The sequence below is a fragment of the Misgurnus anguillicaudatus genome, chromosome 9, assembly GCF_027580225.2.
Source record: "Misgurnus anguillicaudatus chromosome 9, ASM2758022v2, whole genome shotgun sequence".
In the NCBI taxonomy this organism is placed as follows: domain Eukaryota; kingdom Metazoa; phylum Chordata; class Actinopteri; order Cypriniformes; family Cobitidae; genus Misgurnus; species Misgurnus anguillicaudatus.
The window spans coordinates 31896503-32184860 of record NC_073345.2 but is presented as its reverse complement, the minus strand read 5'-3'; the positions used below and the strand labels follow the sequence as shown (position 1 = coordinate 32184860).

General features: G+C 37.9%; 4 protein-coding genes and 2 long non-coding RNA genes across 16 annotated transcripts in view; 3 read left to right on the top strand and 3 right to left on the bottom strand.

The window, feature by feature from the left end:
• Positions 1–8275, top strand: part of cenpt (centromere protein T) — a 9720-nt gene extending 1445 nt beyond the window's left edge. Inside the window, exons 4-14 of one of the 2 annotated variants that reach the window (XM_073871489.1) lie at positions 1190–1283; positions 1368–1510; positions 2660–2750; positions 3670–3818; positions 3894–4481; positions 5514–5737; positions 5864–6425; positions 7387–7486; positions 7559–7705; positions 7806–7910; positions 7989–8275. In XM_073871489.1, the coding sequence (XP_073727590.1) occupies positions 1190–1283; positions 1368–1510; positions 2660–2750; positions 3670–3818; positions 3894–4481; positions 5514–5737; positions 5864–6425; positions 7387–7486; positions 7559–7705; positions 7806–7910; positions 7989–8118 (2333 nt within the window). In that variant the 3' untranslated portion in view covers positions 8119–8275. Of the gene's footprint in view, positions 1–1189; positions 1284–1367; positions 1511–2659; positions 2751–3669; positions 3819–3893; positions 4482–5513; positions 6426–7386; positions 7487–7558; positions 7706–7805; positions 7911–7988 lie in introns of both variants that reach the window. The other variant, XM_073871488.1, reaches the window with a different exon arrangement.
• Positions 8276–23438: 15163 nt separating this feature from the next.
• On the bottom strand, positions 23439–29618 carry LOC141366010 (uncharacterized). Its single transcript, XM_073870997.1, has one exon. It carries the CDS (start codon positions 29616–29618, stop codon positions 23910–23912), a length of 5709 nt encoding a protein of 1902 aa, XP_073727098.1. The 3' UTR covers positions 23439–23909.
• Positions 29619–71954: 42336 nt separating this feature from the next.
• Positions 71955–196477, top strand: col5a1 (procollagen, type V, alpha 1). Its single transcript, XM_073871494.1, has 66 exons — positions 71955–72410; positions 107399–107560; positions 120003–120216; positions 121742–121904; positions 134742–134873; positions 140317–140430; positions 141760–142353; positions 142469–142909; positions 143025–143081; positions 147309–147350; positions 148222–148284; positions 148578–148652; positions 149611–149697; positions 152128–152184; positions 152283–152336; positions 152436–152489; positions 152597–152650; positions 152870–152923; positions 153075–153128; positions 153231–153275; positions 154045–154098; positions 154266–154310; positions 154479–154532; positions 154611–154655; positions 156386–156439; positions 156682–156726; positions 156810–156863; positions 158999–159043; positions 159410–159466; positions 159862–159966; positions 163344–163397; positions 163681–163735; positions 167519–167562; positions 167679–167732; positions 169503–169547; positions 169641–169698; positions 169787–169836; positions 169920–169973; positions 171721–171828; positions 171925–172014; positions 172278–172331; positions 173704–173817; positions 173905–174013; positions 174129–174175; positions 174318–174371; positions 174445–174552; positions 177057–177110; positions 177200–177307; positions 180343–180396; positions 180497–180604; positions 180680–180733; positions 180830–180883; positions 180966–181019; positions 181105–181158; positions 182047–182163; positions 182360–182404; positions 182494–182547; positions 182738–182845; positions 182940–182993; positions 183127–183162; positions 183253–183306; positions 185400–185661; positions 185877–185989; positions 186479–186547; positions 191668–191901; positions 194045–196477. The coding sequence occupies exons 1-66, from the start codon at positions 72302–72304 to the stop codon at positions 194189–194191; spliced, it is 6114 nt and encodes a 2037-aa protein (XP_073727595.1). The 5' UTR covers positions 71955–72301; the 3' UTR covers positions 194192–196477.
• On the bottom strand, positions 153903–182051 carry LOC129423595 (uncharacterized). 9 transcript variants are annotated; one of them, XR_012371229.1, is made up of 11 exons: positions 180296–182051; positions 180017–180236; positions 177064–177130; positions 174392–174483; positions 171906–172009; positions 171652–171805; positions 171171–171263; positions 169751–169880; positions 163540–163676; positions 154181–154296; positions 153903–154096 (listed from the first exon to the last, which is right to left on the bottom strand). It is a non-coding gene; the product is annotated as an uncharacterized lncRNA (long non-coding RNA). The 9 variants fall into 9 exon arrangements; XR_012371227.1 differs by having other exon boundaries at positions 180017–180256; positions 180321–182051; XR_012371230.1 differs by having other exon boundaries at positions 180321–182051.
• Positions 196478–221985: 25508 nt separating the features above from the next.
• On the bottom strand, positions 221986–235366 carry LOC129423596 (uncharacterized). The gene is made up of 3 exons (XR_012371233.1): positions 235185–235366; positions 232783–232925; positions 221986–222679 (listed from the first exon to the last, which is right to left on the bottom strand). It is a non-coding gene; the product is annotated as an uncharacterized lncRNA (long non-coding RNA).
• Positions 235367–235526: 160 nt separating this feature from the next.
• On the top strand, positions 235527–278637 carry olfm1b (olfactomedin 1b). 2 transcript variants are annotated; one of them, XM_055179933.2, is made up of 6 exons: positions 235527–235930; positions 256987–257136; positions 257802–257957; positions 262669–262888; positions 266779–266885; positions 276121–278637. In XM_055179933.2, the coding sequence occupies exons 1-6, from the start codon at positions 235865–235867 to the stop codon at positions 276793–276795; spliced, it is 1374 nt and encodes a 457-aa protein (XP_055035908.1). In that variant the 5' UTR covers positions 235527–235864; the 3' UTR covers positions 276796–278637. The 2 variants fall into 2 exon arrangements, with proteins under 2 accessions (XP_055035908.1, XP_055035907.1); XM_055179932.2 differs by lacking the exon at positions 235527–235930 and adding an exon at positions 254938–255680.
• Positions 278638–288358: the final 9721 nt, after the last annotated feature.

The following is a 288358-nucleotide window of genomic DNA, read 5'->3' as shown; positions in this document are numbered from 1 at the left end:
GACCGATCGGCGGCTGACTTGAAGCGGTGCATGCTGGTTAGAAATTTTTTCCGACTTAAGCTGGCGCTGAAGGCGTGAGACTGTGACATATGGTATTAAATAGGGCTGGGTATTGGCAAGGGCCTCACAATACGATACATATCAGGATACATGGGTCATGATACAATGTATCACGATACTATACAATAGGTTGCATGTTGTGACACATTGCAATACTTTTTTCTTTTTTTATCAAAAATGTAAAAAAGAGCTGATTTTTTTCAAAGTGCTTCCACAAGTCTGCTTTGAAAGCTGCAGGTGTTTTTTACATTTTCTGCCATTTTCTCACTCCCGCTAACTTTTGAGACATTGGCCGAATGGTCGTATATGACAGACAACTGGACAGCGTCAACTACAGCAGCAGCGGCACCGAGGTTGTTTGACGCACACAGAGGAATTTGATGGTTTGAAAAATACCGATAGTAGAGATTGAAATATCGATACACTATCGCGGAAAATTTATCACGAATCAGGATAGTTAGCTGTATCAATATTTTTGCACAGCCCTAGTATCAAAGTACTAATGACAATGATCATGGGCGTGTCATGTTTAATCCAACATTCAGTTCCACTAATAAACATTATAAATTCATGTTTTTACAACAGGTTAAACTCGATAATATACCTGAATATGTTATATTGTGACATGTAAAAAAATAAAAATGAAAATAAGAGCAAGACTAAACGCTGTTGGTATTTTAATAATCTACGCTTATGTGTCTCAGTTATTTTTAGCATACGGTATAAACAGCAACAAAAATATTGAATATTAAGGGTTTCTTGGTTGCATCTTTTTTTAAAAGATTAGTTTGTTTTGACACATTCACCATCTAATTTACTTCATTCGCAATTAAAAAGAAAGGAAACACGGCACTACGGCAAGCACCAGGTGTCTGCATTGACTGCTCCATCTTTAACTTTTCCATAAACTGCAAGCAGCAAACCTCGTCGATCGGGTATGAACTATAACACCACTGTAGTCTCAGCCTAAACTTCACCGTTGTTGTTATGTGCACGCTTCACTTTTCAATAAATTTAATTGATCTGATCTGCTTCATAGAAACTCAAGACAAATAAGATGCTGCACAATATGATTTTCTGTAAAGTTTCCTTGCAAAAGCTCTTTGGAAATAAAACAAGTGTTTTTCAGACCCTGAGGCGTCTTTGCTGACGTCGGGTCAGCCTGCGCCACAGGAGGCAGAACCAAATCCAGAGTCCAGTGTCTCCAGTGCTGGAGAGAGAACGTTTGTACCAGCTTCATTAGTCCTGTGATTGGTTTATTTACGTACCCTCTGCAGATATAATGACTCTTTTGTGTGTTTTCCTAGTGAAGGTCTGTCTGGAGCGGAGCTCTCTGATCTGACCCTACACACCGAACCCCTGACGCATGTGGTGAGAAAACTGAGTCGCAGAAAACCCCAGCCTGTCTTCAGTGTTTCTGCGTTTGAGAAAGAGCTGGACCAGATGCCAGGTTCTGATCCATTCTCACCTGTAGTTCTGTTGCTTTTGATTTTGTTTATTTATTTATTATTGATGTTGTTCTCGCGTCTATGGCTATATTCAGTTAATTTACAGAGTTGATCTATTTGGGATCTCCAATTTACCTAACCTGCATGTCTTTGGACTGTGGGAGGAAACTGGAGTAGCTAGAGTAAACTCGTGCTAACACGGGAAAAAACATGCACACAGAAAGACCTCCCGATCCAGCAATGCCTCAAACCAGGCACCTTCTTTATTGTGATGCTCTGTGCAGCCCATGTTTGATTTTTTTTTATTTGACGGTATCTTGCACCCATACAACATAAAAGCCAGTGCTTACAGAAGTTATATCTGTTTCTCTTGTACTGCACCCTGAAGGTTTCTGCAGACACAAGCAGCAATAAGAAATACATTATTTTGTAGTTAAAGGAATAGTCTACTCATTTTCAATATTAAAAAATGTTATTACCTTAACTAAGAATTGTTGATACATCCCTCTATCATCTGTGTGCGTGCATGTAAGCACTGGAGCGCGCTGCGACGCTTCGATAGCATTTAGCTTACTTTTGGGAGTACTTCGACTCGGTGCAGTAACACCCTTCCTCTCCCATTATGAGAGTGAGAAGGGGAGCGGACTTTTCAGGCGAGTCGAAGTACTCCCAAAAGTGCTATTACGCCATAAAATATAGTTCCTCTTTTAAATCCGCTTAGAAAAGCGCTACGTTTTATTTTGTACCACCAAACTTGCTCGTATAACTACTCGTCTTAAATAGGAAAAACGTTGATGTGTTTGGTCACTTCTAACTTTATCTCTAAATGGTACCATTGAATGAATGGGGCTAAGCTAAATGCTATCGAAGCGTCGCAGCGCGCTCCAGCGCTTACGTGCACGCACACAGATGATAGAGGGATGTATCAACAATTCTTAGTTAAGGTAATAACATATTATAATATTGAAAATGAGTAGACTATTCCTTTAAATATAAAGTGTGACTTCATCAGTGAAGCTTATGACGTGAACCTGAGACTGAATCCGTGTTCAGTCATTTTTGACATAAATCATTTTTCTAAACTCAAGTGAGTGCCATAAGAACACAGCCTGATGTCAAAATCATTTAATTATTGTCTAATAACTTTTCAGATAAATCTGTGGAGGAGGCTTCTGATAAATCTGTCTTTCGGGAGAAATCAGATGTGTCTCATGATTTGGATTCATCTGCTGGATCAAAGAGGTAAATGCTGCTCGGTTGTTATTGGTTATGATTGTAAAACTGATCAGACATGCTTTCGGTATTTAGGCAGTTGATAAACATCATGGACATGAACCTTAAGTCAAAGTCTTCATGAAATAGAATTCGCGATTGTCTTGACTTGAATTCACCCTTTGAGAACTAATTGGATCGTTTGAAGTTTGGTCATGTTGCTATTTGCTTATCGCTGCAATCTTTTTCCGTGCCCCACCCACCTGCCATATCATATGATCGGAAGTAAAGAGAGATTGTTTTGAGGAGGGGAGGCAATTTGTGTTTTTAGTTAAAGTGCAAGTTTGGTATTTTACACTTAAAGCCCTGTTTTTAGATTGTTAATGATGAATTAGAACGGTTTTGACTGAAATTTGGACATATGATGCTGGCCCGAGAATTTTCGGGTGTTTCTTGTATCACCTCCCACCTTAAATGCATTAAACTTTCGTTTACAAAGACGTGAAACTCACCGAGTGGTCAGGGGTGTTCACTGATATACTCACACAAAAATCGCTGCAAAAGATGCTTTCCAACAGGTGTTTTACCATTCGTTGTAAACTTGTGGACCTATTTTTCCAAGCGCCTCACACCCGTATATTCTTCCGCTGAGAGCTTGAATAATAGACACTCCAGCCCAGTTGGTGGCGATAATCCACTTTTGCCAATGCAAGAATACAAACAACGTTCCGCGGCGGTGGAGTAATACCGTACCTCACAGCACATCTAATACAAGTCAATGGAGTTGAACAAAAACTACGATAAAACCTGTTGGAAAGCATCTTTTGCAGTGATTTTTGTTTGATCTTTGATCTTTTGTGCTGCTAACGTGATGCTCTACTAAAGCGCTATACAGGAGCACAGATTTTAAACTAAAATGAAATGTGTTTTTTGTTTTATTTTCTAACAGTGGCCTTAACCTGACTCTAAAAACCCCATTTGTGGATAAACGCACTGAGAGGGCGGGGCTCCAGCGGAAAGTGTCCAATCGGAAGCTGCCTTCTGCCGATTCGTTTGATGAGGCCGTCCAGAGATGTCTGGAGCAGGCACCTGACCAAGGTTTGCACACAGACTCTGAGTTAACGAATTTTTCATCAAATTCTCCCCATATCTGACTCCTTATCGTTTCTTTAGATCATTCTCAGTTTCAGGATGGAAAAACTCTCGAAGATTCTTCATGGCAGAAGTTCACGCTTGGCCTAAATGACGTCACAGAACTTTACATCCAGCCTGCCGGATCTACTGTTCAGCTGAATAAAGATGACATGGCGGTACAAGATGAGGAACCAGAGAGAAATGCTGAGAGCAATGACCTAGAGACCGAAGAATACCAAGAAAACAGACTGAGTTATGTCGATGAAATTCATGATGTTCCAGAATCCATTATCCAAGAAAACAAAGACCATGAGGTGGAATCGGCATTACAGGATGAGGAAGAGATGCTGCCTTCATCCCAAGAAGAAGCAGGTGATGTGTCTTTGAGTCCTGAAGATGAGATCATGCTTGCTCCGACACAGGCGATGACGGAGTCTCCACCTAAATTTCAAGATGCAGAAACACACGAGCCAGAGACTGAGGAAGACATGGATACATCACCGATTTTGGAGCAAAAAACACGTAGAGCACACCGATCAGAGGGTGGAGGTGGGATCCTAAGAATTCCAGCAGGACAGAGAGTCACAAAGAGTTTCGGGGCTGGACTGAACCCCAGAGAAAAAGATTTGTCTTGTAAACATTAAAAATGCAGGGTTCCCACTGGTCCTTGAAATCCTTGAAAGTTTATGAATATGGAGGGGAAAATTCAAGGCCCTGGAAAGTTTGTAAAAATATATATAAATAGAGACAGGTCATTGAAAGTGCTTGAATCTGTTTTATGCAAGAAGTAAAAAAAAACACTGTGTAGTGTAGGATAATATCATAACATTTCTAGCCTTTTAAGCACACGTGCTAAACTGCTCTAAGTGCTTGTATCTTCTGTATGCGAATGTTGATTCATACCAAAATGCTTTTTGGCATAGTTGTGTTTGACACATGAAAACATCTCGGGTTACGTATGTAACTGTTGTCACCTGAGAAGGGAACGAGACGCTGTGTCTCTCTTGCCATACTTCCTCCATCCCTGTAACGCCGTCTTTGGCAATATTTCAAATAGCGATATCACCTTGTCTCAGTCATTAAGCCTGGTTGAGTTTGATATACACATTCAGACGCCCTTACCCCTGGAGGCGTCCCCAAAGTGTCACCGCAGTGACGCAGTGCGAGTTCCCTTGAAAGGGAACTGTATCAACTGTAACAATGCATCTTAAAAGGTAACACGATGTAACCTTGCTCTCACTTGAAATGTGTCCCCACATTTAGGCCCAATCCCATTTCTCTGTCTTACCCCTTTCCCTTACCCCTGCCCTTTGGTTTTGCACGTCCACGTGAGAGTAAGGCCCAATTGGGATAGCCCTTGCTCTCACGTGAACGTGCAAAACTAACGGGTAAGGGGAACGGGTAAGACAGAGAAATGGGATTGGACCTAAGTCCTAGAATTTGAGGGTATTGGATCTGGAAAGTCCTTGAAAGGTCTTTGAATTTGAAGTTAACTAAGGTGTGGGAACCCTGAAAATGTGAAGTAAAAGTAATCAATAGCTGTGTATTCTAAAATGGAAAATAACCTTATAATCACAACCAGTTGGAAGGTCATTAGAAAATATTGGTCATGTGTTGTGCAACTTTAATGATTTAAAGGACTTGAATATGTTTCAGATTATCTGGAGTTTGTTAACAGGACCGGAGAGAACTTACAGGATGTTTCTGATAAAGAGATGGAACCACAGGGCAGCCATCTGTCCCCTCCGCTTAACCTCACGACAGAGGTCATCACTGAGCAAAGGTCACAGCAACATGTTGCTAGCCTGGATGGAGAAGATTTGCCAGATGTTGAAGGGGCAGAAGCCATCACATCTGAGCAAGGATCACGGCATGAGACCAGCCTGACCGATAATGATTTGCCAGAAGCCACCACATCTGAGCAAGGATCACGGCATGAGACCAGCCTGACCGGAAAAGATTTGCCAGAAGCCACCACATCTGAGCAAGGATCACGGCATGAGACCAGCCTGACCGGAAAAGATTTGCCAGAGGCAGAAGCCAATACGTCTGAGCAAGCATCACGGCATGAAACTAGCCTGACCGGAAAAGATTTGCCAGAAGCTTCCACATCCGAGCAAGGATCACGGCACGAGACTAGCCTGACCGGAAAAGATTTGCCAGAAGCCAATACATCTGAGCAAGGATCACGGCATGAGACTAGCCTGACCGGAAAAGATTTGCCAGAAGCCACCACATCTGAGCAAGGATCACGGCATGAGACTAGCCTGACCGGAAAAGATTTGCCAGAAGCCACCACATCTGAGCAAGGATCACGGCATGAGACTAGCCTGACCGGAAAAGATTTGCCAGAAGCTACCACATCTGAGCAAGGATCACGGCATGAGACTAGCCTGACCGGAAGAGATCTGCCAGATATTGAAGGTGATGATCTCCAAGATGAGGAGAGCCAATCAGAGGATGAGGACATGATGGATTCTGAGCCAGCCAATCAGAGCCCTGAACCGCATTCACCTGCTCCGAGTGAACAGGAAGAGGAAGATGACGATGATGATGATGCCCGCAGTGCAGGTGTTTGTGCAGTCCACATGTGACTTTAACTACTTCAAATTATACTTGAGCAGTGTTGGGGAAACTTAGTTTTAAAAGTAATGCATTACAATATTAAGTTACTCCCCCAAAAAGTAACTAATTGCGTTACTTAGTTACTTTTCATTGAAAGTAATGCTTACGTTACTTTTAAGTTACATTTTCTTACTTGGCTGAGGCTTGATTTCTTTCAGGCGTTGCAAGTGTTTTTATGATTGCAAAAATGTCAAGCTCTGGCCTGCCATCTCGGTTTCTGACTCAAACTGTTCCCGCTCAGGCGCACATAGTGCGTAATTCAACGTTAATATGTTCAGTTTAATTCAGTACATTATTTAATTTTTAATTTGATTTAATTAAACTGAAAAAAAAAAACGTGCATTACTTTTTAAAAAGTAGGGATGCACCGATAGGATTTGTTTGGGCCGATACCGATGCCGATTTAAACAGACAACTTCTGGCCGATACCGATATTAAACACTTGTATACAATACTATACAGTTGGTCTATTAGCTAGTTTATTTCTGCATCAAATTACTTTTCCTGAACATGGATTGGATCTAAATAACATTCAACTGACCAACATAATAAGAGAGGCACAAATTAAGCTAAAACAAATATAATAAGACAGCATGACAACCTTCAAAGGTGGTTTTTGCTATTCAGCATTTATTTGATATACAACATTAACTCATTTTTTACATATAATGGATTTCTTTATGCAGTTAATTAATAAACAATCTGTATCGGCCTTTCTCGTGCTATTGCCGATATGCTGATGGTTTCAAATTCATCAAAAATCGGCCGATAAATATCGGCGACCGATACAGCGGTGCATCACTATAAAAAAGTTACTCAAATATTAATGTGTACATTTATAAAGTAATGCTTTACTTTACTCTTTACAGATCTACTTTTGCATTAAGTGTTTGTTTGTTCGTTTCAGAACTGTCCATGAAAACTCCCGCTTTTGTGAAACAGAAGAGAGTGATCACAAATGCTAGTGCTCATGCCACACCCACGGTCCTTAAAGAACTGAATTCTGGGTAATTATCAGGCATCATTCCACTTCTCCTTTCTCACTTTCTCATGTGTAATGCAAAACTCTTTATTTGCAGTCCGGCACCTCAGGTTACCAAACGTCAGCCCAGACAGAAACGCAAGACCGGCTCCGATGTTCTGCCCAAGAGTTATGTCATGAGCGTCTTCAAACACTTTGCCAAAACAAAGGTTGCCAGTGACGTCTACCCTGCCATTAATGAAATGTAATATACCACCTGTGTGACACTCAATTCAAGATTCACTTAGTAGTTCACTCAAAAAATTGTGAACTAACCCCTGAGATTATTTTTTTATTTGTTTTAGTCTCAAGAAATACTTTGATCGGCTCGCAGATGATCTGGAAGTCTATGCTACTCATGCCAAACGTAAAACAATTGAGATTGAAGATTTTGAGCTCCTTATGAGAAGGTAAGATGACTCTAATAAAGATTAATGAATCGTTCATCTGTCTTAGCCCCTGCTGTGATTGTGTTTTTTTTTTCTCAGGCAAGGCTTTGTGACCGACAGCATGCCTGTCAATATATTAATAGAGAAATATCTTCCACTGGAGTATCGCAAACTTCTCATTCCTGTGGCGACCAGTGGAAACAAAGTCGTCCCAAATCAAAAGAGGTGAACATGCAAATGTAAAGTTAACCCAATCAAGCTTTTCATATATATTCTTGTAAATATATTCCTATTTGACAATGTAAATGTCTTGTGTTCAAGATAACTATGATGTTTGTAATATATTGCTGCTGTTAAAAAAATAATTCTTGCTTCATTTTATTTTTGCCTTTTGCAATAAATTTGTATTTTTACACATTACGGCTGTCACTACACACGCTTATCATGGCCAAAAGATAAATTGTCTTATTGAAACTTTGTAAATAATACATTTTTTGTATGTTATTTCCAAGAGATTGTACTCCAGAAATGAGAGTAGGGAGGCAGAAGGAGCATGTGTGTAGTATTGACACGGTATTGATAAACATGGTTTTTATATTACGGTAATTGCCGATACCGGTAAATTGTGACACCCAATACATTTTTTTTTTTACTAAAGCCCAGTACAAATTCAAAGATAATCGGGCTGAATTTAGTCCGATTTCCCCCCTCATGCTGGGTACACACCAAAAGAGCACCGAACCTGATCGGAAGAACATTGGAGCCACCCCGATCGCGTATCATAAATCTATATATTTTTTTATATTTACGATCAGAAATCCTGATGTGTGTGGGGAACCCCAAGGACAAACGCGCGCACGCTCTTGAGATTATCACGTGAAATGAAACAATATCCAATCAACAGCGAGATGATGGAAGATGGAAGCAGTCATCATGGTGCAGCACAAAGTGAAGTTGATGTGGACAGCTGTCTTCACGACTCCACCCAAACTCTTTTCTTTTTTCCTTGAATTTTCTGTGAAAATCATTCCAAACATTATCATTGAAATGTCTTCCTGCATATCGTCCGCCATGCTTATTTTGATGTCTCGCGAGATTTGTTCACAGTTGAGACTCTGGTTAAAAATCTGTTCGTGTGTTAAATCTAGGATATTTTATTCTCATATTTGTGGTCTATCACATTTTGAAAATCTTATAATGTGTAAAAAAATCTTTTGGTGTGTACCCAGCCTTACGACAGTTTTGGGTAAAGTCCCGATCAGTTTCGTGGTTGAACCAATTTTTTTTAAGTGCATCTGAATCTGCTTGAAAACACGTCGGGGCCCCTCCGATCACAAAATGTAACGATCAGAAATCCTGTTGTGTGGGGGGAACCCCAAGGACAAACACACGCTGTAGATTGTCACGTGGAACGAAACGATATCCAATCAAAATGCGAGCTGATGAAAGACAAAACCATAACAACTACAGTCATGGCGCAGCAGGCACAGTCCAAAGTGAGAAGGACATCAGAGATGTAAAAAAACAGTCCATTATATCTATGTCATTTCTTTATGCCCGTTGTTCGTCATGTTTGTTTACTGTAAAGTAGGGCTGTCACAATGATTAAATAATCGTCTCATTGCGAATGTTTAACCTCTTCGTGATGATTTCAGATCACCGCAATGATTGCACATCTCTCTAAAAAACACAAGGGGGAGCTGCAGCGCCGGTATAAACGAGACAGTATCAGATTACTTTCAAAAATGTGTTATGTGTATTAATATTTACTGCTAGGTAAACCTTGCAAAAGATTTAATTTTAATAATCACCACAAATGTAAAAAAAATCCTAAACAAAGCAATAAAATAGACAATTGATCTTCATAACCGTCAAAGCCCTAAAACAGGCAATTCTTCTTCTTCCTTCTTCTTCCTTTATTTATATAGCACAAGTAAACACAAAAGACGTTGACCACTGTGCTTCACAAAGCATAAGGCAAAAAGATAGATAAAATACATAAAACATTCAGAATGTAGAATAGACATATATAAAATGAAATTTAAGAAAATTAATCGCCATAATCACAACAATTAACCGTCAGCCAAATTTCATAATCGTGACAGCCCTACTGTGAAGTCACGTTTGGCCGTGAGAGACATCGTGAGATCTACGTGAGATTTAATGTGTTCTTGCATTGTTTGTAAAGATAATCTAATGTTGCGTGGTAAGCTGTCATGACCACATACACTAAGGTGACCAGACGTCCCCGATTTCCGGGGACAGTCCCGTTTTTTGGTGTTCTGTCCCCGACTGAAGCTGTCCCTGGAAATGTCCCCGTTTTACAGCATGTCCAAAACAACCAGCAAATACACTAAAACCCGATTAACATAGCGTTTGTAGTACCAGACCGGAGCAATCATGTAATGATTATTTTCACCAGCAGAGGGGGCCGCGAGCTACTTATTACTTGCACACGCCACCGATTTAGCGATGAAAAATTTACAACGAGACACATGAAAAAGCATCATTATCATCAATCAAGTTATCATAAGATATGAAAACAGTTAAAGTTATGGGGGCTTAAGGTACTAACTACTCATGTTAAATTAAAATAATAAACAAATGAAGTGAACTGATCACAGTATGTTACGGAGCATTTGTTTTGTGTAGGCTAAATATGTTTACATTTTGCATGATTCCTTCAGTTCTTCACGTTTACAATGTTATGAAATCAGCTGAAGTAGTACCTTAGAAGTCATTTTTGATGAGGTATGTCTCTTGTGTAAAAAAACGGGAGAAAATAGATTTTAAGGCTACAGAAATTGTTCAATTAATTGAATTAGAAATATTGCAAAAAATGACTTTCTTATTAGTATTTTATTTTTCTCTTGTTTTCAGTACAAATACAAAAAAAATTCTTAAGTCAAGATGCATTTTCTTGATATAAGAATATAAGTCTAATTTTTAGACCAAAATATCAAATTTGTGCTTAAAACAAGCAAAAAAATCTACCACTACTTAATTCAAGAAAAATATTTTTTGCATGTTTTAAGCACAAATTCACTTAAATTTATTTATTTTGTCTTAAAGCTAGATTTTTCTTAGGGGATTTTGCTTATTAAGAAAATGCATCTTGTTTTAAGATTTTTTAGATATTTGTACTGAAAATAAGACAAAAAACTATTAAGTAAGAAGAAAGTCATTTTTTGCAGTACAATAAAAAAAGAAAACTTAAAAAAAATATTGTGTCCCCATTTTTTAATTCATAGATAACAACAAATTAGATTTTAATGATATTTTCACCATTTAACTAGGAAATGTCTCCGGTTTTCATTTAAAAAATCTGGTCACCTTACCTTACACACTATAGGAATAAACGTGTTAAATCGTGAATTATTTTTCATCATGTTTGTAATCTCTCACATTTTGAAAATCGGATATTTAAAAAATCTTTTGGTGTGGCCCTAGCTGAACACTAGACTAAAAAGTGTGTTACTGTGCTATGACCACTAGGTGGCAGTGCTGCTCTGTGCTGGGCCAGGATATCAATTATAGTTATGTTCTGTGCAATTATAGATATCAATTATATAATGTTGTTATGGCATTGCTAAGGTGTTCTGGTAGGTTACCAAGTCAAATAAGACTCCACCTCTAAGTCTGTGATGTACTAGCTTTGAGAAAGAGGGAAATGTGTCTTATTATCGACCAGACAAAAGCTTGCTTGTAAAAGTAATGCTTGCCTTTCAACAAGCTGAACGATTTGAGCAATGAATCACGTCTGTTGCACAAATGGCCCGAGACTAATTTCATACCAATGTTTAATACTTTAGAGTTCAGGGTTTGTTCAAATTCCTAATCCTGACTGTGAGCAAAACTAATAGTGACTCACTGAGCAATGTATTTATGCATTGATTTATAGAGTTTAATATTTGTTTTCGAAATGGGGGACATAAAGGTTGGGTTTTGTCTCCCCACAACTTTTTTCCACTTTGCTAATGAGCAAACCAGACATACACGTGCGTTTTTTTACAAGGCAACGTCTGTTTTTGAGATCAGTGGCCCCAGACGGACGCTTGATACCTCTTGCTTTTTGAAACGCTTTACCAGGTTGGATTTAAATATGAATCCTGGATCGAATTTACATTCGCACCGTTCTCATTGTTCGGTGAATACAGATGCTTCAGGTCCATCCAGAGTTGTTGGGTCCCTGTGGCCCTCTGGGGCCCTGACTTCCTCCTCTCCTGCTTGCTTGCATTGACCCATATGCATTCTTCAGCACGTGAGTCAGCAACGCACTGGGACCAGCAAACTTCATTTATCACATTGAGTTTCATTACAGCCGAGCACTTAAACCAAACATTGCTCAAAAACCAACCCCCTGACAAGCCAATCTGTTTTGCGTCTCCCTCACAAAACCACAACTTGGGTCACACGGCGTCCCAGCAGCCAGAAACCTTCACGTCATGTAGTGTGACTCACTCGATGAGAAACGATCAACAGTGTGCGAACGAACACGCGTGTGCAAAATTACTTTGCTTAATGTTTAAAATGAGATTTTAAGCAATGGACAACATGGTGTTAAGTGAGAGAGAGATTGTAAAAGTGAAAAGCAGAGAATAATAAAGTATGTGTGCATGTTTACTAAAAAAAAGAGCACAAGTTTTCTTTGTTTGATTTTGGATGTGTGTTGTTTTTGGCTCGGACAGCATGACGCAATAGCAGTAGTTTACAGTTACCAAAGGGGTTGCAGAAGTTACCCATAATTCATTTCTTCTACAGCCAGGGGTGTCTGATAATATAAAGTTTACTGAGATAAACATCTGGTGATTTTGCTTAAGTAGCCACAATTCGAAAGTGTTTAAATTTTTTCCTTACTTGCAGTATTGTGCAAATGTCCTTGAAATCCTTGATAGTTTGTGAATCTGCGGGGGAAATTCAAGGCCCTGGGAAGTTTTTGAAAATATGCATAGATGGGTGATTCTCACGAAACCATTGAAACACCACGGCACTAATGATTTTAGGTTTAAAATGTGTAATATAGTAACATTAAAAAGCATCAGAATTAACACAATACTGTGTTCTACCTTGCACAATGTGTGATTTCAACATAAGAATTTATAATTGTAAATTTTATCTCATTTTCTGCAGAAATTCTCATTACCGCAATGTGTCCGGCTGTGTTTGAACATGCGTTATGTTGTAATTTAATTAAATTAACACAAAAATTTTAAGAAAAGAAATAAATGGATGTTTTGCTAGACTACTTTAGATTACAGAAATAATATGTACTGAATATTCATGTATAATAATGAAGAAAAATTAGGAAAATGATGTGTCCATGCCTGATGTTCTCATCCTCCGCAACACTTTTTGAGAACAGTTTAAGCACACATACAGAATCTTAATAAAGTTTGATTTTGAGTGACCAAGCACATGGACCAGTTACTTCAAGATGGCTACCAGGTAAGATCATTTTTTTACAGTTAATTTGAAATATTGTCTTGTCAGAATGCTTACACGACATTTTGATTATCATTACCGCAACAGATGCTTATTAAATGTTAATTTAATTAATAGAAGCATAATACTGTAATTTTAAATACATGTGCAGAATCTCCAAATTATGTTCTTTCAGGTTTGTCATGTCATTTTGAAAATATGTCAGTGTTGATGTTTTCTGACTGTTGCGGTAATGAGATTTTTATTATTATGTTACAAAAAGTGTTAAATGATAAGTAAAAGTTTTTAAATTAATGTTCCCATTTACTCCAGACTTTGTTTTTCAATGTCTGGTGGGAAAAAAAGTAAATTTAAGCAATTTTTACATTTTCATGCTTGACATTTTTAAAACCAAGTTTTCGTGAGAATCACCCGCATACATAGATACAGGCCATTGAAAGTGCTTGAATCTATTTTATGCACGTTTTCTGGAAAAAAATCTATATTATTCCCTGTGTAGTGTTGGATAATATCATAAAAATTCTAGACTTTTTAAGCACACGTGCTAAACTGTTAGTTTTAAATGCTTATATCTTCTGTATGCGGATGTTGATGCATACCAAAATGCTTTTTTGCATAGTTGTGTTTGACACATGAAAACGTCTCGGGTTACGTATGTAACTGTTGTTCCCTACGAAGGGAACGAGGTGCTGGGTCTCCCTTGCCATACTTCCTGCGTCCCTGTAACGCCGTCATTAGCAATATTTCAGATAGCGATATACTTCCTGGCTCCTGCGTCACCCTGTCTTTGTCGTTAAGGCTCACCATTGGTTGAGTTTGATATACACTTCAAACGCACTTACCCCTGGAGGCGTCCCCAAAGTGTCACCGCGTGTTCCCTCGAAAGGGAACTGTAACAATGTATCTTTAAACGTAACACAATGTAACATTTAGTCCTTGAATTTGAGGGTATTGGACCTGAAAAGTCTTTGAATTTGAAGTTAACTAAGGTGTGGGAACCCTGAGCTTTGTTTTTAGCAAAGTTTTAATAGATTAAAAATAGTTTAAGGGAGCGTTTATCATCTGCAAGCATGTCATCCGGCTATCTGTCATAATTCTTGATGTCGGTTGAAGCGGTTTCAGTAGTTACAGGGTCTTGTTGTTGGCCACCATGCGGATGTTTTCATGTTACTGTTTGTGTGAATGTTTTCCACGGTTTAGGCTGTAGATGAAGTTTCCATCTTCTTGGTGCTTTTCGTCTTCGTTCTTGCCAGAACTTGAACCCAGCGGACCCGAACAGGTTTCATCACTGATGAAACTCAGTGAGAGAGAGAAATAGAGATTTTCCCTGCCAAACATTAGTGTATGTAGTCAGAACAAAACGTTCAACATCTGTGGATTAAACCAGAAGTAAATGTTAAAACCAGAAAGAGAGGTGAGGTCTTTAAAGGTCACAATGACTTTCTGGAAGACATTACGCAAAATATCCTGATGAGCGTTTCATTACAGGTCTTTTCTAAGTTAAGCGTTACTGTTATGATTGCTTATACTTAGATTTAAAGGGATCGCTCACTTAAAAATGTAAATTATGTTATTATTTACTCAAACCTGTATAAAGATCTTTATTCTGTTGAACATAAATGAAGCAAGCAGATCTGGGGCACTATTGACTTCCATAGTAAGAGAAAATAACACTATGGAAGTCAATGGTGCCCCAGACCTGTTTGTTTATTTATTAACATTTTTTAAAATATCCATATAAAGACATATACAGGCTTGAAACAACTTGAAGGTTAGTAAATGTTGACAGAAATAAAATTTTCCAGTGAAGTTGTTTCCATTTTTTCCCAACCCTATGGCAGTGACTTCTGCATGGGCAAGCTATTCACATATTGTTTAAACAATTTAAAAGTCTGGCTAGTTTTAATAACCACCTGCATTGTTAGCAAATGCCATTTTTAATAAGAATTTGATTGCACACAGACCGCTTTTCTGGCAAAATGTAACATGACATTTAAAACCCCCAAATCTGCTTTAAAAACCACAAAAACAATCATTTTTGGAGTAGGTGAGGGTGCAAATTACATTTACCAGAGCACAATGTGGTCTCTTTTTACCAAGTGGACTTGGTAGTGTTTCTCTCATGAAGAACCACGGTCCAGATCTCTCTCACAGGTGCCTTTCGGGAACATTCTGACATCAGGCACATGGAGTTCCAGAACGTTCTCCAGACTTTTCATCATCAGGTTTATCTTTAAGAAGTTTAAGTCATTACAAGGTATTGTGTGCGTGTGTGACCGCTGCAACTCATCTTGTCTTCCAGGAGTCAGACAAACCATCTCCAGAAGTTCCAACCGGTGACCACATCCTCTCCTATTCTCCCTCTTTCTCTCTCTTTCCCTCCTTCCTTTCAGAAAAATGGTTGATGGATGGAAAATTTAAGATTTTTTCCCCCTTTTCTCAATGTACTCTCTTCGTGTCCCCTCCTCCCCTCGAAAGATATACTGTTTCCTGTTTGAAGACTTGTCCTGAATGTACACGTGGACTTTTCCCATCTGTTTAATTTCCTCTCCATCTCTTTCTCTTTTTTTCACATCTTGTATTCCGTTTCTTGCCCCATTTCTTTCCTTCTTTGTTTATATCTTCATTTTATTTCTTTTTCATTTTTTCCCTCTGTTTTACTATTAATTAATTCCACCCATCACCTAAATACGTTTCTAGTTATTTTATGAACTGCATGTAATGTTTAGTATCAAAATAGTTTCCAACCATTCTGTAAACAAAATGCTGCATGCAAGTTTAATTAATTTGGTTATGCATGTCAATTGAACCAACTATTTTAAGTTTAAAATAGTACTTTAAAGTAGACTAGTAGTTGACATAACTTATAAATAATTTGAAATTATTTCAGTTAAAGTTGCCGTAGAATGTAAAACTGTATCTAGGCATAGATTAATAATAAGAGTTTTGTACATGGTAATGACATATTGTGAACCTCAAACGCAATTGTTTCCGTCACAATGTTATATGTTGGTTGCCGTTATATGTTAGTTGGCGTTATATGCTAGTTGGCGTTATATGTTAGTTGCCGTTATATGTTAGTTGGCGCTATATGTTAGTTGGCGTTATATGTTAGTTGGCGCTATATGTTAGTTGGCGCTATATGTTAGTTGGCGTTATATGTTAGTTGGCGCTATATGTTAGTTGGCGCTATATGCTAGTTGGTGCTATAGGCTAGTTAGTTAGCGTTATATGTTGGTTGGCATTATATGTTGGTTGGCGTTATATGCTAGTTGGCTCTATATGCTAGTTAGTTAGCATTATATGCTAGTTAGTTAGTGCTATATGCTAGTTAGTTAGCGCTATATGCTAGTTAGGTAACGCTATATGCTAGTTAGGTAATGTTATATGCTAGTTAGGTAGCGGTATATGCTAGTTAGGTAGCAATATATGCTAGTAAGGTAACGCTATATGCTAGTTAGGTAGCGGTATATGCTAGTAAGGTAGCGCTATATGCTAGTAAGGTAGCGCTATATGCTAGTTAGGTTGCGCTATTTGCTAGTTAGGTAGCGTTATATGCTAGTTAGGTAGCGTTATATGCTAGTTAGGTAGTGCTATATGCTAGTTAGGTAGCATTATATGTTAGTTACTTAACGCTACATGTTAGTTAGGTAGCGGTATATGCTAGTTAGTTATCACTATATGCTAGTTAGTTAGCGCTATATGCTAGTTAGTTAGCGCTATATGTTAGTTAGTTATCGCTAAATGCTAGTTAGGTAATGTTATATGCTTGCTAGTTGGCATTATATGCTAGTTAGTTAGCGCTACATGCTAGTTAGTTAGCGCTATATGTTAGTTGGCGCTATATGCTTGCTAGTTGGCGCTATATGTTAGTTAGCGCTATATGCCAGTTAGTTAGCGCTACATGCTAGGTAGTTAGCTCTATATGTTAATTAGTTAGCGCTATATGCTTGCTAGTTGGCGTTAAATGCTTGTTAGTTAGCGCTACATGCTAGTTAGTTAGCGCTATATGTTAGTTGGCGCTATATGCTTGCTAGTTGGGGCTATATGTTAGTTAGTTAGCGTTATATGCCAGTTAGTTAGCGCTATATGTTAGTTGGCGCTATATGCTTGCTAGTTGGCGCTATATGCTTGTTAGTTAGCGCTACATGCTAGTTAGTTAGCGTTATATGTTAGTTGGCGCTATATGCTTGCTAGTTGGCACTATATGTTAGGTACCTAACGATACATGCTAGTTAGTTAACACTACATGCTAGTAAGTTAGCGCTACATGCTAGTTAGTTAGCACTACATGTTAGTTAGTTAGTTAGTTAGTTAGTTAGTTAGTTAGTTAGTTAGTTAGTTAGTTAACGCTATACGCTAGTTAGTTAACGCTATACGCTAGTTAGTTAACGCTATACGCTAGTTAGTTAACGCTATACGCTAGTTAGTTAGTGCTATATGCTAGTTAGTTAGCGTTATATGATAGCGTTTAGGCTGAAGTTCTACTATAGACGTTACAGTTACATTTTGCATTTCCATACTGAAGAAACACAAACTTACCACTCAGAAACGTCCATTACCAATCTCCAAACAATTGATTATTCCTCGGATTCCATATTTTTGTCTGATACAGGCTCAAACATAATGTCTATTTGCACACACACAGAGCTACTGAACTGCTCTGTGAACCAGCCAATCAGAGCAGAGCTTAACATTTCTGGATAATTTTTGCACTAAAATAAGCCACATTCCTTCTGTGAAGATATCAGAAAACAATTTAACAGATTATTTCAATGCATTCTTTTAATTTGTTAAAGTAAAACAAAAACGTATGTTGATATAATTTTTGTTTGTTTTATTAGGACTGTCACAGGGTTATAATAATAGGTTTTATTAAACGCTGCACACCTAGTTGTTTTTAAGTATCCTTACATCCATCCATTTGGCCCAAGAAAATTTGTGAGTTTCCTGTCACTTGGAGACCATTTTTGGTGTCATTTTCCATACATTTTTGATCACCACCTGTATAATGTTTTTCTTCAATGTTAACCATTTAGTTATATATTTCTGTCCATGCAGAACTGGTTTTCTAGGTTTGGGTGTCTCTTTCTGTCCATTTGTGTGTACATGTGCCAAACATGTGTTTAACCAAAGAGTCCTAATTCCTGTTTGAAAGTTTCTTTGTTTACTTCAACGGTAATTTTTCAATGATTTACTTCACTTTGATTAGTTGATGGTTTGTTTAATTGGTCCATCATGGTGGGAAATGTTTCACTGATGTTTATCCTGGCACAGTGAATACAAACCAAACCACCCAACCTCACCAAATACACACCATGCACAACTGTTTAAATGATTATTATAAGCATTTTTAAGGCATGCCATGTATATCAGAAAAAAGATTTTGGTATTTTTGCCGAAATAGATAAACTTGGTGATGCTCTTCTATTATGATTATGTGCTCCCTAGATGAGGCTTTTATATTTCGGCTATTTTATGGCTTACCGGGTGAAAATGTAAAGTCAATAATATATGCAAACTTTTTGCATAAACAGTGCTTGGATGAGTTATGCCAAAGTTTCATATTTAGGGTTCGAGTTTGTTTAAACGCTTAGTACGAGTAACAATGAGGCCTGTATGTTCTTACGTCAATAGTGTATTGACCCAGGCTTGGTAAATTCTTCAAATAGCTGTCATAAATTTCCCGTGTATTGTATGCATGTATGATTGCAGATGTTATTAATCTATTGAGGCCCACAAAACCTTTGTTTGGAAATCTAGTTCTTGCTGGAATACAGTATGAATACAGTGAAACTAAACCAAGCCAAATTGGGTAAGACCTTAAAAGGTCACAGAGTTTTCTTTATACATTTTTGTTGCACAATTGAAATGCATGCCCCCCGCTCTCATACAACAACTTCTTCAGGCTACTTTTAAGTACAGTAAGACTGCCAGCTGAGAAATATTGAGTAATCGCCCAGAAAGGACGAGCGGTGTGATGGAGAGAGATACATGGCAATATACTGGAAATTGTTTCGTGATTATTAGTGTTGGCAGTTTGTTGTGACTCTGAACTTGAATGATGGGTCACTTTTTTACCGAGCTGTCAATCTTTCCTCCGTAATAAATACAGAGTAATGTCTTTGGGTGTAATGGTCCAGATGCCTTACTAAAAAATGACTCGGGTCTCCAAGTGTTCTCTTGAAATAACATTTGCTTTAAAAACAAGAGTCTTTTTTATAAAGATGTTAAGTGTGACAGCCTAACAGAGATGGAAAGAGCTGAGGAGTGATGCTTCATAAAAAACACATGGCTTTACATCATACTTAATGGCCATTATTACACCAATAGAAGTGATTTAACCGTACAGTACGCCAAACATGACTGGTTACCTAGACACTGCTTGTATTTTGTTTATTTATTATAAAATACTAAATGTATTTTTTTTACATTTTTGTTTTCATTGATTAACTTTTGCTGTGTAAATGCATTCAATTAGTCAATATGTGACCCTGGAACTCAAAACCAGTTGAACTACCAAGGTATATTTGTGACAGTAGCCAACAATACATTGTATGGGTCAAAATGATCACCAAAATTATCAGGATATTAAGTAAATATCATGTTCCATGAAGATATTTTACAAGTTCCCTACTGTAAATGTATCAAAAATGTATTTAGTATTAGTAATATGTGTTGCTAAGGACTTCTTTTGGACATTTGCTGCCATAACATGGCTGCAGCAGGCGCAATGATATTACGCAGAGCCATACAATAGTCCAATTGGTGACTTTAAATGGCAGGCACTATTTTCAGGCACTGCATAATATCATTGCACCTGTCATTGCGAAAATGAGCCTATTTTCAAAAAAAGTGGAGTGTCCCTTTAAATGTAATTTTCTCAATATTTAGATTTTTTGCACCCTCGGATTTCAGATTTTCAAGTAGTTGTATCTTGGCCAAATTTTGCCCTCTCCTAACAAGCCATACATGGAAATTGAATTGATTTTGCTTTGATGATGTATAAATCTCAATTTCAAAATTGAACCTTATGGCTGGTTTTGTGGTCCAGGGACACAGTAATTATTACCTTTACAAAATAAATGTGACAAAAGTATAGTTGATTGTGTAGTGGGCAGCGGACATGTGGTGCTGTCGCACTTTCGGCGACCCGAGTTCAATTCCCGGCTCTTGGTCATTTGCCGATCCCATACCCCTCACTCCTACCTGTACTTTCCTGTCCTTTTTATATATATATATATATATATATATATATATTCATTCAGTTTACTCCATTTTCTTATGGTAAGTGGTCGCAATCAATTTATACAAATTTTTTTTATAAAAAAATATATATTTATAGTTTGGTGACTCTCATACACTATAATTTTCAAGATACTTATCTATGAACACTTTTTTTACCATGGTAGTTTCCTTAGTACTGTATTTTGGGCAACTTGGTTTGTCATTGTCTGTTTTCATGGTAAAGCCATGGTACTTTAATTGTAATCGTGGTATGTTTTATTATACATTATTGATTTGTTTAATCATTTATAATTTTGTCAATTAAGTTTAGGGTGGCACAAATGGGACCCTTTTATACATCCTACACTGTCTACGAATGCTCAAAGTATGTACCCCAGATGTCACTGGGGCCGTATCAAAAAGTACAGCTTTGGACCTAAAGGGGCAGTTTCCTGGACTATGCCTTCATTATATTAAGACATTTAAGTCGTTTTTACAAACAAACCTTTCAAAAAAAAAAAAAAAAAACTACTGGTGTGCATCTTAAGACATGGTGCCACTATATGTTAAGATATGTCAGTGCAAGATGTTTTTAAATTATGGCATTTTAAACATGCATTTTAGTTTGGGACTAGGATAAGACTTGTCCATGAAACCACCCAAAAGAGTTTATATTATTACCTCAAAGGTACATAAAATGTCCACATACCTTGTGAAAAGTTACTGCCGATGCTGGGTACATATTTTAAATAATTTTAAAGTTAATTTAATATATTGACCTGTAATGAAATGTGGCGTACTCTGCACACTTTTCTCCAGAAGTGCACGCTTCATGCACATCATTTATTTACACACGTGTTGCTGAGTAACAGTCCAAACACTTCCCACCCCTATCAGCGGAGCCTATAAATGCTGCAGACCCATCACACACGAACACATCTGGACTGAGGAAAGGGAATGCCTTTGGGATGTCCAGGTGCAAGTGGTGGTTTGAAGTGAATGCGAAAGAAAGTGATATACTGTGTTTGTGTGAAACAGGGATAATGTTTGAATATATGAAAGAAATATGACACACTTTCATGGGTTAAAGAGAAAAAATGCACAAATGTTCAAAAGTTGTCTTCATAAATCTTATCTGTTTTAAATGCTTAATGTTCTGTAGAAAGCATAAAGAGTATATTGCCAAAAAGTTATTTGCTATATAAATAATGTGTAGTGAACAGGAATTGAGTGGAATGTCACGCAATTCTTTATTTATAGCATGTTTTAGGTGAGCACTATCTTTAAACGTAATGCGAGTGAGAGCGTGGGAGAGAACATGTCTTCACGCTCTTACATTATTTTCAAAAACCATCCATCACTTTGTCTACTCATTGTGCTTTCTCTCTTTACGCACAACAAGACAAATGTTCCCCTCCATCTCTTTACTCTTTGGCTGCTGTGTGTGTTTCTCAGCACCCTCACCTCTCTTGCATCTCAGTTTTGGATGGAGAGACGTGCAGGAAGCAGAGCCCATGATGACATCACCACCCCTGTGTTCCAGCTCGCACCTGGAAGCGCTCAAGTTTCAGAGCATGAAGGGGGAGAGTTTGAACGATCTTGGCATTTCTGCATCACCATTGCGGAGGGAGAAATCGACAGAGGAATGGTGGGCTTAGGAGGGTGGGCCATTGGACAGAACCAGGGTGTAAATTACGGTGGAGTTTGTTTTGACTTCCTTGGGGGGCCACAAAGGAAGTCAAAACAAAATGTTGTACATATCACACAGCTGGGAGAGCAATAGCCTACTCTTGATTTCTGATACTCTGTTTCTGATTGGAAGTGTTATCTTGTGATCAAATATTTATTTTTAATGATAAAGCTAAACCAATTTATTTTTATCACTTTAAATAAATATTTATTATCCATTCATTTTTCTTCAACAGCGTTTCCAAACAAATTTTGAAAGTTAGATTGCATGTTAACAGTGGAGGCTGGTAAGCAAAATATGTGTTCGGTGAGTCATGTTCATCGTGTGTCATGTCAAAAGATTTGCCTGCTGCATACGCGTCGAAAGGGTTCATGATGTCTAGCAAGATAATCACTGAGATTAGCTGAGTATCTAGCAAACGTAAGCTTCTTTTTTTAATCATAAACCATGAAGCGTTTGTAGCAGGCATGTATTTTGACATGACCCGCGATGCACGTACGTTCACATAATGCACAAACACATGTGGGTGATTCTCACGAAATCCGTGTCCAGCATCAAAAAGCCAATTTTTTTTACACATATAAGATTAAGGTCTGAACTTACAATATCCATTATTTTTAGAGGATTTAAAACATATTTTCTATTAAATTATTTAGATTTTTTTAGATTATCAAAAATTATCATTACCGCAACATATTACATATGCATTTACAAACTCATGTTTTGGTAATGAGAACTAAAAAGTTGTCTAGGTACTACGACAAACTAAATTTCAACTTTTATCTGGAGAGAAAAAATAAGAACTGCTTACCTGGTAGCCATCTTAAGTGTCACAGTCAATTATGTCCCTTCCAACTATTTTTTTTGAAAATGTTAGTTCCTTGAGGGCTTAAAAATGATTGAAAGTTGTTGTACACATTTATATTCCTTATTATTGTCTCTACATTTACCAATCATCACCAAATACCACATGTTTCTTTATTTATCTTTTTATTTTTTTAGATTTTTTAATTATACATTTTCCGTGTCAAAGAACCCAAATCCAGTCATGGACACGTTGCGGTAATGAAAATTTTCCGATTAAATGTGGAAAAAACAACAAAATTAGTTAGTATTATGTCATTTAAAATCATGTGCAAAATAGTACACAAAGAGATGTTTGTAACTGTATGTTTTGATACTCTTACTTTGTCTTCTGCCCTCGGTTGAGTGTGGCTACTCAGCCTATGCAGCGAGCTAAACATTAATAAGAGAAGGTGGTTCCAATAATGACCAGACACAGTTTTTTCCTTCTTTTGTGTCTTTACTGTAGACCTCTCTTTTTCTTGATTGTAAAAAGATTATGGCATATCAAAGCTTCCTGAAGATATAAGGTGTCTGAGATGAGAATAGCATGTCAAAGCCTCTGAACCTTTTCTCACACTGCATGTAACAAACTTTTTAACAACACATCATGAGGAGCACACTCAATATATAATAGAAGAAGAAACCCTTAAAAGAGGTACTGACCCCTAGCGGTAAGATAAAGAAATGCACCAGCAAACTAATACAATACTATAGAACACAGAGGGACAGAATACTCCCCGCCTGACATCTATAAAATGTCATCCATAACTAGCATGTGGAAACAGGTAAAATACAATGAAACAAAGTACCTGATTTTAAGTACTGTCCTTAGACACCAATAACACAACCTCACTTATAGGTCTTATGTAGCATCTGAGTTCACCCTTGCGGAAAATCTTCACTTCTATTTTCCTGACAAGTCCATCCTCGCTTGGGAAGATTTTGGTGATGCGTCCAAGTGGCCAGTTGTTCCTATGTTCAAGAGCCTCCTTTAGCAGAACAACATCTCCTGTTTGTAGATTCGGTTTTACTGTTTTCCATTTGCGGCGGTTCTGAAGTCCTGAGAGGTATTCCTTTTGCCATCTGCTCCAGAAAACATTTGCGAGGTATTGCACGCGCCTCCATTGGGCTCTGAAAAGATCCCTGCTTTCAAACTGACCTGGTGGGACTGGTGGGTTCCCAACTTTTTGTGTGAGTAGCATGGCAGGGGTAAGAATGGCTGGGTTTTCTGGATCTGTAGAAACCGCTGTGAGCGGACGAGCATTCACTATTGCAGTGACTTCAGCCATTAATGTCACTAATATCTCATGAGTAAGTTTTGCATTTTTCTGTTCTAGGAGCATTGCATCAAGGATTTTGCGTGTGACCCCAATCATGCGCTCCCAGGAGCCACCCATATGAGATGCATGTGGGGGGTTAAAATGCCATTTGCACTCAGAGTCTTTGAGAAAGCTGTGAAGTTTACTATTGTGACAGCCCTGTCTATCTATTTGCAGCTCTTTGCAGGCACTCACAAAATTTGTCCCACAATCGGATCTAAGAAGTTTGACTGCACCCCTGATGGCGAAGAATCGACGTAGGGCATTTATGAATGATGACGTGTCCATTGATTCTATAGTCTCAATGTGAATGGCACGTGTGCTCATACATGTAAATATGACTGCCCATCGCTTAGCATCCGATTGCCCACCTCGTGTTTTTCTGACTACGACAGGCCAGGGGCCGAACACATCAAGGCCTACATGTGTGAAAGGAGGCTCCGTGGACAGCCTGTCCTCTGGTAGCTCAGCCATGATCTGTTCCTGTTGTCTGCCCCTTAGTTTGCGGCATGTGACGCAGTTGAATATCACTCTGCTTATTGCTCTTTTACCTCCCACAATCCAAAAACCTGCAGTCCTAACTGCCCCTTCAGTAAAATGTCTGCCCTGGTGGCATACTTTCCCATGGAAGTGTTTTATAATGAGCTGGGCAAGGTGGTGCTTTCCAGGGATGAGTATGGGATTGGTTTCATCTGATGTCAACTGTGCACGTTTTAGTCTCCCACCCACTCTGAGGATTCCATTAGTGTCGATGATAGGGCTCAGTTTGCTAAGTGGGCTTGAGTTCTTAAGGGGCACACCTTTCTCAACTTGTCTTATGTCCTCTGCGTAAACTTCTCTTTGAACAATGCGAATGATAGTGTTCTTCGCTTGGTTGAGTTGTTTTTCAGTTAACTGTTCTTTACAGTTGTGCCAGCCATGACAGGAGCTCTCTGTGTTCGGCTTAAATGACTGGGCAATGTGTTGGAGTTTGGCTATAGCTTTAAGTAGGGCGTTCCAACTCGAAAACTTTTCAAATCTGACACTACTGAGTCTGTCCTTTGAGAGAGTGGTGGCACAAGTAGTGACCTCAGGTCGCAGTTCATTGTCAGTATCTGGGTCTACAAGATCAAACAACTCTGCTTGTGTGTGACTTTTTTCTGAATTGGACAGGAAAGCGGGTCCACTGATCCATGTGGAGTTTGAGAGCTGCTCAGCAGGTAGTGCTCGTGTGGCGTGATCGGCGGGATTTAAATGAGTGGGCACGTAATGCCACTGGTGAGGTTGTGTAAAGCGCCTAATACGTTCCACTCTGTTGTGCACATAAACATGAAAGCGTCTCTTTTTGTTAAAGATGTAACCGAGCACTACTTTGGAGTCAGAGTAGAAGTTCACCTGTTCGACTGCAATGTCTAGCTCCTCCAGTACTAACTCGGCCACCTCAACAGCCAGGACTGCTGCGCAAAGTTCAAGTCTGGGTATAGTGATGTCTGGTTTTGGGGAAAGCCGTGCTTTGCCGAGAAGGAAACCCACTTCACTGTGTCCATCTCTATCTGTGAGTTTGAGGTAAGCAACAGCACCCACTGCCTTAGTGGAGGCGTCACAAAAAACATGGATCTCCTTGTTTAGAGCTGCAGATAGTGGTATTGAGGTGTACATTCTGGGGATTCCAAGTTGTTGCAGATATTTGAGGGAGTCTTTCCAATGTTGCCACTGATGTAATTTGTCTTTAGGCAGTTCAGTGTCCCATTCACAAATGTCAGTGGAAATGTCTCTCAGTATGACCCTGCCTTCCACAATGACTGGGACCGCAAAGCCAAGCGGGTCGTAGACACTATTAATGACTGACAGCACCCCCCGTTTGGTAAAGGGCTTTTCATTGACTGTTACCTGAAACTTGAACAGGTCTGTGGACAGGTCCCAGCCCAAGCTGTGCTGCATGGGTGGGGTAGTCTGCCCCAGATCAAGGCCCTGCATGTCCGTTGCAAGGTCCTCACTTGGAAAAGCACCTGTGATTATAGGACAGTTAGATGAGATTTTGTGCAGCCGTATGTTACACTTAGCCAGCATCTTCTGAGCTCTAGAGAGAACGTCAATGGCCTCGTCTGTGGAAGAGAATGATTTTAGTCCGTCATCTACATAAAAGTGACGTTCAATGAATGCTCTTGTATCACTGCCGTATTCTTTTTCTCCCTCCATTGCTGACCGTTTCAGTCCATAGATCGCCACTGATGGGGAGGGACAGTTCCCAAATACGTGTACTCTCATCCTGAATTCCTGCACTTCTCCATCCAGATCATGATTTTTGAACCACAAGAAGCGAAGGTAGTTACGGTGGTCCTCCCTGACAAGAAAGTTGTGAAACATTTGCTCGACGTCTGCCATGACTGCGTATGGGTCAGACCTGAAACGCATCAGAACTCCCACAAGAGTGTTATTAAGATCTGGCCCTTTAAGTAGCACGTCATTGAGAGAAACATTGCCGCATTGAGCACTCGAATCAAAGACTACCCTAATTTTCTCTGGCTTTTGAGGGTGGTAAACTCCAAAACTAGGGAGATACCAGCATTCTTGGTCTGGAGTAAGAGCAGGAGCTGGTTCGGCGTGGCCTTTACTGAAGATTTTGTCTAAAAACTCAACATAATGCTCTCTCATTTTAGGTTTCCTTTTCAGCGTTTTGCGGAGCGACATTAAACGACTGAGGGCTTGGTGCCTGTTGTTGGGCAAACGCTGCCTGGGCGTGCGGAATGGGAGTGGAGCTACCCAATTATTCGCATCATCTTTTGCAAAGCCTTTGTGCATAATTTCCAAGAACAAAGCATCTTCTGCTGAAAGTGCCACTTTGTCGTCATCTGTAGTTTGCTGGAAAATGTTCCTGCCCAATTCAACTCGTGTCTTATCAAGTGTATGACGGCTTTCTGTGTATTTGCCCTTGATATAGAACTTGTTTTCACAGGGGCTGAGGTAAGTAGGGCGGCCGTTGTTAAGAATGTTTGTCTTAAAAGAGTTCACTGTGGGTTTATGGGCACCTGAGAGACAGACATCACCTACAACTACCCATCCCAGATCAAGGCGTTGAGCATAAGGCGCACTGTTTGGACCATTCACCTGACTGCGGACCTTATGAGCTCGGATAATGTCCCTGCCCAAGAGGAGAAGGATTTCTGCTGATGGATCCAGAGGAGGAATCTGCGAAGCGATTGCCTGTAGATGAGGGTGAGCCGACACAGCCTCAGCAGTGGGAATCTCGTCCCTGTTATCTGGAATCTGATCACATTCTGTTAGTATGGGCAGCAGCATGGACACTTTTCCATTTACATCCTCAATAACAAAGTCACTGGCTCTGCGCCCTCCAGTCTCCGATAAGCCAGCGCATGTTTTCATGGTGTATGGGAGTACGGTACTCTTTACATTAAACATGTCAAAGAAGGCGGACCTGGCTAAGGATGAATTGCTCTGGTCATCTAACATGGCATACATCCTCCTTTTCTCTTCAGGGGATGTGCGGGGATACACGTTGACTAAGCAAATCTTAGAGCAGGATTTACCTTTGAGGCCTTGGCCACACACTTCTGTGCAACTGGTTGTAGTTACAGGGCTTGAGGAGTCGAACTCCCCGCCGTGGCTCTGAGGCAGAGGGTTGGAGTCTTTAGGTGTCCACGGAGGGGGACCAGCATGCATTGCGGACACGTGCACGTCACTCTTACATTCTGAGCATTGAATAATGGCTTTACAGTCTTTAGCTCTGTGACTTGTGGAGGAACAACACTTATAACAAATAGCGTGTTCTTTCAGAATACCTTTTCTTTCATCCAGTGTTTTTGACCTAAATCCCCTGCATTTAGCGAGTGAATGGGGCTTGTGGTGAATGGGACATTGCTTGTCCGGATTAAGAATGGATGTTTGAGTTGTGCCGCTTGTTTGACTAATGTTTGTTTTGTTCACTGCAACCGGAACTCTGTACCTGGTTGGTTTTACCAGCGTCTTTTCAACTCTTGGAGCTACTATGTTTGAACTTTGTAACATAAAGCTAGGGTCTGTTTTCATTTCAGCATAGTCATTTACAAACTGAACAAAATAGGAGAAAGGTGGGTAAACTGCACCATTGTCTCTTTTGTATTTTGTCCCTTGTTTCACCCATGACTCCTGGAGCCCGTAAGGGAGCTTTTCAACTATCGGGTTTATGCCCCTTGGGGTGTCAAGAAAGCTAAGGCCTGGCAGATAACCTTCACTTTGGGCATACATTAACTCTAGCAGAAGGTCTGCAAGCTCCTGCAGCAGGTGAGCGTCTTTATTGGATATCTTTGGAAAAGTCTGTAAGCGTTGGAAGAGTGATGCTTCGACTACCTCTGGAGAGCCATAACTCTTGTCTAGACGCTGCCACAAACGTTGGAGGCCTGCTTGTGGGTTGTTCACATGGACTGCCCTGATCCTCAGAGCGTGTTGAAGGGACTCCCCGCTGAGCCACTTGGTTAGAAGGTCAAGCTCTTCACTGGGCTTGAGGTTGAGGCCTTCTATGGCGTTGCACAAGATGGACTTCCAGGACAAGTAGGACTCAGGACGATTGTCGAAAACCTTGAATCCCGCTGTCAGCAGATCACGGCGTGCTAGGTAGGCTGTTAGATCCGACAGTTCAGCCTGAGGAGTCACTGAAGGTCTAGGCTTGGGTGAAATATCCATTTTTATGTGTGTAGGAGGGGACCTCAGCTGCTCCCTGTCTGCAAAATCAGTGAGATCTTCACCTGGAGAGGAAGGGACTGGTGTATGGCTCTGTTGTAGATGGTGAGATTTGTTATAACTGACCAGTTGTCCTGTGTCAGGCTTTTCTTCTTCTTTCACATGCAAACTGGAGTTGGTGAAGTGATCATTCACATAGTCTTGAGCACGTCTAATGGAAGGAGGCGTCTTAGGGGAGATGCCTTGCTCAGTGAGGTCGATGGCGTGGTGCTCCTCATCAGCTGCCGCTTCCAGGACATGAGCTGCAGCAAGCGCTGCTTCAGCCTCACCCTCCTTCTTCAGAGCGTTTAGTGTTGCCTCGATGCGTGCCTTCTCGACCTCCATGTCGATCTGGCGTTTGGCGTACTGTGCTCTGGTGCGGGCAGCTTCTGCGTCTGCTCGTGCTCGTGCTGCAGCTTGGCTGGTGGACGAGCGGCGTGAAGAACGTGAGTAGCACTCCGACCGGGCCACCATCTGGGACATAGGTGGTGTAGTTTCAGACTGAGACATCTTGGAGGCTTGATAAGTAGCTAATCTTTTTACTCTTCTGCCCTCGGTTGAGTGTGGCTACTCAGCCTATGCAGCGAGCTAAACATTAATAAGAGAAGGTGGTTCCAATAATGACCAGACACAGTTTTTTCCTTCTTTTGTGTCTTTACTGTAGACCTCTCTTTTTCTTGATTGTAAAAAGATTATGGCATATCAAAGCTTCCTGAAGATATAAGGTGTCTGAGATGAGAATAGCATGTCAAAGCCTCTGAACCTTTTCTCACACTGCATGTAACAAACTTTTTAACAACACATCATGAGGAGCACACTCAATATATAATAGAAGAAGAAACCCTTAAAAGAGGTACTGACCCCTAGCGGTAAGATAAAGAAATGCACCAGCAAACTAATACAATACTATAGAACACAGAGGGACAGAATACTTTGCATTTACTTTTTATATCAAAATGTTTCATGACACCCCATAAGTCTAATTTCGCGAGAATCACCCATATTTTGACATAACGAGCCACACACAATGTTTTAATAAGTTTCCCATTGCCTCCTCTGAAAAAAATTCACGAGTAAATGTAAATGTAGTGTATTTTCCAAATTAACGATCTCAAATTGAAGTGGAATTTAAGTGACGTGGTAACCATAGCTACAGAGCAAGAGTGCTCAGTCAGAATCATACGAGAATTGACGTAACATAAGCTACGTTATTCTTTTAATTTTTAAATTTTATACAGATTTACATACAACTTGAACCTATGCCAAAATAAATAAAAACAAAACTTTTTTGTTCAATTTGTGTTTAAGATCTCTTTAAAGACAAATTTAAGTTTTTTAAAGTGCGCAGCGTCGTTTGATGTTTGACGTAATATTCACCAAACATTAAGTTAGGGCGGGGACATCATGAGTGACCCCTCCCACTTTAAGACAGCCAATAGCGGTTTAGTTTACTTCACAGCTATGAATCGGTGGAGAAGCTCAATAATTGATGTCCTAAAAATCATGTCAAAAACTGTAAGTTTTGAATGCTTGTCTTCTAAATGCGAATTTTGTCGATGTTTTGGAGCATACTAGTTTATCCTTATCATATCATATTAGTACCTAACTCCAAAAAACTTCCATTTTGATTTCATGGCTGACATTTAGCTGTGCTAGCTGACAGCTTCACCATTAAACCCAGTTTAATAGGCTGGTGTGTTTCACGGGTGGGAATTCTGACAGCTTCCTGGAGGAAATCCTGTTTCTTCCAGTCGCCTTCACAGACACGTGCAACAGCTCTCCTGCTACCATTTGTAAACCATTAACCATTAACTCACGACATCTCTGCTATTATAAATAAGATCTTTATAGATTACAGTGCTTGTGTTTTTGTTTATGTACTGATATTAATCATTTTTTGCTTGTATAATTTATATTTTGTCTGACAGGACAGCACTGCAGTGAAGGTTTCGCTGTAACTGTGAGTAATAGGGTTCGTATGGGGACCAGGAGAATGCGTGACTGCTTTGCTTCTATTGACCACTAGGGGGCAGATCACCCTTAAACTACAGAGTCACGTGACATAGCTCTGTAAATGAAATCATTACCACACAGGCAGTCTCTCTCTCTCTCTCTCTCTCTCTCTCTCTCTCCCCCCTCTCTCTCTCTTTTATCAACACGTTTTGTCTTTCATCTTCATCATTGTAGGTGTAAGCAGACTGTCGAGTGGAGAAGAAAGAGAAAAACTGTGTGACATATAGTGTGAACAGCTTTTTAGATAATAATAACACAAGCAGCCTCGTTTTCTTTCTGTCTTTATCTTTCCTCCGCCCTTTCCAAATCCTCACGTTCCTGGATAAACAGACTCATTCATGCTTCATTGTTTTTTCTTCAACACGCACACACATGAACGTGCACCCGTTTTTTGTAGTCTGGGGAGAGATGGTGAAATGATTTGCTTGACCCACAGGATGAGATGGAAAGAATTTACCACAGCTGGTCTACACGTTAAGAGGAAAAAAATCATAAAGTAAAAGATGGAGTGAAAGACTGAAATGGCTAATAGGGGGTTGCTTTTTTGTGTCATTTTTTCCACATTCCTGTTTTGTGACCAATCCAGATTGCACCCACTGGTTCTGTCTGACTTTCCATCTGTTTGCCGCTCCAGGGGTTCTCCGTCATGGCAGAGCCAGTCCACGTGCCCAACAAAGGCCCCCTGTCTCCAAAAAGCTTCGAGCAGGGATTCCCCTGTGTCTTCTTTCCTGTGTTTCACATTCAGCCTGCTGGCTGTGACTTCGCCTCTATTCAGGTGCTTGGCAGTGATCGCTAGAACATTCATAGCATTCAGAGGACAAATGCGAGTGTTAAAGCTTTCACTGCCAGATCTAGATCTTTCAAAGTGCTGTGTGTACTTTCTACAACACTCAAAAAGATGTTAATTCTGGAAATTGAATGTTTTATGATGTAAGTTATAAGAAAAGTCACAAAAGTTGTCACCGGGGCGGTACCTTTTCAAAAACTACCCTTTTATACCTAAATAGTGCACTTTGGTACCGCTTTTCCATTGCATAGTACCCCACGGTTTGATTTGGGTCAACTTACTTTTGGGAGTTTTTCCACTGGGTGCAGTACGTAGCACCCAATACTTTTTTTAGTACCACCTCGGTTGGGGTTCCAAGCGACCCGAGCTGATACCAAAATGTGACGCGAAAACACTGTAGATCACTGATTGGTCTGACAGAATAGTCACTACCAGCGTCATCGCTAATAATGTAAAAGATTAGCTTTACCTTCATGCTAGCTTGCACTGTCTCGAGTAAACCTGCTGTCATCTGTGTTCTGCTATAAGTTCCCAAACTCCTTTTTAGTGATGAAAACATCTACAGATTGAGAATCAGAAACACCATAACAGTTTTTTCCAGACTTGCAGTTTGTGGCGGCACATTTGCGACGCGCACGTTCGCATATATGCTTAAATGCAACTTAAATGAGGCTCGGCGGAGCCGTCGACTGACGCCACGGGTGTTTGTACAGAAACTGTCATGTGAGACAGAGGTAGTGATAAACGTGATGTGCAAAAACGGTGGTCAATTTTAATTTTGTGGTGGACTGAGAAATAAATCAATGTATGGGAATGTACAACAACGCTCTCAGTTGTATGATGTCACAGCAGTAGCAGCGCAAATATAACGACACGCCTATAATCCCTCCCATTCGGAAGTGATACTAAACTTGATGGAAAACCTAACCAAGTCAAAGTGAGGTAAACTGACCCGACCTCACCTGACCCAAACCAAACCGTGGGGTACTATGCGATGGAAAAGCGCCATAAAGGTACACATTTGGCACTTTTCCATTGCATAGTACCCCACAGGTTGGGTCGGGTCAGCTTACTTTTGGAACCTTTTCACTGGGTACAGTACGTAGTACCCGATACTTTTTCTAGTATCACCTATGTTGGGGTTCCAAGCAAGCTAAGCCAATACTAAAACGTGACGTGAAACACTGTAGATCACTGATTGTTCTGAGAGAATCGTCACTACCAGCGTCATGCTAAACGCAAGACCTTTGTGCTTGCTCCGTCTCGAGCAAACCTGTTGTCATCTGTGCTTTGCTGTAAGCTCCCAAACTTCCTTATAGCGGTGAAAAACATCCACGGGCTGAGAATCAGAAACACCATACCAGTTTTTCTTGCAGTTTGTGGCAGCACATACGCAGCGCGCACGTATGCACAGCATTTTTGCAACTTTTAGCGCAGCGCATCGGGTGTTTGTACACTAAAAATGGCTGGGTTATTTTTGACCCATAATGGGTAAATATTGTATAGAGTAGTATTACATCCTTTATATCTCCGAAGCGTCTTCAGTTTTATCAGATTTATAAAAGACAGATTAGCTTTACCAATTTTTTCCGAAAGCGTACACAAAAATTTGGAAGGAGTTACTAGCTGCGGGAGGAGCGAGTCACGAGTCAACACTTTATACAACACTGACTGGATAAATTATGATTCACTACATGTTCGTGTCGTTTATATAATATGCACTTACGTGCTTATTTCCAGCATAACCCAGAAGTCTTAGGGGCTGTCCACACGGAGACGCGTATCACTGTATACGTATAAATTTGTTATCGTATTGGCATTTCATCCATACGGATCCGGCATTTTGGGAGACTGAATCCGCTATTTTTTGAAACCGGGTCCTAAAGTGGATAAATCTGAAACCGACACCCTTGCGGTTTCGTGTGTACAGCCAATCCGTATATTTTGTGAAGCGAAAACGTCATCACATCACGTGTCGGAAGCGTCACACGTAACAACAACAACAATAACGGCGGACTACGTGATTGTGTTCGTGCTACAGAAGCTACTAAAGCCTACTAGCTTTATTACAGCAAAATCTATTGCTTCTATGCAGTTGTGGTGACCAACAAGCAATAATGGACAACATCATACGTTGGTTATGCGCATGCTCAAAGTCTTCTTCTCCGTGTATAGTGTATATCTGTGGCAGAATTACAGCGCCCCATACTGGTCCGGCATATATACTACACCGCTTTCAGTCGGTTTTTAGTGGTTTTGTGTTTACGGATTATTTTTTTAGAGCAAGGGAAAAAAATGATCGGATAAGGAATGCACCGGCTTCGTGTGGACATAGCCTTACTTACCGCATGCAACTCATGACCCGGTTGGGACTTTTCAATGAAATCCAGCGTTAAACACACACACAAAACTCCGCTGCTACCCCGTATAAACAAACTATATTCATTGTTTCCATAATGCTGGCTTTCTTCTCCCTTTACATCCAAAAACACACTTCTTCTTTCGTGCCATTGTTGAGTCTTGATATAAAACAAAGCTGTGGCGTGAAGTAATGCCTGTTACTTAGCGTCCTCGGTTCTCGCTCTCCCGCCGATTGACGTGTAGACATGGTTTACCGGGGAGGTGCCCATAATAAGAAGTGATACGTATGGCGTACCCCTGAAACGTCAGCTGGACCTGTAATCGAAAAAAACTTTCTGAAACGAACCCTGGCGAAGTGCATTCGGCACAGAAATACTCTATAACACGTCCAACTGCTTTTTGGACACTTTGCCTATGTTTAGCATGAGGAAACAAACTGTGTTAATAAGTCAGAATGCATGAAATACTGTTAACCCCCCCTTTTAAAATATGTGACCCTGGACCACAAAACCAGTCTTTTTTTGAAATTGAGATGTATACATGATCTGAAAGCTGAATGAACAAGCTTTCCATTGATGTATGGTTTGTTAGAATAATAAGAATATCTGGAATATGAAAAAGTAAAAATATTGAGAAAATTGCATTTAAATCAAGTCCTCAGCAACTAATATTACTACTAATAAATAAATGTTTCATATATTTATGCTAGGAAATATCTTCATGGAATAATATAATTGTATAATTTTGACCCATACAATGTATAGTTGGCTATTGTTACAACCCATGCAACTTATTACTGGTTTTGTAGTACATATGCTTTAAAAATTAAAGCTCCTATAAAGTGGCCTTCACAGTGCTGCCACAGAGGAACCATTTTGTTCCCCAACTCCAAAGAACTTATCATTCAAAGGTTCCTATAAAATGCCTATAAAAGTGTAAAATACCTTCAGTGTATTCAGCCACTCGGAAATACTGGCCTGTCTGTGTTTAATTTAGACATTTCCAGACTACGTTTTACTACAACAGCAATCATGTTCAGAACTTCCATCATTTTGTGAGTTTTATTCAGAACAGACGAGACCGTCTGAGTACAAAACACCTCCATCATAAATCCCTCCTGACTTTTGGATATGTTCCCTTCTTTCTCTTTGCATGTTAATCACCAGAACAGAGAAACGCTGGAGGTAGAGGAGGTTGGTAGGGGGAGGCTGGAAGTCTGTGTCCCAGGGCACAATCCCTCTGTCTGGAATGACTCAACAGGAAAACATCCCTACTCAGTGCTCCACATCACTGGCCCGGCCCCCCTCTCAACATTCATGGGTGATTTGGGAGAGGTCAGTGTGTTGTGTGTGTTTCTGTGTGTGTGTTTGTTAGCGTTTAGAGAAGAAGCTTTCTGGAAAAAGAATTACCACTGTCATCCATCACCATTAAACCAAACACACACAAACCATTCATCTGGGCGAGTGAAACACACACAGTAGACACACTAACCTAGTGAAACACACAGTAAAGACATATTGAATATCTCTAAGAATGAAATCGAATTGAAAGCAAATAGTTTTAGTTCAAATCCCGGTAGCGTCCAAATTTCTCATCGCATTATTCATGAACAAAATACTGCATCTATATGTGAGAGCCAGTGAACAATTTGTTTTTAATTTCTCTTATGGTTTTATCCTTTTTTTTTTTTTTTTGGAGAAACATTTGATGAAACACCCGATTCTCCTGAATAATAAAAGAGAAATCTCTTTTCTTTAAATAGCAAGATCTCTAAGCTTACTTAGTCAATATAGTATGGTCGAAGTATGCAATAACAGTGTTTGACAGTAAATCAGAACATATTTATACCTATGCCTCACAATCTCTCTGTCTCAATTTCTCTCTCTCCTTCTTCTGTTGTTTAAGACTCGCTTAATAATGGAAAAAAGTCAGAGAATATTTTCCAGCTCTCGAAAACCCCAAAGCACTCAGTGATTTTATGGAGTGAGTCAGGCTGTCTGCTGAGAAAGAGAGAGACCACAAATGAAGAAAAAATTGCGAGGAAAAAAGTAAAAGGGTCTTTATACAGTAGGAGAAACCGTGAAGTTATTGGTTTTATTTGCAATTGATTGTTTCTGACTCGTATCATTGAAGCTGATGAAGTTGTATGAACTGTAAAGGAAAAGACCCAGTAAGAAACAAAGAGAGAGACTGTGAAGGTACCATACTACGATGACCAAACATCTCAGTTTCTGATGGGAATTCAATATAAACCATGATACCTTATGATTACCATCATTTACATACCATGGTCTAAACGTAGTACTCCAAAATACCTCAAATAATACATCAATGTATGTGACCCTCAAAACTAAACTTTCGCAGAAAAACACGCCGCGTGAACCAATCAGGAGCTTGCTCTAATAGTGACGTGATTACAGGAAGCGAGCAGAGTTGTAGAAGCCCCTCCCATGACGCGAATTTCCGCGTGAATGTCTCGATGTCTAGATTTTCACAGGCGAATGAAGCGAGTACACTCCAAATGTTAAAGCGTCCAACTACGCGCGGTAGACGCGAATTTGACGCCTCAAAAGCCCTTTTCACACAGACATTCCGTAAAATACACGGGAAAGGCATCCGGGTTTTTTCCGGGATCCTTCGATTTTTTGTTCATTCACAATGCCATGATTACCCGGCATCTGATGGTCCCGGAAAGACACGTGACCTATTGAAAGTTCCGCCCTCTCTTCTACGCAGCGTCTGAAGTTTGCATATTATATATTATTTCTCTCTCCAAGAACCACTCGCGTGCATTTTTGTTTATGATCAGATTATAAAGGAGCGCGTGACGCGCTGTTCTAATGCTGGTGAATGATCTAAGTTCAGAGTGGATATTGACGAGCTCCCTGATCTCTGCTTTAATACAGTTTTCAGACATTTCTCATCGTGATTGTTTATTTGCATTTAAAACTTGCATTTTGAGGAGCTGAACGATATATCTTGTTGGGATGACTCGCGAGTATTTTCGTTTATTATAGCTCAAATGAGCACGTGACGCGATTATTCTTTTATGCTGCTGAATGATCTCTGTTTCAATGCAGTAAGTGACGAGCTAACTGACCTGATATCTGCTTCAGTCTAGTATGCTGACATTTCTCGTCGTGAATGTTGTAAATCCCCCATTTTAAAGAGTTGAACCAACTTCATGTTGCTATGACATGCGCGTCCTCACTACGGCACGTGCGTCATTGTTTATGCGTCTCATTTATCATTTCCTGATAACTGCATCAATATAGTTTGCAACATTTCTCGTGGTGAATGTTTATATGCATGTTATCTCTCGTTTTAAGGAGCTGAACCATAACTTGTGTTGTGATGATGCGCGCGTCCTCACTACGACACGCCCATTACGACATTCTTTCGGCTTCTTGTTCACACAGAGGGTTATCCGTGTATCTGACTAGGCACTCTTTCCGGCAACGGTCCCAGAAAATTAACGGGACGAGTTTGTGTTCACACAGACGCTTGTCTGGCAATTTTACGAGTGTTTTCTGGGACCAAAGGTCTGTGTGAATGGGGTTAAACGCATCTGGTGTGAACCCACAGTCAGAGTTATATTAAAGGGATAGTTCGGCCAAAAATGAAAATGACCCCATGATTTATTTACCCTTAAGCCTTCCTCGATGTATATGATTTTTTTTTTTTTAGAAAACACAATTGGAGGTATATTAGAAAATGTATTGGCTGTTCCAAGCTTCATAATGGCAGTAAATGGTTTGAAGCCCAAAAAAGTCCATCCATCCTTCACAGAAGTAATCCCCAAAGGCCTTCTGAGGGCAATCGATGCAATTTTATAAGATAAATATCAATATTTAAAACTTTACCAACTAAAATAACTAGCTTCCGTTAACGCCGTGCGTTTCCAGCGTACTATATGACGTAGAATAGACGTACGAGACGTACAGTAGTGGAGATCAGACAAGAGAGATGAGACGCTACGTCTTATGTCATACACTGAAAACGCATCCTAGTGGTTATTGTAGTTTGTAAAGTTTTTAATATTGGTATTTTTCTTACAAAATCAGTGTTGGGGTTAACGCATTACAAGTAACGTGGATTACGTAATAATATTACTTTTCTGAAGTAACGAGTAAAGTAACGCTTTACTTTTTAAGTGAACACATTAATATTTGAGTTACTTTTTTAAAAAAGTAATGCAAGTTACTTTTTTAGTTTAATTAATTCAATAAAAATAATAAATGTACTGAATTCAAATAACGTAGTCACATGCAGAATTTTTATTTCATAAAAACACCTGCAAGGCCTGAAAAAGATCAAGCCTCAGCCAAGAAAAAGTGACGCAAAAGTAACTAATAAGTAATGTAAACATTATTTCCACGAAAAGTAACTAAGTAACGCTATAAGTTACTTTCTTTGGGAGTAACTTAATATTGTCATGCATTACTTTTAAAAGTAACTTTTGAGACCAATAATCATAGCGACATGGAGCCAGCGTGCCGCCATTTTAGATCATACATAACTTACAGTGTTTGTTTAGATTTAAACATAATTTATCGCTCTAAAAATAAGATGAAATTGTAGGTTTAGGGGGCGTGTACAACAAAGCGTACACCAAAGCGCCTGTGGCAAGCGTATGTTCAACTTCGGGTGAAACACTCTACTCATCAATGTCACTTTTCACTCGGCCGTCCAATCACAGTGGAGGAAGGGCAGGACAAATATCGCAACAAGCAACTGGCGCATTGTTCAACAACTATCAAACCAAATCGCTTAGCTGAAAAATGCTGGCAAGCGCCCACAGTTGGCGTGTGCCTGGCATTTTCAGCCATGTTTAAACGCTTTGGTGTGCACGTCCCCTTAAACATGAACCCCCTGGTTGTGCCATTACAAGGCTAGGAAGAGACAGTATATGATTTTATATAACCCTCAATGAGTTCGGCTGAGGAAAGGAAATCAAATACACCATTAAGGAGAGTAAATTATGGACAAGTTTTCATTTTTGGGTGAACTATTATTTTACGACAGCTGCACGTCTATAAGTTCGTATGATGTATATAATTCTCGGCTTTTTAGGAGCCGTCTGTGGTGATGTTAGTCTGAAAACTTCTGCCTGGTGTCGGTTCTCACTGAAAACAAAGTTTACTCTAAATATAAATCCTCATAAATCTGGATTAATATCACACCTTTTGACATTAAAATGACACCCGTGTCCCAAGGTCCAAGCTTTTGAAATACAACTTTGCTTTTGATGTGCATTCACAAGTTGTAATCCAGATGGATCTTAAAAGACAACGTTCGAAACCAACCTGCTCCTCATTCTGACAGATTTATACCGTGTGTCACTGAGCACGAGAGCTGACGGTGGCCATTACGGATCCCATAACCACCGCAGCGCTTTAGCCACACTACGGCACGAACGGACATAAGCCAAAAGATTACAGGTTTGGACCACAAGCGCGCTGTGTTTTCTTTACTGGCGGCTGCAAAGTTTCAGTCTGCATAAAGAAGGTTGGTTTTATGGTAAAGAGCGGTGAGGTATGGACTGTGTCTGTGTGTGTGGAAAGTGGCAGTCAGACTGAACTTTTCCTTTGCTTAAGTCTGAGCTGATTCACTTTTTAGTATATTAAGTTAAAGGGATAGTTCACCCAAAAAAGAAAATTCCGTCATCATTTACTCCCCGTCAAGTTGTGCCAAACCAGTATAATTTTTTTGTTCTGCTGAACACAGATATTTTGAAAAATGTTAATAAACACAGAGATCAGGGGCACCATTCACTTCAATAGTATTATTTTTTCCTACTGTGGAAGTTAATGATCTTCAAAATATCTGCAGGACAAAGAAACTTATAAAAGTTTATTTTCATTTTTCTGTCTTTTTGCAAGTGGGATTTGTTGGTGCATCTCACTAAAACCACCACAAAATCAAAAGAAAAACGGTAACACTTTACAATAAGATTGTATTTGTTAGTTAATGTATTAGCTAACATGAACTTTAAATGAGCAATTCAAATCTAATCTGAGGCTACGTTTACACGGAAATTATCTGAAGAAAAAACGCAAAAGTGGCGTTGCATTATAACTTTTTATTCCGCATTTATACAAGCGCTTTGGGGGGAAATTGTGTGCATATGGTGACGCAAAAGTGTGTGATTTTCGATGTAGTATGCACTCCAGATGGCTAGATGGCAATGTGAAGCACTGACACACAGCAACACCAAGTCCACGCAACTGCGTACAACTTTCTTCTTTGTTCTCCCAGGTCTCGTTCAAAGCCGTCTGGTTTGCTTCCGACGAATTGGCGCGTCAACAATTTAATAGAGGTAATTAATGCACCTTCTCTGATCAGTAATACTAGCTGTGAATATTTCGTACAACTGCTGGTAAGACTCTTGTATATTTATCAGAGCTGCTATGGCAACTTGAAAGTCTGACGTATGGAAAAATAATTGTTGTTATTTTCCTGAACTGGCACATGCCTGGGACGTAAACGCATACGCGACGAGAGCCACCGTGAGCAGACTTTTGCGTTTTTACCCTTTAGATGGGAACGCGACAGTAGAGCATTTTTAAGATTTTCACTCTGGAGGGTGGTTTACTTTTTTGCAATCTTAACCCACAAAAACGGCGTCGCTGTGTAAACGAAACATCCGATAAAATATTTTTACGTTTTCACCTTCGAGCGTTCTCGTGTAAACGGGGCCTAAAGTTGTAACTGTTTACATTAGTTAATGCACAATGAACTAACATGAACATTTGTACTGGCATTAACTAACATTAAGGGGGCGTGCACACCAAGTTTTACGTCCGCGACCGGCGCATGTTTTCAATTGTTTCCAATGAAAGGGCTGCGTTTTTCAAGATGCGGTTCCTCTGCGTTTTTTCCGCGCTGAACGGCGAGAGTTGAAAGTGGGTGAAAAGCTCTGCTCGTCAATGTCAGTTCTCACACGGCCGTCCAATCACAGTGGAGGAGGGGCAGGACAAGTTTCATAAATACCAAAGCGCTCAGCTAAAGAAAGCTGGTGCTCAAAAAGTGTGCCCCCCCCTAAAGGCGGAGTGCATGGTTTTTGAAAAACGTTTTGGAAAAGGGAGTTGGGTCGAGTACCAAAACACACTTGTAGCCTATCAGCAGTAAGGGGCGTGTTTATGTCTACTGACCGACATTGTGTCCTGGGTTGCATATGTGTGAGGCGGGTCTATCAAATGAGGGTCCAGATTCTATTGGGGTAGCGTTGTGTTTGTTTAGGTGATTTCAAATGTCAACATTGGCTTTCATAGATCATGCACCCCGCCTTTAACAAAAATGTTGTAATTGCTCATATATTGCTCATTGTTAGTTCATGATAGCTAATGCATTTACTAACATCAACAAATACAACGTCATGGTAAAGTGTTACCAAAAAATTGGATTTTGCATGAAGAAATTTGTGCAAAATATAACGTGTTTTCTTTTTGAAATATGACCGAGGCATGTTCTTGACCTGCTTCACACGGCGTACTCTTCTAGTTATTGATTTATTAACGGAGGTTCTGATCATAAAAACTCTGAATCTGAGAGATTAACATGCAGGAAATGTAAACTGTATCACTGAGTTTTCTGTCACACTGTAATCCTGTTTCCTCTTCTCCTCTGATCCTCCTCTTATTTGTCTTTGCCGTCTGTCTAATTCTCCATTTCTCTGCGTTTCGAACGAGTTTCCGTTTGTCTGCAGAAAAAACTTTGGATTATTCAATAATTCCAAGAAAAAGTCTTTACATTCTCACCAGAAGAGAAGAGGCGGGGTCAAGCCCTCCCTCACCCGCTCCTCGATCCTTTGTGATCGTGTAATCTTTCTCTCTTTCTCTCCCTTTCATTAAAAATACACACAAATGCATTCAGTTAAACATGTAAATATTTCACCCTGACACAGATTCGGCACCACGTGATGCGTTTGTCATCACCCATCGTCCTGTCTCTCTCCGTTTTCTAACCATCATCTAGTTGTTTTCTCAGCTGTTCATTATTGATAAGTCTCCCTCGCGCTGCCATTGGCTGTCTTGGACGGCTCAGGTGTGCTCTCATTGGTTCATTATATCAGAATGCTCCAGGTGAAATAGTATAGCTCCAGTCATGCTTAAGATTCAAAGCCACATGCACACATGAATGAATAAAAACACACAAACCGAAGCAGCTGTAAAACAGAAATGATACTGTGACGAAAGCACATATGGAGAAAAGAAGTCGAATAAAGGGGATAAGGGAGTTGGATAGAAAGAATGCAGATGGTTGTGCGGGTTCTCCATGAATCCCCCACCCTCCTGCCGGACCGTGCAGCGAGCTCGGATGATGTCAGAGAAAAAGAGAGAGAGCACATATGTTTCTGCTGTTACAGCAACAGTATGGAGGGAAAGAAAAGGGGAAGGGAGGGGGGAGAAAAGAAGAACGGAGGGAGAGGAGAAAAAAGTTATCAGGGACAGGAGGGAATGACAGAACTGATGGGTGGATACTGTTCCTATTAGCCACACCCTTTTGCAGTAAGCCCCACCCCTTCACTTTTCATTGCTCTGAATCATCATTCTCTCTCTTTCTTTTCTTTTACGACTGTACAATAAAGCGACACTGTATTTACATCATTTTTATGCATTTGGCATTTATCCAAACCGGCTTCTATACATTTCATCAGTATTTGTGTTTCTCTTGAAATCAAATCCTTGACCTTTGTGTCGCTAAACGCAATACTACAGCATCTAAGCTGGATTTAGTTTCACTAGATGTCCACTCCCCTTCAGTCTTTGTGAATGTTTGAGAAACGTGGTCTTCTTGTCAGGATTGTCGGTCGTGGATCTGAAGAGATGCAGCTGGTTTTTATGCTGCAGATTTATGACTGTTCATGGTTTTTATGTTTTGGGTGTTTGCTATGATAATGATTTGAAGTTTGGTGACTCATGATTCACCGCACGGAAACATTGTATAACGCTTAACATGTTCATCTATGTTACAATAATTAAGAACACCAATGCTGCATTCTCACAATGATGAAACACACAATTCAGACGTTTGAGGACTCAATCGGGTTGTACGGCTGGATAACTTGTAACACCTGACAAACGTTATTGTGACTGAAACGTGGGCCTTATATGATATACGTATTTAAAATATATAGTCATCACTAACAGTGTCTGTTTAAGGTTTGTACACGTTGTGTGGCCGGCTGCATTTTGAAAATAAGTTGGATTGCAGATGAAGATGAATTGTTTTGGCAGTTCTGCAAACATAAAATATTGCACTTCAAAGCTTTCAGATTGAAGGGTTGAGAGCCCCAGGGGCTGAAATCAAAACTGCTAAATGCATGTTTGAAACTGCATGTTACTGTAAGATGAAGTTACATATACTGTAGGGTCTTTCATCGTTTACCTTTATGTTCTTTCAAATATGCTTTTTCTGTTATTTATTAGTGATGATTATTGTGACATCATGTTAGGACGTGACTGAAAATGAGCTACACATAATAATGTGCCTGGCCTGCATTTTGTTGCTGGTGTGTGAAGTTCAAATGACAATAATTTAAGAGGAAAATGTACTAAAATTAAATATATATATGTATATGTGGGTGATTCTCACGAAAACTTGGTTTTAAAAATGTCAAGCATGAAAATGTAAAAATTGCTTAAATTTACTTTTTTTCCCACCAGACATTGAAAAACAAAGTCTGAAGTAAATGGGAACATTAATTTAAAAACTTTTACTTATCATTTAACACTTTTTGTAACATAATTAAAAAAATTAGTCCTAAAAAATCTCATTACCGCAACAGTCAGAAAACATCAACACTGACATATTTTCAAAATGACATGACAAACCTGAAAGAACATAATTTGGAGATTCTGCACATGCATTTAAAATCAAAGTATTATGCTTCTATTAATTAAATTAACATTTAATAAGAATCTGTTGCGGTAATGATAATCAAAAGGTCCTATAAGCATTCTGACAAGACAATATTTCAAATTAACTGTAAAAAAATGATCTTACCTGGTAGCCATCTTGAAGTAACTGGTCCATGTGCTTGGTCACTCAAAATCAAACTTTATTAAAATTCTGTATGTGTGCTTAAACTGTTCTCAAAAAGTGTTGCGGAGGATGAGAACATCAGGCATGGACACATCATTTTCCTAATTTTTCTTCATTATTATTATACATGAATATTCAGTAAATATTTTTTCTGTCATCTAAAGTAGTCTAGCAAAACATCCATTTATTTTTTTTCTTAATATTTTTGTGTTAATTTGATTAAATTACAACATAACGCATGTTCAAACACAGCCGGACACATTGCGGTAATGAGAATTTCAGCAGAAAATGAGATAAAATTTACAATTATAAATTCTTATGTTGAAATCACACATTTTGCAAGGTAGAACACAGTATTGTGTTAATTCTGATGCTTTTTAATGTTACTATATTACACATTTTAAAGCTATAATCATTAGTGCCGTGGTGTTTCAATGGTTTCGTGAGAATCACCCACATATATATGTGAACCTTTTGGAATGTTTTTTTTTATAAATTTGTCATAAAATGTGATCTGATCTTCATATCAAGGGTTAATGTGTCTAAAAATAATTACCAAAAAATCTTTATTGAACACACTCATTCAACATTGAAAATGGCAGTGGAAAAAGTAAGTGATAAGTTAATAACTGGTTGACCCCCCTTGGCAGTAATAACCTCAACCAGGCGCTTCCAGTAGCTGTGAATCAGACCTGCACATGGTTGAGGAGGAATTTTAGCCCATTCTTCCTGGCAGAACTGCTTTAGACTGTCATATTCTTTTGACGTCTCATGTGTATGGCCCTTTTCAAGTCAATTCCTCCACCGTACTTTACAGTTGGGATGATGATATGCCCTTTCTACGCCAGATTTAGTTTTTTGCCAAATAGTTCATCTTAGATTTATCAGTCCACAAAACTTTTTGCCAATACCGCTGTGGAGTGTCAATGTGCTTTTTTGCTAGTCTCACATAGCTACTGAAGGTCTGGTGTTTTACGCTGCTTTTTCTGGACAAAGGCCGCCCACGAGCTGTTTGACCGACATGTCAAACAACCAATCACAGTTTGTTTTTCGTCTAGCATCATTTTATCTTAAAGAGACTCCAGGTGTGCTTTATCCTGACTCCAATAAGCTATTTTGAAGTCATTAACTCAAGGGTTCACATACTTTTTCTTGCTACTGTATATATGTGTGTATATACACTCACCTAAAGGATTATTAGGAACACCTGTTCAGTTTCTCATTAATGCAATTATCTAATCAACCAATCTCATGGCAGTTGCTTTTAGGGGTGTGGTCCTGGTCAATACAATCTCCTGAACTCCAAACTGAATGTCAGAATGGGAAAGAAAGTTGATCTAATTTTGAGCGGTCTGAGTATTTCACAATCTGTTCAGTTACTGGGATTTTCACGCACAACCATTTCTAGGATTTACAAAGAATGCTGTGAAAAGGGAAAAACATCCAGTATGCGGCAGTCCTGTGGGCGAAAATGCCTTGTTGATGCTAAAGGTCAGAGGAGAATGGGCCGACTGATTCAAGCTGATAGAAGAGCAACTTTGACTGAAATAACCACTCGTTACAACCGAGGTATGCAGCAAAGCATCTGTGAAGCCACAACATGCACAACCTTGAGGCGGATGGGCTACAACAGCAGAAGACCCCACCGGGTACCACTCATCTCCACTACAAATAGGTAAAAGAGGCTACAATTTGCACGAGCTCACGAAAATTGGACAGTTGAAGACTGGAAAAATGTTGCCTGGTCTGATGAGTCTCGATTTCTGTTGAGACATTCAGATGGTAGAGTCAGAATTTGGCGTAAACAGAATGAGAACATGGAACTATCATGCCTTGTTACCACTGTGCAGGCTGGTGGTGGTGGTGTAATGGTGTGGGGGATGTTTTCTTGGCACACTTTAGGCACCTTAGTGCCAATTGGGCATTGTTTAAATGCCACGGCCTACCTGAGCATTGCTTCTGACCATGTCCATCCTTTTATGACCACCATGTACTCATCCTCTGATGGCTACTTCCAGCAGGATAATGCACCATGTCACAAAGCTCGAATCATTTCAAATTGGTTTCTTGAACATGACAATGAGTTCACTGTACTAAAATGGCCCCCACAGTCACCAGATCTCAACCCAATAGAGCATCTTCGGGATGTGGTAGAATTGGAGCTTCGTGCCCTTGAAGTGCATCCAACAAATGTCCATCAACTGCAAGATGCTATCCTATCAATATGGGCCAACATTTCTAAAGAAACCTTGTTGAATTAATACCACGTAGAATTAAGGCAGTTATGAAAGTGAAAGGGGGTCAAACACAGTATTAGTATGGTGTTCCTAATAATCCTTTAGGCGAGTGTATAGTCCCAGTGACAGCTCTTGTACCTGTTTATCTGAGAGTGCAGTCTAAATGTCTGGGTATGTTAGAAATGCTTCTTATTCCTGCTGGAAAATCCATCTTAAACCAAATGGTTTTACATAGTCAGATAGTCAAACCAGTCAGTCTGACCTGGTAAACCACCTTGTTCAAGCTTGTTGGAGCTAGTGGAGTAGTAACAAAGCAGCTACCATGTTTCAAAGAGCAATGACCAGACTTGGCCAGGAATGACCTGAATTTTCCAAGCAGTGATTTGCTGATGTGTTTTTTTGGCCAGTACATTACACATTACAGATGTAGTCCTCCTCATGCAGCACTGTAACTGGCCTCAAAGGGCTCATGGCGGAGCTGCGCCATGGGGCTCTCCGAGTCTTTTTGTGGGTTTAACTACTGTAGGAGCATATCATTATTAACCAAATACACAAATTACTCAATTACCCCAAAATGTACAGTAAGAACCAGAGGAGGAAACATATAGGCACAGATTTTCCTACACCCACATGGTTTCCATCGATATGAGTAATCGAGTATTACTGTATAAACCTACTGTAAATCTACTGTGTCAATTTAGCCTCATAAAGCAAACCACACAGACATGCTTACTCAGCATGACAGAAGTCTTATGGTTCAATCAAGACTGTGCAGTGCATTGTAAACTAGATTAACAATACTAAAATGCTTTTCGTCGCTGCCCGATGAAACTCACGTATGTCCAAAACGGTTAATTTTCAGGAAGTGAAAAAAACATCGTATTTCAAAAGCAGTTGAATGTAGCGTTGTCATACTTGGTACGGCATCTTTACATGTAACCATATTCTTGCCAGTGTAATGATATAATCCACATTTGACCAAAATTGAGGTTAAATTGACATACGTGCATATTTTACAGTAACGGTAGTCGATACGCGTTCTTCCGATCATTAATTAGAATGTCCAAGTCGCGTTTCATATTGACAGATGAATACGCTCAGTTTATTAAATAGCCTACGTCTTAGTTTATTTAATACGCTTTCGTTTATTTAATATTAATTATACATTTATTAACTGTATCTTGCAAACTATGAAGGGACAATGAATCAATACACTGACATGGTAATGCTAGACAGATACTTTGTTTGCACAATTCTACCGTAATGTTGTCACTCCTAGACGTACATCTGGCGTCAAAGGGGAAACGTTTACCTCGATGAAGGAAAGTCAGTAGGTACGTTTACATGCAACCAAATAATCCATTTGTAATCATTTTGTTGGCTCGATTGTATTGAAAAGCCTTCATGTAAACATCTTAATCAATGCGATTGAGGACGATCGGATGCAAATTTGGATCGTATTGAAGGGGGTGGTGTACTCCGATCTGTGATCCGATCTGCAGGGGGAAAGTATGCATGTAAATGCGTGAATCGTCTCACCAGGCTGTGTTTATTCGGCTATCCAGTGCTGAGCTTCGATGAAACTTCACGAGACCGGCGAGATGCTTCCACAGGGCGGAGATACGCGGCGTGATTGAGAGCTTTGACACCAAATGGATATACGTGAAAATCAGATGACATGATTTCACAACTTTTCATTGGCCATTTAGATATGTGAAGCATACTGTATACGGAAATGAACCTGGACATTCCATCCGTTGAAAAATCTCAAAATCGGCAAAATGGACATATGTGGTTTTCATCGGACAGCGACGTTTTGCATCTGAGCTCCTCGCATTATAATTAAAGGGACACTCCACTTTTTTTGAAAATATGCTAATTTTCCAGCTCCCATAGAGTTAAACATTTGATTCTTATCGTTTTGGAATCCATTCAGCTGATCTCCAGGTCTGGCGCTAGCACTTTTAGCATAACTTAGCAAAATCCATTGAATCTGATTAGACCATTACCATCGCACTAAAAATACCCAAAGAGTTTCGATATTTTTCCTATTTAAAACTTGACTCTTCTGTAGTTAGTTACATCGTGTACTAAGACCGACGGAAAATTAAAAGTTGCGATTTTCTAGACAGAATTACTGGCATAATAATCAATGACTTATAACCCTTGGTTACTTTCAATAGCAGGGGACTATTTTCGGGCAGTGCGTAATATCACTACGCCTGCTGCAGCCATGTTACATTAGTAAAGTCATTGATTATTACGCCAGTAATTCTGCCTAGAAAATCACAACTTTTAATTTTCCATCAGTCTTAGTACACGATGTAACTACACAAGAGTCAAGTTTTAAATAGGAAAAAGACCGAAACTCTTTGGTTATTTTAGCGCAGAGCTAATGGTCTAATCAGATTCAATGGATAATGCTGAGCTATGCTAAAAGTGGTACCGACAGACCCAGAGATCAGCTGAATGGATTCCAAAACAGTAAAAATCAAATGTTTAACACTAGGAGAGATATAATTTTTTTTTTTTAAAGTGGAATGTCCCTTTAATGAGTCTTTTGCTAGTGTGGACAACTTAAAATATCCTCACAGGTCTAGCAAAGTATTTTTGGAAAACTAGAGAATGAGGTCGTCCTCCTACCTTTCCATTGTATGTGTGTGTGTGTTAGTGACGATTACAGACCATATGGTATTCTTTCTGTTCCCCCTCACCCATCTTTACAGAAGAACAAACCATTGCATCTCTCTCTCTCTCTCTCTCTCTCTCTCGTTCTCTCTCTCCCCCCTATGCAGTAAATTCCTCAGCTCTTCTGTCCAGCTCTGTCCAGCCTTTTTTCGTGGGAAGAATGTAATCAGAAGTGGGGCTTGTGTTGATTTTTGTGTTTTTTGTGTGATCATCTCCTTTGCCACGTTTTTCTGTCTTCATTCAGTGGAAAGGGAGAAATGTGTGCGTGTTTGTGTGTTCAGAGCATTGAACGTGGTCTCTTGAGGCTGCTGTGTTCAGAGTTTCCGAGGGTACGCAGCCAAAAGTTAACAAGACATTTACCATGCATCATACCATATGCTTCCTAACCAACCCACAGTTCATTACACTATCAAAGAGAGATAGAAAAGTGGCTAGAAGTCTTTCAAGTCAACAGACAAGCTTTACAAACAGAATTAATGCATTTATCATAGTAGTTCTGGACTTTACGCCTTGTAGACGTGGGAGAGTACAGTATGTGATTATGATGCTTATGAGTTTCATATGTCCCGTTGTTTCATAAGCCCACTCAACCCTCAGTGGACCATTTTTGAGCCCATTTGAATGAATCCATGCATATCTAGGTCCTGTAGATGATTTTTTTTGAGTGTTTCTGAAAAACACAGAGAGCATCTGAAGGGCACATGTGCTGCAATGTAAGCGTGTTTTCCAGAGCGACGTGCTTCGCTCGATTGCTCCCAATATTTATTTGTTTAATACTGATTGAAACATTTTGAAACAATTTATGGTTTAAAGGTGACCTGCATTTAGAAAAGAAAGTCATACGGGTTTGGATCAACATGACAGAAGTTTTATTTTTTGACCGTTTCTCGAACCCCAATTTAAATGCAAAGACTTGAACGTAAACCAAGTCCAATTTTTATAACCATAAATGTACAAATACACACATGTATAGACTTGTTCTGATGGGGGAATGAGGTTTGATTGGTGAATAGAGGATCATGGGTAATTTGTTGGAAATGATTGGCTCAGCTAAATGACATTGGGATTCTGTGAGTCAGATAATAATTAGTCTTTCCTCCAGACCGCATGTGCTCATCTAAGTACAATCCTGAGGACACGCTCTGGAAGATTTGAGACGAGTCAGTATATAATAAGTTTCCTGTAGGAATCTGTATTTGTTTATTCAATCTGAAAGTAGGTATAATTCCTTTCATGGAGGGTTTAGAGAAAAATATGAAGCATAAAAAAGCCAACTTCTGTTTGGTATTGAGATCAACGCATATTTAACCTTTTAGAATTTATTAATTCATCATTTCTGGGATTGTTTGAAAGCATCTGGTACCTTTAGAGGAACAGAAGGGCGCTATTAAATATCCGGTGCGGTTCGGGAATGCAACTGAATGAAATAACGCTGACTCAGTAAATATGTGGCTGTTTGGCGCTGGTACATCTTCTCTTAGGTACACCACATGGTTACAGAATAAAGATATGGGTCCCAAGCTGTCACTGGTGCAGTACCCTTTAAAACAATATGCATACATTTGGTACAAATATGTACCTCTGAGGTACTAATATGAACTCTTTTAGTTTCCTTTATTTTTGCTCATCGTTTCAAAAGAAAACGTGTCACCATTGAATCACATCTGGAGAAATCTCTCACGCTCCCCCCCACTGCACTACATGATGGGTGATAAATTTTGTAAAGACTTTCTTGCATGAGTTATTGGCAACAGAGACAATTTTAGTTTTATTGCTCAGTGTACTCAAGAAAGAAACTAAATCTTTCTGCTTCTGATAAAAAACCCTTAAAGTTGCTTCAGAGTTGCCCTTATGAAATTAGCCAAGTACTTTCATTATAGTCAAAGTGCAATAAACTTGTTTTTTTGGTAAATTGATTACATTTCTAAAACCACAATTTTACTACAAAATCATGTTACTATGGTTACTGTAGCAAAACCATTGGTAATTTGTGGAAACCATGGTTTAGCTGTAGTAAATGTGGTTTCTGGTTTTACTTGTAATAAAAGGGTGTCTTTACATTTTGATGCCAGCTTATGAAAGCAAACTTTTTTGAAAAATATGATAATGTATAATATGCGAAGATAAATCATACACTCTAAAAATAAGTTGGGTTGTTTTAACACATGGTTGGGTAAATATTAGTCTCACGTTGCCAAGGGGCAACCTTCCGATCTCTATCGTAAAGCCAACACAGAAGTGACTTAAATGGTAAAGTGGGCGGCAGTGGCTTAGTGGTTCATGTAGGTTGTCTAAAAACCAGAAGGTTGGTGGTTCAATCCCCGGCTACACCTGACCAATTGTCGAGGTGTCCTTGAGCAAAACTAATTCCAGCTGCTCCCGACGAGCTGGATGGCACTTTGCATGGCCGACACCGCCGTCGTTGTATGAATGTGAGTGAGGCAACTTGTAAAGCGCTTTGGATGGCCATAGGTCTGTAAAAAGCGCTATATAAAAGCAGTCTATTTAAACTGCAATTTATCGACTGGCCACTAGGGACAGTCAATCCCATAAATCCCCTATGTTAAAAATGGCCAAGGTCACAGCAGAAAAAAAAATGTTTACAGACTGGTATAAAAAGTGATTTTGGTCTATATAGCTAATTTTGCCCTTCATGACAACTGTGAGGGTGTGAATTACTTTGTAACTTATCCATTTAAATTATATTAAGCCCTAAAGTTTTGCATAATTAAGGGAGTGGCCACTTGATTGACAGGTGAACTGCCACTGCTGCCACTACCGGCGAGCTAGGCGGGCGTGGTTTCAACAGCCAGTCACTTCAGCTTAACCCAAGTCCCGCCTTTTTACCCATTTTCGGTTATACGCGAGTGATGCGCAGTGACGTGATGCCAAGATGGCAACAACAGGCTCCATCAACTATTGGCTTCATAAAAAACTCTTCACAAACCCATGGGTGATGTCACAGACACTACGTCCATATTCTATTAGGCAGACTAATACCTACCTTTCTACTGGTGGTCTAGAGACCATGGACGCTTTAAATGGCCAAGACCACCCATGAACCCATAGAGTGCCACACGGGTGTGCCTCATATCTCTTAAAAAGTTAAGCTGCTAGCTCTGTGATCATCCCCTGGTGGCTGGCTGCAGTACAAGTCATAAACCCCACCCTCTGTATTTGAACGCACAAGACTCGACTCTAAATAAAAAAATGAATTAAACTTCCAAATAAAATTTTCCGAAAGATGGTTTTTGTCCTTTAAAGGGATAGTTCGGCCAAAAATGATATTAAACCCATGATTTACTCACCCCCAAGCTGTCCGAGATGCATATGTCTTTCATACGTTTTTCAGACAAACACATTTTCAATTTTTTTAGAAAATGTCTTGGATCTTTCAGTTAATCAAATGTAAAGGTACAGGGTCCACGTCCCTCAAGTCCAAAAAATGTGCATCCATCCTTCACAAAAGAAATCCAAACGGCTCCAGGACGACAAACAAAGGCCCCCCGAGGGCAATCCGCGCTGTTTTGTTGTAAAAATATCCATATTTAAAACTTAATAAATAAAAATAACTAGCTTCCGATAGCGGGGCAATTTTTGTGATAAGTTTCATTTTAGCTAATAATCTGATGCTATAGAAACGGGGCGTGTGGTTATGATTGACATGTGTGATTGACAGCTTCTCTGAGCTTCGAGGGAAGATATAACTAGCTATTAATTTTCGATTTCCATGTTATTTCACACCGAAAAAATTATTGTATTTAACTTACCTTTTTTAAGCAAGCCAGTCAAATGTGACGTTCAAGTGGAGTGGTTGAATTGGGTGCGCGGGCGTTTGGACGGAAGTTTGATACCTCGGCTCAACCTCCGGGCTCCACGGACAATTCCTTCTGCGCATGCCCTGGCTCCAAACAGACGTTTTTGCGTAACATGGCAGCGCCCACGGTCGGACATTTTGCCTTTAATTCATTACAATGGAAGGAAGCAACGTTGCGTCGTTCATCTTTTTTTTTTACAGTCTATGGTGCCACAGGAATGATGTCTTTTTTGTAGACTAACCGAAAGCGAGTATTTTAGCACTTCCAGTATCACCGTCCCAAAGTCAATGTTTTTTTTTCAATGGGGTTTTGCTTCAACTCTTATAATAAGATTTTGGCTGAGCCAAAGATATTTTCACGTCTGTTTTCACACCAGCAACACAGTGCAAAACGGCACAATTCCCAACAAAGATTCATCCACAGATTATTTCCTTATCAAGAATGTTTCTAAAGGTGTTTGAATGAGCGGTCAGAACTTTGTGATGATGACATTAATGTTGAAAAACTGTCCGCATTTCATTTCTAGTAAACGCATTTAGACTTTTCATAAAAGTTGTGTCTTACTGTGAACTTGATTAACTTAACTTGACAAAACATGTAAGGGTCATAAACTTTTGTTAAACATCGAGCTGATTTTTTGGTGAAATTCAAAAGAATATGGGAAAAATTAATGGGCCTTTTATTGAGGGAACCAGTGTGCCACTTACTTCCAGGTTTACCTACAAAAATACGTCATTATTGCGACACTCTATATGACTGACATGTAAAGCAACCGATCACAGTTCGCTTTGTGCCGCGTCACAATAACATACCGCTGTGCAACCGGTTAATAATTCATTCACAAGCGTGAAAGTTTATAACAACAATGGTAAACACGTTAAAATATCTCCACAAATTGCTTCAAACAAAACTCTTGGACATCTTTTAAAAATCACTTTATGCTGTGACACTTTTGATTGTCGATGTAAATATGGCAGCTTTTTTCTTTAATCAGACGGCTTTGTGTTGTTTCTGGGTGGGCTGTTAAAGAACGCGACACGCACGTCTCCCGGAAATCCTGTGTAATTCAATCAATCAGAGGATGACTTTGAATCTGTTGAAGTGTTTCCAGTTAAGTGTTCTGTATTTATCAGAAATAAAAGTAAATATTGGACAGATCCAATAGGTGGGTTATAAATAAACCTATGCTGTTTTTTGTTACCCAACAATGGCTTAAAACACCCCAACTTTTTGGTTGAAACAACCCAGTATAGGTTTATTTTTAACCCAAGAATTGGTACTATCCAATATTTGCCCAACCATATAACCCAACATTTATAACTGCGTAGTAATACCACCTGTTATTCTGAATGCAAAACATCATGGTCCAACATCACATGGTTGAGTCATATGAAAGATGTGATGTTGTTGCTGTAGTTTGATTTAAAACTTTGATGTTTGGCATCGCATTTAAAAGCGTAGAAAACTGTCGCCTGTGATGTTAATTAAACACATCTTACTGTCTGGCACTCCACCCTTGTGTGTTTATAGCAGTGGATCTCGCTCTGCCGACAGCACTGACCTGAGAACAGTTGGGTTGGTTCTGTGCCGATGTATGTGGTTTCGCCGTGGCTTGATTAAACTGATTCCACGTCAGATCTCGCTCGTGTGTTGTGTTGATTACGCGTGCTTGCCGTAAGTGTGTTTTGCAGGCCAGATCTGTTGTGGAGGGTGAGGCGGGCGCCTTTAACACGGACATCGTGTTTTATAGTAATGAGAGAACATGCTCGAAGACTCCCAGGAAAAGCTTTACTTCAGGGTATATTTAAATTTGTTAGAATTACACAAACAACTCAAAAGAGGAAAACATGACATGGTTAATTATATGACTCCATGTTTACTTACATTTTTGTTATTTTTGCATGCGGATGACTTTGATTTGTTTACTTCAAGTACTTGTCAGAATAATAAAAATGAGTTGTGTTCGGTGTAAATATTTTTGTTTTGAATCTGTTTGTCGCGCCATTAATGCTAAAAACATGTCTTGAGTCTTCCTGTAGCTAAGCATCGCAAAAGGTTGAGGGTTCGTTCCCTTGAGAAACAAACATACTGATAAAATCTATTTAGTAAGTCACTTTAGATAAAAGTGCCTGTCAAATGCATAAAATCAAAGCGTATGATCTTGTGTCCACTGTAGAGACATCAACAATTTTAACATTAAACTCGGAATGAAATTAAAAACTTTAATTTTTTCAGGAATATTAGTAGTATTATTAGTTTTTTTTTCAAATGAATGTGCCCTCATAATCTTTAATCAAAACGCAAATGTCCTTAAATCCTCGAAACGATTTCTTTTCTGTCCCGAGAAATGGCGGGAGGGCGGGGCAAATACCAAACATGACCCAATTTCCAACGATCCAATCAATTCTCGTCTGACGAATTCTTAACTCCCGCCCTATTTTTTCTCTCATTTTAAAAGCCGTTTCACTCAAATATATATGTCGTTTCATTGTGACTTTAAACAAAATGAGAACTCAAGAAGTTGAGCATTTCGGTCTGAAACATTGCGTTAGTTATCATTGTGATGGTGACCGACTTTGAGACTGCTTTTTAAATACACATAAATCCTTGACAGTCCTTTCAGTCAGCCAGAGATGAGCCTTCAACATTAAATGTCTGAAACAAACAGTGTAGTGTTCTGAAGTGACTCAGCCGGAGAGCAGAAAATCTGGACTATGACCTGAAATAACAGCTCACAATGCTCCACATCTTCATGTCGAGAGCTAAATTTGGTAGCAGCGCATGTTGGATTTATTAGTGCTCTTTGAATTTGAATGCTTTTTTAAACTACATCGAATTACCGTGTAATAAAAGCCACTCCAGTTTTTACCTTGTGGGCCAAAAGTGAAAATTTATCGGCCTTCCTGAAGAAGCGTGAGATTTGAAAGTGACAAGTGGAGTGATTCATTTCTTATCTCTTCTTTGGTGATGCCTGTATAGTACAAAACAATCACATTATTTCGTTCAGATGCAATCCAGGACTAAATGAGACCAAACATCACCGGTGGCTTTCGGTTGCAAACTAATCCTGAAGGGCTGCTTTTTGAATGACTCTGACATGTGAAAAGTAAATTGATTTTGACGGAAAAACGAGGCAGACATTTATTTTCATTAAAAGATGCTGACCACCTTCAGAAAATGAAATAGACGAATAAACAAATAGACATGTTCCTACACATAGCTCATGTGTGAAGAATGAATAAAGTCTCACTAAACCCCCATATGATTCGGTTCAGAGTTTCCAGACCAATTACACTGAAAGCTGGGTTGTTTCAACTAATTGTTAGGTCAATTATGGACATTTCTAGGTTAACCCAACTGTTGGGTTTGTTTATACATGTCCCAGCTATTGAATAAAACAACCCAACATTTTGTACCTATGAGCTTTTAGTGCTGCCTCCATTTTAGCAGTAAAACCTGATGTTCACCTAATTGTAAGCTTTAGGGTGAATCTACAGCACACGGAGATTACGGAAAACTGAAAATGTATCCCGGATTTGTCCGGGATCATTGGAATTTTGGTTCGTTCACACTGCCAATGATTTCACGAGTTCACACTTACAAATAATTTGGAGTAGGGTTACTAATATGCGTCTTTGGTGTGCTGTCCGAGGAGAGGGCTCAGAGCTCGAACCCAGAACAATCCCCCCCGTTCTGGTTAGTAAGGTGACTAGGCAATCATGTGGAGAAGGGGAGGTGGAGGGATGCTGAAACTATCGAGGAATGAGTGTGAGTTGATTTCCACTATATTGACGGTTTCAGCAGTAACAACATAAACAAGTGGCGTCCGTGGTCTACACGTAATTTCCGATAAACTCCGCTAAGAATAAATACAACAAAGTACTTTAAAAGTAGTTTATTTATATAACAAGCAACATGTAGGTTATCTAGGAAACCAAAACATTTGTTATTTTCGACGAGGTATTTGTTTAAGAGTTCAGTTTAGCAAATAGTCAGACCATTAAAAAACTGAAACCGGAAGTAAAGGTCGGACCAGACGCGTATCGGATCACCGCACGTGCGTCCGATACAACCGTCTATAGGTTTCTGTTGATACCGATCTGGTGGACACTTGATTGCTGACTGTCGACAGCTGGTCATAGTTACAAGGTAATTAGGTTGATTATTTAAACGTGTTCCTCCCGAACTTTGTTAATAAAACATAATTTTCCGGAATCTGTGCATGCAGTGGCGACTAGTGATTGCTCATCCGAGGGATGAAAATTCTAAATATGTGTTGGGAGTATCATGTGTGTTGCTCGTGTTTTTAAAATATGTGTTTTTTGCATCATGTGAACCATGTGCATCACGTGTTTTGTCAAAATAAGTGCCTGCTGCACACATGTCAAAACTGTTTATGATAAAAGAGACGTTCACGTTCACAAAATACACGCAAGACACTCCCTTAACACTAAACTCTGATTACGCATGAGATTTTGCAGGTATCTGGCAAACACAAGCATCTCTTTTATCATAAACCCTTTAGACGCGTCTGCAGCAGGCACCTATCTTGACAAGACACATGATGCACATAGGTTCACTCGACAGGTCAAACACATATTTTGAAATTATGAACCACGCGCATGACGGGCTACATACTGTATGTTGTGACATTACAGTGACATGTGAGTTTCGCATCGAGAAAAAAAGGCACCGGCTGCCACTGTTCACATACATACTGTAAAGATATCAAAAAGACATATTTAAAAAAAAAAATTCCACAGTGTCTGAAGTTTCCTAATTATTCGTGATTTCTCTCTCGAGAAATCATATATGTGCATTTTTGACAAGATCATAAGGAGCGTGTGATGCGCTGTTCTGTCATGCTGGTGAATGATCTCAGCTTCAGCGCGGATGGTGACGAGTCCATTTTGCCACATTTCTTGTCGTGAATGTTGATCTGCGTTTAAATCCCTGTGTCAAAGTGCTAAACCATAACATCTTGTTGCGATGACGGGTGTCCTCACTATGGCACGCCCCTTACAGCATCGTTTCTTCCGCTTGTTTATACAGGATGCTTTTCATGAATGTTACTAGGTCGTCTTTACGGGAGCAATCCCAGAACATTTACGGGACGTGTTTGTGTTCACACAGAAGCCTCTCTGCCAATTTTACATAAATTTTTGGGGACCAGAATACTGTGTAAGTGGGGTTTATGTGAATCTTTGTGTGTGAGATTATAATTGGTTACAGTGCTTTAGCCACCCTGTAGATAGAAAGGATGCCTATTTGACTTGAACCGTACCACCAATATCTACATTTACATTGAGGAAATTAAGTATTTGAACACTCACACCAAAGTTCTCCCACTTAGAAATCATGTAGGTGTCTGAAATTGTCATCGTAGGTGCATGTCCACTGTGAGAGACATAAAATCACAATATATGATTTTTTTACTATTTATTTGTATGATACAGCTGCAAATAAGTATTTGAAAACCTGTCTATCAGCTAGAATTCTGACCCTCAAAGACCGGTTAGTCTGCCTTTAAAATGTCCACTTCCACTCCATTTATTATCCTAAATTAGATGCACCTGTTTGAGGTCGTTAGCTGCATGAAGACACCTGTCCACCACGTACAATCAGTAAGAATCCAACTACTAACATGGCCAAGACCAAAGAGCTGTCTAAAGACACTAGAGACAAAATTGTACACCTCCACAAGGCTGGAAAGGGCAACGGGGAAATTGCCAAGCAGCTTGGTGAAAAAAGGTCCACTGTTGGAGTAAACATTACAAAATGGAAGAAGCTAAACATGACTGTCAATCTCCCTCGGACTGGGGATCCATGCAAGATCTTACCTCATGGGGTCTCAATGATCTTAAGAAAGGTGAGAAATCAGCCCAGAACTACACGGGAGGAGCTGCTCAATGACCTGAAAAGAGCTGGGACCACCGTTTCCAAGGTTACTGTTGGTAATAAACTAAGACGTCATGGTTTGAACCAGCACATGTTCAGGCCCGTCTTAAGTTTGCCAATGACCATTTGGATGATCCAGAGGAGTCATGGGAGACCAAAATCATTTAGAATGATGAAGATGGGTCGAGGCTGGGTCTTCCAACATGACAATGACCCGAAGAACACAGCCAGGATAACCATGGAGTGGCTCTGTAAGAAGCATATCAAGGTTCTGACGTGGCCTAGCCAGTCTCCAGACCTAAACCCAATAGAGAATATTAGGAGGGACCTCAAACTCTGTTTCTCAGCGACAGGCCAGAAACCTGACTGATCTAGAGAAGATCTGTGTGGAGGAGTGGGCCAAAATCCCTCCTGCAGTGTGTGCAAACAAAAACTACAGGAAACGTTTGACCTCTGTAATTGCAAACAAAGGCTTGATTTTCTCAGGTGTATCATACAAATAAATAGTTAAAAAATCATACATTTTTTAGATTTTGTCTCTCACAGTGGACAGGCACCTAAGATGACAATTTCAGACCCCTCCTTGATTTCTAAATGGGAGAACTTGCAAAATAGCAGGGTGTTCAAATACTTATTTTTCTCACTGTATATGTTTGCATTCCAAAATATATTTGAATCATCATTGCATTTAATGTATTTTACTGTAACTGTAAGGCCAAAAATACAGTTGAACCGAAATAAGTAAGCGCAATGGACACCTGTTTCTAGATCAGTGCCTTAGGTTGTATGAAATACTTAATTCCACCGTTACAAACACACAGGGTGGGGTGCCAGACATGTTCACTGAATATCACAAATAACACTTTTCTTTGTTTTTATGCCAAACATTACAGTTTTATATCATATGTTCCATGAAATAAAGGTCCCAAGCTGTCACTGGTGCAATATATGTATATTTTTTAATATGTAGGCTATAAGTTAGATATATTTATATCACGGGTCTGTTGAATGCTTTATTCTAAATTGGTTGAGAATGATCCACGGGTGTTGATTATTTTTCTGTAAAACACACACCTGACCTGTCAAATGTCTTACAATAACACCAGAGCAATGCTGTGGTAACCATGCAGAATAATTGACTGTAATCCTTTAAATTATTTGAAAATAATGCACGCTTCACGTCGTGCGCCTTACCACCTTGGGTGTGCATTATTTTTGAATAATTCAACGGCCGTCATCAATTATTCTTTACATATGTATAGGCCTACATTTGGTACCAGTATGTACCTCTGGGTTACAAATATTAAATTTTAGATGCAAAGCTGTACTTCAACTATGGACCATTTTTGCCAATTTTTCTGACAGTGTAAAACACTTTCTAAGTTTTATTTGTTGTATTTAAAGGGGACATGTCACAAGATTTCGTAAAATGTCAAATAAATATTTGGTGTCGCCAGAGTACGTATGTGAAGTTCTAGCTCAAGATATCATATAGATCATTTATTATAACATGTTAAAATTTACATTTTGGGTGTATCCTTTTAAACACAAATGAGCTGATATTTGCACAAAATGGGAGTGTCGTGGTTGAATAGTGCAGATTAAGGGGCGGTATTATCTCCTTCTGACATCACAAGGGGAGCCAAATTTCAATGAGGTATTTTTTCACATGCTTACAGAGAATGGTTTACCAAAACTAAGTTACTTGATCTTTTTCACAATTTATAGGTTAATAGAAGCACTGGGGACCCAATTATAGCATTTAAACATGGAAAAAGTCAGATTTTTATTATATGTCCTCTTTAAAGGTTTGTACTTTTGTTCCTTTGTACTTTCGTATTTAATACATAAATCTATTTCTATAGCACTTTTCTTTACAAACAATACATTTTAGCAATACGGAGATAAAAGTATAAACAATATACAAAAAACAGTATAGAAATATGTGAACCTGGACCTCAGGTCATAAGTCGCACGGGTATATTTGTAGCAATAGCCAACAATACAATGTATGGGTCAAAATTATTATTTTTTTGTTATTAGGATATTAAGTAAAGATCATGTTCCATTAAAGATATTTTGTAAATTTCCCATAAATATATAAAACATTTATTCATCATTAGTAATTTGTTTTGCTACAGACTTCATTTGGACAACTATAAAGCGCTTTTCTCGATATTTAGATTTTTTTTTCCAAAAATTTTTTTTGCATCTTGGCCAAATTTTGTCCCCTCCTAACAAACCATACATCAATGGAAAGCTTATTTATTCAGCTTTCATGCTGTATAAATATGTATTAATTATGTATAAATCTCAATTTAATAAAATTGACCCTTATGACGTTTTTTTTAGGTTCAGAGTCACATGAAAATGATTATATTACAGCAAGGAAAATTAGAAAATGACATGTATGTTTCAGACCTTATTCGATTTTATATTTTCTTTATTCCTTTATTATTTCAGCCAAGAGATGAGGTCATTAACCATTGACATTTATCTGGAAACAAAAAGAATTTAGATGAAGCAATTCTGTACTTGGGGTAAATTCAGCTCAGATATTCAGAGCCAAACACGCTGGAGATTCCCTCGAAGGCCCGTGATTGATAGCATTCAGCAGAAATGAAAAGAGATGATGGAAGATCAGGCACGCACGCACACACACACGGTTTCCACATGTACAGAGAGATACAGAGATAAGGAGTTTTCTCTTCATACATTAAAATTTTGTAACTTCTGTAACTTTCCTAATTGTTCAGAAAAAATTAGTTAAACATTGGTTTAAACTGCATACAATTTATTTTCCAAAATGTGTCTACAAAAGAACATTGGGTCCAAATCTCAGCTTGGAAGCATGTTTCCAGGATTGGAAATGTATGAAAATCTGGATCAAATATCAATGGGTTAATTCTTTAATTAAAGGTTCAAAACCTTAAGTTAAGGTGATTTTTAAAATGAAATGTGGGGACATTTCCTATATAATTAAAATCTTATTTGTTATTTTCTTTAAAAACGGGGACAAAACCTTTTTGAATCTTTTTGTCTTTTTATTGTTCTGTGTTTGTGGAGGACATAACACCAACATTTGTGACTGTTCTTGAAAAAACTGGGACATCTGGTGACCTTACTGTAAGTGTGTCTGACATGTTTTCTTGTAAATTAGCATTTTGTTTTAGACTCTTCATGGAAAAGCACCTATTTGTTATCTGTATAGATTGACTGATGGACACCCGAGGGAAAAGTGCAGTCTGAACCTCTGATGTTCTGCTCTGTTAGCCAATATGTCCATCACTATTTTTCTCTCAGTTCTTTTGGCAACATTTTATCTTCTACATGTTCTCAATGCAACAGATGGGGATATCAAAGTATTATGTGCTTTGTGTGTGTTAGAGGTCTTGTCGGGTCCAAAGTACCCCACCCGATATGACCCTGATCACTTTTTACCCAAACCCGACATGCACAAATATTTTTTTTTAAAGAAAGTCCCGACCTGAGACAAACCCGCAAAAATTTGACCCAAATTTAAATTAAACCCGAACCAGTGCTGATTTTTTAACCCAAATGTAAACGGCACAAACACGCACCAGTCATACAGAAAGAAACCCCGGTGGCCTCGCAACGAATTTGGCCCACTGCTCCATTTATTTTCATTTGTTATCTGACAACAACACCAAGGTAACGGCTTAAATGTGCATTCAAAATTGATTGATAGGTCTGTCCCAACAAAAATTAACCGCCAGCCACACAATGCTGCAAGTGCTTTTGACAAAAAGAGGAGGGGTTGGAAATAGTGTTGGGCGATATGCCCTATTTTGAGATCGTCCTATCGTCAGCCTGTGAGATCGGCGATACACGATAGTATCGGGGGGCGTGGCAGTAGTTTACTCATTTTTTATTTGTTAATTTTTTTACTCATTTTAACAAGTCACTTGATGGGTGGACAAAAAAGAACAAGATCAACACGGTCATGACCGCAACCTTCTTACAACTGATGCCATTAATGCGAGCGCTTCATTAAAACCCTAAAAATGATTACTTAATAACTGTAAAACACACACACACACACACACACACACACACACACACACGTGCGCGCACATACATACAAACAATTCAATGCATGTGTTTAGTGCTGTTGCAGAAGACTACACGTGTCAAGCAGTGGTGCTCTCATGAGGTGCCTTTTTAAACACACTGGTCCAGCGGAACGCGATCATATTTTAAACACAATCATATTTTAAACACGGGGGACCTGTTGCTACAACTCATTGAAATGCATATCATAAACAGGATTATACCTGATCTGACTTCGGACAGCGCAAGCTCTCTCTGCACGTACGCGAGAGAGGCGCCAATATGCAGCGGGTCATATTTTAAACAAAAAGTAAAGTTTGCCTCAGCTCGCATGAAACGCATTAAACTGAACAAATACATAAGGATTACAGTTTAGTTTATGTTTAGACTTCGGATAGACGCCAGAGCGCGTGCACGTGAGACAGAGAGAAGCGCAGCTGCTAATGACGCGGGGCGCTGGATTTAGTGCTAGAAGGAGTCCAAGACGCGCGCATTAAGTGCAGGTACGTGCAAAAAGGAATTCTCTCTTTACAAGCTCTCCGCGTAAAGTGAAGCCCACAAACCCTCATGCGAGGAAAAGCATGCAATGTGGATGTTAATGTAAAACTATGATGATGATAATAATAATAATAACCATTCGCCAACTATCGTCATGACTATCGCCACGAAAGCCTGCCAATGGCGATACGTCTGAAGATCGTCGATACACGATACTATCGTCTATCGGCACAACCCTAGTTGGAAAAGGACCCAAACCCGCTCAGTCTTGAGGCGGACCTCAGGTTTTCAGATCTATGTCGCTTTTCCATTGCATAGGACCCTATGGGTCAGTTTGTGTCAGCTCACTTTGGCTTGGTTAGCTTTCCCATCAAGTTTAGTACCACTTAAGAGTGGGAGAGTTTCTAGGCGTGTCGTTATATTTGCCTATATTATACATCCCCATACATTAATTTACTTCTCAGTCCACCATTTATCAAAATTCATCAAAATTGACCACCACAAATAGATGGTTGCACATCACGATTATCACTACCTCTGTACCACATGACAGTTTTTGCTCAAACACCCGTGACGGTAAGTCGGCGCGCTACACTCAGCCTCATTTAAGTTGCAAAAATGCCATGCATGTGGACGTACGCATCGCGAATGTGCCGCCACATACCGCAAGCCTGGAAAACACTGATTCTTTTACTGATTCTACTGGATTTTTTACGTTGGGAACTTACAACAAAGCACAGAGGACAACAGGCTTGATCGACAACGCACGCACGAAGGTAAAGCTAATTTTGCATTAAAGCGATGATGCTGGTGTGTGTTTTTGAGAGAGAGAGAGAGAGAGAGAGAGAGAGAGAGAGAGAGAGAGAGAGAGAGAGAGAGAGAGAGAGAAAGAGAGAGAGAATTAAGAGAAGTAAGTTACCTGGTTGCCATAAAATTTAGTTAATTTAACTTAAATATATATATATATATATATATATATCTTAAATAATACAAATTAGTTTTTTAAGTTTTTGTTGTAAGTTTTATGCAACTCTAAGGTAACTAATATCTTTAAGTTGAATGAACTCAAAATTTTAAGGCAACCAGGTAACTTACTTTTTTGAGTTGAACCAACAATTTTTTACAGTGTTTAATATTCAGGATGCAACCTGTGGGTTTGCCTTTGCTACCCAAACTGTCCTTTGGAACCAATACTTTGACTGTCGATTTAAAGGTCACGTTCTTCCTGAACCCAATTTTTAAACTTTAGTTAGTGTGTTATGTTGCATAAATAATACATGCAAAATGATAAAGCTCAAAGTTTACTGCCAGGTGATATATTTTCTTTAACAGAATTCCCCTTTTAAAGCGTACAGCGAATGACTGGTTTGGACTACAGGCCTCTACTTCTCGGTTGAATGACGTCAATATAAGAGTTTTTTGACTAAACTCCGCCCACAGGAATACGTCAGTCGCAGCTAAGCTAAAACGGCACTGCTAAGCTAGCTGCTGTCGAATCACAACACACTAAACAAACTCCACAATCAGAACTCGTAACGTATTTCTGAAGGAGGGACTTCACAAGGAAGACATCAGCCCATTCTTAGGACAATGAAAACAGCGCTATAGAGATAAGTAAATTGTGTGAAAAATGCAGTGTTTTTTTATATGTGAAACATGAACAAACGTTATATTGCGCACTGTAAACACAATCAAAGCTTCAAAAACACAGAAAGAACAGAATCTTTAATTGTAGTTCACTAGCTGAATACTTTTCAAACATTTAGCTTGACAGCTCTATAGTAGCTTCTCCAAGATGCTTCAAATGATTCAAAGGGAAAACTTAATAGCTTGGTGGAAAATAATTTACTGCAGATTTACCATCTTTTGACACAGGCCCATATGTGTGCAACATGTCTTTCAGAGCGTGTTTAAATTCTTCCAATTGGAATTTATCTCTTGAATCCCAGAGGATATAAATTGGATAAAGTAGCTCTTTCACCCCAAAAAAAGCATTTTGTGTTCTTCTGGAAAAGACAGACATAGGCAAAAAGCCCAAGTTATTATCCTAGCAAACGATTGCTGCTAAAGTAACAAATGTTGCAGCTGGATTGACTCCAGTGATGAATGCTGTTTACATTTATGAGTTGTGTACAGTACTGGCGTTTAGCCATGTTTAATAACTGTCTTCTATTCATAATTGGAAATTGCTGTTGTCATGAGCACATGTTGCTGAGGTCTCTGTGATGGAGAGAGAAACATTATATACGGGAAAGGTTCTCAGTTCTTTAATCATCGACATAAACTCACTCTCAAATGACCGATTACTTGATAATGATCATTTTCATATATACATTATAAAACTTCTCTCTGAGAATCCCAATTTTCCTTGATTATTTTGTTTTCCTCTTCGAACATCTGTTGTTTAACCACAACCACAAAATAAGTTTAATACACTTTGTAATTATTTCCACCAATCAGAGTAGAGCATTTGCCCCAATCATGATCAATGTGAAGAATAACATTGGGATGGGGCTTAGTAGAATTTGGCCCGGTTTCACAGACGGGGCTTAAGCCGAGTCCTAGACTTAAATGCATGTTTGACATGCTTAACTGAAAACATCTTGCCCTGACATTTCTTAAAATGTATCAGTGCCATTGTTTTTTCGTCGGCACATTTATAAAAGCTACTAAAATGTCTTAATTAAAGGGCACCTATTTTCCTTTTTATGATTTAACATTTCTTTTGGTGTGTGTTAAAGCTCACGTAACACACGCTGTTTCTGCATTTCTGATGTTAATCTGGAGTACCTATAGAGTAGTATGAAATCCTTTATATCTCTGAAGAGTCTTTAGTTTAATCAGATTTATAAAAGAAAGATTAGCTTTACCGAATCTTTCCGATAACGTACGAAAAAATGAAGAAGGAGGAGTTACTCCCGCAGGAGGAGCGAGTACGAGTCATGCAACACTATACAACACTGTTTTAACTTATGATTCACTACATGTTCGTGTCATTTATATAATATGCACGCGCCTATTTCCAACATAAGACAGAAGTCTTACTTACCACGTGTAACTCGTCATGACCCGGTTCTGAAAATCCACTGCATCAAACACACACGCAAAACTCCGCTGCTAATCCGGATAATAAACTATATCCATTGTTTCCATAAGGCTGGATGTCTTCTCCTTACATCCAAAAACACACTTCTTCTTGTGCCATTGTTGACTTTTGAAATTAAACAAAGCTGAGTGGCGTGATAAGCTGTTAGCAAGCTCTAGCGTCTCCCGCTGACTGACGGCTGGGCGGGGTTTTCCGGGGGAAGTTTTCCGGCGGAAGCCCATATAAAGAAGTGATACGTATCAAAAACCCCTGAAACGTCAGTTAGAACTGTAATCGAAAAAAACTAGCCGAAACTTGTACGAACCCTGGCGAAGTGCATTCGGCACAGAAATACTCTGAAACACGCCCAACTGCGGTTTTGACACTTTGCCTACGTTTAGCATGAGGAAACAACTCTATAACTGTGTTAATAAGTCAGAATGCTTGAAATACCATTAAACCCCCCCTTTAATGATCTGCAAAGTTACAAATCCAAAAGTATACGATGATGCGAGTTATCAACTGAAATCACTTTTCTGGGACTACAGTGAATGCAAGGATTTATATCTTATGTGGCATTCACACCAGACGCGGAAGAGGTGGCAAGCGCAAGTGATTTACATGTTAAGTTAATGCAAAGACGCAATAGGCATCCTGCGGTGTGGTATGCACAAATGAGGCGGTGTGAATGGCGCGGAACGCATGGGAAATGCGCAAGTTGAAAAATCGAAACTTTTGCGGATATTCGCGCTGCGTTAACCAATCAGGAGCTTGCTCTAGTAGTGACGTGATTACAGGTAGTAGGTGGAGTCGCAGAAGCCCCTCCCATGACCCGATTTACCGCATGAATGTCTCGGATGACAAGAATTTTACGCGCGACTTTCACATGCGAATGAGGCGAGTAAACTCAAAATGTTCAAGCGTCCAACTATCTGCAAATAGCGCATAGTATCCTTACCTTACTAATATGTTACTAATATAAACTCAATTCGCTCTGACAAAGTTAATCAATCAACTTGGTCATCTGCATTCGCTGGATCAGATTCAGGCTCTATTGATAAAGTATTAAAGATATTAACTCCTAATGGGATCTGATATTTTAAATATGGTAAGAAGCGTCACATTTCCGTCACACCTCTGTCACACACTTGAGGTATTCAGCCAATCACAACTCACTGGATAGCTGGCGAATCGATGCACACCACGCTTTTGAGAAAGATAAGCTTTGTTGAAATCAAAGGCAGGGCATAGAGGATGAATTATGTATGTTATGTGGAAAATAATGTGTTTTTAAAACCATAAACCACACGAACACATTGTATGTCACCAAATACTACAATCAAATATTATTTTTACACAACAAAGAACTAGTAAAAAAACTGAAAAGTTTATCCTTTTTTGAACGATTTCACGTACACACCACAACGCTGTCAAAAAGATCCGCGTTTACACAGATCTGTAATATCTCAATAGTATTACACGTCCCATGCCAGTAGATGGTGATGTTACTTTGTAAAGAAAGAAAAACGACACGAGGTATGTTAATTACTACACGCATAATCAACCAAAGTCCGATTGTGCGATCGCGCGATATATTGCATAATCAGCCAAAGTCCGCATATTTATGCGGGGCTGCATTTTTTCCCAATACGACGCACTTTCACCGCATTAATTACATATTTCCGCGCACAAAATATGCGGGGCTTGCATGATTTCATAATCTCAGCATTTTCGTAGCAAAAAGTCACATATATATTAGCAGAAAGTTGAAAAATGTTGCATTTACTTCCCAAAAGCGCAGCCGTGTCCTCTATTGCCATGGGAACGTTATGAAGTGACGCGATTATGTGACGTGAACATCATTGCAGTTTTTGCAAGTTCCGCAATTTTTGCAAATTCTCGCAATTCCATCGCATAAATTGCATAAGTATCCAGCATATTCCATCGCATTTTTAAGAAAACGTGCCGCAAAATCGAGGATTTTTGCCCGCAACAATCACAAAAAAACTGCGTTTTTCTGGAAGGACTGATTAATATTGAGTTACTTTTTAAAAGAAAATAATGCAAGTTACTTTTCAGTTTAATTAACTAGATAAAAAAGAATGTACTAGATTAAACTGAACGTAGTCACGTAGAATAACGCGCTCTATGTGTGTGCGCCTGCAGCATTATGAGTGACTTTCGAGAGCGACTACCAATGAGAACGAAGCAGGGGAGTTCACGTCATCCATCTCTTGTCAGTTACTCATTTGTTTATGACAACCAGATATAGAAACGCCTCTTTTGCAAGAGACGAGCGACACACAGTGACAAAGTTGCTTATAATGTGAATGTACCTTAAGAAAAAGTAATGCATAAGTAACTATTAAGTACTATTAGTTACTTTTTGGGGGAGTAATTTAATATTGTAATGCATTACTTTTAAAAGTAACTTTCCCCAACACTGGACCTTTTCAAAAACGTCCACTTTGAAACTTCAAAAGTTTGCGTTTTCACGACCCCGAAATGCAATTGTTGTGTAAATGAATAGCTGCCAAACCGCATAAAAGCGTTACCAGTTTACCGCTTTACCCTAATGTAAACCATCTCTGTGAAACCAGGCCTTTAAAAAATTATTTTCAAAACATTTTCTTTGCATTGATTAAAATTGAGTGGTAACAAAAATTAACAAAGAAAACAGATTGTAATGAGTTATACAAAGATTTTTACTTTTTTAGGACTAGTGTGTTGATAAATATGTTTGTATGCAAATGTGCGGCTACCAGTTGATGGCCCTTTCTTAATCTTTTTATTGCAGGTGTTCAGGTGTCAGAAGGATGTTTAAACACGTAGAGTATTCTCAGGTATGTATTATAGTACAGCCCATCAAACAAACCCTTTTCAGCCATTACATTTTCTGTCTTTCCTAACTGAGGTCCTTACTGAGCTCCATGTTGCACTTTCTAAACAGGTTATTTACCCAAGCCAGTTTACTCTGATTTCATTGCTTGATGTGTCTTATGTTTAACCCTGTGTGTCTTTTTTAAGGGCTCATACAGGAGTGTTTGCCCCCCGCTGGTTCAGTGACACCCTGCACAAAAGAAGCTGCATTCTTCAAATTCCCTCTGAGGTAACCTGAGGTGGAGTGATACATCACCCCTAAAACATGTCTAACCTGGAGGAAGATCTTTTAGCAGTAAACCTGTGCTGAACTACAATTTGATGTCACCTTTATGATGTCATACACTTACAGGCAACATAAGAAAGTATTAGGTATTGTATACTGGTATTGTAACACTGTAAACTGGTTTTCTTTTCAAACATGGCCTACTGTAGATGTTTTACCTGCAGATGTCTTGATCATCATCTGTTGTGTTTGATTGATTTTGAATGGATGTGAACATTTCTTAATTTTGTTTTACGTATAACATGGACAGAATTGTCATTCCCTGTTTACATTCAGACTCGTGTCACAAGGTCATGACCTCAATGGCCTTCTTTGCTTCAGCTGTCGTGTGCGTCAGAAGTCCTGAATCCTTTCAGACTCAAAATAGTTTACAAACTTTAATTTTAGGTACAACTCAATATAACCCTCGGCTCCCGTGCAGAGCACTGTTTCTGTTTAACTCTTAATATGCCAGAAGTTTACATAGCAGTACACTGTAAAAAATGCAGCATTTTTGTCAAATCAACATATATTTTTATATACAAATTTTTTACTTGTTTTTATAAGTTATGTCAACTTTTTTAAGTCAAAACTTTAAATAGTAGGTTAAATTGACTTTGTAAGTCGTTTTAACCGGATGCTGCATTTTTTTACAGTGTACATTATGAAGATGTTATTAAAAATAATTTCAAATATAAACAATTATTTACATTATATATATGAAATATACATATTTTACTTATTTTTGGGATAATTATTTATGAAACAAAACAATTTTTCTTGTTCTGTAAAATGATGTGTCATCACTAAAAATCATTAAACGGGTCAAATGCACATTGTATGCTTTAATTCAAAGTGACTCACACTGCATTCAATGTATGCATTTTTCAATTTGTGTGTTCTTTATGAATCAAACCCAATATGGGTGATTCTCACGAAATCCAGACTTAAAAGGTGTCCAGCATCAGATTTTTTTTTAAAAGCCATTGAAGCCAAATTTTTTTGCACTAATAAGATTAAGGTCTGAACTTAATATAACCATTATTTTTAGAGGATTTAAAAAATATTTCCTATAAAATTATTTAAATTTTTTTAGATTATCATTAAAAAAATTATCATCACCGCAACATGATATTACATTAAATATATGCATTTACAAACTCATGTTTCCGTAATGAGAACTAAAAAGTTGTCTACTATCACAAACAAAATTTTAATTTTTTTCTGGAGAGAAAAAATAAGAACTCCTTACCTGGTAGCCATCTTGAGTGTCACAGTCAATTATGTCCCTTGCAACAAATGTTTTTTTGAAAATGTCCTTGAGGGCTTAAACAATGATTGAAAATTGTTGCGGAGGATGAGAAAATTTTTCTTGGACACATTTATATTCCTTATTATATTGTCTCTACATTTACCAATGATCACCAAAAACAAATGTTTCTTTACTGTAAATGTTTATAGTATAACATGCACTGAAGCTTTTTATTTTATAAATAAATATTTCCATGTCAAAGAACCAAAATTCAGTCATGGACACGTTGCGGTAATGAACATTTTCCCCTTAAATGTGAAAAAAATGGGTTTGTGTTGCAAACTCAAGGCTATACCAATATAAATTACTTTTGACATACACGTATCCAAAGCAACTTACGGTGCATTCAAGTAAATCAAATTTAATCAGTAGCGTGTGTTCCTGATTAAACCCACGATCTTTGTGTTGCAAGCGCAATGCTCTACGACTACTATCACTGTAAAATTAAAGCTTTCAAAATCTAAAAAACTTACTTCAGTTGGTAACACCTAAACCGTTGAAACATTTTCAACTTGAAGTAAGAAAATTGAAGTTAAAAAACTTCCCATTTTTAGGTGTTACTAACTGAAGTAATTTTTAAGTTGATCCAACTTATACTTTTTACATTGTACCTACTAAGCTACAAGAACACCTTTTGCTCTCTGATGTCCCTAAAAAAAACTTTGTCACCTATTCTTAGAAACTAAAGATGAGTCAAAGCCTCAAAATGAACAATACACAAAGTAGCAGACAAAAAAGAAAAGGCCTCACTGTACAAACGGGCCTCCCTCTTCTAGCACTAACCAATCAGGAGCCGCGCATTTTTGGATCCTCTCTCAGATGGGCTGCGCTCCTCCTGACTGACGGCCAGTGCGAATGAAGTTTGTTTCCACTTTGGCTCGGTGCAGTTTCAGTGACGGGGGCATCACCGCAGCTGGAGAGAGAGAGAGAGAGAGAGAGAGAGAGAGAGAGAGAGAGAGAGAGAGAGAGAGAAGCAGCGCACCGCAGGCAAGAATACACGGGAACGACGGGAAGAGAGGAGGCTGCCCCATCCATCCGTCCATCCATCCATCCTATGAAGTTTCCCGCAGGACTTTATTCAGTTATGGCTGCATGAGAGGCTCTGTACCTCCACGTTCCCCTCTCTTGCTCTCTTTTGGGACTTTTGGCTTACCGGTTGTGTCCTGATATAAAGCAGTTGTCATAAATATCATCCGAGCTCTGTCGATCCACGCGTGGTGTGGACGGGTGGTCATGGATACACCTATAAGATGGAAAGTAAAGAGGAGGTTTAAGGAGTTGCGACTGTCGGTACTCGTTGTGTTACTGACGTTTGTCACCTCCCGAGCGAGCGCAGCTCAGCGGCGATCAGATCTGCATGGATTGTTACTTTGTATCTTTGTGTTGACGCGGGCCGCGCGAAACCGGGACTGCGCGCGAGCGTCTTGCACGGTCTCTCCGGTGTCCCGGAGCTGGGGTGTACGGAACAGGGGAAGGGGGGCCTGGATTGCAAAAACAAAAAGTATTGAGACTTTTTTTGTGAATACATGAAATCGAGTTAGGATGAGCAGGGAATAGCGGAACCGGGAAGTTTTCCCGTGCACGCAGCTTTACGTTTGGGATCAGAGCGTCACGGATCGCTATCGATGTAAAGGCGGTGCATATAGTAGTAGCCTATACTCAACTATTGTTGTGCAAATTTGTCAATAAAGTCCAGGTTTGGTGCAGTGCACAGCCCAAAAAAATCCGTAAAAAAGTTTTGTGCAGCTCTGCAGGATTTCGTGAGGTTCCTAGTTGGCTGTATGGAGGTTAAACTCTTCCTGATGTTATGCTTGTTCTTCAGCGTATTGGTTTTTGTGCACCACTATACACATTTTTAGAAATAAAGGTTCTTAAAAGGTTCTTGATAGGCATAAAGGAACCATTTTTTGGTTCTTTAAAGAACCATTTCTTTAATATAATCTGAAGATCCTTTTGTTCACCACCTTTTGTGTAACAAAAGGTTTTTTCAGATGTTAAAGCCAATATAGGTTCTTCTGTAACATTGGGGTGCACCTTTGTAGTTACCTAAAAAACTAGACACAGTTTGTGGAACTTTACACGGTTCTCTTGTGACATCCCGTCTCTTTTGATCAGTGCCGATGTGTGAAGTGTCTGAACATCAGGCGTAACTGTTTTATACTTTTAGATGTTTTTAAACGCCTGAGATGCTCTTCCTTAAGACATCTGGCAGAAGGAAGCTTTCTCCAGCAGGCGTGCTGACTGCAGAACGTAATTGGAAAAATATGCAGGACACAGATGAGAAACACACGAGAGAGAGAGAGAGAGAGAGAGAGAGAGAGAGAGAGAACGCTGTGTTCAGTTTTCCATAGGCACGTACAAACGCAAGCATCCCACCAGCCCACCTCGCCTCAGTCCTGATAGTTTGGTGATTCACATGATAAGAATAAGAGATAAATAAATGTGAATGCCTCTCTCCGAAGGGTCTCGACTCCTTGTGTGCTTTAATGGAGAACATCAGTGGGTCGGGTGGAGTCGCCACACGTCCTCTCTAGATCAAAGATGCAAGGGGTGAAACTTGTAATTATCCTGTAAACCGAATGAACGTTGCAGTGTATAGTTTTTATACTATTTACTTGAACTCTTATGCATTCACTAGTTTATAAGCATTGCACACTTATCAACTGTATAACATCTGGTAAAGTGAATGTACATGTGAATGCCATACGCTATGTGCTTTAAGAAGTTTTTTTTCTACTCAGCAAATTGAAAAGTAAACATTTTAAGGTTAACATCTGGTTTTGGTGTTCCATCATTATAATGTTTTCTTGATAGTGTAAATGTGAATCTGTGATTTGTACAGTATCACAAAGACAAAACAGATGGGATACAATCGCTCATCTTCCTCGGCTCTCCAGCCTATCCCAGGGAGTACTCTCTCTCTCTCGCCCTCTTTCTCTCTCTCTCTCTCTCCTTAGGCTGGAGGGAGGGTGAGTGAGAGAAAGAGAAAAAGAGAGAGGGAGGGGAGGTGGGTTGGATATTCTGCTCGGTGTGCGATTAGCTTCATGTCTGGTCATGGCCATTTGGCTGCTCATTACAGTAATGAAATTATTTAAAGTAGTTATTTTAATAATAACACATTGTCAGTTCATTAACTTTTTAAGAACGTACTCATATATCGAAAATATTAAATATAGGCCTAATTTGGCAAATGCATACCTTGTTTTACTAATAAATAGTCTTTAATTTAAAATTTTGTTTAATGTCATAGTAGAAGCACATGCAAGTGCCACAATCATGTTCATTCTCCTGTTCTTTAAAGGGGACATTTCACAGGACTTTTTAGAGATGTAAAATAAATCTTTGGTGTCCCCAGAGTACATAAGTTTTACTTCAAAATACCATGTTGTAAATAATTTATTACATGTTAAATTTGCCACTTTGTAGGTGTGAGCAAAAATGTTTTTGGGTGTGTCCTTTAAAATGCAAATGAGCTGATGAAATGCAAACACTAATCACCATGATGGTCGTTTGTTGAAATTAAAACTCAATTGTGCTGTGAATTATTCTCTCTCTCTCTCTCTCTCTCTCTGCACTAAATGGCAGTGCTACGATTGGATAGTTGCCGAATTAGGGGCGGTATTATTATAATAAGATCCCCTTTTGACATCACAAGGGGAATCGAATTTCAATTAGCTATTTCTTCACATGCTTGGAGAGAATGGTTTACCAAAACGAAGTTACTGTTTTTGTTTACATTTTCTAGGTTTATAGAAGCACTAAGGAACCAATAATAGCACTTAACGTTAGATTTTCATGATATGTCCCCTTTAAAAAAATCAGCTACTTTATGTAATAACATTTTGATCTGAAGATTTTGAATTTCTCAAGAATAATTTAAAGGGACAGTTCACCCAAAATAATTTTCTCACCCTCACCCCAAATTTCTTTGTTCTGATAAAACTTTGAAACCTTGAAAGGAAGCTATTTGTAATGAAGCAGAAAACAAAAGCACCATTGAAAAATTACTACTGTGGAAGTAAATGGTGCTTAAAAACGGTTTGGTTACGAACATTGCTCAAAATATCTTTAGGTTCAGCAGAACAAAGAAATTAATACAGGTTTGTTACAACACAAACTTAAATTTTTGTGTGATCTATCCCTTTAAGAACTGACTCAAGCCCCATACCTCCAAATTTCTTGGTAAGAATTTACCAGCTGTTTATTTTGTCATCTGTCGAGTTTAAAGTGTCTCACAAATACGTGCTGCTGACACTTTTGGTTAAAATGAAAAGAGGCTGAACTGATTGCAGTGATGTATTTAATGATGTTAAATCTAAAACATCTGTTATTAAGCTCATTAGAGTAAGTTTAAGATGAACGAATGCTCATTAAAGTCACGTTGATTTAAAACGAGACTCTTTGGTTTCCTTCACAATACCTCAAAATAATGTGGGCTCTGTCTTCAGCTGCGATCTCTGTGTAGTGCATTTCATTTCGTTTCTGAATGCTCCCTCGGTCAAGGCATTATGAGAGTACATGTGTTGTGTGGTAATGCAGAAAAGATGGTGGATTTGATTTATTGCAAGTTTTCAAGGATAAACTTTGGAGAGCTTTGAATTTGATTAAGTCAGCAGCTCTCTCTGTTTCCATGTGATCTAATAATGATGTAATCTAAGAGGAGGGGCAAAGCCGAATGACATCCGCTGGTGAAGGGTGACGTGTAATCAGGAACTTTTTTGGTGCTGAGTAGTGCATTGTGGGAAGCGATGAGACGGATTACACAGAAGCAGCTTGCAAAATAAAAATGGCTGACAGGGTCGCAGCTACACTTCCTTTCCAGGGTTATTCTCCTTTATTACTCCCTTTTATGAGTTTTTACGAACGCGTTCTGTGGACCATCCACAGTCATTCAGGCCATTGGGTGTGCTTGACTCCTGGGAGTAAATAGATTCTTTTTAAACAAATGGCGTGTTGTAACGATAGTTTATTGCCCACATGTGTTTTCTCTGTTTTTGGTTACTCTTTGTTATTATCGTGGACATACCTAAACCCAAACGTTGAAGCCAAACTTTCACACCCTTGGAGCATTTCAAAAAATTTCTTTCTTGTAATGAGAACAAGATGTGTTTTCCTAATCGCTCTTCATCCAGAGCTTCAGAGTCGTTTTGAGGATAACACAGAAATCAAATTCATGTTGCCTTTGGCTCCGAAGGTCCATTAACTGGAGAAGTGGTGTTTTCTTCAGAGTATTAAAAGGTTCACATTTAGTTCCAACAGTTGGAGAATGACGGGTTTCCCTCACAATCAGACTGAATCCCAAATCTTTTTATAAACATATGATAAGTGCGTTTCAAATGTTAAGACATTGATAACCGTATGTCTCCCGGGTGCAGTACTATATTTAGTGGATTTTTAATTATTGTTATGATAAGGGTTGCAAAATTTTTAAGGCTGGAAACACATTGGAATTAACGGGAATATATGTTTGGGAATTAACGGAAATATATTGGAATTAATGGGAATAAATTGGGAATTTGAAAAAAAATGCACAGTTACGGTATAACAGGGAACTTAAATGTAGTTTAAAAAAATCTTGCAGCATAATTTAATGCAATTTCACATGCACACAGCACACTTCTTACCAAAGGGCCATTGAGGCCACACCCCCTGCATGTACTTGCATTTTTCCAAAACATGCCACGCAAAATTTGGACACATTACAATTTTTAATGTTTTTGCAACAAAAAGTATCTTAAAGTCTATCAACCATGCATTTACTTGATTAAAAATCCTTCAGAAATCATTCATATTAAAATTATTTCTGAAGGATTTTTGATCAAATAAATCCACGGCTTGGTGAGCGTAAGTATCAGGATTCTTTAAAGGTGACATAGAATGATTGAACGGGGTATTTATCCTTGTTCTGTGATGTGACATGTAGACAAAAAATGTTTTGTTTGGGTCTGTAATGCCTTAGAAACTTCCTAAAAACCTCTCTCAGATAGCTCTATTAGGGTGGGTGATTTTAAACAAGTGGTTTTGCACCTTTTTGGCTCCCCCTACTGGCTTAACTTGCAATCTCATTACTGATTGGCTGACTTTGCTGCCACTCAAAAAATTTAGCCAATTATTTTAAAGTGGAGGGGCAGTTAGATGCCTGTGATGTCATAAGCATCAGTTTTTCAGATTGGGCTGTTTTCTGGTTGACATTTCTAAAAGAGGAATTTCTATGAGACTGAGATGTTTAGCATGTCTAGCACTTTTTATATGTTTGTGAATGTGGGTAGACTGCCATTATTCAACATAGACAAGGTAAAAATGTTTTTTCATTCTCTGTCCCCTTTAAAATTTATATTACATGCATGGATGTCTGCTTATGACCGAACATAATGTTTATTTATGAGTGTATATGATATAATTTATTATGAATTTCTCCAAATTTCCAAATATTTTCCATAAATTCCCCAGATGAAGTTCCCATTGAAAATTTCCAGAAATTTAACGGAAACATGATGCCCCTTTGCAACCCTAACTATGATTAGTATGTAAAATTATGCACCGATTTATTGACTCATAATCGATATTGGCTGATAAAAGCTATCAGACACTGGCCAATTGAATGGATCAGAACTTTAAAATGTATTTTTTGTCGAATTGTTTTGAATTGGGTGACGATGATAACAAAATTGGATCAGCCGTCAATATGTATCGGTATCGGCACAGATTATTTGTATCCGTGCATCCCTAAATAGTATGCTAGAGATATTATTCAAGAGGTTTGCTGATACTGTATCTGATTTTTAGTATGCATCTGACCATGCTTTTGCAGAGAATATTGCCCATAACTTGCTAGGGCTTTGGTGGAGTCCCTTTGAAAGCATAATTTTATAACATTGTATTTCGCAATACTGCTGTACAGGCATACTTCACCCTAAAGATTATAAACTTTCCAGCAGTACGTACTTGTCAAAAATATGCGAGTTGGGATGCAGTCTCAGCGAGGGTAGCCTGGAAGCAAAGTGCGATTTGGTTTTACAGTAAATCACATAAAATGCTTTCAGAAGTCACAGAAATCTCAGTTTAGATGTTGGTTCGATAGTTACCGTGTCAGCAGATGTAAATTGATGGTTGTTACGTAACAGAGCGGCGCTCAGGCCTGGTTCTGCCCTCAATGTGTTGGAGGTCCAGATTTGGGACAGAGACGTTGTACATTGTGTACAGCATTAGACAGCACTGTTTCTTTTGGTTTGTGTGGTTTGGAGTTTATAGCATGTGTTTGCAGTGTTTTATGATTTAAAGTGCTTTGTTTCTCCCTTCAATCTAAACCCACATCTGGGAGGGAGATAGTTGGTAAAAACCTTAAAGTTTTATTCACACACAATTAAAATAAGACAATGTGTCTTATTTTGACCCAGACACGTTGACCCAACCTTTACTCAAATCACATGTCTGTTGTGTAAAACCAGACATGAAGTTAATTGTAGTTGCTATGTTATGCAGTCAGAGACAAGTGATTAATAAATGAATCGTTTGATGTCTGATTCTTTTTCAGTGATTCTTTTGAATCAGTTAGCAGAATGAATTAATTGCTCAATTGTTAGAACTTTATGTGAGAAAAAAACAATGCTTACACTCATGTTTAGCTTAGTGGTACATTATTGTGTTAGCAGTGCAAAAGGCCATGGGTTCGAATCCAGGAAACACACATACTTGTACACCTTGTAATGCACTGTAAGTCGCTTTGGATAAAAGCATCTACCAAATGCATAAATGTAAAAAATGCAAAGGTTTATAAAAATAAAATAATAATAGAAAGCATTATTTAACTAGTTGTGTTGTGAAGCTGAGAACCTCTTTTTACTGATAAACAGAAGTATTATTATTTTTCATCAGTAAGATAGCTGAAAATGTATTGAATCATTGAAATGAATCATCCAAATGATTCGACTCGCTAAAATGAATCAACTATGTATGTTCGTGTGTGTCTACTAAAGCAAGGGAAAGTGTAAAAATGAGCTGAGTTATGGTAGCTAAAGACAGCAGACCTACAGGAGATGAGGTCAGAGGGTCAGAGGTTAAAGGTGAAATGCTGTGGGTGGTGACCTTTAGATTATGACCACCCCAGAGGTTTATAGTGTTGCACCCCAGGATACAGCATCTGGAAAACATATCACACTAAGGAGAAATTGCGAATGAGTAAAAGAGTATAAAAGTGTGATACATGTTACACCATTTTGACATGAAAAGTGATTTCGTGAGTTTGTTGTTGTGTCGCCAATCTTTTTGAATGAGATCGTTAGGAGGTCTTCCTAATTCTGGTTGTCTTAGCAACAGTTATAAACAATTGAGTAAGGGGGTGTTCACACCAAAGCTTTTAAACGAGGCTGAAAAAGCCAGGCGGACGCCGACTGCCAGCTTATTTCAGCCGAGAGCTTTGGTTGCTATGATACTAATGCTTAGTTTATCAGTCGCTGAACAACCGCTTGGTTGTTGTGATGTTTATCCTGACCCTCCTTCACTGTTATTGGATGGCCATGTGAGAACTGACATTGACGAGCTGAGCTTTTTACCCAAAGTTAAATATTTTTCAACTCTCGGCACTCAGCGCGGAAAAAAACACCAGCTGCTGGCTTTTTTTGAAAAGCACCACACTTCCATGGAAACAATTGAAAACATACGCTGACCACCTGCGTAAACGCTTTATCCCGCCCCTCCTCCACTTTTATTGGATGGCCATGTGAGAACTCACATTGACGAGCTGCGCTTTTCACCCAAAGTCTCGGCGCAGAAAAAAAATGCCAACTGCTGGCTTTTTTTGAAAAGCGGCGCACTTCCATTGGAAACACCACCGGCGTAAATGCTTTAGTGTGCATGACTGCTAACCATCCTCTTAGTAAATGATGAAAGACAGATAAAACTCCACTGCTTCACTTTCAATGGTAGTCACTTTCGAAAATCGCTCAGCATTTGCATAAAGTTTAACTTTTTTCAACTTTGTTACAATAAAGGGCTCGTTATAATTGTGCGTAGGTCCTACGGCGTAATGTAGGTTCTGCGTCGGTTTTCATTTATACTTTTGCGTCGTCTTCCGCGTCAACGTGCAAACAGACGCGCAGACCGCTGGTAGGCAGTATCCACGCGTGTAACCACAGTAGCAGCGCGACCGTCAGTGAAGAAGAAGCTTGGCAAGTTAACCCACAAACAAAGAAGAAACAGCAACTTGTTGTGTATGATTTGAGAAGACCAGCAATAATGGAAGTAAATAAACAGCGACTTTTGTTGCAGTTTGAGTTAAATCACTCCTCAACTTGGCTCGTCTTTGTTTTCACCGTTGCAAACGTAAATACCTTTAACGCAGTTTTTTTACCTGACGGGAGGGGTTCTGGTGGACCAATCACAGTGCTTGCGATCCGTGTAGAACTGACGCGCTGTTAAAAAAATTGCAAGGTGCACGTCAGGCTATGCACAGGCTATGGCCTAGAACTTAGGCATGACTATAAATCGAGCTTAAGACGCACACTTCCGATCACTGTCACTTTTCTACCAAGCAATCAGAATTGCAATTTTTGCCTTGCAGATAAAAACAAAGGTAACAAAATCCCACATAGCATTACAGTTGCTGCATTTGCGCAAAACTTTAACGTTATTTTCTAAACGTCGACAAAAAACGATTGCGAAATGACGCTCATTAAACGTTGTAATGCGACTAAAACATCATTTTGTTGTCTAGTAATAAGTTGAACACAACTCTTCTGTCTTGTCCTGTAACCAAACATACCGTGCCATATTTAAAGAATGATCATGTGATTTTTACGTCAGGTGACCTCTAAATGCAAAAAACTGTTTCCGTTGCAGTTTTGCAATATATTCCTTTTTTCAAATTTGCCTGAAAAACCGAAATATGGGAGTTGCGAAATTGCCGTGTTTCTATTGGCCGCATTTTCTATTTGTTATTTCAGTTTGCGCAATTTGAAGGGTATTGGAAACCCACCTACTGACAGAGAGATCTTACTCAGCAAGCAATTTTAAAAGATGTTTAATAGCCGTCCAAAGATAGCCCAGGCGTCTAGACTAAAACAAAGCAAAGTTTGGGCTGTCAGTGAAAATTTAATAGACGACTAACCATGAATAAATTAAAATAAATAACAAAATAAGTGAAATCAAACTGGAGTATCATACATCCCACAAGTTATTTTGGCAAAAACTACAAACCAAGTTAATTTAAGTGGGTTATATATCGGGTCTAAATAATTAACCTAGATGCTGGTGAAATGACGGCTGTTGCTAGTTATATCTAAAGACTTGACTATCGTAGGATCTTTCAGGGTGGTTGCCAGGGTCTATCTGAATAAATTTTATCGAGTTAGTTGTTTATCTTTTGGATTACACCTGGTCCTGATACACCCCACCACCCGTGCAGCTCAAATGCACCACATTGTTTCAGTCATGCATGCGTTTAGATCTCCGGTTCCCAGAGTTTTAGAGTTGAAGTTTTGGGGTATAGCATTTCTGTCTGTTCTGCTCCGTATGAATGGACCCTTTCATGGCGCTGTTAAACGGACGCCATGTTTGGGCTTTGCTAAGGCTTTGTTGTGATTAATTGGGCGGGTCAGAATGTGTGTAAGTGTGTACTGTAAAGGTGTGTGTGTGCGTCTGGCCCGTCTCGGGTTCTGAGCGCTCCTGCAACGTCTCGAGATTCCCAAGGGCTGTCAAGAACCCCACACATGTCCGGACGCTGCCTCTAGAATTACATTCCCTACATACCTGTACTAGCGCGGCACACTTAGCGTCTGCGGTCGGCAGCAGATCCAGATGATCGCAAAGCATCGTGGGATGTTTGTGTTTTTGGAATGAAAAGCCACAAATGGAGCAACATTAACGGTTTTATTTATTTTATTGCATTTTGGAGGATGAGAGAGAGAGTAAGGGAGAGTTGTGTTGCTTTCACATCTGGAAGCTATAGCCGTCATTGTGATGTCTGCTGATTCTGGAGAAAAAGAGGGAGAAAAGAAGGGGGGAAAGGAAAAAATACGTTCCAGATGTTTTTCCTCCCCTCTCTGTGGAACAGCAGAGGGATAAAATACTGTTTCATTAAGAGAAGAAAAATACACGGTCCTTGCAGAAATGTGCGAGAGTTTCGGGTTTAGACGTTCAAAGGCGAATTTTACATTTATCGCCCAAAAAATGTATGCTGAACGGCTTGTGTTTCATGCATTTATGTGTTTGTTTGAGATTCAGAGCTGAATTTGTGGGAAAATGTATGAAAAGGATGTTTTGCATTACGCCATGATGTTGCCGATTGAAGCAGTTTGTGCTATTGTTGCTCATAGTGTGTGTTTTAAAATGGGATTATAAAGGATGTATTTCTGGTAAAAGCAGATGTCATTTCATATTTTGCATGTGTGTTTGGTGACCTCTATTGCATCCTCTTCCTATGTGCCTCATTCATGACCCTGAAACAAAGCTTTATGGGTCTACCAGGGGTTTATGGCACACACACACACACACACATTTTTATGGGATTTTATGGGAGCGAGGCTGATGTCTCTTCATCTTTTAGAAGAAGAAAAGTTTCTTTGTTACAGTACAAAGATGAAAAACATCTATATTCATATTCTCAGAAATATCACACGAGATGATGTGATGTTCACAGCAGATCAGACATCTGGACCTTCATCCAAATCCTGAGGTCATAACCAGGAACCAGAAGTCTGATTTTTCAGTTTTCCAGTACAGTAATCATAGTTTACCACAAATTTACATAGTTACTATAAAATAGCAAAGTAAATGCTATGGGATGTCCATCAAACTGCGTAGGAAATCTGTCATTTTAATAATGACTTAACTTTTTTCTAAAGCTTGCAAACTTTTATATACTTGGTATTTTGGCAGGACCATAAAGGTCAGCACATGAAAGCTTCCAGTGTCAAGACTATTCGAGTCTTCAGAAGGTTTTCATTATGCTGTGGATGAAGCCAGTAGTCCCGTTATGGATCATTTAAGCTGTAAGCCAAAGGTTACATGCTTGACTCTTTCATATACTGTAGGTGTGTGTGTACAGATCAGATGTTTATCCCTTATAGGTTTAAGCAAGCTGACATCAGCACCGTTTTGACCGTGCACACCTGGAAATGCTAATGAAGTCATGCGTTAAATTCGTACGGATGTGTGCAGGTTTTTACCTGGGTTACCCGACACGTGGAGTGAAGTCAGTAATGAGCGATTAATAATTGAATGTTCAAGGTATATTCAGGTGATGTTTAAGGAAACCTGCGGGTCCAGACACGAGGGAAGAACTTTTGGATTCTGGAGCGGTTTGTGGAAAGCTAACATTCCTTCCACTGGCCTCATACAGAGAATATAAAATAGTCTCTCTCTTTTTTTCTCTCTCTCTGTCTTTCGCTCTCTGCAGTAGCACATTATGAACTAGCCACAAAAGCCACAGAAACGTTCATCTCTCTCCAGCAGAAAGAATTAAAGTGAATCTACAGACACACTTCACTTATAGGGCAGAACAGAAAGGCTTTTGTATGTATATGTTGTGTCATACGTGCATGTAGTCATCAGCTATATCATATGGCTTCAATTAATGAAACACAGACAATATATTTGATTTATGAACGGTTTTACAGTTTATGATTTTGATGGATTGCAGTAATGGTTTCAGCAGAATATAAACGTACAATAGTACAAATGTGTTTTTACATGGTGTCATGGCTTTTTACACATGCACCACCAAGGTACTTTACTGTAGTCTTTAAAGTATCTTGAAAAACTGTGTTAATATGTAGCACCATGGTACATAAATATTTGATGCGTTTTCACTTTAACAATGATGAACATTTTTATTTTAGATAACAAAATATCTTCATGGAACATGATCTTTAATGATTTTGGCATATAAACAGGATAATATCATTTTGACCCATACAATGTATTGTTGGCTATTGCTACAAATACACCTGTGCGACTTATGACTGGTTTTGTAGTCCAGGGTAACTTTAGTCATTTCATTAGTATTAGACAAATTTGACTGTATTTTGGTGCAAAACCCTCTAAGTACATGCAAAAATGTATCCAGTTCTTCATTACGAACCTTTCTGAATAAATTATGCTAATATATTCAGTAAATATTAAAAAACTCTTGCACCTTAACGTGACATTGTTCGTCCAGTTCTTTTTTCGCGCACTTAGAGGACTTTGCCGAAAAATCTAAATTTCTGAATGGCCTGAGGCCAGGATTAAGCAGATTTGAAGTGAAAGTATTTAATGATGTATGATAAATGCATTCAGTCAATATAATTATCTTATTTTTGACGGAGTGGCTTTTGGATCTGAGCTCTTTTTTTACATTTATGCAATGCATTTGGCCAATGCTTTTTGGTGATTCTCACGAAATCCAGATTGAAAAGTTGTCCAGCATTAAAAGCATTTTTTTGCACATATAAGATTAAGGTCTGAACTTACTATAAGCATTTTTTTAGAGGATTTAAAAATATTTCCTATAGAATTATTTACATTTTTTTTAGGTTATCATTATCAAAAAACTATCATTACCGCAACATGATATTACATTAAATATATGCATTTACAAACTCATGTTTCGGTAATGAGCACTAAAAATTTGTCTAGGTACCATGACAAACAAAATTTTAACTTTTATCTGGAGAGAAAAAGTGTCACAGTCAATTATGTCCCTTCCAACATTTTTTTTTTAAATGTTAGTTCCTTGAGGGCTTAAACAATGATTGAAAATTGTTGCGGAGGATGAGAAAATTGGTCTTGGACACATTTATATTCCTTATTATTGTCTCTACATTTACCAATGATCACCACATGATAATTTACTGTAAATGTTGATAGTATAACATGCAATGAAGCTTTTTATTTTTTAGATTTTTTAATTATAAATATTTCCATGTCAAAGAACCCAAATCCAGTCATGGACACGTTGCGGTAATGAAAATGTTCCCCTTAAATGTGGAAAAACAACAAAATTGGTCTTTTTGATGTTATTTGAAATCATGTGCAAAATAGTACACGAAGAGATGTTTGTAACTGTATGCTTCTTATTTTGATAACATTTAGTTTTATTATCAAAATGTTTCATGACACCTCATTAGTCTTATTTCGCGAGAATCACCCTTTTATCCAACGTGCCTTTACACTGCATCCAATCTTTACATTTCTTTTATAAGTACTTGGTATCAAACCCAAGACCTCTTTGTTGCTAACACAATGCTGTTTACAGTAATGGAAGTCATTTAGTACAACAGTCTCTATTAAAGTACCGTGGTATTGCTGTTTGTTGTAAATCTAGTTGGGTTTTATTGTTCTCACATGTGTGTGTGTGTGTGTTTGTGAGAGATTGCATCTGTTTTGTAGTATTATTATCTGATATGAGAAACTGCTCTGTTCAAAGCCGTGCAATCGTGCCTGGATGTGTTGTTGAAATTGGATGTATTGGACATGAATGTCTGTGTATGTGTGTGATCGCACCAATGAGTCAACGTTTCCAGCGACTAACACACATGCTGTACACCAGCCAGCGATTCAGTCACTAAATCTGTGCTGTTTAACACGAAAAAACACTCCATGTTGCTTTTGCACGAACACACATTAAAGAGTAACATAATTTGTACTTCATTTTAAGTCTGCATGAACGGATATGTGTGCGACAGACAGACGAGAGGTTTTTGCTGAATCAGTCGACCGTCGATCGCTGCCCTCTGGAAACCACTGCAAACTGTTTTCTGACCAAACCACCAGGCCAGCACACCATGAGCACCAAACCATACCATTATACAGTACTTCAAACAAGCCACCAAAGAGAGAGAAAGAAAAAGATAAATATGGGTTTATAAGCCATGGTGGAGAAAAATAGTATACTATACTTGAACCACAAAAAAACAATGGCAACCTCAGGGAAACGTTAAGCACCTGGTGGGAATACCTGTGCTTTTTACCCGTTTGCCCTTTTAACCCTGCCCTCCTGCTCATTATGTTTCTGTCCAGGTGAAAGGTCAACAGCATATAGTGACATCATGCATGTTGTAATATGTACCTTCACCGCTGTCTTACCCACAGGGCACTCCTTCTGCATGATTGGCTGCTGCTGGGCTGTCAATCACTCAGCTCCAACCTATCATTAAAGTGTCAGCGCTGGTTTTAGTCCTGCCCCCAGACACGGGTTAGAGATGGAAATGACATACTGAATTGTTTTAGTGGTGCCTGCCAGGCCAAGCCTCACTATTACTTTTGCTCTGGCAAGGCATGGTAACATCCGCAGCCATGCAGAGCATCATATCAATCATAGCAATGGCTTGGCATCGTGATTAGGTGTCGTTCACGTTTTCGGGAGAAAGTGTAAAACATTGATGTTTGTTTGAAAGCCTTGTCTGTCTTTGTATTAAAGAGATGTGATTTATACTGTACAATGAAAGAGATTTACAACGCACACGGACAGTCACGAACCCGCTGGCTTTAAAGAGAAAAATGTCTTTGATGAAGGATGTATTTCAGAAAGAGCCTCTTATACATGGAAGTCTCTCTCTCTCTTTATCTCTCTTTCGCTCACCCCTCCTCTAAACTACTGAAATGTGTCCAAATTAAATGCCACAGTACTTTATCATGGTGTGCTTTAAATCTTTGATTTTTTACTGTTTACCTAGCATGTAATAGTAATTCTGGTGTGGTTTGGTAGAGCGACTTACAGTATAATAATGCTCAATGAAACATCCCAAGTTTTTATCTTTAACTCTCATATAGCTAAAACATTTAAAATATGTCTTTGGTTGAAATCCATGCATGCTCGCTGTAAACATGAGACATTTTTACTCAGTCCAGATGTGATCTGGTTAAAGTTTTTTTTATGATGCAATGCTGTCTAATAAAGATTGTGAAGGAATTTTGATTCTATGTGAGAATGTTGCAATGTGGGAAACTGAGTTGCTGCATGTTAGTTAGTTTTGTAAGGAATAATTGAAGACGGTCCATTGAAATTTTCGAAAATAATTAAGATGGTAATGCGGGTGAAAAAAATTAATTTATTTTAGTATATGTGTATTCATTGTTTTTAGTTTTATAATATGAGGAATGAAGGCAATCAGTGTTTATTTACTGTACCTACTGTACTGTATTTTTAAATATTTTTAGCGCTGGCAATTGATTAAAATATTTAATCTGCATTAAAGGCAGGGTGCATGATTTTTGAAAAATACTTTGAAAAAGGGAGTCGTGTTGAGTACCAAAACACACTTGTAGCCAATCAGCAGTAAGGGGCGTGTCTATTAACCGACATTGTTGCCTGGGTTGCCTATGTGTGGGCGGGTCTATCAAAAGAAGGTCCAGATTCTATTGGGGTAGGGGCGTGTTTGTTTAGGTGATTTCAAATGTCAACATTGGCTTTCAGAGATCATGCACCCCGCCTTTAATCGCATGATTGTCGTGAGTTAACTTGTGATTAATCGCAACTTAATCGCACATTTTTATCTGTTCTATATTTACCTTAATTTAACCCTTTTCAAGTTTTTTATACTTTGATCAGCATGGGCGTGGACAAATATGGTTTATGCAAATAAATGTTTATTAATAGTGTAACAGTCAGCAAAAATAATAAAAACATTCTAGTAAAGGCGGGGTGCATGATCTCTGAAAGCCAATGTTAATACTTGAAATCACGTAAACAAACACGCTCCTACCCTATTAGAATCTGGACCTTCTTTTGATGGACCCGCCCCACACATACGCAACCCAGGCAACGATTGGCTACAAGTGTGTTTTGGTACTCGTTTTTCAAAAATCATGCACCCCGCCTTTAAATATTTTTTAAAACAACAAACAGTATATGTTGAACTTTTTTCTTTTTTATTGTTTGCTTGACATTGAGACACAGACAGCTTTAAGATCTACTGTAATGAAAGGATCTAAAAAGATTATATTTGTATGAATTCATGTCAAAACAGATATTTTTAAAACCGTAATTCTGTCTATTTGTGCATATATCAAGGTCGTGCGCCTGGTGCATGTTTCAGATGTGTCAGTCAGTGCAAGGAAGATCGTTTTCGAGTCTTGTCGCTCTTAATAATAAACATCAATCATTACCCGAACTTTATCTCTCTTAACTATTTTAACATCAATCAAGTTCTGAATTGTATTAATAATTTCAGTATTTTTTTAAACTGAAACCAAAATTGTGGATGGACGCTCATCATTTGTATTAGTCCAATCATTTAGGACGATACACCATTCAGAAAACATACAAATAAAGATCATTTTAGACGCTTGATGACTACTTACTGTCTAACTGTGGGTTCACACCAGCCGCGTCTAGTTTGCCACTTGAACATTTTGAGTTTACTCGCTTCATTCGAGCGTGAAATTCTTGTCATTGAGACATTCACTCGGAAATTCACGTCATGGGAGGGGCTTCTGTGACTCAGCTCGCTTCCTGTAATCACGTCAATACTAGAGCATGCTCCTGATTGGTTAACGCAGCAGCAATTTTTCAACTCCCGCGTTTCCTGCGGCAACGCTTCATTCGTGCGAACTGCTATAGGGGCTGTCTACACGGAGACGCGTATCACTGTATACGTATAAATTTGTTATCGTATTGGCGTTTCATCCACACGGATCCGGCGTTTTGGGAGACTGAATCCGCAAATTTTTTAAACGGGGTCCTAAAGTGGATAAATCTGAAACCGACACCCTTGCGGTTTCGTCTGTACAGCCAATCCGTATATTTTGTGAAGCGAAAACGTCATCACATCACGTGTCGGAAGCGTCACACGTAACAGCAACAACAATAACGGCGGACTACGTGATTGTGTTCGTGCTACAGAAGCTACAAAGCCTACTAGCTTTATTACAGCAAAATCTATTGCTTCTATGCAATTGTGGTGACCAACAAGCGATAATGGACAACACCATACGTTGGTTATGCGCATGCTCAAAGTCTTCTTCTCCGTGTATAGTGTATATCCGTGGCAGAATTACAGCACCCCATACTGGTCCGGCATATATACTACACCGCTTTCAGTCGGTTTCAGTGGTTTCGTGTTTACGGATTATTTTTTTAGAGCAAGGAAAAAAATGATCGGATAGGGAATGCACCGGCTTTGTGTGGACATAGCCATAGAGGTCTGTGCTAATGTGCTCATATAATGTTAGATGTTTGACTTCAGTTCACCTACTGTAAATACAGAGGTGGGTAGTAACGAATTACATTTACTTCGTTACATTTACTTGAGTAATTTTTTTGGGTAACTAGTACTTTTAGAGTAAATTTAAGGATGGGTACTTTTTACTCTTACTCAAGTACATTTCTAATGAAAAAACTGTACTTTTACTTCGCTACATTCGGTGGCGTTACTACGCTACTTTCAAATGGTAATAATTAATGAATATATTTTATTTTTATTAAGTTTATATGGCTTGTTCGAAAGTCTCGCGAGACGTTAGAGAGGCAGCGTGCGTTGCGAGGGGTGGCTACGTTTCACCCTTTAGCGCGCGTAGATGAAAGGAGATGACTGAAGCGGAGGATGACCTATGCAAGCTATCGGAGGCAGATCACGGGTGGCCTCAAGTTTGGTCTATGTTTACACTACAAAAGGTCAAAAAGAATAGTTTCATAATGCAATGTATGCTTTGTGCACCAAAACGAACTGACATCTCAGCATACAGGAATTCAAGCTCCAACATGAAACAACACGGCGGTAGGTGTCACTTTCTGCAGTGCCTTATTATAATATTATTTCACGCACTGTTTTTGTCATATGCGCTCTTGTGCAAGCAATGAAAATTACTCTAACCTTACAAACAACACACGTTCACCTCTGCACATTTCCATATCATTTCCTCATAAAACTAAACAAATTGAACAGCATTAATAATACGGGAGAACCGGGGCAAAAGTAACGCAGGACGAAAGTAATAAAGCGATTTTCTAAGAGGACTGATACCATTTGCATCCCAAATTATGACAGCATCTTTGCAACCCTTGACAGAGCTGACAAATATCGCGTTATTTACTCACCATTTTCCGGGTGTAGATCCAGAAAGGTGTTTTCAACCATAAGTAAAATCCAAAAGCGGTCATTGTTTTCTTATAACGCGTTGTGTTTCTCGTTTCATCAATCTTCAGGTTATTTAGTGCTCTTAACACATCCTGAAGTTTGACTTCTCAAGAGTTTTTCAAAATAAAAGTAAATCGGGTTTAAATGTGAGGAGATCCTGTCGGGACGAAAGTAACACTTACTTTTGTACCATTTATATTATTCTAATTTTATTTAATTTAATTTTCATATTGTTCAAACTGTTGAATTTAAGTTTGTACTGTTGGTTGCTTTTGAAACATTTGATAAAACTGAAATTTAAAATGAAAATATAATTCCATTATTTTTTACAAAGATAAATTACAAAATATGTTTGCAGTTACATATTAAAGAGGTCATAGTCATGTATAGTTAATAAAAACAAGTGTAACACGAAAATCTACATTGTTTTGTTCTGTTAAAAAAAGTAACAATTTACCACTTATGTTCAAAGTGAAATTATACTAGTCATTTTACATTTGTTCAAAATTCCACCTGGTATTGATAGACCACACTTGTGAGTTACTGACCACAGCAAAAATATATCTCTGTCTGAAACATTATCTTTAAAAATTTAAAAAACTTAAAAAAAAAAAAAATCTGAAAAATTGTACTTTTCGCCTGTTCTCCCTTACACATAACCGGACACCTTACTTAAATGTAAAAAATACATACGAATAAAAACTGGATTGTATTTTATTTAATTCCTTCCTAAAGAATCTATATACTTATAAAAATAAAAGAATAAAGTATGTTTTTAAAGAGACATGTTTTATATATTATAATAAATGTAGAGTTGATTTGCAAAAACAGATAAGTTCCATTTGAAATTCTAAAATAAGCATTTTATCAAGCTCCTTATGTTCATTAATTGCACATTTATTCATATAAAAACATGATAACAAACAGACACACACATTCTTTTTTCTTACTGTAAGCTTGTTTAAAGGCAGATGCAGCCAAATTTTGTTGTGAACTTGAAAATAAATACACAGTTAACTGTCAGAAAACAGTCAGTGTGTGTTTAAGATTTTTTTTTAATGACACGTTATGTGATGTTGGAGGACTGAGATAGACTGCTTTACTTTAACCTAGGTTTATAAGTAGTATATAAGCAGAACAATGAGACTTTTAAGGAGAGGTTTGTGAAAGCCCTCCAAGTAGTCTGAAATTCAGGGATTTTACGCTTGTTTTCAATCAGATCGGAAGTAACGAGTAACTAACTACTTGAGTAGTTTTTTATCTAATACTTTTCTACTCTTACTCAAGTAAATAATTAGATTGTTACTTTTACTTTTACTTGAGTACATTTTTGTATAAGTACTTGTACTTTTACTTGAGTACAGATTTTGGGTACTCTACCCACCTCTGTGTAAATATGAAAATGTAGTCCTCATATCTCGTGACAATTTGTCTTATGTGTGTTTTGTCTTGAGCAAGTTTGATAATATTGATGTGCCAACATACTTGCGGATGCATTATGGCATATCGAGTTCAGTGATATAGTTTCATGAGTTTGTCATGTATCCTTAAGAGGTATGTTAGACAGCATCTCATTGTGTAGATAAACTTCGCTGTACAACTCTCAGATGGAAGATATCCAGAAAAACTGTGTGTGTGATTTTGTTAACAGGAGAGAGAAGTTTGGACGTGTTTCGAGTGGTGGAGTCAATTTTTCCACTTCACAGAATTAGAGACGCACAGATTTATCTGCTCTGTGTGTTTGGAAAAGAGGAATCCCTTTGGACAGGCAGGTTAGGATAAGGACACAGACTTTAGACATGTTGGAAGTGCAAAAATCTATAAAAATTAACTTATATCAAGTTTAAATTATTATGGCTTTGTCTGGTATATACTTGTGTGCATGCTTGTGTGTGAGTTTCTAATCGAGTCTGTTTCCTGTTGTTGTGTTATTAAAAAATAGACCATGAGTCCTGGCTGGGATCTGATGATAGGAAAAGAGAGAGAGCTTGTTTTGTCAGCTCTCTCTGTCTCTCTCTTTCTCTCTCTATCATTCACCTTCATGTGTATGTGTGTGTTTCCTAAAAGCACTGAGGGCCTGAAGACTTAGGGCCCTATTTTAACGATCTAAGCGCATTGTCTAAAGCGCACAGCGCAACGTCTAAATGGGCGTGTCCGAATCCACTTTTGCTAATTTAACGACGGGAAAAATGGTTTTCCCGAGCGCATGGTCGAAAAGGGTAGGTCCTATTGTAATGGGAGTATTTTGGGCGTAACGTGCAGTAAACCAATGAGAGTCACAGCTCTCATTCCCTTTAAAAGCAAGTTGCGCTGGCGCTATGTCTTATCCCTATTTAGATGACGGACTTTGTAAACTGAAAAACTAAGTGGAGGAAGAAGATTAATGTTAAATAATTGTGTTGTTTTTCCTTTATATTGAAATTGTTATTTTTTTTATTAAAACCTTTAAAACCCGTTTTCTTTTAGTCATGGAAGTAAAAAGCAGGCTTGTAATTGCTTTAAATGTATGGCTATCCAATATCATCAAAACATAATTTACAAGTATGTAAGAAAAGGTTTGTACTCTAAAAATACTTTATTTGTAACAAACAGGAGATAAAGACATTACAAACGGCTCTCCTCACGTTTCAGCACTTTGGACAGCGGTTTTTTTTAGCAAAGAGTTTTTTTAAGCATTACTTACAAATGTTTCTCATCTCGCCATATCCACAGGTACATCATATACAATAAATCCGTGAGGTAGCATTAAAAAAAACATTTAAAAACAGACGCATTTGTTTAAAGCAAAGCATTTATTTACTTATCAGGCTGCAGGTAAAGCAGCTCTTTGCGCCTTCTAACGTCTCATAATCAGTCCTCATTTATAAATATGTCCAAGAGACTCAATAATAATCTCTTAAATTCAATCCTTTAATCTTTCATATTTAAAAGCATTTTTGTGCTGCTGCGCATTTATGTACTTTGTGATAAGCAAACCCGCGTTGTCCTCCCGTTTATAGGCGCATATTAATGCGCTCTTTAAATAACATAAAACATATTGCGCCATTGACTTTAGACTTTAGACCAGGTTTTTGTTGGTCAATGGCGTAGTCTATTTTAGTTGCCTCAAAATAGCAACGCGCCAACAATGAGCCTGAACACACCTCGTTTTTCAGACCAGAACGCCCATGGGCGCAAAGGGGGCGCAAATGCATTTGCTATTTAAACAACGCGGCGCTAAACGTGAAAATTAGGGTGGAAACTAGCGAAAGACACTTGCGTCGCGCATTGCGCTGCATTGCGCCAAGTGTAAGATAGAGCCCTTAGTCAGCGTGTCAGGAAGATCCAACTTTTTCTGCATAAAAATAGAAAATATTTGCATTTTAAGCACTAGTGGATCCAATATTTTTATAGCACAACCTTGATGACCCCTTAGAGCTGAAACTTGGATGACCTCTGATGAAACTGAGCATTATTTTTATCAGTCGTGACACTGACCTGCTGTGATTGGTCCTAATGGAAACATGTGATCAGTTCCTTAAATATTCACCGAGAGGTCAATCATAAGTGAGAGATGGTTATTCTGACCCATAATAGTGTGACTACTGCATTTTTATCTCCTATCACAGATTAATATGTAAAGATGGTAAAATAACCCAGAAAATGCTTACATTTGACCCAAAAAATGGTTAAAAAACCCATTTTGGGTTTTGGGTTTGTTCATTTAGACACATAGTGAAGGTCTGGGAACCATGAGCATCAGGACCGCCCAAGAAGTCATATTGCTGGCATGTAAAGCAACCAAGTGATGCATGCTTAACCTGAAAATGTTAAAGGAAAACACCATAGTTTTTCAATATTTTACTATGTTCTTATCTCAACTTAGACGAATTAATACATACCTCTTTTTCAATGCGTGCACTTAATCTATGTCCAGTGCGTCATGAATGTGTTAGCCTTTAGCCTAGCCCCATTCATTCCTTAGGATCCAAACAGGGATGAATTTAGAAGCCACCAAACACTTCCATGTTTTCCCTATTTAAAGACATTAATAGTTACACGAGTAAGTATGGTGGCACAAAATAAAACGTGGTGATTTTTTTAAGGATAAAACTGAGAACTATATTACATGGCGGAAGACTTAGTTTGCAGCACTTCGACCTTGTGGTGTTTCCTTTAAAGCCACAAAATGTACGATTTTTGTAAAAAAATATCCCAAAACCCCTTGCACATTGTGTTATATTTCGTAGGGTTGTGTACTTACATTATACCAAAAGTTCCTATGGATTTTAAAATCCAGAGAAATTTCTATTTTCAATCATGTCTTGTCCCTTGTCTCCCTTGTAATTGTTGCCCATTTAGTGACTTAAAGGGATAGTTCACCCAAAAATAAAAATTCTGTCATCATTTACTCACTCTCATGTTGTTACAAACCTGCATACATTTCTTTGTTCTGATAAACACAGAGGAAGATATTTTGAGAAATGTTTGTAACCAAACCATTCGTGGACCCCATTCACTTCCATAGAAGGATAAAAGAATACTATGTAAGTAAATGGGGTCCAAGAACAGTTTGGTTACAAACATTTTTCAAAATATCTTCCTTTGTGTTCATCAGAACAAAGAAACTTATACAGGTTTGTAACAACATGAGAGTGAGTAAACGATGACAGAATTTTCATTTTTGGGTGAACTATCCATTTAATATCCACGCTATTCTCAATTTCCGGTTGTAGAAACTATGGCAAAACAAGTGGACAAATGCGATATTGGAGGTTTCGTAGTTGTTGTGCCTTTCATCCGATTTATTACAATGACGTAATCAAACATACAGGGAAAAAAATTATTAATTACCTAATCCATGAACGTAATTGAATGAATTTCATACGGCTCTCTGGATAATAAAAGCTCCCATTGTTTCACTCTCTTTCATTAGTTATATATGAAAAATAGTGACCTCTAGTGTTGAAATCCTACATATTGTGTCTTTAAAGGGCACCGATAATGGACTTTTTACAAGATGTAATATATGTCTCAGGTGTGCCATGAGGTTTCAGCTCAAAATACCCCTCAGATCATTTATTATAGCATGTCCAAAATGGCCTTTTTGGGTGGGAGCAAAAACACGCTGTTTTAATGTCTGTACCTTTAAATGCAAATGAGCTACAGCTCCTCACTTCCTTATAAACAGACAGTGAGCGCTTTCAGTTAAAATAGATCTGATTAATACAGTCTGAGACGATCTAGTGGACAACTCGCTGAGGGTGAAAACTATGGTAATGCAGGACTGTCAGTGGGCGGGGCTTTATCAATGTGACCTCACATTGATAAGAGAATCAAAACGGCATGTCTAATGAGACTGCTTTGGTTTAATCGGGATTCAAAGACAAGGAGCGGATGGATTTTTTTTATCAGAGGGTGGTTATGTTCACACACTGCCAACACACATTATATCCAAAGTGGATTTTGCATAATAGGTGCCCTTTAAAATAAGTCAAAGATCTAAACTTGTCTAATAGCACCGTTCCTGTAAAGGAATAGTCTACTCATTTTCAATATTAAAATATGTTATTAATTTAACTAAGAATTGTTGATACATCCTTCTGTCATCTGTGTGCGTGCACGTGGGCGCTGGAGCGTGCTGCGATGCTTCGATGGCATTTGGCTTGGCCCCATTCGTTCAATGGTGCCATTTGGAGATGGAGTTGGAGGTGACCAGGCACATCGGCGTTTTTCCTATTTGGGACGAGTAGTTATACGAGCAAGTTTGGTGGTACAAAATAAAACGTCGACTCGGCACAGTAACACCCTCCCTCTCCCATTATGAGAGTGAGAAGGGGAGCGGACTTTTCAGGCGAGTCGAAGTACTCCCAAAATTGCCACCACGCCATAAAATATAGCTCCTCTCCAAATCCGCCTAGAAAAGCACCACGCCCTATTCTGTACCACCAAACTTGCTCGTACAACCACTCGTCTTAAATAGGAAAAACGTTGATGTGTTTGGTCACTTTAACTTTATCTCTAAATGGTACCATTGAATGAATGGGGCCAAGCCAAACGCCATCGAAGCATCGCAGCGCGCTCCAGCGCTTACGTGCACGCACACAGATGATAGAGGGATGCATCAACAACCCTCAGCTAAGGCAATAACATATTTTAATATTGAAAATGAGTAGACTATTCCTTTAAGAAAAGTAAAACGATGGATTAGCATTCCAGTAAAGCTCTTTAATTCAGTGCGACTTGATTTATTGAGCTTTAAAGAAGCTTACACTTCTTGTTAGGACTTTAAACGAGGTGCTTGCATTTACAACATTTTGTCTTATACAGCCAATTTCATGTATTATAAATTCATTTGATCTAGGGTGTCATTTCAGAATGGTCTGAGATCATGAGTGGTGTTTTATGTATGAAAAGTTTCTTTGTGTGTGTGTTGTGCAGTTATTTGTGTAGTTTGTACTTTGTGTGCGGTATGGTTTTGGATGTGGTTTTTTTGATGGCAGTGTTGTGTTTATGTTTGGAAGTGTGTCTGTGCCTTGCATCTGTTTTTGCTCTCAGTATGTTATTAAAAGCTGGCACTGAAAACCCATTATGTTTAATGATGTGCATTATATTCATTTAAAACTTGATTTTGTAGGTGTTTTTTATTGTAAAAGTTTTGTGTCGTCTTGTTGCAATAATCTCAAAGTGTGTGTGGGTGTGTGGTTAGGATGTGAAGTTTCCCCTCTAATACCATCTGTGTCATTACTGTAAGTGTTATGTTTGTACACAAACACACACACACATACACACCTGAGCTGTGGTCTGCCGGGATGTTTGCTGTAGGAAATGCTGTGGTTAAGGTATATGTGAAAAAGCAATATTTCTCTTCCTCTGGGACGTCTCTTTAACAGAGTAAACACAGACACACAGAGTACAAACACTCCAGCTTGGTTAATGTAAGGTTAACCTCAGTTTACCTGAGCAGGTCTGTGCGAGTCAATACTCGTGTGTTGGGTGTGTGTGTTACATGGGATTTTATAGGATGTTGATAGATTCCACTCAACCAGAGCTGTAAAGTACCTTGTTAAAGATCAGCTGTGCTTAGGGGTGAAAGTATTTACACACACCTGGACACAGGTAAAATACGGAGAACGCACACCTGATGCAGCATAGCAGGTGTGAATAGTGACAAGAAAGTGAAAAAGTTTATGTCATGTTGAAGATGATCGACTAAACCAGTACACTGCAACGAGAGAGAGAGAGAGAGAGAGAGAGAGAGAGAGAGAGAGAGAGAGAGAGAGAGAGAGAGACAAAGGTGTGTTTGCTTGCATTTTTATTGGCCTTAAAGGTGCAATGTGGGACTTTTAGCAGCATCTAGTGGTGAGAATGTGAATTGCTACCAGCAACCCTCCCTTTCGGAATGAATAGTGAAGATACGGTAGCCACCAGAGGACAAACATGACATCATCCGTGACATCGTCTGACAACATAGTGACGAAACGCTTTGTAGAGCAGTTTGTCCGACTGTAGAAACATGGCTGCCCAAAATGGCGATTTCCATATAAGGGGACCCGCTGTGTATGTAGATAAAATGGCTCATTGTAAGGTAATAAAAACAATACAGTTCATTTTGTAAGGTCTTTATACACCACTAATAATATAGTTATGTATAATATAGTTATGTATTTCTGTCTAAAAGTTACACAATGCACCTTTAAATCTTTTTATATAATTAGAAGTTCCCTTATCAGTTTGCATAATTATTCATGATTATAGTGATGTTTTAGTTTGTTTTGGTCTAGTTTGGATTAGGGATGCACCGAATCCAGATTTTTTTAGGTTCGGCCGAATCCCGAATCCACCGTTTAAGATTCGGCCGAAACCGAATACCGAATCCTACTCGCATCCTTATTCCATTAACACAGTAAAACACATTAATGAAGTAAACAACGTCCACAGCAGTGTATTTTTCATTTGATTTAATTTTAACTGTACATTATGCCAGGATGACAAGTTGGAAAAACTATTTTGACAATTACCATAAGCCTATGCATAATGATAGCGATGCGTTGCGACACGCTCGTTTTTCCAATAAGCAAGCAGCTCTGCGCTGAAAACTATATTTAACTTTGAGTGAGAAGCTCCGCTCGTCAATGTCAGTCTTCACACGGCCGTCCAATTACAGTGGAGGAGGGGCGGGACATTACCACAGCAACCAACCGGCTCACAGCTGAAGCATCACAGCTACCAAGCGCTCGGCTGAAAAACAGCTGGCATTTGGCGTCCTCAAGGCGTTTTCAGCCGTATTTAAAAGTTTTGGTTTGTCCAGCCCCTAAGGCTCACCGAAAGAAAAAGCTCATCTCCACGTCAGCACCCGATGTGTGTAATCAACGGCCGAGTGACGTCGACCAGCGTAGCGCAAGCCAAGGGTTCGGTTCGGTGGAAAAAAAATCTAGGATTCGGCCGAACCCGAACCCCGTCAAAAAGCCCAATATTCATCCGAATCCGAATCCTGGATTCGGTGCATCCCTAGTTTGGATCAAGTTTGATGCCATAAGCATTTTGAAGTGGCTTGAAATGTGCAGCTTTGTTTGATGTGATGATGTAATTTCCACTGAAACAGGAAGTTGGAGCAGGGCATATTGGGTGGCCCCTCCCCCTTTCAAAATAGCCAATAGTTCTTAGTTTACATCACAGCGTGCATTCTGTTGAGAAGCTAAAGTGCAATATGATGTCATGTAAATCATTGATCTATATTGGTGGATGTGAGAGACTGAGTTTTGAATGCTTGAATGCTTATATCATTTTAATGCAAATTTGGCATTGTTTTAGTGCACAGTTGTTTATCTTTAGGCTAACATATTCATACTTAATCGGACACTCCACTTTTTTTGAAAATAGGCTCATTTTTTACCTCTCCTAGAGTTAAAAAATGATTTTTACATTTTTGGAATCCATTCGGCCGATCTCTGGGTCTGGCGGTATCACTTTTAGCATAGCTTAGCATAATCCATTGAATCTGATTAGACCATTAGCATCACACTCAAAATAACCAAAGAGTTTCGATATTTTTCCTATTTTAAACTTGACTCTTTTGTAGTTACAGTACATCTGTAGTTACTTCGCAGCGCCCAAAAATAGTCTTCTGCCATTGAAAGTTACCAAGGGCGCTGCGTAATATCATTGCGCCTGCTGCAGCCATGTTACGGCAGCAAAGTCCTTGATTATTACACTAAAATGAGAGTATAGTTCTTAGACATATCTGCCTAGAGAAACTTTAAATTTTCGGTCAGTCTTAGTACATGATGTAACTACAGTAGAGTCAAGTTTTAAATAGGAAAAATAGGAAACTCTTTGGTCATTTTTAGCGCAATGCTAATGGTCTAATCAAATTCAATGGATTATGCTAAGCTACGCTAAAAGTGTTACCGCCAGACTCGGAGATCGGCTGAATGGATTCCAAAACTATCTAAATCAAATGTTTAACTCTAGAGGAGCTAAAAAATTTGCCTATTTTAAAAAAAGTGGAGTGTCCCTTTAAAGCAAAATTTAGATTTAATGGAGACTTTAAGTTTAAAGAACTTTTTATAATGCAACATCAAGAAACTTATAAAGCTAAAATGTCATAAAAAGATGAATCATTAAGCATAATTAAAGATCATTTATTTTTTTTAAAGAGGGGGGTGTAGCTTGCCAAAAGTGCTGTCTAATATCTAATAAAGGTAAAACATATTTTGTGTTAAAGCTATAAGTGGGTTACAGGTTTAAATTGTGTTTGCAGGTCTCCTGTGAGTTTAGCGTTGGCACATGGTGGTGCTTGTTTGAAATGATCTGTAACATTGACTTAATTGTTGAGAAAATGTATATATACTTTAATGCGTCTTTGACCAATAGCAAATGCATACTATGGTAAATATTATCTCTGCCTGCCAGTGCTGATGTTTTAAGCTCGATAGCAAGCGTGTGTTGATATTGGAAACATCTGTGCCTGTTTACATGAGAGATCATTCTTTATATACACCCTATATCAAACCAACTGATCTTCTTCATGCTTAATAGCTGGCAATAATATCACAATTTAAACTATCAAAATAACAAATAGCATACAGTCAATCATCTAGTGCACACTTTTGTATCTTGCACAATTGTGTCCTAACGTTTGAAGTTTGTCCTTACTGACGAAAAGTACAAATTATGATTTAGACAAAATTGCAGTGGATGCTTGCCAGGATTATGTTTTTTTTCTAACAGAAACATATCATCAGATGGTTTAAACGTGTTATTTTAAGACCTTTAAATAAAACTGTTATGGGGAAGCCCTTGGATTTCACGTTTGGCATCATGTTTCGAGCTTGGCAAACCTCATTGCTACTTTGATAGGGATTGGTGGACAGGTTTGGCTAACCAGAGAACCTCAGTGTGGTTCAAAGTGTTACTGTAGATGAACTGACGGTGACGCCTCTGTCTCTCTTAGCAGGTCATACAGCGTTTAGATCTGATATTATAGATTCTTGTCAGAGAAAAGTGACGCTTTTTCTCATTATTTGTGTTCCCGAAGGATTGAACATTGAATGCAATGCTCTACAGATACACAAAGATATAAATACATTTTCTTTAAAATCAAATATTGATGATGATTTAATAACACGTTGATGTCTTGAAACAACACTGTAATCCGATCGTAATGCTACTGATGAGATCTTTAATGGCGATCTTAATAGTGCTGCCACTAACGACTAATTTTCTAACGACTAATCTTTCGACTAATTTTTCGAATAGTCGACTATTCTAAACGACTAATTAAAAAAAACTCAAGTGTTTGTTATTTCATTGTGTCCATTTTATTTTGAACCCACCGGTGTCATAAACAATATGAATAACTTAAATGTTACCAAATAAAAAATTACAATGTAAACAACATAAATAATAATAAAAACTTCCAGTGCAAAGTAGATGCTTAACAGAAATATGAAATGTTTCACTTCTACTCTTTGATCTTATATTGCATTTTAACACACCTGAATGCTATTTTACATATTATCTGTAACTTGTAGCCTATAAAATAGTGACTAAACATGACCCATCACCTCGTTTTTTATCCAACCAGCTGGTCCTTTAACTGCTGCTAAAATCCTGATTTAGATATGCAAAAATCACCATACATTTACATTGTAGCTTTACTGCTGTTGCTCTTCTCATAATTGTTGTTGTGTTTTGAGCCATTTCTTGATTTTAAATGCGAGTGATATAGCGCAGACAATTCGGTGCAAATTCAGAAATATAAGAGAATACACTGTTGCTGTTACATAGACTACAGAACACGGCATACAGCATCATAGGGAGGGAGAAAGCTCGCACACAGACTCACACTACTGCTAATCTTTCTTCAAGTCATGTTAACTCGAACAGTCGTCTTTGTCAGAGACATCTGTGAATGTTGACGTTTACGCAAAAAAGAAAGTACATCAAAAACACTGCCACCTTTTCACTGTCACGTAAGAGAGAGGCGCGCGCGGTCGAGGCGCTGCAAGCAACATGAGTGATAGAGAGAGAGAGAGAGAGAGAGAGAGAGAGAGAGAGAGACGCGCTGAACACTCGCAACAATGAATTGAGCCGTTTAAAATAGTAAAATAAAAATGTAAATGGGAATCATGAAAAATCTATTTGTTGCGTCCAGTGTTGATTCCGTGGCGGAATCACGAGCAAACACTGATAGCCTTTAACATCCAAAGACAGAGTCATTGTACTTCTCAAAAGAGTTAATAAAACAGTACTGACTAGCTCGCCGTTTCATTAATAATCATATAACAGTTACTTACGTTGTCCTATTCTCTGTGGGTGTATCGTCAATAACTCCCGAGAGTTTTCGTTTGAGATGCTCGTGCATTGTCGTTGTGCTCCCGTGATAAGCCAGCAACGTTTGGCACGGTGTAACAGAACACTCTTTTATCACAACTTGGCTTAAAATACTTTCATACTTCGGAAGCTTTCCGACTCATAATTCCATAGACTCACCGGCCACCGCCAATTTTTCAAAGTTAAAGCAGTGAAGGCAGGGGGAGAGGGAAGAAAGATGATAGCGTAGCAGATTAACCAGCAGGGCGCGCACAGCGCACAGACTGGTGTGGAGGTGAATTACATTGAGCCATTTGAGACATGAGACAGAATTACAGTGGGCCGTTTGAGACGGAAAAAAATAAATATGCGACTCCTCGACTAAAAAAATTGCCGTCGACAAATTTTCATCGTCGATTACGTCGACTACGTCGACTATTCGCGGCAGCACTAGATCTTAACATAGAGGCATATGTAGGCGGCTGCCCTCTACCAGTGGTCATATTAGGGGGGGCCCCAACCAACCTTTTTTTTTTACCTTTTACTAAAGTCTTGAAAGATTAGTAACAACATTGGCTTTGATGCATTGCTAGTTTTTGTGCAGCATCAGATTTAAATTTTTTCTCCCTCATTTACTGTTTGTGGCTGCTTTTGTTCAACTGACTTAGGGGACAGTCACACCAAAAGCGCTTTAAACGCTTGCAAACGCAAGGCGCGACGCACTGCCTTTTTAAAAAAAAGAGCAGTGCGACGCGGCTTTTCATATTGCTAAGCAACCACCGAGTCAGCTGTCTTGTCAATCAAATATTGAAGCGTGAGCGCTCTTTTGCTGTTAACTGTCATATTAGCAGAAATTTTAAAAAGGGGGCGCTTGCTCTGACCTTGTTTGAGGGTGAGAGGTGCACAAACACGCAGGAGAGAGTGAGCGAGTGGAGTCCAGTTCTTCAAAGCAGCTGTAAACTTCCCTCACCACAACGTAAGGCCCGCCTCTCCCCTCATTCGATTGGAGAATGCAAAGACGTGAATGACGTCGGGCGCTTCTCCTTCAAAAACGCGTGCGCGGCAGGCGGCAAAAAACCGCAAGGCGCTCGGCGCGCATAAACAGCGCGCAAACGTGCCCTGCCCATAGAATATCATTCAAAAAAGGCGCTTGCAACTGCCATAAACGCTTTTGGTATGACTGGCCCCTTATTCTCTATTGGTTTGTGTAGTGCTACACTTTGTGTGTTCTCTGCTTTCCATCTTCATTTTGGAGTAAAAAAAATGTTCTCTTTTATAGATCGGATAGGGGGCCCCATACATACCTTTGCCTTGGGCCCCCAATTTGCTAAATTCGCCACTGTGACTACTAGGGGTGTAACGGTATGTGTATTCGTATCGGACCATTTCGGTTTAGGGCTTTCGGCACGGTGCACACGTGCACCGAAAGGCCGAATGCAATCTTTTATGTGCGCCTGTGCGGAACATAATACGTGGGTTTCCACACGAACATATTAAGTGGAGGAAGTTTCCGTGTTCAGCGCAAGTCTTCCGTCAAACATATTACATAACTCGGCCCGCAGAAAGATTTTTATTTACTTAGTTGTATATTCGTTTGATTATTGAGGTAAACGTTTACGTGTCGTGTCTAAAAGCGCATGTTAAACGCGTGTGAACGCGCTGTTTTGTTCTTTCAAAAGTGCGTGAGAGGATGCACGTCTTTCGTTGCTACGCAGTAATGAGACGCGCTTTCTGTGACAGCGAGAATAAGGAACGCGTGATCAGATTTTTCATCTGCACCTCACGTCAATCATATCATTGTCACAATGCGATCAGCTGGTCGGGACAGAGAAGAGCTGTAACCTGGGCTTACTCAGCTGTTACTCAGCTGCGGAGGGGTTAGTCACAGCTTACATTGACGACACAAGCAAAGATTAGAAGAAACGTGCAAAAGATCAAATATGGCTATGTATGCAACTCACTAATCTCAAAATGAGTGTATAATAAGTATATCATCATGTTGCTTGCTATGCAGTTACACATAGAGCAGTAATATTATTTTTATACAGAGATGGTACATAGCCAATTCAATACTGTGAGTTAAACAATCCAAAATAAATCAAAACAGAACATTTTTGGTGGCAAAAATGTAGGCTTATAGTTCATAAATGTATTCAGGAATTGAATTTGTTAGTTTAGTGCAAGGTTTAAGTAGAAAAAGTTTAAGAGAAGGTTAAGAAAAGAGTTACCTACTGTTATAAAATAATGTAAAAATGAACTTTGCAGTAGTATTTTATTTATTATTTTTTCATTTTATATATATTTATATATTATATTTTAATAAAAAGTGTTTAAAAAGTGTAAACAAATTGTAAAAATGTTTATAGTAAACAACCTGCAGTTTTATGTTTGCATTTTCCCCTCACTGTACCGAAAATGAACCGAACCGTGACCTCAAAACTGGGGTACGCATCGAACCGTGATTTTTGCGTACCGTTACACCCCTAGTGACTACCCAGTCTCATGTAGATGCGTATAAATAGCACAAAGTGTGAAAATCGTGCAATACATACGCCAAATTCAAACTTGCCGTGCATATGATACTCCAGTCCTCCCCATTCATTTAAACGGCACATCATTTTTCGGTGTTTTATTGATTGGTTTCTCTTTTTTTTCTGTTTTTTAAACCATTTTCACTTGGGTTTAGGGTTAGATTTGAGATTTGCTTAAGGAAGTTATTTAATATACAGGTTTTTCCATGTTTTTGTCTATTTTTTAACCCATGGTCGCTTGGAGTTGGGGTTAGAATTGGGGTTTGGGTTAGGATGTCATTTTTTAAGATGCGCCGTTGGGGAGCATGGGGAGGACTGGTGTATGCACGCCAAATTGGAATTTATGTTGTATTGCACGATTTTTACCCTTCGTGCTATTTATGCGCATATACATGAGACTGGGTTCGTAATGGCGATAATTCATTTCCCAGAATGCATCGATATGTTTTTATGAATTGAATGTATTTAATCATGGTAACAGTGGATTGTGTGCTATATTACATGCTTATGATTCATATAGACATAGTTTACCCCAGAATGAATTTTTGTAATAAATTATTCGTCGTCATGTCGTTCCACATCCGTAAGACCTTCGTTCATCTTCAGAACACAAATTAAGATTTTTTTAATGAAAACAAAGGCCCAGAAAGGCAGTAATGACATTGTTAAAATAGTCCATGTGATTATAATGGTTCAATCTTCACTTCATGAAGGGACCAGAATACATTTTGTGCGCAAAACGTCAGTCCCCGACACATATTCATGAAAGCAGCACATGCATGTGTTTCAAACGTCACATATAGTATATGTGGCATCTATGCATACGTATGTCTATAGCTAACGCACAATGCATGTGCTGCTGTCGTGAATACGGTGTAGTTGCTTAATGAAATAAAGAACCGCTGTAGTCACATGGACTATTTTAACAAATAAGAACTGAAAAATGTTCAAATGTATATACAAAAAGTATGTTATATACAGTTTATTTTTTCTTGATCTAAAACTAAAAAATCTCTCACTTACGTTTTGCTTAAAGTTTTGGTCTTTCTTAAAAATTATTTGTCATATTGTTATTTAATGCTATGACATTTCTTGAGTGTTTCCTAAGTGTCCAAGTACTTTCTGAGGTCAAGGCCTACTTGAAATGAATCATGTGACATCAAAATGACACATCACTGTACGTTACCTAATGATCCGATTTCTCTACTATTATAAATGTTGGTATCAGATCCAACATTCTTTCTTGGTTGATCTTAGCGAGTGATAGTAAAATGGCCAGACAGACTTTATTATAAATATCTCATTGAAAAATGTAAACGTTTTTAAAGCATCCCGGTGCTGACGACTCGTAGACTAAATCAGATCTGATCAGACTGTAATGGATAAACAGTGTCTGTCTCATTCTTTCTGTCTGTCTGCGTCATTAAAAGCCCGGCTAAAAGGGACAGTTGAACCAAAAATGAAAACTCATGATTTACTGACTTTCATTTCATTCCAAATCCATGGATTTTTCTTCTGTGGAACACAAAATGGGAATGTTTTGGGATGTATTAACAATGTAAGTTGTAAAAACTTTTACCTTTAAAAAGATTCAAAACCAGAATTAAATTAAACGTGGACATTATAAATTTTTTTTTTTCATTTTATCAGTAACACGATAGATTACTTATAAGTAATACAATATTAATTTTATATTTATATGTTATTATTTTTAATCTCTTCTCAATAGGTTCCCGAATAAAAACTATTGTCCGTCTTTTGTCATTTATGCATAGCCGTCTATTGTTTAATTCATTTGCATTCATCTATTTATTCAATTATAGTGAATATTCGTATAATGAATGCTCTTGCACCGAAATGAGCTTTTCTTATGTTGGCACAGATTTAAGCTAGAAGTATAGTTTTTACCCAAACGTGAGGGTCTACGTACAGTGCACGTGATGCAAATTTCGTCATCAGAATAGTATGTGCGCATTATATGCGCATCGCAGGATTTATAGTACAAATATAGTATGTATTTTTTAGGAAAATATACTTATATTTATGTATATTTGTAGGAAAATATAGTATGTAGCCCAGGAGATGAATTGCATACTTCTGTGTGCGTTTGATCGTACGCATACGTTGGTGTACACTTAAAAAAGCCACATTTCGGGCTTAAAGATCAAACTGAATTTCATTACGACTGCCACTAGGGGGCGAACTTCGACAGTCGTGTCCGAATGTCGTTTGTGTTCCATGCAAGAAATAAAGTTTGTAATGATAAATAATGAGGGTGAGTGCATGATTAGTTACAGGGTTACAGTAAAGGGGATTTTAGGTGATACCAGAAAATACGGTCTTCTCTAAACATCTCCACCCAAACATCATTTATGTATTAAAAGCCTGTCACAAAGCAGACGCATGAACTGTGTGTGGTCTTCACTCAGTTTCTCCACTATAGAGAGGGTAATGGATAGGATGGATGAAGTTGTGTGTGTTTGTAAATTGTCATTGTAGGAATGGGCATTCGGTATTCATATGGTCCATTTAACTCGACTCTAAACACATTAAACGCTTGGCTGTGTTTATTTTTCTGTGGTGGGTCAGAATTATATTTGTTTTGTGTAGTGGTGACTTTGAGTTTGCTGATGACCCATTTGTGGTTGTCTGGGCACATTGACTATGCTACATATGAAAAAACTGGCATATTGCTTACTGCACAGTATACACTGTATACTGCGTACTTGAAACAGTATGATGTCACTGATATCACATGGAGGCGTGGCCTAAACACAGTCTGCTGCTCAGTGTGTAACAAAGTAACCCGGCTTATGAAGTTAGATTTGATCATTAATGGTTTAATAGGTTTTAGTTTATTGTCAAATATAGTTTTATTATATATGTGTGGTTCTTTAATAGCTTTTAAACTGATTTTGCACCTCTCTCTCTTTGTTTTACAGCTCAGCCTGCCGATCTCCTAAAGATTTTAGATTTTCACAGTTTGCCAGACGGCGTAACAAAAACGACAGGTTTCTGCACACACAGGAAGACGTCGAAAGGGCCCGATGTCGCCTACAGAGTCACAAAAGATGCACAGCTCAGCGCTCCGACTAAACAACTTTATCCCTGTAAGTACACAAACAGACACGTGTAGGTTTTTATTACAGATCTTGTATTTTATACCTCCTACCCATAACCTTTTTATTTTTCATTTAAACCTGAATTTCTGTCATTATTGCTCCTCAAGTGATTTCTATAATAACATACAGGGGCACAGGAGGATAAAATATAAGTATGTGTGTGTCTTGTTTAGTTTTTGCGGTGTGTGTTTGGTCTGCAAGCGTGTCTCAGTGTCTTCAGAGTTAGAGAAACTGTCCACATACAAACACAAACGGTCTCTGCTTACCATCTTTATGACAGCGTGTTTATTACTTTTCAACACTTTGTCCCTAAATACCCTTTATTGCTTCTTCATCTTCTCATCCACGGCAGACACACTGTATACAGTAAACCACTTAGACAGCTTTCTGTTAAAAAGACTCTGAAAATGCAATGTATGTGTGTAAATATGCAAAAAGTCTTTGACCACCACTAGCTTTGTTGTCGCCTCTTTTTATTAATATACAAACGGAAAGGACAAGAAATATGGACACAATACAATCAGAACAAAATTGCTTCTTTTGGCAAAAGTCAGTATTTATTTTTCTCTTGGGGTTAAAGACATCATGAACTCTTTTTTGGAGACTGAAGTCAATTTGATTTGAATTAGAAATGAGGTTTTCTTTGCGTTTAGGTTTAAGATATCCTGCAGGTTCTTGCTATTGGTCAAGTGTAAGAGATCACACCACATACTTTACACTTTAGCTTATACATTTATTTAGTTTTTTAATACTGCATACATATTTCCTGTATTTTCTGCTTGTATGCAAACAAAGAGAATGAAAAATAATTATATGCATGCATGCTCATTATACCATTGCATACACAATAAATCTAATGGTGGCATGGTATTGCATTATGATTTGTGTGTTTGTATGTAGTTGTGTGTGTGTGTGTGTCCGTCTGTGCACCTCATCATTGCATTACTAGACGTAATATCATCATGCCCTGAACTCGGCCTTTGGCAGGAATGCAGAAAATTTCAAGAATTTAGGGGAAGGAGGAAGAGAAGCTGTGAATGAGAGAGAGAGAGAGAGAGAGAGAGAGAGAGAGAGAAAGATGCCCGTCATGCAGAATAAATTGAAAGAGGATTTCATTCAAACTCTTGTGAGCTTCATACCTAGACAGGATTTGTGGGTATCATAAAACTGTCATAGATATAAAAGCGTTTTCAAACGTTATGCTTCCTTATTAGATACTTAAAAAAAATTAAATGCAGCATTGCATGCGCTCCTTATAGGCAATACAATCACAGAATGCATTGCAAAGAGCCAAACGTTTATGTGAAGATGGAGGAGAGAGTTGTGATGAACACAAAATAAGATATTTTGATAAACAGCTGTAAGCACACAGCTGATTGTAATCATTGACTTCCATAATAGGAAAACAAATATTATACTATTGTGATAAATGATGAAGAAGATATTTTGATCAATTTGTTGACAAAATATTATTTTTTGGGTGAACTATGCCTTTAAATAACCTTTTAAAACACATTTTCATACATTTAATTTAGTATTAATGTGTTTTATGTATTAGTTGTATAATGTTAACGTGAGAATCTCCAGGGACCCTAATCACTTACTTGAGGCTCTGTTATATTTAGGATGCTGTCTTAGAAGCATGCTGCCTATGTAGACAGCTCACTAGTTTTGAAGAGAGACAGTATCTCAGTATACAACATTTTATTGTTTAACCATCTCTCTTTTAAGTAACACACACATACTTCTATTCAACACTGCTTACTAACAAACATACTCGTAGAAGCTTACCTGGAGAGGGTCATTATTTATATTATTTATTTAAGCTACATTTAAACAAAAGTTTTTTTTATTGTATTTTAATTTAAAAAATGGAAAAAGAAAGGTCCCGCACACTATCCACTTGCAAAAATATAAATCATTTATTGCAACATTTCGATCTCTCGATCTTCTTCAGGCATTAATCATATAATATATATGATTAATGCCTGAAGAAGATCGAGAGATCGAAACGTTGCAATAAATGAAGTGGATAGTGTGCGGGACCTTTCTTTTTCCATTTTTTAATTTTGGACTTTCGAGTCCTGCTCTCCTACGCACCTATCGCACACAGGTGTGCGACGTTCATGTGATTGTATTTTAATTTACACATTTTTTTGTTTAAATGTAGCTTAAATAAATTGATTGCAACCACTTGCCTTAAAAAAATTGAGTAAATTGAATGAATCATTTTTTTCAGTGAGGTCCATTGTCTTCCTTTGTCAAGTGTCTCCATAGTAACAGAGAGGGGTCATAGGTTACTGAAATAGGAATATACATGGTAAAGTGCTAGACCTACAGGCCTGATGAAAAGGCCTAACCCATACATGGGTTAAAATAACACCTATTTGTACCTAAACTCTCAGAATAAAGGTACAAGAAGGTAACAAAAGCTTTCACTGGGGTGTTACCTTTTCAAAAAGTACACTTTTGTACCTAAAAGGTGCATACTGGTAAAAAGTACATATCTGTGCCAAAATGGTACATATTAGGACATTTTTACATCATTATTTCTTAGAATATCCCTAAACGAGTGTTTTTGAGATTCATATAATAACTGCACTGCAAAAAATGATTTTCAAGAAAAAAAAATTCTTAGTATTTTGTCTTGTTTTCAGTAAAAATACAAAAAAATTCTTAAATTAAGATGCTTTTTCTTGATGAGCAAAACAACCCAAGAAAATAAGTCTAGTTTTTAAACCAAAAATATCAAATGTAAGTAATTTTGTGGATAAAACAAGCAAAAAAATTCTTGAATTTTTCTTGGATTTTGTGTTTAAGAAAAATGTTCAAGATTTTTTTTGCTTACCCCATTCGGCAGATTTGTTTTATGCACAAAATCACTTAAATTTGATATTTGTGGTCTAAAAACTGGACTTATTTTCTAGACTTGTTTTGCTCATCTTAATTTAAGAATTTTTAGATATTTTTACTGAAAACAAGACAAAAATACTAAGAATTTTTTTTTTTGAAAATAATTTGACTTTCTAATAAAAAATGACTTTCTTACTTAGTATTTTTTCAGTACAAATATCTAAATATTCTTAAATCAAGATGCATTTTTTTGATGAGCAAAAAGAAAATAAGTGTAGTTTTTAGACAAAAAATATACAATTTAAGTGAATGTACACTTAAAATATACAATGGGGTGAGATTTTTTTTTAAATTAAGTGTTAAAGAAAAAAGAAAACTTATTTCAAGAGTTTTTTCTTACCCAGTTGGCATACATTTTTGCTTGTTTTAAGCACAAATTTACTTAAATTGTATATTTTGTATGTAAAAACTAAACTTATTATTTTTTTTATTTTGCTCATCAAGAAAATGCATCTTGATTTAAGAATTTTTAGATATTTCTACTTAAAACAAGACAAGAATTATTAGTAAGAAAGTAATTTTTGCAGTGTATTCACAGCGATGCCATAGAGGAACCATGTTTGGTTCTCTAAAGAACATTTAATGTCACTTTTTTTAGTCTATCGCACTTTTTCCACTCCAAAGGACCTTCTGTGGCACCGAAAGGTTTTGTGGATATTGAAGGCACCATACAGCCCAACGAAAACCACTTTAGGGAGCTTTATTTTTAAGAGTGTATGACATAAACAAAGATAATAAAGACAACATCTGCAGACATTTAAGGCTTTTAAAACGATGCCTGAGTAATTCATAGCACAAAGGAGCAGTATGGAGTAGAGATGAGACTATAGATATGACTTCATTTCTTAATTCTTCTGTTTCGTGTTACCCTGGTGATGGACAGATTTCGTCTCCAGAGGGATGGACAACGTCTCGTACCCTTTGACCCCTAGACTGACTTTGGCTCTGTCTTACACACACAGGAACCCAGGACAAAGCACATTGAACGTCTTGTTGGGATCTGTGTGTGTGAATGAGTGAGAATTAAACTAGTGTAAGCCCAGATGTGTCACAAAGTTAGTATTTCTGTGTTTGTGTTACAGTGAAGTGTAATTTTTTTGTGATTAATCACACACAGGAAAAAAATTGAAAACAGGCGTATGAGACACAGATGCATTAAATGCTCTGAAAGGAATGAATGATCAAATAAGAAATTTGATGAAGGGGGAAATAATGAGAAAAACAGAAACTCTTCCTTCTTTCTGCACTCCCACCCATTCATCACTTACAAAACAGCAAATAATATCCCTTATGAAGCAGTAAAACACTGCACTGTGGCAATATGTACCGTATAATTATTTTTGATGCTCAAAAATACTGCATAGTTTAGTATTTACTATAGTAAATATACTCAGGGTTCCCACACCTTAGTTAACTTCAAATACTTCAAAAATAACATCCAATACCCTCAAATTCAATGACTAAATGTGGGGATACATTTCAAGTGAGAGCAAGGTTACATCGTGTTACCTTTTAAGATACATTGTTCCCGCACTTCCGAGGGAACTCGCGCTGCGTCACTGCGGTGACACTTTGGGGACGCCTCCAGGGATAAGTGTGTCTGAATGCGTATATCAAATTCAACCAATGATGAGGCTTAATGACAAAGACAGGGTGACGCAGGAGCCAGGAAGTATATCGCTATCTGAAATATTGCCAAAGACGGCGTTACAGGGACGCAGAAAGTATGGTAAGGGAGACGCAGCGTCTCGTTCCCTTCTCAGGGAACAACAGTTACATACGTAACCCGAGACGTTTTCGTGTGTTTAACACAACTATGAAAAAAGCATTTTGGTATCAACATTCGCATACAGACGATATAAGCATTTAGAGCGAAAGGTCGTGTGTTTGAATCAAACCTCCAATTTAAATGAATTAATTTATCAGGAAACATAAAAAAAACCACAAAACTCAAAAATACCCCAGTTGGGTAAAATAGGGCAGATAGTAGTGCAGTAAGCTGGTTTGTGAGGTAGTGTTATGCTTCACATTTATGCATTTGGCAGACACTTTTATCCAAAGTGACTTACACTACAATCGATCCATATGTTTTTTATCAGTGTGTATGTTCCCTGGGGTTCGAACCCACGACCTTTGCACTGCTAATGCAAAGCACTACCTCTTGAGTTACAGAAAGACTTTATTAACACATTCCACCCACACTATGAGCTCATGTACTGTATGGATGCTTTCTCTGTTTGTCTGGAAAACTGACCAGCCCAGATTTTCCCAGAGGTCTCAGCGACAGGCATCTGTCTGGCACATGTGTCTGCGAGAGGAGACATGTCTGTTTTTCTACTTTTAGAAAGGGACTGTTTTATTTCATCTCGCTGTCTGTCTCTGATGCTTTTGCTGACGTCCACCTGTTTTTCTTTCTTTGAAGTTTTCTAGCTAAAAGTTCTTATTAATCCCAAAAAGGTTTAGGTATGATGTTATAGGAGAAGCGTTATAAAATTATTCTTTAAAACTTCTGGCAAATGACTTTGGGGAAGACAAACTCTGTCATGTACAGTGACAAATGCACAGTAGACCGACTTTGTCAAAGCTATTAAATCTCATTCACATTCCCATATAAACAGGTCGTCATACTTGATTTATTTGAGTTTATTTGATTTATATAGCACTTTTTTACAGTGCTGCATTGTTTCAAAGCAACTTTACATGAAAAGAAAAGAAACCCAAGAAAATTTGGTGGACATAAATGGGTGATTCTCACAAAAAATTGGTTTTAAAAATGTCAAGCATGAAAATGTAAAAATTGCTTAAATTTACTTTTTTCCCCACCAGACATTGAAAAACAAAGTCTGGAGTAAATGGGAACATTAATTTAAAAACTTTTACGAGTTCGCCTCACTGACAATAAAGTGGGACTGCTAATATGCGTGAGTGGCGTGCTGTCCCAGGGCGAAGGTTCCGAGCTCGGGAAATACCCCCCGAGTTCGGAACGTTCGTCCCTTGACCGGGGAAGGAGCCCCGGGCCTGGGGCGTGCCCTGACCCGGGTTATCCCCGGTGCTGAGCTAAATGTACGTAGTGAGGCGAAGGGGTGGAGGTGGGTTTGCAATAATGTCCCAGAGAATTGAGGGTAAGGACTCTATGATTATTTATAGAGCTGGTACTAAGTTGTTGTGTTGATTAGTGATTGATAACCAGCCGTGTTCATTGCTTAATCATCGAGAGCCAGCCGTGTTCATTGATTAGTGATTGAGAGCCAGCCATGTTCATTGATTAGTGATTAAGAGCCAGCCATGTTCATTGATTAATGATTGAAAGCCAGCCGAGTTCATTGACTGATCAGCTCCTCCCAAACCTTGTTTATATAAAACATCATTTTACGAGTTCGCCTCACTGACAATAAAGTGGGACTGCTAATATGCGTGAGTGGCGTGCTGTCCCGGGGCGAAGGTTCCGAGCTCGGGAAATACCCCCCGAGTTCGGAACGTTCGTCCCTTGACCAAGGAAGGAGCCCCGGGCCTGGGGCGTGCCCTGACCCGGGTTATCCCCAAAAAGAGCAGGTGGTGCAGGACAGCCGCCTGAACAACAATTCCCCAAAGAAGGCTGGCTTGAGAAGGGGAGGTGCTGGCCCTCATTGGGGAAAATGCTGAAGTAGAGGGTAGAATTGAAAAAGGCAGCTCTGGAGAGCGGGCACTGTTGAGAAGTGCTGTGAAGAGGTTGAGAAGGATATATGAGGTGGGGCAAAGGCCTGGACCCAAAGGCTGTAGTTTGAAGAATATAGGGGGCTCCGGGGGAGCAAAATCTGCTGCTGCCAATATGTAGGGAAGGGAGAAAATTGTACTCTGAAGAAGAGCGGGGAGTTTTTAAAGGTAATAGGTGAGGTAGTGCTGTAAGGAGCAAGGTAGGACTCCAAGGGAGCGAAGGAAGCAGTTTGTGCCCTGAGATGGGGCTGTGCTCTAGAGGAGCCAGACATGAGGTAGTTGGGGAAGAAGAAAACTCCAGAGGGAGCAGTACTGCTTAGGCAGCGATAGATGCATAGATTCTGCTGGGCAGAAAATGTGAAGGAAGCACTGGCCCCAGCGGGGGCGGTCGCGCTGCGATACGGGCTTCGAGGTTGAAATAATCTGCTGCGGCAGATCGAGGAAAAGGCACGGGCCCCTGCGGGGGCGGTCGCTGCTGCGATACTGGCCTGAGTTGGAAAGGGAAGGTTTTATTGGCAGAGCATGTGAAAGAAGCACGGGCCCCTGCGGGGGCGGTCGCAGCGGCGATACTGGCTTCAGAAGTCGACTGCTGCGGCAGATCGAGGAAAAGGCACGGGCCCCTGCGGGGGCGGTCGCTGCTGCGATACTGGCCTGAGTTGGAAAGGGAAGGTTTTATTGGCAGAGGAAGTGAAAGAAGCACGGGCCCCTGCGGGGGCGGTCGCAGCTGCGATACTGGCTTCAGAAGTCGACTGCTGCGGCAGATCGAGGAAAAGGCACGGGCCCCTGCGGGGGCAGTCGCTGCTGCGATACTGGCCTGAGTTGGAAAGGGAAGGTTTTATTGACAGAGGAAGTGAAAGAAGCACGGGCCCCTGCGGGGGCGGTCGCAGCTGCGATACTGGCTTCAGAAGTCGACTGCTGCGGCAGATCGAGGAAAAGGCACGGGCCCCTGTGGGGGCGGTCGCTGCTGCGATACTGGCTTAAAAAAGGCATCTGCTGTGGCAGAGAGTGAAATAAAAGCTTGGGCTTCTGCAAGAGCGGTCGCGCTGCGACAGTTGTTGTTATCTGAGAAGGAATCTGTTGTGGTAGGGGTGTGTAAGATTTTGATGAGGGTGTCAGCTTGAGTTGCCGGTACTAGCTTCTGCGGAGGCAGGGAAGTGGATCGAGGGTGATGATGGGTTTATGTGTGACGGTGTGATCTTATGTCCGTTTGCTGGGCCGTGAGTGTTTGGTGGGCTTCTTTGATGGAAGCACGATCTGCCCTGATGTAATTTTTTAAAGCTTCCGAAGACCAGCGGCCTAGGGTTTGTATCTGGGAGTCTGGGAGTCCTTTTTGAGCAGCTGTTGTGGCTGCTCCTTGGGTTGGGTTTTTTCAATACCTTTTAAAAGCATGGCGGTCTGGGGATTAGTGATAGCAGTTGAGGGTGAACCTAAAATTAGTTTGTGAAAAAATTGGATTCCGCTCATATACCCTTTAATTGTGCTGATTCGAAGGTGTTTGACTTTATGCAGGTATGATATGAATGATGTTATGGTAAGTAGAGAGAAGTTGGCTAAAGGGATCTGGTGTAAATGATGGAAAGTTCTGAAGCTTCTCCAAGCTGTCAGATAGGTTTGAAGAGTTCCCATTGAGACTGCTTGGAGTATAGTATCTAGAGAGGCGGTAAGAAGGTCTTTGAGTGGATGATTTAAGGGAATATTAGAGTTGAATAGGGAGGCACTAGTGTTGGGTGAAGATCCGCTTCTGATGCCGGCTGCCTCAATTTCTGCGAGGATCTGTTTCCTGATGGAATTGATGACAGGGGGAGGTTCCAAGGCCAATGCGTTGGGTGGGATGGGCATTGGTGCTGCGGTAGCCAGCGTAAAAGGCTGACGGGTCTGGGGAACAGAATCAACAGAAAAAGAAGCCGCTGGAGCCGCTTGCGGAGGCAGCCTCACGCTTTGGGTCGATCCGTGGGCGAAAATATCAGATTGAAAAGTCATAGAGGGTGCCGGGGCCTGACTCGTTAGCGGAGGCATCCTCACGCTCGTGTCGGCTCCTGCGGCAAAAAAAAAACGGGGCCTGACTCGTTAGCGGAGGCATCCTCACGCTCGTGTCGGCTCCTGCGGTGAAAACTGGGGCCTGACTCGTTAGCGGAGGCATCCTCACGCTCGAGTCGGCTCCTGCTGCAAAAGTGGGAGAAATGTGAGAAGGAAAAATAGACGTGGCCGGCGCTGCTGCTGAACGCAACCCCGTGTGATAGAGAGACGGAGGGGCAGCAGGCCATTGGCCGGGAGAAGGAAGCGGCAGTGGGATGAGCAAAGCCATTACCGAGCTCGTGTTGGCTCCTGCGGAAAAAATGGGAGAAATGTGAGAAGGAAAAATAGATGTGGCCGGCGCTGCTGCTGAACACAACCCCGTGTGATAGAGAGACGGAGGGGCAGCAGGCCATTGGCCGGGAGAAGGAAGCGGCAGTGGGATGAGTGAAGCCTTTGCCGAGCTCGTGTCGGCTCCTGCGGAAAAAGTGGGAGAAATGTGAGAAAGAAAAATAGATGTGGCCGGCGCTGCTGCTGAACGCAACCCCGTGTGATAGAGAGATGGAGGGGCAGCAGGCCATTGGCCGGGAGAAGGAAGAAGCAGTGGGAGGAGCGAAGCCGTTGCGTCGCTCGTGTCAGCTCCTGCGGAAAATATTGGAGAATTGTGAGAACTAAAAATAGATGCGGCCGGCGCTGCTGCTGAACGCAACCCCGTGTGATAGAGAGACGGAGGGGCAGCAGGCCATTGGCCGGGAGAAAGAAGCAGCAGTGGGAGGAGCGAAGCCGTTGCCGTGAGCGGAAGCGGAAGCATGTTCGCGCTGTCTGGCTGGCTTGCTAGCTGACTTGCTTGTGAGCTGGCTGCTGGAGACATCGGCGGGCGACCCAGGCTAGCTGATGGCTTCATGCGGTGTATTTGAGACCTCCGTGTTTTCCCTGGTGTCTTTCGGGTGTACGGTGTACTCCGTGCTTGCAGAGACGAGGAGTCAGAGCTTGCTGTCACGGCTGTTTGCGGGGGTTGAGTAGCCATCCGGCTATCGCGGAGTAGGCTGAACAGTTGCGCCTTTGTTTGTTTACGTAAGAATGGAATATCTGCATTTTCAAGAGCTAGTTCAAGGCCTAGGATGGACCATTTCTTGATGTCGGGGATTCCTGGAGAAGCAGAAGCGTATGAAGATGCCGGTGATGGTGGGTAGCGCCTCTGCGGGGTGCGAGGAGACGGTCCTTTTCTCCTCGGGATTCGTGTAGCAATGCGGGAAGATCGCCCGGCCTGTGGGGAGGCCTCGGGCTTGATTGAAACATCCCGACCGCTGTCGGAAGGCCCGAGATAATCCTGTGTGGTATGGTGCATTTCCTGTGCTGGGTTTGTTTGACTGGACATCTTGCAATAATGTCCCAGAGAATTGAGGGTAAGGACTCTATGATTATTTATAGAGCTGGTACTAAGTTGTTGTGTTGATTAGTGATTGATAACCAGCCGTGTTCATTGCTTAATCATCGAGAGCCAGCCGTGTTCATTGATTAGTGATTGAGAGCCAGCCAAGTTCATTGATTAGTGATTAAGAGCCAGCCATGTTCATTGATTAATGATTGAAAGCCAGCCGAGTTCATTGACTGATCAGCTCCTCCCAAACCTTGTTTATATAAAACATCATTTTACTTATCATTTAACACTTTTTGTAACATGATTTAAAAAATAAGTCCTAAAAAATCTCATTACCGCAACAGTCAGAAAACATCAACACTGACATATTTTCAAAATGACATGACAAACCTGAAAGAACATAATTTGGAGATTCTGCACATGCATTTAAAATCAAAGTATTATGCTTCTATTAATTAAATTAACATTTAATAAGCATCTGTTGCGGTAATGATAATCAAAATGTCGTGTAAGCATTCTGACAAGACAATATTTTAAATTAACTGTAAAAAAAGATCTTACCTGGTAGCCATCTTGAAGTAACTGGTCCATGTGCTTGGTCACTCAAAATCAAACTTTATTAAAATTATGTATGTGTGCTTAAACTGTTCTCAAAAAGTGTTGCGGAGGATGAGAACATCAGGCATGGACACATAATTTTCCTAATTTTTCTTCATTATTATTATACATGAATATTCAGTAAATATTTCTTCTGTCATCTAAAGTAGTCTAGCAAAACATCCATATATTTTTTTTCGTAATATTTTTGTGTTAATTTGATTAAATTACGACATAACGCATGTTCAAACACAGCCGGACACATTGCGGTAATGAGAATTTCAGCAGAAAATGAGATAAAATTTAAAATTATAAATTCTTATGTTGAAATCACACATTGTGCAAGGTAGAACACAGAATTGTGTTAATTCTGATGCTTTTTAATGTTACTATATTACACATTTTAAAGCTAAAATTATTAGTGCCGTGGTGTTTCAATGGTTTCGTGAGAATCACCCAAATAACCCCAAGTAAAAAAAAACCATTTAAAGTCCTCATTGTACAGAAAAGAGGGACTCTGAAATATTGTTGCATTTTTTTCTTTTGCGTTCCTCACATGAAAGAAATAGGAAGACATGACACAACTAAACAATGAGTCACATTCACCAAGCATGCGTATACACAAAAAACTCTGGATGTCTGGATGAACTGGTCCTTTAAAGGAAAACACCACCGTTTTTCAATATTTTACTATGTTCTTACCTCAACTTAGATTAATTTAATGCGTGCACTTTTAATCTTTGTATAGCGCTTTGTGAATGTGTTAGCATTTAGCCTAGCCCCATTCATTCCTATGGCTCCAAACAAAAGTTTTATTTTGTGCCACCATACTTAATCATGTAACAGTCTTTAAATAGGGAAAAGTGTTTGGTGGCTTATAAATTCATGCATGTTTGGAGCCATAGGAATGAATGGGGCTAGGCTAAATGCTAACACATTCATAAGGTGTTGTACAAAGATTAAAAGTGCACGCACTGTAAAAAACATTGATTCATCTAAGTTGAGGTAAGAACATAGTAAAATATTGAAAGGAAGATATTTGTAATCAAACAAGAAATAGGAGCACCATTTACTTCCATAGTATGATGAAGAATACTATGAAAGTCAGTGGTGCTCAGAAATTAGAGTATAGTTCATTGCCATATCTGCCTAGAAAAGCACAACTTTTAATTTTCCGACTGTCTTAGTACATGATGTAACTACAGAAGGGTAAATTTTTATTAAAATATTTTTTTAGCGCAATGCTAATGGTCAAATCAGATTCAATGGATTATGCTAAGCTATGCTAAAAGTGGTAGCGGCAGACCCGGAGATCAGCTGAATGGATTCCAAAACGGTAAAAAGCAAATGTTTCACTCTAGGGGAGCTTGAAAATGAGCATATTTTCAAAAAAAGTGTTGTGTCCCTTTAAGAGTTTAATTTCTCTACTATAGTAATTCTTTCTGTTTATTCTTTCCTCCAGCCTCCTTTAGATAAATTGGAGCAATAAAATGTCTCTTAAAAGGAACAGCTGTTCTCTTCATTACACTTTTCTTTACTCGCTCGCTCTTTCTTTCTCTTCTTCCACTACCTCAGTAGATCCAAGACTCTTATCAACACACACACACGCACGCACGCACGCACAGATAGTAACAGAGTTTCCCCAAGGTGTGCCAAGTCCCCATCAGAAGATCCAGAATTTTTCCATGGTGCTTCTTTCCATGTCACACACTTTATCTATGTTACCTGACAGTATCTCTCTGCCCCAGACGTGATGCAATATTGTCTCACACACTGTCTCTTTTCTCTTACTCTTTCAAAATAGTTATTATTCATCACTATTTCCCTCCTTAGCATCCGTGTTTCCCGAGGACTTCTCTATCCTGGCAACGGTGAAGCCGAAGAAAGGCAGTCAGTCCTTCCTGCTGTCGGTCTATAACGAACAGGGCATCCAGCAGCTCGGATTAGAGGTTGGCCGGTCTCCGGTCTTCCTGTACGAGGATCACCTGGGTAAACCTGGCCCAGAGGACTACCCGCTCTTCAGAGGGGTCAACCTGGCAGACGGAAAGTAAGTGAATGTGTATTCCTAACCAAACAAATGCTGGCTGTGAATTTTTATTAGAAAAGTGTTCTGGCTTTGATGTCTGGCCAACTTAATCTGTCATGCCGGTACAAAGAGAAACACCTGCACAGGTGTGCAGACAAAGGTGGCAGACATACTGTAGATGAATATGTTGTGGCAAATGTGCAGGTGAGACAGACAGGCAGACATAAATATAGATGGAAATATAAATAAATAATCTGGGAATACAGCACGTGCTAGCATGCCCACATTCGCTCTGATAATGGACACATGGCTATTTAGATTTTCAATAACCATTTTCATTACTATATTACTGTCATAGTCTTTGTTTGTTAGTCTGTTTCTCATTTTTTCCATTTAATTCATCATCATAGTCATTATCCTGTTTATTAGCTCCTCTTTTGTAACTTGTCGTCCTCACCTGTGTCTCGCTTAGTCATCATTAGTCTTTGTATTTATACTGATTATGATTATTTTTATAATTTTATTTCAAGATATTTATTGTCATATGTATCTAGGCACAATGAAATTATAACAGTAACATTAAATAAATTACAAGACAACAGAATATACACTAAGGACAAAGCAGCAGAAATAAAAAATATATACAATACACAAAAGTAAAAGGTTAGTTTACAATTTAAGAGATCCCAAGAGAAGCCTATTATTATTATTATTAGGCTATTATTATTATTATTATTATTATTATCATTGTTATTATTAGGCTATTATTATTATTATTATTGTTATTATTATTATTATTATTATTATTATTATTATTATTATTATTATTATTATTATTATTATTGTTATTATTATTATTATTATTATTATTATTATTATTATTATTATTATTAGGCTATTATTATTATTATTATTATTATTATTAGGCTATTATTATTATATTGTTATTATTAGGCTATTATTATTATTATTAGGCTGTTATTATTATTATTATTAGGCTGTTATTATTATTATAATTGTTATTATTAGGCTATTATTATTATTATTAGGCTGTTATTATTATTATTATTGTTATTATTAGGCTATTATTATTATTATTATTATTATTATTAGGCTTTATACCACGGGTCTGTTGAATGCTGCATTCTGATTGGCTGAGAAATGTTCTATGGGTGTTGATTATTTTTCTGTAAACCGCACACCTAACTTTTCAAATGTCTTAAAAATAGGCACCAGAGCAATGTTTGTGGTAACCGTGGTATAAGCGGAATAATTGACTCCGGTCCTTTGAATTGTTTGAAAATGATGCACACCTGCGGTGTAACGGCACTCCGCTTCGCGTCGTGCCGCATTACCACCTTGGTGTGCATTATTTTCTTATAATTCGGTGGCCCGTCGTCAATTATTCCTTACATAATTATTATTATGATTATTATGATTATTATTATTATTATTATTATTGTTATTATTAGCCTATTATTATTATTATTATTATTATTAGTCACTCCGATCAGTTCATAAATGGAGCTGTAAAATTTTCTTTCAGGTGGCACCGTGTGGCGATCAGCATTCACAAACAGAGCATCACTCTGATTTTGGACTGTAAGAAAAAGATCACACGGACGCTATCCAGAAGCCCTCATCCCATCATCGACACCAAAGGGATTGTGGTCTTTGGAACGCGTATCCTGGACGAGGAGGTGTTTGAGGTAAGAAAACCTTCTTCTAAATCTTCTTCTAAATCTTAGTGTCTCCTTAGACGGTCCTCAGACTTTAGCAAATGAAGATTTTATTTCTTAACAGTTGCTTTATTGTTTTTTTTTTTGTCTAAATATTCTTGAGTTGAAATTAAAATGATCTGAGACTTTACACGTATTATAAGAGTATATGGCTATAAAATAAATGTATGTACAGGTATCATAGCTTAAATGACTTAGTCTTTGACAAAATTATTGTAGTCTTTAAGAGCAGCAAGATATATTGATCTGCAATAATATAATAATAATAATATGCATATCGCAATATGCATATGGCAATCATTTACAATAAATTAATGATTTAATACTTCAAAAAGTTAGGTTGATGCATGTATATTTTATTATAATTTAATTTGAATTTACAAATAAAGCATTATTGCATTGCACATTGCATATCACATTTATCTTCGGTATTGTGTGGCCCTAGATAAAATGTAAGAAATCTTTGACTTTATTGCTGAGGTTGGTAATTCTGAGCTCATTGCTGAGATTTATAAATCTCAAGAGGGGAAACACACATCTCAAGACTGCACGAGACTCCAAGCAGTCTAGGAGAGATCATTGAAATATTTAAGTAATCTTTGGTGTCTGAGGATTGTGTTTCTTTGGTGGTGTTTGTACGTTTTTTGAGGGTCTTTATCACGGCTCTGTGGACGTGTGACTAACATCCTTGTGAATGTAAAAAAATGCTTAGTAACTTCATGTGACCTTCACGTGAAGATGTGAAAGTTTGTTCAGCGTGTTTGTTCAGCACTTAGTTGCGGTTATGTAGCACCAGCTTAAGATTGTAGGGTGACCTGTGCCACAAGGTTTTATAGACTGTGATGGGTTGACAGTAAAGGTTTAATGATATGCTTTTTTGGTCAGTACTTTGTTGAGTCAAGCGGCACTGAAATTTTCTTTAGTCTGATTTAAAAAGTCATGCTGTATATAAGGATTGAATGTCTTTAAGGACCAAAGGCTTGTGGTGTCTGAACGGTCCATGATGACACGTGAGACGTTCAGAAGGACTGTAGGTAATGTTTTTGTTTTCTCTTGCGGGTTCGACCGCAGACACACAGATCTCATGGAACGTTGACGTGTCTTCACGGTTTGGTCTACCTTTTTGTTTGAAGCTCAAGTGTTTGGAGAAAATGGAAAGAGTGGTGTGCTTTTTTCCACAGAGCGAGACTGCAGGTCACCACAGAACCTTAACCAAACCCCTGCTGCAAACTAACCAAAAACATATTTCACTTTAAGAGTCTGGCGATGTCATTCGGTTCTTATAAAGCTTAAAAATTTATAGACGTTGGATTTCAAAGATAAACAGAAAAATAGATATTTTATATAGTAAGAAACAAGTTAAGGGTTGACCTAAGTATTTAAAGCAACACTAAAGACTTATTGCTCTTTGCTCCCCCTACAGGTTAGAAGCGTAATTGCTCATTACCACTGTCATAAATACTGCAGCATAACTGGCTCTGATTGGATTGTAGGTCTGCCGTAAACAAGTTTTTGTAGTTTTCACTCGAACTACAGGACCACTACCCGACGGTTGGAAACTTCTTTAGTGCGGGTTTGGCCAATAGAGGGCTGCAAAGCGAATGTGAAAGTGCCATTCACCCTGTTTTGAGAGGATGAACCACTGAAACTTTTTTGGAAACGTTATTTTAAGGTAAAAAACCTCTTTGGTGTTGCTTTAACACCCAGGAGAGATGCAGAAAACTGTTTTCTGCACTGATTTATTTTATAACAAACACCTAGTGCTATATCATACAACCGGCGCAATGCGCAACGCAAGTGTCTTTTGCTAGTTTCAAACCGTCGCGCAATGATCATTTTAACGTTTAGCTCCACGCTGTTTAAATAGCAAATGCATTTCCTCCCAATTTTGTGCCCATGGGGGTTCTGGTCTGAAAACGAGGTGTGGTCAGGCGCATTGTTGGCGCGTTGCTATTTTGAGGTAACTAAAATAGACTACGCCATTGACCAACTAAAACCTGGTCTAAAGTCAATGGCGCAATATTGTTTTTGTTATTTAATGAGCGTTCTAGTAATATGCGCCTATAAACGGGGCGACCACACGCATTTGCTTATCACACACATGGATGCGCAGCAGCACACAAACGTTTTAAAATATGAAAAATTAAAGGATTAAAATGTAAAAGATTATTATTAAGTCTCTTAGACATAAATGAGGATCGATTATAAGACGTTAGAAGGCGTAAAGAGCTGCTTCACCTGTAGCCTAGTAAGTAATGTTTTGCTTTAAACAAATGCAAATATTGCATCTATTTTTAAATATTTAAAAAAATATATGTTAAAGGGCACCTGTTATAAAAAACACTTTTACAAGGTGTTTGGACGTAAATTTGAGTTGGCAGTGTGTGAACACAACAACCCTACAATAAAAAATCCACCCACTCCTTCTTTTTTAATCTCCATGCTGTTTTGATTCTCCTGTTAATGTGACATCACACTGATAAAGCCCCACCCACGGCCACTGTCTGACAGTTCTGCATTACCCTATATCTGGCCATATATCAATAATGAGATACAATTGTTTGAGATTGTGTTCACACAAGTTTAATTAGAAACGCTCACTGTCTGTTGGTAAGGGATTGAGGAGCAGTAGCTCATTTGCATATAAAATTTGCACACCCACCATGTTACAATACACTTTACAAACAATTTGGGTATACAGTAATAGGTGCCTTTTAACTATTTTAACTTAGTTAGCTATTTAACACATTGTTTGTGACTTCTGGATGTAACAAAGGATATAGAATAGCAGTCCCATAGCAACGCCTAGTCAACCACTTATATCAACTTCTTGTATAGCACTGCAAAAGGTCATGGGTTTCAACAAAGGGAATACATATACTGATTAAAATGGATGAAAAAAGTCACTTTGGATAAAAGCATCTTCCAAATGTGCAAATGTAAACGTAATAGCTTGCATTGCATCATGGGTTTGACTCCAGGGAGCGCACATAAAAATGTTTAGGTTGAATGCTCCGAATGTCGCTTTGGATAAAAGCATCTGCCGTAATATAAATGTTAACGTTACCACACACACAGTTAATTAATGAAGCATTTTGGTTTGATGTCTTTGAGATGGGGGGATAAGGGGATGTAGGTCGTCTCCGGAAAGTTCTGGTCAGGATGACGATGATGTCTGATGACATCATTCGGGGGGTTTCCATAGCGTCCAAACAGGTCAGCAGAAATGTGTGTGGGAGAATGTCTCCCTCGGATAGGAAAAAGTCCTCCAGACATGTGGATAAAATCAACCGTTAGACAATCGCAGGCTGTATTCCCTCGTTCACACGTCTGGCTCGCATTCTCTCCATCTTGCTCACCTGTCTGACATCATAGGACATAGCTGTTGACCAATCAGCATCCAGGACCAGAACTGCAGTGCTGGCACAGGTTGTGGCTTTGATTCTCAGGGATAAAAATGCATGCAAACATTTGTGTCTGCCAAATGCATGAATGTAATTCTAAATTAGGAAATGAAATGTGAAAGACATGGAGGGGTGGGAGTGAATGAACATGGTAGACAGGCATGTTGCTTTTGGAAGAGGTTTTTGGCACGGTGTGTGTCACTGCGGTTTCTGTGGTTTGGTTTTTTTGATGTGGAAAATGCCCAGACGTGGTCTCTGGATGTGTGTGCGCACACGTCACACGTGTGAATATGTGCTTGTGGCAAATGGTCTTGAGTTTGCTCAGATAATTTTTTTCCTGTGTCGAATGCTGTGTGTGGATCTTTTCTTTATTTCATGCACGCCACGACGAGACTTAATGTTATTATGTGGATAATATTTGTCTTGGGCTGATGAGGTCATAAGCAGATGTGATGATGTCATGTACCTAATGAAGTGCAAGACTTGGGTAGATGGATTTTGTGTGAATGTATACTGTACGGGATGGGTGTAAGAATATGTCTGACTTATCCACTTCATAATCAAGTTAAATAAGAGTCTATTTTAGACCAATAAATTTTTTTTTGCTTTATTATGACTTTTATTATTATGACTTTTATTATGAAAAATACACATATTGGTGTTGTTTTGTATTGTTGTATTTATTTATACTGATTTATTTTAATAAATTGTACTTTGGTACCGAGAATCTAAAGAGATGAAAAATACAAAACTTAAAAAATTTGCTGAATTTATGACATTAACACAATGCAAAAATATTATTGGTAATTAAATTAGCTTTCTATTGATTTATTCTGTGGTTTTTTTTACATGTAGGATCCAATTTAGGCCTGTTTTCATGAGACGTGTATATACAGTACATGTGGTATGCATGTGTGTTTGTGAGCATTCAATGTGTTTTAATGTAAAAAAAAATTGGCAGTGGTAAACAAGAGATCGAGACAAAATGTTGTCGAGCGCTAAAGGGAACTTGTTGTTCCCCGGGCGTCCTACCAGAAAAGTTTGGGATCATTTATACAGTTTTATTACAGTAATTGACTACAGCACCATCTACCGCCCTCCTCTGGCGATGAAGGGAACTGCAACCATACAATGCCAATTTTTGGAAATACTTCGACCATGTGTATGATGTTTTGGCTGCACATGTGGACATGGGCAGATGCTGAAACAGTTTGCTGGAGCTCAGGAGGGATTTGGAGAGATCCGGAGGAGGAGATGCACATATTTCAGAGATGCTGACAATGCGGTGTCTATTATTTTCTTTCTCTCCCTGTCAGGAATGTGATAAATGTCTCCAAAATCCCAGAATAGATTCATTATCTGTGTATACACCCCCATCCTTTTCGTTTTCGGTGTTTTGTTTTTTGGGTTGTCATAGCTGCATCACAGTTTTTGGTTTGTGCATCAAATAATAAATAGTTGTGTGTGCTTATGTCAACTTTTAGTTTAGTTATTCAGTTTAATGTAGTTTGTTTTGAGCCTCTACTACAGTAAAAGCTATAAAGTTTTGTAATGAAGTGATAAAACATCATCATGTTTTTTTTATTTTCTGTGATTGAGTCATCAGATGTTGTCATTTTTTCCTTTTTTTGTTTTGAAAATGAAGTTTTATTGGTTTTCCACGGCATAACATATCAGTACAAATGATAAATCCAGTGTATAAAAAAATAAAAAATAACAACAACAACAGGGTAAGTCACAGTTCAAGCATGGATATCAGTCATCCCAATATTGCCAAGCAAAAAAAAAATAGATTAAAGCCATTATAATGTCTATTCAACTTCTATTTTAAGTTTTGACTTGTGATAAGTTGACATAACTTAAAAAAAGAAGTTGAAATTATTGTGTTAGGTTAAAGTAACATAAAAATATATGTTGATTTGACAAAAATGCTGCATTTTTTTTACAGTGTAGTAGTTCTTCGAGGAAAATTTCAAAATAAATACAATTACAGAAATAATCATAATATTTTGAAAATAAAGTCAAAATAAAGACTTTATTCTCATTATATTAACTTTATTCTCAAAATACTACTACTATTGCTGTGTAATGTTATTTATTTTTATAAATAAATAATTTTGTATTATTATATTATATAATTATTACCGTAATTTTACTTATTAAGACTACTAGTAAAATCTTAATTATAAAACGTCGCGTTCTGGTTCTTCATTCTGATTGGTTGAACCGCATTCTAAACCGTGATAACATACCCCGGTAACCCCATGTTTCAGACCGCATTACATAAGTATCACTGCGCCACTGTTGCTACGTACTGATTTATGAAAATAAACAACACAGTCTTAATCATATTTTTTATTTTTCTACATTTGCACAATTATGGCGATATCCAGATAAATGTTAATAAATATTGTTGAGTCATCTGGTCAATAAAGAGAAAACATTCCCTGAGGAGTTTCTACCTCAAATTCATATTTCCGCTATTATCCACTGGGTGGCGATCTTACACAACTTAAAAACTGACGCATTCACTCAACACTAAAAACACTGTGTACGTTTTGATAATGGCTCTGAATCTGATCTCTTACAAAAGTTCTTCACAAAAATTTAATTATCTCCGCTTTTAGCTGAAAATTTGAGAGGTGATAAGAGAACAAATGAAGGTAGGATGAAACGTTTTGGTTGTTGTTTGTTTATATAAAGAAGATCATTTTTCTGGAAGGCATTAAACTAAAACTGGCCGGCAACTTTTAAAAAAAAGCGTAATGGGAAAGAGTTAAACATGCTTCCAAGCATATTTGGGTGATTCTCACGAAAACTTGGTTTTAAAAATGTCAAGCATGAAAATGTAAAAATTGCTTATATTTACTTTTTTTCCCACCAGACACTGAAAAACAAAGTCTGGAGTAAATGGGAACATTAATTTAAAAACTTTTACTTATCATTTAACACTTTTTGTAACATAATTTAAAAAATTAGTCCTAAAAAATCTCATTACCGCAACAGTCAGAAAACATCAACAGTGACATATTTTCAAAATGACATGACAAACCTGAAAGAACATAATTTAGAGATTCTGCACATGCATTTAAAATCAAAGTATTATGCTTCTATTAATTAAATTAACATTTAATAAGCATCTGTTGCGGTAATGATAATCAAAATGTCGTGTAAGCATTCTGACAAGACAATATTTCAAATTAACTGTAAAAAAATGATCTTACCTGGTAGCCATCTTGAAGAAACTGGTCCATGTGCTTGGTCACTCAAAATCAAACTTTATTAAAATTCTGTATGTGTGCTTAAACTGTTCTCAAAAAGTGTTGCGGAGGATGAGAACATCAGGCATGGACACATAATTTTCCTAATTTTTCTTCATTATTATTATAAATGAATATTCAGTAAATATTTTTGTCTGTCATCTAAAGTAGTCTAGCAAAACATCCATTTATTTTTTTTCTTAATATTTTTGTGTTAATTTGATTAAATTACAACATAACGCATGTTCAAACACAGCCGGACACGTTGCGGTAATGAGAATTTCAGCAGAAAATGAGATAAAATTTACAATTATAAATTCACACATTGTGCAAGGTAGAACACAGTATTGTGTTAATTCTGATTACACATTTTAAAGCTAAAATCATTAGTGCCGTGGTGTTTCAATGGTTTCGTGAGAATCACCCATTTGATCATCACTTCAACAGTTGTACGATATAAATGTTAATGTATAAATTAGATGAATGTTGATTTATGAAAATTAACTCCACAGTCTTTAATCATATTTTCATTGTGTCTTTGCTGCGTCTGTGTTTTTTGGGAACTGCACTCTGTTGCAGCCACACTTGATTCTGAGGAACTACTTTGTTTGGCGGTAGAATAATATTAGTACTAATATAATTACAACTTATTTGTGTTTTATTTTATGAAATCCTGCTATGCATATGAAGTAACCGTTTTATAAAAGCAATAAGCCCCGCGAAGCAGTGGTGTTACAGTGCATTTTATAACAGCTAGTGTTACAGTGCATTTTATAACACCCCTTAGCTGTTATAAAATGCACTAGTAACCCACTGCTTCTTGGGGCTTATTGCTTTATTAATGACTTTATTCTTGGGATGTTTTTATTAGATTTTTTTTGTATGATATGTTTTTAATCATAAATTGAATCCATGGTTTAAGTGTAGGATATTTAATATCTTTATGATGTGACTGCTACCACAGTAACAAGGGAGGACTTGTTATTTTTAATTTGAATTCAATATTTATTGAAGATTTCTTTAACTTCCTCTTGAAGAATATCCGTTGTTCACACAAGAAAAACAATATGATTCATAAAGGTTTATTTACTGTAGTGGTTCCAAATATTTTAGGTTCCAATTAGTGTGTGTGTGTGTGTGTGTGTGTGTGTGTGTGTGTGTGTGTGTGTGTGTGTGTGTGTGTGTGTGTGTGTGTGTGTGTGTGTGTGTGTGTGTGGATTAGGGAGAGTCTGGAGTTTAGATTTTGGATGTGAAACGGCTGTCAAGTCCAAACACATGTTTATACTGGCAAACAGCATTGGCCAAGCAGAGATGACTACAGTCATTGTTCCTACAGTAAAACCAGAGTACATTGTTAAAAGTGATGTGACAATCTCATCTTTCCACGACCAAAACAAAATACTGTGTGTGTAGAAAATTGAAATTGATGCTACTTGCTTAGTTTGACGAAAATCCTTTGTGCATACTCAGCAAAACTGTTATATTTTGTATAGATTTTAATGTTAAAACCATTTGTGTAGTACAAATAAGATAATTCCCAGTAGCAATTAAAATGTGTCTATGGAGATTAAGAATTACGCAGAATTGACTGTTATGTCATTTGTTCAGCTGTTTCAGCTGTTGTGTTTTTGTGGTCGGCGCTGGACCGTTTGCTCTGTGCTGTTGAATTCTCTTTGGGTCGAGCTCCACAACTTTGTCTAGTCTCACAGCCAAATCTCCATACAGCCTGGAGAGCCTTCTGCACTGCTCTCTCTCTCTCTCTTTCTCTCTGTCTCTGTCTGTCTTGTTTTCCCATAATGATTTAACCTCTATTAGATAATTTGTGTGCGTGTGCATGTGTGTGTGTTAGCCTCCTCATGTTTCTGTCTGAATGCACAATCGCTTTGCACACTTTTGCTTTGCCTTCTTGTATAAACATTATTCGATCGCTGTGGGAAAAATGAGTATTTGTATACAACAGAGGAAAGTCACTGTTAGACTGAGTCATGATCAGTTATTGGCTGATGGTCAGAGTAGGGACTGCAGAAGGGTCTAAACTACTGTTACCATAGGGTCAGGTTTGGTTTTCTTGTTTAATCGATAACACACTTCAAACCAATAGCTCAATGTTTCTGATTGAATCATAAATACAGTTTATCAGTTTAATTATTTAAGTATGAAGTGTAGTGTTGTACTACTCGAGACTGGTCATCATTTTTTTGACGGTCTTGGTCTTCTATTGGTCTCGACTGTCTTTGATCTTGGTCTCAGGCTTAGTGGTCTCGGGATATTATTTCAAGACCACAACTGCGGGAATTACATTAAATGCTGATGCATTGTGTAATTTATTGTGATTAGATGTAAAACTTCTGGCTTTAAAAGCAATCATTGACTTTTTTTTATTACTGTTGTGCAGTATGAATGGGGGCCTTGGCATCTCGGCTGTCTTTGGTCATGGGCTTGTCTTGGTCTTGGCCCCTCAAAGTCTCTGGGCCCTATTTTAACGATCTAAGCGCATTGTCTAAAGTGCACGGCGCACGGTCTAAACAGGCGTGTCTGATTTCACTTTTTCTAATTTAAAGGAATAGTCTACTCATTTTCAATATTAAAATATGTTTTTACCTTAACTAAGAATTGTTGATACATCCCTCTATCATCTGTTTGCGTGCACGTAAGCGCTGGAGCGCGCTGCGACGCTTCGATAGCATTTAGCTTAGCCCCATTCATTCAATGGTACCATTTAGAGATAAAGTTAGAAGTGACCAAACACATTAACGTTTTTCCTATTTAAGACGAGTAGTTATACGAGCAAGTTTGGTGATACAAAATAAAACGTAGCACTTTTCTAAGCGGATTTAAAAGAGGAACTATATTTTCTGGCGTAATAGCACTTTTGGGAGTACTTCGACTCGCCTGAAAAGTCCGCTCCCCTTCTCCCTCTCATAATGGGAGAGGGAGGGTGTTACTGCGCCGAGTCGAAGTACTCCCAAAAGTGCTATTGCGCCATAAAATATAGTTCCTCTTTTGAATCCGCTTGGAGAGGCGCTGCGTTTTGTTTTGTACCACCAAACTTGCTCGTGTGGCTGCTCGTCTTGAGTGGGAGGAGCGTTGATGTGTTTGGTCACTTCTAACTTTGTCTCTGGGTGGTGCCATTGAGTGGATGGGGCTAAGCGCGCTCCAGCGCTTGCGTGCACCGCGCGGATGGTGGAGGGATGTATCAGCGGCTCTTGGTTGGGGTAGTGACATATTTTATTGTTGAAAATGAGTAGACTATTCCTTTAACAACGGGAAAAATGGTTTGGTGCGCCGAGCGCACAGTCGAAAAGGGTTGTTCCTATTCTCGTAATGAGTAATTGGTGTGTTTTGGGCATAACGTGCAATAAACCAATGAGAGTCAGTTGCGCTGGCGCCATGCCAATTTCCTATTTAGATGGCAGAATTTTTTAAGATTGATATTAAAAAATTGCATTGTTTTCATTTGTATTGAAACTGTTAGTTTTTGTATTAAAACCTTCAAAGTCGTTGTTTTTCTCTTATGGAAGAAAAATTGGCAGGCTTTTAATTGCTGTAAATGAATGGATAGCCTACAGTACACGATCAGTGTAATCGCAAAAAAAATTTACAAATATGCAAAAAAAGTTTGTACTCTAAAAATACTTTAAACAGGAGATAAAGAATTTACAAACATGCAGAGAGCCGAAACGTTTCAGCGCTCGGACAGCGCTTTGAGTGTTTTGAAAAACATTAAAACATAAAAACATTACTTAAGAAAGGTTCTCATCTTATCATATCCACAGGTACAAAGTCATCATATACAATAAATTCGTGGGGTAGCATTTAAAAACACATTTAAACATATATCCAATATTGGCATTTGTTTAAAGCAAAACATTTAATTACTTACCAGGCTACAGGTGAAGCAGCTCTTTACGCCTTCTAAAGTCTCATAATCAATCCTCATTTATGTCCAAAAGACTCAATAATAATATTTTACATTTTAATCCTTTGATTTTTTTATATTATAAAACGTTTATGTGCTGCTGCGCATCCATGTGATAAGCAAACGCACGTTGTCGTCCCGATTATAGGCACATATTACTAACACGCTCATTAAATAACAAAAACAATATTGTGCCATTGACTTTAGACTTCAGAGCAGGTTTTTGTTGGTCAATAGCGTAGTCTATTTTAGTTGCCTCAAAATAGCAACGCGCCAACAATGGGCCTGAACAAACCTCGTTTTCAGACCAAAAACGCCCATCGGCGCAAAATTGGGCGCAAGTGCGATTTAAACATCATTGCACTAGACATGAAAATGATAATTGCGCCGAGTTAAAACTAGCAAAAGACACTTGCGTCGCGCATTACGCTGGGTGTATGATAGAGGCCTTGGTCTTGTCTTGGTCTCGAGACCATCTGGTCTTGTCTTGGTTTGGGTGGTCTCGACTACAAAACTGTTTAAGTGTGAAAGTAAGCTAAAAAGAATGCAATATGGCAATACATAATATATTTCTGTTGGTATTATTGTAGTCTACATCTAAGTCATCATCTCAGGTAAAATAATGGTTACTTTGTATATTTAAGCTAAAATTTCAGCAGCAGGCCTGTTAAATAATGTGTCAAGAGATGAAACATCATGACGAATGTTACAGTTCATTCATCACACTGAAAATAAAAATCAATTCAGTTCAACTGCATGCAGTGTGCTTTGTTGTATAATTCATAACTAGAACAATGCACTAGATGACCTACACAAATAGAAGAGTACACATATATAGTACAATATAAGCCAGAAACAGTGACTATCATGTGTGATACATAAGTGTACAGATGTCCAAATTTAATTGGACAGCAAACGGTGAGTCAAAAGTCTCTCCTCCCTGTCTCTGACCCAGTTTTAGTGTTTGTGTGTGTGTTTCCTGTCTTTGTTATTTCAGCATTTTTCCAATCTGTGTTTTCTTTTTTTAGTTTTTGAATGAAAGGGTTCATCTGTCATGCAGAAAAATAAATCTTGTGCGGTGTGTGCTGTGGATGAATTTGACATTGTCCTGCACATCTTTTGTGTGCATTTCTAGTGGTCAGATGTTAAAATCTGACTTTTTTCATGTTTTAGTGCTAGAATTTGGTCTCCGGTACTTCTATCAACCTAGAAAATGTGAAAAAGATCAAACAAGTAACTTAGTTTTGATAAACCATTCTGCAAGCATGTGAAAAAATAGTTAATTGAAATTTGGCTCCCCTTGTGATGTCAGAAGGGGATAATACCGCCCTTTAATCTGCACTATCCAATCATGCCACTGCCATTTAGTGCAGAGATCAGCTCATTTGTTTTTTAAAGGACACCCAAAAACTGCACATTTTTGCCACAAAGTGGCAATTTTAACATGTTATAATAAACTATCTGTATGGTATTTTGAGCTAAAACTTCACATATGTACTCTGGGGACACCAAAGATTTATTCGATATCTTAAAAAAGTCTTGTGAAATGTCCCCTTTAAAAGATACAAGCTGACTGTATCTTCAGGCAGATCATCATAAATTATTGCCAAACTTGTGGATCAGATCTGTAATGCCATAACATTAAAAGGTGGCATATTACAGGATTTTCCTGTTTTGTTATTTATATGTAAGATGTTGTTAATGGAAAGTTGTAATGTTTGTCTGTCTGGTTATCAAGTGCCTAAAAATCTTACCTATGTTGGGAATAGTATACAGTAACTACTCAAGTAGCATGCATACTTTGCATAGTAAGCTAATTTACTGCATGCATAAAATACCCGTCTGTGGTACTAAATCAGTGCAAATAAATGCAAAATCAATGTCTTTGGATGGTAACTGAACACTCACTGACTACAAATCATGTGAAGTCATGTGACAAATGCTGCAAAGTGATGACAACAGTGTATCAGACTAATTTTGAGATGTTTGCCACCAGCTCTTGATATAATGTACAGTTGTGCTAATGCCAACTCGAGTATTACACAGTGTTGTATATATTACAAAGTATTAAGTAAGTGGTAATATAGTGAAGAGGCTTCAGATATTTGTGGTTCGGAGCTAAAGACCAAACCCTGATATTAATTTTGTATGTATTTTTTGTGCGTATGTGTCATGTGTTTGATTATGAAATGATTCTTACTGTTTGATATCTTTGTTTTTTGAGGGTGACATCCAGCAGCTGATGATTGTAGCAGACCACCGGGCAGCATTTGACTACTGTGAGCACTACAGCCCTGACTGTGAGGTTCCCGCCCCAGAACAACACCAGAACCAAGACCCAAACACTGATGAATACGTAAGTACTTTATAATTTGTAATACTTAACCCCAGACTCCAGAATAAGAAACTTTCGAGGATGTACAGTAAGATTTTCCCAGAATTCTTTGTGTTCTGTGCGCCCCAGTCTGATAACAGACGGCAGAGATGAGTTGTATGTAAATTGTGCATGGACTTGTCTTGATCAGTAGGTACATTTACATGCAACCAAATAATCCTTTTGTAATCGTATTGATGGCTCAATCGTATTGAAAAGCCTTCACCTTAATCAATACGATTGAGGACGATTGGATGCAAATTTGGATCGTATTAAAGGGGGTTGTGTACTCCGATCTGTGATCCGATCCGCAGGAGAAAACTACCCATGTAAACGCGTGAATTGTAGTATTTTCTCAGTCGGATGCAAAAATACATTGTGCACATGCGCAGAACATTTGTGCGCAAGTTAACTTCTTATATTAAACTCTTATATCACATGATTCGTCACAGAAACACGCAATAGCAAGGCAATAGCATCACGCAAGGTAACGTTAATGGGGTCAGGCGCTGTACAGTCTGCAGCGTTTATGTGTACTTTTAAAACATTAGGCTACTTAAAGTAATAATAAAGTAATAAATGTTGTGCCTTTTGAAAATTGTGTTTCCTTTACCTATATCTGAAAACTCTTTAAGAACAACTTTCTTTAACTCAGCTTTGACTTTAATCCAGAGATAAAGCGTAAAAACTCAAGGAGAGATGCTGTCCGCAGCGTAGCGTTGACAAGTCCTCTGCCTTTTTTCAAATTTAGATTTGGGCTACTGTTTAAACTGTTTTAACCAGTTGTTTTTTTTCTGCGGGTTAAATATAAAAGGATTTTGTTGCTTAGTTATTGGTATTTGGACTGTGAATAGTCATTGGGATGCTTTTGGGATAGTTTTGAATATTCATTTGGGATGGTTGTCATACGCGAATCTGGCAACCCTGGCTGTGCGCTTGTGCAGACGTTTCGGTTCGGATTCTAAATAATGTACATGTAAATGAACATTTAAATGTAAATTGTATCGTCGTAACCTTCAATCGTATTCAATTCGTATTCAAGTGCATGTAAACATAGCCATTGTAGATATGACAGAGATCAAATCTAATGAATCGAAGAACATCATGTTCAGAGTTTAGATACACTGTCAAAAATAAAGGTACAAAAGCTATCACTGGGGCAGTACCCTTTAAAAAAGGTCAGGATTTATGTGTGCAGCTTGCTCATATATAAGGATTTTAAAGGGACACTCAAAATTGAATTTTATTGAAAATTATAAGTTGTGATTTTCTAGACAGATATGACTAGGAACAATACTCTCATTCTGGCATAATAATCAAGGACTTTGTTGCTGTAACATGACTGCAGCAGGCGTAGTAATATTACTGTATAATATCATGTTACGGCAGCAAGTCCTTGATTATTACCCCAGAAAAAAGTGGAGTGTCCCTTTAAGTACAAAATGAGTGTATGAAAATAGTACATTTACTAGTGTACTTTAAAAAAGTGTATTTAAGTGCCCTTTTAACCTCATTCACACAGTACTTTGGTCCCCGAAATAAATACCCATAAATTGGCAAACAAGATTTTGCGTGAACGCAAACACCTGTAAATGTTCTGGGAATGTTCCGGAAAGAGGACCTAGTGACATTGATGTTAAGATATCCAGAAAGCATTCTGTGTGAATTTTGTTTCACCCGGGGGACCTAGACAAGCGCTTTTTACTAACCCACAAGCACCCATCGACCAGCCACCCAGAATACCCTAGCAACCCCATATGAACAGCAGCCGCATGGCAGCGACCCAACACATCCTCACATGATGAGTTTACAATTCTTTCATTAATGGAAAATGGTTTTAGTGTTTAAATTCAGTCAGCTACAGCTTGTCTGCTGTGTGTTTATTAATGCATTAGTTTAATGCACTGAAATAAGGAGCGAATAAAAATGCACTAATGATACCTGTCCATACTTGTGTGTCTGTGTTTTCAACCGTGTTTATTCTTTATGGCTTTTTCCATCTCATAGGAAAAGACCCAGCTGCAGGCGGTCTGTTTAGAATTTAATTTTCCATCTGAACAAATGATCTCATCAGTCAGAGCGAGCGAGCGAGCAAGAGAGAGAGAGAGAGAGAGAGAGAGAGAGAGAGAGAGAGAGAGAGAGAGAGAGAGAGAGAGAGAGAGAGAGAGAGAGAGAGAGAGAGAGAGACAGAAATAGAGAAAAAGAGAGAGACTTTGTGTTGCATTTGTTCTTATTCTTTTTATATCTATAACTTACGTTTGCACTTTTAATTCTGCACTATATACTTTTTAGCTTTATTTGCGCTCTTTGTATACAGCCAAGCAAATGTTTTGGCAAAACAAATGTACAGTTTTTGCCAGTACAGCACACTTAAATTAAATTAAACTTAGAAAGAGAGAGAGAGAGAAAGAGAGAGAGACTTTGGCTTTTGTAAGTAAATCATGTCTCGGCCTGTATTTCATTTGGGTTCAGTGCACTAAAGCGTTCACACCTGTGTTATGTTATTAAATCTAACAACAACCACAGGTGCTAAATTCTTCCTTAAAACCTCATAAAATAATTTCTTTGATGTGTTTATATATTTCCCATTGAAACTGGAAGTTAGGGTGTGCCGTATATTTCTTTATAAAACGGTTAGTTCAAATCCTTGATTCTGATTGATCAATAGCTGTGCTTTATTCATGATAAAACACGGCTATGATCGCTTCACCCAATGGTTCTATTTAATATCACTGCGCCCTTAGCAACACCCTTAGCAACACATAAACATATAATGAGACACAATCTGAGAACAGTTTGTTGTTTTTATTTGAGCTTTCATGTTGTTGTTCGCAGTCAGGGACTATTTTTTCTAGCGGAAGGAATGCTTTTATTGATTTAACTTCATGAAAGTTGCACTAATATTTTTTTTACTTTAATATTGTGTGGTAACCGTTTTATAAAAGCAATAAGGTACTCGAGGCAAGTGCTGTATCGTGAATAAGTAACGGCTGAAGGGGTTGCAGGCACTCCGCTTCGCGTCGTGCCTAACAACGCCCTTCAGCCGTTACTTATTCACGATACAGCACAGCCTCTCGTACCTTATTGCTTACTTATTGACTTGCCAGTAGTAGTGCAAACCCTATGCAGTTAAAATCAAACATATGAATGGATTAGGTATTCAGTGCATTGACAGCATTAACATTTCTCTTTCAGGTCCAAAATTGTCATGATGGAGCAACTTGCTGAGCAAGTTAAATCTTCTAAAGATGTTATTTATTTACTGTGTCAATGCACATCTGGTTTAAGTCCAGCAGACGTTTGAACTCCATCACCCTATTGAGCGCTGAGGTTTATTACAGCCAACATAACCCAAGAATGTGTACAATAAGCCGGTACACATTTTACATGGGCATACCTTCTGAAAGTTAATGCTTTTACAGTCACTTAATGTACTAAAACTTTATAATTTGATGCCATGGAGTCTATAGCAGAATAATCAAGTGTTTACTGTCTCTCTCTGTCTTTCTGGCCATCTGGCTACACTCAAATGCCAATATCCTCTGAGATTAGACAGGAAGAAATGGATTTAAATAAAAGACTTTAGCATGTAAGCCAAACAATTAAACCATGTGTTGGATACTCAAATGTTTTTACCTACTCATTCAAACATTATTTATAAGGATATAATGTAACTGAAACATGTGTTACATTTTATCATTTTGAGCTTTGATGTCAGCACGTCGCCATGGAAACGAACCTCATGTTCACCTTCATCATGTGCGTCAGTAAATCAGAGTGATGGGTGTCAGTATGAAAGGACACCCTGAAACCTTTCCCATCTATAATAAATGACTAGAACCGTGTTTAAGGGTGAACGCGTGATGAGTTATCCGTCACTAATGTGTGGGATTTCGGGAGAGAGAAGCAGAACGGTAGATCTGAGCGAGAGGTCACAGAGCGGTTATAATTCCTCACGTTCTTCCCTGTAGATAAGAGGACATGGATTTCCTCTGGATTCAGCTGAAGGGAATCCCTTAAATCAGAACCGGTGCTTAAATATCATATTATCATGCACTAAGCAAGTATGAAATATCATTTCAGATGCTTATCTGAACAATTTAATACTTTTTTAATAACAGATTATCTATTTACTAAGTGCAAATAGCGTCACTTGTGGGCAAATAAAATATTTACACTAGCTCCGCCCACCAAAAATGGCGCAAACAATAGTGAGTAAGGCTCATAGCCTTGGCTTTTGACGCGATGCCCCGGGTTTGAATTTGCCGACTTCGCTCTTCTCCCTTTTTCTATATCATATCACATCGAAAAGGCATTTATTTTTAATAAAAGTGGAAATAAAGTGCCGATCAAGGGTTTAATTGGGTGGGGTTAGATGTCAGAAGGTTCCAATAATGCAGCATCTATTTAATAATTTTAATAAATATAATAATTTACACTCTGTTATTATTGCATCTTGTTAATGAGTTGCAAAGTATCTGCCAATATAAAGTATAGAAAGAATCTAATTATTACTTACACTTATTTTAGAGAGCTGCTAATTTTAGATGGTCTAAATAATATATTGCTTTTTTCACCTACTGTATAACTATATAACTAAGAAAATGCTGATATTGTCCCTTAGTGTAAATAGTGTCTACAGCAGATATGATAGCAGAGGATTTTTAAAGGGCACCTATGGTCCGATTGGTATATGTTAACGATATGCAAAAGGTACTGTACATACCGCAAAGTAAACGATGACGCGAGTTATCGTCTCCAATGTAAATCTCTTTCAAAAGAATCTTTCAAACATGGTAAGGAGCGTCACATTTCCTGCTGACGTCAGAGGTATTCAGGCCAATCACAACGTACAGATTGGCTGGCCAATCAAGGACACAGTGCTTTACAAATCCGTGCTTTTCAGGAAGATTGGGAAATCTGGAGCTACAAAAATGGACAGTATGTGGAAAGTAATGTGTTTTTTAACCATAAACCACGCAAACACATTGTATTATACCATATACACAAAATAACATCGTTTTTTTAGCAATGAAATAGGTGCTCTTTAAATCAAGAAAATGCATATTGTTGACTGTTCATAATCTAGGGATGTAATAATAATTCGCGATACACAGTACTAATACACCGGTCCTTATCAATCTGAAATCACTGTTAGTTTGAGTCGTTTAAAACATGCATTTGAAAAGCAACACTCGTCATACATAATCATCATACATATTCTTTATTATCATAAAAACCTGAAAATGTTAAAAGAACAGCAATATAAATATGCTTATACATTTCCTGGAGCTGCATGTGTAATTTTACTTCTTCTGCAGCGCATAATAAGTTTATGCACAAGAGCGCCCTCTGGCTTTTGGATGTAGTTTTTCTTGGACAATTCAATAAATTGGATAATTAATTTGTAATATTTTACTTTTAGAACACAGGCGATGAAAACTACTATTATGAATATCCATACTATGAGGACATGGAGAAGACGGACGAAACGGCGACAACCGATGAAGCGACTGGAACGACGACAGAAGACCTGACGGTAATGAGCTCTGTTCATCTATAGCGCCTCATCTGTCCAATATACAATCACATAGCAGAATTATCAGTGCTGGCTACAAAATATTAATTTGACATTATTATTATACATTTTTTTAATTAATTCCAATAATTTACCTTCAGGAAGGTATAAAGAAGTAAAAAACAGCAACCGAAAAAATTTTGTGGCTTTTGATGAATTAGAGATGCCCGAATGTGTGTATGAATCAATTTTTATGGATTAACTAGACATTTACATTTACTATATTGTGACTGAATTATTCCTAGCTGAATCTATATTGGATTGAAACAGAATCTAAATAAGATCAAATGTTACTCAATCTGTGAAAATCCAGCTAAAGTAATTGTTTTTTGATTTACCACTTTTTGTGTTTTTTACATAAAATCATCCTACATAATATAAAGACCATTCTTTGAAAATATAACCTTAAAGGCAGAGTCCACGATGTTTGAAAAACGCTTTGGAAAAGGAGACGGGCCGACTACCAAAACACACTTATAGCCAATCAGCAGTAAGGAGCGTGTCTACTAACCGACATCCTTGCCGGGTTGCGTATGTGTGGGGCGGGTCTATCAACAGAAGGTCCAGATTCTATTGGGGTAGGGGCGTGTTTGTTTAGGTGATTTCAAATATCAACATTGGCTTTCAAACACCGTGGACTCCGCCTTTAATATCTTTAATATTGACTGAGTAAGGTCATGTCAAATATAGAAATCAATGTGAAATCAATGATGAAATCCAATTTTGATGCTTGATGTTCATTAGATTTTGAGATTTTACCAGTGACTCCCCTTGAGGGGTGGGAATTCAAAATTTTTGTTCGGAGTGTCATGCGTGTGGCTCATAATGTCAAAATGTGTGTTCGGTCAGTCATGTGAACCTCTGTGGATCACTCGTCGTCATGTCAAAATACGTGCCTGCTGCACATGCATCAAAGGGTTTATGATAAAAAAATGCTCATGTTCACGAAATACTCGCAATACACTAACTTAACACTAAACTCTGATTACAGATGAGATTAAGTGAGTATCTGGCAAAAATGAGCGTCTCTTTTATCATAAACTCCTTTGAAGCGTCTGCAGCTGGCACATATTTTGACAGGACGAGGGCTAAATACATGTTTTGACAAGCTTTGCATCATGCACCCTCGAAAAAAATGAAGTCACCAGCCGCCACTCTTGATAGTTACAGTCAGGGTCACAAATCTGGAAATCAGTTGTAATTCCCAGCCTTAATGATATTCATTCTCACCTCTCCATTGTCAAATCCTGTACATATTTCTAAACTGTGTCATTTCTACGCAATCACCAGGTGTCTCTTCCGGATAACAGTCGTGTGATTACCTCAGTTATCTCTGGAAGTTCAGGAAGAATTGGAGGATCCAGCAGTTCGTCCAGTAGCTCTTCGTCCTCCTCATCCTCGTCATCATCTTCATCTTCGTCTTCCTCATCTTCTGACTCTTCCCCAAAAACCGGCGAGGACGCGTACGACTCCTACGACGGTTACGATGGGTACTACGACGAGTCGACCTCGCGGCCCGACGGCTCTCGGACCATCACGATCACCAGCACAGGTACAGCAGGAGAAGCGGACCTCGGACTGGGCGGAGAAGTGGATCTCAGACTGGGCAGCGAGGTGGATCTCGGACTGGACAGTGAGGTGGATCTCGGACTGGGAGGAGGAGTGAACAGGCGCATTATCACGTCTGGAGGAGGAGGAAGTGGAAGAGTTCACACAACCTACACTATCACACATAACGGAACCTCTAGTTCTGGATCCGGTGTGAGTACCGGCTCCGGCTCAAGTGTGAGTACAGGCTCTGGCTCCAGCGTGAGTACAGGTTCCAGGGTCGGTGGCGGCTCCAGCTCTAGTGTCAGTACTGGATCCAGTTCTTCATCTACCTCGGTTAGTTTAACAAATTTATCTTTGCAATTACTAGTTAATATCTGTATTTTACTATGATATATGTAGATTATTATGATTATTGAGTCAGCATGTGTACTTTTGTGTGTTTATGCAGGTTAGTGGTTATGATGACAACAATTACGGAGACTATGAAGAAGGTTACAATGAAGAATATGAATATTACACAGCGGGCGGTGGCGGCAGCAGCAGCACCTCTGTGTCCGTTGGAGGTGGGTCTGTTTCAGTTGGGGGCGGGTCTGTGTCCGTCGGGGGCGGATCTGTGTCGATCGGAGGCGGATCTGTTTCCTCAAGTGGCTCAGTGGGAGGGGGCGGGTCCACAAGTGCCGGTGCTAGCGTGGGGACGGGATCCATTGCCACAGGAGCTGGACAGGGAGGAATCAAAGGAGAGGCGGATTCCATTGATATTGACAAGTTCAAGGAGGAGTCCATTCTAGATTACACAGATGAAGACCTAGAGAAGTTTTATGACTATGACACCAAATACACTGATCCCAATAAAGCGCTTCCTGCGGAGACCGACGAGACCTATGACCAGGTAATCTCTTGTTGCCACCTCGGTAATCTGTGATCCGAGTTTATACAGACCTCATTGAGTCCATCTATATGCACACAGTCTAGATTCAATCAAGCAAATGTGTGTGTTTCAAAAGGTGGATGGAATCAGAGGAGAGAAAGGCCAGAAGGGAGAGCCTGCTATCATTGAACCAGTAAGTAACTTGTTTTATGACATTTATACTCATAACAGTTTCTTTCCAAGAGTAACTTAGACTCACTCCTAATCTGCATTCACATTCAAAAAGATCAGGTCACTTCAGTTTCAGACTCAGCAATGTGACTTGTTTTTTATTCACTCAGTATCACAGCTGAATTCTCCATGTGAAATTATATTCATATGATGGAACACACTGGACTTTTTATGTTTTCTTTGCATAATACGCTCTCCACTTTCATGAACTGCTCACGTGGCTCTTGATGTTAAACAGCTGCGAGATGTCAAACAGATGTCACTGTAAAGTGTGTGTTTGAGTAGATTTGTGTGTTTTCGAATTTCTGATTTCCTTAACAACATGAGAGCATGGCAGGCCGTCAAGGACATATGGGTTTATTTTGAATAAGCTAAGAATTGTTCAACATTACGGTAGGTTATAGAAAGGGACCAGAGCATCAGAGCTTGGTGTGAGAAAGAAAAGAAGAGAGTGAGATAAAGAAATGGGGGGGGTGTGTTGTTTGAATAAGCATGGACATATCAATAAAGAGGTCAGTATTATTTCAATGTTAGGCAAAAGCCAGATTAGTCCTGTTTCAGAATCCCAAGCATATAGATCACAGAAACTGGGTTTAATGAGTGAGAAGCATGTGTTTTGTACAGAAAAACTGTGCTTAAATTACATTTCTCACACATTTCTACATTTCATGACATAGAAAAGCACGTATAGAAAGCACACTTGTTTCAAACCAAGGCATGAGTGGCCATTGCCACTACATCACGCTCTGAGGATGCTTTTTGCTTCTAAAACTCAGCATATTAAACTCTTTCAACAGACAATTTCATACTTTTCCACTGCATTTCTAGATCCTGTGCTCTAGATATCTCATAAACCTGTGCTCATGTCTCTGATGAATTTGTGCTCTACGTCTCTCAGAAACCTGTGCTCATGTCTCTCATTAACCTGTGCTCTATAGCTTCCACAAACCAGTACACATGTATTTCCTTTAACCTGTGCTCTAGATCTCTCATAAACCTGTGCGAATGTCTCTCATTAACCTGTGCTCTATAGCTTCCACAAACCAGTACTCATGTATTTCCTTTAACCTGTGCTCTAGATCTCTCATAAACCTGTGCTCATGTCTTTGATGAACCTGTACTCTACATCTCTCATATCACTGTGCTCATGTCTCTCATGAATCTGTGCTCTACGTCTCTCATAAACCAGTGCTCATGTCTCTCATGCATTTGTGCTCTACATCTCTTAATAAACCTGTGCTCATGTATCTCATAAACCTGTGCTCATGTCTCTCATGAACCTGTGCTCATGTCTCTCATAAACCTGTGCTCTAGATCTCTCATGAACCTGTGCTCTAGATCTCTCATAAACCTGTGCTCATGTCTCTCATGAACCTGTGCTCATGTCTCTCATAAACCTGTGCTCTACATCTCTAATGAACCTTTGATCTTGTATCTCATAAACCTGTGCTCTAGATCTCTCATGAACCTGTGCTTTAGATCTCTAATGAACCTGTGCTCTACATCTCTCATAATCCTGTGCTCATGTCTCTCATGAACCTGTGATTATGTCTCTCATAAACCTGTGCTCTACATTTCTAATGAACCTTTGATCTGCGTCAGTCATAATCCTGTGTTCTAGATTTCTCATGAACCTGTGCTCTACATCTCTAATGAACCTTTGATCTACGTCTCTCATAATCCTGTGCTCATGTTTCTCATGAACCTGTGATCTAAGTCTATCATTATTCTTTGCTTATGTCTCACATAGACCTGTGCTCTATATCTCATATAAACCTGTGCTTATGTCTCTCATAAACCTGTGCTCTACATCTCTAATGAACCTTTGATCTTGTATCTCATGAACCTGTGCTCTTGTCTCTCATAAACCTGTGCTCTACATCTCTCATAAACCTGTGCTCATGTCTCTCATGAACCTGTGCTCATGTCTCTCATGAACCTGTGCTCATGTCTCTCATAAACCTGTGCTTTACATCTCTAATGAACCTTTGATCTTGTCTCTTATAAACCTGTGCTCTAGATCTCTCATGAACCTGTGCTTTAGATCTCTAATGAACATGTGCTCTACATCTCTTATAAATATGTGCTCATGTCTCTCATGAACCTGTGCTTATGTCTCTCATAAACCTGTGCTCTGCATTTCTAATGAACCTTTGATCTGCGTCTCTCATAATCCTGTGTTCTAAATCTCTCATGAACCTGTGCTCTACATCTCTAATGAACCTTTGATCTACATCTCTCATAATCCTGTGCTCATGTATCTCATGAACCTGTGCTCTTGTCTCTCATAAACCTGTGCTCTACATCTCTCATAAACCTGTGCTAATGTCTCTCATGAACCTGTGCTCATGTTGCTCATAAACCTATGCTTTACATCTCTAATGAACCTTTGATCTTGTCTCTCATAAACCTGTGCTCTAGATCTCTCATGAACCTGTGCTTTAGATCTCTAATGAACCTGTGCTCTACATCTCTCATAATCTGTGCTCATGTCTCTCATGAACCTGTGCTTATGTCTCTCATAAACCTGTGCTCTACATTTCTAATGAACCTTTGATCTGCGTCTCTCATAATCCTGTGTTCTAGATCTCTCATGAACCTGTGCTCTACATCTCTAATGAACCTTTGATCTACATCTCTCATAATCCTGTGCTCATGTTTCTCATGAACCTGTGACCTAAGTCTCTCATTATTCTCGGCTAATGTCTCTCATAGACCTGTGCTTTATATCTCATATAAACCTGTGCTCATGTCTCTCATGAACCTGTGCTCTACATCTCTGATGAACCTGTGATCTACGTCTCTCATAATCCTGTGCTCATGTTTCTTATAAACCTGTGCTTTAGGTCTCTCATAAACCTGTTCTCTAGATCTCTCATGAACCTGTGATCTTAAGTCTCTCATTATTCTGTTCTCATGTCTTTCATAGACCTGTGCTCTATATCTCATGAACCTGTGCTCTATAGCTTTCACAAACCAGTACTCATGTATCTCATGAACCTGTGCTCTAGATCTCTCATAAACCTGTGCTCTATCTTTCGTACACCTATGCTCATGTCTCTCATGAATCTGTGCTTTAGATCTCTTATGAATCTGTGCTCTACGTCTCTCCTAATACCTGTGCTCTAGGTCTCTCATGAACATGTGCCCTATATCGCTCATAAACCTGTGCTCATATCTTTCATGAATCTCTGCTCAATGTTTCTTATAAACCTGTGCTCTAGGTCTCTTATAAACCTGTGCTCTAGGTCTCTCATAAACCTGTGCTCTACATCTTACACAAACCTGTGCTCTGTAGTGTAGATCTCTGATAAGCCTGTTCTCTACTGTAGATCTCTAATGAGCCTGTTATCTACTGTAGATCTCCCCTTAACCTGTCATCTACTGTAGATCTCTCATAAACCCATCCTCTAGTCATAAACTTGTCCTCTTGATCTATCACAGGCCTGTGCTCTGTGGTCCAAATCTCTTTGTAAGTTCCAAGTCTCTTTGTGACTGCTCTCTTTTATTTATGACTTTCACTGTTGCTGTTATGATGCAACTCGTGCAGGCTGCATAACTTGATCAACATTTAAGCACAACTGATGACTTTTTAGATAAAATATCTCAGTACAGTAAGTCAAGCGTACTGCTTTGGTGAAACGGACTAGATGTGACAATTAAGTTTGTCAATAATGAAGTAAGTTGCAAATTTTTTTTGGCTCTACGTCTTTATCTTGATCTTTATGATCATTTCCATAAAAATTTATTATTTCCACGTATTGGAATCTGCTCAAGTTGTCAGTTGCAGTAATTCCAACAAGATGTGAATGCATTGTTATTCTCAAAGTTCAGAAATTTCATGCTGCTCTCTGGTATGTTCAGTCTGTACAGAAGATCATATCAAATGCTTCATAAACAGTCAGAAGTATGAGAAACAGATATCAGCGCTTTACCAGACTTTGTCATGGTATGCTGTTTGGTACATTCATTACAGAGAAGTCTCTCTCTCTCTCTCACACACACACACACACACACACACAAACACACACACACACCGTACATTTTAGTCTACAGATTCTAATGCTTCGTAAACTTAGAAAGAAATGGACAAAAGGGAATTAAATATGCTTGTTTATGCTAACAGATCATTACATTTTTGTACATGTTGTGTTGACACTGTTGTGTTACTGTGTTTGTGTTTCTGTAGGGGATGCTGTTTGAAGGACCTCCTGGTCCAGAGGGTCCCACGGTAAGTTTGCTCTTGTGTGTGTGTCCACATGTGTTATTTATGTGTTTGAAAACAACATCTGAAACTCTTTTTTTGCAAAGCTGCTCATAATTTTAAAGGAGCTAAACTAAATTCAAGCTGCTCCTGCTACGAATTTCCAGATGAGATATAAAAAGATGAATTTTAAAAATGTAAATAAAATCAAATTGGACCATCATCTGCCTTTCAGCCAATCAGGTAGGGCCATTAATGCTTGGCCTATTAATGATAAAATCCATGATGCCATGTAATATAAACCACACAGCAGTGCTAAACAGCAAAACCTAATTATAATACTGATGCATAAAGCAGGTTTTCTGTTTGATGGATTGGTTGATCTATAGGGCTGTTTTATTAAAGGGGACATATCATGAAAATCTGACTTTTTTCATGTTTAAGTGCTATAATTGGGACCCCAGTGCTTTTATCGACTTAGAAAATGTAAAAATATCAACCCAGTAACTTAGTTTTGATAAACCATTCTCTGCAAGCATGTGAAAAAATAGCTCATTGAAATTTGGCGCCCTCTGTGATGTCAGAAGGGGATAATACCACCCCTTAATCTGCACTATCCAACCACGCAACTGCCATTTAGTGCAGAGATCAGCTCATTTGCATTTTAAAGTACCCAAAACGGCATATTCTTGCTTACACCTACAAATTTGCAGTTTTGTGTAATAAATTATCTGTGGGGTATTTTGAGCTAAAATTCACACTCTGGAGACACCAAAGATTTATTTTACATCTTAAAAAGTCAAAATTGTGAAATGTCCCCTTTAAATGTTCAATTTCCATGCTTGCTATATGTGATTAATTTGTGTGCGTTTCTTACTGTGCCTTTGTGTCATTCTAGGGTCTCCCCGGTCCTCCAGGTACATCAGGACCTCCGGGTAGCCCCGGAGACACTGGTGAGAGGGTAGGTAACCATGACAACCATCACAAGCTAATACATGCATCTTATATGCTGCTAAATGTCCAAGTTGGTGCCACTATTACTGGGTGCGTTTCACGTATATGGGTCATGTTTTTAATGCTGTAATGCAAAAAGTAATATATTGTAGATTTAATATATATACAGATGTATATTTTTCAGATTATATCCAGATTTCTTGCATTAGATTTGGCCTTGTCATTTATTGTGAATGCATTCCTCTTTTTAACACACAATGCTGTGTAATACATTACCCAGAATCCTTTGCTCTTTTACAGGGTCTACCTGGTCGCTCTGGTCTGCCCGGTGCTGATGGTCTTCCAGGACCTCCAGGGACAGTTCTGATGTTGCCTGTATGTATATCTGTACATGTATAATGCACAAAAACTGTATGTTATTATTTTTAAATGATTAATAGATTATCTTTCACCTAATTCTCATTTTAGGCATGAGATGGGTATATTTAACTAATACTAATCTAGCATTTTGCCCCTTTGATTTGCTGTACTGATTCACAGATAATGAATGTGAACTGCACTGGTTTGATTTACGCTCCGAGTGCTTTAACAGTGATAATTATGTCAGAGAGTTATCAAAAACATAGTTGTCCCTTTGCTGCTATAATCTTCTCGATCAATCATGCGCTGGTAAATGTAGCGAGACGTTTCCCAAATTCCACATACTGCCGGCTGTTCCAAATGTCCTCTTTCCCAGCCGTTACTCCAATATTTTTACTGCAAGGATTTTGATACCGGAACGTTTATAAACACCACAGTGCCTTTCAGTTTAGCGGTCTGGAACGCTTCCACGACGAGCACAGATGTTCTCAAACATCATTTAAAAATGATGTTGTCTGTGGTGTATATATGTGTGTTTACCTTTGACATGTGATTGTAGTTATACCTCAAACATTTCCGTCCTCTACTCATGAAAATCAATAGCAGGTCACATTAATAATCATCTTTCATTCAAGCAAAGAGATTCACTTTAGATGCAGCAGTCTGACTCACGAAAGTGTAGTGATGCTGTTCAGCCACCAGATGGCACCTTTGAATAATTTAACTTGTGCATACTGTAGATGCAGATGAAGCAACACAGAAATGTCTTCTGTGTCTCAGTATTACAGTTTCTCAGAATTGCACGACTTTTATTTGATTTGTTTTTAAAAGTATGACGTATGTACTAATATTTTAATAATATATATATTTTTTGCATAATAGAAATAGTTCACTGTCAAGTTACCTTTTAGAGTTTCTTTGCACTCATGCATAGTTTTCTTGATGTATTTTGGATCTGTATTTCTCTCTGTAGTTCCGCATGAGTACAGGAGGAGACAGTAAAGGTCCTGCTGCTTCTGCACAAGAGGCTCAGATGCAAGCCATCATGCAACAGGCCAGGGTACGACACACACACACACACACACACACACACACACACACACACACACACACACACACACACACACACAAACACTTGTTTGTGAATCATGCATTTTTATTTATACAACGAGGCTGTTGAATGCTTTATTCTGATTGGTTCCATGGGTGTTGATTGTTTTTCTGATAACCGCACACCTAACCTTTTAAATGTCTTAAAAATAGACACCGGAAACAATGCTTGTGGTATCCGTGGTATAAGAGGAATAATTGACTCCGGTCCCTTGAATTATTTGAAAATAATGCACACCCGTGGTTTAAAAGCACACTGCTTTGACACGTTGCCACCTTGGGTGTGCATTATTTTCTTAAAATTCAATGGCCCGGTGTCAATTATTCCTTGCATATATTTTATTATTCAAATTGATTTAAAGAACTTCTAAAGAACTCTTTCCCCGCCATTGACAAATTTACTTTGTCAATTAGGAGAAAACATTTCCCTGCCAATGACGCTTTCCGGGCGAGTTTTTACAGTAATCTGTAATTCTGCTATCATCCATTAGATGGCACTCTTGCCCAATTTATAAAAAAAACTGAAGCAAAAACTAATTTAATTAATTTTAAACTCTGTTTATGTAAGGGATAATGTAGAGGCAGCCGGTAGTTATCGGGAAATAAGCCCTGACAGTGTGATCGGGACCTGACACGAAGTGGAGGGTATTGTATCGCACTGAAGGGGATTATTTACCCGATAGCTACGGGCTGCATCTACATTATCCCGCTTATTACACGGCTACTTTCCACATAAGAAAAATAAACTGGACATGAATATGAATTTAAAACATTTTATTGGCATATTTGCTTTAAATTAACATTTTTATCCTTCCGCGAAACTTTGCACAGATGCATAAAATGATCGTAATACCTTTTTAGGATCCTCTGCTTCATACTTGTCTGTCTCCATTTTTTTCTCTTTTAGCGAGTCTTTGAGAACTTTTAATGCCCATTCTGTATTTTTTTGTGTGTGGCTTCGTAGCTGTCATGCTCTATTTTGTCAAGTTCAGTCTCAGTAAGCTCTCTGTGTCTTGTTGTTGTTCTTTTTTCTATCCACTGTTTAAATGTTTTGTTTTTTCTGTACATGTTAAAATGAATGCCAAAATTTTCCATTTTTAATTGTGGTTGTCCAGTGTTTGTCACAAGATGGCGCCAAACAGTAATCTTTGTTGGCGCGGAGGGATTTAAAACATACAAGTAGTACCGGCTATGCGTTATTACTTTGGAGCGGTTATTATTTGAAAAGAACGAACCTGCAAATGTCTCAACTGACCAATCAGAATCAAGCATTCCAGAGAGCCGTGTAATAAGTTTTGATAATCATTCTGAATGTGATCTCTAACAATATTCCTTTACAAAAATGCATTTATTTAAGCTTTTTGCTCAAAATGTGGTATTTTTGAAGAAACTTTCCCATATTTAAGAGATTATAAAAAGAACAAATGAAGATAAGATGAAACGTTTTTTTCTCCCCCATTTTGTTTGTTTGTTTGAAAGCAGAGGGTCTCTTCTTTCATTTGATGTATTTGTATGTTTATATATTTGAAGAGTTTCGTTGCAAAACGAGATAACTCCGTTTTTAACATTTTTGTCAAAACATGTTTATTATTATGTTATTATGTTGTTATTTTGTTTTATGGTGCTAGTTAGCTGTATTTTTTAAGTTATGAAGGTTTAAATCAAAACAAACCAACTGCAGTTGAATTGATATTAATTGGAATGCACAACCAAAAAACGAGATTTCTGAAAAATTAAAAAACGGAGTTATCTCATTTTGCAACGAAACTCTTCATTTATAGAAGATAATTTTCCTGAAAGGCATTTTGCAAAACTTTCAAAAAGCACAAAAAATGCTGGTGGGCAACCTTTAAAAAAAGGCTGGCGGGGAATAAGTAACTGTGGGTTCACACAAGACGCGAGTTCAACAATTTGCGAGAGTAGATAACATACAAAGTCAATGCAAAGACACGATTAGACGCGTCCTCGAGTGGGGCAATGCGAATGACGCGATATGGGCGGCGCGGTGCTATTCGCCTCAAACGTGTCCTCGCCCAAGTTGAAAATATTCAACTCGAGCGAAAACCCGCAAGTAATCTAGAGCGAGTAACACGATGCCCCAACGTTTGGTGTGTACGTAGCATTAAAGCCTCACTGTATCGCATATCATCTGTTGCATCATTTAGCATGCTTTCCCTTTTTTCTTTAATATTGTGCAGCCCTACAAGGCATCATGCAGCAGTCCCACACACACGCAAGCATGCACGCACGCACGCACGCACGCACGCACGCACGCACGCACGCACACACACACACACACACACACACACACACACACACACACACACACACAATGTATATAAATAAAGCTAACATTGACATTAACATTGTTTTTATACAGCTGGCAATGAGAGGTCCAACCGGACCAATGGGATTGACAGGCCGTCCTGGTCCTCTGGTATGAATCTCAGTGTGTCTAAAGCTCTTTTCAATACTGTACCATAATGATAAACTGTAGGTTATCTTGATTGTTACATTTGTTTTTTTATTCCCCAGGGTCCTCCTGGTGTGCCTGGACTTAAAGGAGAGTCTGGAGAGGCAGGACCACAGGTTTGACCATCACAGATTACCCACAATCCTCAGACGCATAAAAAATGCTAAAAATGCAGAATAGAGCTCTTCTGATATCTCTGTGTGTATTTTTTTTAGGGTCCCCGTGGTCCATTGGGATCTATGGGCCCTGCTGGAAAGCCAGGTAGAAGGGTACGTTTACATTTACATTCGGTCCAAAACTACAAGGACATAACCTGAATATTAAAGCCACTACGATTGTTGCCTGTTTATAATTTTTCCTGCGTTTGCTTCTTTAGGGTCGACCCGGAGCAGATGGAGCAAGAGGAATGCCTGGGCAGACCGGACCGAAGGTAAAGTTGAATTGCCACACAATCAGGGTCAAAAATTGGGCACCAAAATGGCAAACGGTTAATGGTAGTTAATGCAGACATAACGTGACCCATAGCCGACTAACCTAAAAATGTATCTACAAAACTACTTATTTTGTATCCGTCATGCTGGCATGATATAAACTACATTTGTATTTTTGCATTTTGTAAATGTTTCCACCCGATCTCTTTGCTTTACAGGGTGACAGAGGATTCGACGGTCTTGCTGGTTTGCCTGGTGAAAAAGGCCACAGGGTAAACATTCAAGTTTTTAGCATTTTAAAATCATTTTAATATGAACGTTTTAAAATCATACACCTGAAGCACCTGTTAGTACTGTAAGACATTTCTATAATATTCCTACAGTATATGAATATTAATGAGCGTGTATTTGTGGTTGTTTTAGGGTGAGACGGGACCTCAGGGCCCCCCAGGACCTCCAGGAGAGGACGGAGAAAGAGTACGAAATGTTCTTTGTTTCTTTTAAATCCTTTACCATGTCATTTTTATCCATGTTTACATCTGTAAATGGATTGTAATGATGTCATTTCTGTTTTTCTAGGGTGATGATGGTGAGGTTGGACCCAGGGGTCTGCCTGGTGAGCCTGTAAGTAAATAATTTCCAAAGCATCCCACCTAGGGCTGCCTAATGATTAGTCGCGACTATTCGTTTGCAGAATAAAAGTTTTTGTTTACATAATTATTATGCACAGTACATCAACAAATATTATGTATATATAAATACAAACATGTATGTATCATTTTAAGGAAAAATATATTTATATATTTATATATGACATAAATTATATGTAAATATACAAATGTTTATACACATGCAAATATTTCTTATATATATACATGCATGTTTGTGCATTTATATATATATACATAATTATTAAACACATTACACACACATTTAATATATAATGCATTTTTCAAACAAGTCAGAGAGACCGTATGAGATGTAAGATGGGGTTGAGAGAAGCATAAACTATTATAGAGACAAAACCTTAGATGATCTGTCTATTATTCACTTATAAATATCTTGCAGTTTTACATATTGTCCAGCAGGCGGCTCTCCATATCTGCATTTGGATTAAATACATTGTGCAAAAATAGAAACACTTTTCCTGTTTAAAGATGCATTTTCACCTTTTTCACAGATTATGCAAAAATATTTGGATTGAACAGGTGCTAGATTCACACCTGTAGTTGAGTTAACCAGCGGGAAAAAAAGAAATAATTAATGCATTTTTTTACACTAATAAAACATAAATATTATTATGAACAAATTATTAATATAATAACATTATAAACTCTATTAAGGTTTGTAAATATAGGGAAGTCACATCTCTCTCTCTCTCTCTCTTATTCAGGGTCCTCGTGGTTTGCTGGGCCCCAAAGGTCCCCAGGGTCCCCCAGGATCTCCTGTGAGTGCAAAAATAATATGAATTAATTAATTTAATTCATTGTGAAGTCAGCCATCTGCTTTCATATCATCAAGTCAATCACCTGCTTAATGAATTGCCTTTTTGTTCATCAAAATCTCAATCAAATTAATTCCTGTTTATTTTGATTTATTGCTGTTTATCTCCAGGGTGTGACTGGAATGGATGGTCATCCAGGACCTAAAGGAAACATTGTAAGTCATGTGACACAAACACACACAAAGGTGTACACATTTTATCTTGTATTTCTTGAGATTTAAACTCACAACTTCTGTGATAGCGAAATGCTTTACCATCCGTGCTACAGGAACACACAGACAGTACTAACGCACGATGCTCATGTTATTATTTTTCTTTATCAGGGACCTCAAGGTGAGCCCGGCCCTCCTGGACAACAAGGCAACCCTGGAGCTCAGGTAAACATGCTGTCTGACCCACCTGTTACTTACTTTATTATCCAATCAGAAAGCTTTAACTTCATCCTTATTCTACAGGGACTTCCAGGCCCTCAGGGAGCAATCGGACCGCCAGGAGAGAAGGTGAGCCCAAAATAAATGTTTGTTTTGCCTTTAATGGATGCTCCGATCAGGATTTTTGCAGCCGATACCGATCACCGATTTGTAATCTTCGTGATCGGCCGATACCGATTCCGATACCGATTTTTTTTTAAAAGCTGATATGCAAGCTCTTTGATGACTAACTGTTACAATCTTTCTAAATAAAATAATACCACGGATGTTGCCTTTGTTATATTACTTGCAGTAATTAGGTATATTATTGTTTTAATAGAGACTCAAATAAATAAGCACAACAAATATTTATTCTGCAAAGAAATTTAATATGGCTTTAAAAAGGCTTATGTCTCCTAAAAGTACTGAAAATAAAACACTTCACAGACTTTACTGTATTAATTAAATATACACGCATTCGTATGCAGTATAAAAATTCTTTAGTCAAGAGCAGAGAGGGATTTTATTGAGAGATGAATTAGGTTACTGCAGCTTTAAGACGTGAGAGAGAGATCGCTCTGTTCACGTGCACTGATGACAGGCTGCTGTGTGTGGGCGGCGGCTGAACGCAGACAAGCAGCTGTGAGGAAAATAAAAGTTTAAACGCTCAAAACTTTAAGACGTATGCAAATAAGAAACTTTTGGCATGAGGATGCAATTGTCCGTGATAGATATGTGTTGTATACGCTGTTTGATGGGGATGTGAAGACGCCTCGCGCTGTTTACCGGAGCGCGTCCTCCGGTAAATACGCATATCTCTATAAAGGCAAAGAGAGACATACAAATCTGCACGCTGCACATGAGCAACAGGTTGTAAAGCATCATAAGCATTTTTACAACCTGTTGCTCATGTGCAGCGTGCAGATTTGTATGTCTCTCTTTGCCTTTACAGAGATATGCGTATGAGGACGCGCTCCGGTAAACAGCGCGAGGCGTCTTCACATCCCCATCAAACAGCGTATACAACACATATCTATCACGGACAATTGCATCCTCATGCCAAAAGTTTCTTATTTGCATGCGTCTTAAAGTTTTGAGCGTTTAAACTTTTATTTTCCTCACAGAAAAACAAAAATGTCTTTAATTGCAACCGCATTCAGGATCCTTTTGATGACAAAAGTAAACAGAAAGATCGGTTTATGAGATCGGCAGGTTTAGCGAGCACCGATCGAGTCATTTAATGCCATTATCGGCCGATACCGATCGGCGGCCGATCGATCGGAGCATCCCTACTTTAATGGTGTATGTGTAGAGCCCTTTTTACTGAGATATTCCGGAAAATACACTTTAAATGTGTCCAGGATTGATCTTGGGTTTAATTTTGTTTCATTTAAACTGACAGTGTTTTTTTAAGAATTTATGCATGCTTTTCCACACATCCCATAAACGTCCTGTAAAGACACGTGGCACATTTGTAATCATGAACTTAGTGCATGTGGATAGCAAGGAGATCCTCACTTTTGTTTACACAGGGCTCATTCCGGGACTGATCCCGGCGATGGTACTAGGCCCCCATTCTGGGATCATTCCCGGGATTAATTCCGGAAAATGTTGCGTTCAAACAGAAGGCGCTCTAGCAGTTTTCTAGGATCAACGCTCTGCGTACAGTTCATATAATTTCGTTGCGGGCCACATTAACCCATCGATTAATCTAAGTACTCAGTGTTATGTATGTGTGTCGCACTTGAAGTGTGCAGCGAACGTGTTTTATGCCGGTAATGGGTTGTGAGTGCCTCTTATGTTGGTTTTCTCTTCCTTAGGGTCCCACTGGAAAGCCGGGACTACCGGGAATGCCAGGAGCAGATGGACCTCCGGTGAGACATGAAAAGACACAGACAAACATACACCTCTGAGTATATTCCTGATGCATTAGAGAGATGTCATGCTTAATGTACTGTATGTGTAATCATAATGTCCCGACTGACACATTTCCAGCTTCACAGATGCACAAATTTGTTCATCTCACGGCCTGTTCTGTCAGCTGAAAGCTCATTGTAGATTTAATTATCATGGTATAACTGGTAATTTCTCAACTTTTTTTGTCGTGCAAACACAGGGTCACCCTGGTAAAGAAGGACCTTCTGGGGAGAAAGGACATCTGGTACATATACAAAATTATAGTTTGATAAATATTATCTTAGATAGTTAAACTCAGACTTTAAAGTTTATATTTGTATTTTACAGGGACCACCTGGTGCTCAGGGGCCTATTGGATATCCTGGGCCTAGAGGTGTAAAGGTAGGTGTTTTGAAATCTTGCATCTCATTGGTCACAGTACTATCTTTGATCGGTTATTAGTGGATTTTAGTGTAGTGCTTCAGTTTTGTGGTTGAGATGGTATTCAAATTTCCCACGATTGGCTTAAATGCATTGCCTCTAGCCCTGTTACCCATAATGCACAGAGGCAGTGGTGCTTGGCTGTCTACTCTCCTGAGGCCAAATTCATCGAGATTTTTCCTTTCAAAACCAAGCTGCCAACCTAGAAAGGATTTTCAGGCATAATATGGTATGCACAAGGCCCGTTCCTTAAGATAGACAGGATCATTTTGTAATATAATTATGCTGCCTTCCTTCTTATGGCCAATATCTAAAGCAGCATGTAGTGTACGTATCACAAAGCCCAGCAATCCCAAAATGCATTGGAATATGCAGTGATGATTACATAAAAAAATCCAAATTAAGATTAATTATTTACACCTGGTGGTTTGTGAGGGAATTGCAGGGGGTTTGTGAGTTGATAAAAGGGTCAATGACGTGACATTAATTATTTTATATGGTTCAATTAAATGTAAAAGGGTTAAAATTGTAAAATAAATTTGCAGATTACTTGCATACATTCTCTTTTTTGAGGACCAAGTCCAAAATTTCTGGTTTTATTTCATTTTGAAAGAATATTTGGGGGATAATCACAAAACTCTGTCTGTGTCATGTGGTGTAACTAGTATTTTTTAAATGAAAATATAAATATATTCATAAAAAAATATATAAAATATAATCATCTAGTTTAGTGTAATATAATTTTTTTAACATACATTTTTACATCATTTGTCAAAGATTATTTAGTAAACAGAGCTGTTTACAGCATATGTCAGGACAAATATTACAATAACACATTAAAATTTACATTTAGAAATAACTAATAAAATTATATTTTAAAATGATGCCATCAAGGTGGATAAAATATTTAATATTTCTTATTCTTTGGCGCAATTGATCGATACACCATTTGACATTTTCAGGTCCATTTAGTCTTAACTTTCATAAAAATGGTGCAAATGTATTTTTTATTGCATAAAATCATCATAAATACACTGTGCATTGAAATAAACCTGATGCGTGCTTTTAAAAATTTTTTTAAAAGTGTTTAAAAGTATTTTAAGTGTTAAAAAAAATTTTTTCTTGCCAAATCGTTTTTGTCACTGACCCAAAAACATTTTTAAAATGACAATTCAATTATAAAATGTAAATAAAAATACTTAACTAACAGAAAATATATATTTTATTTGTTTAATCTGCATGTTACACAACATGTAAAACTGAAAATGTTTATGTACCAATAATTGAGCATTATTACAAAATAAAAGTCCAATAACATGTAGTAATAATAATGATGTAAAATACTACTGATACAAACTTTAAAAAAGGATAAAAAATAAATGTTTTTTTTTGAAGTTAAAGATGCAAATGTGCTATTTAATTATTGACATTTTTATCTTAGGGGGTAATTCAAGTAAATAATTTAGGTCAAGGGGGTTCAGCTGACAAAAAAAGTTTGAAAACCCCTGATTTACAGTATATAAAACAAAAACAATTTTTTTGTTAAAAATAAACAAAATATATTTATAATAAAAATAATAATGATTTATAACTTAAACTTCTGGGCTGTATTTCGCAAGAAATATCTGTTTTGTTTAAGTAAAGATATGTAAAGAAAACTGCAATTTTACCTTTCAAACAGAGATGGTGATAAAGGGGCAAAAGTTACAAACTTTAGCTGTGATTTAGTACTAGTATTACTAGTAATAGTGTGAGTTGGGACACTTTTTGACAGTCAAGTATCACAATTGATCAATATTTGTGCATATTTTCACGGTTGGATCTTACAGTGATGCATTGGTGCCTTAGCAATACTGTATGTTACTCGACGTAATTTTCCTGTATTTTTTCATCTAAAGCTACTTAAGACAAACAAATATGAATAGAAATGTAGGAAATAAAAGTCTTGCATACAATGCACAGCATTTGTGTGGCACAAGAGTTGCAGTTGTTCAGATCATTCACTTCTATTTCAGTTTATATGTCAGCTTAGAAGTCGTCTATGTATGCGGCGGACAACGGGCGGCTTACTGTTTTATTTCTTTGTTGATCTGCAGGGTGCTGATGGAGTCCGTGGGCTGAAAGGAAACAAGGGTGAAAAGGTAATTTCAGCGCGTGTGCGTCTGTGTTTGTGTTTTTATGTCTCGAGGAGCGGCTGTATGGATATGAGTTGTTGTGTGTGCAGATGGCTAATGCACCGTTCCTGCGCCATTAATGTTTCATTTGTGCCTCTGAATATGAAACCCATAAAATACTCAAGTGATTGATGTTTAGACCTCTCGCTCGGGTTGGTAAAAAGTTTCAACCTGCCAGAAAAATAAAACCGGGCCCCTGCAAACAGCAGGAATAGCAGTTGCCATGGAGATCGGTCCCTCAGCATTTGTCAAAAAGGGGTAATGTGTGTGAGAATAAAAAAAAATGTGTGTCCCGGTGTCAAATATTAATCTCAACGTCTCTTTTTCTTTTAGGGAGAAGATGGTTTTCCTGGATTTAAAGGAGATATGGGCATCAAAGGAGATCGGGGAAGATTTTTACCATCAGTCTCCAGTTATATACAGCTTTTGTGTTTGGTTCTTTAGAGAAAGTTTTGTCTCCATACTCTTTTTGTTTGTGAAAACATAGCAGATGCAATATTTGCACAGTTTTAATTGATTGTCAGCAAGTTTTGTTAATATCGTTTCCTATCGAGTGTCAAGAATGAGTAAATGAATCTCGTTCTGGGTTATTAGGGACTAGTATGCAAATGCATCTGCTTTAAAAGCCATGCCAAACCCATCTACTGCAAAACACACTTCATCAAATAAAAACATAGCTATGTATATAGATTTTAAAAGATCCACTGCTCATTTTGACCCTTTAAATTATCGATAAAATCAATAAAAAATCTTGTAGATGTTCATCATGTTTGTGTGTTCAGGGAGAACTTGGAGCTGCTGGGCCCAGAGGTGAAGATGGACCAGAAGGACCCAAAGGAAGATCCGGTCTCCCCGGAGACCCTGGACCTCTCGGGTCGACCGGAGATAAGGTGAATATGATGCAGATGCTCGGTTTCAAACCTTATTACGCCAACTGGGATTGACTTAATGAATGTGAAATTAAAAAATGGACAAATGTTATAGATTTAAAGGGGACATATCATTAAAATTTGATTTTTCCACGTTTAAATGCTATAATTTGGTCCCCACTGCTTTTATCAACCTAGAAAAAGTGATAAAGATCAAGCCAGTAGCTTAGTTTTGGTAAACCATTCTCCATAAGCATGTGAAAAAATAGGTAATTGAAATTTTGCTTCCCTTGTGATGTCAGAAGGGGATTATACCGCCCCTTAATCTGCACTATCCAACCAGAGATCAGCTCATTTGCATTTTAAAAGACACACCCTAAAACGGCACATTTTTCTCACACCTACAACGTGACAATTTTAACATGATATAATAAATTATCTATAAGGGTATTGTGAGATAGAACTTTACATATGTACTCTGGGGACAACAAAAATTTATTTTACATCTTTAAAAAGTCCCCTTTAATACACTTTTTTTAATCGGAAGCCGCCATTTTGATTTAGATTAACATAAATGATGAACAAAACATAAGAGGAAAAAAGGTGAAAGTGGGAAGGAAAACATTCTTACATAAAAAACTACAGTATATGGCGTAGTATTTATAAATGGTAAACTGTAGGAATATTTTGCGACAACCATTAAACATCATCGACCCAGAATGCACTATGCACGAAACATGTATTACATGTTAGGAATTTTTAAGGGGACCTACATACAAGCAGTATTGGGGAACGTTACTTTTTTGAAAAGAAATGCATTACAATATTAAGTTACTCCCCAAAAATGTAACTAATTGCGTTACTTAGTTACTTTTCATGGAAAGTAATGCTTACGTTACTTTTGAATTACTTTTGCGTTGCTTTTTCTTTTTTGGCTGAGGCTTGAACTCTTTCAGGCCTTGCAGGTGTTTTTTATAATCGCAAAAATGTCAAGCTCTGGCCCGCCATCTCCGTTTCTGACTTAAACTGTTTTCCGCTCAGGCGCACATAGTGCGTAATTCAATGTTATGTTTAGTTTAATTCAGTACATTATTTTATTTTTAAATTAAATTAAACTGAAAGGTAACTCGCATTACTTAAAATAAAGTAAATCAAATATTAATGTGTACATTTATAAAGTAATGCGTTACTTGTTACTTCAGAAAAGTAATATTATTACGTAATGCACGTTACTTGTAATGCGTTACCCCAACACTGCATACAAGATGTAATATACGTCTCAGGTGTGCACTGAATGTGTCTGTGAAGTTTTAGCTCAAAAATCATAGTAAAAAATTTCCCTATTTGGGTGGGAGCAGAAACGCACTGTTTTAATGTCTGTACCTTTAAATGCAAATAAGCTACAGCTCCTTACTTCCTTACATACAGACAGTGAGCACTTTAATTTAAAATAGATCTGATTAATACAGTCTAAGACAATGGTATCTAGTGTTCAACTCGCTGAGGGTGGAAACTATGGTTATGCGGGACTGTAAGTGGGCGGGGCTTTACCAATATGACCTCACATTGATAAGAGTATCAAAACGGCTTGTCTAATAAGACCGATTTGGTTTAATGGGGATTAAAAACAAGCAGCGGGTGGATTTTCTTCATCTAGGGCGTCCAACAAACATTATGGGCCCTATTTTAACGATCTAAGCGCATTGTCTAAAGCGCACAGCAAAACGTCTAAATGGGCGTGTCCGAATCCACTTTTGCTAATTTAATGACGGGAAAAATGGTTTGTGCGCCGAGCGCATGGTCGAAAATGTGCAATAAACCAATGAGAGTCTCAGCTCTCATCCCCTTTAAAAGCCTGTTGCGCTGGCGCTATGTCTAATCCCTATTTAAATGACGGACTTTGTAACTTGAAAAACTAAGCGGAGGAAGAAGATCCCCAGTTTAAGATTAATGTTAAATAATTATGTTGTTTTTCACTTGTATTGAAATTGTTATTTTTTATTAAAACCTTTAAAAATCGTTTTCTTTTAGTCATGGAAGTAAAAAAGCAGGCTTGTAATTGCTTTAAATGTATGGCTATCCAATATCATCAAAACATAATTTACAAGTATGTAAGATAAGGTTTATACTCTAAAAATTCTTTATTTGTAACAAACAGGAGATAAAGAAATTACAAGCGGCTCTCCGCACGTTCGTTTCAGCACTTGGACAGCGTTTTTTTAAGCAAAGAGTTTTTTTTTAAGCATTACTTAAAAATGTTTCTCATCTCACCATATACGCAGGTAAAGAGTCATCATATACAATAAATCCGTGAGGTAGCATTAAAAAAAAACATTTAAAAACAGATGCATTTGTTTAAAGCAAGCATTTATTTACTTACCAGGCTGCAGGTGAAGCAGCTCTTTGCGCCTTCTAACGTCTCATAATCAGTCCTCATTTATGTCCAAGAGACTCAATAATAATCTTTTACATTCAATCCTTTAATCTTTCATATTTAAAAGCGTTTTTGTGCTGCTGCGCATTCATGTACTATGTGATAAGCAAACCCGCGTTGTCGTCCCGTTTAGGCGCATATTACTGCGCTCTTTAAATAACGAACAACATATTGTGCCATTGACTTTAGACTTTAGACCAGGTTTTTGTTGGTCAATGGCGTAGTCTATTTTAGTTGCCTCAAAATAGCGCCAACAATGCGCCTGAACACACCTCGTTTTCAGACCAGAACGCCCATGGGCACAAAAGTGGGCGCAAATGCATTTGATATTTAAACAACGTGGGGCTAAACGTGAAAATTATAATTGCGCAGGGAAACTAGCGAAAGACACTTGCGTCGCGCATTGCACTATGTCCATTATGTATGGATTTTGCATGATAGGTGCCATTTAAAGTAATACAAATATTTACTGTTTCTATCAATGGATTTTATTATGGACTTTCATTGCTTAGAGTCACACTTAAGATCAGTTATAATGCTTTTTCGAAGGTAGTTGTCTATCTAGGCTGTAGACTGCAGGGTGAAAGTTTGAACCGTGCTTTGTGTGTGTTTCTTTCATTAAAGTACTTACTCTCATTAGCCGGAGAGTTTCATTTATCTTAATTCTAGAGCGACAGCCGTGATGTTTAGATGTTTGTTTTGTTACGGCTGGTCGTGCAGCACGGCCGCTTTTCATTGTTCATTACACCTGAGTCTCTCTGTCTGTCCGCTTTCTTGTTCAAGAGAAAGGCAAGGTTAGAATACTAACAAGGTACCATAATATACCATGGCAATACAAGGAATTTTAGACACAATATCGTAAATTGGATTAAAACATCATGACAGGAAAACTGTCCATCCTTTATCGCCTGTTATCTCGACTAAACTGACCAGCTGCATTTCATTTCATGTGTTTTGATTTTAGGGTAAGCTCGGTGTGCCCGGTTTGCCAGGTTATCCAGGAAGACAAGGCCCCAAGGTAAATCTACTCTATATCTGCCTGTTATCGTAAGCGCCGTTTGAGTGTTTGCACGCATTGATATTAGTGTGTGCGCATGCATTAGTGTGGTATTGGAAGGCAGACATGTTTGAACTTCTTGATCAAAGCTAAGTGGATTTACCCATAATGCCATCTGGTGTCAGCTTTCCATTTAACCGTGACCCAGCATGCACTGCTTCAACAGCACTTTTCTTTTCTTTTCTCTCTCTCTTCTTGCTTTGATGGACTTGTGAATTAATCTCTCTCTTTTTTTCCTTTCTAGGGTTCTCAAGGATTCCAGGGTTTCCAAGGAGCCAGTGGAGAAAAAGGCACAAGGGTAAGTCAAAGAAAAAGATAACATTTTCTTTTTGTCCTGAGTATAATGCGCTGGTATACTTCACAATCATAATGGCACATTAATGGTTACTGTATTATGAAAAAACCAAGCCGTGCAATAAGCGCTTCTAAAAAATGTGAATGAATTATTCACCAGTAGATTTGGAAAGACATAAGAGTGAGGAAATGATGAGAGAACTTTTGGGTGTACTGTCCCTTTAAATGGAGCGGTGCATTATTTAGGATTAATTCGGAAGTTCAGGGCTGCTTTCTCAGTATGTGGAAGGCTCAGAAGTGTAGTTATGCCTGCTATCAAAGCCATTATGACTGAGTAAAGCTGGGAAAGTCTGAGAGTAAACTCTCTGCTTTCTGCCTGGATACTTTATGGGCTCAGTATATCAGCACATTTAAGCTGAGAGCAGCAACCGCCTGCCATTAGGAAGACAATGCGCTCCCATAAACACATTATAATACAGAAACCTCTTATTCTTTTAGACCATTACACACACACGCACACTAAAACACATACACATACATTAGGTTCATTCCATAACTCTATACATTAAGTATTTATGAAACGGATAGTGCTTACATAATCTACAGATAATTCAATTACTTACATTATTTTTAATGTGATTGAAGAATGTATTGCATACAGTTTTTTTTCAAATAGGCAAATAATGACCATGACATTTTTAATAACTGCAAAATTTGTTAAAAAGGTTATAAAGTAAATAATCTATGTTACTTGAAGGGGTGTTCATAAGACTGACACAACATCTTCATAATCATGACATGACGTGTCATGAACACGAAGGAGATTTTAACTGTCATTAAGTGTCATTCGTTCAATTATGTCATTTTTAATGCAAAGATGCCATTGTTTGAGATGTCTTTGTTATGACAACTTGACATAAACCAATACATCGTAACTTGTCATATATCTGTCATAAACATGACATAGCAGAATAATTATCAAACTTAAAGGTGCAGTGTGTAATTTTTAGATGGATCTTTTGACAGAAATGCAAAATAATATACAAAACTATATTATTAGGGGTGTATAAATACCTTTCGTAATGAACCGTTATGTGTTTATTACCATAGAATGAGACGTTTTTATACGCTGAGGGTCCCCTTACGTGGAAGTCGCCATTTTGTGACGCCATGTTTCTACAGAAGCCTTAACGGACAAACTTTTTTACCAAGTTATCTCCGGCGATGACATGTTTTTCTGGTGGCGGCTACTGTAGCTTCTCTATGCGTTTCAAAAGCAATGGACTGAGCCGTTGGTTGCAATTCGCAACCTCACCACTAGATGCTGCTAAAATTTACATACGGCACCTTTAAGAAACTGCCTAGCTTTATGGGTAAACATTACATTAAATATCATTAAGTGTTAATACTATGTCAAATAAATTTAAAAACTTAAGAAAATGCAACAGACACGTCAAAATATTATACTTAACTTTATGTATATCACATCTTTGTAAAGCGTCCTTGAAATTGTTGAAAGGCGCTATATAAAATAAACATATTATTATTATTATGTATGTGCACAATATATAAAAAACCCGACAACTAGCAGAACTTGTTCTTCCTCACACAGAGGGTTCTGAAATTTTCTGACATAGAAGAAAAACAAACAAAACATTTCATTAATTTAATGTGATTAACTGTTTTTCAGCAATATGGACCAAACATTGCATGGCTTAACCCATTATTGTACGGTTTTCATTTAATTTTAGGTGAATCGATCTCCAAATGCGATAAAATATAATTTTATTCATTTTAATTATTATTATTTTTTTATTGAATGATTAATTTTATTTCTTAAACACATGGAAGAAACTTAAAAAAAACATTATGCACAGAAGAATATTCATGACGCTGTAAAACTATATGACAGGGTATTAACACTTAATGACATTTTAATGACAAATTATATTTGTATCACTGTAGTTGAGGTCAAGAAAAATATTAATGACGCTGTTATAAAACTATTTGACAGAGTATTAACACTTAATGACATTTTAATGACAAATTATATTTGTACCACTCTAGTTGAGGTCAAGAAAAATATTAATGACGCTGTTATAAAACTATTTGACAGACTATTAACAATTAATTACATTTTAATGACAAATTATATTTGTATCACTGTAGTTGAGGTCAAGAAAAATATTTATGACACTGTTATAAAACTACATGACAGAGTATTAACACTTAATTACATTTTAATGACAAATTATATTTGTACCACTCTAGTTGAGGTCAAGAAAAATATTAATGACGCTGTTATAAAACTATTTGACAGACTATTAACAATTAATTACATTTTAATGACAAATTATATTTGTACCACTCTAGTTGAGGTCAAGAAAAATATTAATGACGCTGTTATAAAACTATTTGACAGACTATTAACAATTAATTACATTTTAATGACAAATTATATTTGTATCACTCTAGTTGAGGTCAAGAAAAATATTAATGACGCTGTTATAAAACTATTTGACAGACTATTAACAATTAATGACATTTTAATGACACGTTCAATTGGTATCACTGTTTAAAAGTGGTCAGATATGTTGTCTTGGTAATGTCAAGTTGTCATGACAAGTACATAACAAAGACATCCCAAACAATGTCATCTTTGCATTAAAAATGACATAATTGAATGACAGTTGTCATAAACGTGCATAAAATCTCCTTCATGTTCATTGCATGTGTCATGATTAGAAAGGTGTCATGTCAGTCTTATGAACACCCCTTCAAGTAAAGTGTTACCGCATTGGTGACTATACTTATTGTTGGTTACTTGTTAAATGATCATTTATAAGTCACTTTGGATAAAAGCGTCTCTTAAATAATTAAATCTTAATGTATTTTACAGCTGTCATTATTATCTCTGCTACATTTTAATGGCCTAAGTAAGGAATAATTGACGATGGGACATTTATTTATTTTAAAATAATGCACATCCCAGTTGGTAATCGAAGTGGAGTTACACCACGGGTGTGCATTATTTTCCAATAATTAAATGGACCAGAGTCAATTATTCTGCTTATACCACAGATACCACACCATAAGTCATTGTTCAGATGTTTAATTTAAAGACATTTGACAAGTTCTGTCCCTAAAATGCTGTTGTAATTATAAGTAGGACTTTAAAGCCTCAGTGTTTGCAGTAATGGGAACAAGTTGGCCTATCAATATTTCTGTATTATTTGTTTCTTTAGTATTTATGTATAATGTGTTCTAGTTTCATATTATCAGGAATGAAGCAAAAACAAAACAAAACTGAACAAGCTTGCAATCAGTGTTTATTTACTGTATTCATTTTCTTCTCTTTTGAGTTATTTTATTCATTCTTTTTTAATTTCTTTCATTCACTACCACACATATATTTATGCTTTATTTGTTGAAGTTAATCTTGGTGTAGGGATATGGAACTACTGTACTTTATAGATGTGCGTTGACTAAAAAATAATGCACACCCCTAAATGTTTTTTAAACAATGAGGATGAAGCATTTAACATCCCTGTGGTATATAAACAATGCAACATTTTTTATTTATTAGCTTTATATATATATATATATATATATATATATATATATATATATATATATATATATATATATATATATATATATATATATATATATATATATATATATATATATACATATATATATATATAATAACAGCTCTGTCAACAAAAAACAGTAAACAAAATACATTTTTCCCTTAAAATCATATATTTTTGTCTTACACACACGGGGGACACCAGGGAAGCCAGGTCCACGGGGACAGAGAGGACCAACGGTAAGAAGACAAAAAACAAGTCCTCTTCTTATAAACTGTTATTAGCGCCATACATCAGTACTATTTGACATGAATGACTTTCTCAGACAGCTCTCCTTTTATGTTTCTCTCTGTAGGGACCTCGAGGAGAAAGAGGACCCAGGGGACCCACAGGAAAAGCAGGACCAAAGGTGAGCCGGTACTTTAACTCCTGCATTTTGAAGTATTGCATAAGAAACGAGTGTTGGAAACGCCAAATTTTAAATAAAAATCCCTTAATTTGCAAACAGGTTTTTACGCTCGCTCGAAATGGTTTTTGACTTGTGCGAAAAAGAGTAAATGTGAATAATGGGAGATGGAATACAATTTGCCGAAGAAAATCTGACAGCAAAAATTAAACACTGCAAAAAATGATTTTCTAACTTAGTATTTTGGTCTTGTTTTCAGTTAAAATTTCTAAAATTTCTTAAAATAAGATGTATTGTCTTGATTAGCAAAATGACCTAGGAAAATAATTGTAGTTTTTAGACAAAAATATAAAATGTAAGCGAATTTGTACTTAAAACAAGCTAAAAAAATTGTTTATGAAAAAAGTAAACTATTTCAAGAACTGTTTTCTTATTCCATTGGCAGATATTTTTGTTGTCGTTTTAAGCACTGCAAAAAATTATTTTCAAGAAAAAAAATGTCTTAGTATTTTTGTCTTGTTTTCAGTTAAAATATCTAAAAATTCTTAAATTAAGATGCTTTTTCTTGATGACCCAAGAAAATAAGTTTAGATTTTAGACCAAAAATATCAAATTTAGGTGATTTTGTGCAAAAGAATCTGTCAATGGGGTAAGAACATTTTTCTTAAATTTAGTGTTTAAGAAAAATGTTCAACATGTATTTGCTTACCCCATTGGCAGATTGTTTTGCTTGCTTAATCCACAAATTCACTTAAATTTGATATTTTTGGTCTAAAAACTAGACTTATTTTTTTGGGTCGTTTTGCTTATTTTCTTGACCCGAGATCTCCTAACCATATTAGACACTAATCATGAATTTTTAGATATTTTTACTGAAAACAAGACAAAATTACTAATATTTTTTTTCTTGAAAGTCATTTTTTGCAGTGTGATTTCCTTAAAGTTTATATTTTTTGTCTAAAAACTAGACCTAGGTCATTTTGCTCATCAAGAAAATACATCATAATTTAAGAATTTTTAGATGTTTTTACTAAGTAAGATGTTAAAGTAAGATGTTAAAGTAAGATGTTAAAATACCAAGTAAGAAAGTCATTAGTTGCAGTGACCCCACGTGATTGATCGACCAGCTGTATCAGCTGACATTGTTTTTCATATATGGGGCTCGATGTCATCTTAATGCCCTGGCTGCTAGTGCCTGCATCAAAAAGGCGAAAATTTTGCAAATTTTAAAAAGATTCGCTTTACATTTGGATGGAAACCTCACTACTGTCATGTTCTTTACATTTTTATAGTTTAATAGCAGGTGTGTGCAGTTCAGAGTAAATAGTAATATATTTGATATTCTCTTAATAACTCTTAATAATTGAGCCCATCAGGTATTTTGACTGCTGAGTTACTTCATACAAACACAATTAATAGCACATAATAAAGTCATACATGTATGTACCTGTAATTAATTATCAATGATGCAGTAGTTTGGAAAAGACTATGAAATGCTCTTTTATAACCAAGACATCTCACGGATATGTTAAACCTCTATCATAATTTCTAATGCAAAAGCTCATCGGTTAATTTCAGTAGCAGCTAATGGTTCCCAAATCACATTATAAAGCAATGTTTCTCTCCACCTCTTAGCAAAAACAAATGTAAATTCACCAGGGCTTTTACAGATACATCCTTTATCAAACCATTTATTAACAAGCACATTTGCAGAGGCGTTTTATGCAACATTCTGCAATTTTTAAAACTTTTTCTCCACCTGTTTCTCCACAGGGCAACTCAGGAAGCGATGGCCCACCAGGACCACCCGGTGAACGGGTACGGTATAATGATGATTAAATCCTTCCTCTTATTGTTGTAAAGTATTGATTATTGAATATTATTAACAATCATTACTGTGTTCTCTTACAGGGCCTGATGGGACCACAAGGGCCTACCGGATTCCCCGGCCCCAAGGGCCCACCTGGACGTGACGTTTATCCCAAAGAAATCAATTACCAGAATCAATGTTTTAAACTCACATCTTTATCTTTTAATTTTTCCTGATTTCTAGGGACCAGCTGGAAAGGATGGGCTGCCCGGACACCCCGGCCAGAGAGGAGAAACTGTGAGTGATTTGATATCACACCTTACACACTTTTATTCACACATCTGTTAAAACAAAAACTCACACAAGCCGTCTTTTCTCAGGGTTTCCAAGGTAAAACTGGACCACCAGGACCCCCAGGTGTTGTCGGACCTCAGGTGAGTGAAGATCTCTTTTATTGAGAACTTTTTTGAATCTTTTGTTTCGGAGCGTGTTTCAAACTGGCCAAGTCACGTGATTTTAGCAAACGAGGATTCACTACATCATAACTGTTTCGAAATCTTTGGAAAATCTGATGATTTACAACTAGGGGGAGTTGATCACAAATGACCAGTGTCTAATATGATTAGGAAATCTGGGGTCAGTTTTATTATGCAAGTTCATAAAACATTCATCCTTCTGACTAATAACACTACTTTTTTATCTACTTTTTGTTTATAGACAGATTTCATGACAAAAATGTGCATCATTAAAAGGGGAGATAGTTTTAATGATTTGTTTGCTAAAAACACATAATACACTTTTAATTGTCTTAATTAAGTTAAATATTTTTTAAAAACATAAAAAAATCTTGCTATTATTTTGTAAATGTTTGGACAGAACTGCTTTTACATTATTTTGACCAGCAGGTGTCGCCAGCATGTGTGGTGTTTCGAAACGCTTCAAAAAACTGAATACATTTTCGAAGCAATTGGTTAAAACTTATAAGAAAACAAACACTTAAAAGTTTGTCAACATGATTAAAAAATATATTTTTTTACGTTTGGCTCATGTCCCATTTGTTTACATGGAGAAGGTGTTTTTTTTTAGGTGTCTAGTTTGCCGCTTGAACATTTTGAGTTTGCTCCTTTCATTCGCGCATGAAAGCCGCGCGTGAACTTCTAGTCATTGAGACTTTCACACGGAAATTAGTGTCATTGGAGGGGCTTCTGCGACTTCGCTCGCTTCCTGTAATCACATCACTACTAGAGCAAGCTCCTGATTGGTTAATGCGGCGTGTTTCTACGCCAAAGTTAAAAATTTTCAACTCACGCGTTTCCCGCGGCAATGCTCAATTCGCGCGAATGAGGTGGAATCGCGTCTACCGCACCACGCTAAACGCCTCATTCGTGCCGCGAGACCTCCAGACGCGCGTCAATGCATCTATACATTGACTTAAAATTGAAATCACCCGCGCTTGACGCCTCTACCGCAGCTGGTGAAAACGCGGCATTACACATTTAACATATTGCACATTGACAGCAATCTGACTGTACATATATTCATTAGACACTGGGCTGCATTTAAGATTCAAAGAATACATTATGAAGCATTTTGAAAAAATGAGAGTAAACACACACACTTGTTTCTCTCACCTCAGTACCACAGACAGAGGCCAAAGATACATCATCCATATTCATGAATCCGTCAGCAGTCATTGCTCGTTCATTAGATGATCTTAAGGTGTCCTGAGGTTGTCATTTGGGAATCATAATGGCTCTATTAGGCCACATATGGGTCATTTGTTGGACTGTCTGCATTTGTCTCCCGACATGCTTTTGTTTATGCGGTTAGATGTCGGTGCTTGGCGGGTAATGAAATATTCATAAGCAGTCATGAGATTCTACTTATTATGCAAATGCTGAGGTGGGCACAGGTTTAAACAGCCAACCACCCACTACACACATATGGACGGACGTTCATGCGCACATGCATATGGATAACACGATTTTAAGTGCTTTACTAGATTATTCAGTTTATATACAAATCTTATAATATAATAAAATAAATAGATGTTTGAAATTTGAATAAAATGTCTGGCAATGCAAATGCATGAATTTATAAAATATTACTTACATAATAATCGAATCAGTTGACACCATCTGCTATCTAATATTTCTAATCCATCTTTCTCTCTCTATTCAGGGACCAACAGGTGAAACAGGACCAATGGGAGAACGAGGTCACCCTGGACCCCCAGGACCACCCGGTGAACAGGGTCTGCCCGGACCTGCAGGCAAAGAGGGAGCGAAGGTGTGAACATTTCTTAACATCTTAAATCTCTTCATGCTTCCGTTTCCACTCCAATGAAATGCATTGAAGATAATCACCAATTTTGTATAATCACAGGGAGATCCAGGTCCAGCAGGTCCCACAGGTAAAGATGGACCTCCAGGGCTACGAGGATTCCCAGGCGAGAGAGGTTTACCAGGCCCTGTGGTGAGTACCACGAATTAAACTTAACACTTTATATAATGGAAACTCTTGGGCAAGTTAGCAACAGATGTGTACCAGGCAAGCAGCATCATCTCTAAATTCTCAGAAAGAAATCTAGTTTTGTGAGCTGTCACGGTTGTTGTTAACCTGGTGCTTTTCAGTTTGCCGTGAATAGAAACATCCCCGGTGTCCCGTCTAACCATTAGATGTGTCATGCAGGCACACATGAAAGAGTTCATTCAGCAGTTTTATGGTTTTCTTTGCAGGGATCAGCAGGTTTGAAAGGAAGTGAAGGCCCTCCTGGTCCACCTGGACCTTCTGTAAGTATACATCTCATCTGTCTTTGTTTATTCCCCGCTGCTTGTTTTTTTACCGGGTCTTACTTAATTCTCTTTCTCTCTTTTATCCTTTTGCTACAAACATTGGCATTTCAGTGAGTACTGTGACTTAAGTACGGACAGATGTATGCTATAGATGATTTACTGTTTATTTACATTACCGGTCAAAGGTTTGGAAACACTTCATATTTGTCCATTTGTCAATCCTAGAAACCTTTTTAATATAAAGGCTTCTGTATAGATGCAATCAAATAAGACATGTTAAACTATAACATTACTTGGTAAATAGATAGGATTTAATGGGATTCTTGGGAACTCAGTACTAGAGGTCTTCTCGTGTCCAAAGAAATGTACCCAAGACGAAATGACCTGAATCAGCTTTTACCTGTACCAAACGTGCATAAATAATTTTTTTAAAAGACCCAACCCGAGAAAATTAGGCAAGAGTCCGTCCCGAACCAGTGGCGAAAAAAGAAAGAAACCCCGTTGGCCTCGCATCCAATTTGGCGCGCTGCTCTATTTATTTAATTTGTTATCTGATGACGAAACCACGGTAATGCTAAAATGTGCATTAAAAATTGATTGACAGGCCTGTCTCAACAAATATTACCACACGATGTCGCAAGCACTCTTGACAAACATAGGAAGGGGTTGGAAAAGGACTTGATGAACAGACATGAGATAGTTCGGGTCCGTTTTGCAAAATCATATTCATTTTAAATTACCCGAGACACGATGCCGCTAATATTATACCCAACTCGTGTCCAAGGCACACGTTAAACTTTTAAACTCACTCAGGTCTCGGGTGGGACCTCGGGTTTTCGGATCTAAGTGGACCGGTGAAGACCTCTACTCAGTACTGTTTAAATGCATTCTGTATGAATCTCTTGAAGATGGTCAGATTTTTGATCACTACATAATTACAAAAATGTTTAAATTATTTCACAGCCGTGATGGTTTAACTTTTATATAAAAATAGTCATAAAGAATGAGTGAATATGTCCAACCTTTGGATGGCTAGTGTGTCTTTAAATGATATATTATTGATGATTCTCTCTCTTTCTATTTCTCTTGACACCATGATTTTAATATTCAATCGTACAGATCTCTTATATAACGTCAAATATGCACAGTTGCGTAAGGGATAAATCACGCACTCAGCGTTTATTTCTGCATTAAAATCTCAGCTCGTATCTGCATGCCGGGCTATCAGCGCCTGTACGTGTGAATTTGGTGAATAAATGAATAATAAATCAAAAGAGACAATCGAGTGATTACAAGCACACGCTAGTCGTTGTAGTTGTGCCATAATCAGTTAAGAAATATTAACAAGCTCATGTTCGCATTTTCTCAGGGTTCTCCTGGTGAACGTGGTCCTGCTGGCCCAGCCGGTCCCACCGGCCTCCCGGGCCGACCCGGACCTCAAGGACCCCCGGGCCCTGCTGGAGAGAAAGGTGGACCTGGTGAGTACCCAACCAAACACATCTTTATTCTTCATCACGTTTAAGCTGAGTTAATGCTTAAATCTAACCCATCTCTCTCATATTAGGGTGAGAAAGGACCTCAAGGCCCAGCCGGTAGAGATGGCATTCAGGGACCGGTGGGACTTCCAGGCCCTGCCGGACCAATTGGACCTCCGGGAGAGGATGGTGATAAGGGAGAGAAGGGGTAGATGGAAAGGGACTAACAAGATGTTAGGGTTGTTATCTAACAGATTTTCTATAAAGATTTGATGTATTTGCATAGATGTAAATGCTGTATTTATATGACAGGGAGAGATTGGAGAACCAGGACAGAAGGGAAGCAAAGGTGACAAGGGCGAGCAGGTGAGTCACTCCAAATTCATCCGTCATTTCAGATAAATCTCAGAGTTTTGGCGGTGCGTTTATGAATATAGATGTTGTCTTTGTTATGAAAATAAGTGATTAACTGGTATTGCTTGTTTCTCCCTCTTTCTGTCATATTCAGGGTCCTCCAGGGCCAACCGGTCCCCAGGGCCCCGTGGGTCAGCCTGGTCCTTCTGTAAGTATCCTCATACGTACCATTGTCTTCCTGTGATGAAAGCAGTGTTAGTGATGTCACTTCCTTTTTACAGGGTGCAGATGGAGAGCCAGGTCCCAGAGGTCAACAGGGTCTGTTTGGACAAAAGGGAGATGAGGGATCTCGAGGTTTCCCGGGACCACCCGGACCCGTCGGCCTTCAGGTGAGATGACAACCTTGCATAATTCATGAATGGAGTATGATGCATACAAGATTTATTACAAACATCAGCTATTCAAGTTTTACTTGTTTCCATATTGTTACCTTGGTGTTATTTTTCATTGACCGGTTGGAGGATGACTAGTCAACTAGCCTGTCTTAAAAAGTCCTGCTGATTTAGTATCAGCAACAGGGCAGATGTGTTGTCACCGGTCGTTCACATAAGAGTAATATTTACGTTTAAGATCTGGCCGTAGCACAATCGAATGGGACAGAATGCATCGGTTTTGAAAGCAAACTACTTTTAACTTGATATGTTTATGTTTAAAAACTTATCATAGTCTTCACATTCTTCATAGCGGTCAATGGAAGTTTTTATATTTATTGCAAAAGCACTTTGATGTCAGTAGCAGTGCAGCTTCGAAGCGGATTAATTTATAGACACTGGGAAAGGTTTCCTGAAAGTAACATAAACACGCTGTCAGTAAGCCAAAACCTTCACGGAGAAAATGAAATAAAAATGATATAAGTAAATGTAGAGAGAAATGACAACCTAAAACTAGACAACCTCTCTAAACATCTAGTCGGTCGGTGGTTAACAAATGCACCATCTTGGGTTATCCTTAAAGGACTACTCCACTTTCTAAAAAAAAATTGGGATCATTTACTCACCCTGCATGTCACCCAAGATGTTTATGTCTTTCTTTGTTCAGTCGAGAAGAAATTAAGTATTTTGAGGAAAACATTTTAGGATTTTTCTCCATATAGTGAACTTTACTCAATGGTTTACAGTTTCAATGCAGCTTCAAACGGCTCTAAACGATCCCAAATCGAGGCCTAAAGGTACATCCACACTACAAGCGACTTTTTCGCTATCTGACGCTCGTCTCTTTCCAAAGAGGCATTTCTAAATCTGTCATAAACAAATGAGTAATGTCCACTCCAGAAAGTGACGAGAGATGGATGACGTGAACTCCACTGCTGTGTTCTCATTGGTAGTCACTCCCGAAAGTCGCTCATAATTTCCATAAAGTTAAACATTTCTCAACTTTGACGCGCGACTGACTGGACACGGCCCATCCAGTAGCCAACGGTCACTCTAGCTCGTGTTGCCGGAAGACGCCAAGCTTTCATTGAAATCAATAAGATCGCGTCGCTCTGCTACTGCTAGTCGCTGCTAGTCCGAATGCAGCTTAAGGGTCCCATGTAGAGAAACAATCGTCATTTAAGCAAAAAAAATTATAATATGTCATTTTAGACCATAACTTCTCGTCGTGCACTAGCCGTGTGACGCACCAGCATGACCTTACGTATTACGTAATCACGTCAAAAAGTCACGTATGCGAAACTACTGCTTCAAGTGTAGAGAAAGAGGACCGTTCAGACGTTGTTGTATGTGTGATACTAATTCATGTCTTTGTGTCAGTTTATTGTTTAAAATGGTCCACAAGTGTGTGTTTCACATATGTAACGCGTGACATTTTGATGCTATTACACAACACGCAAGGTCATGCTGGCAAATTACTTTTTTTGCGAAAATGATGATCGTCTCTCTAGACAAGACGCTTATGCTTTGGTTGGGATCGTTTCGAGCCCTTTAAAGCTGCATTAAAACGGTAAACCTTTGAGGTCCACTAAATATGGAGAAAAATCCTGGAATGTGTTACTCAAAAAATGTATTTCTTATCGATTGAACAAAGAACAAAGAAAAACATCATGGATGACATGGGGGGGGGGGGGATTATTTGGATTTTTTTATTCAATTCAATTTTACTTATATAGCTCTTTTCACAATTGTTTAATTGTTTCAAAGCAGCTTTAAATGAAGAGATGCAGGAGAAAACACAGAAAAATCAATGGACAACAAAAGCAGCAGAATACAGTGGTTAAGATTAAATCGTAATAGCGAGTGTAGTAATATTGTATAATAACATATAGAAGAGGGTGCTAAGTTAAGCCAATGTCAGCTGACTCCCTAGGGGTTGAAAAAACCCCCTAGGAGAAAAAAAATGCTGGCTTTTTTAATCAGGAGGGGAAATAAATCCTAGGAGGAAAAAAACCCTTGAGAGCAATCCAGGAAGTAGAGTAATCTTTTAATATAACTATAACTAACTTTTAGGCAATGCGATTTAGCTAAAAAACACACCATTACTATATTTTACATATCCATGCACAAAGTGTCTGAGATTATTCACTGTTCGCTGTGCGGTAAAGCTGCATACTTTTACTATTTAGGGAAAGAGAGAGTGAAGTGGATTAGTGGATGATGTTACATTCCCTACACGTAATATAATAAAAACTACTCAGAGAGTTCAGACCAAGAGTTCAGATTTCCCAAAATTTGATTTTGGGATTATTTCAAACCACCTACTGTATAAATGTCGTTCAGATCAGGTTTGTGAAAATGAGACTTAATGTTTTTTCCCCTGTTCAATCTACCTGAAATTGATTTTTAGTAAGCTTCGTACTGTATATTGGTCTAAACTGGTTTTAATGGCTTGTGTGCAGGGCCTACCTGGACCACCTGGTGAGAAAGGAGAGACCGGTGATGTCGGTCAGATGGTATGATCAAACATATTTGTCTATAAAATCAAAAAGATAAAACACAATTTGTTATTACATTTAAACTGGATTTACTCTCTCCTCCTCAGGGTCCTCCTGGACCACCAGGACCCCGAGGACCCTCTGGACCCCCAGGAGCCGACGGACCCCAGGGACCTCCAGGTGGTATTGGAAACCCAGGAGCAGTGGGAGAGAAGGTACAGAAACATCTTTTTCGTTCCTTATCTCCCTTAGTCTGACATTTTTTGAAGTATTAAAACAATTTGGCTAAAACGGTTGTTTTATGGATACTGCGATATGCACATTTGCTGCCATATTTCAGAATGATTTGACAATCGCAGGGTGTTATGCTTAGTACTTTACTGTTCAGAAAAAAACCTGTGCTGTTTGTCGGCATCTCTGTGAATTTAATACAAAGACACAAAGCGTTTTCGGTCAACTGAGTGCCATCCGCTGTCAAGATTATTGAATATAATCGTTCAGCCATGGAACCAAAGGCCCATTTAAGTTCACGGAGGAGTTTGCTAAGAGAAATGACCCTGGAAAACAGAGAAGAGATGTCTACAGTAACAGATGATGGAATAAGAGCTTGAGACGGTGTTAACAGATGCTGTGAAAGAGAGAGAGATAGAGAGAAAGAGAGAGAGAGCTGCATACACACTGTGCACACTCATAAAACCACCTGAAGTGACAATAAGGTGTAAAGAGAGAGAGAGAGAGAGAGAGAGAGAGAGAGAGGTGATGTTTGTTGTCAGGTTAAACCGATGGGGTGTAATCACAGCCCTGTTTGAAGGTTCGCTGAGATTTTTGGGTGTTAAAGTTAGCGAAGTGACTGATTTGATACATCTACGGTCATGAATCACGGCATCGCGTATGAGGGAGCGTTTCACTACTTTCCTACTAGATATGCTGTACTGTATGATGTTCACCTTCTGTGACAGTGAATTAGGCAATCGAATCTAGGGCTGTTCATATTGACCGGTTAACCGTTAACCGTAGGTAAGAATTTATGGCTCATTTATATTATCAGTTAAAAGAAAAAAAAATTGTTAACGCACGGTGCATAGCAATGCATTTCTCCACTTTTCTATCCTTAATTTGTGAATGGCCTGTAAATGACGCGTATTATTTTATCAGTTAATGGTTATGTTTGGTTAACAAGCTGCGGTTATCGGTCTGGAAAATTATCTTAAATGAACTTCCCTTATAAGCTGTGGATGCGACCTCAGAAGGCAATCACTCAGGGCCCTATTTTAACGATCTAAGCACATGGTCTAATGCGCATGGCCTAAACAGGCGTGTCCGAACCCACTTTTGCTAATTAATGACAGGCAAAATAGTTTATGCGCAAAGCGCACGGCCTAAAGGGGTTGTTCCTATTCTCCTAATGAGTAATGAGTGTGTTTTGTTCTAACGCGCTCATTAAATATCAAAAACACTATTGCGCCATAGACTTTAGTCCAGGTTTTAGTTGGTCAATGGTGTAGTCTATTTTAGTTGTCTCAAAACAACAACCAACAATGCGCCTGAACACACCTCGTTTTCAGACCAGAACGCTCATGAGCGCAAAATTGGGCGCAAATGCATTTGCTATTTAAACAATGTGGTGTTTAACGTGAAAATGATAGACAGATGACAGAATTTTCCCACCGGTTAATCAGCGCTTGACAAACCCGGTGATACCGGTATCACCGTGTGGGAGGGGCTTATTAATGCGTATGCAGACCTGCACATTTTACTTTCACTTTTAAATTACGCACCTGCTGTATATGACCAACGTGTCATATTTTTTTAATAAATTAATATTTTTTATTAATTAATATAATGTAGATTAAACTAGGGATGCACCGATAGTATTTTTTGGGCCGATACTGATTTAAACAGACAACTTCTGCCGATACCGATGCCGGTACCGATATTAAACACTTGTATACAATACTACCTCCTCTTGATATTTCTGCAGAACACTCGTTGGAAATGGCGATTTTTTGGTCTTTATCTGAGATTTTGAGCCCAGACCGCAGACATTTTCCCGAAATACTCTAGACCGCATGAATCATGTGAATGAGTAATCTCGCGTGATTAACTACGTGATTTATTATTTTTTTCCCTCATCGCATGTCTGACAAACTATAATTTACACAACTTATTTTGTTTTAGGAAGTATTTAATTATTTTGATAATTATTGTTAAAAATACTCGATTATGCAACAGACAACTCATTGCCTTTATGCGGTTAATTAATAAACAATCGGTATCTGCCTTTCTCGTGTTGTTGCTGATATGCCGATGGTTTCAAATTCATCAAAAATCGGCCGATAAATATCGGGGGCCGATACATCGGTGCATCACTAGATTAAACTAACCGACAGTATATTAAATGAGTCAAACTTAGAAAAATACTGAGATTAACATTAATACAAAACATAACTTATAATACTAAAACAGTGACAAGAAACTTTTTTCTGCTAAATACACACTGTTATTTAATAAATGTTTTAAATATTTATTTTATAATATCCAGCTATTATATTCAGCTGTTACAGGCGTGCAACGAATCTTGAGATAGCCTTGGCAGTAAAGGATCCATTAGTTCTATCCTTAGCAGCCCAGAGAAATAAGGACGCATTCTGAAGCTTCATTTTAAGCATCCTTCGATTTGGGACGGTCTTACTAGCCTTAAGTCGCGCTGCTGTAACGCAATCGGTCTTTAAATACGTCCTTCGAAGGTCGCAGCCTTCAAATTGGGACAATCCAGTGAGCTCACATTAAAGAACGGACCCGGGACACAAGTACAGAACACCTATAACTTCATAGCAACCACCTGAAACATGAACATGTGCTAGTGTATTTGGCATGATCACGCACCATTCAGAAACACTCATACGTTGTAAGAAATTGCATACCTTGAATACACCATGAGTCATTTTGGATAAAAGCATAACTGATTTGAAGGCGTCAGGGTGCATTCGATGTTGTGATTGCTGACTGGTGATTGTCATGTGTCCACTAGATTGCAGTATGTTGAAATATTGATGTGGTGCCGTTTGTCATTCAGTACGAGATTTTCAGAAAGCGTGGCAGTTTTGCTGACGTGACAATGAATAATGATGCTGAACTGCTCTTCTGTCCAGTAGAGAAAAACTCTGTTAAAGAGAGAGATAGAGAGAGTATTTAATATTAACCTTAGTTTACAGCCACATCATTCACCATCTTTTTCTCTTTTCTGTAGGGTGATTCTGGAGAACCAGGAGAACCGGGTCAACAAGGAGATGTTGGCCCTCTGGTATGACACAAAACACATTTGACTTACAATAAGTTATTGAGTAATTTAAGTCTGCCGGACATAGAGAAAATGCTTATCTGCATGTGTCTGTGTACGTTAGGGTCCAAGAGGAGAAAGAGGAGAGAAGGGAGAATCTGGACCTGCTGGTTCCGCTGGTCCTCCTGGTCCAAAAGGACCACCCGGAGATGATGGTCCTAAAGGAAGTCCTGTACGTTTCACCACATCTATATAGACTCTGATGCTTAATAATGCATCTTATATAATGCATCTGTTTTTTTTTCAGGGTCCGAGTGGATTCCCTGGTGATCCTGGTCCTCCTGGAGAGCCTGGGCCACCTGTAAGTCTTGCTATGAATGTAGATAATGCTTGACTGGGCATTAAGTAAGAGTTTGCTGTGGGTAGTGACATCACTTACACTATCCTCCTCTCACAGGGTTTGGATGGGGCTGCTGGAGATAAGGGAGATGATGGAGAAGCTGGTCAGCCGGTGAGTATGCATCTATATCAGTCAGCATCTCAGCTTTTGGCTGCACATATATGACTGTGTCAAATGTGTTTGTTTGTTATAGGGTTCCCCTGGACCAACTGGTGAAACTGGGCCCACCGGTCCTCCAGGAAAGAGAGTTAGTGATTAAATCTATACAATATTTCGATAGACAGAACCATATAGATGTTAGTCTTAGTCTTGTTCTTATTTTCCCCGCTCAGGGACCTCCTGGACCTGCTGGACCTGAAGGAAGACAGGGAGAGAAGGGTGCCAAGGTAACAAACAAACTCACACATGGGTGATTCTCGCGAAATTAGACTTATGAGGTGTCATGAAACATTTTGATAATAAAAGTAAATGCTATCAAAATAATAAGCATACAGTTACAAACATCTCTTCATTTATTATTTTGCAGATGATTTCAAATGATCATACAAACCAATGTTGTAGTTTTTTCCACATTTAAGGGGAACATTTTCATTACCGCAACGTGTCCATGACTGGATTTGGGTTCTTTGACATGGAAATATTTATAATTAAAAAATTAAAAACTTCAGTGCATGTTATACTATAAACATTTACAGTAAAAAACATTTTTTTATTTGGTATTTGGTGATCATTAGTAAATGTAGAGACAATAATAAGGAATATAAATGTGTCCAAGACCAAATTTCTCATCCTCCGCAACAATTTTCAATCAATGTTTAAGCCCTTAAGAAACTAACATTTAAAAAAAATTGTTGGAAGGGACATAATTGACTGTGACACTCAAGATGGCTACCAGGTAAGCGGTTCTCATTTTTTCTTTCCAGATAAAAATTGAAATTTTGTTTGTCATAGTACCTAGACAACTTTTTAGTTCTCATTACCGAAACATGAATTTGTAAATGCATATATTTAATGTAATGTCATGTTGCGGTAATGATAATTTTTTAATGATAATCTAAAAAAATATAAATAATTTTATAGGAATTTTTTTTTTATTTTTTTTAAATCCTCTAAAAATAATGGTAATTGAGACCATAATCTTATATGTGCAAAAAAAAAAATCTGATGCTGGACACCTTATAAGTCTGGATTTCATGAGAATCACCCACATGCAGGTTCTGTTTATATTCGTGTATAACAACGTCATATGTTGCGTCTTTATCTTTGTGTTTCAGGGTGAATCTGGTCTGGAGGGTCCGGCTGGAAAGACGGGTCCGGTTGGACCTCAGGGAGCTCCTGGAAAGCCTGGTCCTGAGGGTCTGAGAGGAGTTCCCGGTCCAGTGGGAGAACAACCTGGTATTATCAAATATTAATGTCAGAATCTGTGCTAGATACATAAATAAATAAATAAATTTTAATCGGTTCTTAGAGCTGTTACGGTTTTTTATCACTTTTTTAATTCTCATTGCAGTAATCTGAAATAATGATTATGATCAGATTATTTAAACACTACTGTAATGTATGATGGTTCTGGTTTAGGGAGAACAAGGACTACCTGGTTCCCCTGGACCCGATGGACCTCCTGGGCCGATGGTACGGACATGACATTCCTCTCAGGATCTGTTTATTAAACTTATTAAAAATAAGCTGTGTCTGAAATATACTCCCTCTCTCTCTTTTAGGGTCCTCCTGGTTTACCTGGTTTGAAGGGAGATACTGGTGTTAAAGGTGAAAAGGTGAGAAAAGCGAATTCATCATCAGGTCATGTTGAATTATTTAAAAGTTCCTCTAAGGCGACTGTTCATCGATATGTTTTACTAAAGTGTTTGGCGCTGTTATAATTATTCATATGTTCAGTAGATTCGTCGATGTCTGGCAGTATTGATTATGAATGAATACGTTTATAACAGCTGTGTGGTTTTTCAGGGTCATCCTGGTCTGATTGGACTTATTGGACCTCCAGGAGAGCAGGGCGAGAAGGGTGACCGGGGTCTGCCTGGTCCACAGGGTGCTTCCGGACCTAAAGGAGACAATGTACGACACACACATATATATCAAGGATATATATTAGTTTGATATTTAAGTAAAGCAGGCTTTATAAACTCTATGTGTGTGCCCTCTTCTTAAGGGTATTTCTGGACCCTCTGGACCCCTTGGACCGATCGGACCTCCTGGACTTCCGGTACTGTGTCTGACACTTCTCTGAAAATTTTAAGGCCCTACATTCATAAAGAAAAGCTATTAAAATATTAATGTTTTTTTTATGTGACCATATTTAAAACTCATTTCTAATTTTTTTATTACATTTTATTTAGGGTCCTCCTGGTCCTAAAGGTGCTAAAGGATCAAGTGTAAGTTATTTTTGAATCTTACATCAGCTTTGATGTTTGTCTTTTTGTTGTGCCCCTTGTCAAAATCCAGTTCTTCTTCTGCCTCTGTAGGGTCAAACTGGTCCGAAGGGAGAATCTGGACATCCGGGACCTCCTGGACCTCCAGTATGTAACAGAACAAAACTGCACATCAAACACATAAATGATTTATTTTGCTTTGAGAAAACATTTAAATGAATTATTCTGCAAGAGTTCTTATATAACTACAGGCATAATCTTATGATGTGAACTGAATCTGCTGTTTATTTGCTTTATTTGGGTACCTTTGTGAGATTCAGTGGATATTGCTTTTTGGGAAAACCTGATTTTTAATATCCACAGATGTGTATATCTTTCTATTTTGGGTAAAAGAGCCGGAGGTCAAAGAGAGAAGTTTTTAAATTAGTAGTTTTTCCTAATTGTTTAAATGTGGAAAGAGCAAGAGCTTACAGTATTACAGTACAGCATTTTCTACTTTTTCTTTTGGTCATTTTACAACTTGTATTTATAAGGAAGAGAAAGATAAGGCAGGAAATTATTAGGTGAAGAGCAAGGGATGATCAGGCAATGTTGGGATCAATATTCAAACTCCTATCACCTGCATGACCCAGGTGAAAAAGTAGTACACTTCCTTAGTGTATTTAAAGTGCCATTATTCACGCACTAATTTTGAACTTAATATACTAAAAAGTTCTTCTTTAGATTATTTAAGTGTACTTATTTATGCTATTTTGGGAAACCATGAATATGAACTAAAATGCGCTTTTAACATATTATTTCTGTATTAAAAAATTTATTTGGGTCAGTGACAAAAACAGTTTGTGCAAGATGAGAAATTCAAAAGTTTTAAAAGCACGCATCAAAGAAAAAAGCATGCATCAGGTTTATTTCAATGCACATAGTGTATTTATGTTAATTTTATTTAAATTACATTTGCACCATTTTTATGAAAGTTAACAATGGACCTGAACATGTCAGATGGTGTAACCGCCAATTGCGCCAAAGAATGCGAAATATTAAATACTTTATCCACCTTGATGGCATGCAAGTGTAATAACAAATAAAAAATAAATAATAATCATTTTAATTTTTTTTTTAAAGTTATTTCTAAATGTAAATGTTAATGCGTTTTTTCAATTTGTCCTGACATATGCTGAAAACAGCTCTGTTTTCTAAATAATCTAAGACAAACTATGTAAAATGTATGTAAAAAAAAATCAAATTACACTAAACTAGATGATGTGTTTGATCATATTTATATTTTCAATTAAAAGGTACTAGTTACACCAATTGACACAGACCGGTTACACCACATTGACATTTTTTAAATTATCCCCCAAATATTTTTTTAAAAATGAAATAAAAGCATAAATTTTAAACATGGTCCTCAAAAAAGAAAATATATAAGTAATCTGCAAATTTATTTTGAAATTTTAACCCTTTTACATTTAATTGAACCATACGGACACAAAATAATTACATCACGTCATTGACCCATTTATAGTAGTTAACACTTGTATTAAACTTTCATACAAAGATGGGCTCAAGTTTACTACAAGTCGTACCTTAATACACTTTTTAAATACATTTTTAGCACATATTCATGGTGTCTCAAAATAGCACAGAGAAGTACACTTAGATGTTCTTAAGAAGTACTATCGAAGAATTTTTAGTACATAAAGTAAAAAATTAGAGCACTTTAAGTACACTATAGAAGTGTACTTCTTTTTCACCTGGGGAGCACAGTGCTAACAAACCCCTAGAAAGATGCCTCACATATCTATGGTCTAGTTTGTGGTCCTATAAGTGGTAAAGCATTGCATTGTAGCACAAAAGGTTATAGGTTCGAACCCCGGGATCACACAGAGTGATAAAAACTGTATATCTAAACTGTAAAACTACTTTTTAGATAAAATGCAAATGTGTAAATGTAAATACATTAAGGCCGCTCAAAACCCCTTTGGAAAATGCATAGCAACACTTTAGCAACCACTCGAAAATGTTCTGGCGAGTTTTATTTTATAGGGATAAGCGCCGTTTCAGTTTTTTTTGGTTTACTCTTTATATGTGAGACCCAGTCTGTGAAAACCCACTTCTCGTATATGATGTAATGACTGAGTAAGGTCATGTCAAAGATTGAAATTAAACTTCGATGCTCCAGATCTCATAGAAAGAGTCATGTAATGCCACATTAATATAAACTTAATTTTCTTCTGTAGGGTCCACCCGGTGATGTCATCCACCCTCTGCCTATTCTTTCCAGCCCAAAACGGGCAAAGAGGAACATCGATGCAAGCCAGATGATGGACGACGCTGCAGATGCCAACTACAAAGACTATGAGGATGGTATGGAGGAGATCTTTGGCTCTCTGAACTCTCTCAAACTGGAAATTGAACAGATGAAGCACCCGCTGGGCACGCAGACTAACCCCGCCCGTACCTGCAAAGACTTACAGCTGTGCCACCCAGATTTCCCAGATGGTGAGCGTGTCATTCCCTCTATCACGCACACACAATTTACGATTTCTAAGTGTTTTATTTGCACACCTCTTTTAAAGTTCCAGCTTTAAGCTTGCACTCTTAAATGTTTTGATGCTCTGGAATGAATTTGTGTGTTATTAAACTGATCACGTGTGTACATGCAGTCCTTATAAATGCATTTTCATCACGATTCACCCATTCTGTGTGTTTTGTAGGTGAATACTGGGTCGATCCAAACCAGGGCTGTTCCAGAGACTCGTTTAAAGTGTACTGTAATTTCACAGCTGGCGGGGAGAGCTGCATATTTCCTGATAAGAAGAGCGAAGGGGTAAGAAATATTCTCCTGACTGTTACTCAACAAAACACGCTGACGTCCCAGACACAGAGATCTAAGCTTTAAAGCGTTGCAGATCAAAAGGAAATTCTCCAGAGTAACGTGTTTTTGAAATCGCAGTGAAAAGCTCGAGCGTAATCATGTGATAAAAATATCCAATCTTGATTTAATTACGATTCTCATTTCATAGCTCTTCAGCTTCGCTGATGAAGAATCACTCAGTAGGGTGTGAAGGTGATTCTCACAAACAAACCACATTTATGTTCCTTCACAGGTTTATCTCAGCACGAGCTTTCAAATGGAAAGCACAAGGTCCCTGTGGACCTTCACACTGGATGCAGAATTCACTTTTTATTTATTTGTTGTTTTTAATATGTATGTTGTTTGATATCCGAACCAGCATACTGTATTTACCCCCCCTCACGTTTCTTTTCGGCATGGACTCTATTTAACTCTCTCTCTCTCTTCCGCTGTGGTGTGCAGGCCAGGCTCACCTCCTGGGTGAAGGAGAGTCCAGGGTCGTGGTTCAGTGAATTCAAACGTGGTAAACTGGTAAGAGTTACTCCTTTTCCTAGTCCTCCTGAAATAGTCTTCTGTTTTACAGAGCAAAATGGCTCGCTGGCCCAAAGACAGTCCGGGCACATGGTATAGTCGCTACAAGAGAGGGTCAATGGTAAGTAGGAGTGCATGAGAGAACGGGCCCGAGGTTCCACCGATCCTCTGTGGTTCTGAGGATCTGGGTTCTGTCTCTGGAGGCCTGCGCTTCTGCATGCTTGTCAGGTCTGTTTGCGCCAGGGCATGGTCATCATCAGAACGGCAGAAAACGTGTGTTTTTGCTCAGATTTACGGGTAATCTGAGGGCTGTAGGCAGGGCCATGAGTCAGTCTCTTGCCGTAGGAACGACAGCAAAAACATTTACAGATGTACAGTAAACCCCATCAAACAATCACACTAGCCAAACGTAACATCAATTTGTAGATTTTTGAGATTTTGCGGGGAGAGGTCTGACTTATGGAATCTGTCTCGTCTATAAACACATGATTTTGGACACACTCGTTAGCTTTGGTCTAAACCCTAGTGAGCCTTCTACATAATGTAGATTGCATTTTAGGTGGCATATTTTTGCTAGTCGGAGCAGCAGGCATCAAAATGAAGCCTTATGAAATTTTTAATTTAGGGCAAAATCTTTGCACAGCATTGATTGTTTTTTTCACGAACCCGGTGACCGGAGTCAAGCAAATATATTTTTTTAATTATTGAAAATAGTTCCACATAGTTCCAGTCAGGCAGCTGGCAACGAAGAAGCAGTATGCAGTGAGACAGCAGTAGACAGTGAAGCAGCGGTAGACAGCGAGGTAGCGGTAGACAGCGAGGTAGTGGTAGACAGCGAGGCAGGGGTAGACAGCGAGGAAGCGGTAGACAGCGAGGAAGCGGTAGACAGCGAGGAAGCGGTAGACAGCGAGGAAGCGGTAGACAGCGAGGTAGCGGTAGACAGCAAGGCAGTGGTAGACAACAAGGTAGTGGTAGACAGCAAGGCAGTGGTAGACAACAAGGAAGTGGTAGACAACAAGGTAGTGGTAGACAGCAAGGCAGTGGTAGACAACAAGGAAGTGGTAGACAGTGAGGCTGCAGTAGACAACGAGGTAGTGGTAGACAGCGAGGTAGTGGTAGACAGCGAGGTAGTGGTAGACAGCGAGGAAGTGGTAGACAACAAGGAAGTGGTAGACAGCGAGGTAGTGGTAGACAGCGAGGTAGTGGTAGACAGCAAGGCAGTAGTAGACAACAAGGTAGTGGTAGACAGCGAGGCAGGGGTAGACAGCGAGGAAGCGGTAGACAGCGAGGTAGCGGTAGACAGCGAGGTAGCGGTAGACAGCGAGGTAGTGGTAGACAGCGAGGTAGTGGTAGACAGCGAGGTAGTGGTAGAAAGCGAGGTAGTGGTAGACAGCGAGGCAGGGGTAGACAGCGAGGAAGCTGTAGACAGCAAGGTAGCGGTAGACAGCCAGGTAGCGGTAGACAGCAAGGCAGTGGTAGAAAACAAGGAAGTGGTAGACAGTGAGGCTGAAGTAGACAACGAGGTAGTGGTAGACAACGAGGTAGTGGTAGACAGCGAGGCAGTGGTAGACAGCGAGGCAGCGGTAGACAGCAAGGTAGTGTTAGACAGTGAGGCAGCGGGAGACAGTGAGGTAGTTTTAAACAGTGAGGCAGTGGTACACAGTGAGGTAGAGGTAGACAACGAGGCAGCGGTAGACAGTGAGGTAGTGTTAGACAACGAGGCAGTGGTAGACAGCGAGGTAGTTTTAGACAGTGAGGCAGCGGAAAACAGTGAGGTAGTGGTAGACAACGAGGCAGCGGTAGACAGCGAAGTAGTTTTAGACAGTGAGGTAGCGGTAGACAGTGAGGTAGTGGTAGACAGGGAGGCAGTGGTAGACAGCGAGGTAGAGGTAGACAACGAGGCAGCGGTAGACAGTGAGGTAGTGTTAGACAGTGAGGCAGCGGTAGACAGCGAGGTAGCGGTAGACAGCGAGGTAATGTTAGACAGTGAGGCAGCAGTAGACAGCGAGGTAGTGGTAGACAACGAGGCAGCGGTAGACAGTGAGGTAGTTTTAGACAGTGAGGCAGCAGTAGACAGCGAGGTAGAGGTAGACAACGAGGCAGCGGTAGACAGTGAGGTAGTTTTAGACAGTGAGGCAGCAGTAGACAGCGAGGTAGTGGTAGACAACGAGGCAGCGGTAGACAGTGAGGTAGTTTTAGACAGTGAGGCAGCGGTAAACAGTGAGGTAGTGGTAGACAGCGAGGCAGTGGTAGACAACGAGGCAGCGGTAGACAGTGAGGTAGTTTTAGACAGTGAGGCAGCGGTAAACAGTGAGGTAATGGTAGACAGCGAGGCAGTGGTAGACAGCGAGGTAGAGGTAGACAGTGAGGTAGTGGTAGACAGCGAGGTAGTGGTAGACAGCGAGGCAGCGGTAGACAGCGTGGTAGTGTTAGACAGTGAGGCAGCGGTAGACAGTGAGGTAGTGTTAGACAGTGAGGCAGCAGTAGACAGCGAGGTAGTGGTAGACAGCGAGGCAGTGGTAGACAGCGAGGTAGTGGTAGACCGCAAGGTAGTGGTAGACAACAAGGAAGTGGTAGACAGTGAGGCAGCAGTAGTCACCATGGCAGAAGTGAGGCAGTAGTAGACACTGATGCATGAGTGAGGCAGCAGTAGACAATAAGGCTGGAGTGAGGCAGCTGACAATGAGGCAGCAGTAGACAATAAGGCTGGAGTGAGACACCTGACGGTGAGGCAGCAGTAGACAATAAGGCTGGAGTGAGACACCTGACGGTGAGGCAGCAGTAGACAATAAGGCTGGAGTGAGACACATGACGGTGAGGCAGCAGTAGACAATAAGGCGGGAGTGAGACACCTGACGGTGAGGCAGCAGTAGACAATAAGGCGGGAGTGAGACACCTGACAGTAAGGCAGCAGTAGACAATAAGGCGGGAGCGAGACACCTGACGGTGAGGCTGCATTTTAGGCATTTTGAAAGTAGACTGCAAGGCAGCAGTGAGGCAGCTAACAGCAAGGCAGCAGTAGACACCTGACAGTGAGGCAGCAGTAGAGAGCTGACAGTGAGGCTGCATTAGAAATGAGGCAGCAGTAGACACTAAGGCAGGAGTGAGACACCTGACAGTAAGGCTGCATTTTAGGCATTTTGAAAGTAGACCACAAGGCAGCAGCGAGGCAGCTAACAGCAAGGCAGTTGTAGACAGCAAGGCAACAACTGACAGTGAGATAGCAGTAGACACTGAGCCAGGAGTGAGGCAGCTGACAGTGAGGCAGTAGTAGGCAGTAAAGCAGCGCGAGGCAGCAGTAGACACTCAGGCAGAAGTGAGACACCTGACAGTGAGGCAGCATTTTGAAAGTAAACAGCAAGGCAGCAGTGATGCAGCTGACAGCGAGGCTGTTGTAGACAGCAAGGCAGCAATAGACACTAAGGCAAGAATGAGGCAACTGACAGTGAGGCAGTAGTAGGCAGTAAAGCAGCAGCGAGGCAGCAGAACACACCGAACATGTTTATATCAGTCGCAGGCACCTTTTTTTAATGATTTTCTGGTTATGCGCTGAACGCCTTCTGTTTTTTGCCACCTGCCGCACAACGCATTTTTGAAGGAGTGCTCAGAGCACAAAAGCACCCGACTTCATTCACGTTTGTCCAATCGAATGAGGGGAGAGGCGTTGTGGTGACGGAAGTTTACAGTCACTCACTCTCTCCTCAAACCCTCGATCAAGGTCAGAGCAAGCATCCTCTTTTTAAAGTTTCTGCTAATATGACAGTTAACAGCAAAAGAGCACTCATGCATCAATATATGATTGACAGGACAGCAGCCTCAGTGGTTGCCTGGCAATATAAAAATCTTTTTTTAAAGTGACCAAAAAAAGGCAGTGTGGCATTTTGAAAGTGACAGCGAGGCAGCTGTAGACAGTGAGGCATCAGTAGACAGCTGATAACAAGGCAGCTGACTAAGGTTTAGAACGAAGCTGTTCTGTGTCTGTTTGCCCACTGAGCTTCTGGGTTCAGCCTCTCTTGACATGCAGCTGTAATCATGAGGTAATGTGTCCAGGGTGGGGATGGATGTGGGGAGTTTGCATGCACAAAGTATTTGTGTAACTTGTTTCACTGTGCTTGTGAGGACAACATTTCTGACTGTTTGAACACATAGGTCTTTTAAAACTGAATTCACTATTAGGTACTAAAAGTACTGTATTTCTACCTTGGTTCAGTCACGGTACTATAATATATGTCAGTGGTCCTCACAAGTATTTGTGTACAAGTTTACAAATGTGTGTAAAGCCACACATGCATGCAAGGTCAGTAAATATGAGAACATGTGCTCCTACTCGTAAGTATATACTGTAATGTGTTGTGGCATGTATGCTGCATGCGCTTCACTCTCTCAGTCAGTCACATATGTGTGTGTTTGTGGATCAGAGGAGATGGAGTTTTCTTCTCAACACGGGTTGGTATAATAAAAGAATGGAAACGAAACGTTTGCATATTTTTGGTAATGCAAATGTTGCGTCACACCACAAAGGGAATTTGCATATAAAACAGCAACTGATTTGAATGCATTAGTGAAATCTCTGAAACATTCAAATAAGATTATACTCCATGTCTGAATGTGTTTTTGTTTTTAAAACATGCAGAGCAGATCTGTTTCGAAGAGTTTTGTATTTTTATTTAAATGGTAAAACAAAAGTGTTTTATCCATTAGATTATCTTATCTGTGCATATATAAGTTATATGCAAACTCTCTAAAAACAGAGCCACTGCACAGGTGCATTATGGGTAATAGAGTGTGGCATGGCTATCAGAAACACAAAAGCATTCAGTAGCAAGAGATCATAGAGAAGATTAACAATCCAGTGAGCTATTTTGATTTCAACCCCCCCCCAAAAAAAGTTTCAGGGTCATTATTTTACTGTCCACATTCATCTTTGAACCTTTAAATGAGAATTTAAGGTAAAAGTTTTTAGCTTGAACATATGAATAAATCCAACCCCAAAACAGCATTCATTGACCTTGAAGTACAATAAGACCAAATGGGTGTGATGTGTAGTTTTCAACAGAATCTCTGGGTGCCGTTTATCTAGCTGTTATCTAGACCAGACTTCTTTCTGTTTGTGGATGTAGCTTTCTTACGTGGATGCAGAAGGAAACCCGATCAGTGTTGTCCAGATGACGTTCCTGCGTTTACTCAGTGCCACGGCACGGCAGAACATCACCTACAACTGTTACCAGTCTGTGGCTTGGCACGACCAGGATCAGGACTCTTACGACAAAGCCATCCGCTTCCTGGGCTCCAACGATGAGGAGATGTCATACGACAACAACCCGTACATCAGAGCCGCTGTCGACGGATGTGCGGTAAGCACATGGCCTGACGAGAAATAAATTCATTTAGAAAGTTTAAAAAGCATTTTCATATGAATGAGTAAAAGAAAATATCATGCTATTGATGCCATAATTTCATGCAAACTATCGCCATAAACATACTTTAACCTGTATGCCAATGCTAATGCATACAGTATGTGCTTTTGCATTAGGGTCAGTGACAAAAACGGGTTGGGAAGATGAGAAATTCTAAAATATTTTTAAAAAACTTGCAGCAGATATATTTCAATGCACATAAAGTATTTATATTGATTTTATTACATTTGCACAATTTTAATGAAAGTTAAGACTGAATGAACTTGAAAATGTCAAATGGTGTAACCGCCAATTGCGACAAAGAATGAGAAATATTTAATATTTGATCCACCTTAATGGCATAATCATCAAAAATAATAATAATAATAAAAAATGTAAAATATCACACAAAAATGCATTTTATTAGTTATTACTAAATGTAAATTTTAATGTGTTTTTGTAATATTTGTCCTGACATATGCTGAAAAAAGCTCTGTTTTTTAAATAATCTTTGACAAATGATGTAAAAATGTATGTTAAAAAATCACATTAAACTAAACTAGATGATTATATTTTATTCCACATTTTTTATAAATATATTAATAAAAAAAAAACTAGTTACACCAATTGACACAGACCGGTTATACCACACTGACAGGTTTACAATTATCTCCCAAATATTCCTTCAAAATAATTAATGTCATGTTAAGACTGAATGGACCTGAAAATTTCAAATGGTGTAACCGCCAATTGTGACAAAGAATGAGAAATAATAAATATATTATCCACCTTAATGGCATGTAAGCATAATCATCATAAAAAAAATCTCTTTAAAATATGACACAAAAATAAATTGTATTAGTTATTACTAAATGTACATTTTTATGCCTTTTTGTAATATTTGTCAGGACATATGCTTTAAAACAGCTCTGTTTTCTAAATTTTTTTTTTTTACAAATGATGTAAAAATGTATGTAAAAAAATCATATTAAACTAAACTAGATGATTATACTTTTTCCAAAAAATTTTATGAATATATTTATATTTTCATTTAAAAAGAAATAGTTACACCAATTGACACAGAGCGGTTACACCACATTGATATTTTTGCAATTAACCCCCAAATATTCTTTCAAAATGAAATAAAACCAGAAATTTTAGACTTGGTCCTCAAAAAAGAAAATGTATGCAAGTAATCTGCAAAATTATTTTGAAATTTTAACCCTTTTAAATTTAATTGAACCATACGGACACAAAATAATTAACGTCACGTTAAGACTGAATGGACCTGAAAAGTCAAATGGTGTAACTGCCAATTGTGACAAAGAATGAGAAATATTAAATATTTTATCCACCTTAATAGCATGTAAGCGGAATCATCAAAAAAATAAATAAAAATTAAAATATCACACGAAAATACATTTTATTAGTTGTTACTAAATGTACATTTTATGCCTTTTTGTAATATTTGTCAGGACATATGCTGAAAACAGCTTTGTTTTTTAAATAATCTTTGACAAATGATGTTAAAATGTATGTAAAAAAATCATATTAAACTAAACTAGATGATTATATTTTATTCCACATTTATTTATGAATGTATTTATATCTTCATTTAATAAAAAAATACTAGTTACACCAATTGACACAGACCGGTTACACCACATTGTTGCAATTATCCCCCAAATATTCTTTCAAAATGAAATAAAACCAGAAATTTTAGACTTGGTCCTCAAAAAAGAAAATTATATGCAAGTAATCTGGAAATTTATTTTGAAATTTTAACCCTTTTACATTTAATTGAACCATACGGACAAATGATGTGAAAATGTATGTAAAAAAATCATATTAAACTAAACTAGGTGATTATATTTTATTCCACATTTATTTATGAATATATTTATATTTCCTTTAATAAAAAATACTAGTTACAAACAATCTGCAAATTTATTTTGAAATTGTAACCCTTTTACATTTAATTGAACCATACGTCAATAATTAACGTCACGTCACTGACCCGGTAACAAAATTGTCAGTCCTACAGTGTTGCATTGATTCGTCAGATAACATAATAACATTTCCTTTTTCTTTTACTTTGTAGTTGAAAAAGGGCTACGAAAAGACTATTCTTGAGATCAACACGCCAAAGGTGGAGCAGGTACCGTTTGTTGACATTATGTTCAACGATTTCGGCGGAGCGACGCAGAAGTTTGGCTTCGAGGTCGGACCGGCCTGTTTCATCGGCTAAGACTGCTCACCGAGCACACGCGAAAACATATTCATTTCCTCTGAAACAAAACACAAGAAAGAAATAGGACAACATATTTGTAAAGTTTTGTGTTTCCAAAAAAAAAACAAATTTGAAGAAAGAATGGATGTCTAAACAATGGGTTATTAAAACCTCTGTGTACCCTCTTCATCACATGCAAGTTTTGAAACTGGATCATCGCTCATAAATCTCCAAGCCCCGCCCACTTTACACCTGTCTGAGTCTTCGCCCTGCCCCGCCCCCTGTGATGCCACTCCTACGGGCTATAATGGTTTATTTCCGACGCGGGGAGACCCCTTCTCCGTGTTTCACGTACGAGAAATAGTTTTGTCTGTTTGTTTACTGGGGTTATGTTTAATGTTGTCCTCCCTTACATTCACATCAAAGCTTTGGTTTTTTGTGCATACTTGTCTTCCATTCCCTGGAATGGTGATTATATATATAAATATATATAAATATTTTTTCTATGTTTGTAAGTACTTTCTGTATATTTTTTTTTCTGGTGAAGTGATTTTTTTGGCTCTGGCTTCAAAACGTGCATGTGAACCCATTGAGCGATAAGGACAGAGCTGCTTGGAAAGAGTAGAAAACAACTAACGTATCAGATATCTGAAACACCCCCAAATAAAGATAAGCATGAGAGGGTCTGAAGACGACAACAAAATAAAGGAAATTAATAACAAAATGTTTTATTGCAGATGTGAACGGCGTCTTTTGTGCTTTAAATGACAATAAACGTAAGATAGAAAGTGCACGCGGCCACAAAGTCAGCATTGATTTGCTCGCACGGGAGTCTGATCTCACACGTACAGGCCGTCACACTGAGGAAACACAATATCGGTAAACTAGGTGCTATTTCCTTTTGTCTGTGGTGCTACAAATATATACCTTTCCTGTTTTTTGTTTGTTTTGATTGAACTTGGCTCTGCGGCGACTCCCAAGCAATTTCACGTCTTATGTCTCTGCCTAGGTTGTTTGTGGGGAGGTGGAGTATTTTTATGCATGTCGTACAATCATATTCAGTCATAAATGAAAACATGTTTGCCTTTGAATGTCATTCCTCTGATTCAATTCCTATTACTTGTGGAGAAAAGTGATGTACTGATCCTCTGAAGCACTTACACTTTACATTACAATGTTCATATTACTGATTACCGACTCAAACATCTTGCGTTGTGCTGGATGTACAATGGACTTATAATGCCCAGCTGCTCGTTTCATTTTCCATGATTTATAACGGCGTGTAAAATGGGCTTTGTAATGTAAAGTGTTACCGTTGTTTAGTTACAACACATCTGAGAGCTTGAATTTTTTGTATCATTTCCTATATGGAAATCAGTGCAATGGAACAGCTTTCACCTCAAACGTTTAACATATTAAAACTTTAAACAGTTCGGATAGCTCTGGAAAATTGGTTTGGGACTCTGTGAATATCTTAATGGAGGATATCTCTTACTTATAACGCTTATGCAAAGCAATGAATAGTTTAATGATTTTTTCTGCCAATTTCAGCTTTTCCTCCGAAGATAGTTCTCAGTTTTTAATATCAAGAATCAAAATTATGTTGTAAATTACAAATTTTTGCTAGGTACTATTACGTTGCTTTGATGCACACATAATACTTCACAAAAATGTTGAATTGAATAGAGCCACCCTTTTATTCATGTAAAGTCCAATGCTATTCTGCATCTTTTGCCACTAAAAGCTTCCTTCGTGCCTTTCGCTTTTGACCACTAGACCTGCAAAATCTTGCTCTTTAATTTTTAAACATGACTTGAAATATTTCTTTAAAGACGATTGGAAATGCAGATGAACAATCCAGTTCGATAAACAATAAAAATGATCAACTAATTCTTCTGTACATTTAAAAACAAGCAGTGATGCTGCCAATAAAGTTTATTCTTATTTGTTTTTGTCTTTGTAATGTTTGTTTGTTTGTTTTGAGTCAAACCTGTGTACGAGCAAATAGATGAGATACTGGTGTCAATAAATTCAAGTTTTCTGTGTCCACCCATCTTTGTATGTCTTTTGAAGCATTAAAACTTTTCTGTATGCATGAAATTGTTAAGCTTTTTCTCTTAATGTTTCTTTCTTTCCCCAGTTTGGCCGTATTATGATCTAGACTTGAAGTGATCGATGAAAACGGGCCTGTCCTTCATTGTGAAATGGAGCGAGAGCGATGATTGTTGTAACGCTCTACTAAAGCCCATGTTCCTTTGTAGTATATTTATTGTATTATTTAAAAATAAATGTTAATTGATACCAGTAGTGTTCTTTATATCTGATAAATACATATTTGAAATCAGTTACATATCGTTTGATTATGCTATTGATCTTATGTTTGTAGTGATACAGCAGGGGTCATGTACTGTAAATGTGTGAAATTTAAGGATGATCACTCTTTCATGTTATGCACATCAGATGTAGAAAGGAAAAATGCACAAGATTGCACATGAATATGTAAAGATCACATACATTAAGATGGATTGGTGTGTTCACCCTCTTAGTATCAATAGGTCCAGGTATTGATGGAGTCCTCTGATGATACCTGTAAAAGATGGAAGAGTGAAACAGCAAATGAATGCCAGGTATGAAAGCACAAGAGCATGAACCGTAATTTGAAATAGGTACAAAACAATGTGACCCTGGACCACAAAACCAGTCTTAAGTCGCACGGATATATGTGTGGGTCAAAATTGTCAATTTTTCTTTTATGCCAAAAATCATTAGGATACTATGTAAAGATCATGAAAATATTTTGTACATTTCCTACCCTACTGTCTGTAAATATATCAAAACTATTTCGTGAATTGATGCAGTTGCCAAGTAAAACTTAAAAAGCGATTTTCAGATGATGCTCAAATAAAAAAATTAACGCTTATGGCTGGTTTTGTGGTCCAGGGTCACATATATAAAAAAATGGTGGTACCCATAAAAAGTTTGTTAAATTAACATAATTCAGTTAAGGAAAACTTTTACATGCATTTACATCTACAACAAGCATAGAATACATTTTGTTACACCATCTTGATACGTTTGGTCATAAAATAACTTGTTCAATACACAAAAAACTTCTGCACTATTAGTTCTGTTTAACAAGAGTTCTGTTTGTTAAAGATCATTCAATCAAACAATTTCTTGTTGAACTAACTTGATAAACGTCAGTAAGTACAATTACAATTTAGCATAAACACAAGTTAGTGTGAATCGGACAGTAGGTGCTTTTTAACTATGTTGTGTTGGGACGGACTACATAAATGATTTTGGTTGATATTACAAAATGGGCAGTGGATCTGTATTTCCCAGCATGCTTTGTATGCAAATGCATTTGGAGAGTAATTTTTTAAAATTAAATATTAAGTAAAGAGAAAGATTTTTAGTGTTTCATTTTTGTTTATTTTATATTTTTATTGTTTATTGTATATTTTTTGCACTGAAAAAAATTACTTGTGGACACCGGTTCATCCTGATTACATTTTCAAGGACTAGGCCTTAGTTTAGTTATGAAATATAAATAATTTTAACAAACATGTCTTGCTTAAAACATTACTTGTGTGCATTTTGAGGCAAAACAAAGGGCACTGATGTATTTTAAGATAATCAGTGCAAGTAGTTGTCAGTTTGGACAGCTCTTACATTTATTCTAGGACTAGTCTAATCCCTGTCTGGAAAACCGCCCCTAAGTGTTCATTAAGTCCCTCACATCCTGTAACCTAACCACAAGCCACACTCGTCTGCACCAAGGTAACCACAATGAACTACGGTTCAACATGATTGAATCAAGTTTTCTTGAAATGAATTAATTAATGTTAATTAAATTTTAAGAACATTTAATCATGTGGGACAGGTGTGCATAAGTTATTTTTTTCAGTGCAAAAAGTATACAATAAATGATAAAAATATAAAATTAACAAACATTAAACACATCTTTCTCTTTACTTGAAAGTGAATAAAATAATATTTAATTAAAAAATTACTCTCCAAATTCACTTGCATGCAAAGCATGCTGAGAAATACAGATCCACTGCCCATTTTGTAATATCAACAAAAATCATTCATGTAGTCCCAACACAAAATAGTTAAGTTAACCAAATTTTTGGCAAATATGATAAAATTAAGTTAAGACAAAATGTCCAACAATCATGCTGTATTACCCCTTATTTGTTGTTAGGGATGTTTTTATCCACTGTGGTTTTTTTTTAGTCTTAATTTGGCCACAAGTGTCTCTATGTTTCAGCAAATTGAATGATTTTTGGTGACCAATGTTATATTTACACATATTTTAAGATGCTTTTGAAACTCAACAATATACTTTGGGCAAATTTACTACCCTTTTGTGTTGTTAGTGGATGAAAACATCCACTAAATCAGTGGTTTTCAAACTGGGGGCCGGGGCCCCCAGGGGGCGCGAGATGGTGCCAGTGTGTAATTAAATCTAAAAAATAAGGCTACTAACCAAAAGCACTATTTTTTGTATAATTTAATGTTTTTTTTATTAAAATGTTGAGTTTTAGAAGAGTTTTTTGTCACAAATTTTCTTTGGGGGGCCGCAAAGGAATGCACCTTACACAAGGGGGGCCGTAGGCTGAAAAAGTTTGGGAACCACTGCACTAAATTAAATGGCTGTAAAAATGTATCAATGTAGATTAATACACACGGACCACACACGCATGCGCGCGCACACACACACACACACACACACACACACACACACACACACACACACACACACACACACACACACACACACACACACACACACACACAAACTGATAAGTAATCATGATCCCTATTTTAAATCTCTGATTTAAACTGGATTCAGAGTTTCAGGCAGAAGCTATAAAACTCACACTAAATCCCAATAAAATAAATGACATTTTATCGGTTTGAAATATGAGTTATACGCTTTGCAAATTGCCAATATAAATCGACCAGACATTTTCTCATAACCTTTTAGAAAAGCTGAAGTAATGAGTTACATCTGTAATCACAGAGTCTCACTGGAGTGTTTTTGTCTCGGGAGACTGGAGTCACTGGCCTAGATCCATTTCAAACAGAACAGACTGGAAGACCTGGACCGAAACTCATAATATTAACATATCAGCTGTGCGGGATCCTCCACAGATCAAACAGTAACATACTGTAACCAAAATATAATTTTATCTTTGATTAAAATCTTGGGTCAAAAATCCAGATGCTAGTTTGCTTAATTTTCTTCTACTTAAATATCAAATAGCTAAAAATCAAAATGAGCTAAACTGACCCCTCAAAATTAAATCATTAATAATAACAATAATGCATTTTATTTAAAAGGCGCCTTTCATGGCACTCTTACAAAATCCATAAGAAAGACATTAAACAATAAAACCAGTACAGCAACAAACATTAAATTACATCATTGGAACCAAAATACGTTTTTTTTCTATTTTAAAGAGGTCATAAGACCCTATTTCATGTTTTCCTTAGAGTGTTAAAAGATGTCCGAAATAAGTTTTATAAGCTGTCGAGCCCAAAAAACAAACGTTTAAAGACACAAAACTGGAAAACAGGCAACTTTTAATAGTACTACTATTAGTAGTATTACGCCCAATAAAGGGAAATGTAGTCAGCGATCCACTTTTTTCTCCTTAAAGGCTGGGTTTTACGGTTTGACAGCTTATAAAAACGTATTTCTGTTTTTTTTTTTTGGCTTGTTAGGTGTACACATTGTCACAGAGCAGCTTTTAGGCATTATTCTGTTTTTTGTTATAAGCTAGAAATGACGAGGAGACGGCCTCTCGCTAGGGATGGGACGATTACCGGTTTCAGGATTAACCATGATAAAATGTCCTGACGGTTAGTATTATCGTTTAAAATTTAATTATCATTACAACCGTGTTTGATTACCATGATTTTGAAAACTCGCGGTAAATCCTGTCCAGCCAGAATCAGCTTGAGGCAGACGCGCGCATGCAACATTGGTTTTTGCACGAGAAGGTGTGGCGGAAGGCAGTAACAGGTGCACTTGTGTTTTAATGCGTTGCTTATGTGTGCATTTGATGTTCTTATTTAAGGTACTGTTCATTAAAACAGGTTCATACATCTAAGGGCTCCATGTTAATGTTCATTAAATGCAGGGGTGTCCAAAACGACCAGTCGATAACACCATAACACCACCCTAATGTACATGCAAAGATAGAGGGTTTAACTTTCAATCATGCTCAGTATTGTTGTTTCCGCCACGTCGAGTACATTCTGTGTGTTTTGTTGCGAAAGGCAAACTACTTAGTTTGGCCTTCCAATAGAGTAAACATTAAGAAACTAGGGGTTAGGTTATATTTACAACGCTGTTTCAGAACAGTACAGCTCAAATGTTCAATTGTGTGCTGCACATTTTACGAAAGGACTACTTTCTAAACATGGAGTACACGGCTTGATGTACACAAAGACTTTGTCTAAAAGTGGAGCAACTACACTCAAATGGCAGTTTTGGCAGTGCAGAGTAGCGCTTGTTTGTCATTTCTACAAATCCCAAAGCAGACATGGTTTTATGTTTTAGTATACTTACTTTATATGCTGGTAAAGTTGATCGATCTGTGTTCTCTGGGTCAGATTCAGGCTTGTATTGATAAGGTAGTAAATACGATAGTATCATTATTGCTTTGGGAGCTCATCTTTTGAAACATGACAAGGAGCGTCACATTTCCATTTGCGTAATTGAGGTATTCGGCCAATCACAACGCACTGGATAGCTGGCCAATCGGTTCACACCGCGAGTTTTCAGAACGATGAGCTTTGTACAAAACGACCTGTTACAGAAGGGCAGACTTAGGGGTGCTCAGAAATGTACGGTATGTGGAAAATAATGCGTTTTTTAAACCATAAACCACGTGAACACACCAAATACACAAAGTAATTTGCTTTTTAGCCACAAAATATGGGCCCTTTATGCAGCTCAACTACAGAAAGATGCATCAAACCAGATAATATGTTGAAATACATTAGCATACTACTTAAGCAGTATGCATTTATTCATACATAGATTTTATTTTTGCACCTGAAATACTGGAATGATTATATAACCACATGCATAAGATCTCTGACTTAGCATATAACAAAGCATGAAAATGTGAAGGGGGAGTTGAGAAAGTCAATGAGATGTCTAAAGGTGCTATAATTTATGTACAGGATGAAAGAACAGTAAACATGGCCTTTAGGATTGTTTGAAATACACCACAGGAGGATACTGAGAAACTGAGTGTGTGTGTGTGTGTGTGTGTGTGTGTGTTTGCGTAGGTTGTTAGATCAGAGGTCTGAATGATATTGAACCATTGTGATTAAAGGTTCAAACCGACAGCCTGTGTGTGTATCCATGCAGGTGTGTGTGTGTGTGTGTGTGTGTGTGTGTGTGTGTGTGTGTGTGTGTGTGTGTGTGTGTGTGTGTGTGCGTGCGTGCGTGCGTGCGTGCGTGCGTGGCGTGTGAAAACAAACCCATCATCTGTGAGATAGACACTTAAAATGACAACCAACAAACCAAAGGTCAGGTGCGATCTGAAAATGTGATAATTGTTACAGTAAACACACACCTCGAACAGATTGCGACTGTGTTTGTGTCACACAAATAGGGTGTTTAATTTCATTATCTGCCCTTATTATAGACCATAAGGATGAACATATGGCTCTTAGCTTTGTTATTTTGTTACTGCAGGGTTGTGGTATTTTTTGGCAACAAGTAGTAAGAGTTAGCACATGCCCTGCTATAAGCACACGCACGCACGCACGCACACACACACACACACACACACACACACACACACACACACACACACACACACACACACACACACACACACACACACACACACGCACGCACACACACACAGTAATGTAGGGACGTCTCTATCTTCTAGCCCTAATCTTAATCCAACCAGGTGATTCTCGCAAAATTAGACTTATTATAAAACATTTTGGTAAAAAAAGTAAATGCAAAGTAAGAGTATCAAAATAAAAAGCATACAGTTACAAACATCTCTTCATGTATAAGCCAATTTTGTTGTTTTTTCCACATTTAAGGGGAAAATTTTCATTACCGCAACTTGTCCATGACTGGAATTGGGTTCTTTGACATGGAAATATTAATAATTAAAAAATCTAAAAAATTAAAAGTTTCAGTGCATGTTATACTATAAACATTTACAGTAAATTAACATGTGGTATTTGGTGATCATTAGTAAATGTAGAGACAATAATAAAGGAATATAAATGTGTCCAAGACCATTTTTCTCATCCTCCGCAACAATTTTCAATCATTGTTTAAGCCCTCAAGGAACTAACATTTAAAAAAAAAGTTGGAAGGGACATAATTGTATGTGATACTGAAGATGCCTACCAGGTAAGCAGTTCTTATTTTTTTTTCTCTGGATAAAAGTTGAAATTTTGTTTGTCATAGTACCTAGACAACTTTTTAGTTCTCATTACCGAAACATGAGTTTGTAAATGCATATATACTAGTCAACATTTGAAGTGGATCAAAAAAGTTAATAAATTATGTCCTAAGACAAGAACAGGTATTAAATATTGGTTTTAAGACAACTTTAATAAAAGGTTTTGATCCACTTCAAATGTTGACTAGTGTATTTAATGTAATATCATGTTGCGGTAATGATAACTTTTTTAATGATAATCTACAAAATATAAATAATTCTATAGGAAATATTTTTAAATCCTCTAAAAATAATGGTTATAGTAAGTTCAGACCTTAATCTAAAAAAATTGGCTTCAAGGGCTTTTTAAACATTTTAGCTGGACACCTTTTAAATCTGGATTTTGTGAGAATCACCCAACCACTAACCCTATTTACAGTACATTTATGTCTTTGGGAAAATTTCCCAGCCCTAAACAGATTTTGAAACCATTTAATAACTTTAGTCAGTATTTAAGTATCATGCACATAATTAAATCCATATTACTGTGACTAAAAAAGCATATAATTTATATTTGCTTGTATATGCTAAAATAACATTTTAGTAAAAAAAATGTATACCTTGTAATGCACTGTAAGCCGTTTTGGATAAAAGCGTCTGCCAAATGCATAAAATGTAAATGTAGTTAATGATAATGTGCAAATTGTCAATTCACAGAAATACTGAACACTCTTACAAATCTCTTTCCTACACTCCAGAATAGAGCCATAATTGGGCCAATCAGGAGGCTGATGATCTTAAAACCTATGATCTCAGAGTCTATGAAGGAAGAAAGCAATATGATGTGAAGTGCAGGATGTGGAGGATCTCACATCACTGTCAAGATAAACACGCTGCTTTAAAAGGATAGTAATGTGACACTCTGATGAGCCCTGAAGCACCATCATCATGGTGCTTATGTCATCTGAAGATAAAAGATGAATTACTGCAGAAATGCATTAACTAGGCATTAATGCCGGAGAATAAAATGCTGCGTTTGGCTGCACTTTGATCAATCCATTTTTTAATTATTCATTTATAGATGAGCTGCCATCACTTTCTGTTCTCCTGCCATATCAAACAACAACTGCTTCTCAAAGACTGAAAGATCTCTTGATAAAAACTGAGGGCTTCATGCGTCATCAGAAGATAAGAGAGAAGATGAGGTCGATCACAGCTCTATAACAAGTTAAAAAACTGCACACCAAGCTTAAAATAAGAGGATGGGCTGAGTCGAGTTTTTGTTTTCTAAAAATGCTGACAAGTAAGTGAAGGTTGCGAGGTAAGTTGGGTTTAAGAATGTGGAGATGCAGCACATGACCCAATGTAATGTAAGACAACACCACCTTGCCTCACAAAAAGAAGGTCTTTTGATTGAGTCTCAACTAACTGTTTCTTATGCAAAAGTGTTGATTGTAGGCCAAATTGCCAATAGGTGAGAATTGGATGTTGATGTGTTTGTCTGTGTTATGTGGACTGGCCACCGGTCCAAAATGTTCCTGAGCCTGAGATACCTGGGATAGACTCCAGTGCTCTGTACAACTGGTGTAGAAAATCTTTTTTTAAGCATCTCTCTTTTCCTCTCTCTCTCTCTCTCTCTCTCTCTCTGTTTGTCCAAGTCTCTGAGAAGAACAGTCAGTATTATAGGCCATTTAATCATAGCAAACAGCACACCTGATCTTCGGTATACACAAATAGTGATGTTGGCTGTTGGCATGAGAGAGAAGAGCATGAAGAGAGAGGAGAGAGATGAGAATGTGGAAGAAAATGAGAGAGTTTAGCATGAGGAGAAAGGAGAATGAGGAGAGATTGGAGGATAAGGAGAAATGAGAATGAGAAGTAAGAGGAGAGATTGAAGCATGAGGAGGATGAGGAGAAAGGAGAATGAGAAGAAAGAGGAGAGAGTGGAGCATGAGGAGAAAGGAGAAGCAATATGAGACAGTGGAGTATGAGGTGAAAGGTGAACGAGAAGAATGAAAAGAGATTGGAACATGAGGAGAAAGGAGAATGAGGCAAGAGGAGAGAGTGAGAATGAGGAGAAAGTAGAATAAGAAGCATGAGGAGAAAGTGGAGCATCGGGTGAAAGGAGAATGAGAAGCATGAGGAGAAAGGAGAATGGGAAGAATGAGGAGAGAGTGAGGATGAGGAGAAAGGAGAATGAGAAGCAAGAGGAGAGAGTTGAGCATCAGGGGAAAGGTGAATGAGAAGAATGAGGAGAAGGTGGAGCATGAGGAGAAAGGAGAAGCAATATGAGACAGTGGAGCATGAGGTGAAAGATGAACGAGAAGAATGAACAGAGAGTGGAGCGTAATGAGAAACAAGAATAAGAGGCAAGAGGAGAGAGTGAGGATGAGGAGAAAGTAGAATGAGAAGCATGAGGAGAAACTGGAGAATGAGGGGAAAGGAGAATGAGAAGCAAGAGGAGAAAATGGAGCATCGGGTGAAAGGAGAATGAGAAGCATGAGGAAAAAGGAGAATGGGAAGCATGAGGAAAGAGCAGAGCATTAGGAGAAAGGAGAATGAGAAGAATGAGGAGAAAATGGAGCATCGGGTGAAAGGAGAATGAGAAGCATGAGGAGAAAGGAGAATGGGAAGCATGAGGAAAGAGCAGAGCATTAGGAGAAAGGAGAATGAGAAGAATGAGGAGAAAGGAGAATGAGAAGCAAGAGGAGAAAATGGAGCATCGGGTGAAAGGAGAATGAGAAGCATGAGGAGAAAGGAGAATGGGAAGCATGAGGAAAGAGCAGAGCATTAGGAGAAAGGAGAATGAGAAGAATGAGGAGAAAGGAGAATGAGAAGCAAGAGGAGAGAGTGAGCATTAGGTGAAAGGAGAATGGAAAGCATGAGGAGAAAGGAGAATGGGAAGCATGAGGAGAGAGCAGAGCATTAGGAGAAAGGAGAATGAGAAGAATGAGGAGAAAGGAGAATGAGAAGAATGAGGAGAGAGTGGAGCATGAGGAGAATGGGAAGCATGAGAAGAAAGGAGAATGAGAAGCATGAGTTGAAAGGAGAATGGGAGGAATGTGGAGAGAGTGGCGCATGAGGAGAAAGGAAAATCAGAAGCAAAAGGAGACAGTGGAGCATGAGAAGAAAGGTGAATGAGAAGAATACGGAGTCAGTGGAGCATGAGGAGAATGGAAAATGGGAAGCAAGAAGGAGAGAGTGGAGCATGAGGAGAATGAAAAATGGGAAGCAAGAAGGAGAGAGTGGAGCATGAGGAGAAAGGAGAATGAGAAGCAGGAGGAGACAGTGAGGATTGGATTAGGAAAAAGGAAAATGAGAGGCATGAGGAGAGAGTGGAGCATGAGGAGAAAGGAGAATGAGAAGCATGACGAGAAAGGAGAATGAGGAGCATGAGGAGAAAGTAGAATGAGTGGGGAGTGGAACATGAGGAGAAAGGAGAATGGGAAGCATGAGAAGGAAGATGAAAAGGATTAGGAAAGAGATGCATGAAAAGAGAAATGGGCATCAGCAGAAATGAGCATGAAGAGAGCATGAAGATAGAGGAGCATGAGAAGAATGAACAGGTCTATCTATAATTAAACAAGTGTGTATAGAAAAGATATCTGAAGCACATCTATATTTACTCTACATTTCTTAGTGAATATTCACTCATTCCAAACTCCTACTGTTCTGTCCATCAATTTAGTTTATTAGTATCTCTCCATCCACCTCTCTCTCGCTCTCTCTCTTTCCATTTTTATCTCCTCCACAGAAATATTTTTATTCTCTGCATATACGTAACTGACACTGTCTCTCTCTCTTTTTGTGTGACTGTGGGTGGGTGGGTGGGCGAATTTCCAGTCACACTTTACATACTGACAGATTTAAACTTAAACCTCTAGACTAATGAGCACGCCTCTGTTCCTCACTCACACGTTTACTTACCTAAATGAGTATTCACCACAGCAAACCTTTTGTAAAAAATAAATAAATAATGTTTTACTTATATATAATTTTGTCCAATGAGGGCGTTCTAAGCATTTTTTTTCAGTTCTTGCACGCACACAAACACACACACACACACACACACACTCTCACACACACACACACACACACACTCACACACACACACACACACACACACACACACACACACACACACACACACACACACACACACACACACACATTTTTAGGAATTCCTGACAGTCACGAATTTCACAGCATCACATTCTCTCCCTCGATCACACTCTTTCACGGGCACACCTCCAAAAACAATGAGCTCAATCCTGACGCCTCTGTCTCACTGTCAGATAGATTTCTTACCTTCAGTAGTGTTGTTCTGTTAGTCATTTCTCAACTTTTCTTCATTTCTTCTATTACTGCTTCTCTTTCTATCACTCCCTCCCATTTCATCAGTCATTTGAGCCTGTGAAATGAACGAATGATGTTGAAAATAGTCTCAGCCAAAAACTCTTTCCTTTGTCACTTTGTCTTTATTTGATGCTTTTTAGTAAGTGATATATTGTAAACACATCAGAAGTGTCATGCTGATGGTAGAACTTGATTATTTTAAAGGTTTTGTGCTTTATAAGCTGAAAGGGTGTACTGCACAGTAAGTTGCAAAACGTGGACTCCCTAGCCTATAAAATACAAATTCTGACCCTAAATTAAAAACCCATCTAAAGCCTAAAAGTAAACACATAATAATTTTCTTCATATAAAAATTCTTGTTCCACCACTTTCCATCTAAACTATTTGTAGGTTAATTCTCCAGAAAAGTGTAAACGTTGTGGTACTAACAAAGTTTAAGTTTAAGCTTTCTTTCATACATAAAGCAAAATAAAAACAATGCTGAATCACTATCAGTTACTATGATTGATATTATTGTTGCAGTAATTGAAATGTTGTTTTTCTATTTATACTCGAACAATCAATAAAAAAACATTATTAGGGTATTTTATCTTGTCACAAAGCACATACCAGACATTATGCCACCTACATATATTAAATCTCTCTATGACGGTGTGTTCACACCAGACACGGAAGAGGCGGCGAAAACGCGCTACTCGCGCATAGTTGGACGCTTGAACATTTTGAGTTTATTAGCTTCATTGGCGTGTGAAATTCTAGTCATTCGATTGCATCACGGGAGGGGCTTATATAGCTCAAATTGAGATTGTTCGACCTTCTCACTCACTTTCTTCCAAACAAGATCCTTTTAATTCCTATAAAAGTACAAAGATGTCTCGTGTAGCGACATTGTCCTCCATTGTTGTTTTGTTTTTCTGCCTCCGCTCGCTTCCTGTAATCACGTCACTGCTAGAGCAAACTCCTGATTGGTTAACGCCAAAGTTCCGATTTTTCAACTTGCGCGAATCATGCGGCAACCCTCAATTTGCGCATTCCCCACCCCACCATTCACGCTTTCCACACCGCAGGATGTCTATTTGCATCTTTGCATTGACTAAACATGTAAATCACTCGCGCTTGCCACCTCTTCCGCGTCTGGTGTGAACGCACCATTAGCCATTCACATATTAAGTAAATTCAATATTCAAGTAAATTGTGCTAGTGCAAGTGTGTGCATATATAAGTGTAAATTTGTACATGTATGTATACAGTATATACTGTAAAGAAACTTATCATTAGTCAAGATAAAAAATTTGCTGAAATGACTTATAAATCCAAGTTGATTATAGTCCTACACATTTTTACACACTGTAAAAAAATGTTGATGGTCAAATTAAGTTAAACAATATCAATTTGTTTTTATAAGTTATGTCAGGTCAAAACTTAAAATAGTGGGTTGAATTGACTTGTAAAACCAAGTTGTTTTAACTTCACGCTGTGCATTGATACCAAACCACAGACGGATAAACAGTTTCTGCTGTATAAATATTCTGTAATGGAGTTTTATTTTAGCAATACTATGCTTTAACCATTTCTAAATAATTAATATCCAAAAACTTCTCAACTCTAATGGATACATATAAAATAATCTATAAATCGAAACTGTCTGCTGCCCACAATAAAGAAAAACTATTACAACACAAACTCTTAAAACATAACGGTTCTTAAAAAGGTTTGTCACAGATTAAGTTCCTCAAATAACCCTCTTTACAGGTCCTGTGAAGACCCATTTCTTGCTTACACTTTAATAGTCTAAAGAATGCTTTGACACTACAAAGAAAATTTCTATGGATGATAAAGGTTTTTTATTGGACCATACAAGGTGACAAAAAACCATTACCTTTATTTTTAAAAATGTAGGGTAAAAAACTGTGTCACAGAAGAACCAGAGTTATAAATGGTTTCTTCCTGTCTGCTGCGATTCCTCAGTGTCTCAGAGTGCAGGGTGACAGAGACACAACTCATTAAAAATACACACTCGTGTGTGTGTGTGTGTGTGTGCGTGCGCGCGCACGTGTGTGTGTGTGCAGCAGCTGGGTTTATATGGAGCTCATTAGAGCATTTGTGAATGTGAGCCCATGTTTGGCCTTAGAGATTTGAATAATTCTACACATTTTGGAAGGTATAACATATGTGACCCTGCCTGTGAAACCTTTGAAAAGTCATTTCTTTTCTTGTGATATGTAAAGAGCATTCTGTAAAAACATAACCTTGATATCTTTAATATTGACTAAGGCCATGTCAGAAATTGAAATCAAACTTAGATGCTGCTAATCTCATTATTAGATTATGAGACTTTATCCTGAATTTCACAGACAGAGACACATATGGTCACACAGCTGTGTGTGGGTTGGTATATGTGGTATGTGGCATGAATAGTGTATAATGACATGTTTATAATGCCTAACCTGAATGGCTTAAAAACATACTAAATGGTACTTTTTCATAAATTAAAAACTGCCAGCAGGTCTCAAAGCTGTCTGTCTCAATGTCAATCAAGCAATAAAAGAAAGAAACAAGTTGAAAATATATTTTCCTACAGTATTGTTTTTGACTTTGCACATGCTAAATCTATTCGTTTTACTAGTGATTTTAAAGGAAAACAGCGACTTTTTGGGACTTTCGTTTATTCAACGTATTCCCCAGAGTTAATAAGTCCATACATACCCTTTTCATCTCCATGTATCCTGTAACTGTGTCTGACGCACTCACCGCTAGCCTAGCTTAGCACAAAGACTGGAAGTAAATGGCTCCAGCTAGCATACTGTACAAATAACAAGGTGATATGAGACACAGCCATCTTTTAACCATATACACACTGGGAACTGGTGAAGCACTGCTACTTGGGCAGAGTGATTTGCTTGCAGCACCTGAGAAGCCTCGTGGTGAGGAGCAGAGAGTTTGTGCAAGTGTTGCGCTAATCACTCCGTCCAAGTAGCAGTGTTTCGCCAGTTCCCAGTATGTATACGGTTAAAGGATGGCTGTGTCTCATTAGGGCTATGTATCGCCAACAATTTCATGATACGTATCCCGATACAAGGCCACGATACGATGCGCATCACGATACAAGACTATTTTGAATTACATTTTTGTTCAGAATTTAGTAACATTGTTAATATTAGCATCTGTTTATTGTACATTGAATAAGCACTGTGGTAATGAATGTGTTTTTGCCATTCATTTATTAGCTTTTGGGGTAAGTCGTAATACTTAAAAATTAAGTAAGTACGTAACTTTTGTGTTTTAAAAGCAGTTTTACAAATATAGTGCCAAATATAGTGAAGATTTTGAGATTTTTCGACGGATTGAATGTCCAGGTTCATTTCCGTATACAGTATGCTTCACATATCTAAATGGCCAATAAAAAGTTAAGAAATCATGTCTTCTGATTTTCACGTATATCCATTCGGTGTCAAAGCTGTCAATCACGCCGCGTATCTCCCGCCCTGTGGAAGCATCTTGCCCGTCTCGTGAAGTTTCATCGAAGCTCAGCACTGGATAGCCGAATAAACATAGCCTGGTGAGACAATGACTTTCCTTCATCGAGGTAAACGTTTCCCCCCTGACACCAGACGTACGTCTAGGAGTGACAAAATTACGGTAGGACTGTGCAAACAAAGTATCTGTCTAGCATTACCATGTCAGTGTATTGATTCATTGTCCCTTCATAGTTTGCAAGAGACATTAAATAAATGTATAATTAATATTAAATAAACTAAGCGTATTTAATAAACTAAGACGTAGGCTGTTAAACTGTGTATTCATCTGTCAATATGAAACGCGACTTTACCATTCTAATTAATGATCGGAAGAACGCGTATCGACCACCGTTACTGTAAAATATGCACGTATGTCCATTTAAACTCAATTTGGTCAAATGTGGATTATTTCATTACACTGGCAAGAATACAGATACATGTAAAGATGCCGTACCAAGTATGACAGTCAGACTTAATACTATTTAATAGAAATCAGATTATTAATGTGACAACTATAGTTTGAAGTAGCTCTGTATCTCTTCTCTAGACGTACACTTTTCACATGCAGCTCATTGTCATGTTTCTTCTCAAATGCGTTAGTACTGTTTCATAAGAAAGTGGCTAATAAAGCCTTTTGCATTAGTATAGGCTAAGATATCTGGGCTTTCATACTGAACTCATTGATTTTAAATACGCACGCGCGTGAGAGAGAGTACGCGGCGCAAGTTGTGCAGACGGACACGGAAAGTGAGAGTATACCCCGCTACCTTTCACTCTACAGTATGTACTCCGCGAATCACATGCATCCTTTCCATATGGATCCTGGATCAACAGCGATTCGTCACGCTACTTTCAAAAGTGCAACCGAATCGATACGAAAGGTGCTGTATCGATGCGCACATCGTCAGGCGTTCATGACCTTGTTATTTGTACATGCTGTGACTATAAAAATCAAAACATATAAATAGGAAAATTTTGGCGTTATTTTGTCACTTATTGGGAGCAGTATGCTAGCTGGAGCCATTTACTTCCAGTCTTTGTGCTAAGCTAGGCTAGCGGTGGGTGCTTCAGACAGAGTTACGGGATGCACGGATAAAAAAGGGTATGTATGGACTTATCTAACTATAGGGGATACTGTAAATAAGCTAAAGTCCCAAAAGGTCAGATGTTCCTTTAGGTATGGATGCAATGATTTTGAACTATTTTTCTCAAAACTGAATTTGCTGACTCTGTCAACTTCAAACAAGTGTAACATACATCATTTCTGTATAAGAGAGTTTCAAAATATAAATAACTTATTTTTGAAAATTTGCTCATTCCGACTCATTTTGCCAGCACAGGTCACATATGCCAGACTGTGTGTGTGTCAGTCCAGCAGAAACCTAATAAAATTCACAACTGTATCTACCATATCTGTGTTACAGGTGCATTTTAAACACGGGGGTGTATATAAATATATAAACACTTTGGACATTAAAACTGTGGCATTTAAAACAAAAACAAAACTCCAAATCTGCCAGTATTCTGTTTGGGGAAAGCATCTCTTGCAAAACTTTAACTTTAGATTATTAAGCCTAAATATTATAGATACAGTACTTAAGCCAGTGCTGTTTTTAGACTAAACATGACATCTTTCTACACATCTTTCTTTTTTATGATTTTAAATCAAAGTTACAGTCTTATCTGTTTAGTCTTGCATTTTCTTAATTTTGGTGATGTCACTTATATTATTACTGTTTTTATTTTATTTTATTTTATCTTTTTTTATTTTATTTTATTTTATTTTATTATTTGCTCTGTACAGCACAGTGGTCAACTTTTGTTGTGTTTATTTGTGCTTTATAAATAAATGAAATGAAATATTTTAAAATAAACTCTCTGAGTGGTGTTTGTGTACGGGGCAGGTTTTTCTTTCTGATATTTCTGAAAATAAACCGAGAGGAGACCTAAAGCTGACCAAACTATGTTTTGAGTATCTCAGGGATGAAAAAGTATACACAGTTTAACCTGTCTAAAGTGGCTAAAAATGTTAAAGTATTAGTTTTTTTATTAATGTAACGACGTGTACAGTATGTCTTTATTCAGACAGCTGAGTATATTTGTGTTTCAGGTGTAATATGTTCTGCGCTGTATTGATTTGTTTGCTTGCAGACTGAATGAATGAACTTGTATTGATTTCAGCCATTGCTCAATCAGTGTGTCGGTGTGAGAGAGCGTGTGTGTCTCTAACAGTCCAAAACAAATCAATATAAAACAGGATGAATGTTTCATGGGAAAGAGATTAACTGCCTGCCACTATAATTGACACAAACACACACTTTCCCAGCGTCACAGAGAAGATAAACTATCACGGATATTTTGCAATCTGGAGCGTTCAATCATTCTTCTACATGGTCAATTTTACAGCAATAAATATATGAAACATTTGCACAAGATGCACAAGTTACCCAAGTTATGCATTTCTTTTGACAAATGGACTACAAGTCGTAAGTTGCATGGGTATATTTGTAGTAACAGCCAACAATACATTGTATGGGTCAAAATTAGCGATTTTTTATGCCAAAAATCATTAGGATATTAAGTGAAGATCAAATTCCATGAAGATATTTTGTAAATTTACTACCATAAATATAAAAAAATGATATATTATTATACAACAGTTCTTTCTGGTTCTCGAATCTGATTGGCTAAGAGCTATGCGATATTGTGCTGATAACGGCACTGTAACCGCTTCACCTTTCGTATCATTCCGCCACCTAGTGAATGGAGGTCCTAAGCAGGCTCATCTCTGAATGGAAAAACACAGACGCGCTGTTTTGAATCACTCTCCGTATGTCTCATTAGTTTACTAGCTCATAAATCAGTTTGTGAATCCCCAATCGGAAGTTATTATTCCGTCAAAGATCAGCGCTCTTGGATGTTACGTTAAAGTTAATGGGAGAAATGTCTTGTCACATCGTGTGGACGATTAACACTTGGAAAGAGGAATATAAACACTCGTTTTTTTCTGGAGCTATATTTCTTATCAGAACGCGAAAACACCGTGGAACTGCAGGTAAGCACCGCAGCTTTTAAATGTGGACATTGGTCATTTATTTAATCGTGACGTGACTATTAAAACATGTTATGAGATATCGCCACTGGTATATTTATAAGCAGCATGCAAAAACATCTCTCTGACACTTATAAAAAACCGTTTTATAGAGTACTGACAAGAACAAAGTTTAATAATAATAATCGAGTGCTCGTATCGCGTTAAGAATAAATGAGAAAGCATTAGTAACGTTATACAAGTATAGCTTTATTAACTTTTACCTCGCGCCAAAACAATAACAACACAAAAGACACTAAATATGAATTAAAAAACAAGTTAGTTTGATCATGACACCAAATACTGCTGATTTGATCTCATTTTGACGATCATAAACAAACAAGGCCAACATGAGAGCCAGGGAATCTCTGTCAGAGATGTAGCCCAGAGAGGGCGGTGGTCAGCGGGGCGAGTGAACACTGACGTTTGCTCATGCTTTGGTTCTCATTCGTACCGAATCTCACTAAGCAAACGTTCAAACAGGCGCTATCTTTACTAATCGACTGCAGATTTAAATATAATACATATACATTCTCGACTGAACTAATCTTAAAACTACACTTTGTGACCAAGAAACGGTAATATAAAGTAACGGCTTTTCCGTCCATTGAGTTGTTATGAGCTTCAAAGCAGCCGAAAGTTTTACCTGTCATTCTGGCCGCCCTCAAATCCGTGGCGGAAGTAGTAGTTCTCAAACAAAGAGGCTTTTAAAATAACTCCGTTGTTGTTTTCTAGTTTTCGTTTTTCAAACGTGTGCCGTCGAACTGTTGTATAAAAGCAATATCGCTCTCGGAGTCGTGTGATATAGCTCTATATCATCACGGCTGTGATTGCCTACGGCCTCGTGCCTCTGGCCTAATCACACCCGTGATGATATAGAGCTATATCACACTCCTACTCGAGCGATATTGCTTAATTAGTAATATGTATTGCTAAGGACTTTATTTGGGCAATTTTCTCAATATTTAGATTTTTTTGTACCCTCAGAATTCAGATTTTCAACTAGTTGTATCTTGACCAAATATTGCCTTAAGCATTAATAGAAAGCTTATTTTTTCAATTTTCAGATGATAATATAAATCTTAATAAAAAATTATCCTTATGACTGGTTTTGTGGTCCAGGGTCACAAATGTGATAAAAGCCATACCAATAGCTTATAAAATGTTTCCCCACTTCATGTTGAGATAATATTACCAGCTCAATAACCCTTTCAATTATGTGATCTTAAATTACAGAATAAGGTAATGACGGGTGATGAATGTAAGTCTAATGCATGAAACATTACAACATTGAATAATCCTATATTTTGAATTTATACCAGTAAAATAGTCCAATAAAGTCTCATATTATTACAGTATGTTGGGCTAACAATGCAATAAATAAAAGTATAGCATGCACAAACACACACTGGGTTAATGAATTATTGAATATGAAGTATTGCATTTGTATTTGTATCCTATTTACTCCAGGCCAGAAAAAAATTATTTAAAGGACAGAAACCAGCCTTCAGAAAATCTTTACAAAATCATTATAACCAATAACAGTTCACACATACAGAATGTGACAGCACATATTTCTGCCAGAGTCATTTTAAATCATCTCAGTTTGATTTTTTTTAATCAATTGTTGCTGTGAATCTTTCTACATTGTATTGCACATACAATTTTCAAAATTTAATTTCAAACATATTGTCATGGGAATCAAAGCGATATCTTTGGCGTGTGTGCGTATGGTGTGGGAATGGGTCGAGCGTTAACTCTCTTGTGAGTTTCTCACAGTGTGTTGCCCATGGCAACAGCTGAAGAAATCGTAGCAATGAGAAATGCAATATTTAGACACATTCATAAAACATTCACACAAACAAGCTTTGACAAGTAATTTGGTCATTTCATTTAACACCCTTTATTGAACCGTTATATAATAGTCAGTTCCGGTACTCGAATCTGATTGGATGAGAGGCTGTGGATGAGTTTTGGAGGTGTTGAATAAAAGTTCTAACACTAACCGGAGCCCTTCGATCGAATCAGAGCTGCGCCAATACGGCCATAATGCACTCCAGCTCATGTGATATTTACAACAAAATTAGAGCGCTCTAATCACCAAAGCATGCAATATCAATATATAATCCACAATAAAGGTCAGATGCTAAGAGTCTAGACTCTAGACATAAGTTAATATTTTACCCCAAACTTGAAAAAAAAGTTTAAATGAAAAAATTAAATTACATTTTGCATAAAAATAATTATCTACAGCAGTGGTCTGCAACATGGTGCCCGTGGCCTATTAATAGCCTCAATTTTAATATTTATCTTATACATATTTTTTATATAAGCTCAGCTTCTTTTATGTATGTTAAAATTTTAACTAATTACTGATTCTTGAAACTTTGGCAAAAACATGTCCCACTAAGAAAAGTGCTAATTCTGTTGGAAATTAATAACAAAAAGAGATAAAGAATTTACAAACGTTTCATAATCGATCCTCATTTATGTCCAAGAGACTCAATAAATAATCTTTTACATTTTAATCCCTTGATTTTTCATATTTTAAAATATATTTCATATTTTATGTGCTGCTGCGCATCCATGCGATAAGCAAACATGTGTTGTCATCTCTTTTATAGACGGACATTACTAACGCGCTCATTAAATAACAAAAACACTATTGCGCCATTGACTTTAGACCAGGTTTTTGTTGGTCAATGACATAGTCTATTTTAGTTGCTTCAAAATAGCAACGTGCCAACAATGTTCCCGAACACACCTCATTTTCAGACCAGAATGCCCATGGGCGCAAAATTGGGTGCAAATGCATTTGCTATTTAAACAACGTGGCGCTAAACGTGAAAATGATCATTGTGTTGAAACTTGAAACTAGCAAAAGACACACATTTCCTCTATTTTCTGGATGTATTCTATTAAAGAGACTGAGACACAATTGATCACTATAACATTGCAAAAACAACAAATCTAATTCCGGCATGGTGGCCTAAGACTTTTGCACAGTACTGTACTTTCAGTTTTTCTCTGTCGATTTCATAGTAAAACATGACATGTTTTGGCAGATTTCATGAGATACGTCCAGATAATGAGAGCGTTCGTGGTGTTACGTCACTTGCGGTGTAGACACAATGTCAAAATCTCACGCACACTCACACAGCAGTATAATTTTTCCTCGTACATGTATAGCTTGGCACTCCGTATCTGAGAATCCCAACAGGCGTCCTGTCATCTCACACAAACTATCTCCTGTCCTGACAGCTTCACCCTGTACAATCTGGCAACCCATCAATGTGGCTCTGTGAGGGTTTAATTAGGGGACGGGTGGCAACTAGTGGATCTGAAACCTCTTGAGCAGAAAGAGGTGTCTAAACACACACACAGTGTACATACACACATTCATATGAGGGTGATTCTCACGAAACCATTGAAACACCACGGCACTAATGATTTTAGCTTTAAAATGTGTAATATAGTAACATTAAAAAGCATCAGAATTAACACAATACTGTGTTCTACCTTGCACAATGTGTGATTTCAACATAAGAATTTATAAATGGAAATTTTATCTCATTTTCTGCTGAAATTCTCATTACCGCAATGTGTCCGGCTGTGTTTGAACATGCGTTATGTTGTAATTTAATCAAATTAACACAAAAATATTAGGAAAAAAAAATAAATGGATGTTTTGCTAGACTACTTTAGGTGACAGAAAAAATATCTACTGAATATACATGTATAATAATAATAAAGAAAAATTAGGAAAATGATGTGTCCATGCCTGATGTTCAGATCCTCCTCAACACTTTTTGAGAACAGTTTAAGCACACATACAGAATTTTAATAAAGTTTGATTTTGAGTGACCAAGCACATGGACCAGTTACTTCAAGATGGCTACCAGGTAAGATCCTTTTTTACAGTTAATTTGAAATATTGTCTTGTCAGAATGCTTACACGACATTTTGATTATCATTACCGCAACAGATGCTTATTAAATGTTAATTTAATTAATAGAAGCATAATACTTTGATTTTAAATGCATGTGCAGAATCTCCAAATTATGTTCTTTCAGGTTTTTCATGTCATTATGAAAATATGTCAGTGTTGATGTTTTCTGAATGTTGCGGTAATGAGATTTTTTAGGACTAATTTTTTAAATTATGTTACAAAAAGTGTTCAATGATAAGTTAAAGTTTTTAAATTAATGTTCCCATTCACTCCAGACTTTGTTTTTCAATGTCTGGTGGGAAAAAAAGTAAATTCAAGCAATTTTTACATTTTTCATGCTTGACATTTTTAAAACCAAGTTTTCGTGAGAATCACCCATGAATAGGTAAGCTATATAGATCAGTAAGCTGTTTAAGAATTGTTTTTGCAAATTTAGTTATAAATATCACTGTTTACATATTTAGTTATAAATATCACTGTTTACATATTACAGGGCCCAATTCACAAGACGTATTTTTAAGATGTCAAATAAACCTTTGGTGTCTCCAGAGTACATTATGTAAAGTTTTAGCTCAAAACATCATATAGATAAATTATTATAACATGTTAAAATGGTCGCTTTGTAGGTGTGCAAAATGTGCCGTTTTTTTTAGGTGTGTCTTTTAACATGCAAATAAGCTGATATCTGTACTTAATGGCAGTGGTGTGGTTGGATAGTGCAGATTAAGAGGTATTATCCCCTTCTGACATCACCAGGGGAGCCAAATTTCAATGACCTATTTTTTCACATGCTTGCAGAGAATGGTTTACCAAAGTTACTGGGTTGATCTGTTTCACATTTCCTAGGTTGATAGAAGCACTGGGGACCCAATTATAGCACTTAAACATGGAAAAACTCAGATTTTCATGGTATGTCCCCTTATATGTCTTCTATCATGCTGTCACTGTTTCACAGTGATAGTATGGGTAACTCTCTGTTGGATCATGTCTAAGAACACCTGCTGTAGTACCCTGGTAAATCACTTCAACACAGCCTATCGTGACTTCTTGCTTTTATATCCAAAGTACAAACACATGCTCTCCTCAACTCAAACTATTGTAATGCCTGAGGGTTCTTAAACCTGTTCTCTTATTTCATCAGCATCTCTCTCTTTCAGTCTCTCTATCACTGACCTACATACAATCTAGACATTAATACTGCATACTGTATAGCCACCTGACACACATGCACGCACGCACACACAAAGAATGTAAAGCTTGCACAGTATGATGTTAATGATTTCAGACTAATACATCAAAGCACACTTTTTTTTATCAATTTTACCTGGTAAATCATAGGGAAAGAAGACAAAGAAAGTAGAAAAAGTTGATAAGGTTTTGAATACAGTACAGATTGTTCTGACAAATCTGAGCGCAGTTTGAGATCTCTGTGGTATTACTGTGGTATACATTTGATAAGCATGAGACTTACAGTAAGGACCATAAGTCACCTTCAAATTTAATCTTAATGCCAAAGCCATCAAAACCAAGCAAATTACGACTAAACAGTCCTTCCAGAAAAAAAAGAGTTTTTTTTTGTGATCAAAAATCCTTGATCTTGCGGCACGTTTTCTTAAAAAATGCTATGGAATATGCGGGATATTTATGCAATTTTATACAATGAAACTGCGGGGACTTGCAAAAACTGCGGGGACTTGCAAAAACTGCGGGGACTTGCAAAAACTGCGGGGACTTGCAAAAACTATTTGCAGCTTTTGCAGTTTTTTAATGATGTTCACATCACGTCATAATGTTCCCATGGCTGCGCTTGTGAAGTAAATGCAACATTTTTCAAATTTCCGCTGCTAAGATAAATGTGATTTTTGCTACGGAAAAAAATCATTTAGACATTTCTACTGAAACAAGACAAAAATACTAAGTAAGAAAGTAATGTTTTGCAGTGCTGTCTTATGAAGTTACTGATATTTATTTGCTAACAGATTTGAAATGATCCCAGAATAATAAAATTCTGGGATAATGGCCATGGTTAAGAAACCTTTACTAAATCTGAATAACAGTTTAAAGACAGTATAAGAGTTTCATAATGAGAGATTCATCTTTGCCTTTGCCGTAATGTAATGCTAAATCCAGCAACAGAAAGAAAAGCAATCAGTGTTTTTGTTTAAGTTCTGAAGAAATCTTGAATCTGTGTATGCTGAATTATTGACAAATGAACGTGATTAAGTTTTCTTCATAGTGATGCACCGATGCATCGGCCGCCGATATTTATCGGCCGATTTTTGATGAATTTGAAACCATCGGCATATCGGCAATAGCACGAGAAAGGCCGATACCGATTGTTTATTAATTAACCGCATAAAGTCAATGAATTGCATGTTCAATTAAAATGATTTAATGTTTGGGTGTGCACTAGGGCTGTTCCGAATACCATTTTTTGAGCTTCAAAGCTCTAGTAGAAATCAAATCAAATATTCAAAGCTTCGGAAGGAGGGGCTGAACATATTTTTCTCTTTAATAAAGGCAGGAATCTGTGTGCGTATGTAGCGGCGTGCCTGTCACGCGTGCTGCGAGATCAGCATTAGTGAAACAAAACACGAGCAAAACTTTTAATAAGGTAACGTTAGCCTAACATTTTTCTAACAAACAAACACTCCCGTATAAGAAATTAGAAGCATAGTAATTACTGATAACGTAAAGGGTAACTTAGCCCATTTAAATAAAACAACGTAAATAAATGAACGAATGAATGAAGTTCAACAAACTGTAATAAAACGGTAGCATACTTTTAAAATCAAGTTTATTTACTAACACTTACACCATCCAATATGTTTTTCATCAGTAGAACAATAAAGAAGATATTTTGCAGAAACCCCAGTGCTCCGTCATGCAAGCCAACCGATCCGCCACTTTAAACATGTATATCTAATACAAAAGTAATCCCCCATAACTCCGTGTGACATATTGATGTCTTGTGAAGCAAATCAATCAGTTTTTGCAAAAAACTGAACGTTATTTACAACACTATTAGTGTGAATGCCAAAGCAGGAAGCCCGCTTTGAGGCGATCTCTTTCTGATCTCTTCTACTGGTGGCGTTTGATGGCTGTTGGCTATGGATGTTGGTCTCTCTGCGCCACCTATAGAGCTGGAGCGTGAAGCGCACTTCCTGCTTGGCAAAAGCTCTGCATTAACGCTGTAAAATATATATATATTCGAATCTCAAAACTGAAAATCTAATGTCAACCAACGGAACGAATATTCGAACATTCTGGTCCAGCCCTAGTGTGCACTATACTTAAGCACAGACAGAAAACCTTTGTTAAGCTGGCTCAAATGTCTTGGACAATAAAAGAAACAGACTGCACTTTAGTGGGGCAAGAAGTCCAACTTTTTTGAAGTAGCAATATTTATACTCTGTTTAAAGCAATAGCACTGGCATTATTTATGTTTATTAAAGAAATCCATTATATGAAAAAAAAAAATGAGTTAATGTTGTTAATAAAAGAAATGCTGAATAGCAAAAACCACCTTTGAAGGTTGTCCTGTTGTCGTATTATATTTGTTTTAGCTTAATTTGTGCCTCTTATTATGTTGGTCAGTTGAATGTTAATTAGATACAATCCATGTTCAGTAAAAATAATTTGATGCAGAAATAAACTAGCTAATAGACCAACTGTATAGTGTTGTATAGTGTTTAATATCGGTATCGGCATCGGTATCGGCCAGAAGTTGTCTGCTTAAATCGGTATCGGTATCGGCCCAAAAAAATCCTATCGGTGCATCCCTAAAGATATAAAAAGAAAGTGCTGTTGTCTAGGATCAACTGCAGGTAATTACCCTATTTAATACAAAACTGTGACTGCAAATGTGATTTCAGTCCAAGAAACTGACATGTTAGACAAAATGTTATGTGAAATACCAGCACTCTTGGAAGGTCAGTTGTCTAAAAATTATAGTGGTTGTGGCTGTAGAACAAGACATCATATTCTATTTCCGAAAATGGCCCTCAAACAGGGTATAGAATATCAGAAGTACTAATAGAAAGCCAAACATTTATCTCTGCTAATAATGTTAGAATTACAGATATTATTTCTGAAAGAATTCCAGAAAGAATTCCAGAATTCCAGAAAGAATTCCAGAATTCCAAAAAGAATTCCAGAATTCCAAAAAGAATTCCAAAATTCCAAAAAGAATTCCAGAATCTCAGAAAGAATTCCAGAATCCCAGAAAGAATTACAGAATCCCAGAAAGAATTCCAGAAAGAATTCCAAAATTCCAAAAAAACTTCAGAATTCAAGAATTTCAGAAAGAAATCCAGAATTCCAGAAAGAATTCCAAAATTCCACTAAGAATCCCAGAAAGAATTCCAAAAATCCAAAAATAATTCCAGAAAGAAAAAAGAGAAAAGAGAGAAAGTAAGAAAGAAGAGAGAGAGCATGTGGGGAAATACGTTTCAAAAGTGAATATAAAGAGGAAGCTCCGGAGGAATAAAGGGTAGGAGGAAAATTGGGCAAAATTGGTGTTGGAGGAGTAAGAGTGCAGTAATATGATGGAGAGAGAGCGAACGCTAAAAATAGAGAAAGACAAAGGAAGTGAGTGTCGTATGTAGGGCAGGATTGACGAATGAAAAGGAAGGAGACATAGCTGATTCCAAAAAGATAAATCCAGATCCCAAATCCCAGACGTCATTCCTTTAAAATTTAATGATTTTTCTGTTTTCTTCACCAGATATAATAACTACATTGTTCAGAAAGCAAGAAAAATATTTCGCAGGGATATTTTTTTGCCATGTCATGTCTCATGAGGGAGTAAAAGCAAGAGGTGAAAATACCGGCGGGCAAAAATAGATCTAGAACATTCCGGATCATTACATGGGTGCCAGCACACAGCCACTGTTAGTAGCTGTCCCATTTTTCCCCATAAATAACAGCCGTGAGTGATTGAGAGTCTTGTCAGGTGTGCTTTGGACGTTTCTCAGCACTGTCAGGGTTTTACATGATCCTGACAAGGTGATTGGCCTCATTAGGATCTCATTAGATGTGTGACGTTCCCGGGAGGCAGTCGCTGCATCTTCTAATCACCAAGGTCAAATACGGCATGCTTAGATCGTGTAGCACAGCTGATGATTGACAGCTCAGAAATGATTAGTTCACCTAAAAATAAAAATCCTGTCATTATTTACCCTTATGTTACTCTGTACAAGTTTATTTATTCAGTTGAACACAAAAGGAGATATTTTGATAAATGATGGTAAGCAGTTGACGGTACCCATTGACTTACATAGTATTCGTTTTTTCCTACTATGGAAGTCAATAGGTACACTCAACTTTGTGCCTACCGTCATTTATCAAAATATCTTATCTTGTGTTCAACAATATAATTTTTCAGCATTTATTTATATTATAGTCAGCATTAGTTATTTGTTCATTTTAGTCCTGTGTGCTTTTATTTATGTTAATTGATGCCTTAGAAATAAATGCAGTAGTTGGCTTTTCATTGTTAGTTAATCCAATAACCAATGTTAACAAATACCAGTGGCAGCCGGTGACTTCTTTTTTCGAGGGTGCTTGATGCGAAGTTCGTCACAACATGTATGTGGCCCGTCATGTGTGTGGTTCGTAATTTCAAAATATGTGTTCTGTGCGTCGAGAGATCCTGTGCGCATTACGTGTTTTGTCAAAATAAGTGCCTGCTGCAGACGCGTCTAAAGGGTTTATTATAAAAGAGACGCTCGCGTTTGCCAGATACTCACATAATCTCATGCGTAATTAGAGTTTACTGTTAATGGAGTGTCTTGCGTGTATTTTGTGAACGTGAGCATCTCTTTTATCATAAACGGTTTTGATGCATGTGCAGCAGGCATTTATTTTGACAAACCACGTGATGCACATGGTTCACATGGCGCAACAAACACATATTTGGAAAACACAAGCAACACACAAGAATCCGAACACTTATTTTGAATTTGCGCCCCTCGGATGAGCAGTCACCAGCCGCCACTGACAAATACAACCTTACTTTTTGTAGTGTTCCCAGATTATGAGTCTGGTCATTTAAGGGTTAATGTATAGGCTGCCTGTACATTATTCCACTTATTACACAACCATTTGCCTCATTAGTAAGGTAAGGAGCATTAAATATTGATTTGAAATATTTTATTAGCTAATTTTTAACAAATGCAGACCTTCCGCGACGCTATTTGGTTCAATCATTTGTAAATACAGTATAATGTCATATATGTTATTAAAAGACATATTGATATTTAAATTTTGTGTAATATTAAACTGTATCTGTCAAAAAATGTTTTGCAGCATCCGTGTTACCATTGAGCGGTTGTTATCTGAGAATAACAAACCTGCAAATGTTGCGACTGGCCAATCAGAATCAAGCATTCCAATGAAACGTGTAATAATAAAATATCTATCTATATAAATAATAGGGCTGGGACGATACCACTTTTTCATGTCTGATACCGATGCCACAATCTTGAGTATCTGTCGATACGATACAGATCCAATACAATCTCGCCCTTTTAATCAATTAAGCTGCATTAACATTTGTTAGCCATACAAAAAGCTTAAACAGAGCTACAAAACTCAAACATTTTACTGTGCAATAAATGACTATGCAAATTCAAGACTCGATGAAACATTGTGCAATACTGCTGCTTCATTTTTATTTAAATGTTTCAAACAGACTAGTAGCAACATTTTTAGTTAGTCAGCACAAAAATTCAAAATGAAATTTAAAGGAACAGTATGTAGGATTGTGGCCAAAACTGGTATTGCAATCACAAAACATGTGGCTAAAACTGGTACTGCAATCACACAACTGGTGGCCAATATACCAAACGACAACATAAACATCAGTTGAGGGCTGCAACTCCACTTTTTAAATGACAATATCCTGGCCGGACCGCTGTTGTGAGTGATATAAGTATTTGAAATGAAAATGATTTCTTAATGTTTAGTGACATTTCAGGGCTATTTAATGATTAATTGATATACATTTCTTACATACTGTTCCTTTAAGGTGTAACTTTGGACAAATTAAAGTGCAACTTTGTGCAAATTCATGTTGCTCAGCAAGTCGCGCTTTACCCCAAGTTGCCATGACATGGTTTGTGTGGATATTGGATCAGATTGTACTCCCCGACTTCCACAATATACGTCCATTTGCGCCAGTATCGATACTAAATATCGTATCGGCCCACCCCTAATAACTAATATTATAATAGTATTTATATCTGTACCAAGAATAGGCTTCGGATAACGTTACGGATTGCAGCTTTACATACAGCTTTTTGGGTTTGTTCACATAACTTGGAAGGCAGAAGAAAGCATGCAACAACCGATTAAAATGATAAATGCGCTTTGACAAGCTGTAAACTTCTGCGTTACTCTTTATAAGTTCACAGCAAACTAACTTCAGATGAAATATTACATGCAGCTCTGCATATATCAGTGGATTTGGGAGTATCAGAGCGAATGAGGGGTCAGTTTGTCTGCTGAATGACCTCAGTGAGAAATAAAGTTGAGAGTTATAGGACAATAACACTTTCGGAAAGCATATTCAGTTGTGTCTGCTGTTGTTCGAAGGAAAAACGTAAAGATGTACAAGGTTTGTTTAAATTTAGGATTAAGGAAGAAAAAATATAATTAGATCAGTTTGAATTTAAGTCAATGAAAAGTCGCCACCATCATTAACAAATAAATGAGCTGGCTGGTATGCAAGCAGCCTTCTGGATCTAATCAGGTCTGTTTTTATGTTTGTATATCGACCTCTCTATTGATGTGTTTATTTAGAGCGATAAAGTCTAAATGTGTGTGAAATTATATGCTGGTATTTGTTTATGTAGTGTGTGTAAGTGTGGTGAGCTCTGAGATTAGTTTTTAAAGGCAGGATTGATCATCTTTTCAAAGGTCAAGACTCAAAACAGACACTGGTGTAGTTGCTCTTTCGAGAGAACATGTTGTCCTGTTTTGTACTACTGTCCCTTGCTCTTTTCAGCACTTCCAAATTGTTTTGCCGTGATTTTAACGGGAGCGTGTTAACTTTAACTAGGTCACCCCTTCTCAGGATGTCTGTCAAACTGTAATTAGAGATATTTTGAAATCTGAGGAAGGAAATTAAGCTCCTGACAGACACTGCTGAACCTGTAAATGATCTAATTGAGGAAATGCTTCCCACTGGAACAAATATCGTTTGATGTCTAACAAGGGAAGTAACCACATATTCAGGTATCAAATTAGGGTTCATCCAATGAAAAACCCATTTCTGTCGATCACTAACACTAGGGGAATCCTTAAAGGAGGTGTTCAACAGTATTTTATTAACACAGTTTAAGAGTTGGTTTCCTCATGCTAAATAAATGCAAAGTGTCAAAAAAGCAGTTGGACGTGTTAGGGCTCAGTCACACCAAAAGCGTTTATGGCAGTTGCAGGCGCCTTTTTTGAATGATATTCTATGGGCAGGGCGCGTTTGCGCGCTGTTTATGCGCGCCGAGCGCCTTGCGGTTTTCTGCCGCCTGTCGCGCACGCGTTTTTGAAGGAGCGCTGAGAGCGGAGAAAGCGCCTGACGTCATTCGCGTCTTCCATTGTCCAATCGAATGAGGGGAGAGGCGGGCCTTACGTTGTGGTCAGTGAAGTTTACAGTTGCTTTGAAGAACCGGACTCCACTCGCTCACTCTCTCCTGCGTGTTTATGCATCTCTCACCCTCAAACAAGGTCAGAGCAAGCGCCCTCTTTTTAAAGTTTCTGCTAATATGACAGTTAACAGCAAAAGAGCGCTCACGCTTCAATATTTGATTGACAAGACAGCTGACTCGGTGGTTGCTTAGCAACATGAAAAGCCGCGCCGCACTGCTCTTTTTTTAAAAAAGGCAGTGCGTCGCGCCTTGCGTTTGCAAGCGTTTAAAGCGCTTTTGGTGTGACTGCGCCCTTACAAAGTAATTCTGTGCCAATGCACTTCACCAGGGTTTCGGAAATATATATTTTTTGATTAAAACCACGTCCACACGTCAATCGGGGGGAGAGCGAAAGCCGAGGACGCTAAGTTACAGACATCACATGACAGCTTTGTTTTATATCAAGACTCAACAATGGTACAAAAGAAGAAGTGTGTTTTTGGATGTAAGGAGAAGAAAGCCAGCATTATGGAAACATTAGATATAGTTTGTTTATCCGGGGTGGCAGGGAAGTTTTGCGTGTGTTTGTTTACTGCTGGATTTCATTGAAAAGTCCCAACCGGGTCATGAGTTTCATACTGTAAGTAAGACTTCTGTGTTTTGTTGGAAATAGGCCCGTAAGTGCATATTATATAAACGACACAAACATGTAGTGAATCATAAGTTATCCAGTCAGTGTTGTATAAAGTGTTGACTCGTGACTCGCTCCTCCCGCAGCTAGTAACTCCTCCTTCCGAATTTTTTTGTACGTTATCGGAAAGAATCAGTAAAGATGATCTGTCTTTTATAAATCGGATAAAACTTAAGACTCTTCGGAGATATGAAGGATGTAATACTACTAATTCTTGCACAAGGTTAAGCGTTTTTTCCCCGGTATTTTTTCATGCTGTCAAAAGTCAATCTCCTGCAAATTATTGGAAATGTATAATGTTTTTCCAGAGAGTTATTGATGAACGAGTGTTTTGGTGGCATGTAAGTAAATGTTTTCATCATATGTTTTTTTCGGTTTCTAAGTGGTGTGTGTAAGATACCAAATCCAATGCTTTGTCATATTAATCAGTGTCTTGTTGACTAAAACATAGCATTATTTTGAAATACGTCTGCAGCTCTTAGCAACTTTTTTGGTGGGCTTGAAAATATTTTGACCCAGCGGGGTTAATTGTAACGATGTGTTACAACTAACCCGTCAGCATTTACGATATGAAAACCGCTAGTGTTAGCGTAATTCTTGCCGTTGTTTTAAATAGGCTACACATGAATGATTGCTGGCTGCCAACAAAATGAATGTCTTATCAAAAATTGTGTCAAATTAATTTTTGTTCATATCTTTTATATTGATTGAATAAGGTCACATCAAAGATTAAAAACATAATGAAATGAATGGCTAAAATCAGACTTTGATTTTCTTTATCTCAGAATTTGATTTTGAAACTGTAGTATGACTGGGTCACATATTAAAAAAAATAGTTTAGTCATAATTGTGCTGCTTTTTCTTACATATTTAGACATTTGTATCCATTTATAATTGAATTATTGTTAGAAAAGGCTGGATGAATTAATACAGTGTGGATACCCGTCTATAATAGACAGATATATAAACAATATCCACTTCAAGTATATAGACAAATTAGTATTGAAATATTTGCCTCCAAACTTGTGTTACAATTAACCCCACCTATGGGGTAAGTTGTAACGTTTGCACCTCAGTAATTGTCCAAGAATGGTAAGTACTAGAAACAAACTTCAAATGTTAATTTGTAGTAGAGATGTAAAAATATACTTAATCAAACTCAGATTTGTTTTGAATAATTGAGCCAAAACCAAAAAGCGTTAGGTTGTGCCCCGCTCTCTCCTACACTCTCAGAAAAAAAATGTACAAAAGTTGTCACTGGGGTGATACCTTTTCAAAAAGTACACTTATGTACATAAAAGGTGAAAGGTACACACTGGTACATATCTGTGCGAAAATGTTAAATAGGTAAGGTACCACCCCAGTTACATTACATTACATTTACAGAAGTTTATTTAAACTGTAGCCTATGTATAAAATTTTTTTTAGTTTAAATTAATATCCAGAGGGATTCAGTTACAAAATATTGAATTTATATTTTAATTAAACCAACACCCCACTTATGATGTTCCCTTTAAAATCATGCCTATATATAGTATTCTATAGAGAATACATCATGCATACTACTTTCTATAATAAACAGCGGTTTGTATACCATATCTGAATATAACCCATGCCTGTGTCAGTCTGAGTCACTGACCACACAATACATTTGTAATGTCTTTCCATATCTTTTCTGGGTTTTGATCAGTGTTCCCATTAGCAAGAAAGCCACCCTGTTTTAATGTGATCTCTCTTTGAATGTCTGGTTAAACAGAAGAACATTAATCTTCAGACATCTTTTAGAAGGAGAGACACACTTAAGTATGTATGTCTGTGGGTGACCAATTAAGCATGGCATCGAACAGACCTTCATTACATAATGTCAGACGGTTACACTCTTATCAAACAATCAGAGAGAGAGAGAGAGAGAAAGAAAGAAAGAAAGAAAGAAAGAGAGACAGAGAGAAAAAACAGGAAATGGGGAATACATCATACCCTTAGGATGCCCTGCACACAAATAACACAAGCATGTACACACACAAACACATTGTATAGTAATGTAACACAAAGGATTCACTAACACACATGGACTTACAAACCGATGTAAGAGGAAAAACAGCAGAGCACATATTTGTGCTCAAGAGAAATGTAATTCAGCCTCCTTTATTCACTCCATTAAAGCAACCTATATGCAGTTTCTCAGCTTGATCAATGCTGCTTACACTGGGTACAAAAACACACACGCATAAAGATATTTTATGACAGCTAATGTACATAAAACTGCCTGCTGAGATGAAACCAATTAGATTTTGTTCCCACGAGAAACATTCCCACCCTGGAGATTGCCACACACACACAAGCCAAAATGTACAGTATAAATATAATAGCAGAGAGACAACAAGCCCTATTTCCTTTGTGTAGTTTTCTGCGCAAGATCAAATAAACTGCAACAGCGCAGAAAGATCAGAGATACGTACCCAGAGAACTCGTATTGATATTTCTGCAGGGAAAAATCGGTTTTACAGCCACAGACAAAGATCATTACAATTTTCCCATATCAAGGTGAGAAATCAAGGGGCCGAACAGGTACAAAAAAACGATAGCCATCATTACTGAGAAGTTCATTGCCATGGTTACCAACCTCACGAGGGTTATAAAGTTACAACGCCTATACATTTTAAATGATATCATTGAAAAATGTACTATACAAGAACATTTCGGTCAACAAGTTAACAAGACTGAAACCCGAACCTTTTCTGTGCCATGTTAAATCTATACTCCTCTAGCCATTGCAGATAAATTTCAGATGGTGTTGCGGCCTTTACAAGCAGGAATCAGATCAAATCGATTAAACCTTCATACATTTTTTGAGAGGTTTTGTGCTCGTCTAAAGGAGTGGTCACACTAGACTTTGAGCATGCAAATAGATTTTGGACATTACCGCGAATATGGGCGGGAAACAGTTTGTCAATGGCTTCCATTTGTGCTTTTTGGTGGAGAGAATGAGAAAGGTCATGCCATGACGTACCAGTTTTCTATTGGTTACATACACTCACCTAAAGGATTATTAGGAACACCATACTAATACTGTGTTTGACCCCCTTTCGCCTTCAGAACTGCCTTAATTATAAGTGGCATTGATTCAACAAGTTGCTGAAAGCATTCTTTAGAAATGTTGGGCCATATTGATAGGATAGCATCTTGCAGTTGATGAAGATTTGTGGGATGCACATCCAGGGCACGAAGCTCCCGTTCCACCACATCCCAAAGATGCTCTATTGGGTTGAGAGCTGGTGACTGTGGGGGCCATTTTAGTACAGTGAACTCACAGCTCAGGTAGGCTGTGGCATTTAAACGATGCCCAATTGGCTATAAGGGGCCTAAAGTGTGCCAAGAAAACATCCCCCACACCATTACACCACCACCACCAGCCTGCACAGTGGCATGACTCTACCATCTGAATGTCTCAACAGAAATCGAGACTCATCAGACCAGGCAACATTTTTCCAGTCTTCAACTGTCCAATTTTGGCGAGCTTGTGCAAATTGTAGCCTCTTTTTCCTATTTGTAGTGGAGATAAGTGGTACCCGGTGGGGTCTTCTGTAGAGCCCGACCGATTTATCGTTTTGCCGATTTTATCGGCCGATATGAGCATGTCGCAGATATATCTGTATCGGCATATAAGCCGCAGATATGAAGCCGATATGAACGTCCCTTTCAAAAAACATTAAATGCTTTTGAAAGATGTAAGTACTTGTTTGGCCAGCAGAGCGCGTTCTATTGGTTGCTAATGGCGACCAAGGTCACTCACTGGAGTGACACCAGCCAATCCCCCCACCCCTTTCACTTCAGTCAGTTCAGGTGGCGGCAGTCACGCGGTTTCTTTACAACATTATACACCTGGTATTAAGATGCACTTTGGTCGATTGGATTATGAGTGTGCGAGAGAGACACATTCCTGTTTACATTTGGTGTTTTTAATCCGTCGCTTTTGTCCACTTGCGAGTTGTTTAAAACGCAAGCGGAAGAAATGACGCGAGGCGGAGAAAGGACGCGCTTAAACTGACGCGCAGTCTGTGGTAGTACAGCTGCTTGTGTTGTTACTGAAAATGCAATTGATTAAATAAGCTCGCGCAACTTTGTTCTCCGTCTCTTTTATTTAGCGAGGATGTAGACGCTTTAGTTTTATAAAAGTTTAAAGTCCCGACAGAACACTGTGGGTTCGTGTTATAAAAACGTTGTGCAGTACATTAAACATAAGCCTACATCATTATATTGTCACAGTAAGTCAAGCATTGTCGTCTGAACGGTAAGTTTCTATTTAGTTTGTGAAGTATAACTTACTGTAAAGCTAATAAACAATGGCTTTATAAGTTTCTATTTTTTAAAATAAGCCCAATATAACATTATTCTCGTCAAAACTGACAATGATTTAAGTTATATGTATTTTGTTTTGTTTGTGTTTTAAAGTTATTTATAATAAGTCAAGTTTACTGTTTTGTGCACTTATATCAGAATCATTTTGGATAATATAGTTTATTGTTAACTTGTAAAACACACCTGCTTATACACCTGCCTATATTACATATCTTTATCACGTCATTTTAAGTGTTTGTTCACCACATTTGTGAGTGATGTGATCATTACAAAAGTATTTATATATAGTATATTCTGTTAATGTATAGTGTATTCTATGTACAGTACTGTAGTAGTATAATATACTGTAGTATATGTGTACTGTACTATAATATGCACATAAAGAATATCGGCCGATATATCGTTATCGGCCTTTTTTTTACTCCCTAATATCTGTATCGGCATCGGCCCCAAAAAATGCATATCGGTCGGGCTCTAGTCTTCTGCTGTTTTAGCCCATCAGCCTCAAGGTTGTGCGTGTTGTGGCTTCACAAATGCTTTGCTGCATACCTCGGTTGTAACGAGAGGTTATTTCAGTCAACGTTGCTCTTCTATCAGCTTGAATCAGTCGGCCCATTCTCCTCTGACCTCTAGCATCAACAAGGCATTTTCGCCCACAGGACTGTCGTATACCGGATGTTTTTCCCTTTTCACACCATTCTTTGTTAACCCTAGAAATGGTTGTGTGTAAAAATCCCAGTAACTGAGCAGATTGTAAAATACTCAGACCGGCCTGTCTGGCACCAACAACCATGCCACACTCAAAATTGCTTAAATCACCTTTCTTTCCCATTATAACATTCAGTTTGGAGTTCAGGAGATTGTCTTGACCAGGACCACACCCCTAAATGCATTGAAGCAACTGTCATGTGACTGGTTGATTAGATAATTGCATTATTGAACAGGTGTTCCTAATAATCCTTTAGGTTAGTGTATGTCCACATAATACAAATTCGCAGGTTAGAGTTCACCACACTTGAACTTTGGTACGTAGCAAAATCCGGTCTGATGCAAGTTAAGGGAACGAAAATTGTAGTGTGACCACCCTTAAGCCTCAGATGGTGCAATTGACAGATGCATATTGCATACTGCAAAATATAGCACTTCTGAAAATCTCATTTGTGTTTTCTGTTTATCTATTTGCCAAGACCACTGCACCATTATTTGAATGCTTTTGTTTCAGATTATGTTGCGGCCTTTACTAGCAGGAATCGGATCAAATCGATTAAACCTTCATATATTTTTGGAGAGGTTTTTCGCACATGATCTGAATTCGCAGGTTAGAGTTCACCACACTTGAACTTTGGTTCGCAGCGAAATCCGGTTTGACGCAAGTTATTGGAACGAAAATTGTTGGGTGACCGCCCCTTAAGCCTCAGATGGTGCATATTGCATACTGCGAAATATAGCACTTCTGAAAATCTCATTTGTGTTTTCTGCATATCTATTTGCCAAGACCACTGCACCATAATTTGAATGCTTTTGTTTCACAAATGTTTACAATAGCATTCTGGATTTACCCGCCCCTAAATTGCACGTACCTGTTGTTGGTTGCTTTACATGCTGATGGTCTAAGAGATTTGCCTCCTGACGCACAGCAGGATTTGTAAAGCACAAAATGTTTTCAAGTACACCACAGGAAATCCCAGCAGGAACACAGACCTTCTGCAGTATACAAGGTCTTCTGTGGGAAACAAGGTTGTTATTATTCCCTACGTGTTGTTCAACATTGACATATTCACCTTGAATTTATAGTTAAATTCTTCATTGGGTATCAATCAAATGTACATTTTAGCTTTATTATTATACAATAAATATCAATAGACAATCTAATGAGCATGTGTGTTGCTGAGCAACAAAATCCAAAGTCATTTTTTAATTAATTGAAACAATGCATTTGCTGCCAAATGTTTAAAAGGTGTTTACACAAAACATTTTGGCAAGAAGTTAGCAAGCTAGCTCAATCAAGAAAACTAATAACCACCAGACTAATTTAATTAAGCATATTAGCTAGTTTGCGGCTAGTTGTGGTCATTTTTATTTTAAAAATGTGTTAAATGCTATTTCAGAAACCTTGAATTTAAACTTTTAAACAAAATGCATCTCTGTGTTATAGAGCTTAATTAGATTCCTCACACAATAAAGTTTTTCCTTCTGCTAGAGCCATAAAGGCATTGGTTTACTTAGTTGAACTAATTCTTTCTTTACAACTCATTAGAAAAACATTAACTGTCTAAAGAAAAAGAAATGGCGATTGCATTGACAAGCGGTGCAACCAATTCTCAACCAAACTGAGACATACAGCCGTAAACCTCTTCATGATTACACTCACCATTGTGCTCCTTAAATAAATCATGTTAATATTTAATCTTATTTTTAAACCCCTCAATATATTATCCTAATTGCCTTGTATCCTAAATTTCCGAAACAGGTTGAAACCATTACTCATGGTTTCTGTGGTAAAAAAAGGGATATAAATTTACCGTAATGACTTCCACACTCCAATCAATAATGCATAGTATTGGAATAATGCTGCTATTGATTATATAAATCTTACAAACTGACCACAACTTACAATCACTTCATCTTTCTTTGTGCACGCACACAGGGCCTCCAAAACATATCAAGGCCATTTTAAAGCAAAGCTTTGAACCAGATTTTTTCACAATTGGTTCGTTCCGAACAGAATCAGTATTTTAACGTTTCCAGTTTTCGGTTCAACCCTAAAATTGACGTTCAGATAAAAAACAAAAAAATAAGTTCCCGAACCGGTTAATAACGTTCCATGTCAGCTGTTGGACAAAAAAGTAAGTAGGCCTATCATTAGGACATTAAACTTAAATTATTAGTCTACATAATTTTCCTTAAGTCTCTTGTAATCAAACAAATAAAAAAGCCTACATTATGTAAGCGGCATAACTGTAATTCTGACATTTGTTTCAGCATTATACAGGAATTAAGACAAGGACAATTTCTGCCATGTCGTTTATTGGCAAACAACTTAAACAAATGTTTTTATTAGAAAAAATACTGTGGTGTTTCGAAATCATTTTGTTTGTATGTGTCCTGTCAAGAACAGAAAAATTGTTTGCTTGCTTTTTGAAACGCGTCTCTTCGTGTATGCACTTTTGAGTGCACTACAACTTTATTGAATCATATTGCACAGAAATCTCGTCAAAGAACGAAAAAATAATGGTATTAACCGGTTACCATTATTTTAAATAAACGATTCTGTTCTGGAACATACAGTAGATTTTTTTGACGTTTCTGGTTTCGTTTCTGTTCCTTGCAAAACATCAAAAGTTTCTGGTTTTCGTTTTGTTCCGTGAACCGCTTCAAAGCCTTGCTCTTAAGACCCACTTTTAAAAAGTGCTTTGTAGGAAGTTGGCCCTTACCCTTTTAAAATACAGCGTTTAGTTTATCTCGAAGCCTGTAATGTGATTAGAAGCTGAATGATGTCATAAAAAATATTGATCCATATCAGAGACTGTAATTATGCATTTTGAATGCATCTATTTTCTAAATGTAAATTTTGTCAATGTTTTGGAGCACACTTGTTTAGATGCCCTTAAGGCTAACATATTTATACTTTAAGTAAAAATACTATTGATAAAAAAAGATTATAAATATTCAATTTTCATTGAACAGATAACATCAAACCAAGTGGTATCTGCAATCAAATACTAAATTAACTCTAACTCAATTAAAGGGGACATTATTTAAGGTGTAATCTTTGGTGTCCCCTGAGTACATATGTGAAGTTCTAGCTCAAAATACCATATGACAGGTTAAAATCGACACTTTATCCAGGTTGATAGCACTGAAAAAGTCAGATTTTCATGATATGTCCCCTTTAACCACCAATGCATTGACTTCTGATCAACTGGTCGCAAAGTGTTTTTTAGCGATTATTGATACTCTAGTAAGCCAAAAAAGTACTTACATTCATAGTATTGAAGATTTTGGGGATCCCCTTTGACTGGACCCTATCAGTCACGTTACAACTCCCAAACAACCACAAAACACCTCAGGATTGTGGCAGATGTTTGTATAAGAAGCACTCACATTTACCTCAGATACAAATGTAGTTTCTTCAGTTTGTTTATCTCGACTAGTTTGAGTGTTTTTTTTCTCTTTAAACTAATTTTTAGTAAATTAAACGTTTCAACGCAAATGTAATCTGACTGTTTTGACGCCTCGCATACTTCGACCAATTAGCTTGTTCGCTCTCCTCAAATTTCCCACGCGCTCTACATGTCACATCCGGTTGCACCTTGGACAGCTCCCGCTCGCTCAGCCTCAATCTTTTCTCCTCACGCTACGAGATACACTCAAACTTTCGGGTGTTTTCAGACATTAGAGCTCATTTCCTCGTGAAACCGACATACGATAACCGGGAGTCGACACTCGGGAGGCACGAGACGACGTTCTGTGCGCGAAATGACCAGAGACGGCTGCGCGAGACCCATTTCTGTTTCTCCATCATTCCGTTGCTGAGAGAAAGAGAGAGAGAGAGAAAAGTGAGAGACTGGGAGACCGGGGACAGCACCAGCGAGCGGGTCTTAACGAGCCACCGGACCGGATCTGCATGCGAGAGCGAGCCCGAGCGAGCGGAGGCGCGAGATGCAGCGCGTGAACAAGCTCCTGAGTCTCATCGTTCTAGTGCTGATGGGCACGGAACTCACGCAAGTAGGTCTATCGCCATCTTTACCTCCCACACACACACATCTAACAGAGATAATACTGCGGTGAATTAGCGACATTTGTATGCATAAAGAGATTATAGAGACCAGAGATACGTACAGTCCAGTGGTATGTGTCTCTGGTGCGCGCACACCATACAAGCAAAACAATCTGTGCGCATCCAAGTAGCAAGCAAAGCCGATGATTTACATATTTATACACACATACCTTATGCATTAAATAAATAGTTCAGCAAATGCAATGTTTGCATTATGTAAGTTACAAGTACAGTATGTAGCCCCCTAAGATTGACTTGTTTTTTGTTTGGGAATCCAGAGACCTCGTGCTGTTCCTGTTAATAATAGTGATCTTGACATTTACTCGTCTTTTTAAAAAACCCATTAAAGCCCATTTCAGATATATAAGTGTGTTATACAACAGAAAACATTACAGCTGGGGTCAATAACAGCTGTGGAGTGCACAGCTCTACAGTCTGTACTAATCAAACAATTCATTCATTCAAGTTTAATTCCCAAGGTCTCCGAGACCCAAACATTAATACTGCAATATTTGACATTTAAAATGGGTTGGCTGTTGATGTTTTGTTTATAATTTTATAATATTAGGAAAAGCAATGAAGCATCAAACTATTATTTAAATGTCAAGTGTGTCTCTTAAACATATTGTTGGCCTTGGGGTCTCTTTTAGAGAGCTTCAGTGTCATTTACTGTTAATAGTTATAATAGATGCACTTGACTTTAGGGTAGATGACATTTTTCAATTATGTGTTAATCAAAGTTTAAGTATTATGTCATAAACCTTCTTAATGCTTATTTAACTGACAATATATCTTCCCCAAAACATGCCAACACAATGCATTTCCTTCACAGACATGTATTCTTTGTGATTTCAAATATGGCATCTACCCAGCTAGTCTACATGGACACTAATATTGTACATTATAGAAATTCAAGCTATACTTTAGAGAGAAACATCTGTTTGGTCACTCTGTGGCTGCTACACTGTAATCATCGCTCCTCATGATTGCGTTATCACTTTAACCAGCGCATCGGTGTAGCTGTATTTTCATATTGATTGGAAAGAATGAGCATTTGAACAGTGCAGCCTGTGTAAATGTTGCATTAGGATCGCAGTGGGACAGCATGCTTACTCCGCATGTGCACGCACGTAAATCTCAACTGACTCTGCCAAACACATCAATTACCGCAGTGTGGCTCTGTTCAACTTCTCATCTTCGAGATTTACGGCCCATTGAATTTGTGACAATTTGCCATTTTCGTCTGCCTTACCTTGGCTACACACAAACATAGAAAACTGACAGCAAAATGCAACTCTATTCATACCGATAGTGAAAGTCACATCATTTCAAAAGATTTTCTATTTAAAAGCGAATAATTGACTAAATATGCACACAAATATGTTATAAGCGGTTCACGGTAGCCTTGAGGGATTTAATTTGGCTCTATTGTCTGTGTTAAATTAAACATATTAAATACTTGAGGAGCGCAGGTGTGCTAATGCATGCCAAGACAAAGTGATACGCTCATCACAACGCAAATACGATTATGCAGATTCAAATGAAAAACTCTTCCACCTCACAAACGTTTAATATCTGCTATTGTTTGATCATTCTGGTATGCAAATTGACTTGGGTTTATGTACCATACAGTGGTCTGCTTGCCTGTTTTTAAAAGGGGTCGAGTTCTGTTTCTCTGGTGTTGTGTTGTTTTGGCTCACACTCTTTATTAATGGACATAATGGCTGGCACAATGAAAGCCGGAGTGACACAAGGGTGAGCTCTGCATCGTTAAACACAGTGTGGACTTAAAAGCAACAAAACATCTCGTAAACAGCAACAGAGGTTTTATGGCCTGATGTCATAGGAGAACCCATTAGGTTCCACTAGGATTTTTTGGTTCTTCTAAAATAAACAAGTGCAGTGTTTCTTAAACTTTTATGAAAAGTTATGACATTTTATAAAATACATAAATTTATCATAACTTCTGTGAAATGAAACCTCAGAAAAATAAGGCTACTAACCAACAGCAATACGTTGTATGATTTATTATGTTTTGTTTCATAAAAATTTTAAGTTTTAGTTTTATGTCATACATTTTTTTAGAGAAGGGATGCACCATATAGAAGGTTTGAGAACCACTGATTTTAGGAACGTACAAACCAATATGTTTATTATGAGAATGTTTATTTAAAGCAACACTATGTAGTTTTTTTACCTTTAAATAATGTCTCTAAAATTATTTCAGTGATAGAACAACTTTTAACTGCAGAAATTGTACTGTTGCTGCAACCTGAGCAGCCTCCTAGCTGCTACAAGCAAACTCTGAAAGTGGCGGTGGAGGGTAGAGCACACAGCCCCGCCCCTCCCCCTGCCTGCAGAAGAGTGTCTGATACAGGCACTGTTGCGCTTTTCAACCACATGGGGGAGCTGTAAGTCATTTTTACATGGAAACTACATAGTGTTGCTTTAATCAAACATATGTATATATAATGAGTATAATGAAACTTCGAGAGTTTTTATCAGTGTCTTAAGAACCATGTAGTTATTTGAAGAACCCTATACATTTAAAAAAAAAGTATTTATATATATATATATATATATATATATATATATATATATATATATATATATATATATATATATATATATATATATATACTCATTATATATACATATGCTTGATTAAAGCAACACTATGTAGTTTCCATGTAAAAGTTACTTACAGCTCCCCCATATATATATATATATATATATATATATATATATATATATATAATAAAAGCAATAAACGCCATTTTAAGAACAAATGAGTTTCCGCCAAAATCAGTATTATATCAGGTCAGTATTAAAAAGTAAATTCTTAATTTTATGCAAAATCCAATATCCGCCGTGTTATTCTGTCATCTTTTCTCCCTTTTTCCCAAAACGTGATAAATGCCAGTCTTCTTTCTCTGCAGAATGCAATAAATCCGCTTAACCAATCACAGCGCACCATTACACACACTGTAAACAATACTGGCGCCGCGTTAAATACACAAAGAATCCTAGTTTTCCTCATCTACTTTGAACTTTGTGGTCAACAAACAAACAAAAACAAAATAATACTTTGATGACATTGATAAACCTGTGGTGGTTTTCTGTGACAGGAAGAAAAGTAAGCCATTAAAATCTAATAATTTACGCAAGAGGCACATAAGGGAGACGGAAAAATCCCGGCTGTTGCTTGTTCTCCTGACAGCATCAAGCTTCTGTCATGCTAACAAATTGCCCCCAAAGTATCTTATAAAAAACTTTCCATTATTTTACTCGAAGTCAACAAAAAACGAGCAGTACCAAAACATTTTACATCTGATCGCTGTCAATAAAGTTCAGCGACGACGTCCCACTGATGACAGCAGCAATGACAGTGTTCTTAATATGACTAAGTAAGTGTTTTGATTAATGCCATTAATGTTTATTTTTTAATCAGTGTATACCACTAGTCAACTAAATGAATATAGCATGGAAAGATAAATGCACATTTATATATTGATTCAATAGATTTATAGCATTTTGAAAAAAATTGCATTTTGTGGAAAATTAATCAGTTTTTATAATAAATCTTTGAAAATCAAATTATGGATTTATAACCTAAATATGCTGAAAAGTTAAAATATGCTGAATATGTGAAAGTTTGTAACAGAAAATAGTGGTTTTCATCTTGTCACTTTCTTGGTATAGAAAACACATAGCTGAGCCGTAAGTGCTGTAGAGAAACTTTATTTATATTTAAGCGTGTACAGAAAGCATTAAACTAAATAACAGAACTTCACCACTGCAGGCAGAACATTACCAGCACACTCACTGAACACCACCCACATAACAAATCCAAAATACGACTGAACACATCTTACACATCAGTCACGAAACACCCACAAAACACCTCTCGACACCACCCACAGAACAGCTGATACACATCTCAAAACTCCACCTTCAGTTCACCTACACAGCTTAATACTGGCGTTCTGCTCACAACAGCCAGTTTAACTCGATGATGTAAAGGCATTGCACAGAACTCACAAGAACTCACAGAACTCACAAAATGTGAGTTATTTTTATAGTCAGAACCATAATTTAGGTCAGAATGTAAGATAGACTAGTTTTGTGCCAAGCATCCATGGACCCAAATCAATCAGCCTGCAATTTTTTTATCTAGATTTATATCTTACATTTTTAGTATCTAAAAAGGTGAGGTGTAAAAATACATTGTTATGGATCGATTAAATTTTTAATGATACGATGCATCAATGCCACAAATATTGATATGAGATACCTTTTGGCACTCTTCTCATTAGTTCACATAACGTCCATCTATGTATTTCCACCAAAGAGCATATTTTCGGGTTTTTTTTGTCTGCTAGTGTCAGCAAGAAAACCAAGTTCATTTTTTTCTATCTCAGTGATTGTCACTATTGCACGTTTTGGTACAAAATACTAAAACACTTTGATTGTTGCCACCATAACCTTCATTTTATGTGACATTTTTACTCATTATTTATTTTTCTTTATTTAAAAAAGTGTATTTTTTGTTAGTTTGTTGTTATAAATGTTCCAATTGGGACAGAGATTGTGCCGTTTTCAAAGAGTTTAATTAAAGGCGGAGTCCACGATGTTTGAAAAACGCGTTGGAAAAGGAGACGGGCCAACTACCAAAACACACTTATAGCAAATCAAATCAAATCAAATGTCGGGTTGCGTATGTGTGGGGCGGGTCTATCAACAGAAGGTCCAGATTCTATTGGGGTAGGGGCGTGTTTGTTTGGGTGATTTCAAATATCAACATTGGCTTTCAAACATCGTGGACATCGCCTTTAAATGTACATGTTATATATTTTGGTTGCATTATTAAATTATTACAAATTTAAAGGAACAGTATGTAAGAAATTTAAATCAATTAATCATAAAATGGCCCTGATATGTCACTAGACATAAACAAATCATTTTAATTTAAAATACTTACATCACTGACAACAGTGATCTGGCCAGGATATTGCCATTTAGAAAGTGGAGTTGCAGCCCTCAACTGATGTTTATATTGTCATGTTGTATATTGGCCACCAGTTGTGTGATTGCAGTACCAGTTTTAGCCACACGTTTTGTGATTGCCGTACCAGTTTTGGCCACAATTCATACTGTTCCTTTAACTAGGTAACTAGGCACATAATATAAACAATATCGATAAATTATTAGAATCGCACAATTTCATCGAAGAAGTGTGCGATGTATCGGCAAATATTGCATACACTGTAAACATACTTTGCTGCCTTGTAATTTTTTGTTGAATCAACTTAGATTTGCAAGTCATTTCAACTTACTATTATTTATCTTGACTAGAGATGAGTTGTTATAACTACAGGTGAGTTGTTAAAACTTATAAAATATAGTTGACTTTTCTCAACTATATTTTATAAGTTGTGACAACTCATCTCTGTTGACATGACTTGTAAATCTGAGTTGATTTAACAAAAAATTTTAAGGCAGCAAAGTATTTTTACAGTGTACTGGTGGACAAAACCGGTATTGTATCATATCGTAATAAACTGTCTGCTTTACACCTCTACTAAAACGTAGGGATGCATCGAATGTTTTTTGCATTTAAAAAGTGTGCATGCCTCTTACTCCACGCTGGTTGCTATTTGATGGTGTCATCAAAAACATTATTGTTCGGTAAAATGTATTCAGTCTCTTTCACTTTTTCGTCTGCACACTGAAAATAGGTGTATTAGTTGCGAATAATCCCTAAACTAATCCTAGATTGTGTGATGTGAAATGGCATTGATTCGAATAAGGCGTGGAATTTGTTTTACAGAAATTTTCAGCCGTGTGCCGAGAACAGCCTCTTGTTTCGGGACTGCGATATCCAATCTTGTGGTCCCCGAGGCGCTCTTGCTGTCTTTTCAATTTGTGTTAATGTCCTAATTGTATTTCAGAATGTAGCCCAAGTCCAAATGTAGAATTCATTCAAAGCTCCATTAACGAGAGAGAGCGAGAGAGAGAGAGAGAGAGAGAGAGAGAGAGAGAGAGAGAGAGAGAGAGAGAGAGAAAGAGAGAGAGAGAGAGAGAGAGAGAGAGAGAGAGAATAAATCCACATTGTAAATGGTTACCTCCCCAAGCTATAGAATGAATGAGATTATTTCTTGATTACCACGGTACAGATATGCGTTTTTACGGTCTTATCACCTTCATGGAGATAAAGGTCACCAGCTGTCTCACACAATCGAATAATCTGTCTTGTAGATGAGAGAAGTTATCACATTAGTAACAGCTTTGCGTTTTATCGATTGCGTCTGGTTTTCTGTGAAAGGCAAATGAACAGTGTGTGTTTTAAAAAAGCACAGTTTGTTGTTTATAATATGATAGCATTGTACTTTCTTTTGGCAGTTGGCACTTTTTGTGTCTTTGTAACGTAATCCACAAATCAAACACACACACATCAAACACACACTTTTTTGAAATGTCCAATAGATTACTATACGGATCTAGCATCAGTACAAACTCAATCTTTATCCATGGTGTCCTTCATATATTTCAGCTTTCAGCAGTCTTTGAACCGTGAAAGGGCAAGTGTGTGTGTGTGTTCATTTTGATGATGTGTGTTTGTTTGTGTGAGCGAGAGAGATAGAGGGAGGGAGAAAAAGAGAATTAAACTTGGTTTGTGCTATAGACATTAGCAACTTGATATGAAGTTGTGATGTTACTTATCCAGGTAACCACACATGATTTTTGCATGGACGATAAAAATTATTTTTACATTTGTTGTATATTGTATATTGAAGGAGGGAAAGAATGAAATCTGACCCTGTTTGTGAATTTTAGGCTAAAGTCTAATTATGAGATTAGCAGCTTTAAATTATTCAGTCCTTCCTAAACATTGATTTCTGTCTTTGACATGACCTTACTCGGTCAATATTAAAGATATTAAGCTTGTATTTTTACTAGGGCTGTCAATAGATTAAAATATTTAATCGCAATTAATCGCATGATTTCTTGAGTTAACTCGCGATTAATCGCAAATTAATCGCACATTTTTATCTGTTCTAAATTTACCTAAATGTAACACTTTTTAAGTTTTTAATGCTGTAATCAGCCTGGATTTGGATAATATATATGCTATATGCAAACATATGTCTACAACAGCCTGTTTACATTTTCAACAGAACCATCAGGCATAGTTTTATAAATGTTTTTGCCTTTAGAAGACTTTATTCTTTCTCCATTTCTGTTTGCTGCTGCATCATTTGTGACCTGTGCTGGCAAATTGAGTTGGGATGAGCAAATTTTCAAAAATGTGTCATTTATATTTTAACATTCTCTATTAAAAAACTTCAAAACAATTGGAACAATTGTTGGAATCTGACAAAGCATGACAGAACTATACCTGTTAAGGCAGAGCAAAAACAATATCAATATACATATATGTTTTTCTTTTCTTGTTTAATTTTGACATTGAGACAGACCACTTTAAGACTGTAGGATAATGCAAGGATTTAATATGACACAACAGATACTTTTCCTTAACAGTTAACCAAACATTCACTTCAGATATAACAGATTATAGGTCATACCTGCGTGAATTCTTGTCAAAACAGATATTTTTAAACCTGTAATTTTGTGTTAGATGTCTATACATATATCAGGGTCACGCACTCGCGCGTTTGTGTGCATGCGCTTCAGAAGTCTGCGTCAGACATCGCTTTTGAGCCTTGTCACTCTTAATAACTCTTTTAACATCAATCAGATCCCGAACTTTATCTCTCTTAATAATTATTTTAACATCAATAAAGTCCTGCAGTCTATTTTCTATAATTTCTAAATGCTTTAAAAACGAAACTAAAAAGTGAAAGAAGACGCAGCTTTGCTTTATATGGATTTGGGACGGTACACCTCATAGAAAACGTGCAGATAAAGAAAACTGCGCGTGCAGAAAACGTGCATTTTAGATGTTTAATGACCATTTTAGAGCATTGGATTCGCTAGACGAGAGCTTAATGTTCTTATTTTTATTAAAAGCTCCGACTCATCTAGACAGCGCCGGTCACTTGCTGCGTCTCAGTTCATCCAGCTGTGGGTCAAACAGAAATTGCGTGTTTCTTTAATCGGGCGTTAATAAAATTAGTGCCGTTAAAATTAATTTGCGTTAACGCGTTATTAACGCGTTATTAACGCGTTTATTTTGACAGCCCTAATTTTTACAGAATGTTTTTTTACATTATATGGACAGTTTCAGCATTAACAACATAAACAAACGGCTTTCGTGGAACAAATGTAACTTCCGGTAAACTTCCACAAAGAATCAATAGAGTACTTTTATGTATTTTATTATTTCTGATAACAGGCTAAATAAATAACAAGTAGATTACCTTAGTTTAAATCATAGCTAAAGCGTATCAAAAACTACACTGAGCTAACGTTACTGTATAAAATGTGTACTATATAATGTATACAATTTTAACTACAGATTGGCTGCCGAATCTCCCTTTAGCATTGATCCATGATCGCCATCCCCTCGTCTTTAGGAAACCAAAATATTTGTTTCTTTTTAGAAGAGGTATTTGTTTCACAGTTCAGTTTAACCCCTAGCCAGAGCATTACAGGGGACATTTTACAAGACTTTTTAAAGATGTCAAATAAATCTTTGGTGTCCCCAGAATGTGAAGTTCTAGCTCGAAATACCTTATAAATAATTTATTATAGCATGATAAAATTGCCACTTTGTAGGTGTGAGCCATTTTTGGATGTGTCCTTTAAAATGCAAATGAGCTGATCTCCAGTATAAACCAGTATGAATTTATTTTTTCTGATGAACACAAAAAAAGATATTTTGAGGAATGATGGTAAACGCACGGCAGTAAGTGACCATCGACTTCCATAGTAGGACAAAATATTTTGGAAGTATTGTGATAAATGACTAAGAAAATATTTTGATAAGTGATGGTAAGCACACAGTTGACTTTACCCATTAAATTCCATAATGTTTTTTTATTCCTACTATGGAGGTCTGTGGTCACGTACTGCTGTGTGTTTGCCATCATTTCTTAAGGTATCTTCTTTTGTGTTCATCAGAAAAAAGAAATTCATACAGGTTTAGAACAACATGAGGATGAGTAAATGATGACAGAATTTTCATTTTAAAGTGAACTATCCCTTTAACCTAGGGTTAAAATCAGGGTTTAGAACAAAGATTACCCAGGGTTAAGTGCAGTGCGAAAAGCCTTAGAGTTAATATTCCAGTTCTGGTTTGAATTCAAAAATTAAAAGCAATAAATCACAATTTAGTAGTTGTTTTCTTCTTTTTAGATAAACCTCTGTGACAACTTACCCGCCGATGGGGCAAATTGTCACAAGTAAACAGTGTTGGGGAAAGTTACTTTTAAAAGTAATGCATTACAATATATTATTAAGTTACTCCCCCAAAAAGTAACTAATTGCGTTACTTAGTTACTTTTCATGGAAAGTAATACTTACATTACTTTTAAGTTACTTTTTTTCGTTACTTTTTCTTACTTTGCTGAGGCTTGATCTCTTTCAGGCCTTGCAGGTGTATGACTGAGAAGTTCTGCATTCAGAAATTGCATATTTTCATAACAAAAATGTTGAGCTCTGGTCTGCCACATCTGTTTCTGACTTAAACTGTTCTCGCTCAGGCGCGCACGCATAGAGTTTGCGTAATTCTACATGACTACGTTCAGTTTAATTCATTACATTATTATTTTTAAATCAAATCAATTTTTTTAACTCACATTACTTTTTAAAAAAAGTCACTTGAATATTAATGTGTACATTTTAAAAGTAATGCGTTACTGTACTCGTTACTTCAGAAAAGTAATATTATTACATAATGCACGTTACTTGTAATGCCTTACCCCCAAAACTGCAAGTAAACATTCTCTATTCAACCATCTACAACTGAAAATGTAATGAATTCAACATATGTGCCCAAGAATTCCTTCTTTCATTTGGAAAGAGATTTATACCATTGTGATGTATGGTCATCAGTAAATGTTAGACAGTGTGAACAGTGTGACAACTTACCCCACTCCCCCACACCCAGATGACCTACTACTTCCGTCAAGATTTTGACGTGTGCATTCGACACTTTAATATCCTGTGAAGGAGAGGCGTTGTCATATTCATAAAATTTAATTGCTTATATAATTTAACAGCTCACTTGTTGTTATGACGATGTATGTCACATGATGTTTCAACATGACGGATGTAGTATTTCCGAAATTCATTAACACTATCCATATTCATACTATATAGAACGCTCAATGAGTAAGTACTTCATCCAATTTGGTACGTACTGTCGCAGTATGCGATTTCGAACAACTACATAGCAATGCATCCAACACATTAGCAACCATAAAGCAACACCCTGGGAACCATCAGGTTCCACCTTAAAAAGGAATATTCCATTTTCTTAAAAGAAAAATCTAGATAATTTACTCACCACCATGTCATCCAAAATGTTGATGTCTTTCTTTGTTCAGTCGAGAAGAAATTATGTTTTTTGAGGAAAACACTGCAGGATTTTCTTCATTCCAATTGACTTTAATAGAGCCCAACACTCAACACCCAACTCAACACTCAACAGTTTTTCAAAGGACTATAAACGATCCCAAACGAGGCATAAGGGTCTTATTCAGCGAAACGATTGTCATTTTTGACAAGAAAAATAAAAAATATGCACTTTTAAACTACAACTTCTCGTCTAGATCCGGTCATGATGCACCAGCGTGACCCCACGCAATACGTCATGACGTCAAGAGGTCACAGAGGACGAACGCGAAACTCCGGCCCAGTGTTTACAAGTGTTGAGAAAGAGGACCGTTCCTATGTTGTTGTATGTTGAATAATACTAATTAATGTATTTGTGTCAGTTTATTGTTTACAATGATCCGCAAATGTGCGTTTTATATATGTAACACGTGACCTCCCTACGTCACTACGCATTTACGTTAGGTCATGCAGGAAAGGACCTAGACAAGAAGTTGTGGTTTAAAAGTACATATTTTTAATTTTTCTTGTCAAAAATTACAATCGTTTTGCTAGATAAGACCCTTATCCCTCGTTCGGGATTGTTTATAGTCCTTTGAAACTCCGTTGAAAAAACCTGTTAAGTGTTGAGTTAAGTATTAAATGTTGGGCTCTATTAAAGTCCATTAAAATGAGAAAAATCCTGCAATGTTTTCCTCAAAAAACATAATTTCTTCTCGACTGAACAAAGAAAGACATCAACATTTTGGATGACATGGTGGTGAGTAAATTATCTGGATTTTTTTTAAGAAAATTGACTATTCCTTTAACAACTGCATACCCACATAGTACACAGCATAATGGTGTGGGGAGGTTTAGATTGACATGCACCAATTTTCTTCAGGAAATGTAAAAATCTAGATTTACATTTTCACATACAAGCACGCACCTCCTTCCTTTTGCCGAGCCACAAACAACATTTCCAAACCACAGAATCAAAGTAAATCACTATGTTTGGCTGTAATAGTACCTCAGTGGGGACAAATATTCAATAAAGTTGCAAAGCAACCAGAATAATAGCCTGCTTGCAAACGCAGAAGTGTAAATGTTCAAAAAGCAGGGCTCCCTTCCAAACACCTCTGCAGTACACAGAGGGAAATCATTTGAAGTTTCGGCAAAAAGAGTTTCAGAAAAACATCAATAGCTCTTCCTCTACAGAACATCTACGCAGTGTTAGTTGGGAGGTCTCCAATGCTTTAGTTCAGACCGATTGGTAAATCACTCATATCGTGTTGGAGGTTTTTTTGTACATGCAGCCTGCAGCTGAAAGCTTTACTGTAGACCGTTACAGATGAGTTACTGCCGGTCTCTCTTCTGTACCGGAGCTCATGGCGCTTCTACTGGTACATTCAGAACTAACCATCACCCAGCCTCTTATTCTGCCGGATGTTATCGTTTTGCTGGGGGCTGCAAAAATTGTACGGCCTATGAATTATTAAACATGAGAAAAAAAGGAATCCCAGCTTGAGATTTTGGTTTTGCTGCTCACTCGTTGATGAAAGTAATATTGATCGTTGTTCCCTAAGAGAATGTTGCTTGAGTATAAAACATTAATATGAGATGTTAACTGCAAACTTGTTTTCAGAATTAATAGCACCTGACCCTGATACAGTGCTAACAGAATGTGCTAACAGAGGTTTTTGCTTACAAGGGAAAGTTACTTTTAAAAGTAATGCATTACAATATTAATTGCGTTACTTTTTATGGAAAGTAATGCTTATGTTACTTTTTAGTTACTTTTTTGGCTGAGTAACTTGCATTACGTTTTTTTTAAATTAACTCAAATGTTAATGTGTACATAAAAAGTATTGCGTTACTTTACTCGTTACTTCAGAAAAGTAATATTATTACGTAATTCACGTTACTTGTAATGCGTTACCCCCAACACTGTTTATAAAATGCTGTATAGAAACCATCCTACATTTGATCTTACGATAATTTATCAAAAATGCGTATTGCGAAAATGTGTGATTCATAAAACAAACGTACGCACAGAAAAAGTGCCTACCCCTTTCTTTCAGATGTGAAATCTATAAATCGCAAATGATCTTAAACTTTCAGCAGTTTCAGATCTCTGCCTTTAAATGATGCCTAATTAATGTCATAGACATAAAAACAAGAGCGCTTGTCAATGTTTAAAAACTTTTCAAGCAGCAAGAATGGGCTTATATTTCCAACCTGCAGCAATCGGACAAGCAAAAGTGCGTACGTCTGCTCAGACCCTGACGTGGCGCTAAGTACTTTTTTCATAAAGTTTTTATAAATATGGACTTTGCCATGGATTTTTGCGTATGCGCACTTTACGATCAAATGATCACTTTATAAATGAGGACCCAGGTTCCCTTAAAATTTTGAGTTAATTCAGCTTAAAATATTAGTTAACTCAACCCATTCTCATGAAGTGCGTATAAATAGCATCCAGTGTAAAAAGTCGTGCAAATTCCAATTTTGCGTCCAAATGATACGCCAGTTCTTCCCATTCACTTAGACACATCTTTTTGTGTTGATTTATGTATTGGTTTCTCAATTTGTTTTTTGTCGATTGGACTGTCAGTCAGTGGCTGTGGGCGGGGCTTTATGAAAGTAAAAGTGACGTATTTGCCAATGGCAGCACGTGACTGCCCACCCGAGGGTCGCAAATTCAAAATAAGTGTTCGGAGTGTCGTGTGTTGCTTGTGTATTCAAAATATGTGTTTGTTGCGTCATGTGAACCATGTGCATCACGTGTTTTGTCGAGGTGGGTGCCTGCTGCACACGTGTCAAAACTGTTTATGATAGAAGAGATCCTTACGTTCACAAAATACACACAAGACACTCCCTTAACAGTATACTCTGATTACGCATGACAAGCAGAACACATATTTTGAAATTACGAACCACACACATGACGGGCTGCATACATGTTGTGATGAACTTCGCATCGAGCGCCCTCGAAAAAGAAGTCACCGGCCGCCACTGGTATTTGCCATTGTATGGTAACACATACTTGGAATGCGACCTCTGCATTTAAAGGGATAGTTCACCCCAAAATGATAATTTGATCATAAATAACTTACCTCTCTGTTCTAAACCACCAAGTGCCCAGATTGTTTCCAAACACATTTTTAGATATTTTTGATGAAACCGAGAGGCTTCTCTCTGTCCCATTGACTTCAGTTAGTTTCATGATTCCTTTCTCCAGAAAAGAATGAAAGACATGACCAAAAAGGTCCATCAGTCATTTTTATTCTACAATTAATATTCTTCCTTATGGGGCATACACACCAAACACAAGTACAACAATTTGCGCGAGTAGATTACATACAAAGTCAATGCAAAGACGTGATCAGACGCGTCATCACGCGGGGCGATGCGAATGACGCGAATTGGGCAGCGCAATTGCCGCGAAAAACACGTGCTATTCCCCTTTAATCGCGCCTTCGCGCAAGTTGAAAATATTCAACTCAAGCGAAAAATTGCATGACACAAAGTTAAATCCCGCAAGTAATCTAGAGCAAGCAATGCGATGCTACGCGTTTGGTGTGTACGCAGCACTAGTCCTTCAGACTACGGCACATGCTGCTGACGTAGTTGCCAATGTTTTTTCCACTTTTTTAATTAAGCCATTATTCGAACATTGTAAACAATACGTTCACAGCCCGTATAAATGCGCAAATTACTGTGTATTCTGTGGTGACGTCAGCAACATGCACCGTAGTCTGGTCATAAACGCACACTGAACAACCAAGGAGGAAAACATATTGTTGAATAAAATCGTTTTCTTGTCGCTTCATAATATTTTTATTGAACTAATAATGGAACACGGACCTTTTTGGCGATGAGACCTCCCGGTTTCATCAAAAATATCTAAAAATGTGTCCTGAAGACAATCAAAGGACTTGTTGGTTCAGAACGACACAGGGGTAAGTGATTTAAGATAAAATTATCATTTTGGGATTAACTATCCCTTTAAGCCATCCACTGAATAGTGAACACACGCACAGCAAGACGTGAACACACACACCTGGAGCAGTGGGAAGCTATCACTGCAGCGCCTGGGGGACAGTTTGGGTTAAGGTGCCTTGCTCAAGGGTCATGAGACTCGGTTTACAAGCCTGACTCTGTAACCACTAGGCTACGACTGCCCCATGTGATGCCTCGTTTTCAACGTGACATCACATTAACAACAGAATCGACACAGCATGTCTAAAAAGACTGCCTTGATTTAATTTGATTCAAAATGGAGTGTGTGGATGTCCAAACACCTTGTAAAAGTGTATTTTACATAATAGGTGTAATTTAATAAAAACATCATTAGCTTTAAGAAAGAAAGCTAGGTTGAAATAAGCAAAGAGTAAAAATCTTGCAGAACTAATATGACCATATGAAATGTGACTCGGGGCTCCAGACTAACTTTTTTCACTAGGAGCACGCTGGCCCCCAACTGAAAATTTTAGGGGCGCAACCAGAAAATTTAGGGGCACACACCGTAAATCAACATGCTAACCAAATATTCACATTTCTACTAATTTCCACTGTATTACTAATACTTTAATACTTTAATGTGCTGTTTCAAATTCAGTGTCACCTCAGAAAAAAAGGTAAAATTTACTGTTCACAAATGTGCGACTGGATGTAAAATTCAGTGGCACACTCTCAAATTTTGGTGGCAAAATGCCACCATTTGGTGGCAGTCTGGAGCCCTGTGACTATTTGTAGACGAGTGTCAGTAAGTCTGAGACGCTAACACAAGATCAGGCCAACAGCACACACGTGCATAGATGCAGTTTTACCATGAACCAAGTGCTATTTGTATGCAAATCATCACCCTAGAAAAGAGTTCAGATATGTTGCCTATTACCTGTTAAATATAAACAAGCAGGCATGTGATTAATGTTCAATTGTTCATTCAAACACACAGATTAATATCCCAAGGCCAAACAACCCGGAGCACAGTGTGATTTGTGCTGAAGTGACCTTCTGCTGCTATGGCTCTATCATTCACATACTTTATTTCTCTTTTATATCTCTCTATGTCTCCTCACACACAAAATACAATCGTAGCGGTATTCATTACAGGATATTTATGATCAGTACAGAAAGATTGGATGATTGTGGCTGCATACCCTCTAGCCACAACGTGTGCGTGCGTGCGTGCGTGCGTGCATGTGTGTGTGTGTGTAATAAAGAGTGACAGAGCCGGAAAGAATATATGCCCTAGATTCAGGGTTTTAGATGTTTGCGGTGTGATGTTTTATTGAAGCCAAGCTGGATATACTAAAAGACATGGGATGCATGACGCTCCCTCTTATGTCTCTGTCATGTACCTTTGACATATTCATGTTATAATTTAGAAATAGCAGTTTAGGAAGTGAAGAAGTGATTTATGATGGTTTATTCATGAAACTTAGCTTTTAAACTAGGCAACTGCTGTAGTTTAACTAAAACAACAACAATAAATAAATTACTAAACAAAAATGTGACCCTGAACCACAAAAGCAGTCATAAGTAGCATGGGTTTATTTATAGCAATAGCCAACAATACATTAATTCAAAATGACTGATATTAAATTATGCCTAACATCATTAGGATATTAAAGGTGGAATACGTAGAATTTTTACCACTAGATGGCGCCAAAACACAATAACATCAAATGACGTTGTTTAATGACGCTTTAACTCAACCGCTGATGGCCATCAATCAGACGCGAACGAGAAATCACGTTGATGGATAAGGTAATCAAGTCCTATAAATGTTGCGTTTGATGACATCGTTTATTTCACTATGTACGTTTATATGTGATGTTCAAAACGAAATTGTTAGTCATAGATATTACAGTATTAGTCCAAAAACACAGCACAGAATTAAGTTTTCAACTTACAATCTACAAAATGTTTCACATAATGTATTGACAATACTCATTCTTTCTCTCGTTTTGTTCCAAACTCTTCTTGGGTCGTTTGGTTGGCCTGTACGCTTACGGGAGCTGTCTTTGCTGACACAACCAGCGGCAGACGGTAAAGAGTAATCCACAAGTCCATAAGCAAGCGTGTAGCCCGACACGCACTAACGCATAGTTCCGCATATGTCCACGACACTCGCTGCGTCCGAAAACTCAAGGCAGTGACTTGTTGCCTCGCTGCCTCATGAGGCAATGACTTCGGAGGCATGAAGGCAGCTCAGAGAAAGGCTTTCGGACGCACTTCAAAGGCAGCGTGTTTGAAATATAAACAGATAGCGCCTTTGTGATAACTAATCACATATTTGAAAACTACAATACTAATTTCTCGCTAGAAATGCAATTAAAATGTGTAAAAAGTGAAAATATACATTTATTTACACTAAATTTGTGCTCCAGTCGCTTCCTTGGTCGCCATTTTATTTTTTCGAACTCGACCACTGTTGTCATGTGGTTTTTACGTCAGTAAAGGCGGTGACAAAGGGTCACAGGGATATTAACGTCATTGACAGGAGACTGCACTGCCCCGTGTCAGTGTTTAGAATGGCAATTTTCTCACGATGTACAAGTAGTTGAAAACATTACAGATATTGATAGTAATCAGCTGGACAAAATATATAACACTGGCCTAGTGGTTTTTGGACATTTTACTGCAAATATCTTACAAATTGCACCTTTAAGTAAAGATATTTTGTAAATTTCCTACCATAAATATATAATTTTTTTAACTTATCATTAGTAATATGTGCGCTAAGGACATAATTTGAACTTTAAAGGCAATTTTCTCAATATCTCAGCTAAATATTGTCCTAACATACCATACATCAATGGAAAGCTTATTTATTCAGCTTTCAGATTATGTAATCTTAAAAATCATTTTATGACTGGTTTTGTGGTCCAGGGTCTCAAATAAAAACAAGTATAAATAAATCAGGTTTTATTACATTTATGTACATTATATTTAGATGCTTTTCCTAAGTGACTATGTATGTCATGGGGATCGAACCCGTGGTATTTTGCGCTGCTAATGCAAACCTGTACCAGTTGAGCTACAAGAACCTCACATTTACATCTTATATATGCAGTATATATAGCCTGTATTTATGTATGTGTGTGTGCGTGTGTGTGGCTGTGTGCTGTGACAACATGCCCCACTACTAAGATACAAATCATTTTTAGCCATCAACAGTGTAAATGGTGCATAGCTTTTTGAGCCCATAACTTCTGTATATGTGTCTATACAGAAATGTACTTTTTAAAGTAAAAGCACTAGTGTATAGTGTATTGTAAAACTTGTATCATCTGTGTAAGATTGTGACACTATGATGCGGTTTGCACCTCTCTGTGTCAGGATTACTCACTGACTCTGTTTGTGTATGAGAGGTGTTATACCACTGATCCACGAGACAATACACTTCTCATTCTGCCATATGGCCAGGGCTGGATAGATTGCATTATTTTACGGTGTGACACCGGTTAGTGGTGGGTGTAATTACATTGCAGTACCACTGACAGCAGCACGGGGGCGCTCGAGTCATTCTAATGCAAACTGATTTAATGCAAGAATCATTATGGACGTGTGCGAGCACGCAGGGCGGCTCCACACCTCTTATACAGTATATTTGACATTTCTCACGACATTTACATGCTGTATGTGTAATGTGTTTTATTTTTAATAATGAATATAGTGACGCATTTTATGTGGGTCTTTGTTTTCTTTTCTGTAATCAAAAGGCTTCCTGTGTTACTATACGTAGTCAATTCCTTAATATCACTTTCTGTAAGAAAGTAACAAAAAACATTTCTCCAATGACATCATCATAGGGTGAAATCACGGTGGGAAACAACAGCACAATATCAATGTTTGCAGTGGATTCAATTTTGTGATGTTTTGGTTTGTCTTCTAAAAGATTATTTATCAAATTAAATCTTAAAATGGAAAAAATAAATGTATGTCTGCTGACGTCCAGTCTCTTTCTCTCCATCTGAGTCAATACTTAATCTTTATTTTGGTTCCATCTTATTAATTTTCATGCACTTGTAAGTTATAATCAATAATGGTTAAGTGCCTGAACTGAACCAGAGTATATTTCTGAAAGTACGCTCTTACAAAAAAGTTTCCTAAAACATTTGTTTCTTTAACATCCATATGACCTTTCTGTTGCATAAAAGGTACTTTGTAGTAAAAAGTTTTTTCAGATAGAAAAGTGATTATTTATTTGCAAACCCTTTATTTTTAAGAGTGTACGCTTTTTCAGACTTCAAAAACTATTTTATTAAAAAAACTGTACAAGGTTACTGCGTAACAGGAATGACCCGCAATAAAGAATGATTGCAATAAAGACATTTTTACCACTGACTTTTAGTGTCCCTCATTTTCCCAATGAAATAGTGATGGATGTCTTGTGAGAGTTAATTAAATGATATTACACAAAGAAGGTTGTAACAGGGCGCATTATGGCAGGGTGCTTGTTAAATTAACATCACTTGGGATCGCCGAGATCATTTTTCACTCCCGTTGACCCGGAGTGGGGCGTGACATTGAGATGTTCAGTTTACGACCCCCCCTGGACTCGTGACCATGACAAACGGCGGGCTATTAATGCGATCGGTCGCCAAGCGCAAATCCCAGGTGGCGCGCAAAGGGCGTCTCGTGAGTGGAGAGGCGCGCAACATCACGCGCACAACTATATAGGAGAGCGTGGCACCGCCTCTTCTCTCATCCACGGAGAAGCAGTCGGCGCGCTCAGTCCCGAGTAAATCAGTTGCGTGGGGAAAGCGGACCAAATAGGGCGTGAACGCACACCAAAGAGCCACGAATAACGGGATAGACGCCAGTAAAACGAGTTTGTACTAAACCTTACAGGACTCCATTCAGCATCCAACAGCGCCGAGATGAACACCGTGATACCGTTCGGACCGGGACCGTTAGAGGAGATAACAATGATAGTTATGATGGTGATGCACGAGGCGCTCACGGGCAGCGATGCTCGCCGTTCCGGTTCCCCGGTGGCTTTTGTAGAATAATGAGAGTTTGGGTCCAAGCGCAAAGATGTCGGTGCCTTTGCTGAAGATCGGTGTGGTGCTCAGCACCATGGCAATGATCACCAACTGGATGTCCCAGACTCTGCCATCACTGGTGGGGCTGAACACCACCAAACTCACCGCAGCGCAGAGCGGCTATCCAGACCGGAGTATAGGAGTAAGTGTGGAGCTACAATATATGTACGCCTAAAATTAAGATAAAAGTTTGGATTTATATAGTATTTAACGTAATGCCATATTTTATGCAACTCCGCGTACGGGAAGGCGTGCGCACCGGACGCGTACCTGCATTTCTAAACGACTAAAACGCAGTGCATTCAAGACGCGGTTTTTTTTTTAAGTTGAACTTTTTTTAAACTTGGCACGACGCTTTAACGTGACGCGCGTGACAAACTGTATAATTTTCCTACAACTTTATTGGTAGAGTAGTGCATTAGGAACCCAAACGTCGTAGGTTCGATTCTCAGGAAACACACGCTAAATGTGTAAATGTAAATCTTTTGTCTGTTAAAATGTCTTCCATTGGCACATTATAACAATGGTTTAATGGTTTCAACTCATTTTTACTCATCTGTTTAAATTCTTTAAATGGTTATCTGTTGTACAAAGGTGTGAAATAATCCAACTGTCCTTTTATAAAAGAGCAGAATACAGAAATAGAAGTGCCATTTGACTTTTCCCATGCAAGAAGAATCAAAATTTCCATTGATTTTCATTGCAGAGAATATGTTTGATTTTGACATTACTGAGCATGGCTTATGAATTATGATTAGACAGACAGATAAATGACAGATTATTCAGAGACTGACAGATAGTTGAGGGAATTGACAAAAAAATTTGACCAGAAGATGCAATAGTCTCATACAGTAGATATCTTGCATATTCTTGTGTCAAAAAATGCTGTTTATATATTATAGTCGTTGCTAAGATGATGGATAGAAATGATGATGGAGTTCACAACGGGGCTGATATAAAAGCAAAATAAAGCTATAAAGACTTCAAAATAGATCAAACAGAAGTATGTTTGCAATGTTGTAATCCTCTATAAACCCGCTTTTGGTTTGGCTGTTTTGTCGAAGCGATCTGAGAATCTGGATGTTCATCAGGCTGCCATCTGTGTTTCACTCCTGCCAGTATCAGACAGACTGTGATTGGATCTGTAGCTCACAGGCACTTCCAGATTGACAGAAAGGTCTTTTATATCTAACAGCTGTCAGTCAAATACAACTAAGGAATTGCGTGTTTGGATTAATGCCATCGATGTTTGCCTTGGTAGTAGATATAGAGGTGCTGGGTTTTGATTGGTGGTCGGAAAGTGGGGCGTGACCTGTCGTGACCGAGCAGATGGGGCTTTGCATAATCTTGTGTGAGTGTGTTATGTCAGTAAGTGTGGGATTATGACTGAAACTATAAACATCGGATGACAGTGAGATTAATTTCACCTCTCTCGCCCTCTTTCACAGGTTCTACCCGCTAACCCAGAAGAGTCCTGGCAGGTGTACAGTTCGGCACAGGACAGCGAGGGCAGATGCGTGTGCACGGTGGTCGCACCTCAACAGACCATGTGCTCAAGAGATGCACGCACCAAACAACTCCGACAGCTACTGGAGAAGGTGCATCCAGTGACCTTTCAACTCCTCACCCATCATACGTCAACACTTCGTTTTAGACACCAAGTTCATCCTCCTGAGATTAAAGTTACATGGGGGTTGTGCCTAACAACAGCTCACACACAGTTAATGAGTTCCTCTGGAACAGAGATGCCACGATAACAACATGTTCCCGAAATATAATAGTTTTTCCTGATAATGGCAATGATGCAACCAGGGACAAACACCATGAGCATACCGAGTCATGAGCAGAGCTGTTGATGATCTCAGCTTTCCTAAAAACAACTAGTTTATAAACTATAGCCTAGAGATACAGTAAGATTTCGTTGTGAAGGTCATCTGTGTTTTGACAAATCAGCATCATTTATGGTGAAAAAGATGATGAATATATCCATGTAGGGCCGCAGGGAACACTGGAGTCGATCCCAGATTATCTCAGACCAATAACAGAAATGTTTAAACATGTTTAACCCAATATTTATGTGTGATGTATTTTTACTAAGTTTTGTATGGTTGTGATGTTAAACTCAACCGTATACTTCGTAGGAAAAGCTAAATTTGTCACTTTTTAAGGTTTGATTTGACACTGAAGGCTGGAGGCAGTAGACAGCAATATTTTTAAAACAGATTTTATATGTCTGGCACTTGTGTGTGTGTGTTTGTTGTAGGTGCAAAACATGACGCAATCAATCCAAGTATTGGACCAGCGGACCCAGAGGGACCTGCAGTATGTGGTGAAGATGGAAGATCAACTCCGTGGCCTGGAGACCAAATTCAAACAGGTGGAAGAAAACCACAAACAAAACATCGCCAAGCAATACAAGGTACACATGCACGATTATACGCAAACAATGCACAGACAAAAACCAGTACATGTGGACACGCAAGGAAACAATGAAGATTGCACGCATGAATACCTTTGTAACCGTTTCGAAATGTGCATTTATTAAACATTTAATCTGGTGCTATATGTCTTAAACAAATAAAAAGAAATAAATGGATGCACATTTCGTCACAAATAAATTTGGTCACTATGCAAATATATATGCAATGACACACAGACTACCTGGCACATGCATGGAATGATGTTATTTTATTTGCACTTTTTAACACAACAGTGTGCGTGTGTGAGTTAAAGAGTCTGTGTGTGAATGTGTTAGACAGGTTAGTGAGTTAGCTCCCTGTGCTGAGTCTGTTGTTTCTTGCTTGCAGGGCTAACTATAAAGACATGATAGGAGAGCCAGAGGCCAGAAGAGGCAGGTCTAACCCACGATTGGCTGAAGTGGGCGTCAATCACGCTGTTTATGTCACGATTCTCATATTCGATACGACATTAGCTGTAAGAAACACTCCTCCCCCTTCCTTATCCAACCACCAATCAGATCTCTTCCTGCATGCTTTTCTAAAGAATTGTTACTTTTTATTTATATGATTATTTAGCTACATTGATATTATTGCTATTATGATAATTATTATAAGCATTATTATTATTATTTACATCTTTGCTAGTATTGCAAAAGTTTTTTTTTTTTGTTTTGTCACTATACATCTTTGGTTATTGGAGTAATATGCGTTTGAAGTAGAAGAATTAAACATCACTTTGTTGTACGTGAGTTGTAATTTCAGCATGTCTCCCTTCTGCTGTTGCATTCTAAACGATAACTAATAAAGTCTTTTCCCAATTGTTTACCGTGTTCAGAGCGCTTGATTTCGTTGATCAAATCTTAGTCAATTTACTGCCGTTTGGCCTCTGGACTCTCGATGGCTCTACAAACACAAAACACTATATTTACAAACATAAATCTTACAAATAAAGGTTCTTTTATCAATGTTTTATTAATTGTTAGTGTTACTGTATAGGGGTGGAGTTGGCCAAATGATTATTTGGATATAATTTTATAATATTTATACATTAGTTTAAAATTAAAGCTTTCCTATGTTATATAAAGCATGTGTACATGCATAACGGTGCAAAAGTATGTGAACAACTTTGACTATTTTAACCACACCCATTTCTGCTAACAGGTGCATTAAATGTAGCATACATTAGCCTTGCAATATAATCTTTAGTAGAATAAGGTGTACATCTTCTCATTCAGAACCACAATGTGTCTGTTCAAATATGAAATAGGGCCTGACCTCACTGATGCTCATGTCTAAATGAAAGCATCAAATCTCAGCATAGTGCTCCAACATTTTTTGGAAAGCTTCCCAGAAAGTGGATTTTAAAGGTCACCTAATATGAGAAATTAATTTTTGTGTGTACTGATAAAAATTATTATTAAAATATTTGTTATCCCGTAAAACATCAGCAGTCTTATGGGACAAGCTGTTGACTTTTTCTGAGCAAACTGATGTCACTTTGCGCAGGCCCCACCCACAACCATTCAAAGACTATTGTCCCGTACACACTGCACATTAATTCGGTTCTCACTTCACCTTTTAATGCTTAATCCTGTTCTGTACACACACAGTTCAGTAATTTACGGGACTCACAACCCCATTCTACAACCGAATTAACAAAACCGCAAAATGCAGGTAGTGACAACCGAATTTACAAAAACTGCACAGTGTGTACATGACCGAACTGAACAACTAGTAGTTAATAAAGTGTTTAAACATTCATCATAAACAGGACATGTCTCTCTTCTGAGAAAAATAAATGCTTAGAATGTGAAAAAGTCTTCTGTATGCGCGGTTCAGAAAATGACAGAGGAAGCGTTTGCTGACTATTGTTGCCAGATCTTGCACTAAAAAAACAGCGAACAAGAAAAATCCAATAATAAACCAAAATAAATCTAAATGCTTTACCTCAAAGATCAAAATATTGGGACCGGCACCACACTTTATTAACACCAAAAACTTGAAAAAGCCATAAAAGGTTAAGCGCCAAAATGGTATTTACGTACAAAAAAGACGAGGATCTGGCAACACTGCAAGACCACGCGCTCTGCGCAGTGAAGCAGCCTTACAAAAGCGTAAAATACACAACGCCAAGACGGAGGTTTATTGCAAAACACAATGCTGTTATTATTTTGGTCAAAGCTGTGAGTGATAAGCATGCAAGACGGCAGAACGTCACTATGGTTATTTCTGTGTCAATCATCACATTTTCGGGAGTGAGTCTTGTTCCGTACAGACATGAAACGAACATTTAGGGGATTCACTACTGCATTTTAATGCGGTTGTCACTCCTGAAAGTTTGCAGTGTGTACGAGACCTATGATTAGTCCTATTTTAAATATTCTTTACCAAATTCATTACCGCACGTAATTACCGCAAGGTAATTGTCATATTAACTCTTTCCCCGCCATTGACCATACTGTAAAAAAATTCAGTAGAAATTGCAGCTGGGTTGCCGGTAACTTACCGTAGATTTAAATGTATGTTTTTCACTGGCAACATTTTGTTCAAAGTTAAAGTCTTTGTCCTTACAGAGTAAAACTAAAAAAACAGTATCAAGCAAAACATTCTGTAAAACAAAATCTGAAGCAAAAAACAGAAAAAGGTTAATGATGATTTCTGGTTCCCAGAATGCTTTGCATGAGGCTGTTATTGTATAGTTTTATTCTGTAAAGATAAAGACTTGTAAATAACATAAATTTAAATCTACGGTACATTACCGCCAACCCAGCTAAAATACAATTGTAATTTCTACGGAATTTTTTTACAGTGCAGTTACCACGTCAGTAAGAAGAAAACGCTTCCGTTTTTACGGCAATCCATATTTCCGCTATTATCCACTAGGTGCTCTTACCCAACTTATAAAAAACTGAAGCATCCACTGATCCAAAAACAGTAAAAACTCTGTGTATGTTTAGATCATTGCTCTGAATCAGATCTCTAACCTTTACAAAAATGCAATTATCTCGGCTTTTTGCTCAAATTTTGGTATTTTTGAATAAACCTACCCATATTTTAGAAGTGATAAAATAAAAACAAATCAAGATACGATGAAACTTTTTTCTTTGTTTGTTTGTTTGAAAGCAGAGGTTACGTTTTTTCATTTGCTATATTTTATGTAAAAAGGGAAGGACATTTTTTTGGAAGGCATTCAATTTTTGTGAAAATCATAAAAAGCTGACGCTGACTTGCAATTTTTTTTTAAACGCTGGTGGGGCTTTTGGTATAGGTAACAGTAAACATTGACGGAAGAAGCAGCTCATTTGCATATAAAGAGACACACACAAAAACAGCACTTTTTCCTGAACATCCCCAAAAAGGGACCTTTTCAGCATGGTATAATAAGTATGGCAGTTGGACCTGAAACGTCATAGGCACATTTTGTGGACACTTGTGTCTAATGCTGAGTTTACACCAAACGCGTTTTGGGCGTCAAAATCGCGTCTACCGCGCCTAGTTTGCCGCTTGAACACTTTGAATGCATTCGCGTGTGTGGAGCGGAGTAGACGCGCGGAAAAAGCAAGCATTTGACGCGCTTCCGAGGCAAAATCCGCTTCTTGTGGGAGGGGCAACTGCTGTGCGAGTTTCTGTTTGCAAGATGACTGATGTTGATTGTGCATTTATCAAGAGAGTTACCAGTTTGTATTGGGTAACCTTACTATAGGGGGGAAATAAACGGCGCGGGTCGATAAACGTCACGTGACTCAAAAGTGAAGTGTGTATTACAACTTACCAGGTTGCCAAAAGTCCTTACTGACACTCTTCCAAGCGAGGTCCTTTTTATTCCTTTTTATTACAGGCAATATCAAGTGTTGGTTGAGTGAGTGACTCCGGGTGGGGTTGCCACCACAGCAGCAGGCAGGCTCCTGATTGGTTAACGCGGCGCGAAATTCCGCCAAAGTTCAAATTTTTCAACTCGGGCGTCAGCCGCAAATTCGCGTGGACCGAAATATTCACAAAAGCACCATTCGCGCGTACCGCGCACAACGCTCAAGCTTCACACGCGAATGAGGCGGAAACGCGTCTTCCGCTCCCGCGCCGAACGCCTCTTCCGCCTCTTCCGCGCCGCGGGACCTCCTGAGGCGCGTCAACGCGTCTGCACATTGACTTATCACTCGCGCTTCACGCCTCTACTGCGATTGGTGTAAACGCAGCATAATATTATGTCTTGAAAAACTGCCATATTAGTTGACCTTTAATATCAAATGTTGAACCAGCATTAGTGCTTGGTTGTCCACATACTTTTGGCCATGTAAGACAAAGTCAGCATACAATACATTAGTCAACTTGAAGTTGATCAAAAAAGACAAATTGGGTATTGGGTATTGGTTTTAAGACATTTTTTTTGAAAGGTTTTGATCCACTTCAAATGTGGACTAGTATAGTTTAAAAACCATAGATCTTAAGATGGTTCTCCAGTGGCTTTAAAATGGGACTTTACCAGAACCTTTATTTATAAGTGTATACAAATGAACAAACACCCTCATATACATCATCATTATAGACAGAGACCAATGTTGTCAGATTAGACAGATTGCCTATCCTCAACAACCTGAGAGGGACTTGAACTTTCCCATAATCCCGCTGTACCCGCCCGCCTCCAACCTGAGCAACTCTGTTGCGTATTTTCAGGCCATAAAAGCAAAAATGGCGGAGTTGCGGCCGCTAATTCCCGTTTTGGAGGAGTACAAAGCCGACGCCCGGCTGGTTCAGCAGTTTAAAGAGGAGGTGCAGAACCTGACGTCCAGCCTGAACCTCCTCCAGCAAGAGATGGGAGCGTATGACTACGATGACCTCCACTCGCGTGTGGTTAACCTGGAGGAAAGGCTGCGTGCATGCATGCAAAAGCTTGGTACGACACACACAGACACGCAGTAAACATATACAGAAGCTATGCACAACATCAAGTCAATGTTCCTGGACCTTCGAGGGTAAATAAATAAATGAATAGCTGAGCATGAAAATAAAACTTGTGCCATTTAATCACCTGCATCATGTCAACGTGGACCTGAGACAAAAATAAGGTACTAAAATATGACAACTGAGATATGAAAAAGCAACATCTCAGCAATAAAATTGGTTATGGGACTCTCCAGGTCACACAAACAAGATTACACATTCACCGTCTCCAAACACACACACATACAGCTGCATAAATCTCTGGTGTGTGTATCATCTCTCTCCTTCACATTGGGTTTTACAAGAGAAATGTGGGCCAGACTCAGTGTGCGATCAATTGCTTTTAAAATGAGTTCATTTATCTTTTGGTTTCAAATGCACACTTGGGTTTCATTCTTGTGTATCACTATGGAAAACATGTATTTCATATGCAGACAACTTTTATTGCTGCAAGGATTTAAACAGGGTGCATAACTTTTTAGACTTAAATGAGACCTCAGAACAGGTGTGCTGTTATATTTTATAATATTTTTTCGCAATAATAAAACCTCCAGATTTATTTTGAATTGTATAAGCACCTAGCATATTACCAGTGGTGGCTCATGACTGCTCTTCCGAGGGGTGCAAATTTAAAATATGTGTTCGCAGTGTCATGCGTGTTGCTCATGCTTTCAAAATATATGTTTGTTGCGTCATGTGAACCATGTGCATCACGTGTTTTGTCAGAATAAGTGCCTGCTGCACACGCGTCAAACCCGTTTATGATAACAGAGACACTCACGTTCACAAAATATACGCAAGACACTCCCTTAACAGGAAATTCTGATTAAACATGAGATTATGCGAGTATCTGGCAAACACGAACGTTTCTTTTATCATAAACCCTTTAGACGCGTCTGCAGCAGGCACTTATTTTGACAAGACACGTGATGCACTCGACGCGCAGAACACATATTTTGAAATTACGAACCACACACATGATGGGCTACATACATCATGTGATGAACTTCGCATCGTGCGCCCTCGAAAAAAGAAGTCACCAGCCGCCACTGCATATTACATTTACATTCGGCAGACACTTATATACAAATTGACTTACTGTATAGCACAGATGTGCCCAAACTAGGGCCAAACTTGGCCCGCAATGACCTTTAATTTGGCCCGTCATGCCACGTTAGATAAGGAAAAATGATAAATTGACGCAGATGTTCATATGGCTAATTAAACATTTTCTAAAATGTAACATTTTTTGTTTTATTTGTACATTACAAATTTTTTTATTCAAATTAAATGCAAGGAATTAAAGTAAATATATTTTTAATGTACATACATACTAAAAGGTGTATAGCATGCGTCACAAAACTCAACGAACTCAGGTACTATAGGCTAAAAATGGAGAAGTCGAGGCAGTGGAACACAGACAAAAGGAAAATTGAAAATATTTGTCAAAATGAAAATAAAACTGCATTAGTTATGCGAGTAATGTTTGCTTATTTATTTTTTTAAATATTAGAAAATTATAAATTAAGAGAATCAGGGCAATTTTAATTTTAATATAACACAGCAACATTTATTTTCGACCCACGGCCCGGTAACACTTTACAATAAGGTTCATTAGTCAACATTAGTTAATGACATTAATTAACATGAACTAATAATGAACTGCACTTATACAGCATTTATGAATCTTTGTTAATGTTAATTTCAACAATTACTAATACTTTGTTAAAATCTTGTTAACGTTAGTTAATGCACTGTGAACTAACATGAACAAACAATTAAAAGCTTTATTTCTATTAACTTACATTACCAAAGATTAATAAATACTGTTTGTTCATGTTAGTTAATACATTAAAGGTGCAGTCTGTATTTTTTAAAAGGATCTCTTGACAGAAATGCTAAATAAATACATAACTATATTATCAGGGGTGTATAAAGACCTTTCATAATAAACCATTATGTGTTTATTATCTTAGAATGGGACCTTTTTATCTACATACAAAGAGGGTCCCCTTACATGGAAGTCGCCATTTTGTGCCGCCATTTTTCTACAGAAGCCCTTAACGGACATTTTTTTTACTAAGTTGTCTCCGACGATGACATGTTTGTCCACTGGCAGCTACCGTAGCTTCTCTATGTGTTTCAAAAGCGAGGGGTGAGCAGTGGACAGAGCCGTTGGTTGCAATTCGCATCCTTACCACTAGATGCCACTAAAATTTACACACTGCACCTTTAACTAATGTTAACTAATGAACCTTATTGTAAAGTGTTACCCACGGCCCTCAGTCAGGTTTGATTTTTGGCCCTTGGTAGGAAAAATGTGTGCACCCCTTATAGTGCATTCAAGCTAAAGATATTGGCGATATGTGTGTTCCCTGTGGACCAAACACGTGTTGTTTTACGCTGCTTATGTAATGCTCTACCAATAAAGCTATGGGAACAGTTACCCTAACAACCACACAGTAACTAAAAACCGCAACACCTTAGCAACCACATAATAATGCCTTGGCAACCACTCAGAACACAACAGTATAGTGGAAGATGTTTTGCACAGGCAAACATTTACAATGTAATGACGATTTACCTTAAAGAATTATCAAGCCCTGACTGCTACTTTGATACAATCAAATGTGTTATATATTGTGTGAGATGGATATTTTCTCTTTTGTTGCTACAGAAATGCAAATAGGATGTGTGAAACAGGGCTTAAGTCTAAATATAGACGTGTAATAATTTAGCCTAAATCTCTCTGCAGACCCCAGATTAGAGCAAGGTGTTTTATTCTGAGTAATCTCAAAACACATAACAGACCCGCAGGATAAAACCACATATTGCTCATCAGATAATATAAGGTTAAATTTGTATATTTTATTAAATTAATATATAGCATTTTTCACAATATGCATTGTTACAAAGTAAATTTAAATAACTATATATTTTGAAATAAACATTATAAATATTTATATAATATAGATTGAACAAGTGCATTCAACAGCTGTCCCCCATTTGAATTTTTACTAAATTAAAAAATATATATATTTCAAAATATTTTTCTTTAGAAACTTAATCCTGTTTTTATTTACATTTTTCAACCCCTCCTCTCCATCCACCACATCATCTAGACAGCCATTTACATCATCAAATAAGTAACCAATGAATAAAGTGTATTTTCTTACTGAATATTCAGCGTCACAAAGACCAGCTAAAACCAGCCTAAGCTGGTCTCCTTGCCTGGTTTTAGCTGATTAAGCTGGCGGCTTTAGAGGGTTTTTGGGTACTTTTTACCTGGTCAGGATTGAAGACCAGTTGGCCCACCAGCTAAAGGCTGGTTTAGGCTGGTTTTAGCTGGTCTTTTCAGTAGGAATCGTAAACTAAAGTAGGTTTCATGTTGACTTCAAGAGAAAGGTGAGAAAAACAAATGTTATTGGGTTTTGTGAGTGAATTTAATTTAAAGGTTTAAGGGGCGGTTTCCCGGACCAGGATTAGCTTAATCCAGGACTAGGCCTTAGTTTAATTAGGAAATACAACTAGTTTTAACAAACATGCCTTACTAAAAACATTACCTGTGTGCATTTTGAGGTAAAACAAAGGGCACTGATGTAGTTTAATATATGTAAGTGCAAGTTGTTTTCAGTTTGGACAGCTCTTTAAAGTGTTTAAGTCTAGGACTTGTCTAATCCCTGTCCGGGAAACCGCCCCTATATGACACAACCTTCATTAAAATTTAAGGTTATGACCTGACTTCAATGTTAACAAAGTGATGTGTATTTAATTTAGAGAGACTATAACGTTAAATCATTAAACTCATTTGTATTTTTGGTATGTGCGTGATTTGTTCTCCAGCATGCGGGAAGCTTACCGGCATTAGTGACGCAATCACCATTAAAGCATCCGGCTCCCGGTTCGGATCCTGGATGACAGACCCACTTGCTCCTGAAGGAGACACAAGGGTGAGTCTAAACGCACAACCAAGAACCTACACTAAGAATTTTTTTTTTAAATGGTCACTGGGGCAGTACCACTTATAAATATTAAAAATTATTGGTACTAAAATGTACTATTGAGGTACTTATATGCACCAATATCATATGTACTATTATGAACTCTTTAGGTACAAAGGTGTACTACTGCTCCAGTAACATAAGGACCATTTTGTCTGACTTTTTGTTTGAAGCTTTTAAATGTGTATATAGTTTTCAAAGATTTAATTAAATGAATTTAGATTGAAAGCTGTACAGTTCTTGATCCAAACAAGCATGTAGGATTTCTTCATTTAAAGCTTATTAACATGCACAAACAGTTGCGTATTTAATGTCTGCAGTTACACCCTGAGGATACAGCAGATTTATGTTAAACGTATATGCACTGAAAAGCAAAGCTCAAGGCCGAGCTGTCACTAATGCAAAAACAGGGAACAATAACAGTCACATATAGTATTCTTATGTGCACGGACATTTTTTGTGATAATGCATTAAAACAAAGGGATATAATATTAAAAATACTCTGGGGAGAAGACTTTACATATTAAAGCAATAATATTCATATCACAGTCATAGACGGAGGATGAATCAACTCCAGGGTAAGGCTAAAAAGTGTTTTTTGAATTCCACTTCGCATTAATTTTATTGTTTTTCTTTATAAACACGAGCTAGAATCACTTGATTGGCACTTATTTTTTGCAGCGTCGAGCTTTAAACGCAGTGTCAAGCTCATCAGTCAGTTCTAGAACAGTGGACCAATAAGAAAAGCCTGAAGGCGGGGCATGCATTGCAGGTTTTCTTTCAGGCATCCTCCCTTTTGTTCTGCGCTTTTAACACAATTCACGAAAACAGCTATGTATTCATAAACTAATGTTAATTTAAAAATAAATCAGGCATAGTAGTGTATGGGTGATTTGGCATGGCAACCAATAATGATAAATACCCATTGCCTTACCTAAGTAGCAAAATCTGCGTTTGGACCTCGCATCATATTTGTTAATGATGTCTTTGATGTTTAATGTTGGCTGTTGTTATGTCGACTGCAAACTTAAATTTGACGTGTTGTTCTGATTGGTAAAACATGAAGTATTGGTCTTAAAATATGTGGGTGTGTCCATAATCGTAAATTATTAAAATGTTGGCTGCCTGCAAAAGCTAATACTAACCTAAGCTCATTACCCCGCATTTTTTAAGCAGCCCAGTCTCACGAAATTTCGTTATATAGTCACGTTTTTTTTATTCTTTTTTCGTGATATTATCACGAATTTCCGCGTTTTTTCATGTTCGTATAACGAATTCCTGTTTTCGTGTGATTATCACGTATTGGTTACTCAACTGTTTTGTCCTTTTTTCTTACCATTGTCAATTCGGTTTAGGGTTAGATTTACATAAAATGACATCCCTAACAAAACCCAACTCTAACCCTAACGCCAGGCGACAATTAAAAAAATAAATCAGAAAAATAGTATAAACCAATATATAAAGTGACATCAAATCTAACCCTAAAACGAAGCGACAATGGGTTAAAAATAGGAAAAAGCAGTTGAGTAACCAATATGTGATAATATACACAAATTTACGATCATGAAAAAATGCAGAAATTTGTGACAATATCACGAAAAAAAAAAAGTGACTATATCACGAAACCTCTGTAGTTTTTAAGCGTGTATCGGATATGTGTCATAAAATATAAATTTGATAATTTTTAATATGAATACATTTTTAATTAACGTAATCACAATTAGATTTAAAAATGCTATCATTTATTAATTGTACAGATTTTGTCTATGAAAAAATATGAAAAATAATAACATCTTAATTTTTTTGCCACTTGACACAGCATTCAATTACGTTTCCCACAGCTGCTCTGTTGCTGATTTACTGTGCGTTCACACCAGACGCGGCAAAGGCGGCAAAAACGCGCTGTACGTGTGTAGTTGGACGCTTGAACATTTTGAGTTTACTTGATTCATTCGCGCATGAAAGCGCTGTGTGAAATTCTAGTTATTTGAGACATTCACGCGAATATTCGCGTTATGGGAGGGGCTTCTGCGACTCTGCTCCCTTCCTGTAATCACGCCACTACTAGAGCAAACTCCTGATTGGTTAATGTAGCGTGAATATCTGCCAAAGTTCAGATTTTTCAACTCACGTGTTTCCCGTGGCAACACTGTAACACGCCATTTGCACTGCGCATTCCCTTCCATTCGTGAATACAGCACCACAGGATGCCTATTGCGTCTTCACAATGTAAATCACTCGTGCTTGCCGCCTCTTCCGCATCTGGTGTGAACGCACAGTTAGAGCCGGCCAGGATTTTTCATTGTTTGGATTTTGGGATGTTTTGACCAACAGCTGTGAGCAGTATTTTTATGTAAAAGCAACAGAAACAGTTGCCTTTCAAATAGTGATATGCGTGAATTTTTTTACAGCAATTCGAAACTTAATCACTAATCACTTCGTCCATGGCCAGAGGAAGAGTAAGCCTTTCCTAGCCTTACACATGTTTCGCCCATGGTAGCATTTCTGTGGCATGCTGTACATCTGATTCCGACAGACAATAATTTCATCCGCTCACACAAGCAGGATTCAGAGCCCATAACCTTGAGGTTAATGGATTGTGATTTATGCTGTTGTATAGTGGTTAAAGATCAAAGGTTAAGGTTTAAACCCCACAAGGGTTGATCTATGAGCTGTCACCACTGAACAAGATCCTGACTGTTCCAAGGGGAATGTTCTTATAATAAATCGACTAGTAGTGGAATTAAAGTGTTTGGAACTGTAAAAGACAAATTAGTCGTTAGCATCCCGACGCTGCATGCCGCATATGGAGCAACTGTTGGACATTTCTGAGCGATCAAAATTCAGTTTTCAGTTCTTAAAGCTGCTTTCAACTCAGGTGGACGAAGCTGAGTTACCAGGTGAAGTTCTCATGGGTGGCTATTATGAATATCAATGCACAGAGACCATTAGTAGAGACCAACTACTGAGCTTAGTTTATAAACTTTTTAAAAAAATAAAAAAATTCATAAATGGTCATTTTCAGGCTGAATGATTTCATAAAGAACCTTTAACATCCACAGAACGTTTTGTTGCACTAAAGGTCCTTTGTAGTGGATCAAGTTTCTGCAGACTATAAAAGGCAAAAAAAAATGAAATGGTTTTTTGATCCTTAGGTTCTTTGGGTCAGTGCTTCTCAACTTCAGTATTCAAGACCCCCCTCCCAGAATTTCTCCCAGTAAAAAACCCTGTTGTATGTCCAAATTCATAGTATTCGGCGAAAAGTACCCGGATAACTATTTCACCCAAGATTTTGAAGTGTGCATTTGGTAGACACTTTACTATACTCACATGCAGTAGCGGAGTGGCCATCGGGAGAGTCGGGACATTTCCCGGTGGGCAGGTAGTGTTTTGAGGCTGCGAGGGCCGGTCTGATAATGGATAATAGTTATACATTGCAAGTTATATAACAACCCCGTCTGGCGGCCTGATGTGCGGCCGCTTCCCGCTGGTCAAACTGTGCAGCCTCTTTGCTCAACACAGTAGGCTATATAAAAGGGCTCAACCTTTTCACCAGGTCCAACCATCTTTAGGATTTTTAAAAAATATAGGGGGATTATTGAACGGCCCCTCTCCAAATTGCATAGCCTGTCGGCCTTTGATGTGAAAAGCCGCATCGCCGAATACCTGTTTATTTCAGAACATATGCGGTCGGATTGATCCATCAAGCGGAGACTATTTGATAGAAAGTGTGGATTAAGGATGTTTAAAATCTCTAGCCTTGTGGTCAGTACTTGAATGGATAAAATCAGCACATTTGCAAAGGTTTATCTCTATATGGCTATATATCATAAATACAATTTAGAAGGGTAATTTTGCAGTATCACATTTTATATTTCCTACTATTAGATTTCTATTAGATTTCCAAAATAATAGACGAGAGTATTCAACTTGAATATAAATATCCTGACAACATTATTATTTCTCAAAACTTTGACAAAAATTATTTTCAAATGAATCTGTATTCTTACAGTTATTCAAAGATGCACACATTATTCCAGATATGATTTGAATATTAGACGAGATAATATAACGGCAATTAACGTCTCATATGCCATTAAATATCCACATAACTTAATATAACCATAGATATGTATAAGGCTAGATGGCTCGTCCGCGCTGCTGGCCAATTGAGTGCAACGTCCGCATTTTGGCGGCCATCTTACTACAGGGCGCTCGCTCACTCGTAGCATTGAGTTTTAATGATGCAGGTACTTTTAAATGACCATAACTTGCTTAATTTTTTACCGATTTTCAAACGGTTTGGTTTGTTATAAACGTCAAAGATGTACCTATGACACTGCATACCTATACTAAAAATAAAAAATAAATTCATGAAACATGTTAAAGCATCCAGAATTATAGCCACGTTAATAACGTTTGTAAAAACCCAAACCGTTTGAAAATCGGTAGAAAATTGAGCAAGTTATGGTCATTTAAAAGTACCTGCACCATTAAACTCAATGCTACGAGTGAGCGAGCGTCCTGTCGTAAGATGGCCGCCAGGTGATGCCGTTAGGGACTCCGCCTTGAGCCATCTAGCCTTTATATACATATCTATGAATATAACAGCATAATGAAATTAATAAAAAGACAAGGAAGCCGGATTGGCATGTAAATTGTATTATTATTAGTGGGAAAAAAGCAATATTACTGAAATAAACTCTGAGGTAATGCGCCAAACACGTTAAAATAAATAAGCAATAACCGTGGAAAAAAACATTATTATCTCTCAAAACTTTATATGACAAAAATTATATTTAAAGGAAATATTCTTACAGTTATTCAAAGATACACAAATTATTCCATATTACTCCGTTTATGAGCACATTCATCTCTGATCTCGCTCTGTTATGTAATAGCTGATTGAGGTGCGCATCTCCGTCTTTCAACCAGGTATCATTTTGTATAGTTACTCATTTAGGAAAATTAGCCATGATTTAATGATTTTATTAATATTATGAAAATTATTATTTTTTTTTTTTTTTGGGCAAATTGATTACGATTTGTATTACCCTAGTTTTACTACAAATAGGTTATGAGACATTTTTTTAGCACGGAGGGCCGGTGGGATACGAAATTTCCCGGTAGATTTTTTGGTCCCACTCCGCCCCTGCTCACATGAGCCCCCGGAAGAGGAGTTACCCAACAAAGAAGAAGGAGGAAAGGTGTCGTCATAATCGGAAACGCTGTAAAGCAGTAACGGGGCTCTATTCAAATGTAAATACGTAAGGAAAACAGCTGGTTAAATTCGCTTGTTTAATATCATCTAAGTTTATGGCTTACCTGTGTTTACAAAAGCTGTCATTGGGGCGGTATCCATTTAAAAAGTACACATTTGTACCTAAAAATACCTACATATCTGGTACTTCATAGGTACCTAAATCTAAATGGTACCACCCCAGTGACATGTTTTGTATCTTTTGTATCTTTTTGCACTCCTGCTACACTGAAAAAAAATTATTAATTGAATTTAATCAATTTTTTTAAGGTAAGTGGTTGCAATCAATTTATTTAAGCTACATTTAAACAAAAAAGATTAGTAACGTAAAATAAAATATAAAACTTTTGTTTAAATGTAGCTTAAATAAATTGATTGCAACCACTTACCTTAAAAAAATTGATTAAATTCAATGAATCATTTTTTTCAGTGTAGATATATGATAAGCACTACACACAAAAACACATAAACCCAAAATATCCATTAAAACCGAAGCTTTAACAAGCTCAAGTTTCTCTTCCTCTCGTTCTGTTTTTCTCACACTTTGGGTTGGATGCTCCTGTTGTAAAAGATTGATGAGACTGTAGGCTGTATGAGATGGGCAGAATGTGTGTGTGTGTTGTGCAAGTATGGTAGAGAACAATGAGAAATATCCCAGTGAGAATTACTTTTGGCTCTTTAAATATAACCTGCTGTAGTTTCATGTTAGTCCCAGAGATACCAAGCTGAGAAGGTTCGAATCAAAACTTGGTCTGTATTTGAGACCAAAAATGTTGGAGATAACAAGATTGAGCACTACTATTACTATGAATAGGGGACAATGCAATGTTTTTTTGTTTTAAAAGGTTTGGGAGGAGCTTAAACATTCAGTTCCTGTCAATCATCCTGAGACCCTATTTAAGCGAGTCTCCACGCCTTCCCAGTGACAAGGCCGATCTTCCTCCCCAAATCTCCTCCTTTGTTTTGCTCATTCCTCTCGCGGCACATGGGGAGGTTTGGATATGGACTTTGGGCTTGAGCCGAGCCTCGGGTTCGAGCTCCCTCCGAGGGATCATTCAATAGACTGAATACTAGTGATGGGGACGAGAACGCCTATGCCAAGTCCGAGTCAAGACCAAGTCATTGAAAGATCAAGACCGAGTCGAGTCCGAGTCCATTGGTTTATAAATAGAATTGAGTCCGAGTCGAGGCAGAGTCCTTTAGGAGTCGAGACCAAGACCATAAAAACATGTCAGTTTTCACATTCATGATTTAATATCACCCCAGTTCATAATCAACATTTAGGCCAACAGACTAAGCTAGATTGGGAATCGTTTAGAGGAGCACACTGCAAAAAATGATTTTCAAGAATTTTTTTATTTTTGTCTTGTTTTCAGTAAAAATATCTAAAAAATCTTAAATAAAGATGCTTTTTCTAAATGAGCAAAACGATTCAAGAAAATAAGTATAGTTTTTAGACCAAAAATATCAAATTTAAGGGATTTTGTGCATAAAACAAGCAAAACAATCTGCCAATGGGGTAAGCAAAAAAATCTTGAACATTTTTCTTAAACACTAAACATTAAATTCAAGAAAAATTAGCTTACCCCATTGGCAGATTTTGTTTGCTTGTTTTATGTACAAAATCACTTAAATTTGATATTTTTGGTCTACAAACTAAACTTATTTTCTAGAGTAGGAAACGCATCTTAATTTAAGAATTTTTAGATATTTTTACTAAAAACAAGACAAAAATACAAATAATTTTTTTCTTGAAAATCATTTTTTGCAGTGCAGTCTTAACATCTTAATATAGACTATGCTTTTATTTTAATTAAAAAACTCCCTACCACATGCATCATCTTCTGCCTATTTTTCTAGAGATAAATAAACAGCTCTGATGGCTGTATCTTTGCATTGGACCATGGGATGTCATTTTCAAATAATGACCGTCAACATTGCATTTAGTTATTATTGTTATGTGTTATGTGCAGTGTTGGGGGTAAGGCATTACAAGTAACGTGCATTACGTAATAATATTACTTTTCTGAAGTAACGAGTAAAGTAATGCATTACTTTTAAAATGTACACATTAATATTCAAGTTACTTTTTTAAAAAAGTAATGTGAGTTACTTTCAGTAAAAAAAATAATTTGATTTAAAAATAATAATATGCTGAATTAAACTGAACGTAGTCATGTAGAATTACGCAAACTCTATGCGTGCGCGCCTGAGCGAGAACAGTTTAGAAACAGATGTGGCAGGCCAGAGCTCAACATTTTTGTTATGGAAATATGCAATTTCTGAATGCAGAACTTCTCAGTCATACACCTGCAAGGCCTGAAAAGATCAAGCCTCAGCAAAGTAAGAAAAAGTAACGCAAAAGTAACTTAAAAGTAATGTAATTATTACGTTCCATGAAAAGTAACTAAGTAACGCAATTAGTTACTTTTTTGGGGAGTAACTTAATATTGTAATGCATTACTTTTAAAAGTAACTTTCCCCAACACTGGTTATGTGTTGTTTTTTATATGAACCTAAAATAATGCGTTGGTCTCGAGGACTCGGTCTGAAATTACGAGTCCCACTGTGGTCCAAGACCAAGTCAAGACCGAGTCTTTGAAGAAACAAGTCCAAGAGAAGTCCAAGAAAGCAGAAATCGGTCCCGAGACCGGACTCGAGTACTACATCACTACTGAATGCGCAGGCGAACTAGTGAACTGTAGTAAAACCATGGCTAATTTTTGTAAGGGTTTTAACTAAAACAACATCGCATAAAGGTGATTCTGGCACATTTCGAACTTAAGAAACGAAAGTTATGGTACGGTTGAGGCCATGTTCAATTGCATTTTGTGTAATTGTAAACATGGCCGCCTATAGTGGCGCGACTTACCTAAAGGGACTTTGTTGAGACCTTGTGACCCGGCCTCTGCTGTCAAATATTAATGCAAAGTTGGCTGTGAGATGAGTTATTTCTTTTATTTACTGACCATAATGGTTTTGGCAACACTCAGGAGATACAATGGCACTGATAGCTTTCGATAGCAAGCATTCAGCTGCTGTTGGCCAGAGCTGAGTGGGAACTTTAGTTTTTCACATCTGTGCAATGCTATGAATCAGTTTGAATTGTGAAAAGCTCTGTTAAAAAAATTGAATAAATTGAAACATTCAATGAAACTGAATTCTGCACGAATATAATAAATAAATGAAATTCACAAAGTGTAGACTTCCCTTAAGTACTACAAAACAACAAAATACTGTAGTCAGATGTGTTTACGTGTGTGCGCTGTATATAAAGTAGATGTTGTGCCTTGTGCCTCCTATAGTGAGCACACAGATTTCCCACTGGGACTCTGGAATATTCCATAAGCGTGACTACTCCATTTCCATTCTACCCCTCCCAGTCGGAGAAAGAGAAGCTTTAGCCATGCTGGGAAGTCTCAACGGAGAGTCAGCTTTTATCCGGAATGATGTGGAATTATCCCCATAGGGTTCATAATGCCTGGCACACAGCATCATCCTGGCTGTCAGTTTTTAGTGTCTGCATTCTGCCACATTCTCCGGTATCCAATTTAATTAAGACGCCATTGACGGTCTGCTGTAGTTTACTGAACGTGTCCCTGCTGTGCTGGCAGATTCTTGCAAAAACAAAAATATTAAGATGCCAGCATAAGATAAATAAAGAGCAACTGACCTAGTTAGTTAGCATTGAAGAATGATTAAGCGGTCGGGGGTTGTTGCAGAAGTTTAATGGGAGTTCACAAAGTTGGCTTTTGGATACTTTTATATCAAATTTTATATTCTTTCATTGTTCTTTTTATACAGTTCACATTGATCCAAAGCAGCTTTATAGGTGATGGCATGAAAAGAATTTGAATCGATTCGCTAAAACGGCCAGTTCGAAAGAAAATTTTATTTATGTGACTTTCTCTCTTGCTTTTCCAGGTGTGGTACATGGACGGTTACCATAACAACCGCTTTGTCCGGGAATATAAATCGTTGGCAGACTTCATGACGTCGGATAATTTCACCTCTCATCGGCTGCCTCACCCCTGGTCCGGAACGGGTCAGGTGGTCTACAACGGCTCCATCTACTTCAACAAATTCCAGAGTAACACGATCATAAAATTCGACTTCAAGACCTCCACTATCAGTAGGTCACAGCGTCTGGACAACGCCGGCTTCAGCAACACTTACCACTACGCCTGGGGCGGTCACTCGGACATCGATCTCATGGTGGACGAGGGCGGTCTGTGGGCCGTGTACGCCACCAATCAGAACGCAGGAAATATTGTCATCAGCAAGCTCCACCCGATTACCCTGCACGTCATACAATCCTGGACGACCAATCACCCGAGGCGCAGCGCCGGAGAGTCGTTTATGATTTGCGGAACGTTGTACGTAACCAACGGCTATTCGGGGCCGACAAAAGTCTACTACGCGTACCACACCAACTCCTCCACGTACGAGTACATCGATATCGTTCTGCAGAACAAATACGCCCACATATCCATGCTGGACTACAATCCGCGAGATCGCGCGCTGTACGGCTGGAACAATGGACATCAGGTCCTCTACAACGTCACGCTTTTCCATCTCATCCGCTCCGAGCAGTTATAACCGTGGAGATTTGGAAAACTAATAATGGTGGATTGGATTGACACTTTGGGATTTAGTTAAAGGAACCTAAAAAGAGACCTCAACTTTTCCAAGACGATCCTTCGGAATGTTCTTTCATAAAAATGTTATGCTGAATAAAAAACAAAAGCTATAGACATGCGAATGACCGAATCTAAACCATGAACAGATGCCAAAAATAACAACAAATACATAAAGCCACGCCTTTCTTTTTTACATACAGTAAGAACGTCTCTCTTTGTAGAAGATTGTTTCCAGTAGCACCAAAAAGATGTTCGTCCATGCTTTCTTTGCATAACAGTGAAGGATGGGAACAATGGAGTTACTGACTAATAGTCAAAATGGAAAATTCAATCCGTTCCTCATTAACCAAGTATGTGCAGGAATATCGTTGGTGCTTCTTTCGTCGAACTAACACGGACAGTTAGCAGTCTGTCCGATATCACAGTCAAACTTATGTGTGCTTTGCAGAGCTAACATCTTTAGATATTGAAAATTAAATAAAAAGTGATTGCCTGAAGGCGCTGACTGTTGAAAGCTCTGTTGTTGTTGTTGTTGTTCAAAGGACTTTCCTAAGATTTTACTTGAACTTCTCTGTGATTAAGGTCTCTAGACACGGCCACATGGTCACACCATATCATAATATTTTATGATGACCTACTGTATGTAGCAAAGATCAGACCAAAGTGTGCTATTGAAGTCAATATGAAATCATGAAAGCCAAAGCCATTTTTTACGGAGCCCCTAAGTGGACGTGGAGAAAAAATTAAATAAAGTTCAGTTTCGCGTGCGCACGTGAAACTATCGCATTTAGTTTTGCGTGCGCACATGAAACTTCCGCTTTCACATGTGCAGGCGACAGTTTCACGTGCACACCCAATAGTTTCACGTGCGCACGCAAAACTAAACTTAAAAAAAACTTCTGCTTTCACATGCGCACGCGACAGTTTCATATGCGCACCCAATAGTTTCACGGCGCACACAAAACTAAACTTTAAACAAACTTCTGCTTTCACATGCGCACGCGACAGTTTCATATGCGCACCCAATAGTTTCACGGCGCACACAGAACTAAACTTTAAACAAACTTCTGCTTTCACATGCGCACGCGACAGTTTCATGTGCGCACCCAATAGTTTCACTTGCGCATGCGAAACTATCTTAAAAAAAACTTCCGCTTTCATGTGCGCACGCGAAATTTAAAGAAAAAAAATTCTGCACATCAAGGTTTCGCGTGAGCACATGAAACTAAACTTTAGATTTTTTTACTCCAATGTCACCTTAGGGGCTCTGTAATTTCATAGTCCCACTTTAGGAAATATGTCCGTAATTTTACGTATTTCCGCGTAAAAACGGAACATCACACAAAAAATGGTGGGCGTGGCATGTGTTTTCCACTGTGAATTGATTAGAAAAGTATACGTTTCATTCAGAATTGGAACTCACAGCAGACTGACAAGTTGGAGGGGGCGGGATTAACAGTTGCTCCGCCCATGCCGTCTAGCTGACATCATCAGAGAAGGACCGCCACAAGAGGGCAAAAATACATTTTTTAGATCTTGATTAGTTTATGAGGGCACATACATTAAAAAATTATGATCCACACGAATAAATTGTTTATAATGAGCACTGCAATATTCTATTACAAAATAAAAATGGTCAGTTTTGATTTCATGGGGACTTTAAAATATATTCACTTCTCTTAATACTTTCTAAAATAAGTTTCCTTTTTGGCAGATGCCACAAATCCCGCTACTTTTTCCGACCCCTTCAACCAGAATTCCCAGTGGATAAATTCAGCCCCCCAGCATTTCATGTTGACTTTAAATATTCTGTGGTGAGAATTTCACCCATTAAGGAAGTGACCCACTGTTTGTAAATAGCGTACAAGCCGTTTAACAGATGTGTGAGATGTTTCTGACAGAGGGTTCAGGTAAAATCAAAGTTTTGTCTCTGTGTTGGTGATTGTGAAATGTTTTTTCTTTGCATGAACAGTTTCGACATGCGCTCAAAGGAATGTTGACCTTTATGATGCTGTATATGACTGATGCAGGATCAGGGCTGTGGGTGGGGGTAAACAGAAAGATTGGGTTGGTTGTTAAAAAAATGCTTGATTCGATCTTGTTTGTTCTGAGTAGCTTATTTCTAAACTCCCATTTTTGATTTTTGTAGATTTATAGTTTGATGTATTTTTGTAATATAATACCGTATGCTTGAGTGAAGCTTCAATGTTCTTGTTTTAGTTTGATGGCACTAGAAAAGCATTTCTCTAACAAATTAAAAAACATTATGATATCAGAATGTAAACACTTTACAATAAGGTTGTATTTGTTAACAAGAATTAACAATGAGCAATATTTAGATTTACATTTATGCATTTTGCAGATGCTTAGATGCAAAGTGAATTACAGTCCGTTACAAGGTATACATTTTCATCAGTATGTGCGTTCCCTGGGTTCAAACCTATGACCTTTTACGCTGCAAACGCAATGCTCGAGGGTTGTCAAAAGAGTAATCGCGATTAATCGCATACAAAATAAAAGTTTGTTTACATAATATTTGTTTGTAATTATTATGTATTTATAAATAGACACATATGTATACATTTAAGAAAAAAATATTTATGTATATTTTTATTTATTTATTTATTTATTTATATATAATATAAAATATATCAAAATCTGAATATATATATATATATATATATATATATATATATATATATATATATATATATATATATATATATATATATATATATATATATATATATATATATATATATATATATATAAATAATTACACACAATGCACACACATTTATTATGCAAACACAAACTTTTATTTTGTATGCGATTAATCACAATTAATCTTTTGACAGCCCTACAACACTTTACCACTTCGCTGGAGCAAATACAACAAATAAAACTATTCATGTAGTTCATTGTGCTTCATGTAGTTCATTAACTAATATTACAACCATTCATTTTTAAAATGTACTAGCAAATGTTAAAAGTAACATGAACTAAGATTAATAAATGCTGGCAAAGTATTTGTTCATGTTAGCAAATGTATTAACTAGTGTTAACAAATACAACCTTATTGTAAAGTATTACCAACATCTCTAAGAGAATTTAGAGGGCATCAAAAATATGATTATGAAAATGTGATGCAGGCATTATAATAAGCTCAAACTGTCTTATAAAGCGAATTAGCGAAAGGCTAATATCAGCTTTCATTCTTTTTGCGCTTAGCTGGATGTGTGTTGTGTCTGTAAATCGATGATTCTTACCAATAAACAAAGGATCAATCCTAATGTCATCCTTAATTCATGTCTGAGCGTTTCATACTCAAATCTTTCCTGGTTGCTGATACTATAAATATATATATTGTCTCTCGTGTAGAATGCTGGTTTATCCCCTTCTTCAAGATGTTAACAAGATTTAAAAGCTAGGTTTGGTTAGTGCACTGTATGGAGCCTGGAGTTGGTTAATCTCTGCTTTTAGCGGAGGAGCTCTGAGTGAGTTTATGAATGCGTGGATGAATGATGAAAACAATCTTACCATCATATCTGCTTATGTAACTGCTCTTCTGGATGAGTGGTCCCATTATATTAAATCTATATATTAAAAATTCAGATACTGTCGTGCTGTATGAAGCACTACACATCCCAAATGAATCACAGAATTGATAGTTCGTAAATAATAATAATAATAATTCAAATCCATGTCCTCTGGGAGTGGATGAGATCTCAAAACTGCGAAGAATGATTAAAGGGGCATTAGTTTCTGCTGTTTTAAAAATAAAAGCTCTGTCCTGCAGAAATATACATCTCTGGTTAATGTGTACTGGGATTACAGTAATTACATTTTGCTATTGCATGTGAAAAAAGCTATAGCTTTATTCTGTTGTATAGTAATACTGATTACACCATTTCACCTTGTCAGCAGTTCTTCTGTCACTTTGTGTCAACTTAAAGTCAACAAATAATTTAGATGAACCTATTCACATGAATACATATCTGGTCTTATTGTGAAGCATTTTGAAAAGTAATTTATTATAAATCTTGCCTCATGCCGCATGCCAAGACTGATGGGAGGTGTGATTAACAATCAGGGTTATTCCTTCAAATATAATTTTTTTAGCTATTCCTAAAATACATATAAAACATTTCTTGCTCCATTTTCTCTCAAATGGGGTTTCCAGCAGATTTTGTGATCAAGAATCACACCCAGAAATTTATTTTTTATACTTTTATTTCAGTATTATTAATCACAATCTTTATTTGTACATCAACATAAATTTCGGTTTTTCTAGATTTAATGATAATTTATTTAAACCAAACCAAACCACTCTTTTACCTTGTTCATTTCAGCTGTGACCCTGTCCAAAAGCTGCTGCAAGTCATCAGCAAATATTACAAATTTAAGGATGTTGTTTGTAACCCTGCATATATCATTCATATACAGTATAAATAATACGGGACCCAAGATCGAACCTTGAGGAACTCCACAAGTGATCTGTATAGTAAATTCTGATCTGTTATCCCCCATTTGTACAAAGTTTAATCTATTACTTATATAACTTATCAAGCAATCAAGACCAACCCCTCTACTACCTACATTTCCAACTTATTCATTATTAATTAATGTGATCAATCTGTCAAAAACTTTTTTAGATCTATAAAACTCCCACTGCATATTTCTTGCTGTCTATAGATCTTGTATCTTCAATTAACTCAATTAAAGCCATGGATATCGATCTACTTGACCTAAATCCATACTGACTATCAACTAACAGATTATACATCTCTACAAAATTTGCCAATATTTTTCCAAAATTTTAGAAAACCGTGAGAGTAAGGACAACGGCCTATAATTAGTAAATTGATTTCTCTCACCAGATTTGTATAGTGGAATGACTTTTGCAACTTTCATTTTACTTGGAAATACACCTGATTTGAAAGACAAATTAAAAACATAAGCTACAGGAGATTTCCTTGATTAAAGCCATGTCAATGTCATTCCAATCAGTGGACTGATTATTCGTCCAGTGATTAATAATTTCAACAATCTCCTTTATCGGTTGGTTTCAATTATATTAAGTATGGATTATTATTTAGAAAATACACCACCTTCACCTCACCTTCTTGTTTCTTTTGAATTTTAAATTTCCTCTGCCCCATGCAAAAAATTATTAATCCCATTGACGACTTTATTCCTATTGTTCAGAGTCCTCCCATTGTCCTTAAAATATTTGGGATATTCTAACTTCTTTGTTTTTTCCTGATAATATTATTTATTACATTCCATAAGCCCTTAATGTCATTTTTTTATCGTTTAATTTTTTATTATAATAACATAATACATTTTTTGCTTGTCCTAATGATACCAGTCAATTTGTTTGATACCTTTTATACTTGTTTTCTGCTTAAGTAGTTCTGTTTTTTATTAAAAAAAATTATACAAGGTATTTTTTTACATGCATTTTGTAAACCCTGTGTCATCCATGCATCCCACTATTTTTTTATTATATTGTTTTAAGGGGCCATGCTCATCATAATGTCAGGAATGTGTCATAATGCTTTATCAGAATCAGTTTCATTATGGTTCCCAATTATAGTTTAGTTTCTACTGTTTTAACTCTTTTTGCCTTACATAATACACATAATAAAAACTGGTAAATGGTCACTTATATCATTTATTAGTAAACCTCTTTTTATGCTATTATCCATTTGGTTTGTATAAATATTATCTATTAGAGTTACACTGTGTGATGCTATACTTGGTTTAGTTATTAATGAAAAAGCTCATACTAAACATTAAATCAATGAATTCATTAATCAATTTCTGATTATTGGAATTTAAGGGGTCTATATTGGGAACTGCTGTCCCTCGCCTCTGTCCTGTGACAGATTTTGCATCATCCCGCCTCCACCCCATCGCCACCCTCCACCACAATTTGAAGAAATGTTTCATCTGAAAGCCCTCAATGTTTTATTAAAATGTTTAATACTCTATAAAACTATGAGACATTTAGTCAATTAGCATGTTAAATTACCCGCATCATATTAAACCTACCAAACATACCATTGCAGCATACATGGAAATGGACCAATAATGGATCTTTGGACCTTTGTTTTAAATAAAACGTGTGTGCCAGAGAAACTCACAGTTCTACAGATGAATAATGGAAATTCAAATCGTCGATCAAGAAATGCATGAATATAGTAAGAGACCCTCAGTGACCCCTCGGCACTGATAAAAATATGGCAGGATTTGGATAAAATTCATAAGACATTCTCAAGCATGAAACCTCCAGCAAAAGAGCCCTGAAGAGTCAAGTATCTCTTTCTGTGTTTCCACCTCTATTTTTCATCCGAGATCCCATTTTCCCTCTTCATGCTAGCTGTGTTTCCAAAGCCCTCTTATCTGTCTCATGTGGGTTTTACAGTCTTCCTCAAAACAGAAATCATAAATCTTCAATCTGTTAATTCAGCCCTTCCCCCCAGTCTCATACTTCTGTCCGTCTGCCTTTTATAAGCCATAGTCTCTCTCTCTCTCTTTCTCTCTCTCTCTCTCTCTCTCTCTCTCCAAGCTGTCCATTCTCTCATCGTCCTATTTCTCTCTTTCATTGATGTTTCAATCGATGAATAAATGATTGTTTCTATTTTGAGCTCCTCGGTCTGAGAGAGAGAGAGAGAGAGAGAGAGAGAGAGAGAGAGAGAGAGAGAGAGAGAGAGAGAGAGAGAGAGAGAGAGAGAGAGAGATGGAACAATGCAGGGTGAGGTAAGCGTGTATGTGGAACAATGTGCTGTCGTTCGGACTGAATCAATCTAAATTCTAAACAGGCCGAAGATTCAGCTTTTCTTTCTGCTTCATTTGCTCGTCTCTTTACCTCTGTCAGCGCAAATGTCTTCATCAATCTCTCTTTCTCTCCTTGCCAACCACTTATACTGAGCATCCATTTGCATCTGCCCTACACAGTACACCAGATCAAGATTAGTGCGTCTTTACATGCTGAAAATAGCCCAATGTATAGTGTATGAAAGTTGTAAACACAAGAAAGGTATTTTGGTTTAGGACACCAGTTATACGGTAGACACCTATAAAAAATGCTGCCCAGCATTGGGTGAAAAATGGACTAACCCAACCTGTTGGGTTGTAATTTAACTTATGCTGGTTTGTTTCATCCAAGGGACAACCTTCCGATCTCTCTGATGAAGCCAATATAGAAGTGACTTAAACTGCAATTTATCGACTGGCCACTTGAGGCGGGCTCCAAAAGGGAGTCAATTCCCATAGACCTCCATGTTAAAAAGCCCAACTTTACAGTAGAAAATAATATGTTTACAGCCTGGTACATTTTTTTTAAATTTTGCTCTTCATGACAACTGTGAGGGGGGTGATTTTTTTGTAACTCATCCATTATATTAAGCCTTAAAGTTCTGCATAATGAAGGGCGTGGCCGCTTGAGTGACGGTTGAACAGCCACTGCTGTTACTAGAGTCGAGCTTGGTGGGCGTGGTTTCAGCAACCAGCCACCTCAGCTTCACCCACATCCCGGCTCTTTATCCATTTTCGGATATCCGTGAGTGATGCGTGGTGATATGCGGCCAGAATGGCGACGGCAGGCAACGCCTACTATTGCCTTCAAAAAAGATCTTCAGAAACTTATGGGTGACGTCACGGACACTACGTCCATATTTTTTAGAGTCTATGGTTTCAACCCAAAATGCTGGGTTGATATGAATTTGCCATTGTTGGGTCAATTATAAACATTTTCTGGGTTAATTTAACCCAACGGCTGAGTTGCTCTGTACCCCAACTATGAAGACTTGAATGTTTTAATACTTTATATTTGCCTTCAACTACTAAAGAAACACATCAAATATTTTCATTACTTCAAAAAAACCCAACATGTAATACTTTTTTTAACCTACACTGTAAAAAAAAATACAGCATGAAGTGAAAACAACTTGGCTTTGCAAGTCAATTCAACCTACTATTTTAAGTTGAAATTGTTTAAATTATTTTTTTTAGTTGAAGTAACACAAAATATATGTTGATTTGACAAAATGCTGCATCTTTCTACAGGGTATGGAGGCCACCATTATGTTTCGCGTCCTAAAATTGATAACATGTAATAGTTGTTGTGTAATATTATTTCAGTTTACTATAGTAAATACTATGGTTCCTTTTATAGTTTTTCATGTGCACTGTAAAAAATTATTTGCTGCCTTAAATTTTTTTATTTAAAAAGAAATTGACAAGTCATTATAAAATTTTAACTTACTGCAATTTTTTGACGAGAAATGAGTTGCTAAAACTTATAAAATAAAGTGGACATATTTCAACTATATTTTATAAGTTGTAACAACTCTGGTCTTTTAAACCATTTTCGCTTGGGTTTGGGGTTGGATTTGCTTTAGGATGTCATTTAAAAAGTAGGTTTCTCCATGTTTTTGTCTATTTTTAAACCATGGTTGCTTGGAGTTGGGGTTAGAACTAGGGTTTGGGTTAGGATGTCATTTTATGTAAAAAAAAGTTGTTCGGAGACTGTCGGAGACTATAACAACATCATAGGTCGTTTGTGCAAGCACCTTTTATGACATAAAGTGACGTATTAAATGTGTAGCGGAGGATTTTCTGAAATTTGAGAAAAGATCCACCTTCTCCACTTGCAATTGCATGCAATTGCGCAACACTCCTGATTGACAACTAGGAGGACCAATAGTCTTGATGATCCACCCGGAAAAAGAAAATCCTCCGCAATGCCTTTTCACAATCATAGATGACGTATCATTGCTTTTTCTGGCGGCAGTTTTTGAATCAATGTACACCGAATCTGATATTTACAGTGGATCGTCATCACTTTTGCATCTTTTCTTCAAATAAATTGATTGTTCGACCTCGGTACACTTGAAATATTTTAAGTACATTTTTAAAAAGTTGTGACTGTTTGGTATGCTGTGTTAATATCATATAATAAATAAATGGGTACATTATTTGCCCTAAATGCCTGAATAGTGTAATGTGTAATAAAATACAATTAATCCTGGCAAAATTATAACCCAAAATATCATTTTATATCCTAATATATTAAGTTTCACCTGCGGCCAGAAGAGGCGCTAATTTAGTAAATGCATCTATTGGTCGTATTTAGTGAAATGGACAAACACCAAAAGCAATTGTATGGGTTGGAGAATAGGTTTACCTTATTAAAGAGACTCTGATTGCATCCATTTGACGTTATGTATAGTAATGAAAAACAAAATGGCTGCCTCCAATTTAAAAAGGGCCTCAAGTTTATTAAAAATATGACATTTGTACTGTTTTTGTTTTTACATTCATATTGCCAATCCCAGTAATCTATTAAACCACACATGGATTTATAACTGGGCTACCTTTTGAGTCAGGCAGATTTATCACAGTGTTACGATTTGCTGGTTGAACAGCACCTGGTCTGTGCATTATTCAACAGGACTCCAGATTGAGTGGATTTGTGCACCTGCTGAGAGAGATTTTTGGCTCAAAGCAGAGAGCAGACGAGAGCTGCTAAAATATGGAGGATGTTTATGCCACATCTGGAAAAAAGCCATGGCCTCAAATGATACCGTACAACGCACACACCTGTCACCTCCAGTAGCTAACCTTTACTGCATAATACCAGAAAATACTTCAAAAATGACTTTACAGTACATCGAGACTTAACCTTAGATTACACTGATCTATTATTAGTAACAATGAAGTGTGATTGGTCATTTTATGTGATGGTTTCTTCCTATGGAAATGGCCAGAGTAAGATGTCTTGTGAGTTTAAAAAAAATCTCAAAAATTGAAAAAAATGTAATGCATTAAAGGGAGAGTTCAGGGAAAAATGAAAATCCTGTCATCATTTTCTCCCCCTCTCATGTTGCTCTAAACCTGTATGGGTTTTTATTCTGTTAAACATGAATGAGATATTTTGATAAATGATGGTATGCACACTGTTTATGGTACCCATTGACTTCCATAGTATTTGTTTTTCCTACTAAGGAAGTCAAATGTGTGGTTATCATTAAATATTAAAATATCTTATTTTGCATTCAACATATACTGTGTATTTCCAGCCCAGTCTCACGAAATTACGTACCTTAAGTCCCGTAATTATTTGATTCTTTTTTTTCGTGATACTGTCATGAATTTCCACGTTCTTTCATAAAAAGAAATCAGAACATTTAAGTATACAAGTTGAGTCATAATAAATAAGGTGAAATGACACAGGGAATAAGTATTGAACACACTTTATTTATAATTTTTTTAGAAAAGCCTTTGTTTGTGATTACAGCTTCTAGACGCCTCTTGTATGGAGAGAACAGTCGTCTGCATTGCTCAGAAATGATTCTGGCACATTCTTCCACACAAATGGTCTTTAAATCTTGAAGGTTCCTTGGGCCTCTTTTATGAACTTTGATCTTCAGTTCTCTCTATAGATTTTCTATGGGATTTAGGTCAGGTGATTGACTGGACCATTTAAGCAACTTGATTTTATTTCTTTGAAACCACTTCATTGTTTCCTTGGCCTTGTGTTTGGGATCATTGTCTTGCTGAAATGTACACCCTCTTTTCATTTTCAGCTTTCTGGTAGATGGCAGCAGATTTTTATCCAGAATGTCCTGGTACATTTCTCCATTCATCCTGCCTTCAATAATATAAAGTCTGCCAGTACCTCTTGCCGAAACAGCCCCAAACCATGATGCTTCAACCCCCAAACTTTAACCGAGCCTCAACATGCTTATAGTTTTCTTTGAAACAACAGTACCTGCTGATGCAAGGTCTTCCTGAAGTTCTGCCCGAGTGGTTCTTAGTTCTTAGAGAACTCTCCTGATTATTCTTTGGACTTCTTGGACAGGGATCTTACGTGGAGCACCTGATAGTGGCCAGTTAACGGTGAAGTGATGCTCTTTCCATTTCTGGATAATGGCCCCCACAGTGCTCACAAGAACATTCAGCATTCTGGAAAAGCACCTTTAATTATTCCCATCAAAATGCTTTTCAACGATAAGATTACGAAGGTCTTGAGAGAGTTCTTTGCATTTACCCATCATGAAGTTTTTCCTGTGTGCCTCCTGGGTAATAAGAAGCCTTTATAGGCCATCAATTAGAAATAAAGCAGCTGATATCAATTAGTACTGATAGGGGGCAGGGTCTCTCTCTCAATTCTGACTTCAGGTGATCTCCTGGTTTTCTATGCCATTTTGCACCTTGTACTCTTCATGTGTTCAATACTTATTCCCTGTGTCATTTCACTTTATTTATTATGACTCAACTTGTATACTTAAATTATCTGATTTTTTTGTATAAATACAATATTTGATGACTACATCTGGTGGAAATGTTGTCTCAATAGCCCACTTAGAAATCCCCTTACTGATAAAAATGCTGATATGTCATATACTTATTTTCCCCGCTGTATATTGCATACCTTTATACATTTTATTATGTTAGTAGTATCATATACTATTAAGTTTGTGGATACTGCTGGATTTTGTGAATTTCCCACT

Coding starts and splice junctions, on each gene's coding strand:
- LOC141366010 (XM_073870997.1), bottom strand. CDS start 29,618: ATGTCTCAGTCTGAAACTACACCACCTATGTCCCAGATGGTGGCCCGG.
- col5a1 (XM_073871494.1), top strand. CDS start 72,302: ATGGATACACCTATAAGATGGAAAGTAAAGAGGAGGTTTAAGGAGTTG. Junction 142,354..142,468: donor CCAGTTCTTCATCTACCTCG/GTTAGTTTAACA, acceptor GTGTTTATGCAG/GTTAGTGGTTATGATGACAA. Junction 185,990..186,478: donor CTGATAAGAAGAGCGAAGGG/GTAAGAAATATT, acceptor TGTGGTGTGCAG/GCCAGGCTCACCTCCTGGGT.
- olfm1b (XM_055179932.2), top strand. CDS start 255,531: ATGTCGGTGCCTTTGCTGAAGATCGGTGTGGTGCTCAGCACCATGGCA. Junction 257,137..257,801: donor TCCGACAGCTACTGGAGAAG/GTGCATCCAGTG, acceptor TGTTTGTTGTAG/GTGCAAAACATGACGCAATC. Junction 257,958..262,668: donor ACATCGCCAAGCAATACAAG/GTACACATGCAC, acceptor GCGTATTTTCAG/GCCATAAAAGCAAAAATGGC.